At 38.1% G+C, this 288,358-nt stretch overlaps 1 protein-coding gene, 4 long non-coding RNA genes, 1 other non-coding gene and 3 pseudogenes across 19 annotated transcripts, besides 22 other annotated features; 6 read left to right on the top strand and 3 right to left on the bottom strand.

Annotated features, from left to right (window-relative positions):
• Positions 12,503–12,562: a silencer, noted in NCBI's record as "silent region_13230". NCBI's record gives its function as "represses an Ori minimal core promoter by ATAC-STARR-seq in GM12878 lymphoblastoid cells {active_cell/tissue: GM12878}" and the evidence as "EXISTENCE:reporter gene assay evidence [ECO:0000049][PMID:35858748]".
• MRPL39 (mitochondrial ribosomal protein L39) lies at positions 13,229–35,432 on the top strand. Of its 4 annotated transcripts, NM_080794.4 has the most exons (11): positions 13,607–13,685; positions 14,433–14,639; positions 17,153–17,292; positions 19,621–19,720; positions 21,222–21,289; positions 23,674–23,786; positions 27,130–27,195; positions 28,123–28,276; positions 32,206–32,253; positions 33,299–33,387; positions 35,334–35,432. In NM_080794.4, exons 1-11 carry the CDS (start codon positions 13,613–13,615, stop codon positions 35,335–35,337), a joined length of 1,062 nt encoding a protein of 353 aa, NP_542984.3. In that variant the 5' UTR covers positions 13,607–13,612; the 3' UTR covers positions 35,338–35,432. The 4 variants fall into 4 exon arrangements, with proteins under 4 accessions (XP_011527953.1, NP_542984.3, NP_059142.3 ...); XM_011529651.3 differs by lacking the exons at positions 13,607–13,685; positions 33,299–33,387 and adding an exon at positions 13,229–13,387; NM_017446.4 differs by lacking the exon at positions 33,299–33,387.
• Positions 13,543–13,662: an enhancer, noted in NCBI's record as "active region_18314". NCBI's record gives its function as "activates an Ori minimal core promoter by ATAC-STARR-seq in GM12878 lymphoblastoid cells {active_cell/tissue: GM12878}" and the evidence as "EXISTENCE:reporter gene assay evidence [ECO:0000049][PMID:35858748]".
• A 2,431-nt stretch (positions 35,433–37,863) lies between the features above and the next one.
• LINC00515 (long intergenic non-protein coding RNA 515) lies at positions 37,864–38,313 on the top strand. Its single transcript, NR_024092.2, has one exon. It is a non-coding gene; the product is annotated as a long intergenic non-protein coding RNA 515 (long non-coding RNA).
• Positions 40,426–40,485: an enhancer, noted in NCBI's record as "active region_18313". NCBI's record gives its function as "activates an Ori minimal core promoter by ATAC-STARR-seq in GM12878 lymphoblastoid cells {active_cell/tissue: GM12878}" and the evidence as "EXISTENCE:reporter gene assay evidence [ECO:0000049][PMID:35858748]".
• Positions 42,312–42,381: an enhancer, noted in NCBI's record as "active region_18312". NCBI's record gives its function as "activates an Ori minimal core promoter by ATAC-STARR-seq in GM12878 lymphoblastoid cells {active_cell/tissue: GM12878}" and the evidence as "EXISTENCE:reporter gene assay evidence [ECO:0000049][PMID:35858748]".
• Positions 44,842–44,891: an enhancer, noted in NCBI's record as "active region_18311". NCBI's record gives its function as "activates an Ori minimal core promoter by ATAC-STARR-seq in GM12878 lymphoblastoid cells {active_cell/tissue: GM12878}" and the evidence as "EXISTENCE:reporter gene assay evidence [ECO:0000049][PMID:35858748]".
• Positions 45,284–45,433: an enhancer, noted in NCBI's record as "active region_18310". NCBI's record gives its function as "activates an Ori minimal core promoter by ATAC-STARR-seq in GM12878 lymphoblastoid cells {active_cell/tissue: GM12878}" and the evidence as "EXISTENCE:reporter gene assay evidence [ECO:0000049][PMID:35858748]".
• MIR155HG (MIR155 host gene) lies at positions 45,920–58,943 on the bottom strand. Its single transcript, NR_001458.3, has 3 exons — positions 58,831–58,943; positions 51,167–51,251; positions 45,920–47,195 (listed from the first exon to the last, which is right to left on the bottom strand). It is a non-coding gene; the product is annotated as an MIR155 host gene (long non-coding RNA).
• Positions 46,985–47,164: a silencer, noted in NCBI's record as "silent region_13229". NCBI's record gives its function as "represses an Ori minimal core promoter by ATAC-STARR-seq in GM12878 lymphoblastoid cells {active_cell/tissue: GM12878}" and the evidence as "EXISTENCE:reporter gene assay evidence [ECO:0000049][PMID:35858748]".
• Positions 47,044–47,108, bottom strand: MIR155 (microRNA 155). Its single transcript, NR_030784.1, has one exon. It is a non-coding gene; the product is annotated as a microRNA 155 (primary transcript).
• Positions 51,824–51,873: a silencer, noted in NCBI's record as "silent region_13228". NCBI's record gives its function as "represses an Ori minimal core promoter by ATAC-STARR-seq in GM12878 lymphoblastoid cells {active_cell/tissue: GM12878}" and the evidence as "EXISTENCE:reporter gene assay evidence [ECO:0000049][PMID:35858748]".
• Positions 55,619–55,678: a silencer, noted in NCBI's record as "silent region_13227". NCBI's record gives its function as "represses an Ori minimal core promoter by ATAC-STARR-seq in GM12878 lymphoblastoid cells {active_cell/tissue: GM12878}" and the evidence as "EXISTENCE:reporter gene assay evidence [ECO:0000049][PMID:35858748]".
• Positions 56,137–56,216: an enhancer, noted in NCBI's record as "active region_18309". NCBI's record gives its function as "activates an Ori minimal core promoter by ATAC-STARR-seq in GM12878 lymphoblastoid cells {active_cell/tissue: GM12878}" and the evidence as "EXISTENCE:reporter gene assay evidence [ECO:0000049][PMID:35858748]".
• Positions 58,599–58,878: a silencer, noted in NCBI's record as "silent region_13226". NCBI's record gives its function as "represses an Ori minimal core promoter by ATAC-STARR-seq in GM12878 lymphoblastoid cells {active_cell/tissue: GM12878}" and the evidence as "EXISTENCE:reporter gene assay evidence [ECO:0000049][PMID:35858748]".
• Positions 58,889–58,978: a silencer, noted in NCBI's record as "silent region_13225". NCBI's record gives its function as "represses an Ori minimal core promoter by ATAC-STARR-seq in GM12878 lymphoblastoid cells {active_cell/tissue: GM12878}" and the evidence as "EXISTENCE:reporter gene assay evidence [ECO:0000049][PMID:35858748]".
• Positions 59,359–59,408: an enhancer, noted in NCBI's record as "active region_18308". NCBI's record gives its function as "activates an Ori minimal core promoter by ATAC-STARR-seq in GM12878 lymphoblastoid cells {active_cell/tissue: GM12878}" and the evidence as "EXISTENCE:reporter gene assay evidence [ECO:0000049][PMID:35858748]".
• Positions 69,438–69,497: an enhancer, noted in NCBI's record as "active region_18307". NCBI's record gives its function as "activates an Ori minimal core promoter by ATAC-STARR-seq in GM12878 lymphoblastoid cells {active_cell/tissue: GM12878}" and the evidence as "EXISTENCE:reporter gene assay evidence [ECO:0000049][PMID:35858748]".
• Positions 89,918–90,021: a silencer, noted in NCBI's record as "fragment chr21:26903379-26903482 (GRCh37/hg19 assembly coordinates)". NCBI's record gives its function as "represses an EF-1alpha promoter that drives an FKBP-Casp9 reporter gene in an ReSE screen in phorbol 12-myristate 13-acetate-treated (for megakaryocytic differentiation) K562 erythroleukemia cells {active_cell/tissue: K562(+PMA)}" and the evidence as "EXISTENCE:reporter gene assay evidence [ECO:0000049][PMID:32094911]".
• Positions 102,182–102,683: an enhancer, noted in NCBI's record as "H3K4me1 hESC enhancer chr21:26890717-26891218 (GRCh37/hg19 assembly coordinates)". NCBI's record gives its function as "activates a minimal SCP1, AML or CMV promoter by ChIP-STARR-seq in naive H9 embryonic stem cells {active_cell/tissue: H9 hESC(naive)}" and the evidence as "EXISTENCE:reporter gene assay evidence [ECO:0000049][PMID:30033119]".
• LOC105372753 (uncharacterized) lies at positions 102,240–174,591 on the top strand. Of its 11 annotated transcripts, NR_188560.1 has the most exons (10): positions 102,533–102,656; positions 102,741–102,812; positions 104,633–104,700; positions 108,543–108,755; positions 123,208–123,317; positions 124,262–124,379; positions 127,523–127,645; positions 154,611–154,665; positions 167,662–167,897; positions 170,634–174,591. It is a non-coding gene; the product is annotated as an uncharacterized LOC105372753 (long non-coding RNA). The 11 variants fall into 11 exon arrangements; NR_188564.1 differs by lacking the exons at positions 102,533–102,656; positions 102,741–102,812; positions 104,633–104,700; positions 108,543–108,755 and adding an exon at positions 118,590–118,673; NR_188566.1 differs by lacking the exons at positions 102,533–102,656; positions 102,741–102,812; positions 104,633–104,700; positions 108,543–108,755; positions 124,262–124,379 and adding an exon at positions 118,590–118,673.
• Positions 125,815–125,904: an enhancer, noted in NCBI's record as "active region_18306". NCBI's record gives its function as "activates an Ori minimal core promoter by ATAC-STARR-seq in GM12878 lymphoblastoid cells {active_cell/tissue: GM12878}" and the evidence as "EXISTENCE:reporter gene assay evidence [ECO:0000049][PMID:35858748]".
• Positions 150,887–150,979, top strand: LOC124905059 (uncharacterized; annotated as a pseudogene).
• Positions 162,767–162,896: a silencer, noted in NCBI's record as "silent region_13224". NCBI's record gives its function as "represses an Ori minimal core promoter by ATAC-STARR-seq in GM12878 lymphoblastoid cells {active_cell/tissue: GM12878}" and the evidence as "EXISTENCE:reporter gene assay evidence [ECO:0000049][PMID:35858748]".
• Positions 163,017–164,216: an enhancer, noted in NCBI's record as "P300/CBP strongly-dependent group 1 enhancer chr21:26829184-26830383 (GRCh37/hg19 assembly coordinates)". NCBI's record gives its function as "activates an origin of replication core promoter dependent on BRD2, BRD4, P300/CBP, MED14 and CDK7 cofactors, with strong dependence on P300/CBP, by STARR-seq in HCT116 cells {active_cell/tissue: HCT116}" and the evidence as "EXISTENCE:reporter gene assay evidence [ECO:0000049][PMID:35650434]".
• Positions 163,376–163,665: an enhancer, noted in NCBI's record as "active region_18305". NCBI's record gives its function as "activates an Ori minimal core promoter by ATAC-STARR-seq in GM12878 lymphoblastoid cells {active_cell/tissue: GM12878}" and the evidence as "EXISTENCE:reporter gene assay evidence [ECO:0000049][PMID:35858748]".
• On the top strand, positions 174,707–174,853 carry CYP2C63P (cytochrome P450 family 2 subfamily C member 63, pseudogene; annotated as a pseudogene).
• Positions 185,318–185,482: a silencer, noted in NCBI's record as "fragment chr21:26807918-26808082 (GRCh37/hg19 assembly coordinates)". NCBI's record gives its function as "represses an EF-1alpha promoter that drives an FKBP-Casp9 reporter gene in an ReSE screen in phorbol 12-myristate 13-acetate-treated (for megakaryocytic differentiation) K562 erythroleukemia cells {active_cell/tissue: K562(+PMA)}" and the evidence as "EXISTENCE:reporter gene assay evidence [ECO:0000049][PMID:32094911]".
• On the top strand, positions 189,387–235,268 carry LINC00158 (long intergenic non-protein coding RNA 158). Its single transcript, NR_024027.2, has 5 exons — positions 189,387–189,910; positions 191,079–191,322; positions 196,439–196,534; positions 200,288–200,380; positions 234,750–235,268. It is a non-coding gene; the product is annotated as a long intergenic non-protein coding RNA 158 (long non-coding RNA).
• Positions 199,343–199,542: an enhancer, noted in NCBI's record as "active region_18304". NCBI's record gives its function as "activates an Ori minimal core promoter by ATAC-STARR-seq in GM12878 lymphoblastoid cells {active_cell/tissue: GM12878}" and the evidence as "EXISTENCE:reporter gene assay evidence [ECO:0000049][PMID:35858748]".
• On the bottom strand, positions 258,168–259,288 carry RPL13AP7 (ribosomal protein L13a pseudogene 7; annotated as a pseudogene).

The following is a 288,358-nucleotide window of genomic DNA, read 5'->3' as shown; positions in this document are numbered from 1 at the left end:
GAATACTTAGTCTAGACACAGACTTGCCTTCAATGCTTGCAATGCTTCTGCCAAAACTACTATCCATAGATTTATAGAATGCCTTATGCACCATCATGGTGTTCCATACAGCATTGCTTCTGATGAAGGAACTCACTTCATAGCAAGAGACATGCGGCAATGGGCCCAGGTATATGGACCCTGCTGGTCTTACCACGTACCCTACTATCCTGAAGTAGCTGGCTAAATAGAACAGTGCCTTTTGAAGACTCAGTTACAGCATCAGTGACAATAGGTAATAATACCTTGCAGGGCTTGGGCAAGGCTTCCTAGAAGGCTGTATATCCTCTGAATTGGTGTCCAATATATTGTGCTGCTTCTCCCATAGTTAAGATTCATGAGTTCAAGAATCAAGGGGTGGAAATAGAATTGGCACCTCTCACTATTATCCTTAGTAACCCAGTAGCAAAATGTTTGCTTCCTGTTCCTGCAACCACGTGGCCTACTGGCCTAAAGGTCTTAGTTCCAGAGGGAGGAATGCTTCCACCAGGAGACACAACAATTCCATTGAATTGGAAGTTAAGATTGCCACTTGGCCACTTTGGGCTCCCATACTCTGAACCAAAGGGCAAAGAAGAGAACTACCATGCTGGCCAGGGTGACTGGTTCTGACTACCAAGGGGAAATTGGACTACTTACAATGAAGGTAAGAAAGAGCATCTCTGGAATAAAGGAGATCCCTCAGAGTGTCTCTTAGTATTACCATGCCTTGTGATTACAGCCAACGGAAAACTGCAACAACAGGCCAGGAGCAGTGACTCATGTCTGTAATCCCAGCACTTTAGGAGGCCAAGGTGGGAGGATCACTGGAGGCCAGGAGTTCAAGACCAGCCTGGGCCACATAGCTAGACCCCATCTCTACGAAAAAATAAAAATTATAAAAAAAGAAAACTATAATAATCCAACCCGTGCAGGACAACTACTGGCCTAGTCCCTTTAGGAATGAAGTTTTGAGTCACTCTACAAGGCAAAGAACCAGCTGAGGTGATTGCTGAAGGCAAGAAAATATAGATGGGGTAGTGGAGGAAGGTAGTTATAAATACCAACTATGGCTATGTGACCATTACAGAAATGAGGACCATGGTTATCATGAGTATTTCCTCCTTATTTTATTGTAAATATTTTGTTGTATATATACACATACATATCCATATCTATATGTGTATGTGTACATGTACATATCAAATATCATTGTTTGCTTTCCTCTCATTCCCTTATCATGTAATATAAGAATAATGACTTGACTTCCTAGTACTTAAGTACTGTTACTTCTCATCTTAGTATTTAATTTTTGGGATATCAAGAAGAATAAGCACCACTCAAGGACGTCATCTCTTCTGTGGAAGGAGTTAGTGCATTTTCAATTGTACACAAAACAGTTGAATCATGTTAGGTGGAATTATAATCTTGTTAATGTTTTTATTTGAAGATTAAGTATGGGTTAAGGAGAAGTGTATGAATGCCAAGTTGACAAGGGGTAGACCTGTGATAGTTAATTTTATGTGTCAATTTGACTGGGTCACGGGTTCCCAGATATCTGATTAGACATTATTTCTGGGTGTGTCTGTGAGGCTGTTTCTGGAAGAGATGAATATTTGAATCAGTTGACTGAGTAAAACAGATTGCTTTCCCCAGTGTGGGTGGGCACCATCCAATCCATTGAGGTCATGACTAGAACAAAATCGGAGGAAGGGACAAGTCACTCTGTCTGCCTGACTGCTTGAGCACAGACATTGGTTTTCTTCCCTCAGACAGGGACTTACACCATCAGTCCCCTGGCTGTCAGTCTTCAGATTGAGACTGGAGCTATACCAACTCCTTTGCTGTGTCTCCAGCTTGCCAACTGCAGATTATAGGACTTCTCAGACTCTATACTTGCATGAGCCAATTCCTTATAATAAATCTCTCTATTACAGATTTATTACATTTATATCATCTAAATCCATATGATCTATTGGTTTGTTTCTCTAGTAAACCATAATACAGTTGTTTTTCTAAGAATGAGGTAATAACTGTCCCTTTAGTTGATACACACTTGATTCAGAAAATTGTAAAATTAAAAAACACATATAATTGCATTTAACTGTGGTTATGTGCTAACTTGCTTCCCATGCCCAAATGGCTGTGCTGCCAATTCATGGCATAGCAAAGAAGTCTAGTGCCTGTTGCTGCATTAGAGAGTCTAGTGAAGGTGACTTCTGCCATTCCCATGTGAAGTAGAGTAAAAAGTCACCCAAAAATCTGGGCTAGAATCAGCCTCCAGGGTATGAAGAGGCTAGTTGCAGTAGCAATAACCTGCTTTATTGAACGACCTGATAGTGTGCTAAATGCCATCTACGCATTAAGTGCTTTAGTCATCCCCAAATGCTATGAAGCAGGTATTATTATTAATGCAGTTTTTCATATGATTAATTGGAAGCATGAAGTGGAAATGAACTTGCCTAAAGTTACAAGGCCAAGAAGTGGAGAGCAGGGATTTGCATGTAGGCAGCTTGGCTCTGCAGCCTATGTTATATTAGACACTCAGAGGCAGTTCATGATGGTTGCATTCAGCTAGTTTTTGGTGGTCAGAACCCAGCTGTGTCTTCTCCCCAGGCATGTCAAGATTGATGGGAAGAGGCAAGCGTCATGATTAACGGACTAGGAATTAGGCATCCTCTCAGAAGGCCAGCCAGACAGGTCAGAAATTTTCTTAACAGCTTTATTGAGATATAATTCACATACCATACAATTCACCCATTTAAAGTGTAAATTCGATATTGTTTAATATATTTACAGGGATGTGCAACCATCACTGCATCTAGTTTTAGAACATTTTAGTCCCTCCTAAAGAAACCTAGTTCCCCTTAGCAGTCACTCCCCATTTCCCATCCTACTTCTCCAGTCCTAATCAATTACATATCTACTTTCTGTCTCTGTAGCTTTCCCTATTCTGTACATTTAATGGAAATGAAATTATAAAACGCATGATTTTTTGTGATAGACTTCTTTCATTTAACATAATATTTTCTAGATTCATCCATGTTGTAGCATATATCGTACTTCATTCCTTTTTGTGAGTAATAGTCCATTGTATGGATATACCACATTTTGTTTCCCATCCATCAGTTGATGGACAGTTGGTTGGTTTCCACTTTTTGGCTACTGTGAATAACACTGCTATGAATATGCATGTACCATTTTTAGTATGGATATACATTTTCATTTCTCTTGGTTTCTTTTTTTCTTTTTTAAGAGATGGAGTCTCACCATGTTGCCCAGGCTGGTCTCAAACTTCTGGGCTCAAGTGATCCTCCTGCCTCAGCCTCCCAAAGTGCTGGAACTACAGGTGTGAGCCACTCTACCTGTACTCTCTTGGTATTTATGTAGAAATTGAATTGCTAGGTTACATGATAACTCCATGTTCAACATTTTGAGGAAATGCCAGCCTGTTTTCTAAATCAGCTGTACTACTTTACATTCCCACAGGCAGCGTGTGAGGCCTCCAGTATATCTACCTCCTCACTAATACTTGTGAATATTGGCCTCTTTAATTATAGCCATTCTAGTGGGTATAAAGTAGTATCTCATTTTACTTTTATGTACATTTCCCTGAGGTTAATGAGGTTGGGCATCTTACTGCTTTTCATGCCTCTTCCTAGTTTGTTGAATGTTTATTAGGTTGAGCAATTTCCCTTCTATTCATAATTTATTGAGCTTTTTTTAATCATGAAAGAGTGTTGGATGTTGTAAAATACTTTTTTGTATCTATTTAGATGATCATGTAGTTTTTGTTCCTTATTGTGTTATATGGTATTTTATACATTGATTATATTGATATGTTAAAACATTTTTATATGTTGCTGGGTTAAGTTTGCTAGAATTTTGTTGAAGAATTTTTGCTTCTATATTCCTAAGGGCTACTGGTCTGTAGTTTTACTTTGTTCTGTTTTCTTGTGATTTCTTTGGTTTTGGCATCAGGGTAATTCTAATTCTGGCATCATAAAGTGAGTTAGAAAGTGTTCTCCCTTCTACCTTTTGAAAGAGTTTGTAAAGAATTGGTATTAATTCTCCTTTGAATGTTTTGCAGATCTCATCAGTAAAGCCATCTGGACCCGTCTTTTACTGATGGAACATTTTGAAATGACTAATTTGAGCTCTTTATTTCGTGTAGGCCTATTCAGATTTTCTATTTCTCCCACTACATTTTTGGTAATTGCATCTTTCTAGGAATTTGCCTATTTCATCTAAGCTATCTAATTTGTTGGCATATAGTTGTTCATAGTTTTCCTTATAATCCTTTTATTTCTGTAAGATTGGTAGTGATGTGGCCTCTTTCATTCCTGATTTTTAATAATTTATATTTTCTCTTTTGTCAATAGCTAAAGGGTTGTCAATTTTGTTAAACTTCTCAAAAAAATCAACTTTTTGTTTGGATTTTCTGTGTTGTTTCTCTAGTCTCTATTTCATTGGTTTGTGCTTGAATCTATGTAACTTCCTTTCTTCCACTAGCTTTGGGTTTAGTTTGCTCTTCTTATTCTATCTCCTTAAAGTGTAATGCTGAAGTCTTTTAAAAGGTGGGCGTTTGTAGCTATAAATGTAAGAAGAAACGGGGACTATTTTTGTCTGAAGAAGATTTAATAGTCTGATAGAAATCTCCCGGTAAGACTAAATTACATATAGTGTTACCTGGATGCTTTGCTTATCTTCATTCTATGGCACAGAAGTGTTCAAAATGCGCAAGTGAAATCCATAAACTCCAGTAAAACATTTGTTTTAGAAGTGACGATTACTCAAAGAGTTCATATAATTTTTAATTTTGAAGGATGAATTATTTGATGACGATTGTGAAACAGTCTCAAACCTGACACGTGTAGCAATTCTGCAGTCTGAGAAATTGCTACTGGCATTTGCAAGCATGGCAGAAATTTAATAAACTGTCGCCAAACCATTTGCTTGTTTGAATGCCAAGGTTTCCTTCCCCACATCACATGCAGTGTCCTGTTGCCAACAGTTATCAAAATACTCCCACAGTTGTCACAGAGAGAATTGTTCAGGGAGTTATTTTTTCTTTATTCTTCTTGTCCTTATATTTCATTGCCTTACCACTTCTATTTGGGGATTTATTTGAGCAATCCAAATACCATCAGTATGGAACAGTTAGATATTAAATAATGGATTACAAAATAATATTTGAGATATAGCTATAGACATATAGATAGTACAAAAAGATTAAGAAGGAAGACTTTCATGCTTTACTCCCTAAATATTCTTAGTTTGAATTTTGATAGGGAGACTACATTGTTTGTGGAATGTAAAACAACAAAAAAAATGTAAAAACAATTAGGAGACAGGGAATCAAGAGGAAAGTACTAAGAAAGGTCCAGCTGGATAAACTCATTCTAATTAAAGATATGCAATTGTGTGGTGGAAAAGGTAATAACAGGATTTAGAGATAAAATCCAGCCCTTTGGATGAGAGATTGACAAGAAGTTGAAATTACGGGCTCTGGGTTTGCATTTTCTGTGATGACCCCAATAGATAAGTGCCAGGCTAGGTTTGACAAGGTCTTGAATATGAAACAAAAAAGGTGGAAGATTAGAGGGTGTGACCCTGGACTTTAGTCACAAACGCAAAGATGCATGAAGGTGTCGCCTTTTATCACCAGGATAATATTCACAAGTGCTATCTAAAAGAAACATATTTCTGCTGTGTCTTGTGTGGTAACGGCTTTGATGGACACTTGGCAGTCTCTATCAAAATGTCATATGCATGTAACCTTGACCAAGCAGTTCCATTGCTAGCAACCTCTTCTGAAGAAATACTTACACCAGTGCACAGATATTACATAGACAGATGCTCACTGCAGCAAAATACTTTAAATATCCTAAGTGTACATCAGAGAGAGAGAGAGAGAGAGAGAGAGAGAGAGAGAAAGAGTATGGACAAAGGCGAGAGCTGGGATCAAACCTAGGCTTTTCCCCCTCACTATACCACATTTCAGGAGTTAGTCAGTGGGTGCAGGTGGCTTTTGGGTGATCAGGACCCATCTGTGTCTTCTTCCCAGGATAGGTCAAGATTGGATGGTGGGGAGGGGAGGGAAGGCAGGCAAGTGTCAAAGCTAAGAGACAAGGAATAAGGCAGACCAGGCTGGGAATTTCAAACAACAATGAAGGAATAGGAAAAAAATTACATATAATTAAGCGGAAGGGGTTCTGAAGGAAAGCATCTTGTTTGACCAAAAGAGGATACCTTAATCAACTCTAACTCTACTCCCAAGGAACCATGAGCACCCCCACCTCTAAAAGACTCTGAATGAGCTTGCTGTTAGTCTAATAGGCTTTCTTGCTCTGAAATAGGATGAGGGACCAGGGAGAAGTTTACTTTTGAAGAATGTATTTGTTCCTTTTCATCAAAGAAAATCCATATTAACATGTGTTTGAGGGATTAGCACTTCTTTGACTTTCTAAGAATAGGAGCCGAATTCTTGCAGTGTTCACAAAGCTATGAAATGAAGGATTTGGTGTGACTGCTGCAGGGTGGGATGATTTAGAGTGTTCTTTTTTCTTTTTCTTTTCTTTTTTCTTTTTTTCTTTGTTTTTTTTTGTTTGTTTGTTTTTTGTTTTTGTTTTTTTTTTTTTTTTGAGACAGAGTCTCACTCTGTCGCCCAGGCTGGAGTGCAGTGGCGCGATCTCGGCTCACTGCAAGCTCCGCCTCCCGGGTTCACACCATTCTCCTGCCTCAGCCTCCCGGAGTAACTGGGACTACAGGCGCCCGCCACCACGCCCGGCTATTTTTTTTTTTTTGTATTTTTAGTAGAGATAGGATTTCACCGTGTTAGCCAGGATGGTCTCGATCTCCTGACCTCATGATCCGCCCGTCTCGGCCTCCCAAAGTGCTGGGATTACAGGCGTTAAGCCACCGCTCCCGGCCGATTCAGAGCATTTTAAGGACCACATGCCAATTTCAGGAGACCTGGCATTTTCTGCATTCTCTGGCGTTTCCAGTGACCCCAGATGCTATACTAGCATTTATATGACCTTGAGACAAATACTAGCCTTTCTGTGATTCATCTTCTCTACCTATTAAAAGAAGGGAGTGAAATTATGATCTGTACTATCTCTTCAAGTTGTGATATTTATAATTTTCAACACTTACCGTATCATCAACATTTTAAATAAACATTATTTAGTACTTATTAATGAGGGTTGGAAACATAAAAATTAACACAATTCATATATATACATATATGTACATATATTATATTTTCTGTGAATGAAACAAAAATATTTTGTACAAGAAAGTCTATCTGTGATCTGTATCCTTGGTTCTCCCCTTACTATTAGGAAATTTCTGATAAGAAAGAGATGGTTTGAGGAGAAATGATAAATGATAGCTGAAGGAGTAGATTATGTATATATCTTTGTATTCATCTGCCTTTCATTTTTCCAGAACCCTCTCACCCCCTCCACCCCTATGTGCGCTCGCACACACACACACACACACACACACACACACTCTATTGCCCCCTCAGCTCACAACAGAGTTGATAAGGAATAATGTTGAAATAAAAGTACCACTACCAAAACAGATATGTAGACCAATGGAACAGAATGGAGGCCTCAGAATAACACCACACATCTACAACCATCTCATCTTTGACAAACCTGACAAAAACAAGCAATGGGGAAATGATTCCCTATTTAATAAATGGTGCTGGGAAAACTGGATGTAGAAAGCTGAAACTGGATTCCTTCCTTACACCTTATACATAAATTAACTCAAGATGGATTAACGACTTAAATGTAAGACCTAAAACCATAAAAACCCTAGAAGAAAACCTAGGCAATACCATTCAGGACATAGGCATGGGCAAGGACTTCATGACTAAAACACCAAAAGCAATGGCAACAAAAGCCAAAATTGACAAATGGGATCTAATTAAACTAAAGAGCTTCTGCACAGCAAAAGAAACTATCATCAGAGTGAACAGGCAACCTACAGAACGGCGGAAATTTTCACAATCTACCCATCTGACAAAAGGCTAAGATCCAGAATCTACAAAGAACTTAAACAAATTTACAAGAACAAACCCCATCAAAAAGTGGACAAAGGATATGAACAGATACTTCTCAAAAGAAGACATTTATGCAGCCAACAGACATATGAAAAAATGCTCATCATCACTGGTCATCAGAGAAATGCAAATCAAAACCACTATGAGATACTATCTCAAGCCAATTAGAATGGCGATCATTAAAAAGTCAGGAAACAACAGATGCTGGAGAGGATGTGGAGAAATAGGAACACTTTTATAGTGTTGAAGGGAGTGTAAATTAGTTCAGCCATTGTGGAAGACAGTGTGGCGATTCCTCAAGGATCTACAACTTTAAATACCATTTGACCCAGCAATGCCATTACTGGGTATATACCCAAAGGATTATAAATCATGCTACTATAAAGACACTTGCACATGTATGTTTATTGCAGGACTATTCGCTATAGCAAAGACTTGGAACCAACCCAAATGTCCATCAATAATAGACTGGATAAAGAAAATGTGGCACATATACACCATGGAATACTAAGCAGCCATAAAAAAGGATGAGTTCATGTCCTTTGCAGGGACATGGATGAAGCTGGAAACCATCATTCTCAACAAAATATCACAAGGACAGAAAGCTAAACACTGTGTTCTCACTCATAAGTCGGAGTTGAACAATGAGAACACATGGACACAGGGAGGGGAACATCACACACTGGGGCCTGTTAGGGTGTAGGGGGCTGGGGGAGGGATAGCGTTAGGAGAAATACCTAATGTAAATGACAAGTTGATGGGCACAGCAAACCAATATGGCACATGTATACCGATGTAACAAACCTGCATGTTGTGCACATGTACCCTAGAACTTAAAGTATATATACGTATATATATACGTATATATATATATAAAGAAATAAAGGTACCATTTAGCCTCATGACATCACATACCAAGAGAAAAAAAAATCCATGTGTTACACCTGCCTATTCATCTCTTGTTATTTCACAGCAATTTGTCCTCAGGTGGAAGTAGAGGGTGTTGACCCCTGATGTGCGATAATTGATACAAATGTGTTTTTATTATGTAGACACGTAAAATGCATGTCAAATGCTTCTGCAATTATTTGATTCCCAAAATACAGCTTATTTGTATGCTTCCTAGACCTTCAATTACAGGCAGTGTAACTGACCCAGGGCCCCAGCTGCTGAACTCTGAAATAACATGTTTGCTTTGAGGCAAACATGCTTCCTGCTTCCCAGGGGCTGCTCCCAGCCAAAGACTGAGCACAGTGGGGACACTGAGGCATGCCCACTTTGGCTTTGGGGATTTACCTAATGATCTTGCTGAAACTTTATTAGACTGCACTGGTGGTCAAGAATGCGTTCATTCAATTTTCCTTCCTTCTCTTCTTCACATGGAGTCAGCCTTACCTGGCCACCTTCCCCTTTTCCCTTACAAACATTTCTCCTAACGATTTCCTTGCATACTTACCTCTGTCTTGGTATCTGTTCTTCAGAGTATCTGGACTAACACAAACTGATTAAAAGTACAGCTTTGTGAGGCACAGAACCATATGTTTGGTATCTTGCATGTTGGGTCAGTAGGAGGAACATAAGATAGAGGTTATGTTCCTCTATCTTATGGGGATACTGATAGAGGCATAATAATGGGGTAGCTGATAGAGGCATCAAGAACTCTCAACAGTGGTATCCTGTGTGGGGTTTTGGTAAGAACTTGTGAATCAAGAAAAGAACTGAGAGTGAAACTTTTCCTTAGGCACCTTTACATTAAAAGACAAAATTTCCCAACAAGTAAATGTATAATGATTTGAAAATGTAAAATCAAATATTTGGATTTAAAAAGCGTATGAATTTGAGAACAAAGAAAGTATAGGGTTTGGAGACAGCCAGATCTGAGTTTAAGCCCCAGATAATCTTTGCGATCTTGGGAAAATTACTGTGTTACTGGATTTTTTTTTTTTTCTTTTGGAACAGGATCTCACTCTGTCATTTAGGCCAGAGTGCAGTGGTGCAATCACAGCTCACTACAGCCTCGACTTCCTGGGCTCAGGTGATTCTCCCACCTCAGCCTCCCAAGTACCACCACACCCAGCTGATTTTTTGTATTTGTTTTGTAGAGACAGGGTTTTGCCATGTTATCCAGACTGGTCTCCATCTCCTGAGCTCAAAGGAGCTGCTCACTTCAGCCACTCTACAGTGCTGGGATTACAAGAGTGAGCCATGAAACCTGGCGTTGTTATTGAATCTTGATTCCAGTGATTTGCATTCCTCCTTGAATGTGAAGTATATAACCTCATTTACTGGCTCCCTGCAGGAGGCATCCTACTTGATTGACATTGGTCTTGACCAGGGGACTTGCTGGGGCCAGGGGACTGTGTGGCTGAGACACAGGTGAGTCTGAACAGAAGCTCTTAAGAGCCAGTGCACAAGGTGGTTAACTGCATTCTTTTCCCTCTGCCACAAGAAGCACAAGACCAAGTAGGGGCTGCTTCTATGGCCTGGATTCTGGAATAAAGTTGCAGAGCCGCAATTGGCTGGTAGCTGCCATCACTGACAGCCAACATAAGCAAAATAAACTTTCATGGTTGAAAACCACTGAAGTTATTCTCCAAAGTTTTGATGTTGAAACATTTCAGAATAAAGTTGAAGGAGTAGTTCAACTAAAATCCTCACTTAGATTCTCTAATTGTTAACATTTTGCCACATTTGCTAAATTTGTCTTGTTCCCTCCCTCAATATTAGAGCTCCCTGTTTTTGCTGAAACATTTGGGAGTTTGTTATAGGCATAGTGATATTTGGTTCCTAAATATTTTAATATATATATCTTAAGAATAAGGATTATTTCCTATATGACCATGACACTATTATTGTATCCAAGAAGTATAACATTGATATAATATTATTTAGTATACAGTTCAAGTTTCTCTGTCACAATAACATTCTTTGTAAATTTTTTTTCCTGATCCAAAACCTAGCGAGGATCATGCATTGATAATAACTGTATATTTCTTTAGTCTCCTTTAATTTAGGACAGTTTATTAACTATTTGGGGGTTCATCTTTCATAAAACTTACATTTTTGAAGAGTTTAGGTCAGTTGTTTTGTAGAATATATCACTTTTTGGATATACCTGATTTCCTCATAATTCTTTAGATTCAGGTTAAATATTTATGTTAGGAATACTCCATAGATAATATTGTTTATATCACAACCAAGAAGCACAAATAATGTCAGATTGTCTCATTTTGGGTGATGATAAGTTTGACCACTTGATGATGATATCCACCAGATTTCTCCATTGAAAAGTTTCACTTATCCATTTGTATTTTGTCAGTAATATGTGAGGTGATACTTAGAGACTATGTGACTATATCCCTGATCCTCAACAAACTTTCTCTACTGATTTTAGCATCTATTGACGATCCCTTCCTGTACCAATGGTTACATTGGTAGATGCAGAATGGTGATTTTCCCTATTCTATTATTCCTATGACTTTTATTATCTGGCATTCTTTTGTACAGAAAACTCTCTTCACTCTTTCTACACTGATTTATTCTTGAGTGTCATTACGGATTCATGAATTTTTAATATACATGTCATAATATTTCAGCATTATTCTTTTTGTTATGCAAACTCTCCCAAATTTGGACAGCGGGAGGACCTTCGAGCTTGGTCCGCCGTCCTTTTTAACATGTTTCTGTTTGTCTGTATTTTATAGTTAGTTGTAGGCTTTCTGGCACAGTAATGATCCAGGCTTATCTTAGATATTTACTGTTACAGACTTGATACTTTTTATTTGGCAGAGACATTGACAGAGTGAGACTAAGATTTGGGGAGCTGGTTGATAAAGAAGGCAAGATAAAGAAGATTCAGAGTAAGAAAATATTTGGGGGGAATTCTTGGCCAAAGATTTACCTCGGGTATGTCTCTCAAGCTCTTAAAACCTGAATTTCTTTTCCTGGAATATGAAGATTATTATGCCAATTGCTCAGGTAGGTTGTGAAAATTAATAAACCAAGCCCTATGATTGGCACATAGTATTTTTTGGCCATTATCACTAGTGACAACCTTTCAACTAGGTTAATTTCTCATACCGGTGAACTCCAATTACCTGCCTCCAATGGGTTTGTGATCAAACTTGCTTAAGTTTATGTTCAGAGGCTTTGCTTAAATGTGGCTCTAAGATGTTCTAAGGGCACTAGAGTGTTTCTAGGTAAGGTTAAATGGGTACAGGCTCTAAAAGGCCGATGAAACAGACAGCTTTCATGGGAACTGTATGCAAATTTGAGGAAGCAAAAGATACACCCGCCCTCCAACACTATATGTATATATGTACATTTCGTGGTTTGAATTAGGATCTTAAATGAAATGTAGCCTGGTAAAATGTAGACTGGATGTAAATCCAAGCTCCGTCACTTACATTTCCCATTTTAAAAAGTGAAGATACTTACACTTTCCTGGCGCAGTGGTTGTGAGTGTAACATTTGGGCCAAGGAGACGGTCGATCTATCGTGGCGCAGGGTCATATTTGTACCTTAGGCGGCACTTCCACCTGGTGGCGGCGCATTCCAATTGCAAGGCAAAGGACAGAGTGGGGGAAAGGCTGAATTCGACACCCTTAAGTAAAGCCACAGAATTAAACTACTGTAAATGAAAATATTTCCATCCTGTACCTACAGAGTGCTTACTTCAAATAACACTCACGTCCTGGTAGGACAGAAAAATTAGACAATGAGCTGAAGTTTGCCTGCAAGGGCATTCATTCATTCATTCATTCAAGAAACATCTGTTGAGCGCTGACTGCGCTGTGCTCTGTTCTGGGCGCTTGGGATACATCAGTGAACTAGAGACAAAAATTCTGCCCCGGGATGCCTTCTCCTATACATCCTATACTATATAAACTAAACTAGAAAATTTGTAAAGAGCTCTTAGGAATTACAACGTCCTCTCCAAAGTCAAGGGGACGTGTTCCGAGGCCTCTATTACCACAGCTAAGGGGAGAACCGGGGTGCAGACCCACTCCAGCCGAACTAAGAACCTACCCGGCACAATTGAAAGTTAAGCCACGCGCTAGAGGATGTCATCGCTGACAAAATAGAAGACGCCTTCCCCATTCCCCCCCACCCCCGCCCCCGCCAAGAAAACCATATATTCTTTTAGGGAAGCAAGCGCTTCACCTGGGTGGCCGGGATCGAACCCGCGGAGGGCTGAAGGCGGAGGGCAACGACGCCTGTGGAACTCTGTTTCCCTGCAGAGCCTACGTGGTGGGCGGCAGGCCGACCGCCCTGGGGGCCCTGCACCTCTGGGTAGGTGACCGCGCCCAGGTATCGAGCACAGGTAACGCGCCCCGGCTCCGAGTCTCGGGGTCTCAGCCACTGAATCCCCAGCGAGGCCTGACGCCCCCCGGTGGAGGCGAGCAGTCTGAGTGCTGGGTCCGGAACAGACCTGTCCTGCGGAACTCCGAGTGCGCGTTCGGTTTCCGGGGGAGGAGGGCGGAGAAGGACTTGCGCGCGACGGTTCTCACCGCTGCTATGGAGGCGCTGGCCATGGGTTCCCGGGCGCTGCGGCTCTGGCTGGTCGCACCCGGTGGCGGGATCAAATGGAGTGAGTTTCAGAGGCCGTAGGGACAGGGAGCGAGGCCTAGATAGTGGTGTCTGTCTAGATTGGGTCTGAGGCGGGGCCGGGGAGGTCCCGCGGGGCAGAGGAAGGAGGAGGGTTTCTTAGTCCCTCCGCGGCGGTCGCTCTTGCACAGCTTGGGAGGACTAATTTATGGGAACGAGGGTCTGGCGGAGGGCAGGGGCAAGGGCAGGGGTCGGGGCCAGGGGTCGGAGCCAGGCCGCGGGAGGAGCTTGGGCCCGCCTCTGGGAAGCAGCGCACGTTCCGTGCACATCTGTCCATGTCTTCCCAAGGAATACTCGTACTTGCCTTGGCAGGTTCCCTGATTTGGCCTTTGGGATATAAACTCAGCATTTCTCATTCTGGATATTGATAGTTTCGGTGTGGGACCTTTGGTTTCCTGAAATTTTCTTGTTTTTCTTCAGACCCTGTCAAACCGACCACTTTGTTCACCTTCCCAATGACTCTAGTCCAGTTTTGACTCCGTTTCCTGGTTACTTTTTGCCCCTTATTGTAAAGCACTGATTGGAAACACGACACAGGAAATTGGTGGGAAATAGCGATCTGATGTGAAAGAGCCAAATTTAAAAGTAGAGGCACGTATCTGGGCCAGCTCTGTTTCTTCCGCTGGTGTTTGTTAATATTACAAATTGGTTTAATTTTACCTCTGAGCGCACTTTTGGCAGTACGTTAATCATTTTTTCAGTCTTCATATTTATTGTAACTTCTCCACAGGATTTATAGCAACATCGTCAGCTTCTCAGCTGTCACCGACAGAATTGACAGAAATGCGGAATGATCTCTTTAATAAAGAGAAAGCCAGGCAGTTATCATTAACTCCCCGAACTGAGAAGATAGAAGTTAAGCATGTTGGGAAAACTGACCCCGGTACTGTCTTCGTGATGAATAAAAACATTTCAACTCCCTACAGTTGTGCCATGCGTAAGTAGCAGAATCAGGTTACAGTTTTGACCCTTTTACTTAAGCTGTGTGGAAGCACTGGTGCAGGAGACAGGATGCTGTAATTACTTCTGGTCATCTGTGGCCATGGCAATCCCTTTATACCAAAATCCTTTCTTGAGACCTGCATGGTGACTGCTCCCACCACATCACAGACCTAGCTAAAAAGAGCAAGCAAATCCCAGCTACTTGGGAGGCTGAAGCAGGAGGATAGCTTGAGGCCAGAAGTTCAAGACCAGCCTGGGCACCATAGCCACCCTGTCTCTCAAAAAATAAAAATAGAAATAAATTAGCCAGATGTGGTGGGCGCAGAAGTCCCTGGACTTCCCAGAGGTTCTTTATCTGGCACCTTATTGTCTATTCACTGTCCCTGTAGTTCTGGAGGGTACTCTGAGTATTGCAAGGTTGGCACTGTAGTGCACAGATTGTCCTGCCTGGCGCTTGTTTGAATCTGGCTTTGTTTATGGTACTAGATAATTTTCTGGCAGAAGGTGACCAGACCTGAGTGCATTGTTACTAGTGTGCTTTCTCCTTTAATTTAATTTAATTTTAGAGATGAGGGTCTGGCCCTGCTCCCAGGCTGGAGTGTAGTGGTACTATCATAGCTCACTGAAACTCCTAGCCTCAGCCTACGAAGTAGCTGGGACTACAGGTGCCCACCATCACACCTGGCTAATTTATTTTTATTTTTGAGAGAGAGGGTGGCTGTGGTGCCCAGGCTGGTCTTGAACTTCTGACCTCAAGCTCTCCTCCTGCTTCAGCCTCCCAAGTAGCTGGAATTTGCTTGCTCCTTTTAGCTAGGGCTGTGATGTGGTGGGAGGAGTCACCGTGCAGGTCTCAAGAAAGGATTTTGGTGTAAAGGGATTGCCATGGCCTCAGATGATCAGCTTTTTTTTGCCGCCTTTTTCTTTCTCCCCTCTTCATTGTATAGCCTAACTTAATCTATCATCTGCTTTCCACTTGGCTCTCTCTGTGTTGTATTTTTGTTGACATTTAGATGTACATGTGGTAAATGTGTGAGTGGGAATGTGCATGGGGTGAATGTGATTGGGGTAAAAGTATTTATGTATATCTTAAAGGAGACAACTGTGCCCCATGTGTGATTTTGTGTGGAAATGAAGGGAATAAGAACTTCTATATTTTATTTTTGATCAAAATGTTTTGATAGTACGTTTGATAGAACTGGTAATATTTAAATTAAAGAAGCCCCAAAACAGATACAGGCATGACTAGCTGCATTGCTTAAACTTTTGGAAAACTCAGTAACCATTCCATTTAAGTAATTAACAACTTTAGTTATCAGCTTAAACTGGCCTAGAGAGTCTACACTCACTCTTAATCTTCCTTCACTCTGGCATTTGAATTAGTACTTATAAATATTTACTCATTTGGTTTTCAAGTATTTCTGGAACCTCTGCGATATGATAGGCATTAGGACTACAGAGGAGGATAAGACAAAACTCAGGCCCTTAAGGAGCTTTATACACATCACATGTAGTGATGAAGCTTCTGAAGCATCCTCAGCATGACCCCTGCAATGAGACGTTCTTGTCATTCATGCTTGCAGTCATTCAGTAAACTGTTATTGAACACCTGCTATATTCCAGGCCTGGTGCTAGACTCTGGATATACTGATGAGTGAGCAAAAGTAGACATGATCCCTGACTTTACGGGGTTTATGTAGTGGTTGATAATTTAGACCTTGTAGTTTGACTACTTTTGTGAGTAGCTGTGTAATTGCAGAACATCTAATTGGCATTAACAGTTGGCATTGCATTCTGGGATGATGAAACAGACCAGAGCTGATTGGCTTATCCGGGAGTTAATATTAATTATTAAAAAATGGTAACTACTGTATTTAACTTGAAGCATCTATGTCATGGAAATAAGAGATGGTTTGGGAGCAAGACCCAAAACCAATCTAGAACTGATTTTTGTAGGTGTGTATTAATATATTTCCCTTTTACTTTGAGTTGTGTGTGTATCTATCCAAATGTATCCATGATGCTGCTCTCTGAATATTCAAGTGTAACTTTTTTCATTAATAATTAGCAAATTAATTTCAAACTAGATGTAGCCTGAACAAATTTTGTAAATGGTTTGGGTAATTTTGTTAATAACCAATAAGACCTTGAGTATATTGGGTATTATTTTATTTATTTATTTATTTTTGAGACAGAGTCTCGCTCTGTCACCCAGGCTCGAATGCAGTGGCGTGATCTCGGCTCACTGCAACCTCTGCCATCTTGGTTCAAGCGATTCTCCTGTTTCAGCCTCCCAAATAACTGGGATTACAGGCACGTGCCCCCACACCTGGCTAATTTTTGTAGGGTTTTTTTTTTTAATTGATTATAGACGTAATATACTTTTTTTCTCTAAAAAGGACAGTCTGCAGAATCTTGCCTTTCCATTGTTATATTTCTAAATATAGCACTTAAACATGTAACTTTTCACTCTGGATTTTGTTAGATAATCAGTCTGTTTTAAATTTCTAGATTTAAGCGAGTGGTATTGCAGGAAGTCCATTCTGGCTCTGGTGGATGGACAGCCTTGGGACATGTATAAGCCTTTAACAAAGTCCTGTGAAATTAAATTTCTTACTTTCAAAGATTGTGATCCAGGAGAAGTGAATAAGGTATTTCTATCTCTACATTCTTTTTCTATTTCCCCAGTATCTTCACCTTTTTATTAAGACCTGTTTTCTATGGGGTGTAATGTAAAAATATGGCCAAGTTCAAATGTTGTATCGTACTCTTTAGTCAATGTTTTACCTGTTAGATTAGGCACTTTTGTAGTTCAGAACTTATCAGTGGCATCCATTTGTGGGTATTTTTGTATGCTATGTCTTTTATATTCATATCTTTGTTCAACTTACATTCATTAATCACTCTCTATATTGTGGGTGATTCCATTTCCACTGCTACTGCTTGAATTCAGCCTTTGACCATCTTATCTAGATGATTTCAATAACTTTTTAACTCTTTCTGCTTACCCATCCCCCCACTATTTTTTTTCGTTACTTAAAAGTTGTTCTTTTACAGGCATATAACAGCTTTATTAAGTGACTTGTCCAAGGATCATGTCACTTAAACCTAAAGAACTTGCCTACCTGTTAACATTCACATAGCTTTCCAGGCCCTGTATAATCTGTTCCCAGCCTGCCTTTCCAGCTTGGCCTCCCCCCTGCTTCTTTCCACTTCCTCCTTGCTCTGGCCTCTTTAGAGTACTTGGTCACTGTATTAGTCCGTTTTCACACGGCTATAAAGAACTCCCTGAGACTGGGTAATTTATAAAGAAAAGAAGTTTAATTGACTCAATTTTTCATGGCTGGAGAGGCTTCAGGAAACTTAACAATCATAGTAGAAGGGGAAGCAGGAACATCTTACATGGAGGCAAGAGAGAGAGTGAGGGAAGAACTGCTAAACACCTTTAAACCATTAGATCTCATGAGAACTCAACTCACTATCAAGAGAACAGCCTGGGGGAAACCGCCCCATTATCCAGTCACCTTCTACCAGGTCTCTCCTTCGTTCGAGATGAGATTTGGGTGGGAACACAGGGCTAAACCATATCAGTCACTAATGGTTTATGCTGTGTTATCCACCTTGCTTTTGTTGATGCTTTCGCCAAATGTGAGCATTTTCTTTTCTCTCTATTAAAATCCTATTTATCTTTTACAATTCAATTAAAAGGCCATCTGCTTTGTGGAAACTTCTAAGTTTCTCCTTGTCAAAATTAATCCTCTTTTCTCTAAGGTCTCACACAACTTGGCTAGTCTCTAGATATGATATTTTAATTTTGTCTTGTAACATAAACGGTCGAATGTGAAGATAGGGACCATTTCCCTTATTGGACCTAGTTCTTGATATACATACAGTAGGTGTTTAATAAATATTTGTTGAAATAGTTGAACAAGAAAATGATAGAAATGACAGTAATAGCCAACAATGAGTATGTATGTATTATGTATCAGGCACTGTTCTAGGTGATTTACAGATATTAACTCATTTAACCTTCATACAAACTCTGTGAGTTCGTGCTATTCTCCCCATTTTCCCGATGAATAAACTGAGACAAAGAGAAGTTCAGCAGCTTGACCAAGGTTACTGATTTAGGAAATAGTGGAGCCCAGATTTGAACCTAGGCATTCTGACTGGAGTTCAACAGACATTTAGAGACATTTAGGTAGGATAGATGAAGAAGTACATGTTGCTACTTGCCTTCAAGGCCTGGGTCTGTACTTATTTTTAGTGTAATATGGTTGCATTGAATTTATAATGGAGAAGTGATCCCACTTTTGTAGTCCTCAGATGTTAAGAAGAGCTTCTGAAAAGTGCACAGAGTAGTGTCAGCAGGAGGGGAACACAATGGACAGGTATGGTGCAGGTTTCTCCTTGTGACTGATCAGGTCATTGCTCTGATACCATATCAGGCATGTCCATGAATCAAAATGTGCTGGTAAGATGAAAGCCCAGTTCCTGCTGCTCTGCTATAAATATGAGTAATCTGAACGATGTGTTAGGGTGTTAGGTAGAGGATAAGAGTCACTAATAATTCATAAAAGTTGAGTTTTTCTCCATATTTATAAATGATACAAAGTTACATAATTAATATATTTATTTTACTTTAGCACAAGTTTGTTAACAAGTTAACTTTATCGTGGGTTAAAAATAAATACTTTCAGGTAATAAAACTATCTGTCGGGGTTGATAACCATTATGGTGTTTGAAATCTTGCACAGAAACATTGCTAAGAACCTGAGGTTCATGCTTCATTCTTTTTTGATTTTTGCTTGGTCGAGGTAACGTCATGGCCTGATGGCAACTGTTGCTACATTGTGTGAACAGAGATATATGAGAAATATTTTCTAAGTCAGAAGTTCACTTAAAATTTAATATTGTCAAAACTTTAGTGAATCTCAGTGTGTTTATATATATTTTATATATGTATATTTTTTTTCTAGGCATATTGGCGTTCCTGTGCTATGATGATGGGCTGTGTGATAGAGAGGGCATTCAAAGATGAATATATGGTCAATTTGGTCAGAGCTCCAGAAGTTCCTGGTAGTGTATACATATATGTCTTTTTGTGATCCTTAAATATTTTGGTACCTATTTTTGATGACGTATAGAGTTTAGTACTAATATAAATTACCATTATACATATGTGTCATTTATCATGGGTAACAAAATCTTTCTTACTATGATGAAACATGAAGTAGTCTTTGCAGGTTAATAATTAACATCATAGAATTACTGGAAAGTGTTTGTCTTGAATATGAATTTCATGGAATTCCACTATCTCAGCGTTTATTTATTTATTTGAGACGGAGTTTCACTCTGTCACCCAGGCTGGAGTGCAGTGGCGTGATCTTGGCTCACTGCAAGCTCCGCCTCTGGGGTTCACACCATTCTCCCGCCTCACCCTCCCGATTAGCTGGGTCTACAGGCGCGCGCCACCACGCCTGGCTAATTTTTCTGTATTTTTAGTAGAGACGGGGTTTCACCATGTTAGCTAGGATGGTCTCGATCTCCTGACCTCGTGATCTGCCTGCCTCGGCCTCCCAAAGTGCTGGGATTACAGGCGTGAGCCACCGTGCCCGGCCCTTAGCGTTTATTTTTTACTTTAAGCATATATTTCCAAATTGGATGTATAGAGGAGGAGGAAATCTGAGTATAAGTAGACTACTGTAAAGAGCTGTGCTTAGGTGGTAATATTTCACCAGACAGGACCATTACTTTGGAAAGTGACAGCACTTTGGTGAAATGACAGGGTGTGGACTGTAATTTTGCTAAAACTAGGATTTTGGAATAGTAAGTATGGTAGGATCACGTGTCAAATTTTTTTTTTTTTTTAAAGAAGTAGATATACCTAAAATATTTGAAAGAAGCTCAAGAAATGATTCTAAGAACAAAACCCCAAAAAGAAGATATTTAGGGGATATAAAAGAAATGTAACATTTTGTATCCATTAAGTTATTTATCTACTTACTAAATATCTTGTTCTTTTGGAATTTTTTTTTTTTTTTTTTTTTTAAGACGGAGTCTCGCTGTGTTGCCAAGGCTGGAGTGCAGTGGCGCGATCTTGGCTCACTGCAACCTGCACCTCCCAGATTCAAGCGATTCTTCTGCCTCAGACTCCCAAGTAGCTGGGATTACAGTTGCCTGCCACCAAGCCCGGCTAATTTTTATATTTCTGGTAGAGATGGGGTTTTACTATGTTGGCCAGGCTGGTCTCAAATTCTTGACCTCAGGTGATCCACCTGCCTTGGCTTCCCAGAATTTTTACATCTGGTAACTGTATGAAATCTGTATGGCAATAGCATTTGTGAAGAAAACTTGAATGTTTAAAAAATATTTGTGATTTGGGGTTGACAATCTTTTGGCTAAGGGAAATTTGATAGAGCTCTGGCAAGCAGCTGGAAGAATGGCAACCATTTTATAATTTGTAGAGTTGGGAGAGAGTGCTAATCCTTTTTATGGTCTAAATATTCAGTTGTTGCAAATTAGTAACTTTCTGTTGGGGCAGATTTGACTTTGCTTTTTATTTTGGTTGGATTTACAGTAATTTCTGGTGCCTTCTGTTATGACGTAGTTTTGGATAGCAAACTTGATGAGTGGATGCCAACAAAAGTAAGTGTATTCTTCTGGAGTATTAATTTTAGAGTGTCTGCCTTTCTTTGTTAGAATGATTCCTATGTTAGTATTGTTGAATGGTACTGCATGTTGAGAACATTTAAAAGAATCTATGTATCTATCTATGTATCTATGTATCTGTCTGTCTGTCTATCTATCTATCTATTGGTGTTGTTGCTTTTTCAGCCTATTTAAGACAGAGGGATGTGAATGAGAGTATTTACATCAACATGGTCAGTTGTCTTGAAACTTTATGTTCTGCTTGACCTTTTCTTGATGTTCCTTCTAAGTGGTTTTAAGGTAGTGGTTTTCAAGAGGCCCAGGATATAAAATATAAAAACTTAACTATCTTGACCCATGTGGTAGTAGGGGGCCTGGAGCCATACTTGTTTGGGTCGCTGGAGCACAATTTGAAAACCACTCCCCTAAACCATTTTAACTTGTTGCATACAGTGAGGTCCCTGTATATACAAGGGTCACATTGAGAGCTGGGTGAATTAAAGAATCAGACTTTGACAAAGCTAATACTCAAGCATCAACAAATGAAATATTAACAAACTAAACTCTTTGTGAATGGTTTGCCTTTGTAATGAGGATGGTCCTTGTTGGTCTGGGACTTGGGTAGCAACAGAGCCTAACAAGGACAGTCTAGATCAGGTGCTCAGTAGGTAAGGGGTGCTGATGGTTATCAAAGATCAAGCCTGGAGATGTAGTTCTGATTGGGGAGAATAGGCAAATACCTAATTCTTAATTAAACAAAACTATATGTCCTATGTATTGGGAGTCTGGAGATCTGAAAAGGGGAAGCAGTGTAGCACATCATTTTATCATTTCCACTGTGTACATTCTTTTTATATTTAATATCTCTGAAAATATATAAGCCTTATATTAGATGGTATCTTGCAATTAGAATTTGTAGTGTTTTTTTTTTTTTTTTTTCCCCTTAGTAATACATCTTAGATTTAGTAAAATACTGTAGTGGTTCTTAAAAGCAAGGATTTTGGAGTAAGGGCAGATCCAGCTTTAAATTTGGCCTTGGAAATTACTTTTTGTATAATCCTGCGCATATTACATAATATTGAGAGGGAGAGAAGAGGGAATCAAGAAAGAATGAGAAAAAGGGAGAGGGAAGAGAGAGAGAAGAGGATGGAAAGAGGGGAGGGAAGGGATTGGAACTGTTTCTTCATGACCTCTGGGCTCCTGTCAGTGTAGCTTCTTCCTTTTCAAGTATGTCTCCAAATTTAAGATTTTTTTTACTGGGGCAAGTTAGGTAAAAACTGAGGTCAAGATTTAATTTTCATTATCTGTGAAACATAACTGCTTTTTTCTTTCTTTCTCTCTCTTTTTTTTTTTTTTTAAAGAGATGGGGGTCTCACTATGTTGCCTAGGCTGGCCTTGAACTTCTGGGCCCAAGCAATCTTCCTGCCTCAGCCTTTCTAGTAGCTGGGACTGCAGGTGTATGCCACTGTGCTTGGCTTTTGCATTTTTCTTTTTTAAAAGATAAAACCTTACAAAAGAAATATGTGAGCTGATTGCAGACTCCATGGAGTTGGGTTGAGTAGACAGCTTAAAGAAAGTAGGGTAGAGTTACATTGAAGGAATAGTTGTATTAAACCATGAATGTTGATTTTTTTATACAGTAAATTATTCTTTATAGAGAAGTCATTTCATGCAAAAAAGTCTAATAGGATTTTTATGGAAATAATTTCATTATAAAAATTACTTGTGTAATAGTGCTTGGTTTTTTCTGTGTTATTAGTAATGATTTACAGTATGAAAGCTCAATTAGAATTTTTATTAAAAATCTTAAACACATTGTTAATGTGTATTCTTCATCATTTTAATTGTGTAAAATTGACATTTTTATTAAGCAGAAACTTTTAATATTGGACATGCTATACTTTGCACAGGGTGGGTGATGATGCTACATTTCTAGTGAAACTTTCTTAATTAAGAAAACAATAATTTTTCCCCATATATTTAATAAACTTAGATTTATTCATACTGTAAACACATTTTTATGTCTTGCTATTTATTTATTGGCATTTTTACTTGCTGCATCATAGTTTTAATAAACATTTTAAGGTTGTATAATTTGGATGAAATTATATAATTTGGATAAAATTTCTGTATAGTTTTCTCTTTAATAATTAGTATTAATGAAGGCTGACACCTTAATTACAGGTAAATAAGAAGTTTTATAGTTTATGGTCCAAAACTTCAGTTGTTGCAAATTAGTAACTTTCTGTTCTAACAAATTTGATTTTATCTTTTATTTTAGTTGGATTTGCAGTACTAAGCATAGAGTTTTGTTTCAACTGGCTTATGGAGAAATGCTTTTCAGTGAATTGTTACTAAAGGTTATTACTTTCATTTTTAAGGAGAACTTACGTTCCTTCACAAAAGATGCTCATGCTTTAATTTATAAAGATCTTCCATTTGAAACTCTGGAAGTTGAAGCAAAAGTGGCATTGGAAATATTTCAACACAGCAAGTAAGTGTTGGCTTTCTTTAAATCAAGGCTAACTCTCCCAGTATTATATGTAATAAAGAAAATTCAGGTCTTAAAAATTTTTATATTTGATATACATGTGACAGTGTATTATTTTCCAGTCTGAGACCTCTGTGATCTCATTTATTTCGCTGAGGAAAATGTTACCCATGTCCCTTGATAATTTTCTCACTTTGTTTTACTTCTCTGTTCTTGGACCAGCCTTTCTCATTATATCAACATAGTGGCATGTTTCCCTTTTTTCTTTCTAGTGTGAAGTGATAATGTACGTTAAGCGACTATATAATTGTGTGTATTTGGCAGTGTTTCTCTCCTACCCCTCCACACTTAAAATGACACTGATAAGATTGAAAATGCAAGCAGTTTGGGAGGGGGCTGACAGCTGAAGTAAAATGTTTACACAGCCAGGTCTTAATCTTCTGCATGTGAATTATTCATTTGATGGATTTTCTTTAACATTTTAATTCCTGCCTGGCTTCTCAGTTCTCAGAAAACTTTCAGTTCACCTTCTACTACCAGTTGTAAGAACATGAGCTAAATTTTAACATTAATCTAATACAATATTAGAACTAACTAGAAAGAGAAACCTGTGCTGTAAAAAAAAAAAAATAACAGAGTCTGAAGCCAAAATATGCACCTAAGAATTGTGAAAGTTTACTGATTAGAATTTCTTTAGGTATATAGAAGTTGAATTACAAATTCTCATAGGGATAGGTTATCGTAAATATATTGGGTTATGAGTGTGTTTTTGACACATACTTTATAGCTTGGCATTTCTCAAAGCAGTCTGTCTTATAGTATTCTTCTATAGGATGTTAATTGACATGTGAAACCATGTACTGTGTTAAGCTGAGTTTGAAGAACAGTGGCTTAAAAAATTTTACTCGGCTGGGCGCGGTGGCTCACGCCTGTAATCCCAGCACTTTGGGAGGCCGAGGCGGGCAGATCACGAGGTCAGGAGATCGAGACCATCTTGGCTAACACGGTGAAACCCCGTCTCTTTTAAAAATACAAAAAATTAGCTGGGCGTGGTGGCGGGCGCCTGTAGTCCCAGCTACTCAGGAGGCTGAGGCAGGAGAATGGCGTGAACCCGGGAGGCGGAGCTTGCAGTGAGCCTAGGTGGCGCCACTGCAGTCCGGCCTGGGCGAAAGAGCGAGACTCCGTCTCAAAAAAAAAAAAAAAATTTTTACTCATCGCACTCAACGGTCTCCCAAAGTGGACATTGAAAATTTCCCAAATATATTTGCCCATGAAACACTTTTTCTTGAAACATTTTTAGCGTGTCCTGGAACCAGTGGATTTAGAAACCAGTTGTAATGTACTGTTTTAACTAGAGTACAGATAGTATTGTAGAACCAAACCACCATTTATAGCATTGATTCGACAAGAAAATTCTTTGGACTATCTGAACACGTGAAGTCACTCTCTGTGACAAAAGTCTAGGCACATGCTGCCCAAAAGAAATATAATATGAGACATCTGTATAATTTGAAATTTTCTGTAGTTGCATTGAAAAAAAGTCAAAACAAAAGTTGAAGTTAATTTTAATGATTTTATTTAAATGATACATCTAAAATGTTACTCAGTGTAATCAATATTAAAATATTGATGTTATTTTATATTCTTTTTCACTAAATCTTCAGAACCTGGTATGTGTTTTACACTTAAGGCACATTTTAACTAGTACTAATCACATTTAAGTGCACCATGGTACTTTACTGGACAGTGTACTTTTGACTTCCATTCAGTACACATTGAGATTTCCCATTCCTCTAACTGTCAAGGACTGGTAGCGGCTTCTGGGACTTTTGTAACTTAGTTGAGTGTGTGGTAGGAGGAAGGGGATAATTCTGGAGGAAGCTTGATAGGACAAAAGAGTTGGTTCATTGAAGGTGGGTCAGTGATTGAGTCCTTCTGCTGCAGGAGTAAGGGTGGGACCTTTTTGTGGCTTTGACTCTCAGGGGACAGGAGCATCTCTTGGAGGTGGGTCAGGAGGGATAAGTATTCAAGGGAATTGGCACCCTTATTAGTGCCTGGGGGACTGTAGCAGTCAGTGGGTGTTTTTGCATAAACCAGTGTTCCCTAACTTTGCCACATAATTGTGCATACACCTGTGGTGCACCTACACATATTACTTGTTTAGCACCCTGAGGTAAACAGACAAAGCTCTCAATAGTAAATGGTAAAGTCATGGTTTGAACCTGGGCTGTGCAGTTTCATCTGTGCCTTTAGCTATACTGACAGAATTGGGTAGATTTGAGAGATACTGGGCAGTCAAATTGACAACTTGATAATGAATTGAATAAAGGAGATATGGTAGGAGAAAGGAATCAAGGAAATCTCCCAGGTTTTTCACATGGACACCTGGGTGGTTGGTGGTATCGTACTAAGACAGGAAATTCAGGAGGAAGAACAAGTTTGGGCGGGGAAAGAGGTGGTAATTTGTGCAGTTTGCAAATTTCAGGGTAAGGTGCTTGTGGAACATCCTAGAGGATGTCCAAATGGGTCTTGGATATACAGTTTGGTGGTCAGAAGAGGTAGGTAGATTAGAAGCAGAGATATAGGACATACAACTACATAAGTTGTAGCTCAAGGGGCTGACCTAGGGAGGATGCTTAGCGTGAAAAGAGGGTGTAGGATAGAATTCTCAAAGGGTAGAGAAAGACAGGAGTGGCCAGAGATGTAAAATAACAAGCAGTAAGGAATGCCACTGATACCCATGGAAAGAGCACTTTGAGGCTGGATGTGGTGGTTCATCGCTATAATCCCAGCATTTTGGGAGACTGAGGCAGGAGGATTGCTTGACACCAGGAGTTTGAGACCAGCCTGAGCAACATGGCAAGACCCTATCTTTACCAAAAAAAGTTAGCCCGGCATGGTGGCTCACACCTGTAGTCCCAGCTACTTGGGTGGCTGAGGCAGGAGGGTCGCTTGAGCCCGAAGTTTGAGACTGCAGTGAGCTATAATTATGCCACTGCATTCCAGGGTGGGTGATAAGAGTAAGACCCTGCCTCAAAAAAAAAAAAAAAAAAAAGAACAAAGAAATAAAAATGGAAAGAAAGAACACATTGAGAAGTGGAGGTGAGCATTGGTATTAAGAAAATGAGGACCAAAAAATGTCCACTGGGTTGACACCAAGCAGGTCTGTGACTTTGTTGAGAACAGTTTGGCAGAGTCATGGGGCTGTGGCCAGATTAAAGGGAGGTTCCAAGTGTAACCTACTCTCAGAAAGTATGGCTGAAGAGGAAGAGAAAGGGAGGTATCTTTAAACACCTTTTTACATATTTTGAGTTAAAAAAATGTTTTTTTCTTTGCTGCTTTTCAGGTACAAAGTAGATTTCATAGAAGAGAAGGCATCTCAGAACCCTGAGAGAATAGTCAAGCTACACAGGTAAGTAAAAGTCTAAAAACTGGCTGCTATGTTAGAGTAAGGCTTAGCTTTATTGTTATCTGAATGAAGCATATGACCAAAAAAGATGAATTTGTGTCTTATTTTGTTCTTATTACCTTATTTTTGGTTGCTTCGTTCATTGTTTTGTTATGGTGGTAAATGGAAGCTTTAAATTATCTTCAGGAACACTTGTGGTTTCTATAATCCTCATTTTATTGTTTGCTATTTTTATTTAATTTTGAGTTGAAAACCACTGTTTAAGAATGTAATTTTTAGGTGTTTTGAAACTGGGCAAGATAGTCATTGTGATGAATTGAACATCGTAATTCATATGAATACTGACTAACTAGTAATTACTTAAGATACATGTAAGTTAAGCCAGAATGTGCTTTCTCAAGCATGGATGAGAAAGGTCCACTGCTTATGATGACGTTCTCCCATGGGGAGCAAGTCCCAAGACAATGCATTCTGCAGAAATGACTTCATGACCTGGATCCATTTTCTCAGCCTCCTGTTTTTATGAATTGGACTTCACTTTTTTCCTCTAGAAACTGCCCTTTGTTTCTGAACACAATCTGTCCTACACACTGAATTCTCAGCTTCGTTACATGGGTTATTGTAAGGTTGTAGATGATCGGTTTTAGGCAATTGGATCAGCTTGATAGCATGATGTGTTGCGTGACTCTTAAAGACCTTAAAACCTATATCAATGCTAATTAAGAAAATGGTTCATTTGATTTAATTTTCAAAGTTTTAGCCTCTTTACTTGAGATCATTATGTCAGGGGTCATTAGAAACTGAATTGAACCATATATAATGTTCTTGATTAGGGATGTTAGCAGCAAAGAGAAGGAAGAGATTTCTTTTTCAAGCTCTTACAAATTATTTGATGTTGCAGTTTTGTTTATTTATTTTTAAATCAATCAGAATAGGTGACTTCATTGATGTGAGTGAGGGCCCTCTTATTCCAAGAACAAGTATTTGTTTCCAGTATGAAGTATCAGCAGTTCACAATCTTCAACCCACCCAGCCAAGTCTCATACGAAGATTCCAGGGCGTGTCTTTACCTGTTCACTTAAGAGTAAGTAAAGCTTAAAGTTCTAGGTCTTCCAATTTGGGTATAGATATAATTCCGGACTTGATTTTATACCAGTTTGAAGAATATAAACTTTTAATTTTTCTTAAGTTATGTGACACTAATATTTTATAAACTCAGGTTTATGATTAAAAACAAAGTTGCCCAGGGTGTAAATATACAATTACAAAAGAAACATTAGTTGAAAAAATTAAATTGACATAGCATTTAAAAATTTCAAGTTAGCATAGGTGAGGGTACATTGACAGAGGGGGTATTAGAGTGCGTATTGGTAAGACTTCCTGGAATGCCTTTTAAGCTTAAATTTGGCATGCTCTTCCCTCTAATTTTAATGATCCATCATGACCCGAAGCCTGACATTTTCCACATTGCTCCCACCCCTTGCTAATCTTTTTATTTAAATTTTTGATTTTGAGATAATTGGGTTATAAGACATAGAGAGATCCCATGTACCTTTACTTGGTTTCCTCAATGGTAGCATCTTGCAGTACTAAAATACAGTATCACCACCAGGGTATGGACAGCGATACAATGAAGATACAGGACAATTCCTTCACTACGGGGATCCCTCATGTTGGCCTTTTATAGACACACGCATTTACAGCCACTTCCCTCTGTTGCCCCCATTACCCTGCCTGCTTACCCCTGCCAACTACTTATCTGTTTTCCTTTTCTATAATTTTGTCACTTCAAGAATATTGTATGAATGGGATCAAACGGTATGTAATTTTTTGGGATTGGCACTTTTCACTCAGTATAATTCTCTGGAGATTTCATCCGAGTACATTGAGTATATCAGTAGTTCATTCATTCTTATTGCTAAGTAGTATTACTTGGTCTGGATGTATCATGGTTTGTTTAACCATTCATCCATCAAAGGACATCTGAGTTATTTTCAGTCTTTGGCTATTACAAATAAAGCTGCTGTGACATTGTGTGCAGGTTTTTGTGAATATTTCTCTGGGATAAATACCCAGGAGTGCAATTGCTGGGTCATATGATAAGTGTATGTTTAGTTTTTTAAGAAACAACCAAAGTGTTCCAGAGTGACGGTACCATTTTACATTCCCACTGGCAATGTGTGAGTGATCAGTTTTTCCACATCCTCACTAGCATTTGATGCTGTCACTACTTTTTTTTTTGTTTTAGTCATTCTGATATGTTTGTAGTGATTTCTCATTGTAGTTTTAATTTGAATTTCTCTGTTGACCAATGGTATTGATCATTTTTTCATGTACTTATTTGCCATCTGTATATCTTCATTGGTGCAATGTCTGTTTATGTCTTTTGCTAGTGTTCTAATTAGATTGTTTTACTTTTTAACAGTTGAGTTTTGAGAGTTCTTTATATGTTGTAGATACTAGTTTTTTGTTAGATATGTAGTTTTCAGATTTCTCTCTTTTTCTGTCTGTACCTTGTGTTTGTATATGTGGCTTGTTTTCTCATTCTCTGAGCAGCCTTTTGCAGAGAAGTTTTTAATTTTGATGAAACTAGTTTATTAAAATTTGATAACATTTTTGTTTTTATAGATTATGTTTTTGGGGTTAATTCTAAGAACTCTTTGACCAGTCCTACATCCCAAAGATTTTCTCCTTTTTTTTTTCCCTCCTAAAAGTTTTAGAGTTTTACATTTGTTTAAATCTGTGGTCCATTTTGAGTTAATTTTTCTATGAGTGTGAGATTTAGGTTTAGGTTTTTTTTTTTTTTTTTTTTTTTTGTGGGCTATAGATGTCAGATTGCTCCAACACCATTCGTTGAAAAGGCCACTCTTCCTCCACTGAGTTACTTTTGCATCTTTGTTAAAAATTAGCTGAGCATATTTATGTAGGCCTATTTTTGGGTCCTCTATTCTGTTCCATTGATCACATATGTTTAGCTCTCTACCAGTACCACCCAGTCTTGATTACTGTAGCTCTAAATAGGCTGTGAAATCAGGTAGAGTAATTCCTCCCTTGTTACTGTTTTTTAATCAAAATTGTTTTAACTCTTCTAGTCTCTTTGAGTTTCCATTTAATGTTAGGATAATATTTTCAATGTCAACAGAGTCTTCCTGAGATTCTGATAAGTCCATTAGACCTGTATAGCAGTTTGGGGAGAATTGACATCTTTAATATGTTGAGGTTTCCAGTCTATGAACTTACTGTATCTTCTTATTTATTTATATCTTCTTTCATCCCTCTCATTTTGTAAAATTTAGCACACCTCTCCTATACATTTGACTTTGACTTTTCTCCACATACCTGCTTCCTTTCCTAGCCTTCCCAATTTCAGAAAATGGGATCATCCTTTAACTCAAGCTTGTCCAACTCACAGCCCATGGGCTGCATGCAGTCCAGGACGGCTTTGAATGAGACACAAATTTGTAAACTTTCTTAAAACATTATGAGGTTTTCTTGCGATTTTTTTTTTTTTTTAGCTCATTAGCTGTCATTAGCGTTAGTATATTTTATGTGTGGTCCAGGACAATTCTTCTTCCAGTGTGGCCCAGGGAAGCCAAAAGATTGGATACCCCTGGTTTCCTTAGTTGTTTAAGGTAATCCTTGATTCTCTTTTCCCCTCATAGCCATGCCCCAGCCCATCCATCCGCAAGTCCTTTCAACTTTTAACTCTGAAACATATTCTGAATCTATGCACCTTATAACATCTCATCTACTACTACTTCCCTTATCCAAGTTCCTCTTTGTTTTCACTCACCTTCCTTGCTTTCACTCTTGCCATCTACAGTGCATTTTCCACTTAGTAGCCAAAGTGATCTTTTTAATACACAATCTGTTATGTACTTCCTCTGCCCCAAACTTTCCAATGGCTTCCCTTGAACAAATCCCAACTCTTTACCCTGTCTCACAAAGCCCTGCATTATCTGGTCCCTGCCTGCTTCTCTGACTTTATCTAACACCACTCCTTTCCTCACTCACTATATTCCAGCCACAGCTTAAGGTCTCTGCACCAGCAGTTCATTCCGCCTGAGTCAGGCATGGTTTTCCCTTTAAACATACCAGTCAGCTCTTTCCCTGGAAGGGTTTGTATGTTGATATTTATTAATTTTACCTTTTATTATAGATTTTATGAGCTCATTCAGTGTGGAGTAGTCACTGGCCTGCCCATATGTCTTGTTACCACTTTCAGTTGACCTAATAAAATTGATGTGGTCATGATACACTTTGCACAGTTTTCTTTAATGCATTCTGATAATCCTCTGCTACAGGAGGTTGTTATGGACTAAGGAAATTGAGTTTAAATTTTACTATTGTCTTGGGAGGCTGAGGCAGGAGAATTGCTTGAACCTGGGAGGCGGAGGTTGCAGTGAGCTGAGATCGCACCACTGCACTCCAGCCTGGGCGACAGAGTGAAACTCCATTTCAAAAAAAAAAAAAATTTACTATTGTCTTTGTTAGGTTTTACTTATTCTTTAGGGTAACTTGATGAATCCTCTGCTTCTGCCATTTCAGTGTGAAGATGTCACAGTTGGTTTTTAATGACTGTCTTCTTGTGATTGCTTATGATTTGAAGAATGACTTCTAGAATGTTGAAACTGGCTGTTTAAGGATTGAACCACAGTCTATGGGAAAGTAGGGCAGATTTTTGCTTCCTATTAGAAGAAATGCTTTCTATGATGGAAATGATTAAGATGGGCAAAAGTGAAAGAAGGGCACGTTCAATCCTTAAGCGTTTTTTTCTTAAATGCTCACTGCAACCTCTGCCTCCCGGGTTCATGCGATTGAAGAAAGCAAAAAAGCAGCTATCCCCATGTAGCACCTTTTTTTGCTACTATGATCCACTTTTATAACCACTTATCTAAATTAGTACTGCCTAGCTTTTTATTTATTTTGTTCTAAAAGCTATATAAAGACTCTGTCCTTTTTACTTTGACATTACTGCTTCATTTAGTTCATCGCAAATCTTTTCTTTTCAAGGCACATTTTACAATATGGGATAAGCTATTGGAAAGATCTCGGAAAATGGTAAGTGTTTTTGACAGCTATTGAGTACTCTTCTATAAAGAAATTCATCAAAATTAACCAATAACAACCAAAGGGGGGAAAAATGAAAGAAACAAAGAGAAAGGAAAAAAGTAAGTTGTCTCAATAGTCAAAGCAGTGTTGTGATTGTTCACTAGTGTGTTGGTAAGGGTAAAGTTGTAACTTGGCAGTTCTCTTTTGATTTTATTTGTTAATATCGTGAAAATGATATTGTAGAACTTGAAGAGAAATAAGAATATTACTATGTAATAGTAATAGTTCTTAATAGTTGTAATGGTATCAGTTAGGTCTTAGGATTTATTTTGTAAACTTAATGAATATTTAGAGGATTAAGATTTGTCAGGTGTATTTTAAAGCCGCCTTTAGCCATTAACAGTAAATGTGCAAATATCCTAATGTCCTGAAAAACCAGATTTGAATGTTTGTGTTTTTGTAGTTTATTCTTTGTCATTAGCATTTAGACTTAATGAGTAGGAATGATAGTATTTCTTTTCTTTTTTTTTTTGAGACAGAGTCTTGTTCTGTCTCCCAGGCTGGAGTGCAGTGGCGCGATCTCAGCTCACTGCAACCTCCACCTCCCGGGCTCAAGCGATTCTCGTGCCTCAGCCTCCCAAGTAGCTGGGACTATGGGTGCCCACCACTACGTCCAACTAATTTTTTTGTATTTTTAGTAGAGACAGGGTTTTACCGTGTTAGCCAGGATGGTCTCGATCTCCTGACCTCGTGATCCACCCCCCTCAGCCTCCCAAGGTGCTGGGATTACAGGCGTGAGCCACCGCGCCCGGCCCGGGTGATTGTATTTCTTGACCACAACTATTCCTGTTTCCTATTTCATAGGCTAAGTGTGCCTCTTTTACTTAGGTTATCTGATAGCTGTCCTGTGTAATCTGTCCTCATTAGGACTTCCTCCTTATCCTAATTTCCCACAATGCCACAAACACTGGTTAAGCTTGCAGGCACATTAAGCATCACACATTAAACTTATTTTCAAGTTTGCTTATTTCTTCATGATAGTTTTTCTTTCTAGACTCCATTTCCCATTCTCCTTCTATTTACTACGCAGTCATTCTTCACTACCTCGCCTGAGTCGTACCTCCTCCATGGAACAGTCTCAGAGTAATCTCTAACAAATAATTATTCATATAAGTTTGTGCTTGATTGTATATGTCCACATACTATTTTTTGATTGTTTTCTTTGCCAGTACATTTATTTTCTGTCTGTTAAGCCTTTCAGGATTTGTTATATTTGTGTAAGCCCAAATTTTGAACACAACATTAGCACATGAAGGGGTTACCCAAGAAATATTTATTGACAATTTTTCATAATGATATATAAACCTAGTCTTTATTAATGACTATGTAGATAGGAATTATTGTTTAGGGACTTCACCATAATGTTCTTGAGTAAGGGTTATATAATTTTTTTTCTCATGAGAAGAAATTACCTTTGAATGGATGGAGTAATTTTCTCTTTTTAGTTGGTCACAGTGATCATTTTAGATGAAGAAACTAAAGAAAAAATGTTCAGCATGTTTACTTGGAGTTAAGTAAAATTAAAAAAAATTTAAAAAGCTAAAGAATATTAAAGAAATAGTTTGGAAAATTAAAGAAGCAGTAGTAACTGAACACTTTAAAGGAATGAAAAATGTAGAAAAACGGCAGAGACAGTGTCTTACCTAGAATATCTAGTGATGTTAGTCAATACATATTTTTTCAAACATTTATTCTGGTTTAGTTGCTTTTTTCTACTGTCCATTTTGCTTTTCTGAAGGGATTAGATTAAACGTGGTTCATTGATGCAACACAGACTTACTGATTGTTTATTGTGTGCCAGGTACTGTTATGGTCTGGAGGTACAAAAAAATGCACAAAATTTACTTGCTGCCTCAGGGAAGTAATGTTGATTGGATAATTAGACTTATAAGCAGACAGTTCAGGTGTACATGTGGGGCTCTGGCATAAAGAAGAGGACTCAGACCAAGCTGGGGAGTTGCTTAAGGAAGGCTTCCAGGAATTGGAGTCTCTTAAGCTGATTTTAAAGGGTGAATAAAAGTGGACCATGCAGATAATCTGTTGGAAAATGGGTTGGAGGTTATCTCAGAGGAAGTCACTTGCCTACATAGAGAACATGATGAATGTAAGATGAATTTGAATGTACAGGTCACATGTAGGATAGGTAAAGAGTCAGTCCAAAAACAGAATATGAGGGGCTTGTGTCCCGTGTTGTGGAACTTGCATTCCTGACTTTCCTCCTCCACCCCACTGAGATGCTAGAGAGTAACTGGAGAATTTTGAGTAGGGAAGTGACCTGTTGATCAGCTATTCTTGTTTAAAAGCTCATTCTAGGGGTAGCATGGGATATAGCTGTGACTTAAGCCAAGAGTTCTGTTAGGGGGATAGAAGAGAATGAGGTCCTAAAGTTCAGCCGCGATAGGGAGAATGACTGTGAGAGTTAACTTAGGCTGAATTAGTAGGACTGTTGATGGAATATGCAGGTAGGAAGAAGAGAGTGAATTCTTGAATGCTGTCCTTAGGTATCTGGGTGGAGCCCTTTACCAAGATAGATGATGCAGGTAGGACAGGTTTTGGGGTGTTGAATTCAGATTTAGCCATGTCTGTTTGATGAGTCTGAGTGACACAGAATAGAAATAGGGACATAGAGATATCTATTTAGACTAAATCTGTAATATGTTCTATTCTAAATGGAATTATACTCCAAAAGAAAATAAACTGATTTAAAATAGCTTGTTACAGCACTTCAGGTGTTTTTTCTTACACTAATGATTTTGTTTTACGGCTGAAAAGTAAAATGGCCAACTTGAGAAGCCTAGGTATAATATGCCTTAGATTATATTTTTGAATGGAATTATTGTTCTTTACCTGATAATTTATATTGGTTACTTGGCCTTTAAATCTTTCTTCTTACCTAACTTTCTATTCTACTATTTAAGGGGAAAGATAAAGGGTCATTATAAGAGGGCTGTGGAATGATTTAAAATGGTGGGTGAAGGGTAAAACTGAAAGTGTTTATTAGGAAAGTAAAGCTATTCATGTTTTTACAGGTAACTGAAGATCAAAGTAAAGCAACAGAGGAATGTACATCTACCTAATAACTTTCTAAAATTTAAATATGTATAATAAAATAAATGTTTTAAATATAATGTTTGTGTGTGCTTATACAGATTAACCCTTTCTCCCCAAGATTGATAGTGATCTTTACTTTTTCTTTTCTCTAAAGTATGAAACACTTCATGTTGCTTAAGTAAAAACTGTACAAAAACAGGTCACTCCCTTCCTGCTCCATGGATGCAACACTTTAGCATGTTTTCTCTATTTTTTCCTACAGATCTAGGCAGATACATACAAATATAAATGTAATTTCTAAAAAACATAAATAGGACCATACTATACTTGCTTGCGTTTTTTGCCGAACAGTGGCACAGTAAACATCCTTGTGCAAAAATGGCAAATGTTTGTAGATAAGTAATATTAACTGAGTATTTATCATGTGCTGGGTCTTGTGCGAAGCCCATCACGTGTGGAACCTTTTCTATAATCCTCATAGTGACCTGTTGAGAAGATGTTTCTATTTTTTAAATGAGGAAACAGCATAGAGCTTGAAAGTGGTAAAGTGGGAATTTGAACGGAGGTAGTTTCACTCACATGCTCTTATGTTCTACTCTATGTTGCCTCACGTATAAATAATTCTGTAGAAATAGATTTCTGGCAGTGGAATTACTGTCAGGTGCTACCAGATGCTGGCTTCCCAAAGGTTTTGCCAAGTGTTACTCCCAATAACTGTCTAAGAGTGCCTGTTTCCCCACACCTTGAGTAAGCCTTGGTTATCAGTCTTACAAAAATATTTTGCCAAAAAGTTTCTGCTTCTTTGTCAGCAAGTTTTCTGCATCTTGTGCACAGGCTTCCTCTGAAGGCCGTATTTTTTTTTTTTTTTTTCTGGGTGAGGTCAACTTTTTCTTAGAGTCCATATCTTCCTGTTTCTTGATTAACTTTCTCATTTTGCTAGCATTTGTCTCTAAGCTCCTTTCTAGGAAAAAATGTCTAAGAGGTGAGCCATTGCATGTCTAAAGTGGGTTATGCGCTTACATTTGATGAACTATTCAGCTAGATACAGAATTCTAGATTGAAAAGTAGTTTTCTCTTAGAACTTTGAAAGCAGCTCAGTTATTTTCTGGCATCTGATTTTGCTAATGAAAGGTCTGATGCCAGTCTGATTCTTGTTCCTTTTTTATATAACCTGTTCTCTGCATCCCCTTCTCTCAACACACTCTGGACACTTAGGATCTTATTATTCTTGGTGTTGTAAAATTCGACAATCCTGTACCTGTATCTAGGTCTTCAGTCAGTTATTCTGCTTGGTACGTAGGCGATCCTTTCAATTTTTGACATCTCTCTTTTATGTTTTTTTACTTTATTTGTTCTTTCTTTTCTCTGGAGGTTCTTTGTTTCTCTAATACCTTTCAGCTGTATTTGCATCGTCTGTATTGGTCCTCTGTATTTTTTTCCCTTTCTCTATTATTTTTCCTGCATTTATATTTTACTCACATTATGTCAAGCATATTTTAATTTCTGAAAGCTCTCTTTTGCTTCTGTTTCATAGAATCCTTTTCATGTTTTCTGGATGTGAAGTATTTTCATGAAGCTCTCTGAAGATATCAATATAATTTTTATTCATTTCTTCATTCACTTTCTAGTCCCTGAATCATCTCTTTTCTCCAGTGACAGATTTTTTTCTTAGTCTTTCATCTACATGTTTCAGGCTTTTTTCAAATGTCTTACGTTTGTTGGCTGTCAGTTTGTAGTTGAAGATGTGGATGTAGGGAGGTTGAGTGGCAGCTCTGTGGTTTGAGGAAGGTTTGGCTTCTCATAAGCATCACTAAGGATAAGTAGGTAAATCTGGCTGGTAGGATGAGGGTTTTTAAAATGCTAGAATGAAGAGGTCTTGTCTTGGCTACCGATTTCTAAATTGACTATCCTAGTTTTACCCAGACTGTTCTTTCACTTACTTTATAATAAAGATCCCTTCAATATTTTGCATGGGGCACTTCCTGGATTTAGGCCCTTCTATATTTGAAGATGGGGTAGTGTTCAACCAGTTTGTATACAGACCTTTAATTAATTCCTTTCTTTTTAATTAGTTTAGATTTAACTAATCCCTCTACTGTCTTCTATCATCTATGAACTTTTGCTGCCTCTGAGCTAAGGCCCAGCTGGGCCGGTTGGCTGCCTCTGATGGAACTTCCTCCACATGTTTTCTAGGTGGTGACATTCTCTAGTGTTTTATTAGTCACTTAGCTTTTTGTCTTTTAGAATTTGGTTGACGTCTCTTGTTTATTGATTTTTTTTCCATTCCCTTTGTTGTTTGTGAATTTACATACTTCGACATTTTTTCTTTAAAAAAATTGTGAAATATTTGAGCATACAGAAAAGTAGAGAGAATATTTTCACCAACTCTTGTTTGAGTGGGCACTTTTCGTGCTTTTTGGGCAGCTAGCACTGTTTGAACACCTGCTTTTTGGCAACTTCCCACTCTGTGGATCTCGCCTTACCCAGTAGAAGAATGAAATTTAATCTCCTGCCCTTCCTTGCAGCTGTGGCTCAGACAGGTAGCATGGGCTCACCAATTAGACATAACTGTGTGAAATCTGGAAGCAAGTACTTTGCAGACAAGAGTAGTATGAGATACATTTTGTTGAACGGAGCAGTGATGTGGTTTTCAAGGCAGCAGTGGCAGAGGTCCCATGTAATGGTGCAAGGTGTGGAGGCTTTGCTTAGCAGTTTTTCCCCCGCAGCTGCTCCAAGGTATAAAAATGGGCATTTTTGGGGGCTCCGTAGTCCTGACCTCCACGCCTGTGACTTGTGAGCCATTTTATTCTGTTTGTTTAAACTAGCTAGTGTAGATCCTGTTGTTTGTAACCAAGAGTGTTGACATACAGCCACTATTTAATTGTAACCACTGTCAACCTTTTTCCTTATTTCCTTCAGATCCTTTTGTGTTTAAATAAAGGAAAAGCTGCACATCCATTGAAGGTCTTGTTATGTCATTTCCTTCCTCTCAAGAAGAACCACTATCCTGTTTGTACCTGTCCTTACTCTTCATGATTTTATATTTTTTTTTACTACAATCCATAGTATTCTCTGTGTTTTAAAACTAAACATAATTGGTTTCATAATATATATCCTTTTGCAATTTGCTTTTATTGCTCATCATTGTTTTTTATGTATAGCATGTTGATACATGTAAAGAGTACATTCATTTCAACTGCTATATAGTATTTCATTATATGATTAATCCCATCATTAATTCATTTTCTTATTGATGACCACTGAGGATGTCATTGGCTTTTGAGTATTACAGTATCGCAGAAAATATCCTTGTGCGTGTTTCTTTGTGTACACATTTGATAATATCTCCAGGGCCTGTACCACAGTGGACCATGCATCTTCAGCTTTACTAAATATTAATTGGCTGCCACAATAGTTGTACCAGTTTACTCTCTATCAGCAGTATGAGCATTCCCATTTTCTCCACTCCCTCATTAACATTTATTATTTTCAGACATTCAGATATTTTGTTGGTTGAATATGCACGATCCTATCTCATTTAATTTGCTTAATACTGAGCATATAGTACCAATAAGCATCTCTTCATTTGTTTTTATGAATTACCAGTTTACAACCTTTGCCCCTTTTTACAATTGGATTTTTGGGCATCTCATATTAATTGTGTGTGTGTGTGTGTGTGTGTGTGTGTGTGTGTGTGTGTATATATATAATAGTGTATATATATAAGATATATATATATAATTTTTTTTTTTTTTGAGACCAAGTCTCACTCTGTTGCCCAAGCTGTAGTGCAGTGGCATGATCTTGGCTCACTGTAGCCTCTGCCTACTGGATTCAAGCGATTCCCCTGCCTCGGCCTCCTGAGTAGCCAAGTAGCTGGGATTATAGGCAAGTGCCACCACACCCAACTAATTTTTATATTTTTAAAGTAGAGATGGGGTTTCACCATGTTGGCCAGGCTGTTCTCCAGCTTCTGGCCTCTAGCGATCTGCTCTCCTTGCCCTCCCAAAGTGCTAGGATTACAAGTGTGAGCCATTGCACCTGGCCAGTTCTTTATATTTTTAGAAAGTGAAACCCTTGTGGGCCAGGTGCAGTGGCTCACTCCTGTAATCCCAGCACTTTGGGAGGCTGAGGCAGATGGATCACCTGAGGTCAGGAATTCGAGACCAGCCTGGCCAACATGGTGAAACCCCGTCTCTGCTAAAAATACAAAAAATTAGCTGGGTGTGGTGGTGCGTACCTGTCATCCCAGCTACTTGGGAGGCTGAGGCACAAGAATCGCTTGAACCTGGGAGGTGGAGGTTGCAGTGAGCTGAGATTGCACCAGTGTACTCCAGCCTGGGTGACAGAGTGAGATTCCGTCTCAAAAAAAAAAAAAGAAAGAAAGAAAGTTAAACCGTTGTCACTACAAATATTTCTTTTGTCTGGCTTACCTTTTAATTTTGTTTATATCGTCTTTAATTTTAAGGTAGACAGTTCATCTTTTCCTCTATGATTTATGTTTATGAAATTTAAGAAAGCCTTCCCTAACTTGATATTATAAAGCAGCCTACTGCATTGTTTATTTTAAAGTCTTGATTTTCACATTTAATTGTATAATTTATTTGAAGTTTGTTTTTTGCATATAGAGTGAGGAAAGGGACCTAATTTTGAATCACCCTCTCCTCCACAAGGATAGGCAGTTATTCTGGACCATTTATTTCCTGTCTACTCTTTTTCTTTTTTTTTTGTGATGGAGTTTCACTCTTGTTGCCTAGGCTGGAGTGCAATGGCGTGATCTCGGCTCACTGCAGCCTCCGCTAGCCGGGTTCAAGTGATTCTCCTGCCTCAGCCTCCCGAGTAGCTGGGATTACAGGTGCCTGCCACCACGACCAGCTAATTTTTGTATTTTTAGTAGAGACGCGGTTTCACCATGTTGACCAGGCTGGTCTCGAACTCCTGACCTCAGGTGATCTGCCTGCCTTGGCCTCCCAAAGTACTGGGATTACAGGCGTGAGCCACCGTGCCTGGCCTATTTCCTCTCTATTCTTACTGATTGTGCCATGCTGTCATATAAAAGGTTCCTTTCAGTGCCTGGGTCTGCTTCATTGGTCCATTTATCTGTCCATGTACCACTGTAGTAACACCGTTTTAACAACTATAGCTTTATAACAAGTTTCAATTTCTCTTATGGTGAGTTCTCCTTTCCTATTCTTTTTCAAAATTTTCATGCTTATTGTAGGGTCAGCTTGTTAACTTCTTAGTTGTCTTAAAATCTGTTTTGTCTGGCTGGGCGCGGTGGCTCATGCCTGTAATCCCAGCACTTTGGGAGGCTGAGGTGGGCAGATCACGAGGTCAGAAGATTGAGACCATCCTGGCTAACACGATGAAACCCCGTCTCTACTAAAAATACAAATACTAGCCTGGTGTGGTGGTGGGTGCCTGTAGTCCCAGCTACTTGGGAGGCTGAGGCAGGAGAATGGCATGAACCTGGGAGGCGGAGCTTGCTGTGAGCAGAGATTGTGCCACTGCACTCCAGCCTGGGCCACAGAGTGAGACTCCATCTCAAAAAGAAAAAAATCTGTTTTGTCTGATAATGGCATTCATACGTCGGGTTTCCTTTTAATGGTACATATTTTTCCATTCCTTTCAACTTTTTCATGTCATTATTTTTTAGATTTTCTCTTAAGAGCATACAGAAATCTTTTTTTTTTTTTTCCTTTCTTAAACCCATTCTCCTAAAATGATTGTGGATTTGGCGGTTTCTCCTATGGCTAAATCAGCATTTGCTTATTTTATTTTAAGATGATTTTGTTAGCACTGTGTATTCTGTTTTGGGATTTTTAAACGTGCTGATAAATTGCTTCTTTTTATCATTTAAGTAATGATCCTCTCTATCTCGGTAATAATGATTTTCTCCTTTAATCTAGTTTTCTTAATCTATTTTTTAGAAAATCAGGTTCTATTGTTAATACTAGTTTTTTTTTTTTTTTTTTTTTTTTTTAGTGTTTACCTGGTATATTACTTTCAGCATTTTTATGTTGTTAGGTTTTAAGTCTGTCTTTTGTAAATAGCATAAAACTTATTTTCCTTTTAAATCTAGTCTTTGAATTACTGTCTTTTAGTAGATAAATTTTAATTTGTATTCACTTTACTGTGATTATCATTTCTTTGCATTATTTTTTTCTCCTTTCCTGTCATATGTTGGATTAATCCAGTTTTCCTTATTTTCCCTTTCTTTTTACTTTGTGTTTTAGAAGTTAGTATTTCATTCATAGGTGTACCATTATTTATTCCCTATTTATGGTTGATTTTTAATTTTTGTTACTATACTAATACTTCAGTTAGTAGCCTTGTACATATATAATTCCACACGTGTGCTGGTAGCTCTGTAAAATACATTGTTGTACTTGATTCCAGGTCAAAGAGTATATGTATTTTAACTTTTAATAAATATAGATAGTCTTTTAAAGATAAATTTATCCAATAAGCAGATTTTATATGTCATATGTGATTACATATATTGAAGGAAAGGGGAAATATTTTGTTTTAGGAGTGGCTACTACTGCAGTGTTATTTTTGAAGCATCTCAAAATTGGTTATTATGTCAGGATTGCCTGTTGAGAAAAAAATTCTGCAGACAAAATTTCATATATTTATAATATATGAATTTTTATATTTATAATATTTCATATATTTATAGTAATGAAATTTCTTAAAGCAAACATGGATACTGCCTTCCTGATCTGCAGGATTTAGGGAAAACCAAACTGATGCTTGAGCGTCTGTAAGGAATCCATACAAGTCAACTTGAAAAACAATTTCTCAAATTGGGACACGCATATGCCAGGTATAGGCAGTCCTCAATATTGGAACAAGTTGAATTTCCAACATCAGTGGGTACTTAGATACATTTTCTCATTCAATTTAAGCAACTGAGCAAGGTCCTGAGCTGGGTGTAATACCAAAAAATTGAAAAGGATTCTCCTTTCCTACAGAAGCTCAATCTAGAAGAGACGATAATGTATACACAAGTAACAAACCAAACGTGGGGCACAATGCGAAGCACGTTTATGGAGGAGCTATAATCTGCTTTGGGAGTATGGAGGAGAAAGATCACTTTTGGCTGTAACCCTTTTTGGAGTTCTTTTACTATGTGCTTGGCCTGGATTAAGGGAGCACATTGCTGAGTGGCCAGCATTTGAGAAAGGACAGAATTTTCCTAAGTGGAGACTGGGTATGATTGTTGAAGCCTTGCAGCACAGGTGAAAGGGTGAGATGGGATGGCAGTGACATTTGTGGCTGTCTCATTAGTCAACCCACTCCTTGCAAAGCAAGAACTGGCACCCAATTCCTTCTCATTGACTTTCCCTCTCTGTTGCACTAGGCAGCAGCTGATAGATTGGGGTTAGTATCAGGTCATTGGTTGGTTGCAGCTTTTGGTAGAACATAGGGCAGCTGGTTTTGGGGTGGTGGGTCGGGGGAGCGGGGGAAGTCAGGTGTATTTTATTGAGGTGGTTAGGATGGTTTTGGTGATGAGAGATGATGAAACTTCATTGGAATTTCATTGCTGCTTATCTCCAGAGAGGTCAACCACAAGACATCTCTTATTACTTAGCCTATGTTGCAGACTCTCATTACACAGTGAATAGTGTGTAAACAGATCCATATGTTGCAGGATTTCTGCTGAGCACCATTCCTAGTAGCCACATCAACAGTAGCATCGTATATAAAACCACTACTTCCTCAGAGTTGGTTTAGGAACCACCTGAATCTGAACTACCTGGTCAGCCTGTTAAAAATGTAGTGTCCTCAGCTCCATTACAGTATTAGAATCTCTGGGAGTGGGAGCCTGGGAGCTTGGGAACATGCATCTTGACAAGCTTCCCAGGTGAGAATCCTTTGATCTTCAGTTATATGTAGAACTTTTCACTGTGATGAACTTTTATTTACCAAAAATCATTTCTTTCAGCTTAGTGGTATAGTGAAAATGAAATGTTCACTGTATTTAAACTCATTTCTGTTTTTAGACTTGGACTTAGAAAACTAATGGTGTGATTAAGTCAGTAAACATTTGAAAGGGATATGAATATGCAAGATCGTGTTTCATCCCTCAAGGATATCACTTCTTCTATTGCAGTCATTTATACCCCAAAGTAAGTAAGGACATACTATGTTAAGTGCTAGTGAACTGGGAAATCCCTGAGCATTACAGAGAAGGGCGGAAGAGTGACTGAATGTAGAGAAGACACCACTGTGATGACATTTGAGGAACCCACCTAAAAAATTCCAGTACTTGTATGTCTTAGATGAATGAAGACTAATACTATTACACTTAGATTTGTTAAAACACTACAGTAACAGGCCGGGTGCGGTGGCTCACACCTGTAATCCCAGCACTTTGGGAGGCTGAGATGGATGGATCACCTGAGGTCAGGAGTTCGAGACCAGCCTGGCCAACATGGTGAAACCCCGTCTCTGCTTAAAATACAAAAAATTAGCTGGGCGTGGTGGTACGCACCTGTAATCCCAGCCACTTGGGAGGCTGAGGCAGGAGAATCACTTGAACCCGGGAGGCGGAGGTTGCAGTGAGCCAAGATCATGACATTGCACTCCAGACTGGGGGACAAGAGCGAGACTTTGTCTCAAAAAAAAAAAAACCACCAAAAACCAAAACCAAAACAAAACAAAACAAAACACTACAGTAATAGAAAAAAAAAAAATCCTTATGTGAACATTATTTCACTTACTCTTATTGCTATGGGAGAATTTGAAACCCAAAGTGGAAAGTTAAACTCTTATGTGCAAGTTTTTCCTGCTGGTTTCACTGTTTTCCAGTTATTATTAGTAGAGAACCACATGCTCAGTCAGCTTTTTGTGCTTGTGTCCCATGTATGGACTCTATTATTTTTCTTTAAGCTCCCTTTTCACGTTTCCTCACTTTCTTGAGGTATTTGCTATCATCTATTTTCAGAAAATTTCTAATATTCTATGTTCTGTATATATTCTTCAGTCCTCTGACTTGACTTTTTCCCTCATATTCCTCTATTTTTTTTCTCCTTAATTTTTTAGCTACTGGGTCCATCTAACTGATGACAGTGAATACGAAAGGCTTGGTCTTGAATTCCGTAAATTTCTGGGGAAGTGGGTCAGATCCTAGATAAATCTCTTAACATTTTGCAATTTTTTAAAACCATCCTTAGTTTGTAACTTAAACACAAACGCGCGCGCACACACACACACACACACACACACACACACACACACATATACATATATATACCTTGTTACTTACCCCTTCCTCCAATCCAAACACAGACTCAGTCTTGCTCATGCTCCAAGAATTTTTGTAATGACTGGTCAGGAGGAATCCCTCTAAGATGAGGAGATAGGCAGTCAGAAGCCTAGGTGGGCTGGGCGTGAGAGAAAACCCAGGAACCCTGGTTCTTTGGGTCGTCACCACGGGATTGATTATAGTTAGTTTGGAGCTAGAGTGTCTTTGGGGAGATCTGCTATGGTAGATCATTTGATTTAAATGACTGAAATGTAAAAGTTTGAAAGTTTGTGTTTAACACTTAATGCATAATAGACATTGTGCTTTTCACATGCATGATTTCATTTAAGCCTACATCTTATGAAATATGAAATATATTCATCATTTTATTGATGAAGAAATTGAGGCTTAGAGGAAGATTAAGTAACTTTCCAAAGCTTCATGTGAGTGTACCCAAATGCTCTTCAAATAAGGCATTTCCCAGCACAGCTTTTCTTTAAGTGCCTTTGTAATGTTTATAGCTTTTTATTGTAACAGCAGGAAGGTTATACTACAATAGTTTATTCCAGTCCTAATGTTCTATGACTTTGTGTCTTTAGGCAGCAAGCAGGATTTTGAAGAACTGGGACTCAAAGCAAGGAGTCCTCTTGTAGATATACAGTGGCAGATAAAATGAATTGAACAGACACTTTTTTTTTTTTTTGAGATGGAGTCTCACTCTGTCACCCAGGCTGGAGGGCAGTGGCACGATCTTCGTTCACTGTGAACTCCACCTCCTGGGTTCAAGTGATTCTTCTGCCCCAGCCTCCTGAGTATCTGGGATTACAGGCACGCACCACCATGCCTAGCTAATTTTTGTATTTTTAGTAGAGACGAGGTTTCACTATGTTGGCCAGGGTAGTGTAGAACTCCTGACCTCAAGTGAACCACCCGCCTTGGCCTCCCAAAGTGTTGGAATTATAGGCGTGAGCCACTGTGCCTGGCCTGAAGAAACACTCTTGAATGTGTTCTACCTACATGGGAGCTCCGTGGAGCCACAAGCTCATTCCAGGTGTTAGGAGAAGAAATTTGTGTTGGCAGCACATACAACTTGAACAGAAAGTGAGGAGAAGAAATTTGTCTTGGCAGCACATACAACTTGAACAGAAAGTGGGGCAAAGCCAAATGGGTATTCTTACATGAGAATACTGTGTCCTAGGAGTCAGGAATGTTCCCTTTAGTGTCCTCATAATTTTCTTCCATTGTCTTTTTTTGGCAGATAGCTTCTGGAATTATAATTTGTACTTTGCAAAAGAAAATGGGCCATAAAAATTATTTTAAATCAACTAAAGACTCATGAGATTTATTTGGTTACAGTGAATAACCTGGACAAAATGTTGAGAAGAGTTGTTAAAACAAGTTTACATTAAATATACTAACAATTACGTTTGGTTACATATTTGTAAGTGATGGTTATTTAGAAAAACTGCATAGAAATCCAAACCTTAAATATTCTGCAAATCAAATCATTAGCTTTTCTCTTCTCTAATAAAGTAGGGTGACTAGTTCTTGGATTAATCTAACTATAACATTAATGTAGCACTTGATTATCTTATGGAATAATTCTCTATCTCATCTAAGCCTCACAACAACCTTGTAAAGTATTATCCCCATATGGAGGAAGAAACAGGCTTAGAAGTGGAAAGGTAGATTCTCTGCTCGCACAACCGTATTATGTGGCTAAGCTATTGAACTTGAACCTAGATTTGGGACTTCATTTCAAATATGAAATTTTTTGATTAAATCTTTTTATCTTGTATGGAAAAAATATCTCATTAGCTGTCAGATGTTATTTACCCTGCTAACTGTTAAAAATATTTCATTAAAAAAATTCAGCTTCATAGCCTTTCAGTTTCCCTTTAAGAGTCAAATAAAAGTATTAATTTTAAACTGAAGTTGCCTGAACAGAAAATCGTTACCTGGGGGAAAGTACCAGTTTCTAAATCTTTTAAAAAACGTTGCCAGACAATCCATGATATAACTGGAGGTTAGTAGTCCTTCTAATTTTTAACTACAAAAATATTATAGAAATTTGTGTTTAGCCCACATTTCTAACAGTTGAATCAAAGGTGTTTATGAACATTATAATGAACAAGCCAAAACCTGCAATTAAGAATGACATGAATATATTTTCTGTTAATGATAAAAACAAACATGGGCTTGACATTTAAATGAAAATGTTTGCATTTAGGATACTACTGATAAATCTTTTAAATAACCTTACTTTCAAAACTTAGTTTAAGGTTGAACATCCCAGTGACCAGATTATGATTAACAGATTGAAAAATGATAAAGCCTGAAGTCTAAGTTTATCCAGCAGGGTGACTCATGCTTCTTTGTCATCCTCCCACGGCAGCAATTTGTTCCATGTGAATGCTAGTAACAGGCATCATACACTGTTAATGCTAATATGTAGGAGTCAGTTGGAGGCAAAAACCCCTATCACGATTAGCATTAACAGCATACAGCCTACAGCAAGCCTTCAGCACTCAGAGGATGAGGCATAAAGAATTTAAACCACAGATTTCCCCTTCCTGGTTTGTGCCACCTGCAAGAGAGAAAGAAATGTTTGTGTATGCACATGCGGTTATAAAGCTGGAGTGACAGCATATAGTAAATCTGAAAGGAAAATAGTCCATTTTCTGTTGAAAGGAAGGAGCTCATTAAATCCTTGGAAGTAATTTTTTGAAAGTGGTAGAGAAATTGGCAATTAAAAGATGACATTGTTACCTTTAGGCATATTTGAAGACTTTGAAAATTATGTTTTAAATTCTATTCTCTAGTTTTGAATCGGGTACACATATGTATCATCTTCTTTAAATAAAAAACAAAAACCGCTCTTCGGAGTTTTCAAATGCCAAAATGCAAAGAGGAAAGCTTGCATTCTGACACAGTACAGTTTTTTTTTTTTCTGATTTGTACTTCATCTAGGAGCTAGACAATTAAAGGCCCAAATGTTCAAAATAGTCCTTTATGATTTATGAAAATTAAAACCCAATTAACCTGTTTTATAAGGGTAGGGTTCAGGCTGAATTTTTCTTTCTGTAATACATAGTTGAAGTTTTACCTTTATTCTTTCAGGAAATGTGATACAAGCAATGGAGGTTTGCCTACAAACGAATCTATCTGAAAATGTCCCCGTCTACTATTTAGAGATTCCTTTGGGGAAAGCACTACCCAGTGGCTTTGGTTTTGACTACATAAAGGAAGTATGACTTAAAGAGTCCTCTGTGTTTCAAACTACTTGTCTTAGGCAGAGGGTTGATTAAAAAAAAGAACAAGATGAATTTGCTACTTCCTTTTAGAGTCTGATTTTACTCTCTCAGATAAAGTGACATTTCTCCCACAGGTTTCTGATTTCAGTGTTACTATAACAGAACCTAGAAGTTAGAGTATCATTCAAGTATGTGGTCTCCTGCAGTACAAGAGGGGAATCACCTTTTCTTTTATTTAATAATGAAACCAGCTAGATATAAAAATGTGACTAAGTTCAAAAGAAACGTATGAAGTAAAAAATTCCCCAGTGAATATATTTTGACAGGGCAGAATATCGTGGTTTGGAAATTTCCAAACCAAGGAAATATATTATTCTTACTGATAGTATTTTTTTTTAAACTTTACTGTTTTCTGAGATGAATTAGTTGATGATGAAAAAATTTGGGTTAAATGATGTCACTTCAGGAATTCAATTCATTTTACAGAATTTCAGTCAATAAAGATTGTAAAAACAAGGACTTTTTTTCCCCCTTACAGGGTCCTGGACACAGTAAATGCTCAATAAATACATATTAATAATGTAGTGTTAGTGCCACCCCAGCCAATATAACTCGCCCTTTTCTTAAAAGATGTGTTTAATTTGTATTGAAGGTAAATTGCTGGCATACTATTCTACCCATAAATTTTATTCCTGTTCTTTAAAGATAACATATGAGCACAGGTATTAAAATAAATATATTTAGTATACTAATTAGCTTTTTCCCTCTTTTTAAATATACATACGAATTGCCTGATTAGAGCACTCAGAAAAGTGACAGTGTTTTTGATAATGTGTTATATATATTAAAAATTCTAATAGCTTTTTTTATTTGTTCAAACTCTAAATGTATATTGAAATAAAACATGTCACACAGGTCCCCTTTTGTTCTCAAACACAACCTTGTCATACAGGCATGATGAATTCCGAACACTGCAGAGAAATGAGAAGTTTGTCTAAATATACTATAGAACCTTAGGTCATATTTAAAACACAATGATAGATGAAAAACATTAATGAACAGAAGAAAGGAGAAATATCCCAGAAAAAAAAAAAAATATATATATATATATATATATTCTACAATTTAAAAATAGTAGACTTTTAAGGACATTAGAATGACTAGAAGGTCATTCATTCATCAGTGTGGAGTCTATGTCCACTTCCAGTGTTTTTGACTGGGCTAAGCAACCAACAACAGAATTGCTATATGCCTGAGTGGGAATTAGTGGTCATAGACAACAAAGGCCAGTCTATTAGCCAAGGCACTGGGCAGAGGGTGCTTTCATGAGGTAATAAGAAATAAAGTAGTTCTTTCTGGAATCGGTGTGGCCACCAGCTGGTAAAGTGGCAGGGGAAGAATTATACACAATTATAGGCCTGACAATCAGTAGTGACAGTGCTAACCAAGTAAGAATGTGACAAGCATAATGTTTAATGTATAGCAATGCAAGAGTAATTTATATGAATTATATATTAGAAATTAGACTGGGGTCTTTGACTAGGTAGTTCTGCAGATATACTTCCAGTCCCCTCACTCCACAATACTTCTTAGGCCTACCACATGAAATATCCATTGTCAGTATAAGTTTTACTGTGTAGCATAGGTTCCAAGTTAAATGTTCTTAACAAATTACTACACACTGTCTGAGTATCAAAATCATTCCTTCTCACAGTAGGTAAAAATCTACCAAGAGGAAGCACTATGTATACTAGATTAATGATAACACCAAGGATCTTTCATTATATGACAGGCAATTCTTCCTCTGGTGCTAAGAATGAAGCTGAAGGTGGCACTTTGGGAAATTTTTCCTTAAATTATGCTTTCCTGAAGGACAATTTTTTTGGGGGGGGTGGAGTGTGAGCATAAGATTTAAGAATATCTGGCTGGGTGTGGTGTCTCATGCCTGTAATCCTAGCATTTTGGGAGGCCGAGGTGGGCGGATCATGAGGTCAGGAGTTTGAGACCAGCGTGACCAACATGGTAAAACCCCGTCTCTACTAAAAATACAAAAAAATTAGCTAGGCGTGGTGGCGCACGCCTATAATCCCAGCTACTCAGGAGGCTGAGGCAGGAGGATCACTTGAACCTGGGAGGCAGAAGGTAGTAGTGAGCCGAGATTGTGCCACTGCACTCCAGCCTGGGCAACAGAGCAAGACTCTGTCTCCAAAGAAAAAAAAAGATTTCAGAATATCCTTTTATTCTTACCTTGTTGATTTGCCAGGAAAGACGTTATCAAAACTATATATTCAGAGCATAATATGTCCTAAGTTTGTCATTAAAGTTCTGGTTTTCCTTCAAAAATTTTTTATTGTGGTGAAATATGTAATGTAAACATAATGTAAGTTTAACATCTTCACCATTTTTAAGTGTACAGGTCCGCTATATTAAACACTTAGTCATAATGTTCTACAACTATCATTATCATCCATCTCCATAACTCTTTATCTTGTAAGGATCTCATTTTATGTCTAAATCATAGGTTATATTCTTCTACAATTATATATATTTCTATATTGCTGCTTATTCTCAGCACCAACCATTTAATATTTGCATACCAAAGGAACTGCACACCATAAAGTTTTCTTTAAAAAAAGTTACAGTGGTCGAATTTCATAACCAAAGCGATTGTGGGATAGCTCTAATTTTATTTACCTTGAAATATACAAATAATTTAAAACTATTAATTTGTTGTTACAAATCAACTGTACATCTATTTTTACTGAAAGTCATCTTATATTGATGTAGCAATACAAATTCTAGGTCCAAAGCCATTTTAGTAGGTGAAATGGAATGTAATTATGTTGTTGAAAATTAAAGTGATTTAGTTTAGGTAACTTTCTCTGCATATTTTCCCACTTTAACATTTATGTGTACCAATCAAAAACATAATCATTAAGATGGAATAATGTTGATTCCTATTTGGATCAGTTTGCTAAAAGCAATTAGCATATACTTGTATATGTGGAAACAGTATCTGCCTTTTCTATCAGAATTTATTCTGATTCTCTATATTCTGCCGCTGCAGTTTTGGTTTACATCATGGAAGTAAGCAGTGATTAATGCAAGTGTATAAAAATCAGGATTCTGTGAAACTTTGGACTTGTCATAATCTTTAGAATAACAACGATTTCTTGGTTACCTTTTGAGGTAGAATCAAAAGTTGAAAGCGGCTGCCAACTTGGTGCCCCAATGACCTGCCTTTATAAAAACTGCATCTGTCAGCGTGTTTCCCTTCCCTTTTACTTAAGATAGAATTCCTTACCATTAGAGCCATCTCCATTGGGTGGGAGAGCCAAGGTGACAGGTAAGGTCTCTGGTAGGTTGTTCTTGAAATGCAGACAAGTTATCTGGGGAAAAAGGGTTGGGGTTGAAGTTGACACATCACCTTAGATGTGTTTATTAGGTTAGTTAGTCATCTTTGAAAGCAGAGGTGAAGGGCTGAGGAGAGAGGACCCGGGATAGGTGGATTTTAATGGGAATAAAGAGTAATTTAGAGGAAAGATAAGGATGTACCCCAAATAGTTTGATAGCTCAATAGTTTTTTATTTATAATTTAAGCTCACACTTTTCATGTCCAGCATAAAGCAGCAACAAATTAAGTATTTAGACTATCATCTGAGTTTTAGTTCTCTGAGTTTCAACCTCTCTACATGCTGTAAAATGTCATATAAAGTGTTTAATTTCTCAGAAATTCTTCAGGAAGACTTGCAATGTTCTCTGACAAAAAGAAAATCCAAATGACTGCCTTTCTAAAGTGTATTCATTTGTGTAAAGTTTATCACATATTTTCTGTAGAATATGATTCTGTGTTACATCTCAATAACTGACATTAAAGATGAGTCAACTTCTCTGCTACCAGGGAATGAGGTAAAGAGTATTATGTTTCCTCTTGACTTCACATGAGTTCCATCATTAACAAGGGATTGATGGTGTGACTTACTACTGATTGAGATGGTGGCCAACTGGCGTCACATCTTCTGAAGTACACAAACTCATCTTTAAAGGTAAAAATGGATTGTTCTGTAGGAATAACTTATATCCTGAAATCTTGGTGAATGATAAGATTACCACTTTTCAGATCATTAACTTTACATATAAGAAAAATTCCCTGAGTAAGCCATTGCTGGGGGAAAAATTATAAACTTTTCATGTCATGATACTTTATTTATTTCCATAAAAACTTAACATCACTTCTTGATATTTTCTAATTGAGAGCTCTTTATTGAAAAATAGCAACTTTCTAAATTAAGAGCTCCTTATTGAAAATAGCAGTTTGTGCACACAATAGCATAACATTCTTTTCTGTATTTTGAGAATTAAGAAAATAAATGTTTTTAAAGATATATGCCAATAGTGATATTTAACACATAAAGGTGTGATGTATTTTTGAAGTGTCTTAGAAGAAAGCCAATGTGGATATTGCAGGGTCACTGTGGAAATGTGTATCAGTGACCGTTTAGTTGTAAATGCACAAAAGAGAAAGAATGTCAGCCTTAGAGGATTATCCTGCTTTTCCCAATTTTAGAACCAGGAAGTTTTTACTGAAATGGCTTTGTGGAACTTACTTACAAGCTAAGTAACCTTCCCAGTAGTTTTATTATGGACAGTAATTAGTGCTTTCGCTTTTCTGATGAAGATGTGTAAAAAAAAACAGGTTAGGAATTTCCTCTCCCCCACCAGACTCATTCTGTGGAATAAGCAGAAGCAGGACGACAGCCAGCTGGAGTCTGACTGCAGGGACTCGCTTCCTCAACACCCTGACCTCACACTGGCTCAGCGGAAGGTCTGAACTGTGCTGAAATGTTATAGAACAAATGTGAATAAAGCTGTGGGTAGGGAGGGGAGAGCTAGTGGGAGAGATACATTCTGTTGCTTTAAGTGATGGCCATTCTTTCTTATTTCTTGTTTCCACAAAACGTTTTCCATTTGCCTAACAAACTTCTTAATATATTTCCATAAGAGAATTTTAATACTTTTTTAAATTTATAATTTGATTTTGATGTCTTTTCTCCCTACTCCCAGGGAACAGAAAATAGGGTAGCTGTTATTGCTCTGGAGTGTTTTGTCACCCTTCCATGACGCCTCCTCTGTGCATTTGAGTTCACTGTTTATGCTCAACACTGAATTTCAACAAAATGCCTCATTTGGAACTTATTATGTGTTACCTGTTTGTTTTTTGTATCCGTTTGCCTCTATCATAGGAAAAAATTGCTTTTCTATTTCTGTAAGCTACAGTTTATCTTTTTCTACTTCCACACACCATAATGGCCCCAAGCAAGGAAGAATTTGTGTACTAAGAACTATTTAAGGCAAATGATGTAAACAAAAGGTTTGGTTTTGCCTTTTTAAAAATTCATTGTCTTACACGGATGGGATACCCTGTGTTATAAGGCAAAGACCATTTACCTGTTACATTCCCGTGGCATTTGACCCAATGCTTTAACAAACCAAATGAGGGTCATGTTCACTGCTCCACAAGATGTCACCATACACACTCTTAGGCACTAGATACACCTACTTCAAGTTGTTCAAGTATGGACCCGTCCTCTTTGCCTTCCTTCTCTTGCCCTCTCAGATAGCGCACTCCTGGAGGCTGGCTTCTCATCTCCTGGTGGGACCCTGCTTCTCTGTCTTCCCCAAGGTGACTAGTCCTCACTCCATCCTCTGTCAGAGCACTTATCACACTGGATGGTAATTATTTCATGTGTCTCTTCTTAGTGCTGAGGTGTATGTGATGGCAGAGACTGAGTCTTCCCTCAGTGCTGGATATACAGCTGACAGATACTCACTAAATACCTTTGAATAAATGTTTGAGAGTCACCAAAAGCATTTCTATCTGCACAGTGGGCTTTTATTTGGCACTGGAGCATTTCAGGACTTAACTGATATGCAGGTTCTTGGAGAATTTAGTAGAAGCTTACAAATGTGGAGATATATTAATAAGATTTGTTGGCATTCCAGATTGGCAGTGGACCCTTTTTAGAAGATTCCAGGCTTGGAGCTCAGTCTGTCAAGTATAAGAAACAGAGTAAAGCTGGAGAATACTGGTAGAAATCATCGTCTGGACTTGTGGGTAAAAATTAAGTTTCATCCTTGATTTTTAAAATCACTCTTGGATGCCATAATCATGTCTTTTCATTGCATAGAACCATGTACTTGTTCTTAGGAGATCCGTGCTCAAGCATTTAGAAGTTAGATGCCAGGTTTGCATATAGATATAGACAGAGAGAGAGAGAGATGGGTAGGGATACAGAGAGATAAGCCAGTGTGGCAAATATTAACAATTAGCAAATCGAATTGAAAAGTAGGAGTGTTCATTGTTCTGTCGTTTTCAGCTTGCCTGGGTTCCATTCCAGACCCCACCAGTGTTACTAGCTGTGTGGTATTTGGCAAGTTAATAAACCTCTTTAGGGCTTAGTTGCTTCTCTGAAAATGGAGATAAAGAATAACCTATTCAAAAAGTCTTTGTGAAGATGAAGTGACAATGCAAAACATTTAGTTGGGTGCCAGCCTCATAATCAGGGCTCAGTGAATGTTAGCCATGATACTAATGACATCAGTCATCAATGCTTGGTGAGTACTTTGTAAGTACCCTACATCTATCACATGTTACACTTGCTATTTTAAAAGAACAAGCCCAGATACATTTACCACTGTATAATTGAACCATTATATAAATTAGAGGTTATCTACAAGCAGGTAAAAGCCAAGTTAAAATAATTATTTTGTTCATCCTAATCTTTAAGTCATAAAGTAACTGCTAAAAGGTACACCAAAATGTTTTCTTGGAAATAATTTTCAGAAGTATTTTAGTAGTTTTTCTTTTGGTTAAGGAGAAGGATATGCATTCTGAAACAAAAATTCTAAAAACCAAACAACTTTTTACCATGTCAGTGTGGTCTCTGAAAATTCATGACACAGTAAAATGTCTTTAAAACGTCTTTACTTTCTCAGACTGCATTTGTATCTCACCTTCCAAATTGATTTCTTATAATACACAAGATCATCTAGTGAAACAAAATAATAGCAAACACTTACACAGGCTCCCTCTGTGCCAAGCACCTAAGTGTTTGACGTATACTAACTCAGTTATTCCTCCTCACAACCTTAGGAATGAGTATTCACACCCTCCCCATTGAAACACAGGGGCCTTGAGGCACAGGCAGGTGAAATAACTTGCGCAAGGTTAATCAGTGGCTAAGGAGCATGCTGCTGGGATGCCTACCTGGGCAATCTGGCACCTGTTTCCCATGCTTGGAACCATTATTTGTGTGAGCATATAAAGGACCATAGCATTTTGTTAAGACAGCCAGGAACTTATAATTTGTGTAGAACACTCTTGTTTATGGAGAACTGGCATAAATGTCATTGTAGGGCACTGTTTCACCTTATCCAAACATCGGCCTCACAATTTCATTAAATCAGCTATTTGATATTCCTCACTAATCTTTCCTTCTGCCAGTGCCTTAACCCTGTCTACCCACACAAGGTAGCAATATCTGTGCTAATCTGTCCTAACAATTAGCACAGATATTAGTGATCTGTGCTAATTGGTTAATATGTCTGCTAATTGTTTCTCAGAATTAGCACAGATATTCACAATCTGTTTTAAACTACAGCCACTTAAGCTATGTTAAGCCTCACTTTCTGGTGAGTGTGTCACTGTGTGTAAGGGTGGTAATTTTAGGAATCACATCTTCTTCCACATTGCTGAGAGCCTTGGACTTGTGAGTGAGGATGCTGAACTGCTCAGACATATGATGTGCCTATTTGAGGATAGATGTGCTTTTGCACTGGTTTTGCTTGAGGCTCTGCATATTGTAAACCCAAATACATTGATTGATGGACAGAACAAGTGTTTCAGGGCAGATGAGAATTACACAGCAGTGATCATATTAAAAGCATTGCATTTCCTTAAGAGTCTGAGATAAGAAAATTTTTTTCATATATATGTGAAACTCGTATATGAAAGTTGTAGCTACTGAGAGGTGGGATAAAAAGAGGCTTTTAAAATTGTAATATTTTTCCTTGAAAAGTAGTGTTTCACAATTTTTTTATTCTATCTAATTTAAGGAAACATGTAACAGTTTTGAGTCCAGTAAGATCAGTGAAAGACAAAAATACATTCTATAGTGAATTATAGTGGTACTTACTTTGACTTACTTTGGACATAGAGGATATAAATTCACTAAGACCAGCTGTGTCTCAGGAGGTATATGAAAGTGAGCTTGGTAGTTACACTGGAATCACAGAATTTCATCAGTGTAAGGGATTTTAGAAATGGTTCAGTCCCTGCCACCCATCAACCACCCATCTTAGAGATGAGCAAAATGAGGCACAGAAATCTGCAGAGTTGGTCCTAGAAACAAACCATGGTTCTCAGGCCGGTGCTCCTTCCCCAGTATTAGACTTCTGCAGAGTGGCAGCCTGATATCAAAACAATAAGGCTGTTAAAATCAATAGCTTCAGCTAAGCAATAGCCAATGACTATCAAAAATGGAGACACCAGCTAGTTAAGGGCACTAGCTGGTGCCCAGTCCAAGTGATAGAGGTGCCCAGTCCAAGTGAAGGGCAAGAGTCTACATACCACTTTCCTCTATTCAAGCTATTTATGCCTACTAGGTTTAGAATACTGATTATGAAAGTGGACCCCCGAAGAGGGTCATGGCTGAGATTCAAGGAAGTCTCTAGCCTGCTAACATCGAATGCAAATTGGTGTGTGAGGATACACATTAACAAAAATTTTCTGGGAAGAGCATATAAAATTTCCATTAGATTCTCAAGGAGGTAGGAATAAAGGATTTTAGTAACTATTACTCTAAAATGAAAGAATTCCTTTAAATTGAATGGCAGATCTTAGTCATGACCTGAAAAGCTGATAAAAAAAAACTTTTCAAAAGTTAAAACCTAGGGCTTTTTGGGGTAGATTTTTTGATTTATAGAGGACTGGTAAGATGAGGTATTTAAAGATGAGGGTTACAAATTTTCCATGTTGGCATATGGAAAGTAAAGAATGGCAAAATTTGTAGCACATTCTAATTAGTTCAAATATCTATGTTACCAAAATTGAAATGATATCAAATTGCACAGCAATGTCCTGATGGCCTTTCCTCTAACTTTCTGGGTTTGTAAGGGTAGGGTTGTGCCTATCCTGCTCACCTTTGTCTCTCCAGTGTCTAGCATAGCGTCCAGCACAGGCAGACTATGATGCCTGTTTTTTTTTTGTTGTTGTTTTTTTTTTTTTTTTTTTGGTAAAGACCAGTGAATTACACTTTTTACACATGACTAGGTTAAAACAAAAGTAGACATTTGTGCAAACACCACTGTTCTCCCTTGAAGTGGTTGTAGGTCTCAGACAGTGCTAATTTTTCTCTTTCTTAATGTGTGTGGTTAGGAAGCTGGGTCCTGTGGCCAGAGTGAGCTGACCCACTATGTGAGGAAACTTACTTATCACAGCCTAATAAGGAGTAGTCCTTGCAGCAGAAGTAATTACTAAATGTGCTTTGGTCATTTGACAGAAATCAGGGAGGCAGCAAGGAGTCATGGAAATGAGCCCAAACTGAGAGTCAAAACCCTGTGGTCTGCCGACACCCCCATCCCACATCCGTACCTAAAAGCAGGCTGTGCACTAGGGACCTAGTGACCTTACTAGAAAAAACTCAAATTCTCTGAGCCACAAGTCCTCATGGGCAAAATGTAGATACCACCACCTAACCCTGCCAATTTCCTATCATTGTGACTATCAAATTAAACCACAGGCAGGAAGTTGCCTTGAAAACTTTTTATAGTGTATATTACTGTTCACATAGATAAGCAATTAACTTTACATATACCCGTTTTTAAAAGATCAGTCCTGTGATTAAAAGTCTGGCTGCCCTAATTCACTTCGATTATACATTAGGTTAAAGCCATATAAAAGAGGCACTACGTCTTCGGAGAGATGAATGGATATTACAAGCAGTAATTTTGGCTTTGGAATATACACATAATGTCCACTTGACCTCATCTATTTGACACAAAATGTAAACTAAATTATGAGCATCATTAGATACCTTGGCCTTTTCAAATCACACAGGGTCCTAGATCTGCTGTGTGATGCTGGAAAAGTAACTTCACTTCTGTGGGCCTCAGCTCCTTAATTTTTAACATACTTTGGATTCTTATATCTTTGTCAGCTGTCAACTTCAGTGTTTTCAGGTTAAATTCTATCCATAGTCATCCCAATATACCTGCTTTAGATGATACAAACTTCAAAAGATCCGGCTCTCCCTCGTAAAACGTGGAGGACAGACATCAAGGGGGTTTTGTGAGTAAAGAAAGGCAACCGCTCGGCAAAAACGCACCCTGGCACAACAGGAGCGAATAAATACAGACGCTGATTGAGCGTTTGCTCCATCTTCACTTCTGTTAAATGAAGACATTGATATCTAAAATGCTATGAGTCTAACTTTGTAAAATTAAAATAGATTTGTAGTTATTTTTCAAAATGAAATCGAAAAGATACAAGTTTTGAAGGCAGTCTCTTTTTCCACCCTGCCCCTCTAGTGTGTTTTACACACTTCTCTGGCCACTCCAACAGGGAAGCTGGTCCAGGGCCATTATACAGGTACGTCCCCAACCATCCAAGGAAACTTTGCAAAGAAGCTCAAGTATTAGGTTTCGAACACCCCTCCTTCCCCCTGCCTCTGCCCGCGGGAATCCATCCAGCGCAATCTCTGGTCCCGGGCGAGGCGACACCACTGAGTCCCCAGGGGGCACCCGCAGGCGCGCGCGGGACCAGGCCGGGCTCCACGGCCACGTGCGCGCTGCCCCCGCCTTGCCTCGCCAGTTAACCCGGCGGTGACCCTCGCACCGAAGTCCCCCGGCGTCCCTGCCACGTTCAAGAGAGGAAAGGCGGGCGGGAGCGCGAGACTGAAGTCGGCGTACCTGCAGTGCCAGGAGCGTCTCCTTGGTTCCCCGCGCTTGCTCTGCGGGCGGCTCGGGGCTCCGCTATCCGCTCCCTTCCCGAGGCTGCAGGCGGCGCTGGGCCCGGGCTCGGCCGCGCACAGGAAGCCCGCGCCTGCGAACGTGCGACCCTTTTATAACTCACTTGTGACTCATAACCGACCAGGCGCCTTTTCTGCAACCCCCCCCCCCTTCTCCCCCCTCCTGCCTGTTCTTGGAACCTACAGCTTGAAAAACTTTTTTCTTTTTAAAGGAAAAGTCGAAAAAGCCCAGCGCCCGGGTAGTTGGTGTTTTCCCCTTTCCCTTTCTCGTGGGTCATTGCGTGTGTGTATTTTTTTTCTCTCAACACACGCCGTGTACTTTCCTGCACCGCGCCGCAAGGCTTGGGCTCCAACCTTTGTTCTTAAAGAAAAGGAAACGCCTTCAAATGACGGCCCAGACGTCGCCCGAACTTTCAGTCGGCTGGAGGGGGAAGTGGCGACTTCTTGCAACTGGGTGGCAGGAGTGTCTCTACTCTCTCCTTGCAGGGAGCCCGAGAGGAGCAAGTGGGAGGTTTTTCCTCCTGGACCGAATCAGCTGGAGACCAGCAGGTCCCTAAGAGAGGAAGAAATGGTCTTCAGGCGATCCTGGATTTCATCCCTACCTCATCACCCTTCAAGAGCCCGCGTTTGGTTTGGAATACGTAACTGGGCTTTGAGAACGTTTGTACTGTGTCTGGTACCCGCATTTATACTCGGGATGTCAAGATATAGGACTTAAAACTTCAAAAATTTTGACCTCAACAACATTCTCCCCCTGCCCTCCACTCCCATCTCCAGGACATATTCCTGGAGCATATGGGACTTCGGTCGTTTTAATTTTTGGTTTTGTCGCTTCTCTCTTTTCTCCCGGACCCTGCCACAAGGGGAACATTTTCCTGGAGCAGCCATTTGATTTTGGGGGATGGAAAGGAACAAATAGATCTAAAGCCTGGCAAGTTTATCCTACAAGCCTAGTCGAGTAACTCATTCATGGGTCTCAGTTCAATAAACGTTTAGACTTGAAGAAGAATAAGGAAATATGGGGAAGAGAAGGAGGACAGGAATAGATCTAGCCTCATCAACATGTGACTGGGGCCTTTTTGTAAGAAAGACGGGGCCACTGCTGGATTGCATTGCAAGTATCCAGTACTTGGACCTCCCTGTCAAGGGCACAAGACATTTTAGAATAGTTTGTATTAAACTGATGCCAGTTACATGTCAGAATACATGTCAGAGCTGGAAATCCCATAGTACTTAATTTACAGATGGCTCAGGTTGGTTAAGGAACTTGGGAGCATTTTAAAACCCTCTATTCTTAAGATACATGCTTTTTCTCTTATAATTCAAACAAGAATAATCATGATGATAACAACTAACACTTATAAAGCATTTACCATGTGCCAGATCCTGTCCTAACACTCCTTATATGCATTAACTCTTTCAGTCCTCACTATGATCATATGAGGGAGGAGCATTATAATCTCTATTTCCAGATGAGGAAACTGAGCACAGAGAGATTAAACATGTTACCTTAGATCCTAGTAAGTAGTCAAGCTGAGATTCAAACTCAGTTCCAACCCTGGAGGGCTGGCTCCGTAGTCCAGTCTCCCTGCTTTCCAGATCCATGTGACGTTGAGGAGCTGGGGAAGTTGTGCAGTGGGGCATGTGGCAAGGATGCATGGTCCCCACCCAGGTGGGGCACGTCCCTCTGCTGGTTACAGATGCCTACAATGCCTTTCTGAATTTCCCATTTCTCATTCTAGGTTGAACTATAAGAAATTGCCCATAGGCAATTCTAGGGTGACCTTTCATCCCCAGAATGACAAGTTTGTATAATGCACTTTAATAGAAACAGGAAATTGCTCAATCCTCCCTTCTCCCAGTGGTGGAAGTAATTTCAGGTCATGTGCAAACCTCCGCATTTTAGGTCCCAGTTTGAGACACCCAGAATAGTGGATGGATAAATGGGTTTTAGGAGTCAAATACACCTGCATTTTACACTAATTCTAGCTGTGGAATCTGAACGTTAAACTTTTTATGTCTCAGCTTCCTGTAAATGACAATAATGATGTCTCCCATCAGGGATTACTATAGACTGAATCATGTTCTCTTCAACTTTATATGTTGAAGCCCTGATCCCCAATGTTATCCCCATTTGGAGATAGGGCCTGTGAGGAGGTGATAAAGGTTAAATGAGGTCAAAAGGGTGGATCACTAATCCCATAGAGCTAGTGCTCTTATGAGAAGAGGAAGAGACACCAGAATTCCCTTTCTCTCAGAAATCAGTCAAAGCAGAGGTCATGTGAGCACACAATGGGATGGTGGTTTCCTGTAAGCCAGGAAGAGAGTCCTCACCAGAAACCGAACCCTGCAGGACCTTGATCTGGAACTTTCTAGCCTCCAGAATGTGAGAAAATAAATTGTTGTTGTATCAGCCATCCAGTCTATGGTATTTTCTTATGGCAACCCTAGCAGACTAAGAGGGATATGATGATTAAATAAGGTGATGGATAAAAAGTACCTGCTCCAGGCCAGGCGCGGTGGCTCATCCTGTAATCCCAGCACTTTGGGAGGCTGAGGTGACTGGATCATGAGGTCAGGAGATTGAGACCATCCTGGCTAGAATGGTGAAACCCTGAATCTACTAAAAATACAAAAAAGAAAAAAAAATTAGCCGGGCATGATGGCGGGCACCTGTAGTCCCAGCTACTCTGGAGGCTGAGGCAGGAGAATGGCATGAATGCGGGAGGCGGAGTTTGCGGTGAGCCAAGATCGCGCCACTGCATTCCAGCCTGGAATGCGAGCGAGACTGTCTCAAAAAAAAAAAAAAAGAAAAAAAAAAAAGGACCTGCTCCAAATGGATAGCTTGAGAAAGTAAGAGCTGGCCACCTGCCGGGACAAGTACCCCATGGATGTTGTTGTGGGCTGAATTGTGTCCCCCTCCCCCCACCTCCCAAATTCATATATTGATGTCCTAACACCCAGTACTTCAGATGAGATCGGGTGTGTGTGGGGTGGTATGGCTGTAGACCAACCAGTACTTCAGAATATAACCTTATGTGGAAACAAGGCCTTTGTGGATGTAATTAGTCAAGATGAGGTCTTATTAAAATAGGGTTGGCTCCTAATCCAATATGACTGGTGTTCTTAGAAAAAGAACATGATGTGTAGAGAAAGAAACACATATAGAAGGAAGACAGTGTGAAGAAACATTGGGAAAAGATGGCCATCTACCAGCCAAGGAGAGGGGCTTGAAACAGATCCTTCCCTCACAGCTCTCAGGAGGAACCAGTCCTGCTGACATCTTGATCTTGGACTTCAGCTCACAGAACTGAAAAACAATAAATTTCTGTTGTTTAAACCACCCAGTTTGCGGTACTCTTGTCACAGCAGCCCTCGCAAAGTAATATGGATGTGTCTCCAGGGCTGATGGGGCTGGTGTTCTCATCCCTCATCTTACCCTCCAGAGACCGAGCAGCTCACATCAATGACCTTCCAGATAAGAGTGGTACTTCTTGATATTACTTATTATCAATAATGATGAATAGATTGTGACAACTGGCACAGCTACAGATCAATGACAAAGTCTTGCTAAAAACATCATAGTTTCATGAAATTCTACAGAAACCTACAATAATCACAGGGAATGATTAGGAACCAGCCTCCAATCTCTCTCCTTAAAAAAAAAAAAGTGGTAGAAAAAAATAAAAATAGTTTCTGGAGGTTTAGTACTCAACGATCTTGAAGTTCAGCCCTTTGGAAGAATGTAAGACAGAGATGGTGAGTGAAGAAATAGACCCACATTTCAGCCTTGACCAGCTTATTTATTGTGGTACAGGGTTTCAGTTCACTGTTTACCCTGTTGTACAATAACCTGGAGATAATTAATTATTTTGTAAACTTGTGGTTGCTCTCCATCCCTGAGGATGAAGTGGATTGAATTGGCTTCCTTTGGACTCCATCAGTGGCGCAACCATAATTAATGCCTGAGGCTAAAAAAATGTAGCCTTCATAAGATGTTCAGATTTCATGAAGAGTGTTTGTTTTTATTTTTCACAAACAAAGCATCAGAGAATTTTTTCCTATCATAATTTAATTTTTATTCCTTTCACTGTTTATAACATTTGGAAGCCCAATTCTGGCCTATGTTGTTTTCACTCATGTTTCCTCTGTAAATGGGTTGCTGCTTTGGAGTGTTATGTGATACTCTTAAATGCTGGGATGCCTTTCCCTTCAGAGGGCAAAGGAGTGGCTTTTTTTCTCTCTCTTTCTATCAAATAGATGAAATTTACAAATTAGAGAGAATGAACCTTTCAACCTTATCTTTCCCATTCACCCCTTCATAAGGAACACTGGAATAAAGTCAAACCTCTGCAAAGGAGACTAGTGTTTTCTGCAGTGAGTTACAGACTCTTTTTAGCTATGCTCTAATTGTTTAGTCATTTATACTCATCAAATGCCTCTTAAGAATTCTTTTGTCTATACATACACTGCCTTCCATAGATAACTTTTTTCATAAAATTTAAAGTTTTTGGTAGTGTAGAGATTTTGCTCTTGGCTCATTTTCTTCATTTGAACATTTTGGGAAGGTAGGTTTTCACAGTCTTTTGGAAATTTTCATATAATGGAGGAAAAGTTAGGTTCTGGGGAAAGGACGAAGATTCTCAAAATATTTTGGTTCTTGAACAACCTTGGAAGGGAACCATTCTGCTTCCATATAGATGTCATCATCATCACATCACATATAGAGAAAATTCCTCCACCTGCCCCCCCATAGCACTCACTTCCCTCAGTATCTGACCTCAACCATATTCTTATTTCAGCTGGCCTGGCTCAGTGTCTAAAGGTTCAGTTTGTGAATTGATGAGTCACCTGTAGTAAATTACTCTACACTGTCTTTCCCACCCCCTTCCTCTCTGAAATAACTGGGGAGACTTCTCTGAGCACCAACAGTGTCTATTATTTTTTTCAACTTTTATATTCAGGGAGTACATGTGCAGATTTGTTATAAGGGTATATTGTGTGATGCTGAGGTTTGGGGTACAATTAAACCCATCACGCAGGTAGTGAGCATAATACCTACTAAGCAATTTTTCATCCCATGCTGCGCTCCCTTCCTCCCCTATCTTGTAGTCTCCAGTGTATATTATTCCCATTTTTATGTCCATGTGTACCCCCCGCTTTTTTTTGAGACAAAGTCTTGCTCTGTCGCCTGGACTGGAGTGCTCACTGCAACCTCTGCCTCCCAGGCTGAAGCAATTCTCATGCCTCAGCCTCCCGAGTGGCTGGGACTACAGGTGTGCACCACCACGCCAGGCTAATTTTTGTATTTTTAAGTAGAGGCAGGGTTTCTCCATGTTGGCCAGGCTGGTCTTGAACTCCTGGCCTCAAGTAACCCACCCGCCTCGGCCTCTCTAAGTGCTAGGATTACAGGCATAAGCCACCATGCCCGGCCCTGTGTACTTAATGTTTATTTCCCACTTACAAGTGAGAACATGTAGTAGGTGATTTTCTGTTTCTGCATTAATTTGCTTAAGATAATGGCCTCCAGCTGCATCCATGTTGTGCAAAAGATACGATTTTGGTTTTTTAAACAGCTGCATAGTATTCCATGGTGTGTATATATCATATTTTCTTTATCCAATCCACCATTGATGGACATCTAGGTAGATTTCATGTTTTTGTTATTGTGAATAGTGCTGGAGTGAACATACAAGTGCATGTGCCTTTTTGGTAGAACAATTTATTTCCCTTTGGGTATATACTCAGAATGGGATTGCTGGGTTGAATGGTAGTTCTATTTTTAGTTCTTTAAGAGATATCCAAACTGCTTTCTACAGTGGCTGAACTAATTTACATCCCCATAAACAGTGTATAGTCATTCCCTTGTTTTCTGCAGCCTCACCAACATCTATTATTTTGGGGCTTTATAGTAATAGCCATTCTGACTGGTGTGATATGGTATCTCATTGTGGCTTTGAGTTGCATTCTCTGATGATTAGTGGTGATGAACATTTTTTCATATGTTTGTTGTCTGCTTGTATGACTTCTTTTGAGAAGTGTCTGTTCATGTCCTTTACCCACTTTTTAATGGGGTTGTTTTTGCTCATTGACTTGTTTAAGTTCCTTTTAGATTATGGATATTAGACCTTTGTCAGAAGCATAGTTTGCAGATATTTTCTCCCATTCTATCATCTGTTTACTCTGTTGATAGTTTCTTTTGCTGTGCAGAAGCTCTTTAATTTAGTTATGTCCCATTTGTCAATTTTTGCTTTTGTTGCAACTGCTTTTGAGGACTTTGCCACAAATTCTTTGCCAATTTGATATCTAGGTTTACTTCTAAAATTTTTACAGTTTGAGACAGCAGTGTCTATTCTTGTGTTCTTTTTCTGCCTGAAGACCAACATGTATAAGTCAGGCACCTGGAACCAAGCTGAGAACTCAGTGATACTCTCATATTGCTCATTGAATTAGTCCTAGGACTGTCACAAAATACTATGACTTAAATAACAGAAATTTATTGCTCACAGTTCTGGAGGCAGGAAGCCTAAGATCAAGGTGCTGATTCAGTTCTAGGTGAGCACTTTCTTCCTGCAGACAACCACCTTCTTGCTATGTTCTCATATGACCTTTCCTTGGTGGGTGCATGTGGAGAGATATACCCACCTCTCTCCCTATCTTTATAATGCCACTACTCCTGTTTAGATTAGGGCCCTAGCCTTATAACCTCATTGATTACCTCCTAAAAGCCCCATCTCCAAATTTCTGTTGGTGATTAGGGCTTTATTGGTGATTGCTTAAGATAATGGCCTCCAGCTGCATTCATGTTGTGCAATAGATATGATTTTTTCTTTTTATAGCTGCATAATATTCCATGGTGTATATATATCACATTTTCTTTATCCAATCCACCGTTGATGGTAGGAACACCAACGTTGTGGGGGAACACAATTTAGATCATAGCATATTGCCCATGGCCTCCCAAATTTACTTCCTTCTCACATGCAAAAAATATATATTTTAACTCAATAGCCCACAAAAGTCCAACATAAAGTCCAAAGTCTCATCTAAATGTCCTACAAATCAGATATGGATAAGACTCCAGCTGTGATTCATCACGAGGCAAAATTCCTTTCCAGATGTGAACCTGGGCAAGTCAGATAAGTTATGTGCTTCCAGAATTCAATGGTTAGACAGGAATAGGGTAAACATTTCCATTTCAAAAAAGAGAAGTAGAAAAGAAGGAAGAGGTGATAGGTCCCAAGCAAGTCCAAAAATCTAGTGAGTCAAACTCCATTAGGTCTAAAGGCTCAAGAACAATCCTCTTTGGTTTGATGCTCTGTCCTTCAGACCCAGTGGGATGGCAGCATCACCCCAATGGCTCTAGTTGGAGGTCTCGCCTCCAAGACTTCAGGTGGAGACCATCTGACCTTTAGAAACCAAGGTGGCAGCCCTGATGACCTCTGGATTCCCTGCAGGGTCATTTTCCCCTCTTCTTTAAGAATAGCGTATGTGTGCAGCCAAATAGCTCTATTGTCTTGTCAAATCCAAGAAGTTCAATAGCTTTCCTTCATTTTGTTCCATCTCTGTTCCCTTCAGTTAAAAATGAAAATGTTTTTACTCATATAATCTCATTAGCTCTTTATGAGGTGATAATCCAGCTACACTTTGATGTTCTCTTCAGAGCATGCTTTCTCATTTTTTGCGGTATGGGTAGGCTGAGAATTTTCCTAATATTCAAGTCTGGTTCTTTTTTTCTCAACAATCCCTTCTTCAATTAATCTCTCTCCTTTCACATATTCCTAAAACCAGCCAGGAGGAACAAAGCCACTTCTTCAACACTCTGCTTAGAAAAATTCTCTGTTAACTATCCAGTTTCATTGCTTTCAAGTTCTGTCTTCCACAAAACACTAGAACATGAGCACAATTCAGCCAAGTTCCTTGCCACTATGTAACAAGGGTAACTTTTTCTTCAGTTTCCAATAAAATGTTCCCCATTTTCATTTGAGACCTCACCAGAATATCTGTTAACATCTATATTTCTGCCAACGTTCTCTTTATGTGTATTTACCTTTTCACTGAGAAGATCGAAGCTTTCTTTCCAACTCTCTATTTCCGTATGAAACCTCACCAGAAATTGCTTTTAATGTCTGTATTTCTAGCATGGACCTTAACACTCTTCTAGCCCCTACACACTACTCAATTCCAAAGCTGCTTCAACATTTTTAGGTATTTGTTATAGCAGCATTCCATTTCTTGGCATCAAAACCTGTATTAACCCGTTAGGGTTTCCATAACAAAATATGATAGACTGAGTGGTTAAAAGACAGAAATTTACTTCTCATAGTTCTGGAGTATGGGAAGTCTAAGACCAAAGTGCCAGCTGGTTAGATGCCTAGGAAATGCTTTCTTCCTGACTTGCAGATGGCCACCTTCTCATTATGGGCTCATGTGGAATTTCCTCAGTGTGTGCATTTAGAGAGAGAGATCTCTCTCTTCCTCCTCCTATGAGGGCACCAGTCCTATTGGATTAGAACACCATCCTTCTGACCTCATTTTAACCTTAATTCTAAAAGCCCTGTCTCCAAATACAATCATATTGGGGGTCAGGGCTTCAACATATGAATTAGGTGAGGGGAGGTACAATTCAGTCCACAACACTCTCTGACTATGAAAGTGGTTTTTGGCTTTCTTTTTGTATTCTTCTTTTTCATTTTTTTCAGGTTTTTAAAAGTATTTATAGGGGAAACATACAGGGGTGAGGACCATCTTTGGAGACCTCAGAATGGTATCCTCTATACCTCTGGGCAATTGCAACCCTCATGGGTCCTTGCTCAGAAGCATCTCACCAGTCTCTGTAGGGGCCTCATCTATGATTTCTACAGGTGTGTATGCTTTTTGTAATAAATACAATAATTTCAGTTTTCTTTTTACCAAGCTTTATTTTTAAATTATTCAGCTATCCCAATGGCCTTTTAAATCCTTTTTTGCATCTCCAGGTCTGTTTTAAGAACAGCATTCTAATGTTAATTCTGTTGAATATAATTTTAAACTTATCCCGGTGCTAGGTTTAGGGTGTGGGACAAAGTGAATCCAAGGGAGTAGCATGAATAGGGGCAGTAAACTGTGGAAATGAGCTAACCTTGAGCTTCAAGATTATCATTCGTGTAAACAAATGCATTACGAAACTAATACAAACATACCCAAGAGGTCACTTGACATTATTCTATTTTACAGAAAACGTATGCATCTATATAAGTTCCAGGCTCAGTTATCTCTGAAATAACAAAATGCTTTCAGGTAGATAAACACAAAAGGAATATCTCAGTTTCCCACGTTTTCTTCAAGCCTCAAAGGAATGTGTAGTTAAAATTCTTTTTTTTTTTTTGTAGAAGTGACCAATATCTTTGATATCATCAGAGAACAAAACTTTAGTCATGCTGATTTCTATCCTGTATTTTGAACACAGCTCTTTGTTGGAGTTCTATATATTTATTCTTCTAAAAAAATCTTCCCTGACTTATCCAGCTTTCATAGTCTAAACTTTTTGTCCAAACTCTTATGGCACTGATGGTCAGATTTCTTTATTATTATTTTAGAGACAGGGTCTCTCTCTGTCACCCAGGATGAGTGCAGTGGCACAATCATAGCTCGCTGAAACATCACATTCCTAGCCTTAAGTGATCCTCCCATCTCAGCCTCACATGTAGCTAGGACTACAAGCATGTGCCACCATGCCCAACCAATTTTTTTTTAAATTTTTATTCTTTGTAGAGACAGGGTTTTATTATGCTGCCCAGGCTGGTCTTGAACTCGTGGCCTCAAGTGAGCCTCCTACCTCAGCCACCTAAAGTGCTGGAATTACAGGCATAAATCACTGCATCTGGCCCAGATTTCTCTATTATTAACTGTTGCATTTCATACTATATCATTTGATTTTCTTATTGAGCTGCATTATCAGTGTTTGTTTTTATCTTGCTAACATAAATGTAACATGTTCAAGAACTGGATTCATGTTTTATTTACTAAATTACTATTCCTCATAATACTTAGCATAGTATTTAGTGTTAGGTGCAAGGTAGTTAATCAATAAATTCTGAATTAAATTAACTTTGCTAGGAAACAGGAGGCCAACAGAAGAATAGCAAGTGTATATATTCAAAGATGACCTAAACAGGGGTGCAATTTTGACTCAACAAATTAAGGGTCTATGAATGTTAATAAATACAGTGTTTGGTATATTTGGCATATCTTTATATAGTTTGGATATATGTCGCTACCCAAATCTCATATTGAAATATAATCCCCTTGGAGGTAGGGCCTGGTGGGAGGTGATTGGATCATGGGGTAGAGTTCTCATGAATGGTTTAGCACCATCTCCCTTGGTTCTGTCCTCATGACAGTGAGTACATTCTTATGAAATCTGGTCATTTAAAAGTATGTAGCACCTCCCACCTCACTCTCTTGCTTCTGCTTTCACCTGTGATGTGGCTGCTCTGCCTTCCCCTTCCATTATGATTGGAAGTTCCTGAGGCCTCCCCAGAAGCAGATGCACCATGCTTTCTGGACAACCTGCAGAACCATGAGCCAATTAAACCTCTTTTCTTTGTAAATTACCCAGTCTCAGGTATTTCTTTAATAGCAGTGTGAGAATGGACTAATACAATATTGATTAATAAAATTATATTGACTTATGAATGCCCCTACTTGAAGAATAACAGAAATTGATTTTCAGGGTGGCAGCTGGTAGAACTCTTGATTTATATGGTCAAATTTATTTCTCCCTGATCTTGATCATCTCAGTAGTTGCTGCCACCTTCTACTTTATCGTTCGGGCACCTGTTATTTCTTACTTTCTGTCACTCCACATATCCAGTTCATTAAGAATTGTATAGACTCTACCTCTAAACCATGGCCTGATTCCACCTACATCTGTCCATCTCTACTGCTACTACCCTAGTCCAAACCACCATCCTCTTTTGCTTAGACAATTGTCGTGCTTCCTTCCCTTTTCCTCCCATAATGCATACATAGCCAGGGTGGTCTTTTAAAAACCTAACTCTGATGCCACATTCTTACCTGAAATTCTGCCATAGCTTGCCATAGCACTGAGGATAAAAGTAAACTCCAACCTGATCTGCAGTTTTACAGCATCTGGGTCCCACTTTACCCTTCAGACTTCATTTGTGCATTTTTCATTTTTACTATATTTCAACCGCAGTAGCTTTAGTTGTGTTCCTGGAAATTAATGAGCCTGGCTCTGTCTTAAGAATTTACATGGTAATAACCACGGTGTTCCTTCTGATTTTATATTCTGTAGGCAGTAAGAGGGCAGTTTCTGAGAAAATCAGCAAACAGAACTGTGGGAGGAATACTTTTGCTAACTCTAATTTTCTATGGTAGTAAACTTCCCTGTTGCCAGTAAAATGGAACTGCCCATAGTGGTTAAACCGGGTGAGAAACGAACCATACGTGACTTAAAAGTAACATAAGCTCTTTAATGTCTCTTTACAAATAATTTCACCTCTTGTTGAGGACCTGATGATCCAAAGGAGACCAAGGATAAGTAATGAGAGAGATCTTAGGAATATAGCTTGATATAAATCAGAATCTTGTTCTACCACAGATACCTTCTTCCTCAAAGCAGAGCAAGCAAATATCCACGGTGCCGGATCATCAGGCCCCAGGGCTCAGGTCACCGCTGTTGCCAGTATGGGTCCTCCACTCTAGGAATTAGCATATATTACACAGCGGGAATATAACTGGAACCCCAAAGAGCCGTTTGATGTTCGGAGATGTAAATTATCTTTCTGTTGGGATAACCTCATTTACATGAAGTGATCATTTCCTCAAAGTTTGGTGCCCAAGTGTTCAGTTTTCTGAGTACCATCTCTTGGGTAGTGACAAGATAATAGATGTATTACTAGCTTTCTCTCAATGCCAGTGTAAGGGAATTGGGTACAAACCCCAGATGTTTCTTCTCATCTTCTAATTTAAATGCAGGTTCCCAACGTGATAATGGGAGAGCCTCCTAGGTTTGTGATATAGTTTGGATATTTTTCCCTGCCCAAATCTTATGTTGAATTGTAATCCCTATTGTTGGAGGTGGGGCCTATTTGGAGGTGCTTGGATCATGGGGGTGGATCCCTCATGAATGGGATGGGACATCCCCTTGGTGATAAGTGAGCTCTCGCTCTGAGTTCACATGAGATCTGGTCATTTAAAAATGTGTGGCACCTCCCCTGACAGCTCTGTCTCTCTCTCGTGCTCTACCATGGGATGTGCCTGCTCCCCATTTGCCTTCTGTCATGATTGGAAGCTTCCTGAGGCCTCCCCAGAAGCACGTGCTGGTGCTATGCTTTCTGTACAGTCTGCAGAACCATAAGCCAATTAAACCTCTTTTTTTTTTCTGAATTACTCAGTCCCAGGTATTTCTTTAGAGCAATACAAAAATGGTGAATACACTGTGTGCTCACATGGAGGGTTACAAATTATTCTGGTAGGAAAGGTCTTTGGTGTTTCCCACACCATACACCAACACCACACTGCTAGAATGTCTTTAGAAGGCAATGTCACACACACAAAAGTTCTAATTGAGGTACATCCTCAGCAGGGTGGCTAACTGGATAGGCACTGCCTCACACAAGCTGCTCATCCCTGGAATGTCATACTAGGCTGTGGTGATGCCACATTGTGTTGGCAGTTTTATAACAGGATGCTTATTTTATATCTATCTATCTATCTGGATATATAAAAGGCCATATCTGGATAGGTCATCTATCTGGATATATATTAAAGGCCATTTGTACACAAATGTTCAGGTAAATAACATTAAGCTTGGAAAAATATATCTGAGATCCCAATTAAAAGATAAAGATGGTCTAGACAGGCTCCCACTTTATTTTCTCTGAAAAATAGGCCTAGATATGAAGGCCTGGCCTTGGCGCTCTATCGCTTGGATGCTTTGTCCTATCCCTGGGGTGTCTTTAGCAAGCTGCAAGGACCAAAACGTGAGGTTTACAGTTAAAAACAAATCCCAAGGTCCTGTAGCCATGCTCAGGAGCCAGGAGTTTTTTCTTGGAGGAAAGGAATGGTCAGAGCCTTCGTCTGGGGAGAGTGGGAAGCAGGGTCACTAGGACAAGCCCAGGCTGTCAAGTGCTACCCTGCTCCTAGTCCCTTGCTCTAATGTATAGTTGCTTTTAATTTTATAATTTATTTTATTTTATTTTGAGACAGGATCTTTCTCTGTCACCCAGGCTTAAGTGCAGTGGTACAATCACAGCTCACTGTAGCCTCAACCTACTGGGCTCAAGTGATTGTCCTGCCTTAGCCTCCCTAGTAGCTGAGACTATAAGCATGTGCCACTATGTCTGGCTAACGTTTTGATTTTTTGTAGAGATAGGACCTTCACTTTGTTGCCTAGGCTGATTTCAAACTATAGGCTTAAGTGATTCTCCCACGTTGGCCTCCCAAAGTGCTGGGATTATAGCTGTGAGCCATAGCACCTGGCCAATATATTTTAAACTAAAGTTTATTGTGTGAAAAGTTCTCATGTAATATAGTACTGTATACACACACAGACACACACACAAAAAACTGCTTTATTGATAATAAACAAAATAGCTTAACTATAATAGAAAAGAATCATAACTAAAAATGATCTAAGCCTGAGCTCCACACGAAGAATAAAGAATTATTCTTTATCTTTTATATATCCTACTCAGATAGCAGTTTCATTTTGCATCACCTTATGAATCTTTGATTCTTCAACACCTGTTAACTTAGTGTGTTTATGCTGCCTCTTATGATCCTGGCTTGTTTTAAGTTAAATAACAAGAACTATATCAGGAAGGACTAAAATTTCTAATGATTATAATTTACTGCCTTCTTTGTTCATTTAAAAATATTGCATTGCCACTGTGATGGTTAATTTGATGTGTCAGTTTGACAGTGCCACAGAGGCCCAGATATGTTATGAAACATTATTTCTAGGTAGCTTGTGATGATGTTCCTGGGTAAAATTCACATTGGAATTGGTTGATTGAGTAAAGTAATTTGGCCTTCTCCATGTAGGTGGGCATCATGCAGTCTTTTCAAAGCCTAGATAGAACAAAAAGTGGAGGAAGGAAGAATTTGTTCTCTGACTGATGGTTTGAGCGGGGACATACATCTACTGTCCCTAGATTGAGACTTACACCATTAACTCTCTTGGTTCTCTGTAATCTGAATCTGACAGGCTTAAATCCTGAAGGCCATTGTTCTTTCTTCTTGTATCTCTAACCATTAAATGAACCACTCTTACTAAATGTACATGCCACTTTACCATCATACTTGAAAACTGAATCCACAAATTATTCTAATTGAGAAATGACATGAAAGAATTCAAGACATTCTATCCCCATTGGGTCAATTTGTGGAAAATAGAAGATTCAACCTCATATGGAGAAAAGATACATATGAGTTAGTCTGTAAGCAACTTCGGCCTTCTATGAAGAATAAAATGTGTGCAAATACAAACATAATCTTGCAGGGAGTTAAATATCCTGAGACCATGTAAGTGCCCAAGGATGAGCAAGCAAATCCAGGATAGGCTGCATATTATTAAAGAATCTGTTATACAGCATGCAAACATGGTTCTAGAAGCAGCTACCTGTGTAACTAATTTTGGGGTATAGGAAGCCCAGGTACCACAAGGGTAGTAAGATAATTTTTTGTTTCATCCCAATGAAAGCAGCTGGATGTAACCCATTTTTGCTGCAGCCGATTGCAAAATCAGCCTTATTGCTCCTGTCTCTCTGGGTTCTGTGAATATGGGTTCTGGATGTAGTGTGTGTGTGTGTGTGTGTGTGTGTGTGTGTGTGTGTGTGTGTGTTTTCTTTTTTTCTGTTGTTGCTGTTGTTCTCTTTGCCATTACAGCATTACTATCTTTTGTAACAAAACTTTTAATTTAATTTTTCAGAGCATTAAGCACCTTCTTACCCTCACCAAAATTATCTAATAGAGCAGGGTCTAAGCATTGTGTTTGACCATGATTGATTGCTTTAAGCACTAAGCTATAGTTGGTTTCCATGGAGCAAATAATAGCACCACACTTGCTGGATTAACGTTTATTGGAAAAAATTGATGTGCTCAAGGACAGCAGCAGGAATGAAGTCTTGCTGTTGCCATTCACATTCTGAGGCAGGTCGCAGCAACCTGATAGGGTGAGGTGTTAGATTTTGGGATAGTGACTTCACCTCTGGACTTTGAGGCTTTTAAGGATCATGATTAGGGAAGTATTTGCTATTCTCCTGAAGTGATCAGGGACAGGTTCCCAGCTTTATGGTTGCAGCCATATGACATGACAAACTAGTGACAGAATCCCCCACATTAGCCTTCATAGTTGAGGAAGAACACACCTCTTTCCTGGCATGTTCTGGGTGGGTAGTTTGGTAGACAGAGCAGCGGACTCTTCAAAGATGTCTAACTCCTACTTCCTGGAACCTGGGAATAGGTCATGTTACATGGCAAGTGAGAATTAAGGTGCTAGATAAAATTATGTTTGCTAATCAGCTGACCTTAACATTAAGAGATTATCTTGGATTATTTGGGTGACCCATTGTGATCACAAGGGTCATTAAATGTGGAAGAGGAAAGCAAGAGTTTATGTCAGAGTAATGTGATGTGAGAAAGACTTGCCTGGTTATTGCTTTAAGGATGGAAGGGGGCCACAAGCCAAGGAAGGCGGGCAGCCTCTAGAAGCTGGAAAAGGCAAGAGACAGATTCTCCACTAGAGCCTCCAGAAGGAGCACAGCCCTGTTGACCCATTTTAGAATTCTGACTTTCAGACTGTAAGAAAATAAATTTGTCTTGTTCTAAGCCATAAAATTTGTGGTAATTTGTTTTACAGTAGCAATAGGATACTGAGTCCAAATCTTGACAGTATTGGACAGTATTGATTGCCTCAAGTAACTGAGTTGTAATCTGTTTTCGTAGAGCCTTGCAGATGCCAGCTTCTTCCTCCTGCAGGTAGCCATTCTTGGACAAGTTGATATAGTTTAGATGCTTGTCGCCTCCAAATCTCATGTTGGAATGTAATCCCCAATGTTAGAAGTGTATGTATCATGGGGGCAGATCCCTCATGAATTGCTTAGTACCATCCCCTTGGTGATGAGTGAGTTCTTACTCTGGTAGTTTATGTGAGATCTGGTTGTTTGAAAGAGTGTTGCACCTCCCCGCCCCCACCTCTTGCTCACTGTCTTGCCATGTGACATTGCTCTCCCTACACTTTCTGCCATGATTATAAGCTCCCTGAGGCCCTCAACAGGAGCAGATGCTGGAGCCACGCTTGTACAGCCTGCAGAACCTTGAATCAATTAAACATTTTTTATAAAAATAAATTACTCAGCTTCAGGTATTTCTTTATAGCAACACAAAAATTTTTGATAAAATTGGTACCAAAGAGTGCGGCATTGCTCTAAAGATACCTGAAGATGTGGAAGCACCTTTGGAACTGGATAACAGGCAGAAGATTGAGGAAGACAGATTCAGGCAGATTCAGAAGATAGAAAGATGAGGGAAAGTTTGGAACTTCTTAGAGACTGATTAAATGGTTGTGACCAAAATGCTGATGGATATATGGACAGTGAAGTCTAGGCAGACAAAGTCTCAGATGGAAATGAGGACGTTATTGGGAACTGGAGTAAAGATTACCCATGTTATGCCCTGGCAAAGAGCTCGGTCACATTTTGTCCATGTCCTAGGGATCTGTGGAAGGTTGAACTTAAGAGTGATTACTTAGGGTATCTGATGGAAGAAATTTCTAAGCAGCAAAGCATTCAGGAATAAGGTGGTGCCAGGCATGGTGGTTCATGCCTGTAATCCCAGCATTTGGGAGGCTAAGGTGGGCAGATCCCTTGAGGTCAGGAGTTTGAGATCAGTCTGGCCAACATGGAAAAACCCCTATCTCTACTAAAAATACAAAAATTAGCTGGGTGTGGTGGTGCATGCCTTTAGTCCAGCTACTTGGGAGGCTGAGGCAGGTGAATTGCTTGAACCTAGGAGGCAGAGGTTGTAGTGAGTCGAGATCGTGCCACTGCACTCCAGCCTGGGTAACAAAGAAAGACTCCATCCTAAAAAACAAAACAAAAACAATCAAACAAAAAAACAATGGAGTGGCTGCTTCTAACAGCAATTAGATAAGGAAAAAAATAAATGACTTAAAGTTAAAATTTATATTTAAAAGGGAAGCAGAGCATAAAAATTTAGAAAGTTTGCAGCCTAGCCATGTGGCAGAGGAGGAAAAAAGTATTTTCAGGGGAGGGATCCTGTAGAGCAACCACTTGCTAGAGAGACTTGCATGACTAAAGCCAAGTGCCAATGTCCAAAACAATTGGAAAAGGCTTTGAAGCCATTTCAGAAGTCTTCAGGACAGCTCCTCCCATCGCAGACCCAGAGTTTTAGGAGGAAAGAATGGTTTCAGGGGCCAGGCCCAAGGTATAGGTGCCCTGCTCAGCCTCAGGATGCTACTCTCTGCCTTCAGGCAACTCTGGCTCCAGGCTCAGCTCAAAGGGCCACAGGTACAGCTCAGAATGCTGCTTTGGAGAGTGCAGGCCATAAGCCTTGATGGCTTCAATGTGGTGTTAAATATACAGGTTCACAGAATGCAAGAGTGAAGGAGGCTTGGCAACTTTCACCTAGATTTCAGAGGATGTATGGGAAAGGCTAGGTGCCCAGGCAGAAGCCTGCTACAGGGGTGAAGCCCCCACAGGGAACCTCTACTAGGTCAGTGCCAAAGGAAATGTGAGATTGGAGCCTGCACATGGAGTCCCCATTGGGGCACTGCCTGGTGGATCTGTGGGAACAGGGCTGCAACCCTCCAGACCTGAGATTGGTAGAGCCACCAGCAGCTTGTATCTTGAGCCTGAAAAAGCTGCAGGCACTCAGCTCCAACCCATGAGAGTAGCCATGGGTGCTGGACCCTACAAAACCACAGGGTTGGAGCTGTCCAAGACCTTGGGAGTTTACCCCTTGCACCAAATATGCCCTGGCTGTGTAACATGAAGTCAAAGGAGATTATTTTGGAGATTTAAGATTTAATGACTACCTTGCTGGGTTTAGGACTTGTGTGGGGCCTGTTGTCCTTTTCTTTTGGCCTATTTCTTCATTTTGAAATGGGAATATTTACTCAATGCCTGTACCATCATTGTATCTTGGAAGTAAATAACTTGTATTTGACTTCACAGGCTCATAGGTGGAAGGAACTCATCTCTAGATGAGAATTTGGACTTGGGATTTTTGATTGAGTTGATGCTGGAATAAGTTAAGACTTTGGGGGAACTATTGAGAAAGGATGATTATGTTTTGCAGTGTGAGAAGGACGTGACATTTGGGGGCTCAGGGTTACAATGATACAGTTTGGATGTTTGTCCTTTCCAAATCTCATGTTGAAATGTAATCCCCAATGTTGGAGGTGGGGCCTAATGAGAGGTGTTTGGATCATGGGGGCAGATCCCTCATGAATGGCTTAGTATCATCCCCTTGGTGATGAGTGAGTTCTTGCTCTGGCAGTTCATAAGAGACCTGGTTGTTTAAAAGAGTGTGGCACCTCCCCCACACCCGACTCCCTCTCTTGCCATGTGACATTGCCTGCTCTCCCTTCACCTTCTGCCATGATTGGGAGCTTCCTTAGGCCCTCACCAGAAGCAGATGCTGAAGAGTTGCTTGTATAGTCTGCAGCACCATGATCCAATTAAATCTCTTTTTAAAAATAAATGATGTCACCTCAGGTATTTCTTTATAGTGATGCAAAAATGGACTGATGCATTAATCCTTATTAACTCACCTCTCATGAACATTTCTAACTCAGATTTAGAACCACATGATATTAGCTTTATTTTTCTTTTTAAAATCAATTTCTTTTTTATTTAAAAATATTTAATTGACAAAGATTGTATATATTCAAGGTGTACCATGTAATGATTTGTGTGTATATTGTGTAATGATTATCACAATAAAATTAATTAACACACCCATCACCACCCATGCTGTACATTAGATCCCCAGAACTTGTTTATTTTATAACTGAATATTTGCACCCTTTGAACAACATCTCCTCATTTTCCCTACCGCCACCAGACGCTGGCAACTATTATTCTGCTCTCCATTTCTATGAGTTTAACTTTTTTAGATTCCACCTACAAATGAGATCATATAGTATTTGATACTAAACCAGCAGGTCTCCTCTCTGATGCCAAATATCCTGGCCCTCAACAGCATCAATATAACTGTTTGCTTCATTCAAACCACACACACATGCACACACACACCAGAATGTATAGCACCAATGTTATTGCTGTACTATTATTACTGAAAACAGCTTAATACTTTATAATTGTTTTTAGTTCTCTTTGTCCTTAGAGTATAGTTCACAGGGATGTGCAGTCCAATTACTTTGTCTTAAAGTTACTTGAAATTATTTCTTCCTGTTTGCTGCTACTTTGATGCAAAATTAAGTTTACTTGTTTAATTTACTTTTGATTTTTAGGTATTGAGTTATTTCTGTTTTATATTTTTGTAATTCATTTGTCTGGTTTCAAAGTCAAATTTATTAAATAAGGTATTTTTACCTTCTTTTCCTGTCTTCTCCTTTTTCTTCTTTGTTTTCCTTAAAATATTTTTATACTATATCCCTCAATTAAAAAATATGTGCATATATGTGTGTATGTGTGCATATAAATATGTATATATCTATGTCTCTATATATCTGCTTCTTTCTCTTAGATAAATGGCAGTGTGCTGTCCACACTTTTCTCCATCTTTGTTTCTTACTTTACAGTATATCTTGGATATCATCCCCTAGCAGAAGATAGAGATAGTCATAATTTCTCAATAAAGTTGCATACTCTTCCATCATAGACCCCAAATTGATGGACATTTGTGTGGTTTTAAAATTTTTTATAATTACAAGTAGTGCTATAATGACTACTTTTGTTTATTAGGTTGGCACAAAAGTAACTGTGGTTTTTCCCATTACTTTCAATGTGCCAACTTTTTGTGCCAACCTAATACGTCTTTTGTATTTTTACCAATTGTATCAGTCAGGGTTCCTCCCAAGAAGGAGAAGCAGCAGGCTATTTATTGTAAGGAATGGGTTTGTGTGATTGTTAGGGATGGCTAGACAGGTCTGAAACATGTAGGGCTGGCCGTGGGAAAGGGTAGGCTAGAACTCCCAGGCACAAGCTGAAGCTGTAGTCTACAGGTAGAATTTCTTCTTCTTCAGAGAAACTTCAGTTCTGCTTTTAGGGCCTTTGAACTGAATAAATCAGACCCACCCAGATTATCTAGGATTATCTTTATTACTAAAAGTAAGCTGATGATAGACTTATCACACTACAAAGTACATTCACAGCAACACCAAGATTAGCATTTGATTGAATAACTGGGAACTATAGCCTAGCCAAGTTGATACATAAAACTGACTATCACACTGATATATTTTTTGGATAGATATTTAGATGTGGAATTGCTGTGTCAAAGGATAAATGCACATATAACTTTTCATGGGATTACCAAATTCCTTTCCAGAAGGATTGTATCAGTTTGCATTCCAACTATCAATGTATGAGAATGGCTGTTTCCCCACAACCTCAAAAACAAAATATATTTAGAATTTTTTTCAACTGGATGAGTAAGATGTTACCTCAATGTGGTCTTATTTTGCATATCTTTAATTATGTGTAAAGCTGGATTTTGTTGCTGGTTGGATTATTTTCAATCTAACACTACTTCTTTCTGCCATGACTGTGCAGTGCCCTAGAGTGGGTATAGCCTATTTTCCTGTCCCAGTGTCTTCCTTTGCACAATGGAATGTTAATGGATGAAGGCATTTAAAGTACAAGTCATGTGCTTGCATGATTTGACTTGGCCTCTTTTGCTTCTGTGGTCGGCCATGAGAAGAGCATGCAATGAGTAGTCTCTGATCCAAAGTGAACATGGAGCTACATGAATTAGAGCTGAACCTAACCTTTAGCGTGTAGCCTGGGGCTTAGAGCCCAAAACCCAGAGTCAGGGAACTCTGAGGTGTTGAACTTAATTTGGTCATGGGGTGGCCAAACATATTACAGTTTATTTGTAGCCAACCTGCAGACCTACAAGTATGAAACATATGGTTATTATTTTAAAGAACTGGGGTTATTTGTTACACAGAACTATTGCAGCCATGACTGATTAGTATGCTTTTATTTGTTTAAGTCTGCTTTTGAGTCTCTGAGGAGTGTATTTATAAGATTTATAGTATCATATACAATATTTAAAGAATTCTCTTACATATTTGTTTTCATAGCCTTAAACTTTTTAAAAATGTTTGTTCATTCATTCTTTCATTTAACAAATATTTATAGAGTACTCATATGTGCTAGACAATTTTCTTGGTGCTAGGAATACATTGGCAAACAAAGCAAAATATCTGCACTTATAGAGCTTAAATTCTAGTGATATTTTCATTCATTGGACTTGCTTGAAGTTTGTGTGTTTCACTGGTCTTTTCTAAATAAATAGTTCTTGGATTTATTTACTAAGATTCATTCTCTCTTCCATATTTCATTACTTCCCTTTTTTAGCTTTATGCTTTGCTTCCTTCTATTTTATTTTAGTTTATTTTATTGTCTTTTTTCTAATTTCTTGAGTTTCTAATTTCTTTCTCTATTTCTTATAAATAAACTTAAAGCTAAAATACTTCTTTGAGTACTATTTTGTCTCAATTTCATTAGTTTTTATGTGTGTTGTCCTGGTTTTATTAATTTCTAATTAGCTCATAATTAAAGCTTACATTTCTTCTTATTCAAGCACTTAAAAATAACTTCTAATACTTCTAAGTGGCTTTTTGTGCATGGTTTGTTTTGTAACAGTCTGTTCTTGCGTTTTTAGGTATAATTTTTTTCTCAAATCTCTCTGGGATAAAGAACTTCCAGTTATGGAGCTGTGAAGAGTTTGGGCACTGGAAATCAACTAAAGGCAAACAACAAATTGAGAAACACTTATTCTTAAAAAAACTGCTAGAACTTCAAAGAGAACAGTAGGAGTGTTTTTTTTTTAAATTTTATTATTATTATTATTATTTTTTTGAGTGGTACCGTGCCTACTCCCTCTTCCCCAAGTTAGTTGGCAAGAATAAGAGTTTTACCAGCATTAGAATGATGTTGAAAACAAACAGCTTGCTGCCAGAGGGAGTGAATTTAATTTGGTTATAAGGTGAAAGTGATACAGGATTTTCTGGCTGGTGACACCTCTGCCCAGGCCTTTCCTGGGCCTGGGCTTGCCTCAGGAGACACCCCGTCTACTCAGACCACTGGACCACACCTGGCTTGCACTCTGGCGCAGATCCCATGGCTGCCGTGACTGTACCCTCAGCCCCTGGTGGGAGGGTGTGTGTGAGTGAGTCAGTGTGGGATCCAGCTGGCCATTCCAAGTACCAGCACAGGAGCAGACTCTGTGTGGGGCTTGTGGCTGGACCAGGTATGTCACAAGTGACTCCTATGGTGGACTCTGTTGTCCAGATGAGGGGAATGCAGTGGCACCCTGGCAGGGGTACTCATGACCCCAAATCCCCAGAGGGGGTGTTACAGCATGCTAACTAGCTCTTTTAGTCCTGCTGTCCGTAGCCTGTTGGATGGCTGCAGCATGTTAACAGCTGTCAGGCTGTCACCCTGCTCTGGCCCAGGGTTCCAGGGCTGGCTTGGCCCCACCACTGCTTCCCATCGTGCCCCATCACTGCTTGTGGAGGGCAGAGGGCCATAGCATTACAGCCTTCTTTGTACCTGCATCCAATAAGAGGGGTCCCAAGTTCTTTTTCCTGCATCCAATAAGAATGAAGTTACACTGACAATCAAAGGGTGAGGAGGGCAGAGAAGAATTTTGTTGAGTGATGAAACAGCTCTCAGTGGAGAGGGGATGTGAGGGTGGTCCCCCATCCAAAGTAGGGTGGTCTATCTCTGTATGGCTGGGTCTAGGGCTTTTATGGGCTTAGAATTGGGAGTGCATGCTGAGTGGTTTGTGAGTATGCAAAAAAAGTTGAACAAAGGCACCATTCAAAGGTGGGCAAGACAGTGTAAAAAACCAATTAGGGAAGGGTAGTTATATGCAAACAGGTGAAGGGTAGGGATCAATCAGAGGAAAGCATGCCAAACAGGAAGACAAGTTCTCAATCCAGTCCATGGATTTATCCAGAACTTGTAGCTAGAATTTAAACTGTCTTCGGTTTGAAGGCTGGGTTTCACTGGGGACCTGCCCCTGTCTGCCTAGGGCTTTGTCTGCCTCCTGCCTCTGTCAAAAATGCTTTGCTTTGTTTAAAAGGGGTAGACATGGTTTGTACCAAATGGGGAAAAGCTATATCTTTGTAAGCCTGACAGTGATGGTGGCGGGTGGTGAATTGTGGACCAGCCAGAAATTTAATGGGGAGACCCTGGAAATGAAAAATCCGTAGAAAAGCTGAGATAATCTCTTCATACAGTCTCAGTTGACTAGAAATCTATACATACTTGGAAGAGGCCTGAGAGAGCCTGGTGAAATGTGAAAGCCAAGAGACACTTGAGAATATTGAATACATTTTGCAACAACATAAAAATCAATGGACAGAGGTGAGAGCCTTATAGAAATGAGGTATTTGAGTTCAACCTCTGCCCACAGCATTGGCTTACCACTAAGTTATGTACATAAGGGAGGAAACCTTTAGGAAAATAGCCTAAAAAACAAAAATAATTAAAAAACAGCAGAGACATTAGTGATTTCACAGTTTGTTTAGGTAAGTAATTAAAAAGAGTTATTAAAAATACAATCCTAAGAAAAATAAAACAGAATCCAGAGTTGCTACAATATAATATTTAAAAATGTTTACCTTTTAAAACAAAATTTTCAAGATATGCAAAGAAACAGGAAAATATATTCTATACTCAGTTACTTAAAAAGCAAGCAGTCAACAATAGAAACTGCTTTGAGTGAACCCAGATGATTTGGGTTATAGACAAGGACTTCCGAGCAAGTTATATACAAAACTTGGAAGTTTTGTATATATGTCCAAAGACTTAAAAGGGAATTATGTTCAAATAATGAAAGGAAAATATGATGATGATGAATTAACATATAGGAAATATAGAAAGGGAACCAGAACATATAAAAAAATGTAAATTCCAGAGTTGAAAAATAAAATAACTGAAATAAAAATTTACTTGACAGCTTCAACAGCCAATTTAAGATAGCAGAGGAAAAATTAAGAGAACTTGAAGAAAGAGCAGCAGAAATAATTCAATCTGAAAAATGTGGAGAAAAAAGATTAAAGAAAAAGGAAACCTTAGGGCAACATAAAATGTACCAATAATGGGAGTTCCAGAAGGAGAGAGGGGAGAAAGAACAGAAAAAAGTTTGAAAAAATAATGGCCCTCAAATGTCTCAAATTTGATGAAAAGCATTTTCTAAGAATCTCAATAAATCCTAAGTAGTATAAACATAAAGAGCATCACAGATAGGTGGGCATGGTGGCTCACACCTGTAATCCCAGCACTTTGGGAGGCTGAGGCAGGTGGATCACTTGAGGCCAGGAGTTTAAGACCAGCCTGGCCAACGTGTCAAAACCCCACCTCTACTAAAAATATAAAAAAATTAGCGGGAGATTGTGCCACTGCACTCCAGCTTGGGTGACAGAGTAAGACTCCATCTCAAAAAAAAAAAAAAAAAAAAGCACCACAGATAAACATATCATAACCATAAAGAAGAAATAAATCTTGAAAGCAGCAAAAGAAAAGCATCTCATCACATACAGAGGATTAGCCATATATGGTAGACAGCTGATTTCTCATCAGAAGCAATGGAGGCTGAAATACAGTGAAATGTGGTGGGTGAGGCAGGGAGCTTACCTGCCCACTGAATTCTACAGCCAACCAAACTATTCCTCAAAAGTGAAGGTAAAATAGAGACATTCCAAGATAAACAAAAGCTGAGCTAATTCATTGCTAGCTGCCTTTCACTACAAGAAGTGTTAAAGGAAGACCTTCAGAAAGAGAGAAAGTGACATCAGGTGGTAACTCAGATTCACAGGAAAGATGAAGACCATGGGAAATGTTAACTATATAGGTACATATAAAAGACTGTGTATGTATTTTTTCCTCTTAAGTTACTTAAAAAACAGTCATTTAAAACACATTAAACTTTTTTCCAGGTCATTTCAATCATATTTATAAATAACATGTTTATGTCACTGTCATGTTATCAGATTTAGACTTTTTAGCTCACTTGTACCCCACACTTCCTCTTTTCCCTCTGCTCAATATGGTTCTATCATCACTTTTGATTTCTGTATTGGTTACCATTGTATCTCTTTATTACTTTTGACCTATATATTACTTATATACCCACTTTGTGAGATGAATATATTACAAAGAAAAAAGAACTTTCCTTTAGGTCTCCTCCCCTCTTCACCTTTTGATTTCTTTTATCTGCACATTTACTTTTACACTATAATGATTGATCACATTTACTTTCTGTTTTTCAACTATATTAAATCTTTCATGTTTGCTTATAGGATGAGTTGAAACTCAATAGTAAGTATTTACATTATTAATGTAAATTATTAGGGATAATAGAGTTCCGTCTTTGAACAGTATTGCCTTTACCATAGCCGTGTTTCTTCCCTGCCCCTAGCTCTTCATCACAATGTCTATTCTGTCAAGTTTTATGTTTAATGGAAACCTCTCCTCTATCTTTCCAATCTGTTAAGGACCAGTTGCCCCTGTCTGGTTGCCACCCAGTCACTTTTCTCACTTTTTAAGGTTAGAGCCATTGTTTGGTGGATTGCATGTCCTTTCCTTTTCAGTTTTATGCCTTCACTTTGTGTATTCCATTCTCTAATAACTTTCTAAGAGTACATGATAGGTTAATTTATTAGTTCTTAAAAACTTGTAAATATATCTTACCCTCAAGGTTGCAGGATGATTTGAAAGGTTGGGAATAATTTTCCTTCAGGGAAGGGATCAGGAGACTTCTATAGAGAGCCAGATAGTAAATGTTACAGGCTTTGCCTGTCATATGATCTCTGCCGCAACTACTCAACTGTGTAGCCTTTGTAGCATAAAAGAAGCTACAAACAATAGGTAAATGAATGAGTGTGGCTGTATTCTAGTAAATCTTCATTTTCAAAAGAGGCCACAGGCTGGATTTGGTCCATGGGCTATAATTTGCCAATTCCTCCTTTAGAACTTTGAAGACATGATTCATTGTAGTCTCGTGTCTAGTGTTGCCAATGAAAGTCTGATGCTAGACTGATCCTTGTTCCATTGCATGTGACCTTGTATTTTTTTTTTCTAACTGGGAATATTTAGAATTTTCTTTTTAACTTTTTCATTCTAAAGTCATGCAATACAGCTGTAGGTCTTTACTCATCAATCTATTTGGCTCATAGAGGGATATTTTAGTCTGAAAATTTGAGTCCTTCTGCTCAGGGAAAGCCTCCTCTTTTAATTTGTAATTATTTCCATTTAATTTATAATTATTTCCACTCTGGTGTCTCTGACCCTTTTCTCCTGGAACCTTGATTGGTCTGACAATGGCTACTTGAATTAATTCCGTTTCTATCTAATTTTCTCTCTCATTTTTGGCGTTTGTATCTAATCTCTCTCATTTTTGGGGGACAGATATCTTTATCTTCGAATTTTTGAGATGTTTCCCGAATTTTATCTTTTAAAACTTTTATTGATAGATGGTTTTTGGCAGTTACATTTTTAAAGATCTCATTCTTGTTTTCTAAATCCTTTCTTTTTTTTTTTTTTTTTGGCATAGTAGATTTACCATGAGGCAGGTGGCCCCATACTCTAGTACCAAAAGTTGCTGGAAATTGTAGAACTTCTAAGTAGAAAGGTAAATAATAGCTTAAAATCAAGAAGCATTTCTATGAAAGCTTTTCTAGCTAAATAAATCTCAGAAAAAAGGGACTGGAATCTCTAAGATTCCAGTAAATTAAATTGTGACTTTTTTATATATTATTTTTGCACCTAATTGTATATTTCTAATTTTATATTTTTCAAAGGGCCCCAGTACTGACTAAGCCTTGAACCATACAAAATGTAAATTGTCATTTTATTTTAATTTCTCTGACAGGACTAATTAGCATTTTTCTAAGTTCTTTTTTGTTTTTTTGTGTTTTATCTGTTTCCTTGAGGTTTTTTGTTTTGGATTAGCATATCATTTTTGCCCCACAAATATCTGGTGATCCTTGGTATTCCATTCATATTTAAAAGTGAGAAAATAGAAAAGCTAGCTATGAGGTCTGTGAACATGGGTGGTGTATTAGTCAAAGTTCCTCAAAAAAACAGAACCAATAAGATAATATATATATATGTGTGTGTGTGTGTGTGTGTGTGTGTGTGTGTGTATTCATTCATTCATTCATTCATTCATACATTAGAAGAATTGGCTCAGGTGATTATGAAGCCAAAGAAATCCCACTGTCTGCTGTCTGCAAGCAGGAGAGGCAGAAATGTCAGTACTATAATTTAGTTTGGGTCTGAAGGCCTAAGAAACTGGGGGGTTTCTGGTGAAATCCCAGAGTCTAAAAGCCTGAGACCCTGGAGCTCCGATTTCTGAGGGCAGGAGAAAATGAATGTCCCAGCTCTAGAAGAGAAAGAGCAAACTTGCCTTTTCTCTGGCATTTTTGTTCCATCTGCACTCTTAATGGATTGGATAATGCCTACCCACATTGGTGAGGGTGCATCTTTACTTAGTCTACCAATTCAAACACTAATCTCTTCTGGAAACACCCCCAAAGGGACACCCAGAAATAGTATTTTGCTGGTTATCTGGTCATCCCTTAGCCCAGTCACCTTGATGCACAAAAGTAACAATCCAGTTGGGACTTGTCAACAGACATGCTTTGATTTAGAGGATCTAGAGAGGGAGTCTGTAAGGTGCTGCTTCAGTTCTCAAAAACTGACAGTTCACTCAATTGTTTTTCATTCACCACTGATCAGAATCACTCAATTTTTTTTTTTTTAAAGAGAGGAACTCCCTCATTCTTTCTTCTTTAGGAAGATAAATCTGGCTTTTGGAAGAAGTTCGACTGTTTCTTCTTTAGTGTCTTGTTTTTTGTCCCTGTATTTCACTTCTGCCATCTGTCATACCAAGTCTAATATTTCTAAATTTTACCGGCAGACAGGAGGCTCTTTCCATTGGAACAGCCCCTCTGTGTGTATTTTAGGCTGTTCCTTCCTCTGTTTTGCATCACCAATATCTATTTCTTCTTGTGCTTTGTGTCTTCCAGAGATTCATTGAAATCCCATATTTACTGATAGCTGCCTCCTATTCTCTCAGTTGTGGGTTTACTGGGCTATAACAGAGCCTCAAAAGATAAAAGAGATAAAAGTGTACTCAACTGCATCTTAAACTCAGAGCCCTGTGATACTTTAAATTCCTCACCAACAAATTCATAGTTTAATAGATGGCTCCGATTTTGATGTCTATGCTTTTAGGTTGTCCAGGATTTCTTCTGGAAAAACTCACTTTTTTTGCTTATACATTTGTTATTTTGAGGACATTCAGTTCTCAAGTTCAGCATCCATCTTATCCCTTTATATCTTCAAAAAATTCTTCAATGTTTCTGTCCAAGCCTTCCTGGTTTTCCTGCATTGCCACATTCATGTTTTTATAATCTGTCATTTCAAAGGGAGTTTGTCGGGGAGAAAAGGAAATGCATGTGCTTAGTCAATCAATCGTCTTCAACCAGAAGCCAGAATTTTCAAATTCTTTTTTTTTTGAGACGGAGTTTTGCTCTTGTTGCCCAAGCTGGAGTGCAATGGCGCCATCTCGGCTCACTGCAACCTCTGCCGCCTGGGTTCAAGCGATTCTCCTGCCTCAGCCTCCCGAGTAGCTGGGATTACAGGCATGTGCCACAATGCCCAGCTAATTTTTGTATTTTTAGTAGGGATGGGATTTCTCCATGTTGGTCAGGCTGGTCTCGAACTCCTGACCTCAGGTGATCCACCCGCCTCGGCCTCCCAAAGTGCTGGGATTACAGGTGTGAGCCACCATGCCCTGCCTCAAATTCTTTAATGATATAATTTAATGGCTTTTTCTCTTTTAATAAAAACATCATAGCCTGTAAATCAGAAAACATTCAGAACAAAGAAGCCCAGAAATATAATTATGCACACACATTTATAGAAGCTTTGAATTAACTTCTTTTTTGATATATTTGATCCCAAAGGCATAATCTAAAACTTATCAATTACATCCTATTTTTGACATTTTCTTTTCAGAAGACATTCTTATCTGTCCTTTTATCTTTTTCATTGGATATTTAACTCCTTGATATCTACATGATTCAGAACCTTACCCTTTTTCTTTGACATTTTACTGTACTTTGAATTTGTTTTCATGCAAGACTCTTCTGCCAAAGACCGTTGATATCTTAGGTGAACCAGGATCCATTGGAAATAAGAAATAGTATGTTTACTCTGTTATTTAAATTGGAAGGAAAATACAGTGTTTTGTTGAGTACACCTCCATGAACTAATCCAACAAGAGATTTTCTGAATACATCCCATGTATTCAGAAAACGTATTTTTAGGCAGTACAGATACACTAGTGACCAAGACAGACAAAAGTTCCCTGTCCTCTTCAGGACATAGGCATGGGCAAAGACTTCATCACTAAAACATCAAAAGCAATGGCAATAAAAGCCAAAATTGACAAATGGGATCTAATTAAACTAAAAAGCTTCTGCACAGCAAAAGAAACTATCATTAGAGTTGTGGGCAGAGGATTACCTAAGTGCCAAGACAAGAGACTGAAGGCACAAACTGTTTTAGTATAATAAAAAAATAGTTAGAATAAGAATAGTCATAATACAAATTAAATAGAGATGATCATAGACAATTATTGATCATTATTATAAACATTATTAATCATTAGCTTTTAATATTACGCTTTGTTGCATTACTAATATAACCTAGGAATAACTGATAGGTATAGGGTCAGGTGCTGAAGGGACATTGTGAGAAGTGACCTAAAAAGCAAGAGGTGAGTCTTCTGTCACGCCCGCATAAGGGCTCTTGAGGTCTCCTTGGTCAAGCGGTAATGCCAGTGTCTGAAAAAACACCCATTAGTTAGCAGACCATGAAAGGAAGTTTCCTTTCCTTGGAAGAGTCAGGGAACACTCTGCTCCACCAGCTTCTTGTGAAAGGCTGGATATTATCCAGACCTGCCCACAGTCATCCAGAGGCCCAAACCCCTCCCTGTGGTGCTGTGCTTCAATGGTCACACTCCTTGTCCACTTTCATGTTCCTCCCATACTCCTGGTTCCTCTTTGAAGTTCGTAGTAGATAGCGGTAGAAGAAATAGTCAAAGTCTTAAAGTCTTTGATCTTTCTTATAAGTGCAGAGAAGAAAATGCTGACGTATGCTGCCTTCTCTCTCTCTGCTTTGGCTACTTAAGAGGGAAGGGCCCCCTGTCCTGTGATCACGTGACTTGCTTCACCTTGTCAATCACTTAGGAGATTCACTCTCCTTACCCTACCCCCTTGTCATGTATGCAGTGAATATCAGCGCGCCCAGCCGTTGGGGCCATTACCAGTCTCCGTGTCTTGATGGTAGTGGTCCCCGGGCCCAACTGTTTTCTCTTTATCTCTTTGTCTTGTGTCTTTATTTATTACAATCTCTATATGGGGAGAACACCCGCTAAGCCCCATAGGGCTGGACCCTACAAGAGTGAACAGGCAACCTACAGAATGGGAGAGAATTTTTGCAATGTATCCATTTGACAAAGGGCTAATAGCCAGAATCTAAAAGGAACTTAAACAAATTTACAAGAAAAAAACAACCCCATCAAAAAGTGGGCAAAGGATATGGACAGATACTTCAAAAGACACCTCAAAAGAAGACATTTATGCAGCCAACAAACATGAAAAAAAGCTCATCATCACTGGTCATTAGAGAAATGCAAATCAAAACTACAATGAGATATCATCTCACACCAGTTAGAATGGCGATAATTAAAAAGTCAGGAAACAACAGATGCTGGAGAGGATGTGGAGAAATAGGAAACTTTTACACTTTTGGTGGGAGTGTAAATTAGTTCAACCATTGTAGAAGACAGTGTGGTGATTCCTCAAGGATCTAGAACCTGAAGTTCCATTTGACCCAGCAATCCCATTACTGGGTATATACCCAAAGATTATAAATCATTCTACTATAAAGACACATGCCCACGTATGTTTATTGCAGCACTATTCACAATAGCAAAGACTTGGAACCAACCCAAATGCCCATCTATGATAGGCTGGATAAAGAAAATGTGGCACATATACACCATGGAATACTATGCAGCCATAAAAAAGGATGAGTTCATGTCCTTTGCAGGGACATGGATGAAGCTGGAAACCATCATTCTCAGCAAACTAACACAGGAACAGAAAACCAAACATGGCATGTTCTCACTCATAAGTGGGAGTTGAACAATGAGAACACATGGACACAGGGTGGGGAACATCACACACCAGGGCCTGTTGCAGGGTCGGGGGGGTAGGGGAGGGATAGCATTAGGAGAAATGCCTAATCTAGATGACGGGTTGATAGGTGCAGCAAACCACCATGGCACATATATACCTATGTAACAAACCTGCTCATTCTGCACATGTATCCCAGAACTTAAAGTATAATTAAAAAAAAAAGTTCCCAGTCTTCACGAAGTTTACATTCTAGTGGGATACAGACAACAAATAAGATAAATAGATAAAAGATACATGTGTTAGGATTCTCTAGAGAAACAAAACCAACAGGATGTTCATATATAAGATTTATTATAAGAAATTGGCTCATGTAATTATGGAGGCTAACAACTCCTAAGATCTGCAGGGTGAGTGGGCATGTTAAAGACCCAGGAGAGCTCATGGTTTAGTTCCAGTGTGAGTCCAAAGGCCTGAGAACCAGAACAGCCAAAGATGTAGTTCCAGTCTAAAGGCTGACAGGCTTTAGACCCAGAAAGAGCCTATGTTTCAGTTTGAGTCCAAAAATGCAGTAACAAGCTGAGGTCCCAGTTTGAAGGTCACTGGGCAGGAAGAATTCTCTGTTACTCAGGAGAGGGTCAGCCTTTTGTGCTAATCGGCCCTTCCACTGATTGGATGGTGCCCACTTGCATTAGGGAGGGGCAATCTGCTTTACTCAGTCTACTGATTTAAATGTCAGTTTCACTCCCAATTCCCATCACAAGCACACCAGAAAAATGTTTGGTTAAATGTCTGGGCACCTTGTAGCTTAGTCAAGTTGGCATAAAATTAACCATTACAATATGGTAAATTAGATGGAGTGTCATGTTAAGGGAACACCAAGGAGGTTGGTGGGGCAGAAGTGGAGTGAACATGGGGGCAGAAGGAGGTGATGATGCCAGAGAGGTAACTGGGGGCCACATATGCTCAAACTTGGTAAACCATTTGGCTGTTAATTGCAGTGGGTGCTAATAGGAGGTTTTGAACAGAGAAGCAACTTGATCTAAGCTTTAAAAGGTTTCCTCTAGCTATAGTATTGAGAATTGACTGAAGGAGGCAACCTGCGGTGGAAATAGGGAAATCAGTTAGGATACCCACAGTGGGTTGAATGATGGCCCCCACATGATATGTCCACATTTCTAGAACCTTATGAATTTTACTTTATTTGGAAAAAGAGCCTTCATAGATACAATTAAGGTAAGGATTTTCAGATGAGGAGATCATCCTGGATTATCTGGGTAGGTCCAAAATTCAATGAAAAGTGTCCTTGTAAGAGAAAGACAGAGGGAGATTTGAGACAGAAGAGAAGGAAGGAATGTAACCAGTGAGGCAGAGACTGGAGTGGTGCTGCCATAAGTAAGGGAATGCCTACAGTCTCCAGAAGCTGAAAGAGGCAAGGAAGAGTTCTCCTATAGACCCTCTGGAAGGCGAATGGCCCTGACAACATCTTGATTTCAGATTCCTCCAGAACACTGAGGGAATAAGTTTGGGTTGTTCTAAGCCATCTAGTTTGTGTTGATTTGCCACAACCACAGGAAACTAATACAAGACCATTGTAGTAATCCTGGTGTGAGAAGTCTCTAGGCCAGCTCTTCTCCATGAACTCTGGATCCTGACTCTGTGACGAATGTCACCTGCATTACCCACAGACCACTCAGTCTCAACTGGTTCAAATGGAAAATAGTATCCCTTCTGTCCTCAAAATCTGCTCCACTTCCTGAATTTCCTATTTCAGTTGACTGTACCTCACAGTTTTTGGAGATGATTCCACTAAGAGTACATTTATGTACTACTAATTCCCAAACAGAGTTAAGTGCTAATTTTTGTTTTCCCACAGGATGTTGCCTATAGATTTTAAATAACATTTATTACATTCTTTTACATGTTCATATGTTTATTTCTTCCACTACACCTTTATATTTTGGAGGGCAGAGACTGTGTTTTATTTGTTTATCTCGTGGTCTTGGCATCTGGCATATTTCCGGTTCAGAGCATATGCTTAATGTGGTTTAATGATTTACAAATGAATAATTCATCTTCCTAGTCACTCAGGGAGAAGTCTTGGAGATGACTTTGGTTTTCAATGCCTCATTAACAAATATCAAATTGGCCATTTAGTTCTATCCACTCTCAAAGTATCTTTTATATTTTCCTCCTACTCTTTATCCTCACAGTCATTGTCTTGGCTTTCATAATTGTTTATTCATCCCATTTCAAAACCTCTTGGTTTCTCCAGTTTTATCTTTCCATGGTCTATTCACCAAGAAGATGAGCTTTTAAATGTGTTCATTTAATTATATCATTTCCTATTAAAATCTTCTGATGACTTTCAAAATCCTGATCTGACATACAAGGCTTTTGATGATTTGGCCATTTCCTTGTATGTCCTTATAATGCATCTATATTCTTAATATGTCTGTGTTGAACTACTTGCTCTTCATTCATTTAAACTATGTATCTCTATCTTGATCACAAGGCATTGGTGATAGGCCCTCAGAAAGAAAGATTTATAAGACATGATTTCTGTCCTCATTGAATTCCTAGTTCAATATCAGAGACAGTAATTTTAAAATTATATTTGTTATAATTGATTATAAGAAGAATACAAAAAATTGGAAAAAAATCTAACCCAAATTGGAAGGTGGAATTGTAAGACACAACCTCTGGTGGAGAGAATAGGTGATAGTATATGAGATATCTGAAAGGATAAATAGGAATTTTTCAGGTAACCAAGGAAAGGTAATAGTTTTTGTCAGTTGGAGGGAAACATATATGCAAAGGGAGTGAATGCCTTGTTAGGGAAAAATGGTTGAGTGTGGCCGAGGTACTGGGTATGAGTTGGACAGTAATAAGACTACAATTAATGGGAGAGGCTGGATTAAAAACTGGTGTATGAGGTTAAGAGGTTTGAATTTTATGTTCAAAGCAGTGGAGAGTTATTGAAAGATATAGCATATGAGTGGCATAATCACATTTGTATTTTAGGAAAATAATTCTATTAGAAATCTAATTAATGTATTGAGTGGAGCAAGAATGGAGACAGTGAAGACTGACAATGATCCAACTGGTCAGTTACAAGAACCTGAATAAAGGTAGTGCCGGAGAGTTACAACAGGTATAAATTTAGAAGGTAGAAACTGTAGTAATTGACAACTGACAGTATGGGTCAGGGAGAAGGATGAAATAAGAATGATTCTTAGGTTTCTGGTTTGGGAGAAGGCAAAAATACAATCTATGAAGGAAGTATTGGGAGGAAATTATGCAGTTAGTTTTGATCACATTCATTTAGTTTTGAATCTAAGATGCTTATCACATATCCAAGTGGAGATATAAGACCCTAGTTGGCTTAAATGATCTAGAGCTCAGAGCATTTATTTTAGTTTTTGGTATATATTTTGGAGCTCACTGGCATATAGGCATTACTTGATGCCATGGAGATTATGTAATGTCTGCTAGGATAAGTATTAGTGTGAGAAGAGAGGCTTGTGCAAAAGTCTGAGAACCCCAAACCTTTTTTTTTTCTTTTTTTGAGACTTGCTCTGTCACCCCGGCTGGAGTGCAGTGGCATGATCTTGGCTCAGTGCAGCTTCCGCCTCCTGGGTTTAAGCAATTCTCCTGCCTCAGCCTCCTGAGTGGCTGGGATTACAGGCGTGTGCCACCAGCTAATCTGTGTACTTTTAGTAGAGATAGAGTTCCCTGTGTCAGGCTGGTCTCGAACTTCTGGGCTTAAGTGATCCACCTGCCTTGGCCTCCCAAAGTGCTGGGATTACAGGTGTGAGCCACCAAGCCTGGCAGAGAACCCCAGTACTTAAGAGACAACTGAAGAGGAAAAAGTGGAAGAGCAAGAAAGTTAGGAGGAAAATCGCAAGGGAGTCAAATCTTTTTTTTTTTCTTTAATTGTATGCCAAGCATTTCACATTTTATTCTTGCAATACTCATGTGGATACTGGAGACAGGCTAGGAGTAGTAGGTGTGGAATAATGAGACAGTGAAACTTTTCTGGAAAACATTTTGGCAATATGGGTTAAGAGCCCTCAAAATGTTCATATTCTTTGGCCAAGGAGTTGTACTTCAAGGTGACTATCCCATGGAAAGGGTCACAAATGCAGTTGGTGCTTTTGTTCATATCTTTAATGGTTGTATTATATACTTTAGTATATAATGTAGCAACATTTATGTAATCACCCTTCACTTATTGGGAGTCAAGCCTTAAAAGCCAACTGAGGAGGAAATTTTGTGATGCCAGGAGATGTTCTGCAAAGTCAAGTGCAGCAGGGAAGTTAAGTAACATAAACATTTTAAAATTTTCTTTGAATCCGGCAACAAAATGGTCTTTGGCCAGGCGTGGTGGCTCATGCCTGTAATCCTAGCATTTTGGGAGGCCAAAGTGGGCAGATCACCTGAAGTCAGGAGTTCAAGACCAGTTTGGCCAACATGGTGAAACCCCATCTCCACTAAAAATACAAAAAATTAGCTGGACGTGGTGACACATGCCTGTAGTCCCAGCTCCTTGGGAGGCTGAGACACGAGAATCGCTTGAACCCAGGAGAGAGAGGTTGCAATGAGCTGAGGTCATGCCTCTGCACTCCAGCCTGGGCAACAGAGTGAGAATCCGTCTCAAAAAAAAAAACAAAAAACAAACAAAAAAAACTTTGATGACCTTGACAAAAGTAATGTTGAGAGTCGAGAAAGATGGAAGTAGAATTGTTTTACAGCAGTGTTTTAAAGTGGTTAGAAATTGGAGACTTAAGAGTGTAGACCACTTTTGCAAGTAGGAAGTAGTGTGACATTAAAGAGAATGATGTAGGATAGTAGCTACGAGAAACAAGAAGGTCAAAAGAGAAGGCATTTAAAAAGAAAAACTGGTAAGAATATTGGTATGTTGGAGGAAAAAACCTGGAAAAAGAGAAAAAGGTAGAGATACAGTCAAGAAAGATAATTTAGCAATATCTCTAATGATGTGGGAGGAGAATTAGATTCACATTTCAGAAAAAAAGATTTAATTAACTTTTTTCAGGCAAAAAATAACTAAAGAATAAGAAGGCCTGTTGATGGACACTTAGGTTGTTTCCAAATCTTGGCTATTGTGAATAGTGCTGCAATAAATGTGGGAATGCAGATGTCTCTTCAATATACTGATTTATTTTCTTTTGGGTATACACCTAGTAGTGGTTTTGCTGGATCATATGGTAGCTCAATTTTTAGTTTTTTCAGGAAACTCCAAACTGTTCTCCATAGTGCTTGTACTAATTTACATTGTCACCAATCATGTATGAGGCTTCCCTTTTCTCCGCATCCTTGCCAACATTTGTTATTGCCTGTCTTTGGATAAAATCATTTTAACTGGGGTGAGATGATATCTCATTGTAGTTTTGATTTGCATTTCTCTGGTGATCAATGATGTTGAGCACCTTTTTATATACCTGGTTGCAAATTGTATGTCTTCTTTCAAAAATGTGTATTCAAATCTTTTGCCCATTTTAAAATTGGATTATTAGATTTTTCCTACAGAGTTGTGTGAGCTCTTTATATATACTGGTTATTAATCCTTGTCAGATGGATAGTTTGAAAATATTTTCTCCTATTCTGTGGGTTGCCTCTTTACTTTGTTAAATTTGTTACTTGCTGTGCAGAAGCTTTCTAACTTAATGTGATCATATGTGTCCATTTTTGCTTTGCTTTCCTGTGCTTGTGGGGTATTACCCAAGAAATTTTTGCCCAGACCAGTGTCCTGGAGAGTTTTCCCAATGTTTTCTTTTAGTAGTTTCATATTTTAAGGTCTTAGATTTAAGTCTCTAATCGATTTTGATTTGATTTTTGTATATCGTGAGAGATAGGGGTCTAATTTAATTCTTCTGCATATGGATATTCAGTTTTCCCAGAACCGTTTGTTGAGGAGATGGTCCTTTCTCCAGTGGTATGTTCTTGTGTCTGTTTTCATGCCAGTACCTGTTTTCTGCTGTTTTGGTTACTATAGCTCTGTAGTACAATTTGAAGTGAGGTAATGTGAGTCCTCCTTTTTTTTTTTTTTCTCAGGATAGCTTTGGTTATTCTGGGTCTTTTGTGGCTCCATATAAATTTTGATAGGGATTGCACTGAATCTGTAGATTGCTTTGAGTAGTAGCATGAACATTTTAACAATATTGATTCCTTCAATACATGAACATGGGATATTTTTCCTTTTATTTTTGGTATTCTCTCTAATTTCTTGCATCAGTGTTTTATGGTTTTCATTGTTGAGATTTTTCACTTCTTTGGTTAATTTCTAGGTATTGAATTTTATTCATAGCTATGGTAAATGGTATTACTTTCTTGATTTTTTTTCAGAATGTTTTTCGGATGGCTGTTGGCATATAGAAATGCTGCTGATTTACGTATGCTGATTTTGTATCCTTCAACTTTACTGAATTTATCAGTTTTCATTGTTTTCTTGTGGAGTCTTTAAGTTTTTCCAAATATAAGATCACATCATCAGTAAACCATGATAATTTGGCTGCTTCCTTTCCAATTTGGATACCTTTATTTCTTTCTCTTGTCTGATTACTCCAGCTAGGACTTCCAGTACTATGTTGAATAATGGTGGTGAAAGTGGGCATCTTTGTTATGTTCTAAATCTGAGAGGAAAGACTTGTAATTTTTCCCCATTTAGTATGATACTAACTGTGAGTCTGTTGTATCTGGCTTTTATTATGCTGAGGTACATTCCTTCTTTACCAAGATTTTTTGTTGTTGTTGTTTTGTTTTTTGACAGAGTCTTGCTCTTTTGCCCAGGCTGGAGTGCAGTGGTGTGATCTCAGCTCACTGCAACCTCCACCTCCCAGGTTCAAGCAATTCTCTGCCTCAGCCTCCCGAGTAGCTGGGATTACAGGCGCCTGCCACCATGCCTGGCTAATTTTTATATTTTTAGTAGAGACGGAGTTTCACCATCTTGGCCAGGCTGGTCTTGAACTTCTGACCTCGTGATCCACCCACCTCAGTCTCCCAAAGTGCTGGGACTACAGGAGTGAGCCATCATGCCCAGGGTTTTTGTTTTTTTTGTTTTTTTGTTTTTTTAAATCATGAAGAGATGTTTAATTTTATCAAATGTTTTTTCAGCATCAATTGAAATGGTCATATGGGTTTTGTCCTTTATTCTGTTGATATGATGTATCACGTTGTTTGATTTGCATATGTTGAACCATCCTTTTATTCCAGGGATAAATCCCACTTGGTCATGATGAATGACCTTTTTAATGTGTTGTTGAATTTGGTTTGCTGATATTTTGTTGAGGAGTTTTGCATCTATGTTCATCTGCGATATTAGCCTGTAGTTTTCTTTTTCTGATGTGCTTTTGTCTGGCTTTGGTATCAGTGTAATACTGGTCTCATATTAGGTTGGTGCAAAGGCAATTGTGGTTTTTGCCATTGTGGGTTTTGCCATTACTTTCAATGGCAAAAATCGCAATTGCATTTGTACCAGCCTAATAGAATGAGTTTGGAAATATTCTCCCCTCCTCTATTTTTTGGAATAGTTTGAGTAGGATTGGTATTAGTTTTTCTTTAAAACTTTGGTAGAATTCAACAGGGAAGCCACTGGGTCCAGGGCTTTTCTTTGCTGGGAGGCTTTTTATTGTGGCTCAATCTTGTTTCTCATTTTTGGTCTATTCAGGTATTGGATTTCTTCATGGCTCAATTTTGATTGGTTGTATGTGTCTAGGAATTTATCCATTTCTTCTAGGTTTTCCAATTTATTGACATATAGTTTCTCATAGTAGCCTCTGATGATCCATTGAATTTCTGTGACATCAGTTGTAATGTCTCTTTTTTCATCTCTGATTTTATTTATTTGGATTTTTTTCTCTTCTTTTTTTAGTCTGGCTAAAGGTTTTTCAATTTTATTTATCTTTTCAAGAAAACAAACTTTTCATTTCATTGGTCTTTTATATTGTTTTCTTCATTTCAATTTCATTTATATCTTCTCTGGTCTTCATTATTTTTCTTCTTCTACTAATTTTGGGTATGATTTACTCCTGATTTTTTAAGTTCTTAAAGACGCGTTTTTGGGTAGTTTTTATACCTTTTTGATGTAGGCACTTATAGCTATAAACTTTCCTCTTATGACTGCTTTTACTGGATCCCATAGGTTTTGGTGTGTTGTGTTTCCATTATCATTTATTTCAAGAAATTTTTAAATTGTCTTCTTAATTTCTTCATTAGCCCACTGCCATTCAGGAGCATATTGTTTAATTTTCATGTGTTTTTGTAGTTTCCAAAATTCCTTTTGTTATTGATTTCTAGTTTTATTCCATTGTGGTCAGATAAAATATTTTATGTAATTTCTTTTTTTAAAAAATATATTTAAAGACTTGTTTTGTGTCCTAACATAGTCCATACTTGAGAATGATCCATGCCCTGAGGAGAAGAATATGCATTCTGCAGCTGTTGAATGAAATGTTCTGTAAATATCAATTAGGTCCATTTGGTCTATAGTGCAGATTAAGTCTGATATTTCTTTCTTGATTTTCTGTCTGGATGATCTGTCCAATGCTGAAAGTGAGATGTTGAAGTATCTAGCTATTATTGTATAGGGCTCTATCTCTCTCGAGGTCTAATAATATTTGCTTTATACATTTGGGTGTTCCAGTATTGGGTGCAAGTATGCTTAGAATTGTTACATCCTCTTGCTGATTGACCCCTTTATCATGTTATAAGGACCTTCTTCTTCTCTTTTTATAGCTTTTGTCCTTAAATCTATTTTGTATATTTTAAGTATAGCTACTCTTGCACTGTTTTGGTTTTCATTTGCATGGAATATTTTTTTCCATATCTTTATTTTCAGTCTATGCCTGTCTTTATAGGCGAAGTGTGTTTCTTGAAGGCAACAGATTGTTGGATCTTGTTTTTTCATCCATTCAGCCACTCTGTGTCTTTTGCTTAGAGAGTTTAGTCCATTTAGGCTCAATGTTATTATTGATAAGTAAGGACTTACTTCTACCATTTTGTTATTTGTTTTCTGGTTGTTTGGATGTCTTCTCTTGCTTCTTTTCTTCCTTATAATGAAGGTGATTTTTTTCTGGAGATATGTTTTAATTTATTGCTTTATACTTTTTGCATACCTGTTGTATGTTTTTTGATTCTGAGGTTATCATGAGGCTTGCAAATAAAATTTTATTACCTATTTGACAACTGAACACTGATTCCATAAACAAACTAAAAAACAAGCAAAGCTAATAACAACTGCACACTTTAAATTTGTCTTCCACTTTTTAACTTTTTGTTGTTTTTATATATATCTACATAGTACCATCTATGTTTTGAAAAGTTATAGGTGTTATTTTTGATTGGCTTACTTTTTAGTTTTCCTACTCGAGATATGAGTAGTTTACACATCACAATTACAGTGTTATTATATTTTGCATTTTTTCTGTGTACTTACTATTACCCATGAGATTTGTACCTTTAGATGATTTGTTATTGCTCATTAATGTTCTTTTCCTTTAGCTCGAATAACTCTCTTTAGCATTTCTTGTAGGACAGGTCTGGTGTTGATAAATTCCCTCCACTTTTGTTTGTCTTGAAAAGTCTTCATTTCTCCTTCATGTTTGAAGGCTATTTCCTCCAGATATACTATTCTAGGATAAAAGTTTTTTCCTTCAGCACTTTAGATACGTCGTACAGCTCTTTCCTGGGCTATACAGCTTCCCCTGAATAGTTTGCTCTCATATGTATTGGAGCTCCATTGTGTGTTGTTTCTTTTCTCCTGCTGTTTTTAAAATTCTTTATCCTTAACCTTTAGTGGTTTGATTATTAAATGTCTTTAGGTGGTCCTATTTGGGTTAAATCTGCTTGGTGTTCTATACTTTCTTATACTTGAATACTGATATTTTCCTCTAGGTTTGTGAAGTTCTCTGTTATCATTTTGAATAAACTTTCTACCCCTATTTCTCCCCCTCTCCTTCCCCTTTAAGGCCAATAACTCTTAGATTTTCCCCTTTGAGGCTATTTTCTAGATCTTTTTGGCATGCTTTCTTCCTTTAAATTCATTTTTCTTTTGTCTCCTCTGTGTATTTTCAAATAGCCTGTCTTCAAGCTCACTAATTCTTTCTTCTGCTTGATCAGTTCTTCTGGTAAGGGACTCTGATGCATTCTTCAGTGGCATTTTTCAACTCCAGAATTTTTGTTTGATTCTTTTTAATTGTTTCAGTCTTTTTGTTAAGTTTATTTGATAGGATTATAAATTCCTTCTCTGTGTTATCTTGAATTTTGTTGAGTTTCCTCAAAACAGCTATTTTAAATTCTCTGTCTGAAAGATCATATATCTTTGTTTCTTCAGAATTGTTCTCTGGTGCCTTATTTAGTTAATTTGGTGAGGTTATATTTTCCTGGATAGTCTTAATGTTTGTGGGTGTTCATCAGTGTCTGGGCATTGAAGAGTTAGGTATTTATTGTAGTCTTCACAGTCTGAGCTTGTTTGTACCCATCTTTCTTAGGAAGGCTTTCCAGGTATTCTAAGGGACTTAGGTGTTGTAATCTGAGTTTTGGTCATGACACTTGTGTCTGCCTTAGGAGATGCCTCAAGCCTAGTAACACTGTGGCTCTTGCAGACTTGTAGAGGTACCACCTTGGTGGTGGTCTTGGATAAGATCTGAAAGAATTCTCTGGATTTTCAGGCAGAGATTCTTGTTCTCTTTCTTTACTTTCTCCCAAATAAATGGAATCTCTTTCCCTATGCTGAACTGCCTGGAGTTGGGGGAGGGATTATGCAAGCACTCCTGTGGCCACCACCACTGGGACTGTGCTGGGTCTGACCTGAAGTCAGCATGGTACTGGATCTTGCCCAATGCCCGTGGTGACCACTGCCTGGCTACTGCCTATATTAGCTCAAAGTCCTAGGGCTCTAAAATCAGCAGGTAGCAAAGCAAGCCAGACTTGTGTTCTTCCCTTTAGGGTGGTGAGTTCCCCAAGTGCCAGTGGGTCCGGAGATGCTTCCAGGAGACAGGGCCTGGAAAACCTTAAGAATCTCCCCAGTGCTCTATTCTACTGTGGCTGAGCTGGCCTCCAAGCCACAGGATGAAGTCCTTCTCACTATTCCCTTCCCTTTCCACAAGCAGAGGAGTTTTCCTTGTGTCCACCACCACCCAAGGCTCAGGGGGAGTACTGCCTGGCTACTGCCAGTGTTCACTCAAGGCTGAAGGGCTCTTCAGTCAGCTTGAGGTGAGTGCTGCCTGGCCTGAGACTCTCCCTTCATGGCAGTGGGTTTCTCTCTGGCCCAGGGCAGATTCAGAAATGCTGTCCAAGAGCCAAGGCCTGGAATTAGGGACCCTAAGGGCCCGCTTGGTGTTTTACTCCACTGTGGTTGAGCTGGTACCTAAGCTGCAAGACAAAGTCCCTTTTATTCTTCTCTCTCCATTTCTCAAGAAGAAGGAGGCTTTCCCCATATCTCCCACAACTCGGAATGTGCTGGATCATACGGGAATCCAGCATGTCTCTGAGTCTCACTCAAAGCCTATGGTGAGTGCTATCTGGGTACCACTGCTGACTATTCAGGGCCCAAAGGTTTTTTAGTCAGCTGTGGATAATTCTTGACAGGACTGGATCCTTCCCTTCAAAAGAGCAGGTTCCCTTCTGCGCCAGTGTGTGCCTAGAAATGTTGTACAGAAGCTAGGTTCTGGAATGGAGGCCTCATGACTCTGCCCAGTGCCCTATCCTACTGTGGTGGAACTGGTATCCAAGTTGCAAGACAAAGTTCTTTTTACTCTTCCCTCTCCTCTCATTAAGCAGAAAGAAGTCTCTCCTGGAGCTGCAAGCTGCACTGCCGGGGGTTGGGGAGGGGTGATGCAAGCATTCCCTTGGCCACCCCGGCTGGTGTCTCACAAGGTTGCATGCCACCAACATCCGCTGGCTTTGAATCCAACACAGCACCAGGACTTGCCCAGGAATTGCAGTCCCTGTTGCCTTTCAAGTTTATTTAGGACTTCAGAGTACTTTAACCCACAATGGTGAGGCTTGCTGGAACTCAGGTTCCAACCACTGGGTTGGGCAATTCCCCTCTGGCTAGGGCTGGTCTAACTTATCCCTCTGTGGGTGCTGACTGAGTTCTGCCCACTATTACTTTCTGCTGTGACAGGCAGCACTGAGTTCCAATGTAAAATTCCACAGTCACTGTGCTCCCCCTCCCCCAAGCACACAGATTCTTTCTCCACCACATGGCTGCTGCTGGGGGATGGGGCAGGCGTGGTGTGGGCAATTCAAGACTATCTTTTCTATCCTCTTCGGCACCTCTTTCAGTGATATGAAGTTAAAACCAGGTACTGTGATCACTCACCTGATTTTTGGTTCTTATGAAGGTGCTTCTTTTGTGTTGATAATTGTTCTATTTGGTGTTCCTGCAGGGAGAATGATTGGTGAAGGCTTCTATTTGGTCAACTTGCTCTGTCTTTATAGCCAATTTATATTGATAAGAGGTAAAATTCATATTTTGCCATCCTTTAAAAACCTATCTATACCACTTTGTGTATGTGTGTGTATTTAGTGAGTTATTGCTGCTATGTTTTGAAGCATATTCCAGACTATTCTTTTACTAATAAACACTTAATAATATCATTATTACTATTAATTTTTATATACTATAAACAGAATATGTTCACATAATATTAAAACATGATCACATATTGGAACACAAACTCTGCATGTTACATAAAAAGCACAAGATTTACAGGACAAAAACTCTGAACAGTGTAGGAAAGATAGAAATTAACAATGTAAGTTTGATTTAAAAACCAATCACTTGGAAATTAAAAAATCAATTATACTAAGTAACTTTAACATGTACACAAAGAACAAAATCGTGATTATGGAATATTTTGAATAGTATGACAACCAGAATAGTAAGATTGTAACTTGTAACTCAAGAGTATAATTTAGAATTTTAAATATGTTTTTTATTAAATAAAAAATAAATATGAAACAGGCTGAAGGTTAATATAAGTAGTTAAAAGAAGGCAATATAAGTAATCTAAGAATACCAGTTGGATAGAGCAAATAAAGACAATTCAGAAATTATAGGTTTAAAAACAAATTCTAGTGTATACATCCAAAATACAGCTTATTGAAAAAAAATTGCCAGACAAACCTCAAATAACAACAAAAAGAATAGCAATGAAGAGAGATACAAATTATAAGTGGGAATGGTCATAACCACTAATACATGAAAATTCATGATTTCAGAGATAATAATTCTTCCCCAAGTCACTTATAAATATAATGCATCTCAATTAAAGTTGTAAAATTTTGTTGGGGAGCAGATTTGACAAAAATGATTCTGAAGTCATTTATAAAAGTGATGTTTTATAAAGATAAAAACAAGTAAAATAAACATTTGATTAAACATGCTGGTATGTAAAAAATTATTTTACAAAGGAAGGAAATGATAAACACAAAATTTGAGACAGTGGTTACTTCTAGGTGTGTGTGTGTGAGGAGAGACAGGAGAATAAAAGTGGGGAGGATATGTAAATTTGTGTTGATATTTTCAGTCTTGGGTGGGTGGTATATTAATGGGTATTTGTTCAATATCATTATTTTTAAATTATCTTAAAATAAATACTATAAAGTATATATTTAAGGTGTACACCATATTTTGATATACATATATGTATTAAAATGATTACTATAGTCAAACAAATTTACATATCCATCACCTTCCATAGTTACTTTTTAAATAGTTTTAGTTTTATTTATTCATTAACGCTAAATAAATAAGGTAAAATAGTTCTATTCCAATAATTATTGACTGAGGATTATGATTAATTCAATTATATGTACCTAAATTCCATTATAAAAATTTAATGAGTGAGAATAGCTAATATAAATTTAAATAGAAGAGGAATATGTGTGTTTGTGTGTGTGGAATGAAGGGTGTTTAGAAATAAGACTTACGTTTCTTGGTGTTAAAATATATTTCAAAGTAATAGTAATAAAACAATGTATTTCTGATCTAGTAATATGCAGTCAGCCTAAAAAAAACAGAGCAGGAGGTACAGAAATAGATGTGTGTGTGTGGTTGTGTTTATTAATTATGATAAATGATATACTGAACAGAATTTAGCACAGTCAATCTGGCCCATCTGGTTCTCAATAAATATTTTTATTATCTTCACTGTTATTAAGTTGTTATTTTAAATTATCATAAGATAGAATAAATGATTTAAAAATTATCTTGAGACAGTTTCTAAGTATTTTCAAAAAGATTGAGTTCCATTCTTGATTTCCAATTTTTTACCAGTTTCTCTCTAGATACCATTTGCGGTATTCCTGAGTCAGAAGAGAGGAAAGGTGATACTGCCACCCCCTGTATGTATTTCCTTTTAGATGTGGGATGTGGTAGGCAGCATGTTCCCTCCCCAGACTTCTCTCCGAGAGCTGTCTATGCCCTAATCCCTGCAACCTGTGAATATGTTATGTTAGTTGGCAAAGGGGACTTTGCAGATGTAATTAAAGTTACTGACCATATAATGAGGAGATTATTCTGGATTATCCAAGTAGGCCCAATCTAATTACATAAAGCCTTCAAAGCAGAGAGCTTTCTCCAACTGGAGGCAGAAGAGATGCAGCAGCAGCAGCAGCAGCGAGAACAATTCAAAGTACAGGGACTCAATGGGAACTTTCTGGTTTGATGTTGGAGGGAGCAGCATGATGAGGAATTTGCACAGCCTTAAGAGGCTGAGGGAGGCTCCTGGCTAACAGCTAGCCAGGAAATATGATCCTTAGCCTTGCAGTCATGAAAACTGAATTCTTCCAACAACTTGAATGAGTTATCCCTCAGAGCCTTCAGATAAGAGTCCAGTTTGCCAGCAATTTGATTTCAGTCTGTGAAACCTGGACCAGAGGAACCAGCTGAATTCACCAGACTTCTGACCCACAGAACTATGAGATAATACATTGAATACATTGAAGTTGTTTAAAGGAGCTCAATTTGCAGTAATTTGTTATGGCAACAATAGAAAACTGACATATGGAGGTATTGATATAGTCATGATTTTGATGACTAACTAGTTTGTGATCTGGATATGAAGTGTCACCATGCTACAGTGCCTGAGTCTGCTTCAGATTCTTCTACTTCTTGGCCATCTTTATTGGGAAAATAAGTATGTGAAATAAGTATAGTCTATTGCCCTTTTTGAGTACCACTGGTTAATTAATTTTGTTATTTTCAAGTGTATGTGCTTTAATTCACATGGCATTAAAAGAATCGGTAGTATAGTTTCACTCAGCCAGATGAATCCAGAAATCTCTTGCTCATTGAATCTTCAGAAATGAGAGTGAGAGCATTCCATGAATCTAGAATCAAAACACATTAGTACAAATAAAGATCACTAAAAATAAATATGTATGTGTGTGATGATTATTTTTATGTGTCAACTTGACTAGACCACAGTGTGCCCAGATATTTGGTTAAACATTATTTCTGTGTGTGTCTATGAGGGTGTCTCTAGAAGAGATTAGCATTTGAATAGGTAGACTGAGTAAAGAAGATTGCTTTCTCCAATATGGGTGGACTCATTCAATCTGTTGAGGGCCTGAATAGAACACAAAGTGGAGGAAGGGAAGATTCATCCCTTTCCTCCCTGCCTGTTTGTGTTGGGACATCTGTCTTCTCACGCTTGAACTGAGACTTACATCTTTGGTGCTCCTGGTTCCCAGGCTTTTGTACTTGAACTTTAACTTATACTGTTGTCTCTCTGGTTTTAAGACTTTTGAACTTTGATGAAAACTTACACCATTGGTGCTCCCTGTTCTCAAGCCTTCAGACTTAGACTGGAACGACACCATTGGTTTTCCTGTCTATCTGATAGATGGCAAATTGTGGGACTTCTCAGCTTCCATAATCATGTAAACCAATTCGTGATATTTTATCTGTCTCCATCCATCCATCCATCCATCCATCCATCCATCCATCCATCCATCCATTCTATTGGTTCTGTTTCTTTGGAGGACCTTGACTGACATAGTGTGTGTATATATTTATATGCACATGCATATATGACATAATGTATAGTTTACCTATGTTTTAAGCTAAAAACATAGGTCAGAAAATATTTGTAATCTTTTTGCTGGGAAAAAAAGTATAAGAGCCAGTATAAATTAACTTTTAAGGAGAATATACATGGTAGCCCAAAACACTCATTTTTGTGACGAAAATGAAAATTGGAATACAAGAATGAATTTTTTGAAAAGACCTAGATTTTATTGTTTTGGCCTTTCAATTTTTTCATGCCACAAAAATTTGTCAGAACACTTATCTTGTATCAGACAAAGCACTAGAATTGAGAAGTTAATGTTGAGTAAGGTAGACATTATTCCTGTCTTTTGGGTGCATTTGTGACAGCCCAGCAGAGCCGGCTTGGTCCAGTTAAACCAGCAAGAGTGGGTTTGTATTGATATGAATACAAAATGGTCTTGATGCTTCTCTGTACTGTTGGTCTGTACCAGCATTCCCGCTTTAGGGTTTACTGGAAAATCCCAGTTGTGAAACAAATGCCCTAAAGTGGAGTATACAAGCATCGACAGGAATATGCAATAGGGGATTGATATGATTTTGATCTGTGTCACCAGCCAAATCTCATGTCGAATTGTAATCTCCAATGTTGGAGGTGGGCCTAGTGCGGGGTGATTGGTTCATGGGGGCGGTTTCTAATGGTTTAACACCATCCCCCAGGTGCTGTTTTCGTGATAGTGGGTGAGTTCTCATGAGAGTTGATTGTTTAAAAGTGTATAACACCTCCTCCCTCTCTCTCTTTCTCTTGCTCTGGCCATGTGAAGATGCCTGCTCTGGCTTTGCCTTCTGCCATGAGTAAAAGCTCCCTGAGGTCTCCTCAGCCATGCTTCCTGTACAGCCTGTGGAACCAGGAGCCTATTAGATTTCTTTTCTTTATAAATTATCCGGTCTCAGGTATTTCTTTATAGCAGTGTGAGAATGGACTAATACAGGGACTGAACTCAATCAGTAGCCAAATGCAGGTTTCTTTGAGGAAAGCTGTAAAATAAATGATACCTAGGAGCTAACCAGGAGACAAGGGAGGCAGTAGTAGGTTTGAAGGCCTAGGAGACATGAAGAGCATGGTGCAGTGGGGTGACTGACGTTTTGTATGGTGGGAGAAACAGAGTGGAATGAGATTGCATTAATTGCTGGATGAAAGGTCAGCAGCTTTAAGGTATAACCATTTTCTCAGTCTTGACTAACTGCCATTATAACTTGGGGGATTGGGAAATAAGCCTGATTTTTATTCATTATTTTAAAATTAATATTTAAATATTACATTTTTTCTTATTAATTATTGCTCATACTTCACTAGACATGGTTTGTCGACATTCCTTAGAATGGGATAGTTCAGGGCAGATGGCTGCTAAGATGAGTCTCTAGATCACTTGTCATCATTATGTTGTGTGGCTGATAAAGACTTTATCTTTAATGCATCCCAAAATGTAGTTGCTGACTTCCCTGTATTTCTTTATTCACTCATTTTTTCATTATTTCCATGTTTATCAAATGCCCTGTTTGTCCCTCTCTGTTTGTTCTCAGTTCCTGAGCACTTATCTATGCTTTCTACTGCTGCCAACTCAAATTGCCACACACTTAGTAGCTTAAAACAACACGAATTTATTATTATTTTGCACTTCTGTAGGTCAGAAGGCCGATACAGGTCTCATTGAGCTAAAATCAGGGTGTTGACAGGCTGCATATTTTTCTTGAGGTTCTAGGAGATAAACCATTTCCTTGACTTTTCAAGCTTCTAGAGGCTGCGCACATGCTTTGGCTCGTGATCCCCTTCCTCATCTTCAAGGCCAACAACATAGAATCTCCCTGGCCCTGGTCCCTTTTCACTTCTCTTTCTTGGGCTCCCTTTTTCTGTTTCCCTCTTCCACTTTTAAGAACCCTTGTGATGACACTGGGCCCACCCAGATAATCCAGGAAATCTCCCTATAAAAAGGCCAGCTGAATAGCAACCTTAATTCCACCTGCAACCCTAATTCCCTTTGTTACGTAGCATAACATATTGACAGGTTCTCAGGACGTCTTTAGCAGGGGCCTTTATTCTGCCAATCACATGATCTCTATGAATCTGCTTCTTGTTTTTTTTTAATTGGGTGACATTAAATTCTGATTTCTTTCTTTCTTTTTTTTTTTTCTCTAGGGAGTCGTCTCTCAAGAGGACTTGATCTCTGGCCTGTGAACTGCCCCACATGTTTCTTCTGCACATCCTGACTCCCAGGCCTGCACAGGGGACTTCTGCACAGGCCTGACTCCCAGGCCTGACATTTTCTGGTCTGTCTTCGCCATGGTCTGCTATCAACTGCAGTTTTGAATTCTGGTTTCTCTTATTCTTTGTCTCTAGGCAAGTCAACAGGTTAGCTTCTTCCTCATGTTGAGAATTATGTGGTTAAAATGTAGAGAGTTAATCATAGTGAGTGATTGTACTAAGCCCTTCTATGGTTTCCAGCAGCAAGAAAGAATAGATGTTGCTCTTCTGCTTGTTGTTATGCAGTAATAGCCACTATTCTTACAATTTCAATGTTAGCTCACTCAGTGCTTTGTTTTTCAATGAACTGTACCACAGTTAGAAGAATTTAGAGATGGGTAATGAGGAAAGAGTTATAGAGCAGGGAGTGTGAGAAGCTGTGCTCGTTATTACTTTAAATTTTTACAAAGTGTGCAAAGTAACTAGAATCAAGGAGGCCATTTGTGTTTGCAAGTTTACTGTATATATATATATATATATATTTTTTTTTTTTTTTTTTTGAGACAGGGTCTCACTCTGTCACCCAGGCTGGAGTGCAGTGGCATGGTCATGTCTCACTGCAGGCTCAAGTGATTCTCCCACCTCATCCTCCCAAGTAGCTGGGACTACAGATGTGCACCACCACGCCTGACTAATTTTTAAATTATCTGTAGAGACAAGGTCTGCGTATGTTGACCAGGCTGGTCTTGAACTCTTGGGCTCAGCGATCCACCCGCCTTGGTCTCCCAAAGTGCTGGGATTACAGGTTTGAGCCACTGCACCAGCCTAGGGGAAATATCTTTTTTTCTTTTCTTTTTTTTTTTTTAAAGAGAAAATGCCTGTCAAATAAGCCATTGATCATGTGAAAACAGTGAAGAAACTTTTAGCTTACACTTACATACATAAAATATTAGGTAAAATGTTTCACAAAAGTTACAAAAAATTATTGAATTAATAGCTAAGGAGTTTCAGTGGCATGGGAATATTTTATTGTGCAATTTAAGTACTTTATTGAATTCCGTTAGCAATCATGAGTTTATAATAAATGGAAAAAATGGCCCAAAAACACACTGATGATACAACCTTTCTGAAGTGCTAAAATGAACCATTTGATTCTGTTCTATTTTAATGATATAATACCCATTTTTCTTTACTCTTTAATTCAATAGTCAAAGCAATGTTCATTCCTATTAGTTACATTTTTAAACTTTAATTTTTGTTGTAGACAAAAATTAAACATCTAGAAATATGTAAATTCTCTTACTACAACAAACCAGCTTCAAGGTTCTCTAAAATATAACTATCTACCTCTAAGACTCCAAGGCCACATTTCATGGCCAGGAAGTAGAAAGGTATAAAATCTTCAATGGGCTTTCAGTTCATTTTCCCAGTTAAACAGTATTCAGGAAAGAGTTAAACTTTGAAAATGAAACTAATTGTTGGAACATGATCTCTTTGAAACCCACCCAATTGGCCTTGTTCCTTCAATAAACAGATTCTGTTTGGTGGTGGTGAGGTGGCATTTGATATTAGTGAAAATTTGAAATCTTGAGATTTAGGGAGTAGAGAATAGTTGGAACAATCTGCATTATTTTTCTTTTTTCTCCTACAAATCAAAACTGAACTACGGATTTATGAGGAGCTCTCTTAGGCATTCAGGTGAATTTGATTTTCTTGTTCAGTTTCATGGATAGAACTGCACTGTGGTAATACAACAACAGTTTAAGAATATTTGAATAAATAAGTTACTTCAGCAATTGAGCTCCTGAAATTCCAGATCAGCCATTTGTAAAGTAATTTGCTTATAACATTGACAGCAAACTTAATTAGTAAATATTTATTTATTTAACAGATCTAATATGCTTCTTTACAAATGCATTATATTAGAAAGAGAAAGACTTTTATTTAGAGTCTTCTCTACCCAATTTAAAATACGCTCAAAAGATAAGTCCAGGTGATACATTCAGTGGCTGCAAATGCTTAGATTAGTTACTGAATGTATTGCTTGGACTCATCTCACGGATTCTAGAATTATCAGAAATCTGGGAGCAGAGAAAAAATAAGACACGATGTGAAATATAAAGAAATATGAATGGAAAAGACAATTCATTATTTCATAAAATATTAACAGGGATCTCTATTTAAAGAGTTGTTATTTAAGAGGGAACATGAGCAGTAGAGACAGGGGATTTTTAATTTTTTTTTTTTTTTTTTTGCTATGTTGCAGTAACCAGAAGAATCTAAATCGCTTTCCTGTAATGTTTCAAGATTCAGTGTCATATATTTGACTTTAAAGAAAGCACATGTTGCAAAAAAGAAACCAACATGTATTCTATGCTAAGGAATGGAAGGGTTGGTTGGGGCTTTAAGATATGCTTCAGAGAACATTGTGGGTGGGGAGTTTTTAAATGAAGTATCCAACTTGCAAGGCATTCAGAAAATTTTTATCATGACAGTCCCTTGATTTTAGTAACACATGGGATTTTACACTTTCTCTGAGCAATTCAAGTTTCCTTCTCAGAATCTTTTAACTGTTCAGCCTAAATTGTATCATGTCATAAACTGACAATTTTATGGGCTGAAATATAAAACGCTTCCTAAAATACAGTAGAAATATTATTTTAGGAAGGAAAATTTTTAGTAAGATTTGAAAATTCTTATTTAATATTGTACTTTAGCAAAAGACTTTCTAGGTAGGTAAAACAGATTCCAGCGTGGAATGCATCACTTTTTCTTCCGTATTTGGGAGTGTGTATTAAAGCCTTTCTATAGTAGAAGGTAGATAATCAGAGATTGAATTTTGAAATTAAGTAATCAAAATACCTTCTTTTTATGTAATTAAAAATTCAAGTATAGCAAATTGCATTTACTTTAGTAGGTATTTAGAGAAAAACATAGGACACAAAAATAATAATTTGTTTAAAAATGAATTTTAAAAATCTATGCAAAAATAAAAATTATAGAATTTAAGGGCTCTATTCTGGGAAACCTATCATAGCTGGCCATATTAAAGAATATGGATTATGTACTGATTCTCTTCTAAGTAAAATTTTAAAACATACTTAGTATAAACCAGAGTTTTGTTAGATAAAAACCCAGGTTAGTTTAAGAACCTTATAGTGTAACTGAGGTAATTGGACATTTTGAATAATTTTGTTTCCACAGACCTTTATCTTCCTAAAATTTTACTGAAATGAAAGTGCTGTCTTCATTTTTTCAATTTTTTCAAATGTAAATGCATTCTTAAATATTAACTTTAGAAAAGACTATTTGAATTTTACTCATAAATGGAGTTTTGAAAGAACGTGATCTTACAACCATTGGGCATGAGTCAACACGGCTTTTTGATAAATAAATCCCATTAAATGAATTGACTTTCTAAAAGCTGAAATAATCATTATCATAAATGCACCCCCTTCCCACTTCAAGAAAATTAAAAAAAAACCCTGTCTAGACAGAGTTGCTTATATAGTTACGGTTTGATTTTATAATTCCTGGAATATAGTACGAACACCTACTATTTGCTGGGCAGCTATTTTATGTCAGACACTTTTTCAGAAACTTTTCATGGTTTCTCATTTATTTTTCAGACAAAGTAATGGGGGCAATTATACTTATATTCCAGATAGCGAAAATGAGATCTCAGAGAGGGTAAGTGACTTGTCCCAGATTGTATTGTGAGTGGCAGAGGCAGAATTGGGATATAAATCTGTCTTTCTGAGGCCTCTGTTCTTTGCCTCAACCCCCAGCTACTTCGCCCACAGCCAAGAAAACACTGGCTCTAGGATGACAAACTGTTCCAGTTTTCCCAGGAAAGAGAGGTTCCTGGAATGTGGGACTTCAGTGCTAAGCCTGAGAAAGTCTCCGGCAAACCTAGATGAGGTGGTCATTTTATCTGTAGGCATTTATCTCTGTGGCTACTGCAGAGTCAGCAAGGCCATGCTGCTCTTTCAGAAGCTTCCTATTCCTGTGACATTATCTGCACAGCGAGATAATGCTCAAATCAGTTGGGTCAAACTCAGAGAGCTGCCTCCTGGAATAGCTGAATAGCTGTGCTGGCCAGCACATCACACAGGGAGAATTGAGCCTGTTATTTATCAATCAATCCCAGTCTTTCATGCAACTTCAGAACTCTCAGATACAATGTTTGAAACATTTTATCACAGCCCAGGATTCCTATTAATTAAAGAGAATATTAATCAAAGGCATTATTTGCATCCTTTATCTCTAATGCAAACAGAAGTGGGGTATTCTCTGATCACAATGCTTTGCTTATTAATACAGTGTGTGGCTTAGCAGTTCTTTACTTTTCCTTAATCTAATCTATTACCTTGCTAATTTTCCCACATCTCTTTCATCTGAAAGGTTTTGTTCAGTGGAATTTTTAAGTTTCTTGATAGTTGAACATATTCCTTTAGGTCAGCATATTATGTAATATCACAGATTCTGAGGACATACTGCTAATTTCTAGCTGATGACCCTGAGCAGAGTTACTTAACTTCTCTTTACCTGGTTTCCTCATCTATAAAATAGGGACAATAGTAGTTCTTACCATACAGGGTTATTTGTGGGGATTAGGTGAATCAGTTTATGTAAAGCATTTATAATAATACCTGGCACAAAGAAAGTGCTATATAAGTGCTAGCTACATTAACTATGTATGCTTTTACTGATCTTGGATGATACCATGTTGTTTTTTGCACTGGGGGCACTCAATGTTGCAATTGATGACTTGGCCAGTAGGGAGTATTTGGCATCTAGCATGTGTGCTGAAGGTTTACAGCTACCTTTTCAAAGAAATAGGAACTTATTAGTGCTCTGTTTGCAATGTTCTCATCAATCTTGTGGTGGAACTAAGACTATAGTCAATAGTCCTACAGTAGGACTATAGTTCCTACTGGAGTTCAGAAAGGTAGTAGTCTTGAATTTGAGGCTAAGAATGGTCTTACCTCTATATAAACTGAGAGAAAGCTCTCTGATAATACCTTTTCTCCTGTAAATTAAAAATGATGTATCAATGTTGAAACTAGTTCTATTAAAGAGAAAATACTTCCCTATCCTTTAAAATATACTATGGAGGCTTAACATTTATAAGCACATTTTTAATGTAGTGGACTAGGATCTCTAAAACAGTATGAGATTGCAAAGCAATGAGTCTTGGCAGTGGCCTGAAAAGATTTACCTATTAATACATGAAAGTGCTTTCATTAAAATGTAAATTTCAAGTGAGGAAAACTACATCGCTGTAATTTTGCTATCCAGAGACTGACATGCACTTTAGGATACGTGCCTTTTTAAACTGAAATATGAGGTTTAAATATGTTCAGCAGCTGTCTGCCACGTCCTCTACATTGTTCTATGATTCAGAATATTTATTGACATAGTGAATCATTCTACCATTGGTTAATCAAGAGAAGCTGCAATTGATTTAAGGAGGAGCGGCATGGTATATACACGGAAAGCAGCTGGTTTTTAGTAACGATTGAAGTGTGTAGGCATAAAAACAATAAATTGAGGTACAGATTTGAAGGAATATGTATGGATTCCAATAGCATGGCTTCTTTCCTGTTTATAAAGTGAAGTTATCTGGCTTACAATGTTAACAATTGTTTATTAAATTTAATAAGTATTAAGCATTATGTTAAATTGATTCATAATATTATTATTTGAACTCAAAGGTTGTGATTAGGCTTATGAAGTATGACTGAAAATGTAAAATACTGACAGAAATGATCCAAAAGTATTTATTTAGGTTGAATGCTTATTTGATATGTTCTGGTATTCGATAGAACAACCATTCTAAGAAACACTAAGACAACGTGATATAAAGATTTATAATGGGAAGATCAAAATATATTTACTTACAAAATAGAGCATCACCTTTTCTAAAGGGCTTCTGATCCTCTAAACTAATTTCCAAATATCTTTTAGGTCATTATATTGAAAGCAATGCAATGATCTTTGAAAATAGAGGAAGTCTTTTTTCAGTGCTGACCTCAGAATATTTCAGGTCAGTGTCACTGAACTGTCCATCTTAGTATCTAAGTATTGAGGCTGCTCCTAGGAGGGAAATACTGAAGGAAGGCTAAGATGTCTGGGAAGTGTATCACAAGTTAGAGATGATTCAACAGTGAAGGTCTATCTTTCTCCCCTGGTTGTCTTACATTTCTCTCTGAATACTGATTTTGTTGTTGTTGTCGTTCTTCGATAGTCTTTTACTCCTTAAGTGCTAGGAAGCAACTGCCTAGAGAGCTGATTATAGGGTCATTGAATTGCTGTTGGAATTTTGGTGCCAGTTAACTCAGATGTCTTCAGACCACACCCTAAGCAGTTAGTAGTATGTAATAATTGGTAATGTATAAATTTGTGTCTCTTCCCGGGAACTGGGGGAGAGCTTCCTCTATTTAACAAAGCCTATCTGGAACATGAATATGATGCTCAGGGGGGTGAGGCAGCCGTGTGTGACCATATGATGTTAGAAATTTTGAGATAAAAAATTATATAAATGTACATATATTATGTATTTTTTAATTTCTGTTTAGAATTTTGGTGATGTGTAAGTGCAAATTACATAATGTAACTACAGGTGGTGTCACCAGCTCTAAGACCAGACACTTGATAGTTGTCTGGAGCTGGCGGTTGTCAGCAGCCAAAATTCTGAAACCAGATAAAATGGCATGCAAAGTATTAATGTCTGTGTGTTCCTAGACTTTCATTTCCTTCTACCTGCTAAGAAGATTCTGGTTTCTCTGGTCCATCATGTTCTCTCTGCATCCTTTGAAGGGGGCTGCTGTGACAGAAGAATTTGTGTTTTGGCTTTTGTGATGCAGAATCAGAAGTCAAGGATGATGGCAGAAAGGAAAATAATTTTGCAATTGGGTCAGGGGAAAAGGCTTTTTTCTCCCTTTTAAGAAAATGTGTTAAAAGACATATGAGAGCAGTGGTGGCATAGGAGGAAAATGGATATGAGGTTCAAGAAGAGCAAATGTGGCAGGTGTTGAGGGTGAGCCTTCTGACCCCCTGACTAGCTCCTTCATTCCTTGCCTTTCTCTATCTTAAGACTAGAAAACAAAACGCTCAATATCTCCAGCTCCCTTGCAGGTAGGAGTGCCCATGGGCAAGATTTTGGACAGTAAAGTATGGGCTAAAGTATATTGGGGGTAAGGCGGCAGTGGTTAAAATTACATTTTGTTGTTGTTGCTGTTTTTAGAGACAGGGTCTCACTCTGTTGTCCAGGCTGAAGTGCAGTAGTGCTATTATAAGTCACTGCAGCCTCAATCTCCTGGGCTCAAATGACCTTCCTGCCTTAGCCTCCTGAGTACCTGGGACTGCAGGTGCATGCCACCGCACCCAGCTGATTTTTTTTTTTTTTAGTAGAGAAGGGTCTCACTGTGTTGCCCAGGCTGGTCTTGCACTTCTGAGCTCAAGTGATCCTCCCACCTCAGCCACCCAAGGTGCTGGCATAAAATTACATTTCTGAGTAACACCTTGTAAGAGAAAGCTCTCAGTCCCTTCACATTTTATTCCTCTAGAACATGGAGTATCCTGGAAGTATGTTAATGAAAGTCACTTGCCAAGGATGGCAAAATAGGGAGACAGAAGGAGCAACACTGTGGACTTCTGCATTGAACCTGATTGCCTACCTTTGAACATTGTGAAGACGAAAGAAAAACCTTATGTGTCATGTAGTGTTCTGGCAGACACAGGTGAAGGACCAAAACACTTCAAAAAATAATTCAATGAAGAGACTATTTATAGAGATAGTAACAAGAATAAGGGAACTATATTTCAGGGTTCTCCAGAGAAATGGAACCAATAGAAGATTTTTAAAAAGAGGTTTATTATAAGGAATTGCTCACACGATTGTGGAAGCTGGCAAGTCCAAAGTTTGCAGAGCCAATGTCCTAGTTCCAGTCCAAAGGCTGGATGGCTACCGTAGAGCCACAAAAGGCTGATGTTTCAGTTTGAAGGCTGTCAGGAAGGAGAATTCTCTGTTCCTTGGGAAGGGTCAGTCTTTTGTTCTGTGCAGGACTTCAAATGATTGGATGAGAGCCACCCACATTATGGAGGATCATCCACTTTACACAGTTTACTGATTTAAACATTAATCTCATCCAGAAACACCTTCACAGAAAACCTGTAATAAAGTTTGACCAAATACCTGGGCATCCCATGGCGCAACCAAATATATGCATAAAATTAACCATTATAGGAATTAATAAGAGATGATACAACACCCAAGGACTAGAAATGCTGGGAAGTGAGAAGGATTAAGGAAGGAAACAGTGTTCACTGGAGCCAGCAAGAACTTGAGTCAGAGAAGAGGAGCTGCCTCATAAAACTTGTGGCTATAGAAGAAAGTAATTGCCAGAATTACAGCTGTGCCAATAAGGGCAGGAGGCATGGGAGTGGTGGGGAAGACACTATGGGAGATCAATATGTGATCCTTTCTCTTCCCACCTCTATTAGCCCATTCTTACACTGCTATAAGATACTACATGAGACTGGGTAATTTATAAAGGAAGGAGGTTTAATTGACTCACAGTTCCACATGGCTGGGGAGGCCTCAGGAAACTTACAATTATGGCTGAAGGCAAAGGGAAAGCAAGGACCTTCTTCACAGGGTGGCAGGAGAGAGAACAGTGAGCGAAGGAGGAACTTGCCAAACACTATAGCCATCCATATCTCATGAGAATTTACTGACTATCATGAGAACAGCATGGGGGAAACCACCCCCATAATCCCATCATTTCCCACCAGGTCTCTCCCTGAATACCTGGGGATTACAATTCATGATGAGATTTGGGTAGGGACACAAAGCCTAACCATTTCATCACCTAAGCCAGAGGGCAGAAGATCTTGAGTATGGCTGCCCATGAAGGTCAGCCTCTTGGGAAACAGAGCAGGGCAGAGATTTAGTACAAATCAGTGGGGAGACTGGGATTAACCACAATACTTTAATAATTTAAACCACTCTGTACATAGTCTCTTTGTAATTTTAAAAAAGCCAGTATAGTATAATTAAGCCACTCAATCAAATGCAATCCTAACTGATACAGCAGGTGACAAACTTGAGTTATTGAAGTTGTTGGACTTAATTCCTTGATTGAAACTCTAATATGAATGATGGCTTTATACATGTCGCCCAATTAAGGCACACTGTAGTGCAGTTTACCAGGAACATGTGGTTTACTTTATTTACATAGCAAATGGTTTCATATATGTTTTAAATAAATTTTCTCATTTAAATAAAACACACTATATATATATGTTTTATATAATTTTTGAGAATGGAAATTTAATATCATCATATTCCTGCTAAGGGAATGTTGAACAAATATTTAAATAAAATTGATTTGAGGAGGAACCAAGTTAGTAGCCTTATTCTGATACCGTGTCTAAGGTTCTAGTTAAAGCCTACATTATGCATTGAGGTGTTTCTACCATTCAAAGAGATAGTTCAGTTTGTGGTTGGATTACATACGATCCAGTTATTGATGGTGCTTTCCTGGAGGTGACTGAGGAAATGATTGGTTCATTTTTGCAGAAATCAGTATATGAGGCAGTGTCTGGATCTTCTAAACTCCAGTTGATTCCTGTGGACCATGAAGTTTGGGTCAGGATCTAGAACCTCTGGAGTTGGAGATGCAGCCATTCTGCTCATGGAGAAGAGAGACTAGGTTTTCTATAATACCACCAAGTAGTTCATCTGATGGGTGGACAAATACATTGATTCAGCCTCAAACCCACAATTTCTGCTTGAAAGAAGATGTGTGATATTGTTTGGCTATGTCCCCACCCAAATCTCACCTTAAATTGTAATAATTCCCATGTGTCAAGGGTGGGGGCCAGGTGGAGACAATTGAATCATGGGGATGTTTCCCATATACTGTTCTCATGGTAGTGAGTAATTCTCACTAGATCTGATGGTTTTATAAATGGGAGTTCCCCTGCACAAGCTCCATTGCCTGCTGCCATGTAAGGTGTGGCTTTGCTCACTCATTACCTTCCACCATGATTGTGAGGCCTCCTCAGTGATGTGGAACTGTGAGTCAATTAAACCTCTTTCCTTTATAAGTTACTTAGTCTTACCCAGTCTCTGGTATGTCTTTTCATTTTTTTAGATGAGACATTGGACTGTGGTCTTTTGAGTTAATGCTGAAATGAGTTAAGACTTTGGGGACTATTGGGAAGGCATGATTGGTTTTGAAATGTGAGGACGTGAGATTTGGGATGGGCCAGGGGTGGAAGGATGTGGTTTGGCTGTGTTCCAACTGAAATCTCCATGCTGTTCTCATGATAGTGAGTTCTCACAAGATCTGATGGTTTTATAAAGGGCTTCCCCAGCTTCACTCTGCACTTCTCCTTTCTGTTGCCATGTAAAGAAGGATATGTTTCCTTCCCTTTCTGCCATGATGTAAGTTTCCTGAGGACTCTTCAGCCATGAGGAACTGTGAATCAATTAAACCTCTTTCCTTTATAAATTACCCAGTCTTGGGTATGTCTTTATTGGCAGCATGAAAATGAACTAATACAGTGTTCATGAAAATGAACTAATACAGTGGCTAAATGCTTATCTGGCTCTGCTATGACTAAAGTTAAATATCTTTAAACCATGTAGGTGGGATAGTCTAGGATGCAAATATGCCAGAGATCTGAATTGCATATAGAAAGTAACAACCCCACTCAATCCAAACTTGGCAGCATTGCATATTGTTGTTAAAGAGAACGGACTCACAGCAGCTGTGGGTGTTTCCAAGCCAAAATGATTGGTTAGAGAGGAAGGAGTCCCACAGTGTACGATGGTCACCTCAACTAGAATGGGATGGCTGTCTGAGTGCTTTAAACCTCTCTCAAATATGTTAACATGTGGTTCTTTGAGAGACTGACATGCTGAGGAGCCCAGGTTTTGTTAACAGATATTTATAGTAGGTCTAGATGCTGAACCTGGGTGTTCTGTTAAGGATAGTACACCATTTGGAGATCCTTAGTTTCTACATGGTTTACAGTTAAAGGGGGTTGGTGGGTAGTGGTTTTTGGAGAGAAATATGGAGCTAGCCACGGAATTTTGACAATTTTTAGTTATTTCAAATTTTATGAGTCATTGGAGATTTTTCTCCAAGGTATATTTTCTTTTTAAATTTGCTGTATTTTTAAAAAAATTCTTTTGAATGTTAGCATGAAAATCTAGATTTTACTGCATGTGTATGAAAAGCATGATTTCTGTGCTAATTATTTCAGAACTTCTGGTTGGCATTACACGTATATTCCATAAGAAACCTATGTGTCTTTATCCACTTCATCTCAACGCTAAGCTGATGTGCAGAAATAATTGAAAAGGAAATTAATTTTCTTATAATCTCTTGAGAACACACAATAAAGAGAATATATCCATAATGCCCAGTGAAATGTCTTAAAATCCTCTTTCCCCATCTTTTCATTATCTATTGCTGTGTAGCAAACCACCCTCAAATCAGTGACTGAAAATATCAATCACTGGCTATTATCTAGTGCAATTCTATGGGTTGATGAGATCAATTGGGTGATTTCAGTTCTTGTGCAGTTGGCTGGGGCTCAGTCTTTTGGAGGCTCATTTGGGCTGGAACACCCAAGATGGCTCATTCCCATGGTTGGCAGTTGGCAGCCAGGAGCACAACTGAGATTGTCCATCAGAATGTCTCAGTTTTCCTTACTATGGCTACTCAACGAGGCTTGGGCTTCTCACAGCATGGGAGCTCAGTTCTAAGAGGGAGTCCTCCAAGTACATGAAAAAGGCACCTTCAGATCTCTTTAGGACCACTTTCAGAAGTTACATAACATCACTTCCCTCACGTTCTATTGGCCAAAGCAAATATGCAAGCTATCTCAGAGTTAAAGGAGTTGAGGGATACTCTCTGCTATGGTCTGAATGTGTCCCTCCAAAATTCGTGTGGGAATCTGAGACCCAATGTGACAATATTAAGAGGTAGGCCCTTCTGGAAAATGATCGTTATGAAGGTGGCACTTTGTGGGGTTAGTTCTCTTATAAAAGAGGTTGAAGGAAAAGCCATGTTCCCTTTTTTCCACCTTCCCTCATGTAAGGACACAGCATTTGTCCCTTCCTTCCCATGAAAGAAGACACTGTCTATAAGGAATGGGCCTTTGCCAAACATTCAGTCTGCCAGCATCTTGATCTTGGACTTTCCAGTTTCTAGAACTGTGAGAAATAAATTTCTGTTGTGTATAAATACTCAGTCTAAAGTACTTTGTTATAGCAGCAGGAATGGACTTACACTCTCCCTCTTGGTAGATGTAGTAGCAATGTTTATGGCCATCTTTAATCCACTACGGCATGTCTTTCTCAATAGTTCATACACATGGCAGCTGCTCCCAAATCTCCCTCCTCTCTCACTCCCAACTCTGCCCAGACCCCATCCCCAAATTCTGTCTCTCAAGTTGTTTTTCTCATATTCCCCTGCTTCCTTTCCAATTCATCATTTCATGTCTCTAGCATATCTCTGCTCTTTCTAGTGTAAATCCACTCAGCTAGCCTTTTTAGTATTTCTTTCTTACTTGTTACCTTGAGCTTCATAATAAACTGGGACTTCCTTAGGATTTTAAATAGCATAATGCTCCTCAATGGGAGGAGGCAGAAGTGGAAAGTGGACATGATTATTCATTTTATTCCTGTCAATCTATGTTTCTGTGATGCACAGCACAATGGGAATTTATTTTATTCAATTGCATTTGATATCAGTGGAGTCTTAGAATGTGACACAAGGGTTGGGTTAGCAGAGAATGTGGCCGATTCAGGATTGAGTACTGGAGATTGCCTGAGGCACATCACGTATCAGGATTGATGGAAATGGTGCTTATTGGGCGTCATGCTATTTTTTTTAATCCTGTTACTTTTATATTTTTATTTTATTTTTTAAAAATTTAAGTTCAGGGGTACATGTGCAGGATGTGCAGGTTTGTTACATAGGTAAATGTGTGCCATGGTGGTTTGCTGCACAGATCATTCCATCCCCTAGGTATTAAGCCCAGCACCCATTAGCTATTCTCCTTGATGCCCTCCCTCCTCTCACCCCCCCACCTTCTGACAGGCCCCAGTGTGTGTTGTTCCCTTCCACGTGTCCATTTGTTCTCATTATTTAGCTCCCACTTATAAGTGAGAACATGCAGTATTTGGTTTTCTATTCCTGCATTAATTTGCTAAGGATAATGGCCTCCAGCTCCATCAATGTTCCTGCAAAGGACATGATGTCATTCCTTTTTATGGCTGCATAGTATTCCATGGCGTATATGTACCACGTTTTCTTTATCTAGTCTATCACTGATTGACATTTAGGTTGATTCCATGTCTTTGCTATTGTGAATAGCGCTGCAGTGAACATACATGTGCACTAGTCTTGATATGAATGATTTATATTCCTTTGGGTATATATCCAGTAATGGGATTGTTGGGTCACATGGTATTTCTCTCTCTAGGTCTTTGAGGAATTGCCACACTGTCTTCCACAATGGTTGAACTAATTTACACTCCCACCAACAGTGTAAAAGCATTCATTTTTTCTCCACAACCTCGCCAGCATCTGTTGTTTTTGACTTTTAATGATAGCCATTCTGATTGGTGTGAGATGGTATCTCATTGTGGTTTTGATTTGCATTTCTCTAATGATCAGTGATATTGAGCTTTTCTTCATATGTTTGTTGACTGCATATGTGTCTTCTTTTGAGAAGTGTCCATCATGCTATTTTGAAGAGCAATGTTGTTGGCCCTAGGCTTAAAGAGTTTTATTGTGAACTTGAGACTTCTTAGAAATAGATCCCCTGCAGAAGTTGGTTTCTGAAGAAAACAACATTAAGCAAAAATACATTTCAGCAGTTCTGGCCCAATATTGTCTTTAGAACAAGAGTACATGTTGAAGCCCACAAACCATATATTTAAATATTTTAAAATTATAACTCAAACTAGTAATCTGTTAAATAAAATCTGTTCTGTTCTCTTATCTTGACAAATATACCTTTATGTTGACCTGGGAGGCTATGTGCAAATTTTTGACTGTCAAGCTTCTCAGAGTTCTTTGATGAAATGTGGCAGCTTTGGGAAAACTGAGCCTGGACCCTGCCTGCTCCCCTTTTCTCCCCACCACTAGGCTCCTCTGGTACTGAGAGAGATCTCCCTCTATGTGTATGGACACTCCAGGTCATACTCCAGAGCTGGGTCCATAGTCCTTAAATACAGCAGCTCCTTAGCCACTCCTCTGGCCTGGGATGAGCAAATGACCAGTGCCATCCACTTTTAGGAGGCACACCTGGTGAAACGTTCCATTCCAGCCTTGGAAGTGGGTTCAAGGATGTCTGGGCAGGAAAATCCAGGGTCCAGATTCCCAGTGCAGGGTCTACAAAAGGAGGCACAGCTTCCACATGACAAGTTTGGCTCCATAAGCTTCTTGCTTTCTGGTGTGGCGTGTGGCAGGAAGGGGGCTAGAGTGAGCACAGGGTGCAGAACGGGGGACCTCTTGTCCAGATCATGGGCAGTACTGCCTTGAGCTGTGGGTGTGCAGAAATTCAACTTGATTTTTTCTTTTCTGCACAGGTTCAGCAGCCAGAGTCCTATCCTGTACTTCTCTTCACGTTGCAGACATCCACGAAAGAGTGAGACTGTTTTCGGTTGGATTGAAGAGCAAATGTGTGGAAGGCACCAAGGTTTGTGTGTAAATGTGGTGAGTGGGGCCAAGGAGAACTTCTGCACTTCTGCCAGGAGGAATTAGGAGGCTGAGCAAGACAGACCGCCTGGTCAGTGTGGAGGCGTTGAACTGTGCTATGTGAGACTGATAACATTTGGCTCTTGTCTAATGAGCCCACCTGGCCACACTGGGGAATTGAAGAATCTAGTGACTAGAGGGTACCCACGTATAGGTTATCCATAAGAATTCCCAAATATTGAAGAAGCTTAAAAAGTGTGTTAAACAGTCCTTTCTGCCCAGAGATCAAAGGCAGCTGAAAGATCTATATTGGATATCCTGATCTATTCTTCAGTCTCAATGGATTCAGCTCCCTTGGAAATGCTTTTTTGTGCATGAGCAATCACTTGTATCTGAGACTTTCTGAGTCATTGATTAGTGCGGGTTTGCATCATCAGATACAGCTTGAAACCAATCTTTAGAATGTTTCCCAGTCATCTTTTTGTGATTTTATGATGGCAAGAATTTACATTCCTTCCCCGTCCCATGACTGGTATGTGTGTTCTAGGAAAAGTTGGCATTGGTTCTATCTGGATGTATTGATGCTGCTGTTTTGGGGGAATATCCAGTGCCAGAAAATGCCTGGAACACCCTGATCCAGTGGGAGGGTGTTAAACCCTAATGGGTCTATGCCATTGTCAATGTTCAGCAGGCCAGATGCCTTTGGAGGGAGAAGGTCAGGGGTTTGGACCTTTGGGGTTAACCACCACTCAATAATTTCCTACAGTCAAAGACTCACTTCTCTCTACTGATTACACTCCCACTACCATTTTGCACTAAAGTACAAGTGCAGATTAAGTGAGTTATTCAGTTGGTTGCAACAGCATACCACTACAGGGGTAGCTGGTCTTCTAAACAGAGCTTGGGATATTACTTTACTTACATTTTTTTTTTTTTTTGAAACAGGGTCTCACTCTGTCACCTAGGCTGCAGTGCAGTGGTACAATCACAGTTCACTGCAGCCTTGACCTCTTGGGCTCAAGCAATCTTCCTGCCTTAGCCTCCTGAGTAGCTGGGACTACAGGTGAGCCACCAGCCTGGCTAATTTTTAATTTTTTTTTTTTTTGTAGAGACAGGATCTCACTATGTTTCCCAAGTTGGTCTTGAACTTCTGGCCTCAAGCAATTCTCTTGCCTTGGCCTCCCAAAATTCTGGAATTATAGGCATGAGTCACCAGAAACGGCCCACTTTATTTACTTCTGTGATGCCTATACATTGTGTTATCAATAAAACTTGAGATTCTGTAACTGAGACTGGTCTCTGTTTTTAATTAATTTCTTTTTTTTGTAATTCCAAGGCTACCACTGAGGTTCAGATTCTGCATTTTGGGGCATCAGAACTAGTTTTTTTTTTTTTAATTTGAGGAAATATGCTATATGCTAGCATAGGGATGGCAATGCAGCCTATGCATATGTGTTCATTGGAGTGTGCACACTTGTGTACATATATGCATGTGTACCATGTGGTTGCCCCTGGAGTCAATAAGGGAAATTCAAGGTGGGGGTTGGGGAGGGAACTATCTCATTGACTTATAGAGTATTGGAAAATACAGAGTTTTTCAAAATAGAGGAGGATGGCTTGCACATAGCAGCTTCCTGACCATTCCCAGGGGAAATTAAAATCCAACAGAAGAATCAAAACATATTCCTTCTTTTAGTTCTCCATTTTTTCCCTTTATTTGGAGATGAAAGAGTAGAAAAGAGAATTATTTTCTGTTTTGCAATTTACAGCTCCTAAATATTCAGAGTAGAGTGGACAGTCATATAATTGCTGTGATTGAGAATGACAATATTTTTCTGATTGAAAACATCTCTCAGTTGGCAAATATAGTGCTGGAAGTTTATACCACTGTGTCACTTCACTAGGCTTAAAGCAGAATTCAGAAGGCTCTGTTAAAATCAGAAATGTTATCTGAAAAAGTTCACTCATTATTACCTATTAGAAAGGATTACATTTTTTTTACATTAAGTGAAATGAAACATAGCACAAGTAAATTTTGTAAAGATTCAAAGGAGAGGATCTATGACGGGGAGAAGCTTGGTCTAGATGGAGTATTTTTCAAGGAGGGCTTTGAATTACCAGGGGCTAGGTTGTGTGCATTTGAGTCCTGGAGAGAAAGAGGTGGATGTACTTTGAAGAAAATTGAGGAAAAATTGAGCAGAATTTTGAATTGATAATTTTGTCCAGAGAAAACCTTGGATTTTTTTTTTTTTTTTTTTTTTTTTTTTTTTTTTTTGAGAAGGAGTCTCGCTCTGTCACTCAGGCTGGAGTGCATTGGTGCGATCTCGGCTCACTGCAACCTCTGCCTCCTGGGTTCAAGCGATTCTTCTGCCTCAGCCTCCTGAGTAGCTGGGACTACAGGAGCGTGCCACCACTCCCAGCTAACTTTTGTATTTTTAGTAGAGAAAGGGTTTCACCATATTGGTCAGTCTGGTCTCGAACTCCTGACCTCAGGTGATGCACCCACCTCAGCCTCCCAAAGTGCTGGGACTACAGGCATGAGCCACCATGCCCGGCTGGATATTTAACTTATTATATTTTATTGCTAGCTATTAATGCTTTCTATATGCTAAGCATTCAAAGTCATTTACAAATATTAACTGCTTAAAACCTTCAATTACAAGGTGGGTACTATTAAAATCATCCTTATCATGCCAGTGAGAAAACTGAGGAAGGAGGAAGTGATCTTCCCAGGTGCTATAAGTAGCCATGATTTACATCTAGGCGTTCTGCCTCTAAGTCAGCAGTCAACACTACACACATACTTCTGTGATGCATGTGAAAATACACAGCTGTCACAAATGTCAGGATTCAGAGAGGAGCATCATTGCACTTATCCCTTTCTCTTGATTTTTTTTTTTCCAGAAAGCCTTATGCTGATAACCAAGATGTATATTTTGGTTGTTTTAAATTTGTCTGTATGCATTCTTACCATTATCTAATCACCATCTTCACTTGTTAGGATGATATTCTTCTCTAGTGCAAAATTAATTCATTCATTCCTTTGTGGAACATGATATGCTGCTCTCTTTGATTTAGTTTCTAATATATGGATGTGAAAGAGCTCGTGGACTATTTTGCAATGCTTCTGTTTACAAAAGATGCCTATTTGTAGGCAAGATAAGACAGAAACTATAATTTAGTAAAGATTTATTGAGCACTTACTATGTTTTAGGCATTATGGTAAGTACTTTATAAGTATTTTCGTGTTTAATCCTTGCCACTAACCTATGAAGTAGCTACTATTATCGCCTTCATTTTATAAAAAGTAAACTGAGAAATAACAAAGTGAAAACAGAAGAACAAAACCCAGAAGAAATAAAACAAAATACCTAGAAATGAACTGAGCCAACATTTAAACCAATACTCTGCTCCAGAGAACAGCATCAGATTGTCTGTACTGATGGACAGACAATGGAATTCTGAGTTCCATTACTGTAGATTAAATGAGTTAGCACATAAAAATTACATAGATAAATACCACCTGGTAAAAAGCAAGTACTTAATAAAGGTTAACTATTAGTTTGTTACCTGAGTATATTGTATGATGCTGAGGTTTGGGGTATAAATGATCCCATCACTGAGGTACTGAGAATAGTACTCAACAGATTTTCAATTTTTTCTTCCCTCCCTCCCACATCATGTAATTCCTGGTGTCTATTGTTACCATCTTTATGTCCATGAGTGCCCAAAGTTCGGCTCCCACTTACAAGTGAGAACATGTGGTATTTGGCTTTTTGTTCCTGTGTTAATTTGCTTAGGATAATGGCCTCTAGCTGCATCTGTGTTGCTGCAAAGGACATTATTTTTCTTTTTTATGGGTGCATAGTATTCCATGGTGTATATGTACCACATTTTCTTCATCCAAGCCACCGTTGGTGGGCACCTAATTTGATTCCATGTCTTTGTTATTGTGAGCTGTGCTGTGATGAACATATGAATGCATGTGTCTTTTTGGAAGAATGATGTTTTCCATTGGATATATACCCAGTAATAGGATTTTTGGCTTGAATGGTGGTTCTGTTTTAAGTTATTTGAAAAATCTCCAAACAGCTTTCTACAGTGGCTGAACTAACTTACATTCCCACAAACAGTATATAAGCATTCCCTTTTCTCCACAGCCTCGCCAACATCTGTTGTTTTTTGACTTTTTTTTTTTTTTTTCAGACGGAGTTTCACTCTTGTTGCCCAGGCTGGAGTGCAATGATGCGATTTCGGCTCACCGCAACCTCCACCTCCCGGGTTCAAGTAGTTCTTCTGCCTCAGCCTCCCAAGTAGCTGGTATTACAGGTATGCACCACCACACCCGGCTAATTTTGTATTTTTAGTAGAGTCAGGGTTTCTCCATGTTGGTCAGGCTGGTCTCGAACTCCTGACCTCAGGTGATCTGCCCTTCTCGGCCTCCCAAAGTGCTGGGATTACAGGCCTGAGCCACTGCACCTGGCCCTTGACTTTTTAATAATAGCCATTCTGACTGGTGTGAGATGGTATCTCATTGTGGTTTTGATTTGCATTTCTCTGATGATTAGTGATGATGGGAACTTTTGTCTTATTTTGTTTTTATTTAGTTTATTAAACTTTTAAAATTAAAGCCTAAAATGTATACAGAAAATGTACATTTCCTAAAGTGTAGAATTCACTGAGTTTTTGCAAACTGATTACTGTCATGTAATTGGCATTCAGATGAAGAACAGAACATGTCCAGTACCTAGAGACCACTTTTGTTCCTTCTGGGCACTATCCCAAAACCTCAGGAGTAACCACCATCCTGACTCCCAACAGCATTGATTTGCCTTCACTTTTTTTGCGGGGGGAGGTGGTGGGGCACAGAGTTTCACTCTTTTTGCCCAGGCTGGAGTGCAATGGCACAATCTTGGCTCACTGCAATCTCAGCCTACTGGGTTCAAGTGATTCTCCTGCCTCAGCCTCCCAAGTAGCTGGGATTACAGGCATGCACCACCATGCCTGACTAATTTTGTATTTTTAGTAGAGACAGGGTTTCTCCATGTTGGTCAGGCTGGTCTTGAACTCCTGACCTCAGGTGATCCACCCGCCTTGGCCTCCCAAACTGCTGGGATTACAGGTGTGAGCCACCGCGTCCAGCCTCTTGTTTTATCTTTTATAGAAATGGAAGCAGGGAGTTTTATTCTTTTGTGTCAGGCCTCCTTCACTCCAATGTCTCAAAGTCTGTGAGAGTCATCCTTATTGTCTCAATGTCTGTGAGATTCATCCTTATTGTTGCATGTACTTAAGCTTGCTCATTCTTATTATATTACATTGTGTGAATATACCACAATCTACTTATACAGTTGCACTGTTGACGGGCATTTGAGTAGTTTCCAGTATGGAGCACTTATGAGTAGTGCTATGTTATAGTACATGCCTTTGGTAAACATGTATTAGCTATTTTTACTGACCATTATGTACGTTAGAGAAAATTCAGCATGATGGTTTAGTCAGAAGGAAATAAAAACCAAGAAGATCCTGTTATTAGTGTATTAAAAATTAATGTCGATTGAGAAAATATTGCAAAACAAAAGAAAACATGATTTTGAAATTTGTGGCACACCAAGCTGTCAATAAGTCAATAAGAATGTCTTACATATTAGAAAATGAGAGCATAAGTTTCAAATATCTCATCATGAAAAATGATACGTAGGTGAAGTTGATGGATATGGTAATTAGCTTGAGTTAATTATTCCACATGCTATACACATATCAAAACATTACATTATACCCCGTAAATGTATACAACTATGACTTGTCAGTTAAAGAAAGTTATTATTAGATTAAAAAACCAATCAGAACTCAGTAGCACCATCCATCAGTTCCCTGGTTCATCTCATGTGTGTGAATCTGTACCTTCAAAAAATAAGGTACACTTTCTAACTCACAAATAAAAAGAAGGACCAATGGATATTGGACTGGAAGAGGAGTATGCTACAGTTTCCAGGAGGTCAAGAATTGTGATGGCGGCTCTGAAGGTGAGGGTTATGGATGGCCCATAGCCAACTCAAGGTGGCCATTCATGAGATGTGCTGATTTTTCATGGTCATGTCTAAACTGGGATGAAGAGTCTGCTAAAACTCATCAACCCACTTCGTCATATAACAAAAAGTTGAGCGAAGAACTTGAATAATATTGAACAAAACAATTGGTTAGGAGTATTGGCTAGGGTTCCAAATAATTATAGTTGGACAAAGTCAGCATGTATCTCACCTGAAAACAAATGACAGTAACAGGAAGTAAAGTGCAATGTGCATCTGGTCACGCTGAAGTCTGCGGTGGGAAACTAAATGTAGGGTGTTAATAGATTCTTCTACTTGAAGGTTGTACTTGGAAGAGAAAGAGGAGCTGGAGAGAGAATAGTTGAAGCTTCAGTATTTCAAAAATGTAGGATTTGATTTAAGAGTCATCAGTTTCTGACAAGAGACGAATTTGAAGTGATGAATATTGAGGAAAATATTGTAGCTCAGATTTGTGGATTAAATTAACTTTACATTCATTTTAAGAGGGTGGCAAACACTCAATGATAATCATCAAGCTAAACAGTGTGCTATCCATGAATGATTCACAAAAGTAAATAGTGTAGAGGAGGTGCTTCATCTTCCACAGAGGAATAACAGAGAAATGGAGATAATTTTGTCAAAATCAGAGCACTGAAGATGAGCATTTCATCTTTGAAAAGACAGAAAAGGTAATGGCAGTAAATGTCAGGGAAATTCAGTGTTGGAAGATGTCTGTCCAACCTGTATGTTTTATAGATGAGTAAAATAGAAAACTGGTGAAAGATGAGTCAGGCTCTTGAGTCAGGCTCTCTAGGTTTAAATCCTGGTGCTCAGACTGACTCTCTTTGGCCTGTTTTTCTTTTGCAAATTGAGGTAATAATTGTATCTAAATCAGAATTGTTTTGAAGGTTAAATGAAATAATCTAGATAGTGCTGAACAAGTGCCTGATATGTAATACATGTTAGTTATTGATTTTGAGTGACTGCCCTAAAGTTTTACAGCTAGTTAACAATAGAGTTGCAACTAGATCTCAAGTTTACCAGGCCCTCAAACTTCCAATTTAGTGTCTTCCAAACGTATCACATTGTGTCTTACAGGGATTTCAGAAACCCCTTTTCTTTGCTCTGAATTCAGAACCAGTTCTGGTGTAGACATGCGAGTCAGGGAGATGGGACCAAAATATCATATTGTTTTTCACTCATAAAAGCTGGATTAAAGGTTATGACTTAGATCGAGGACAGCTAGATAAACTTTCCGTTGGTATAGATTGGGGCAAGGATTCCCCTGGGAATCTCAATTCACCTGCCCACTCTCTTGCCACAATCTATACCAAAGGAAAGTTTATCTGCAGCTAAGAATGCTGTCTTGCTTTAGGGGGTAAAGGGAGGAAGGGGTATGAGAGAAGAGAAGAAAGGGCAGAAAGATCCTAGATCCTTCTTGTGTAGAAGTTTTGAGCTATGTTAGCTCTACTCAGTTGATAAATATGCACTAATGGCTGTCATCCACCAACTAGGTGATGTAGTCTACCATATCAGATCCCAAATCCTTCTTGTGTAGAAGATGTGAAATATTAGCTTTATTCAGTCAATAAATATGCACTAGTAGCTATCACCCACCAACTAGGTGATGTAGTCTACTTTACGAGGTAGATTACTTAGTAGACCTCTTTGGGGTATGACCAAAAGTTGGGCAGAAAAAGGAGAAAAAGGATCCTCTCTGCAGAGGGAATAGTGTATGAATAGGCTGTACTTGAATATCAAAACCATGAAGTGAGTGCAGACTCGTGGAGGAGGAATGCCAGCAAATCAGGAGTAGCAGCTTTCCTTCTCCAACTTGTCTCAATGCTGACACAGCAATTCCAGATTTTAAAATTAACACAAAGAACTTGCTGATGATATAGAAATAAAGAGAGCATAATTTATTCATTCGTTTAATAAATGTGGAACAAATTTTTTTCCTTTTTCAACCCTATTAACCGAAGAACAAGTTTGTTTTTAAATATCAGCTAGATTGCATCACTATTTTTAAGGCCCTCTAGTGATTTGCAATTGCAGTAGAATACAATCCAAACTCCTTACTATGACATTCAAGACTTTATCTGATCAGTTCCAACTCTTTGTTCCTTACTTGCTAAGATCCATCCACATAGCCTCTTTCTGTTCCTTGGTCATGCCAAGCTTGTTCCAACTGCTATAGGGTCTATAGACTCAGGGTCCAGATCTTAATGTTGGTTTTTTATGTCATTCAGTTGCAGCTCAAATATTGCCATGTATAGAGGCTTTGTCTCACCACCCTATCTCTAGTACCCTTCCCATCACACTAATACATGGCCTGTCTTATATGTTGTATTGATTGCAATTTACATCTGAAACAGTCTTGCTCATTTATTTGTTTCTTGCTTATTGTCAGGCCTTATTCTGCTACAATTAAAAGCTTCGAGAGAGCAGGGATCTTGCTCTGTCATTCACTGATGATCTTTGGAGGCCCAAAGAGTGCTGGTATATAGTGGGCTCTTGAAAAATATTGTTAAAAGAATGATTAAATAAGTAAACAAATGGATGAATGAATATAGCTTATAAGGCTCTGGGGACTTCCAGACCAATAGAGATTATTTCAAGAACTCACAGTCTAGTTAATTAACTTTAGTGAAATGTATTAAGTGCTATAGTAAAGGCACATGTAAAGTGTGTTGCAAGAATAGAGATGGAGAACTGGAAGGAAGGCTCCAGTGTAATCACTTTTTATATGAGAAAGTAATTCTATGAGAAAAAGTGATTACACAGTAGGTCTTCTTGGGGTATGATGGAGAGTTGGCTAGAAAAAGAAGAGGTGGAAGGACATTCTAGGTAGAGGTAACAGTATATGAATAGCTTATTCTTGGACATCGAAACAATGAAGAGAGAGCAGACTCCAGGTACTCAGAAATGTCATTCTGGTCTTTCATGAAGCAAATTTAAAAAATAACAGAAAAAAACATAGTATGATTCCATGTCAGGGATCCTAGCTCATAGATGACATGGTTCAAGAGGAATTAGAAGAATCCTCCTTAATAATAACTACAAATTACCAACAAGAAAGGAGGAGGATCTAAGAGGCTGTTGGATATATTTAGATTTTAGGTAGATAAATAAACAGAATATACACAGAGGAGACCATGCTTTTGGAGAAGCAGAATAAGGGAGATGAACCTTAAGGATTATGTGAGACCAGAAGAAATGGTGGCTTAGAAAAATGTAATAGCTAAATATGACTTTCAGACCCTCAGTTGGAAAAAGCAATATAATCCCTCATGGAAGAGGCAACCCCTTTACTTAACAGAAGTAAGCATAATATAGTAGTTGAGAGAAAGAAGGCAAACCTTATTCTCTATCATTTTATTTCTAGCTTTTCCATTCAGTGAAATAAATTTCAGATTGGAAAGGTTACAGGCAGCAGCAAGTGCAGGGAATGAAGATCTAGGTAGATGAATTTCATTTTATATGAATTTATGTGTCCAGACTAAAAATACATTAGAATTAATAAAATAATGGAATGATTTGCTAGTGGAGAGACTTGTTCGTGTGTTTGATGTATGAAAAATGAGAGAAGAGAGTATCAGAAGAAGTAAGGGCAAGTATAGAAGAAAAAGGTTGTTGCTCCATTTAGGTAGGCTATTGTTAAGCTAATTTTGGTTTAAGCACACACAGAAATTACCTATACTCTCCAGTAAATACGCTTTTGAATTATAATAACTGTGTCTGAATCCAGACATTTCTGGCTTAGCTTAGTTGTGAAGATTTGGGTTTAGTTATTTTTCAGTATCTATCTATCTATCTATCTATCTATCTATCTATCTATCTATCTATCTACCTACCTACCTATTATCTATCTATCTATCTATCTATCTATCTATCTATCTATCTATCTATCTAATTTTTTTCCCTAAAACTTTTCTAGATCTCAGACATTGCTCCCAAAAGTGCCCTTTGGCTGACCAGTGCAATGGAGAAAATCTCTCAGAACCGTAATACTTTGGTTTGGGACACTGATCCCTTAATGAATATTTAGGAATTATTGTGAAATAATATTGCGTTTTAAGAGAATTGTCAACTATATGAGAAAGCTATCATTCAGCTCACGAAGACATGCTCTTCCACTCTTAATTATTTAGCAGGAAATCTATGTTCTGAATGTATCTGGCACATATGTGTATTCATGACACATAACTGGATTTTTTGAGGTCTTTCAAGGGTAAAAGGGAGAAATGATTAAAGCATCCCTGGGGAAATGTGGCAAACTCTTTGAGTCATAAAATTACCCCCAAATAGAGCATGTTCAAAGGGACTTTTTGTCTGCATAGTGAATAAGTAATTTTTTTTTTTAATGCGAACTACATACACTTTTGCAACTTAGGATTTAGCAACTCATCTAAACCACTGAACGTTAGGAAGTATTCCTGCCCAGTTTCTTAGAACTTTCACTGTTCCCTTTTCTTCTGAAGGCTGTTGTTGTGAACATATGTGTCAAAAATGGTTTATGTGCTTCAAGATAAGTCTTGGTCCATGTTGTTAGTCAAAATCTTACTGTGCTGATTCAGGACTGTATCAAAAACAAATTTATGAATTTACATAGTCAAGCTGTGAAACACTGACATTAAAGTTTTAGATTGTTTCAATTAGATTGTCTCGCTGAGTTCCACACCTCTTTTTCTTCAAGTGGTTTTAACCTTTATTTGTACATTGCATTAAGTCAATACATTTAAAGGTGTTTATTCTTGGTATTTACTAAATTTAAAATTACAAACAGAGGCCGGGCGCAGTGGCTCATGTCTGTAATCCCAGTACTTTGGGAGGTTGAGGCTGGCGGATCACGAGATCAGGAGATTGAGACCATCCTGTCTAACACGGTGAAACCCTGTCTCTACTAAAAACACAAAAAATTAGCCGGGCGTGGTGGCAGGCAGCTGTAGTCCCAGCTACTCGGGAGGCTGAGGCAGGAGAATGGCATGAAAAAAAAATTACAAACAGAAAGGGTTTTTTTTTTTTTTTGCTCTAATGAGAGTAGATAGTAATAACAATTTTAGCAGTACTAATTATATTTCAGATGATTGATGTAATTTTTTGTCTCAAAGAAGAATTTTAAAATTTAGCGGCCTTTTAGGTTGCAAATTCTAAAATGCATATTCCCCATACATAATAGCAGACATTCAAGAGATAATGAAAACTGAGTTTTTCTGTTAAGTCCAAGAGCCTCCAAATAAGAGTCTACACATCTTGGAAGAATTTGTGAACATTCTTTAACCTTTTCCTTACAATGCTTCAGTGAGAAGACTTTACAATATAGTAAAGCAATCTTAGAAATAATATGAAGAATTTCCTTAGAAATGTTCAAGGAAATAAAGATTATCTGAGGGAAAATATGAAATGTAACGAGAAGGAAACTGTATTGAAGTTGGTTAAAATCGATATAAGATTTATGGTATGAAAAAGATATTTATGCACCTCTAAAGTGGTTCTCTAAGACCATCTCTTGCTGTAGGGTAGATTGGGGTTGTTACTCAAAAGGAATAGATTGCTTTCAATATAGAAGGAGGGCAAAATAATTACCTACATTCACTTCCTCCCTCCCTCCTCTCTCCTTTCTTCCCTACTCTCTCTCCTTTGAACACTTACTATGTGCTCCCACTGTGTTTAAGTTATATTGGTCATACTGTGATAGGAAGAGGACTCCCTGCTCTTAATAGAGTTTGCAGTTTAGTGGGAAACTGTCATATACAGACATTAAAACGAGGGCATTGAGGGGATGTCCCTGAATTCTGTACCATTGTAGATTCTCCAAGTGCATGTGGTTGATATTTTCTCTTCTTTATCTTATTTTCTTCTTCTTCTTTTTTTTGGCTATTTCATCATATCGATTTTTTAAAAAAATAAAGCTATTCTAGTTATTTGTAATTTTTTGTCTTTTTGATAATAGCCATCCTAGTTGGGGTGAGATGATAACTCATTATGGTTTTGATTTGCATTTCTCTGATGTTTAGAGCATTTTTTCATGTATTTTTTTTGACCATTTGTATGCATGTCTTCTTCTGAGTAATGTCTTTTCAGATCATTTGTCCATTAAAATTTTTTTTTGTCATGGTTAAGATGTTTGAGTTTCTTGTGTATCTTGAATATGAATTCCTTGCCAGTTGAATGGTTTGCAAATATTTTCTCCCATTCTTTGGGTTGTCTTTTAACTCTGCTGCTTGTTTCCTTTGCTGTGCAGAAGCTTTTTAGTTTGATATAATCCCATTTGTTTATTTTTGCTTTTGTTGCATGTGCTTTGGAGGTCTTATTCATAAAATATTTTCCCTGTGTTTTCTTCTAACAGTTTTATAGTTCTAGATTGCACATTTATGTCTTTGATCCATTTTGAGTTGATTTTTGTATAGGGTGAGATATTGGGGTCTAGTTAAATCCTTCTGTATATGAATATCCATTTTCCCCAGAACCATGTATTGAGGAGACTGCCCTTTCCCCACTGAGTGTTTTTGGCACCTTTGTAAAAAATCAGTTGGCTATAGATACATGGATGAATTTCTGGGTTCTCTATCCTGTTCTGTTGGTCTAGGTGTCTGTTTTTATTCCAATACCATTCTATTTTGGTTACTACAGCTTTGTAGCATATTTTGAAGTCAGTTAGTGTGATGCCTCCAGCTTTGTTCTTTTTGCTCAGGATTGCTTTGGCTATTAGGAATCTTTCATGGTTCCATACAAATTTTAAGATTTTTTTCCTATTTCTGTGAAGACTGTCATTAATATTTTAATAAGGATTGCATTGTATATGTAGATTGCTTAGTGTGGTCATCTTAACACTATTAATTCTTCTGATCTGTGAGCATGGGATGTCTTTCTATTTGTATACTATTCACTTACTTTCATCAGCGTTTTGTTTTCCTTGTAGAGTTCTTTCACATCCTTGGTTAAATTTATTCCTAGGTATTTTTTTGTGTGTAGCTATTGTAAATGAGATTGCCTTCTTGGTTGCTTTTTCAGCTAATTTGTTGTTTGTGCATAGAAATGCTACTGATTTTTCTATGTGAATTTTGCATCTTGCAGCTTTACTGAATTTATTAGTTCTAAGAGTTTTTAGGTAGAGCTTTTAGGTTTTTCTATGTATAAGATCATGTCATCTGAAAACAGACTATTTGATTTCCCCCTTTTCAATTTAGTGTGCTTTAGTTCCTTCTCTTGTTTAATTGTTCTGGCAAGGACTTCTAGTACAATGTTAGATAGGAATGGTGACACTGGGCATCCTTGTCTTATTCTAGTTCTTAGGAAAAACGTTTTCAGCCCTTTCCCATTTAGTATGATGTTAGCTGTAGGTTTGTAATCTATTGCCTTTATTGTGTTGAAGTACTCTCCTTCCATCCCTAATTTATTAGGAGTTTTTATAAAGAAGGGATGTTGAATTTTATCAAATGCTTTTTCTGCATCTATTGGGATGATCATATGGTTTTTATCCTTCATTCTGTTAATGTGGTGTATCATGTTTATTGATGTATCATGTTTATTGATTTGCATATGTTCAACCATCCTTGCATTCCTGGGATAAATCCCAGTGATAATGACGTATTATTTTCTTGGTGTATTGTTGGATTTGGTTTGCTGGTATTTTGTTGAGGTATTTTTTGTGTCTGTGTTGATCAGGAATATTGGCCTATAGTTTTCTTTTTATGTTGTGTCCTTCTCTGGTTTTGGTATCAGGGTTATGCTGGCTTCATTAAATGAGTTACGAAGAGTTTCTTCCACTTCAAATTTTTTGAAACAATTTGAGAAGAATTGATATTAATTCTTTAAAATTTTGGTAGAATTTAGCAGTGAAGTCATCTGGTCTTGGATATTTCTTTACTGGAAGACTTTTTATTATGGATTCAATCTCATTGCTTGTTGTTGGTCTGTTCAGGTTTTCCATTTATTCTTGCTTTAATGTTGGTATGTTGTATGTGTTGAGGAATTTATTCATTTTATCTCGATTTTTAAATTTACAGGTGTATAGTTGTTCATAATAGTTTTAATAATCCATTGTATTTCTGTGGTATCTGTTTTGACATCTTTCCTGTTTCTGATTTTTTTTAAATTTAGATATTCTTTCTTTTTTCTTAGGTCTAGCTAATGGTTTGTCACTTTTGTCTATCTTTTCACAAAGCCAACTTTTTGTTTTGTTAATCTTTTGTATTTTTATCTCAATTTCATTTCTGCTTTGATCTTTATTTTTTTTTCCTTCGACTAATTGTGGGTTTGGTTTATTCTTGCTTTTATAGTTCTTCGAGATGTAACATTAAGTTGTTTATTTGAAATCTTTCTAGTTTTTTTAGTGTAGACATTTATCACTATTACTGCCTCTTTTTTTTCTTTTTCTTTTTTTTTCTGTTGCCCAGGCTGGATTGTAGTGGCATGATCTTGGCTCACTGCAACCTCTGCCTCTTGGGTTCAAGTAATTCTCATACCAGACTCCCAAGTAGCTGAGATTACAGGCACATGCCACCATGTCCGGCTAATTTTCATATAGTAGAAACGAGGTTTCACATATTGGCCAGGCCACCATGTAAGATGTGACTTTGCTCCTCATTCACCTTCTGCCATGATTGTGAGGCCTCCCCAGCCATGTGGAACTGTGAGTCAACTAAACCTCTTTCCTTTATAAATTACCCAGTCTCTGGTATTTTTTTTTCTTCGTTAGACAGAGTCTTGCTCTGTCACCTAGGCTGGGCTAATATTTGTATTTTTTTTGGTAGAGATGGCGTTTCACCATGTTGGCCAGGCTGGTCTTGAACTCCCAACCTCATGTGATCCACCAGCTTCGGCTCCCCAAAGTGCTGGGGTTACAAGCATGAGCCACCGTGCTCAGCCTAAACTTGCCTCTTAAGGCAAGTTTTGCTATCTCCCATAGGTGTTGGTATGTTTGGGTTCTATCTGCATTTGTTTCAGGGAATTTTAGAATTTCATCCTTAATTTCCTCATTCACCCATTATTCATGCAGGAGCCTGTTGTTTAATTGCCACATATTTGTATAGTTTTGAATGATCCTCATTATTGATTTCTAGTTTTATTCTGTTGTGGTTAGATAAGATAGTTGATATGATTTCAATAAAAAAATTGAGACTTGTTTCATATCCTAACATGTGGTCAATCCTGGAGATTGTTCCTTGCACTGATAAGAAGAATATGTGTTCTGCAGCTATTGGGTAAAATGATCTGTAAATGACTATTAGGTCCATTTACTCTATGGTGCATTTTAAATCCAATATTTCTTTTTTTGATTATCTGTCTAGATGATCTGTCCAATGCTGACAGTGGAGTATTGAAGTCTTTAACTATTAATATTATTGTATTGGGGTCTATCTGTCTGTTTCAATCTAATAATATTTGCTTTATATGTCTGAGTGCTCCAGTGTTGGGTGCATATATATTTACATTTGCTATATTTTCTTGCTGAATTGGTCCTTTTATTATCATATATTGCCGCTGTTTGCCTCTTTTTCACAGGTTTTTTGACTTGAACTGTTTTGTCTGATATATGTATAGCTACTCCTGCTCACTTTTGGTTTTTATTTGTGTGGAATATCTTTTTCCATCCCTTCACTCTCAATCTATGTGTGTCTTTACAGCTGAGATGAATTTCTTATAGGCAGCATGTAGTTGGGTATTTTTTAAAAGAAATCTGTTCAGCTCATCTATATCTTTTAAATGGGAAATTTAATTCATTTACATTCAAGGTTATTATTGATAGGTAAGAACTTATTTGTGTCATTTTACTGTTTCTTTTTCTGATTGTTTAATATATTCTTTCTTTCTTCCTCTATTATTGTTTATTTTTATGGTTGGGTGGTATTTTGGTAGTGATAAGTTTTGATTCCTTTCTCTTTCTCTTTTGTGTATTGGCCTTCCTGGTGAGTTTTATAGTTTTGCATGTTTCATAATGGTGGTTATTGTCTTTTTACTTCCAGATGTAAGACTCCTTTGAGCATTTATTGTAAGGCCAGTCTAGTGGTAAAAAATTCCCTTAGTTTTTACTTATCTGGGAATGGTTCGATTCCTCCTTCATTTTTGAAAGATAGCTTTGCTGGGTATATAATTTTTAGCTATCTGTTTTTTCTTTCAGTACTTGGACTGTAGCATCCCACTCTCTCCCAGCCTGTAATTTCTGCTGAGAAATCTATTGTTAGCCTAATGCATATTCTCTTATATGTGACTTGATGCTTTTTTTCTTGCTGTTTTTAGAATTCTTTCTTTGTGTTTGTCTTTTGACAATTTGACTATAATCTGCCTTGGAGGGGCCCTGTTTGATCTGAATCTATTTGAGGTTCTTCGAGCTTCCTTGATCTAGATGTCCTTCTCTCTCCCACAACTTAGGAAGTCTTCAGCTGTTATACTAATTTAGTAAATAAGTTTTTACACTTCTTCATACTTTTCTCCTTCTGTAACACCCATAATGTGAATATTTGTTTACTTACTGATGTCTCGTAAATCCTGTACATTTTCTTTTTTCCTTTTTAACTTTTTTTCTTTTTTTTGTCTGCCTGTGTTGTTTCAAAAGACTGTCCCCAAGTTCAGAAATTCTTTCCTTTGCGTGGTTTAGTCTGTTGTTGAAACTCTTGATTGTATTTAGGCATTTTATTTATTGATTCTTCAGCTCTAGGATTTCTATTTTTTTAAATATCTATCCCATTGTTGAATTTCTCATTCAAAGTATGAATTGTTTTCCTGATTTTGTTGAATTGTCTGTATTCTTTTATATTTCAATGAGTTTCCTTAAGATCACTATGTTGAATTCCCCTTCTGACATTTTGTTTATTTTCTTATGATTGGGGTCTGTTACTGAAAAATTATTGTGTTCATTTGGAGGTGTCATTTTTTTGTTTTTAATGTTTGATATGTTTCTATGTTGATTTCTGTGCATCTGGTGGAATAGTCAGTCACCTCTTCCAATTTTACAGGGTTTTCATAGGGAAAAATGTATTTATATACATGAGTCTTGACGTGTCAGTTCAGTGGGGGTGAATTGACTTTAGTTTAAGGTGGGTACAGTAGTGTAGTCTCCATGAAGTTTTTTCGGTTGTAAACTAGGCTAGTGATGTTTGCAAGTGTCCCAGTAGCCTAGGCTAAAAGAATTTATGGTAGTGGTGGTGCAGCTTTGCTGGGGGTGGGTTTACTGAACTGTTTCTCAGGCCAGAGAAGCATTAATGCACACAGTGGTTGGCCAACTTGGCATTGGCTCACTTGGGTTGGGGTCATGGGGCTGTTACTTTGGCCAGGAAGGGCATGGTTGTGTAGTGGCTTGGCTGGCCTGGGGGCATACCTGCCAGGGGTGGCCTATGGATTGGGCCTGGATGCTTTACATAGCTGTTTGACTATCCTGGGTGGCCCCTGGCCATGTTTCTCAGGCCTGGGACACAGGTGCATGTCAGCTTGGCTAACGTGGGAGCATGTCTGCTAGAGGCAGATGGTAGGGCTACAGGCCTGGGAGGTATGTACAAGCCTGCTGTGTTAGCCTGGGGGCATGCCAGTCAAGGACAAGAATGCCCACTCTCACCACTTCTATTCAACATAGTACTGGAAGTCCTAGTCAGAGCAATTAGGAAGGAAAAAGAAATAAAAGGCATCCAAATAGGCGAGAATGCAGTGAAATTGTCTGTTTGCTGATGACATGATCTTATATATAGAAACAATAAAGACTCCACTAAAAAAACTGTTAGAACTGAAAAACAAATCCTGTAATGTTGCAGAATAAAAAATCAACATACAAAATTTAGTAGCATTTCCATACTCTAATAACAAATTATCTGAAAAAGAAATTAAGAAGGTAATTTCATTTACAATAGCATAAAAATACTTAGGAGTAAATTTAACCAACAAGGTAAAAGATCTCTACAAGGAAAACTATAAAACATTGAAATAAACTGAAGACAAAACAAACAAATGGAGAGCTATACTGTGTTCATGAATTGAAAGAATGAATATTGTTAAAATGCCCACACTACTTAAGGTGATCTACAGATTCAATGCAATCTCTATCAAACTTTAAATATCACTTTTTACAGAAATAGAAAAAGCAATCCTACATTTTTTTTTATAGAGCCACAGAAGACCCCAAATAACCAAGGCAATTTTGAGCAAAAAGAAAAAAGCCAAAAGGCATGACATTACCTTATTGAAAAATGCATTGCAAAGCTATAGTAATCAAAACAGCATGGTAATGGCATAAAACAGACACACTGACCAATGGAACAGGATAGAGAGCCCCAAAATAAATCCAGGCATTTATGATCAATTGATGTTTGACAAAGGTGTCAAGAATACACTGGGGAGAGGACAGTGTCTTCGAGAAATGGTAAAGAGAAAACTGGATGTCTACATGCAGAAGAATAAAATTGAATTCTTATATCACCCCATATACTCAAAGTGGATTAAAGACTTAAACGTATGACTTAAAATTGTAAAACTTCTAGAAGAAAACATAAAGAAAAGCTCTATGACATTGGTCTGGGCAATCATTTCTTGGCTATGACTTCAAAAGCACAGGCAATGAAAGTAAAAATAGACAAATGGGATTGTGCTAAACTAAAAAGTTTCTTTCTGAACAGCAAAGGAAACAACAGAGAGGAAGAGACAACCTATAGATTGTAAGAAAGTATTTGCATATCATACATCTGATAGGCTAATAGCCACAATATATAAGAAACTTAACAGCATGAAAACAAAAAACCTGATTTAAAATGGGTAAAAGACCTGCCTGAATAGGCATTTCATAAAAGAAGACATGCAAGTGGCCAAAAAAAAAAAAAAATGAAAAAAAAAAGCTCAACATTTCTAATCAGGGAAATGCCACTTAAAACCACCTTACACCTATTGGAATGGCTAGTATCAAAAAGGTGAAAGATAACAAATTCTGGAGAGGATGTGGAGAAAAAAGAACCTGTGTACACTGTTAGCGAGAATGCAGATTAGTACAGCCATTATGAAAAACAGTATGGAGGCTCCTCAAAAAACTAAAAACAGAATTACCATATGATTCAGCAATTCCACTGCTGGATATATATCCAAAGGAATTAAAAACAATATGTCAAGGAAATATTTGCATCCCCATGTTAATTGCAGCATTATTCACAATAGCCAAGATATGAAAACAACCTAAGTGCCCATCAGTGGATAAATGGATAAATAAAATGTGGTATATATACACAAAGGATTATTATTCAGTCTTAAAAATGAAGGAAACTCCGTCACTTGTGATGATGTGGTTGAACCTGGAGGACATTATGCTAATTGAATAAGCCAGGCACAGAAAGAAAAATACTGCATGATCTCACTTATAAGTGGAATCTAAAAAAGTTGAACTGGGAAATAGAGAGTAGAATAGTGGTTACAAAGCCTGGAGGGCTGGATGGATGGGGAAAGGGGAGATGTTAATCAAAGGGTGCAAAGTTTCAATCAGGCAGGATTAATAAGTTCTAGTGATCTATTGCATGGTCTGGGGACCACAGTTAATAATAATGCATTGTATATTTCAAAATTGCCTAAAAAGTCGATTTTACATGTTCTCATTACAAAGAAATAATAAATATATGAGGCGATGGCTATGCTAATTAGCCTGATTTAATCATTCCATAATGTATATATTTATTATAACATCCCATTTTACCCTATTAATATAATTATCTGTCAATTACAAATACAATTTAAAAATTTTTTAGCTTTTTTTTTAGAACATGAAGTTAAATGTTGTCAAGCAATGTTTCATAATTTTTATTTTAGAGGTTTTGTTTAACTTTTCTTAGGTTTATTTCTATTCCTAAGCATTTTATTTATGGTGCCATTGTGAATTTTAAATAATTTTATTTTCTAATTGTTGTTAATATAGGAGAAACATGATTGATTTTCATATATTATTCTTGTAGCTATTAAGTTTACTTAATAATTCTAATGGTTTGTAATAGTTTAAAAAATTTTCTGTGTATACAACCATGTCATCTGCAAATAATGACCATTTTACTTCTTTCATTCTAATCTTTATACACTTTCCCACCCTTGCTTTATTGCATGTATTCGAATTTAAGTATTAAATGGAGGTGGTAATAAGTAGACATCTTTGTTATGTTTCCCTACCATATCGTATCTCACTAGGAAAGCATTCAATATTTCACCATTAATATAATAGTAATGTAGGTAATGTGTAGATGTGGTTTTATCAGATTATCAGATTAAGGGACTTTTATTTACCTGATTAGGAATTTTTCATTTAATTCCTTTTCTTTTTTTTTTTTGCTGTCAGTTTTTATCATGACCAAGTGTCACTTTTTGTCAAATGCCTTTTCTGCGTCCTTTGATATATTCATTTCCCTCCCACCTTATTCTGTCAATATGTTAATTTATATTGATCAGTGTTCAAATGTTAAAACAATCTTGTGTTGCTGAGATAAATTCCACTTTCTCTTGCTGTATTATCTTTTTTATATATTATTTGACTCTACTTGCTATTCTTTTTTTAAGATTTCTGTATCTACATTCATGAGGTATATTGATCTTTACTTTTCTTGCATGTATCATCATTATGTTAGCTTCATAAAATGAGTTGAGAAGTGTCCCTTCTTTTCCTAATCTCTGAGTGTGTGGGTTTGATATCATTTCTTTCTTTAATGTTGATAAGAGTTCTCTTGGGTCTGGAGTTTTCTTTGTGGGATAGATTTTTGTCATTGTTGTTGTTGAGACAGGGTCTCACTCTGTTGCCCAGGCTGGAGTGCAGTGGCATGATCATTGCAGCCTTGACCTCCCATGCTCAAGCATTCCTCCCACCTCAGCCTGCCAAGTAGCTGAGACTACATGCACATGCCACTACACGAGGCTAATTTTTAAAATTTTGTAGAGATGGGGTTTCCTTATCCTGCCCAGGCTTTTCTTGAACTCCTGGGCTCAAGTGATCCTCCTGCCTCCACCTCCCAAGGTTCCAGGATTACAGGCATGAGCCACTGTGACCAGCTCGCTTTGGGGAAAAGTTTTAAATGATGGATTAAATCTACTCAAAGTCAACATGATCAGTTTTTTTGAACACCCCTCTTTTATGGTCACACAGCATATATTTTCACTTTCACAAATTAAAAAAAAAATTTACTGCACTGGTTTAGTCCATTCTCACACTGCTATAAAGAAATGCCTGAGGCTGGGCATGGTGGCTGATGCCTATAGTCCCAGAACTTTGGGAGGCCAAGGCAAGCAGATAACCTGAGGTCAGGAGTTTGAGAACAGCTTGGCTAACATGGCGAAACCCCGTCTCTACTAAAAATACAAAAATTAGCCAGGTGTGGTGACGTGCACCTATAATCCCAGCTGCTCAGGAGGCTGAGGCACGAGAATCACTTGAACCCAAGAGGCGGAGGTTACAGTGAGCTGAGATCATGCCACTGCACTCCAGCCTGGGTGACAGAGTGAGACTCCGTCAAAAAAAAAAGAAGAAATACCTGAGACTGGATAATTTATAAAAGAAAGATAAGATGTTTAATTTGCCCCTGATCCCACAGGCTGTATAGGCAGCATGATGCTGGCATCTGCTCGGTTTCTAGGGAGGCCTTGGGAAATGTATAATCATGGCAGAAGGTGAAGGGAGAGCTGGTACTTCACATGGCTAGAGTAGAAGGAAGAGAGAGAGGTGGGAGGTGCTACAAACTTTTAAACAACCAGATTTCATGAGAACTCACTATGATGACAACAGCACCAAGTGGGGGTGGTGTTAAACCATGAGAAACCATCCCCATGATCCAATCACCTCCCACCAGGCCCCACTTCCAGCATTGGGGATTACATTTCAACATGAGATTTGGGTGGGGACACTGATCTAAATTGTATCATGTAGTATTTGAAACCTCACATGTATATTTGAACCCAGCTTCCATTATGTGTCTGAATGACCTGAAAAGAGCAAAACTAACACTGCTGAGGAAGAGGAACATTTTCTAAGAATGTCTGAGCAGATTAGTTAATTAAGTCAGCTTTTAATGTATTCCTGTGATGTGTCAGCTACGGTGCTAGCCGGTGGTACTACTTCTCAAAACAGAGTGAAGTCCGTAGATACTTATGCAAAATAAATTTTGAAACAATGTCACACACATACACTGGAGACACCTGTTAACCCAGCAGGGCTGAAAAGACTTTGCTGAGGAGTTAGTATTTGGGTTGGACCTTGAAGGATTAGTAAGAGTTCACCAGTCAGGGAAGGGAGGAAGGACTAGACAGATGGTATGTTATATTATATGCAAAGGCATGGTCGTGGGAAAAGGTAAGATGTGTGAAAAAGAGGAATGAGCTTGGTGTTAAAGGAGATTAGAGTACTTGGGGGGACAGCCATGAGAGTTGTTGTTCTAAAGAAATATTGGGACTTTCAGGAAAGACGTTTGTTTGTGGTGTAATAAGTTGAATTCTATCCAGCAGGCAGTGTACAGTCAGTCACCAGTGGATTTTAACCAATGAACAGACATTATTAAATCTCTGTTTTATAAAGTTACTCTGGCCATTGTGGGGAAGATATATTTGAGTGGAGAGAGACCAGTGGAAGATCAAAATATATGGTGTACAACCAAACAATGAAAATTACTGTATATAAATATCAAGGGATAGTTCGTCTCACTGAAATTATATGAGAACTAAATATTCAGTACCCACTTTTTTAAATACTTGAATGCATAAACATTTTTGTATGTTTATCTAACTTGTATTTGAGTTGATTCAGTTTTACAATGGGCTTGGAAAGACCTCACTGTTGGGATTATATTTGTCAGAGCTCAGTCAGGGAAAACGGTCATGATGATCATCATGAGATAAGGGGTCGATTATAGGATCTCTAGTAATTGTGGGTGCATTAGTCCATTTTTACACTGCTATAAAGATACTACCTGAGAATGGGTAATTTACAAAGGAGACTTAATTGACTCACAGTTCCACATGGCTCAGGAAACTTGCAATTATGGCAGAGGGTGAAGGGAAAGCAAGGGCCTTCTTCACAAGGCAGCAGAAGAGAGACAAAGAGCGAAGGGTGAAGAGCCCCTTATAAAACTATCAGATCTCATGAATGCTCACTCACTATCATGAGAACAGCATGGGGGGCACTGCCCCCATAATCCAATCACCTCATACCAGGTCCCTGCCTCAACACATGGGGATTACAGTTTGAGATCAGATTTGGTTGGGGACACAGAGCCAAACCATATCATTCTACTCTGGCCATTCCCAAATCTCATGTCCTTTTCACATTTCAAAACACAATCCTGCCTTCCCAACAGTCTCCCAAAGTCTTATTTCAGTATTAACCCAAAAGTCCAGTCCAACGTCTCATCTGAGACAAGGCAAGTCACTTCCACCTATAAGCCTTTAAAATCAAAAGCAAGTTAATTACTTCCTAGATACAATGGGGTTGCAGGCATTGGGTAAATGTTTCCATTCCAAATGGGAGAAATTGGCCAAAACAAAGGGGCATAGGCTCCATGTAAGTACGAAACCCAACAGGGCAGTCATTATATCTTAAAGCTCTGGAATGATCTCCTTTGACTACATGTCTCACATGTAGGTCACACTGATGTAAAAAGTGGGCTCCGACAGCATTGGGCAGCTCCGTCCCTGTGGGTCTGCAGGGTATAGCCACCATGGCTGCTTTCACAGGATGACATTGAGTGCCTGTGGCTTTTCCAGGTGCATGGTGCAAGCTGTCAGTAGATCTACCCTTCTGGGGTCTGTAGGATGGTGGCCCTCTTTTCACAGCTCCACTAGGAAGTGCCCAAGAGGGGATTCTGTGTTTGGGCTCCAACCCCACATTTCCCCTCTGCATTGCCATAGAAGAAATTCTCTATGAGGGCTTTGCCCCTGCAACAGACTTCTGCCTGGACATTTAGGGGTTTTCATACATCCTCTGAAATCTAGGCAGAGGTTCCCTAAGCTCGATTCTTGTCTTCTATGCACCCACAGGTCCAACACCACTTGGAAGCTGCCAAGGCTTGGGGCTTGCATCCTCTGAAGCAACAGCTGAAGCTGTACTTTGGCCCCTTTTAGCCATGGCTGGAGCTTGAGCAGCTGCCTTGCAGGGCACCATGTCTGGAGGCTGCAAAGAGCAGTAGGGCCCTGGGCTGGCCCAAGAAGCCATTGTGCTCTCCTAGGCCTCTGGGCCTGTGATGGGAGGGGCTGTCTTGAAGGTCTCTGACATGCCCTAGAGACATTTTCCCCATTGTCTTGGCTGTTAATATTCAGCTCGTTGGCTTGAATTCCTCCTCAGAAAATGGGGTTTTCTTTTTCACCACATGAACAGGCTGCAAATTTTCTAAACCTTTATGCTCTGCTTCCCTTTTAAACATAAGTTTCAATTTCAAACCATGTCTTTGTGAACATATATAACTGAATGCTTTCAGAATAAGCCAGAATTGACCTCTTGAATGCTTTGCTGCTTGAAAGTTCTTCTGCCAGATACTTTAAATCATCTCTCTCAAGTTCAAATTTTCACAGATCTCTAGGGCAGGGGCAAAATGCTGCCAGTCTCTTCACTAAAGCATAGCAAGAGGGACCTTTGCTCCAGTTCCCAATGAATTCCTCATCTCCATTTGAGACCACCTCAACCTGGATTTCCTTGTCCATATTACTATCAGCATTTTGGTCAAAACCGTTCAAGAAGCCACTAGAGAATTCCAAACTTTCCCACATTTTTCTGTTTTCTTCTGAGCCCTCCAAACTATTCCAACCTCTGCCCATTACTGGTTCCAAAGTTACTTCCCCATGTTCAAGTGTCTTCATAGCACTGCCCCAATTCTGTGTATTAGTTCATTTTTACACTGCTATAAAGGTACTACCTGAGACTGGGTAATTTATAAACAAAAGAGGTTTAACTGATGTATAGTTCTTCGTGGCTGGGGAGGCTTCAGGAAACTTACAATCATGGCAGAAGGTGAAGGGGAAGAAAGCACCTTCTTCACAAGGTGACAGGAGACAGAGAGGGTGAGGAGGGAAATGCCAAACACTTTTAAAGCATCAGCTCTCGTGAGAATTCCCTCACTATCACGTGAACAATATGGGGGGGAGACTTCCCCCATGATCCAATCACCTCCCACCAGGTTCCTCTGTCAACAAATGTGGATCATAATTCAAGATGAGATATGGGTGGGTACCCAGAGCCAAACTGTATCAGGCACTTTGATTTTACACTTCTTTCATTTTGTTTGGAACTCAGACAAGATTTGGAGCTTTCTTCTTGTGACCTTAGGTGACAAACATATATTAGGATCACTGATCATAAAGATGGCATGAACTTGAGTTTCTGATGACATTATGGGGCTTCTCTTTCAGCTCTGCACTAACTACTGACTTTTCATACATCAGAAAAATAAAACCCCAAATGTGTGACTAGCAGCTGAATTTCATTTCTAACTGACGGGAGTTGGGAGGGCAGGGAAGCGTTGGGAGGGCCTTTCTAAAGCAACAACACAATTGTGAGTGCCTCTCAATTATTAACTAATAGTACCTCTCAATCATTAGTGTACATACAAATTACCAGGGGACCTTGTTAAAATACAAATTCTGATTCAGTAGGTGTGGAATGATGTCTGAGACACTGCATTTCTAACAATTCTCATGTGATACTCTTGCTGCTGGTTTCTGAACCCACTTTGAGTAGCAGCAAGGATCTAGAACACCACTATCCTGCCAGTTGAACCAACGAATGTTATCAATTTCCTGATTGTAAATGTACCCTATTTTCTTGTACCTCAGCTACTTGAAGCTTACCTGCTTTGTTTACTGCATCATTCTATCATATTTAATCGTAATAACACAAAGCAAAAAGAGTTGAAAGAATAGATCTATCTACTAAAATAAAGATGTTTCCAACACGAACCGCAAATCCATCAGGGCCAATTTCAAAGCATAATGATAGGCAGCTCGCATTCCGAAATTAATGAAAAGGAAGCTTAAGTTCCTCTCTGTAATGTTGTTCTCTGCATAGCCTCATTGTGCACATCCTCTTGAGACAGTAATAGAGTTCTTGGGGCTAGGGTTTCCACTGCACATCTGCCTTGGGAATATTCAGCTTTCCTTAGTTCAATTATCTTTAGGACATGCTCTGAATGAGCAGCTAAAGTAATTTCCACTTTTATGATTGCTGGCTAGTTGTTTGAATACTCCTGTTGCTCTTCTGGAAGTAATGGGCATTTTGAGAGAAAGTAGAGGCCAATATTTGCCAGAAACATTAGACAATTAGGAAGAAAAAGGTATCCAAAGAAATCCAGGGTTCTTCCCAATGCACTTTCAGATCTTCTGATATTTCCTTCCTCTGTCTAACATGAATATTACATCCCAGCTGGTCTTACCTGCTTGCCATTGCCTGAACACAAATGATCCATTCCCACCTCTGCTCATACAGCTCATACTGTTTTCTTGACATACCCTCACCCACTAACTTCCCCTACCAGTAATCATTGCTATCCAGTGTGGGCCCTTATTATATCAGGCTGTGGGTTATATGCAGAACTCAATTTAATTCTCAAGCAATCTTACCAACTAGGTATTATGGACTGCATCCTCAATTCATATGTTGAAGCACTAACCCCCAATGGGATGCTATTAGGAGGTGGAGACTTTGGGAGGCAATTAGGTTTAGATGAGATCATGAAGGTGGTGTCCCAACTTTTTTTTACTCCTTACGCTTGAGGAGCAATTAAGGACTTAGCAACAAGTAAATCCACAACATATTTCAAATGCTGCAATCCTTTGGATCACTAAGACCTCCTTTGATTTTTCATGAAAAACATCATCCTATGCCAGTCAATACAAGCAATGAAAATTGAAATTGAGAAAAATCTGATAAAATGTACATTTCAGATTTGTCTCAGATAGATACTTATCTCCAAAAGCTAAGTTTTCACTTTCTTTCTCCCTTGAAGTCAAATTGTTTTGTAATCTTTGATATGTTCAGAGCCCATAGAATCATGTTTGTTTCTCTAGCCAATGTTTGGACATAAAACCTTCAGATAAAGTTTCTGTAGTGGTAAAGGAAGAGGTGGAACTGTGCAACATTTTCAAATGAATGAGTCTGACTAATGAAATTTGGTGCATAATTTAAACAAAATTATGATATAATGGTGGGAGGGGATATTAGTTATGTTTTTGGTAAGTAATAAAACTGATGATTTTTTTAATACAAGAGATATAAACATCTGAGGACAAGGAGAATATTTTTTGTCTTAATTTTTTGCTCCCAATAAAAAGCTATTTTATCATTTTTCCTAAAATATAAACAATCATTTTTGTTCTAATTCGATAAACAACTTTCTGGAAATTTATATAAAAGCACAGAAATATAAGCTTCACTTGTTAAAAATAACATTTTTGTTAGTTTATTATTACTAAGCTTATGATCATAATGGAAATGTCAAAGGATGCAGACTGACAGAAAAAAACCTACATTTTGGAGCATGTGCTTTCAGACGCTTCACTGTAATATTATTTTGTTGTTGATTTGTTTTACTTTTATATGTTGATCCTTTTGTAGTTCATAAGTGTGATGCTTGGGTCTTCCCATTCATGTGTGAGATGTACTTCACTCAAACGTTGACACATTACCCATACGATGTGGAAAAAAAAAAACCTTTTACATGTTAATCAGTACCTATCTACAACATACTTTTAATTGACTTTACAGCACTTCATTATGTGGGTGTACCTTATCACTTTTGCTGAACATTTAGGTTGTTAGCAATTTTGCTGTTGTATACTCTGCTATAATGACAATTTTTATAGCCTATTTTTTACATTTTAATATTTATTTTTATATAAGCTACATCTAACATTTCCTTAGTATGTTAACATAGAGTTACTGGGTCAAAGAACACTACTAGAATTATTTCCTTAAAAAATAGATGTAGACCATGGAATACTATGCAGTCATAAAAAAGGATGAGTTCGTCTCCTTTGGAGGGACATGGATGAAACTGGAAACCATCATTCTCAGCAAACTAACACAGGAACAGAAAACCAAACACCACATGTTCTCACTCATAAGTGGGAGTTGAACAATGAGAACACATGTACACAGGGAGGGGAACATCACACACTGGGGCCTGTCTTGGGGTGGGGTGCTAGGGGACGGATAGCATTAGAAGAAATACCTAATGTAGATGATGGGTTGATGGGTGCGGCAAACCACCATGACACAGCTATACCTATGTAACAAACATGCACGCTCTGCACATGTATCCCAGAATCTAAAGTATAATTTTAAAAAGTAATATCTCCATTAAACTGTGTGTGAGTTCCTTGGGGGCAGGATTACTATCTTATTGATCTCCGTATTTTTAATCTGATGAAAAATACTTGATGTAAGATGGACACACTCTAATCATGTAATCCCTTAAAAGCAGATAACTTTCTCTAGCTGCAGGCAGAAGAGGTGCAGTAGAAGGAGAAGTGAAGGAGATTCCAAGTGTAATAATGACTCAAAGCACACTAGCTTATCTGGAGATGGAGGAATTCAGGCCACCTTATATCTCTGAGAGAGGCTCTTGGTTCACAGCCTACAAGGAAGCAAAGACTTCACCTCTGAAGCCCAAATACCTGGATTCTGACAGCCAACCTGAATGCGCTTGGAAGAAGATTCTCCCTCAGAACCTCTGAATACTAGTCCAGCTTGCCAACAACTTGATTTCAGCCTATAAAACCCAGGCCAGAGAAAACAGCTGAGCTCACCAGACTTCTGAGCTACAGAACTGTGAGATAATAAATTTGATTGGTTAAAGTAGCCAAGTTTGTGGTTATTATAAGGTAGCAATAGGTCATAAATACGTCATACTTTACATCAAAAGACCCAATTGGCTGAACAATGTTTAAAAACATTTATTCCTAACTCAGAAGGCAGGACAATGAGAAATTATTATACTCTAATATTTTACCTGTCACATTGGGAAATATGTAAAAAGAAGTTGTGGTAGCAAAATTCATTGCTTCATGGTATTCACCATGATATTTCAAAAGAACAAGCTAACCATTTTTCTAAATGCTACAATCTGACAAAATCATAAATATAATCAGATCCTGGCTTGATTTAACCACGTATAGTGAGAGTTGGATTTGAATGAAGGTATATATACTCTAAAGTAGCTCAGATGATTTGTCATTATAATTTGTTGTTATTTACTTTCTCTGTCATTACAACCTCTGTTTAAAGAATCTGGTTTTTAAAATCTTGGTTTAGATAAGCAAAAATAATATCTACAGTAGGTAAGCCTTCAGAAAAATGAAAGCATTCATGAGCCCCTGGTGGGCATATAAATTGGTCCAAAGTTTTGGGGGAGTAATTGGTGATACATTTCAGAAGTCAGGATAATGTACTTGACTTTTGACCTAAAATTCCACACCTATTTTTTTTTTGAGGAATGTATTTTATTCTACTAACTTATTGAACTTTCATATAGTACAAATACAAGAACAAAAGGATAATAATTTAACAAAGCAAAAAGAATACTAGTGCTTTCCTTTTATTTAATGGATGGAAAATAACTTTTGGGGCATTAAAATCTTGCCTGACTTACACAATCAACATTATGATTCATTGACATCTTGCATTAATGATCTCACAACACAGAATTTCTTAATTTCATTCTTGTGCTGATCTCAAGGGAAACTTGAAGGTAAGGGAATGGACTCCTTGACTCAGCCCTGGCACATACTAATCTATTTTCTGTGTCTATATTTTACCTGTTCTGGATATTTCATGTGAATAGAATCATACAATATGTTGTTTAACTTAGCAAAATATTTTCAAGGTTCATCCATGTTGTAGCAGGTATTAGTACTTCACTTCTTTCTGTCACCAAGTAAGTATCCATTGTGTGAATACACCACATTTTATTTATCCATTCATCAGTTGATGGACATTTGAAATTTTTCCACTTTTTTGCTATTATGAATAATGCTGGCATAAACATAAAAATTTTTGAATATACATATGGGTTTGTTTCTCTTGACATATTCCTGGGAGTAGAATTATTGGGTCCTATAGTAACTTATATGATTAACCTTTTCAAGAACTGCCAAACTATTTTTTAAACTGGTTGCACCCTTTTAAAATTCCTCCTGGAACATTTCAGGGTAATCTATACATTTTTTAAGGTTACATTGTGTGCCTATGCCATGGCTTTGTATATAATGGACAACTACTGAATATTGTTGAATGAACCAATGAATGATAACAATGAAAAGTTAAATTCTAATATATAATCGTCTTAAAAGTTAACATCCAATATACACAAAGTAAGTACTTAATACACTGAGTTCTACCAATACATGACAAGTGTGTTTTTCTGTAGTAAATCTGAAATATCAGTATTAGCTTCCTGTATTAGTTTGTTCTCGTGCTGCTATGAAGAAATACCTGAGATTGGGTAATTTATAAAGGAAAGAGGTTTAGTTGACTCACAGTTTAGCATGTCTGGGTAGGCCTCAGGAAACTTAAAATCATGGCAGAAGGGGAAGCAAACACATCCTTCTTCACATGGTGGCAGGAGAGAGACATGCAGAGTGAATGGGGGAAAAGCTCCTTATAAAACCATCAGATCTCATGAGAACTCACTCACTATCACGAGAACAGCACGGGGGAACCGCCTCCATGATCTAATCACCTCCCACGAGGTCCCTCTCACAACCCATGGGGATTACAAGTTGGATGGCAATTCAAGATGATATTTCGGGTGGGGACATAGCTAAACCACATTACTGCCTGTCTTTGTTTGAGCTGCTCTAACAAAATACCCTATACTGGGTAGCTTAGAAAGAACATGTAGGCAAACCCAAACAAAAACTATCTGTGTAAAATAATAAAAATACTGTCTAATTAGTGGAGTTTCCTGTGCGACCAGTCATTTTGTTTGGTATTTTGATCTTTCTCCTCAGGCAGCTGGTGTACTTTATGTGCCTGGTGATCATTGGTTGGCCACTCATATTTAAGAGAAGAGGACTGGCTTGCTAGTGCAGCTCCCGCTTCCTGGTGCAGTGGTGATGTGATGGCAAGCTCTCTCTGTGTGTGATAGAGTTGAGTGGGAAGTGGCATTCTTCACTTCAGGATGAAAAGGAGTAGGCTGCTAGACTGTGGGTCTCAAAATTCCAGATGAGGAGAGATTTACTGTGGGCATCAATATTCACCTTCAAAACATTCACTTACCTAGACATTCAGTTTATAAAGAAAAGGCTTTTGTTTTATTTTTACCCAGGAGACAAAAGCACGTGACTCTGAATGGGGTGGAAGAAGCTGATGAAGTTTGCCAGGTGGGTTAGTATTCTTTCTAGAACACCTGTGCTGTAATCAGTGTACATTTTTCTTGCTTCTTATGAAACTAAAACTGAATTTCCATAGGGATAATGGTCATTTAATTGTCTTCTAAACAGGCATATTTTGAGAAAAGTGGGGGCTTCTATTAATTATTCTAGGAAAATAAGTTAAAGACTGCCCTAGAAAATCACGATACAAGATGTTTCATCTATATGATTGGCTTTTAGCTTTGCAGATACTTAGCAGTTTACTGCAGTAACTTTTCCTGCTTGTTTTATCAACCCATTTCCATTTATTTTTGATCTTGCAGAAATATGTTGACATTTCTTATTTGTTGGTAAAATATGCACACACACCTCCATTTCTCTGCCACGTTATCTTTTTTATATGACTGTTCTATTTTATACTTGTATCCTTTTTTTAATCAGTAGGGTTTTGTGAGGTATTGGAGACAAATATGTGTGCAAAATTGCATCTAGAATTGATAGAATTTTAAAGAAAATTTGTTCAACTTTGGCATTTGTGGATTTAATTGATGCCACCAGTGAGGCTGTATTAATTATGATTTATGTTAAAATTAAGGTCTGACAAAAGTGAATATTTATTAAGTATACAGTGTTGATAGTTAGAATTAGAGTCAGAATATATGCCCTCTAGGTGGAGAAAAAGACTTTAAGCCAGGATTAAAGCAGTTGTATAGCATTCATATAATAAAGAATTTTGCTAATATAACCAAATTGGGCATGAGGTCAGTACCAAATAATGAACAGTTTGAGTTGAAAAACATTTAAAAAGAAATGCAAATTTTAAGCTTTTACATGTTCACTCCATTGCTCCCTGAGATCATTTGGATAGCAGAGGAAAGGACATTACAGGCAGAGGGTGTATGAAGTGCAATACTCTGAGCAAGGAGCTTGCCTGCTCTGTTCAAAGAACAGTGACAAGTGATGAGCCCAGTTTAGTTAAGGTGAAATGAATAAGGGAGGAGGGAGGAGGAGATGTAGTCAGAGAAGTAATGGGGCCAGCTCATGTAGGTCCTGGTATACCATGGTAAGGACTCTTAGTTTTTATTCTGAGTGAGATGGAAAGCCATTGAAAGGTTGTGAATAGAGGAGTGAGATTATGTTTTCATGGAATCTCTATGTCTGTTCTTTGGAGAATATGCTGAAGCTGGACAAACTTATTATAAAACAGTAGGTCAGGTAGGAGGTAGTTGCAATAATACAGGCAAAAATTATTGTGTTGTGTACCAAGTTGATGTTTTGTGATAAACAGCCAAATTCTGGATCTATTTTGAAGATAGAGAAAGTAGGGCGCATTGACAAATTTTGTGTAGATAAGGAAAGACATACAGAATGGTGCCCAAATTTACATGTCCTAGTTAGATATGAGCTGTATGAGGACAGGAGTCATAAATGATTGTTTAGTATTTTATCCTTTTCTAGTATCTAGTTCACAGACAGCAATAAGAAGTACTGAATGAATGAATAAAACATTCATGTAGGACACTGTATCAGAATTTGTATATAAAGCAGAGATCCCTCTTTTCTAGGCTACCAAATTCTTGATCTTTCTGAAAGTCGCTTTTTTCAGGCACAGGGATGGAAGATGTATGGATTCTTCCTTTTCGGATTCAGGTGCTTCTTCCAAATATCCTCCTGTCAGTCTCACTCTGGTGGCTGTCACCCTGCAGGGCTGTGGTTGGTTATTCTTTACCTTTCTAGATAATGCAGAGAAAGGTGTTGTGTAGACCAGCTTCTTCTGTTTCCTCCAAGATTCAGACTACTCAAACTGCATGTTCATTCTCAGAGAGAAAGAAGGGCCATATTCCATTTTCTCAAGATCCAATGCACTCACTCATCTGTTTTTTGAAAGAGTCTTTGTATTTTGAAAGAGTGACTTCTGACCTCTCAAGGAAACTTTCACAACATGAGTCTTCAGAGCCCTCGATTTGGCACTACCTGTAGCACAGAGCACCCCAATCAAAGGCCTAATGAGTCATTTTAATCCTGTTACTCTGGTAATTTTCTATTATGGGTATAACACAGTTATTTCCTTAGTGGTGCCTAGAAACAGTGTATGTTGACCTAGTTACAAACGTTCTTTACACAGTACAGTACTACACAGTGTGGAAAAATCTATTTGAACATATTTTAGAGTAAAATGATATAGTAAAGAATAAAACTCAAAATTCTACTTTCAAAGTTTTGGCCACAGGGAAAGGTGACGAATCCAATTAATAAGGCTCATGATCATCAATAAAAAAGTATATAAAGGATGACAGAATAAAGTTTTGAGTTTTAGCTTTCAAAAATTCATTTATCCCTGTGACAATTTTTAAGGTTGTTGGAGAGATGGTGCTGACAAATATGTCAGAATGCCCTAGAAATTAAGGGTATCACTTTAGCAAGTGAGAGAAGTAATTCTGAATTTTGAACAGAAAAAAAAAAGAAAAAGAGAAAAGAAGAGAAAAAGTTGTTACCTTCAGAAGAACCAAGCCATTGCAAATATGTCCCTGTTAAGTTGATTGGATTGCTGTGAAAATGTCAAGCATCTCTGGGCTAATTGCTTAGAACATCCTTCTATTTACTACTTAAAAAATGAGTAAAATGTGAAAAGGTGTCTTTGATCTAGATTTCTGAATCTACACTGGTATGTTTATTTTAGGCATCATAATGGTAAATATGTAAAGCATGTTTCAAATTTTTCAGTTAATTCCTCTATAAAGGCAACCTTTATTCAAGGAATATATAGTGAGGGTGAGGTTGTCATAGACTTTTCTTGCTAATTTTGGGTTGCAAATTTCTAACCAACTTTCTATAAAAAATGTAATATGAGACAAATATGAGAAATAAATGACATTTCTTTTTCTTGGTGGGATCCTGTGCTTCATAAGAAACACTAGATGAGTTTCCGTATTCCAGTTTAGAAAAACATATTGGGGCTACAGCTTAAAAGCAACACTTATGTGATTTTTTAGCAATCTTTGATGAACTCTAGGAAAATGGGGCTAAAATGTTTCTCGAACTTTATCACAGCTAATCAAACTTAGAGTCAAATAATATGTAGGCTGAGTAAAAGTTTCCACATAGAACAAAATATTTTTTTTTGTTGTTGAATGTGACTTATGGCACATTTTAATATTTTTTTCTCACTTCCCTACTTTGTTACATTCTATTCTCAAGCCTTTGGGTTAGTCCTTATTCTTAAATTCATACATGCCATGTATTGTGCTATAATTCATTCTTGGATGATGACTATATTACAGAATGATTTGAAAAAAGTAATTATTCTTTTTTTCATTCATTGTCATTAAACCAATCAAAAGCATTAGACTTGTCATGGGGTTTCTGATTGTTTTAGTCTGATTGGGCATTCATAACAAAGTACCATAGACTGGTTGACTTGAACAAGAGAAATTTACTTTCTCACAGTTTGGAGGCTGAGAAGTCCAAGATCAAGATGCCAGCCAGTTGGGTTCCTGGTGAAAGCCTGCTTCCTCACTTGCAGATGGCTGCCTTCTCTTTGTGTGCTCACATCGCCTCTCTTCAGGTGCACGTGCCTGGAGAGAAGGAGAGAGGTCTCTCTCTCTCTTCCTCTTCATATAAGCCACTGTACTATCAGATTAGGGCCCCACCCTTATGACCTTATTTAACCTTAATTACCTCCTAAAGACCCTATCTCCAGATAGTCACATAAGGCGTTAGGGCTTCAACATATGAACTTTGGGCTTCAACATATGAATTCAACGTATGAATTGGAACACAATACAGTCCATTGCACTGATCTGTCAACAGATCTGTGTCAGTATTTCCAGTGGTTTATCATGCTGATGGTCTTTCAGTTTCTGCAATCAACATTTACAGAACTGTACTGACACTTTGCTAGACTCGGGGCATATACTCTGTACCTGATACTATGCTAGATTTGAGGCATTATAAAAATATATAAAAGAGTCTTCTGATTTTAAGCTTATAGTCCGATAGTCCAGATTGTATATATATGTATATATATATATATATATATCTCCACAAACGTCATTAATAGTTCTGAAATAAGTAGAATCAAATAGGCTAAAAGTAAGATTATAGTTAATACACTTTTAAAACCCACTCTGATATCAATACCCCTGTTAGACCTTTGCAAGGCTATCTTGTGGTTAATTTCTTAACTTAGGTGGTAAAAGTTCAGGAGATACCCTGAGTATATAAGCATTGAGGCTAGCCCTGTCCTGCCAGTTTCCTTGGTATTATTGTGACTGTTAGGTTTTAAAGCTGTTTCTGTGTGTGTTTGCCCTTTTATTAATTTTAGTCAGTGGACCCACCTTTTCCTTTTTACACTGGTGTGTCGATGGCCTTTCCTTGTAATAACAGTTGACATAATCCTGTTGAACTGAAAGAAAACACTACTAAGGAAAACACAGGATATTTCCAACTTTCTCAGACCTCTGTATGGAGGAATGTAGGTTTTGAGCCAGGGTCAAGCAGAGAAAGAGATACCAGTGTACAACCAAATATTTCAGGCTCTTGGGCACTGTTTGCTTTGTTTGGGACTGACATCATTACCCTTACTCTATTCTCATACTGAATTGGAATTACAATATATTTTTTTTTAACTTGTCTGACTGGCAAATGTTCAAACCAGCAATAACAACCAATGCTGGCAAATTGTCAAGGATATAAGCATTCCCTCACTTTTATGAGAGACACGTGAATTCCTCCATTTGTTTTGGAAAATAAATCTAGCAGCAACTATTTGAATTAAAACATCTATATGTTACACAGGAATTCAAATTATTGAATTCTTACATATTAAAATCACACTTGATATAGAACGTGTATAGACATAATACCATTTGTATCATTGTAGTAACAATAAATCATAAGCTGTCTGAATGTCCATCAATGGGTAACTGATTAAATCATGGCACTTGTGCATGTTCTTGCACACACACACGCAATGGAAAATGGGGCAGCTCTTAAAGAGAATCATATTTAGTTGTATTGGGACATATAAATGTCCCAAATGGGAGGGATGTTCACAATACACAGTGAGATTTAGAAAAGCAAAATCAGAGTGAAACGAATAATACCAATAAATTAAAAAAATCAAAATCTAAAAACATGGGGCCGGGCACGGTGGCTCACACCTGTAATCCCAGCACTTTGGGAGGCCGAAGCAAGCGGATCACTTGAGGTCAGGAGTTTGAGAACACCCTGGCTAACATGGTGAAAACTCATCTCTACTAAAAATACGAAAATTAACTGGGTGTGGTGGTGCATGCCTGTAGTCCCAGCTACTCGGGAGGCAGAGGTTGCAGTGAGCAGAGATCGTGCCACTGCATTCCAGCTTGGGAGACAGAGTGAGACTCCATCTCAAAACAAAAAACAAATAAACAAACAAAAAACACCTAAAAACAGCTTATGTGCTGGCCAAAGAGAAAATGGGGTCAATTACATACCCAGTTCTTCACATATGTAAACTAAGGGAGGTATGGGAGGATTTTTGACTTTTCCTTCATTTGTATATTCACTTATTATATCAGAAGTGGAAAGGGGCAGAGAAGAAAAGAAGAGGAACACCATCCTGTTGATGGATGGTGGGTGAGAGAAGGGCTGGACACCAATATGACAGCCATATTCACTCCACTCTCCTAAATGGAAACGAGTGGCTGTCTCTGACTTTTTGAGCACAGAGATTCAGAGGAGGATGGTGACTGAGGAGGAAGAAAACATGGCTGGAACCCAAGTCACCTGCAGTTATTGACAGGGCCCTCCCCTGTACAGTTGTCTTTTATATTGGCAGGACACCTCTCTCCCTAATTATGTTCGGGGGAAGTTCTGCCCATACTTGTGCCAAGTTCCCAAGGTGGGGAGGATAAGAGCAGTAAAGGGATATTGTTGAAAGAGGGTGCATATACTCCAGGTATAAGCAGAAACTTTCAGGTGAGCCAAGAAATTCACCAGATGTCCAGGCTTCCCTTTCTTCCTCTCCCCACAGAAACAAGCACCAGTTTGCGTGTGGGGGTGTCACTGTCCAAAGATTTGCTAGGAGAAGAATATGGTAAGATAATATTTGAAGTTATTAATCTATGCTTTTTATTCTCTCTATACATATTTTTCTCTGCCTGTTCCTCCTCATTCAGGAAGGTAACTGGCCCTGGGAATTGTAAGACAGGTAATGTTCTGGCTGTTAATTTTCAGTTCCTTAAATCTGAAGAAGTCAGGCAACATTTCCAGAGCAGGAAACATTAAGGAGGATTTGTGGGCCTAGATGACATGTCTTGGCTAGAGGCAGGATGGAAGGTGAATTTTCCAAGGTAGAAAGAGATCCCTGTGGGAATAGGGGAGCGTAGGGAGGAGGAGAGAGGAATGTCAGTGGGAGTGAGTGGATAGGGTCAGTGCCCTGCTTCCAACTACATGAAGAAAGGGATGGAAAGAGCCTAAAGAGAAAGTGGATGCTTAGTGTTGAGGCAGATGAAACTAAGAGGAGCCATTCTCCCAATGGCAGACATTTTGGAATTTAAAATAAAAAAAAAAGGGTGCTGCAGGGAGCATTCTTGTGTCCCTGTGCAAAAGTGTTTCTGGATTTTATGCTTTAGAAGTTGACTTGCTGAGTCCTGAATTTCCAAGTTTACTAGATAGTGCAAAAATGTTTTCTAAATCATACCAGTGTACTCTTTCAACCTCTTATATTTTTCTTCTCAAATGTATGCTACACTGCCTTAGTGAAATGTCAATGTTCATTAATTACCAGTCATTAAGAATTTGTAAGTTTCCTATCCCTCTCCCCTACTTCCTTACCATTACTTGTCATTGTCAGCCTTTTGAAAATTTTCCAGTCTGATGGACATGAAAGAGTATCTTGTCTTAATTTGCATGTTTCTATTACCAGCAAGTGACAGCTTTTTTCCACATATCTTTGTTGGCCATATAGAGCTTCTCTTCTGTGAACTGAAGGTTTATATTTCTCTATCTACTGCACTTTTTGCAGTTTCCTCATTTATAGGATTTTTAAAATATTCTAGATTGCAAATATTTTTCAAATGTCTTGTAAATATCTTCTGTCACTTGCTTGCCTTTTAACTTGGTTTATAGTGTTGAATATATAGAAATTTAAAATGGTAATGTCATTAAATTTATTCTTTTTTATTTTGTACTTAATGGTTTGCTCTGTTATTTCTTTATTTCAATAGACTCAATTTTTTAAGAGCAGTTTTAGGCTCATAGTAAAATAGAGCAGACGATACATAGATTTCCCTTATACCTACCTCCACCCCTGCATAGGCATAATTTCCTTCATTTTCAATATCCTGCACCAGAATGGTACATTTGTTACAACTGATAAACCTTTTTATATTTTGATAAATCTTTTTTAACTTTAGTATTATGAGAGAGCCTCCTACATTTTCTCCTAAAATTTTTAAGGTTTGCTTTTAGTCTTTAATCCATGTGGACTTCCTGTTGGTATATAGAATGAAGAGAAACTTGATTTTCTGATACATTTTAAAATCTACTTCTAAATTACATGGGGCCAGACCATCCTACTAGCAGATTCACCTGTGTCCTCGCTGAAAGATTCAGGATAACAAAGCAGTTCATAACAGGTGTTAGGACAGGAGATTGTGGGTCTATCACTGGACTCTTGGATAGGTCTCAGAAACCAAAGAACAGGCCAGGGTATTACCAAGATTAGTGAGTGGCATGACTTTTCCATGTCAGGGATGTTGGCTGATTAGGCAACAGGGGCATTCAGATTGAAAAGAGATATAGCTGGCCTGTCCTTACAACTGGATATTAGGATCTGTCAAAACAACTGACAAAGCTGCCACCATAGGAGCAACTATGGCAGAACTAACACAGCCAAAGTGTTTTCCAAGCCAGTGTACACAACCTAAAGGAGAATATTTCCTGGGAAAGGTTTCATCCCTGTAAGATCATTAATTTATGCCATGTACACCGTAACATTTTTAAGTTCTTAAAAAATTTTAATGTAGTGGGATGTAGTAGAGAGAGGGAAAAATCATTTTTAATTGTTTGGTTGGAAAAATGAGATTCATATGTATTTCCCCCCCAAAACATAATACAATAAAAGTAATAAATTTTAATAATTTTTTTTTGAGACATAGTCTCACCCTGTCACCCAGGCTAAAGTGCAGTGGCGTGATCTCAGAGCTGGGATTACAGGCGCAAGCCAACAAGTCTGGGTAATTTTTGTGTTTTTAGTAGAGATGGGGTTTCACCATGCTGGCCAGGCTGGTCTCGAATTCCTGGCCTGAAGTGATTTGCCTGCCTCGACCACCCAAAGTGTTGGGATTATAGCATGAGCCACTGTGTCCGGCCCAATTTTAATAATTTGAGCAGGGCTCACAGTTTTTCCTATAAAAATTCTTCCTTATAAGTAAAACAACTACATGGGATTTCATGGCTATTTTGGTATTTATATAACTCTTTAAGGAAAATAAAACTTTAGTTATATATATAAAACCTTGAGTTATATAAATAACTTTGAGTTATATACAGTTATAATGGCATTATGTGCTCTAAAGCAAAATCTCAATGTCCATTGTCTCACTGATCATAATTAAAAAGTATAACCCAGAATCCAGTTTGTAATTTCCAAGATGACTATCACTGTAAGTATTTGAAACACAGTTGATCTTTGTAAAAAAATTTTTTAATGAAAATAATTAGCTGGGAATATCCCACATGTATTCTAAATCCCCCAGTTGGTTTAGGTAATTTTTCTTATTCTTCCACAACACATGGTATTCTTTCTATGAATGACATCAGTTTGGAAATACCCCGTGGTTTTCTGAGTTATAAATGGGTATCTCAGTATGAACTCCTGATTATATTATGATTCATACTTTCACTTCTGTTTTTTCATACTATCATTTTGAAAAAGTGAAAATGAAACTGTGTCTCACTGGCCAAGAGTTCACAAGGGAGATGGAAAAGCAGAGTTTAATGGAATGATTTTTAAAATATTGAAGGATTGTGGTCTGAGAATACTGTAAAAACCATTTCTTAAGGAAAAGCAATGTAGTTGGGATCAAAACAAAAAAAATGCTCTTTGAGAGTTTCTCTGGAACTTTAGAGTGTCTACTGTCAGAGTTTTGCTTCACATAAGAGCATTGATGAAGTAATAATTATTATACTTATAATTATTCAATTATCAAGTATTGATTTCTTCTGGCATTTATTTATTTATTTATTTATTATTTATGACTCTTTAAAAAATTGTTTTTCTTGGTGGAACTAGGTTATGAACCCTAGCATTTTAATTCTAGAATTTGTTCTCTTAAGTATCACACTGTAGTAGCAATTTGATGGTAACACTAAAGAAAGAAAGAAAGAAGAAAAGAAAGGAAGGAAGGTGTGGAAAGTCCCAGAATGACTGCAGGTCTGAGAACATTTATTCAAACTGCAAATTTTCTTAGGGCAGGGGTCACGCTTGCTCTGGCTGTGTTCCCTGCACCTCAGTTCCTGGCACATAGCAACGCCTGACAAATATTTGTTGAATAAATGAGTACAGTAGCTTAAAAGCAAATTTTTGTACTTCATGGTTTTCTGTAGAAAGCCACAAGAAAAAAATTTCATCTGAGGTCTCAGCATTCTAGTAACTGTGAAGTATTAAGACTTGTATGAGTTCCCCTTATGAGAGGCTTAAAGTATTAGTATCATGAGGTATGAGGTTTAAGGCTAGATGCCTAAATGGCGTCTCATTTTTTATTAAGCTGGACTTGTAGCATGGGAACTTTGCCAGGGATTATAACACCTTTATAAACATTAATGTGATTTTAAAAATTGTTAGCTTAGGCCAGGTAAGGTGGTTCACACTGTAATCCCAGCACTTTGGGAGGCTGAGGTGGGCAGATCCCTTGAGCCCAGGAGTTCGAGACAAGCTTGGGTAACATGGCGAAACCCCATCCCTGCAAAAAATACAAAAATTAGCTGGGTGTGATGGTGCACGCCTGTAGTCTCAGGTACTTGGGAGGCTGAGAGGTGAGAGGATTGCTTGGGCCCAGGAGGTGGAGGCTGCAGTGAGCTGTGATTGCACCACTGCACTATGGTCTGGGTGGCATATAGCAAGGCCTTGTCTCAAAAACAAGTTAAAAAAAACTTATTAAGAGTAAATTTGCCTCCTTGGGCTGCTTGTCACCAAATGGCCATTCTTAACAAATAATTACGTTTTGTGGGTCAATATGTGTTTTTAAATTTTATTTTATGTATTTATGTTTTGAGGGTGTCACTACTGTTACTCAGGTTGGAGTGCAGTGACACAATCATAGCTCACTGCTGCCTCAACCTCCCTGGGTTCAGATGATCCTCCCCACTCAGCCTTCTGAGTTGTATAGGCATGTGCCACCATGCCGGGCTGATTTTTCTTTTCTTTTCTTTCTTTCTTTCTCTTTCTTTCTTTCTTTCTTTCTTTCTTTCTTTCTTTCTTTCTTTCTTTCTTTCTTTCTTTCTTTCTTTCTTTCTTTCCTTCTTTCTTTTTCTTTTTTTTTTTTTTTGTAGAGACAGAGTCTGGCTATGTTGCTCAAACTTGGTCTCGAACTCCTGAGCTCAAGCATTCCACCCTGCCTCATCCTCCAAAGTGCAGAGATTACAGGGGTGAGCCACCATGCCTGGCAATATGTGTTTTTTAAATGAATAAATTAACTCTTCACCTTCAAATCTCCTCTTCCCAGACCAACTTTTTTCTCTACCAACCTTGCTTTGATGATTATATTTCAAATATACCAACTCCTTTAGGTTAAGGCATTGAAGAATGGTTTGTCTAAGAGAGGATATCACCTGTTTTAACATTCATTAACATTTTAAGATGGAATAGTCCAACAGACCAATGAAGCAGTTACTCCCTGCATTTCTAAGAACAGAAGAGGTGTATGAGGAATAAAAAGAATGTCTGCATATCTGCAGTAGCCAATATGAAATGTGAAGAATGTTTAGTAGAGAATAGAAAAGTTATTTCTTCCAAGAATGGTCAAGAGGACTTCAAAACATCACTTAAAAATGTTATAATATTCCAATGTCAGTTATATCAGTAACCTGATCTGAAAATGATGTTGAGAATATGCTGAGAATAATAATGATATTAATAAAAATGCTTATTATTTTGAGTAATGACATTTTGCGATCACTTATTAATCAGCAATTGATTACCAGAACAGAATTGTTATAAGAATTAAATGGATATGAATGAAAAGAAAGTCAAACAGTGAGATTTTCTTTGAAAGCTTATGGAAATTGAGTGCAGCAAGATGGGTCATCTTAATGAGATAAAATAGTTTATGGGCCAGTAAGACTTGACTTGTAACTTGTTAAATATTTTTGAAACAAATAATGTGTTACACAGATAGGGAGTTGGTTCACCTGGCATATGAAAAAATAAAACAAAGAATCTATGAGGTACATTATGGCAGAAAAATCTAGCAAAATTGGGTTCCAAGTTTTTTCCTGTCTGATGATTGTTGAAATTGTAGCATCAGCCATTCTTCGCTTGGTGTAATTGAGCATCTTGTTTAAATCAACCTTCCACTTACTCTAGATTCAATTCAAGTAATCAACATTAGGTTGGTACAAAAGTAATGGCAGTTTTTGCCATTACTTTGAAAGGCAAAAAATGCAATTACTTGCAATTACTTTTGCCCTAACCTAATATTTCAATTCTAATTTGACTTCTGATATAATTTTACAAGGAAGGGATGCTTTAGCTAGAGATCCCCCTTGGCAGTTGTATTTCTTGTTGTAATTAATTAGATGGCTTTTTGTTTGTTTGTACAGAAGTATCTTGAATCGAGTTTCTGTGAATTATAATGCCCAAGTTTGACCGAATTTGACACCCTGACGAGATTGAGTTTTTGAAATGACAAGGCTGAGCAAGAGAGTTAGGGCTGCAATGGCTTCCCAAGGTTGTTGCCACTTGGATGACTTCTCCTGTTCTCTAGCTTCTGGCGGGGACACAGTGTGATGAGTACCTGGTAATAAGCATGGCATGGGGTGGTGGTGTGCTGTAGATGTTAGTTCCCATTCCAAAGTGTTTCTCCAATAGCTTGTATGAGGATGAGGGAAAGAAAATAATGCACTTGAGAAGAAGCAAAGTAGGGAGAAAAAGGAGACCTATTTGTTGCAAGCACATTTTACTGACATGGGAAGCTCTGAAAGAAATCTGTCATGAGTATATATCAGGTGTAATGGTTAATTTTAGACGTCAACTTAACTGGGCCATGGGGTGCCCAGGCATTTGATCAAACATTATTCTGGGTATATCAGTGAGGGTGTTTTTGGATGCATGAGATTAATATTTAAACTGATAGACTGAATAAAGCAGATTGCCCTCCATGATGTGGGTGGGCCCACATGGTTTGGTTCGTTGAAGACCTGAAGCGGACAAAGGCTCATCTTCCCATGAGTTAAAGGAAGCTCTTTCTGCCTGAGTGCCTTTGAGAGGGGACATTTTTTTTTTCCTGCTTTTGGACCCTAACTGAAACATTGGTTTGCCCTGAGTCTCAAGCCTGCCAGCCTGAGCACTGGAACCATTAGCTCTCCTAGGTTTCCAACTTGCTGACTTCAGATCTTGGGATTTGTCAGCTTTATACTCTTGTGAGCCATTTCCATATAATATATCATATTTCCATATCTCCTATTGGTTCTATTTCTCTAGACAACCCAGACTAATACATCAGATGCCTTCTTAATATGTCATATTACCAGGAATTTTTACTTTTGCAAATGAATCACATCTTTAATGTACTCACTGGCAGGGCAAATTCTTTTCATCTAAACTAGATTTTTGTGACCCAGGGTGAATGTGTTTCCTATTTTTTTCCTTTCATAAGGATACATCTCATTAACAGTTTTCAAATTTATCTTCAGTAACTGAATTAAAAAATTTTGTTGTAATCTTATGACACAGATGCCTGTGGTTCATCTCATCTGGTTTGTTTTGTTTGTGATGCTGCCACATTTCCTTTCCCTTAACAGGCTCTTCCCTCCAATCCCCAAACTAGACCTTGGACCATCTCTCCACTGGACCACCAGCTACAATGTCAACAGCTCCACAACTTGCAAGTCTTGCCAAAGTGTTTTAAAGGATGATTTATTAAAGGAAAATCTAAATTAGCAATTGGATATATTCCACTATAGGAACTTAAGACCACTCATTAATTCTACAACGACTTTCTGAGCACCTACCAGTGGGCCAGGCTGGGGAAACAAAGGTAAAATAAGCAGACTTTTTCCTTGAAGAGGGAAGGTAGGAAAACAGATATGAAGACTAAGAGGAAAAGAAAAGTGCCTGATATTTATTGAGCATCTACACTTTTTTTTTTTTTTTTTTTTTTTTATTATACTCTAAGTTTTAGGGTACATGTGCACATTGTGCAGGTTAGTTACATATGTATACATGTGCCATGCTGGTGCGCTGCACCCACTAATGTGTCATCTAGCATTAGGTATATCTCCCAATGCTATCCCTCCCCCCTCCCCCGACCCCACCACAGTCCCCAGAGTGTGATATTCCCCTTCCTGTGTCCATGTGATCTCATTGTTCAATTCCCACCTATGAGTGAGAATAGAGCATCTACACTTTACCAAGCACTCTGTGAGGGGCTTTCCAATGAATCTTTATAACAGCTCTTTAAGGGAGGTACTATTATCCCTCATTTATGTATGAGAAAACCAAGGCTCAGGAAGGTTCTCCAGTTAGGAGCATAGAAATTATAGCTAGCATTCACTGAGCTTCAGTCACAGGGTGGAGTTTAAACCCTGGTCTGTCTTCATTTTTGTTCTTCTTTCCGCTTCACCTTGCCTGTCTGCTCTAGACCTTCACTGCCCAATATGATGGCCACTAGCCACATGTGATTATCCAGCACTTGAGATGTGGCCAGTCCAAGCTGATAAGTGCTATAAGCACAAAATACTAACAAGATTTCAGAAACATAGCATGCATAAAACATAAAATATCTCATTAATAATTTTTATATTGATTACATGTAGGAATAATAACACTTAAGATATACTGGTGTATCAGGGCTCTCCAGAGAAGTGGAGCTAATAGATTATAATTAAATGATTTAATTTATATATGTAATAGGATATATACACATACAAACATGTATATACATTTATGTATATACAAAAACATGTGTATTATACATATATGTAAATGCACACATGTTCTGTATATGTAAACACACATGTATGTGCCATATACTTATGTATATGTAAACACATGTATATGTATATATACATATGTATACATAGACATACATATGTGTATATACACATAATATATGTGTGTATATATGTAGGTGTATATACATCTGTATATACATAATATCCTGTTACATATATACTACACACACACACACACACACACACACACACACACACACACAAAGAATGAGAGACAGAGAGAGAGAGGAGAAAGGAATTTATTTTAAGGAATTGGCTCATGTAATTATGGAGGCTGCCAACTCTGATATTTGTAGACTGTGTCAGCAGCCTGGAGATTAAGGTAAGAGTTGATGTTGCAGTTTTGAGTCAGAAATCCACAGGGCAGATGAGTCAGGCTGGTAACTCAGGCAATGTTATGAACTGAATTGTGTCTCTTCCCCACATTCATATGTTGAAGTTCTAACCCCCAGTGGAATTGTATTTGGAGACAGAGCCTTTAAAGAGGCAATTAAGATTAAATGGGACTGTAAGGGTGGGGGGCTAATATGATAGGACACCAGGGATGTTCTTGAACAGAGAAAAGGCCTTGTCCGCAAGCCAAAAAAAAAAAAAAAAAAAAAAGCCACAGGAGAAACCAAACCTGCCAATACCTTGATCTTGAACTTCCAGTTTCCAAAACTGTGAGAAAATACATTTCTCTTGTTTAAACCACTCAGTCTGTGCTGTTTTGTTATGGGAGCCTGACATGGTTTGGCTCTGTATCTTCATTCAAATCTCATCTTGAATTGTAATCCCCACATGTTGAGGGAGGGACCCGGTGGGAGGTGATTGGATCATGGTGGCAGTTTTCCCCATGCGATTCTCATGTTAGTGAGTGAGTCCTCACTAGATCTGATGGTTTAAAAGTGTTTGGCAGCTCCCCCCACCACTCTCTCCAGTTGCCTTGTGAAGAAGGTGCTTGCTTCCCTTTTGCCTTCCACCATGATTGTAAGTTTCCTGAGACCTCCCTAACCATGCAGAACTGTGAGTCAGTTAAGCCTCTTTCCTTCATAAATTTCCCAGTTTCAGGTAGTTCTTTATAGCAGTGTGAAAATGGACTAATATAGGAAATTGGTGCTGGGAGTTGAGGCACTGCTATAAAGATACTTGAAAATGTAGAAGAGACTTTGGAATTGGGTAACGGGCAGAGGTTGGAAGAGTTTGGAAGGCTCAGAAGAAGACAGGAAGATGTGGGAAAGGTTGAAACTTCCTAGATACTTGTTGAATGATTTTAACCAAAATTATAGTGATATGGACAATAAAATTCAGGCTGAGGAGGTCTCAGATGGAGATGAGGAAGTTGTTAGAAGCTGGAATAAAGGTCACTCTTGCTATGCTTTAGCAAAGAGACTGGCAGCATTTTATCCCTGCCCTAGAGTTCTGTAGGACTTTGAACTTGAGAGAGGTAATTTAGGGTGTCTGGCAGAAGAAATTTCTAAGCAGCAAAGCATTGAAGATGCTTATTCTGGCTTTTTCTGAATGCGTACAGTCATATGTGTTCATGTAGAGATGATCTGAAATCAGAATTTATGCTTAAAAGGGAAGCAGATCATAAAAGCTTGGCAAATTTGCAGCCTATCCATGTGGTAGAAAAGAAAAACCCACTTTCTGGGGAGAAATTCAATCCAGCTGCAGGATTTTCCATAAGTAGCAAGAGGCTGAGTGTTAAGAGCCAGGACAATGGGGAAAATGTCTCCAGGGCAAGTCAGAGATCTTCACAGCAGCTTCTCCCATTACAGGCCCAGAGGAGAGGAGGGAAAAATGATTGCATGGGCCAGGCCCAGGGCCCTGCTGCTCTGTGTAGTCTTGGGACATGGTGACCGGCATTCCAGCTTCTCCAGCTCCAGCCATGCCTAAAAGGGGCCAAGGTACAGCTCAGGCTGTGGCTTCAGAGTGCAAGCCCCAAGCCTTGGCAGCTTCCGTGTGGTGTTGGGCCTGCAGGTGCACAGAAGACAAGGGTTGAGCTTTGGGAACCTCTGCCTAGATTTCAGAGGATGTGTGGAAACACCTGGATGTCCAGATAGAAGTTTGCTGCAGAGGCAGAGCCCTCATGGAGAACTTATACTAGGGCAATGTAGAGGGGAAATGTGGGGTTGGAGCCCCCATACAGAGTTCTCACTGGGGCACTGCCTAGTGGAGCTATAACAAGAGGGCCACCATCCTCCAGACCCCAGAAAGGTAGATCCACTGACAGCTTGCTCCGTGCTCCTGGAAAAGCCACAGGCACTCAACACCAGCCCGTGAAAGCAGCTGTGGGGGTTGTATCCTGCAGAGCCACAGGGGTGGAGCTACCCAAGGTTCTGGGAGCCCACTTCTTGTATCAGCATGCCCTGGATGTGAGACGTGGAGTCAAAGGAAATTATTTTGAAGCTTCAAGATTGAATGAATGCCCTGCTGAGTTTTGGACATGCATGGGGCCTATGGCTCCTTTGTTTTGGCATTTGGAACAGGAATGACTGTACCCCCATTGCATCTTGGAAGTAACTAACTTGCTTTTGATTTTACAGGCTCCTGTGTGGAAGAGACTTGCCTTGTCTCAGATGAGACTTTGGACTTGGACTTTTGGGTTAATGCTGGAATGAGTTAAGACTTTGGGAAACTGTTGGGAAGGCATGATTGGTTTTGAAATTGAAAAGGACATGAGATTTTGGAGGGGCCAGTGGTGGAATAATATGGATTTCCTCTGTGTCCCCACCCAAATCTCATCTTAAATTGTAATTCCTCTGTGTTGAGGGAGGTGATTGAATCAAAGAGCAGTTTCCCCATGCTATTTTCATGATAGTGAATGAATTCTCACTAGATCTGATGGTTTAAAAGTGTTTGGCAGTCCCCTACACCTGTTCCCTGCTACCTTGTGAAGAAGGTGCTTGCTTCCCCTTCACCTTCTGCTATGATTGTAAGTTTCCTGAGGCCTCCCCAGCCAGGTGGAACTGTGAGTCAATTAAACTTCTTTCCTTTATAAATAACCCAGTCTTAGGCAGTTGTTTATAGCAGTGTGAAAATGGACTAATACAAAGTCCTAGCAAAGATAATACAGGTAAATTTTTTATGTTACAGTCTTTTTTTTTTTTTTTTTTGAAATAGGATCTCACTCTTTTGCCCAGGCTGAGTGCAGTGGCACAATCATGTCTCACTACAGCCTCAACCTACCAGGCTCAAGTGATCCTGCCACCTCAGCCTCCTGAATAGCTGGGACAACTGGCACATGACACCATGCCTGGCTAATTTAAAACATTTTTTTTTAGAGATGGGAGGGTCTCACTGTGTTGCCCAGACTGGTCTTGAACTTCTGGGCATAAGTGATCCTCCTGCCTCATCCTCTCAAAGTGTTGGGATTACAGGCATGAGCCACCACACCAGCCTCTATGTTACAGTCTTAGCTCTTAAGGCCTTCAACTGATTGGATGTGGCCCATGCACAATATGGAGTGTAATCTACTATACAGATTTAATTGTTAATCACATCTGAAAAATATTTTATTGTGCCATCTAGGCTTTTGTTCAACCAAGCAACTGGACACAATAGGGTAGCCAGGTTGGTACATAAAACTAAACATCACAATTGGGTTCAATAAAGTATAGCTTTAAAATTATTTTCACCTGTTCCATTTAATTTTTTAAAATGTGGCTACTAGAACATTCAAAATTATGTATGTGGCTCACATCACTCACATTTTATTTCTATTGGACAGTGATGCTCTAGACATTTATGAAAACAAATGTATTCCAAGTGAGTATGGAGGAATTACAGTAAAATATGCTTGAGGCAATTGGTGAAGGCTTTGCAGAGATGGTAAGATGATGAAAGCACAAATCCTTGCATCAGAATGCCTAGGTTTGAATCTCTGCTCTGCCACTTCACTGTGATGCAGGGCAAGAAACTTAACCTCTCTGTGCCTCATTTTCTTCATCTGTAAAATGGGGTAGTAATTAGATCTTCTGCATGGGATTGTGGTAAAGGTTAAATGATTTCATACACTTAAGCATTTAGAATAGTATCTGAGACAGTAAATCTCTATAAATGTTAAAGAAGGTCATGCCTGACCAAAAACTGGACAGATGAGGGGCTGGGCAGTTCCCCGAGGGATTATTGAAAAGGGATGAATTTCACAGGGAGGGAACATGTAACTCTCTTCTTTGGGCTTCCCTTTCTGTCTTACCACAGGAAGATCAGCAGTAGAGTCTCAGTATGTTCTGTGGCTAAGCGTTCAACCACTTGGCATTGAGTTTTGCGTCAGTTGGTGAATGACCAACATGTGTCTGGCAAAGTGCTTGGCATCCCTTTTACTCATTTTACCTGATCTCAGCAGCACCCATCCCTGCAGGACACAGCCTCATTTTTTAATATATTGCTTTTATTTCTTAAAATGTGTGTAAATGGAGCCAGAGAGGAGAGAGGAAGGAGTGAAAACACTGAAAATGGGAAAATGAAAGACTAAAAGATATTTGCAAGACATTTGTCGGTCACACAGCAATTCAATTTTTTAAACAAACTTGACATTGAGATTTATACAGTTCATTTACTCAAAGAAGACTTCAAATTTTGCATTCCACTCCTTTGGGGACTAGTTGAGACATTAAAATCCAAATATTACAAAATAAAATGAACTGAAGCATGAAATTAATATTTAGCATACAGATTTACATAATTTTACTATTTAATAATAGTATTTGATTTTTAAAGCCTACTGCTGACCAAAAACAATGCAAATTATTTATTGTGGGCCACCTACTTACTTCTCAAAAAATCCTGAGAGGTACTTAAATGTTTACCCATATTTTTACAGTAGGACCTGCAGCTTAACAAAATTAAGTAAATGTTCAAGTTTATACAAACAGTACGTAGCTAAGTCAGGAATTTCAACTGAATACATTGAGCTCCCATATTATAACACTCCAGTTTACAAAACATAGTCTGTGCAACTATCAATTTCAAAATGCATGTATTAATTCATCGAATGTTTACTCAGCCCCTTCGTCTAAAGGCACCATCCTAGGCAGCATGTCCATTTGATAGTGTTTCCTTCTAAAACTGAGAGTTTTGAAAGTTAATTGCTTTAGAACTAAAATGCAATTTGAATTATCACTGAATCCTCAGATGACTTTTAGTTGCTGTTATTTTAATTCAAAGTGAATTAATCCAAATGAAAAATGTCCCAGACATTCTACATAATTTTTGCTCTTAATATTCTATTTTTTTGGATCAGAAAGGATAATTTAACCTTAGTAGGTTGTATGTGTAACAAAATTTATTCATTTCTTCTATGTTTTCAGTTTTGTTTACATATAGCCACTCATGATACCTTCTTATGATCGTTTGTATTTCTTTAGTGTTGGTCAAAATGTCTTCTTTTTCACCTCTGATTTTATTTATTTGAGTCTTTTCAATTTTATCTTAGTTATTCTATATAAATGTTAGTCAATTTTGTTCATCTTTTCAAAAAATAACTATTTTGTTGATCTTATAAATTATTTAAAAATCTTTATTTCATTTATTTCTGTTCTGAGCTTTATTACTTCACTCTTTCTACTAATTTTGGTTTTAATTTGTTCATATTTTTATAAAAGTGAGTTACCTTTAGTTGAAATTTCCAGTGAAAACTTAGCAATTGATCAATACCAAATTGACTTTTGTTTTTATTTCTGCCTGTAGATGGAAGTCTATCAAAGATTAAAAAATATTTATCCAAAGTTCAAAGGCTTAGTCCATGTTTGGTGATTATCTTACACTTTGTGCTCATAAAATATTTGGATTCTAAGCTTTCAATTGCGTTTACACAAAGCACATCAATGGATCGCTTCATTGGGTGTTTTGTCCTTCTTGTTTGATTCTTCTTTTTCTATGGAATGGAAGCTATGCCAAAGGGAAGCTCCTACCTGGTCCCATTCCTCTCCCAATTGTTTAAAATATTCTACCCTTAAGAAGTATGAACACCAGCAAATCCATAAGCATGGTAAGTATGGCTATTTTCTTTTTTTAAATTTTGTGATTTTCTACTATTTAAACTTTTAATTTAGATTCGAGGGTACATGTGCAGGTTTGTTTTATAGGTAAGCTCTCGTGTCATGGGGGTTTGTTGTACAGATAATTTTATCACCTAGGTGCTAGGCCTAGTACCCAATAGCTATTTTTTTCTCCTCCTCTCCTTCTTCCCACCCTCTACCCTGAAATAGGCCCTAATGTCTGTTGTTCCCTTTATGTTCATGAGTTCTCCTCATTTAGCTCCCACTTATAAGTGAGAGCATGTGGTATTTGGTTTTCTGTTCCTGCATTAGTTTGCCTAGGATAATATCCTCCAGCTCCATCTATGTTCTGCAAGAGACATTATCTCATTCTCTTTTATAGCTGCATAGTATTCCATGGTGTATGTGTACTACATCTTCTTGATCCAATCTGTCATTGTTGGGCATTTAGGTTGATTCCATATCTTTGCTATTGTGAATAGTGCTGCAATGAACATTTACATGCGTGTGTCTTTATGGTAGAATGATTTATATTCCTCTGGGTATATACCCAGTAATGGAATTGCTGTGTCCAACAGTGGTTCTGCTTTTAGCTCTTTGAGAAACCACCGTATTGCTTTCCACAATGGTTGCGCTAATTTACGTTACCACCAATAGTGTATAAGTGTTCCTTTTTCTTCACATCCTTGCCAGCATCTGTAAGTTTTCGACTTTTTTATAATAACCATTCTGACTGGTGTGAGACAATATCTCATTGTGGTTTTAATTTGCATTTCTCTAATGATCAGCAATACTGAGCTTTTTAAAATATGCTTTTTGGCTGCATGTATGTCTTTTCTAGAAAAATACCTGTTTATGTCTTTTGTCCACTTTTCAATGGGATTGTTTGCTTTTTTCCGTAAATTTGTTTAAGTTCCTTACAGATGTTGGATATTAGACCTTTGCCAGATGCATAGTTTGCAAATATTTTCTCCCATTCTGTAGGTTGTCTGTTTACTCTGTTGATAGTTTCTTTTGCTGTACAGAAGCTCTTAAGTTTAATTAGATCCCATTTGTTAATTTTTGCTTTTGTTATGATTGCTTTTACTGTCTTTGTCATAAAATCTTTGCCCATTCCTGTGTCCAGGATGGTATTGCCTAAGTTGTCTAGGGTTTTTATAGTTTTTGGGTTCTACATTTAAATCTTTAATTTATCTTGAGTTGATTTTTGTATATGATGTAAAAAAGGAGTCCAGTTTCAATCTTCTGCTTATGACTAGCCTGTTATCCCAGCACCATTTATTTAATAGGGAGTCCTTTCCCCATTGCTTGTTTTTGTCAGCTTTGTCAAAGACAGTCATAGGTGTGTGGGCTTGTTTCTGGGCTCTCTATTCTGTTCCATTGGTCTATGTGTCTGTTTTTGTACCAGTACCATACTGTTTTGGTTATTGTAGCCACATAGTATAGTTTGGAGTTGGGTAACATGATGCCTCCAGTTTTGTTCTTTTCATTTAGGATTGCCTTGGCCATTTGGGCCCTCTTTTGGTTCCATATAAATTTTAAAATAGTTTTTTTTTCTTAGTTCTGTGAAGAATGTCACTGGTAGTTTGACAGGAATGGCGTTGAATCTGTAAATTGCTTTGGGCAGTATGGCCATTTTAATGATATTGATTCTTCCTGTCCATGACCATGGGATGTTTTCATATTTTTTGTGTGTGTCATCACTGATTTCTTTGAGCAGCACTTTGGAATTCCCATTGTAGAGATCTTTCACCTCCATGGTTTGCTGTATTCCTAGATATTTTATTCTTTTTGTGGTAATTGTGAATGGGATTCAATTCCTGATTTGGCTCTCAGCTAGGCTGTTGTTGGTGTATAGAAATGCTAGTGATTTTTGTACATTGATTTTGTATCCTGCAACATTGCTGAAGTTGTTTATCATTTGAAGGAGATTTTAGGCTGAGACTATGGGGTTTTCTAGATATAAAAACATGTCATTTGCAAAAACGGATACTTTTAATTCTTCTCTTCCTATTTAAATATGCTTTATTTCTTTCTCTTGCCTGATTGTTCTGGCCAGACCTTCCAATAATATGTTGAACAGGAGTGGTGAGGGAGGGCGTTCTTGTGTTGTGCCAGTTTTCCAGGGGAATGATTTCAGCTTTTCCCTGTTCAGTATGCTGTCGTTTGTGGGTTTGTTGTAGGTGGCTCTTATTATTTTGAGGTATATTCCTTCAATATTTAGTGAATTGAGAGTTTTTAACACGAAGAGATGTTGAATTTTATCAAAAACTTTTACTGCATCTATGGAGATAATCATGTTTGTTTCCTTTAGTTCTGTTTATGTGATGAATTAGATTTATTGGTTTGTGTACATTGAACCAACTTTGCATCCCAAGGATGAAGTTTACTTGACTGTGGTAGACTAGCTTTTTGATGTGCTGCTGCGTTTTGTTTACAAGTATTTTGTTGAGGATTTTTGCATCAGTGTTCATCAAGGATGTTGGTTTTGCATCAATGTTCATCAAGGATATTGGCCTGAAGTTTTCTTTTTTCGTTGTGTCTCTGCCAGGTTTTGGTATCAGGATAATGCTAGCCTCATGGAATGAGTTGGGGAGGAGTCCCCTTTCCTCAATTTTTGGTGATAGTTTCAGTAGGAATGGTACCAGCTCTCTCTGTACATCTGGTAGAATTCTACTGTGAATCCATCTTGTCCTTTTTATTTTTCTTGGTAGGCTATTTATTATTCATTCAGTTTCAGAGCTCATTATTGGTTTGTGCAGGGAATCGATTTCTTTCTGGCTCAGCCTTGGGAAAGCATATGTTTCCAGGGATTTATCCATATCTTCTAGGTTTTCTAGTGTGTGTGTGTAGAGGTGTTTGCAGTAGTTTCTGATGGTTATCTTTATTTCTGTGGGGCCAGTGGTGTATCCTTTCCATCATTTCTAATTGTGTTTATTTGGATTTATTCTCTTTTTTTCTTTATTAGTCTAGCTAGTGCTCTATGTTAGTAATTTTTTCAAAATTCCAGTTCCTGGATTCATTGATCTTTTAAGGGTTTTTTGGTTTCAATTTCCTTCAGTTTAGGTCTGATTTTTGTTATTTCTTGTCTTCTGCTAACTTTGGGATTGATTTGCTCTTGCTTCTCTAATTCTTTCATCTGTGATGTTAGCTTGTTAATTTGAAATCTTTCTAACTTTTTTTCATGGGTGTTTAGTGCTATAAACTTCCCTCTTTACACTGCCTTAGCTGTATCCCAGATATTCCGGTATGTTGTAGCTTTGTTCTCATTAGTTTCAAATAATTTCTTGACATCTGACTTAATTTCATTATGTACCCAAAAGTCATTCAGGAACATGTTGTTTAATTTCCATGTAATTACATGGTTTGGGGCAATTTTTTTTTTAGTCTTGACTTCTATATTTATTGCACTGTGGTCCAAGAGTGTGTTTGGTATAATTTTTTTTGCATTTGCTGAGGATTGTTTTATGTCCAATTATGTGGTCAATTTTAGCGTGTGTGCCATGTGGCGATGAGAAGAATGTATATTCTGTTGTTTTTGGGTGGAAAGTTCTGTACAGGTCTAGCAGATCCATTTGGTCCAATGTTGAGTTCAGGTCATGAATATCTTTGTTAATTTTCTGCCTCAATGATTTGTCTAATACTTTCAGTGGAATGTTGAAGTCTCTATTATTGTGTGGGAGTCTAAGTCTCTTTGTATGACTCTAAGAACTTGCTTTATTAATCTGGATGCCCCTATGTTGGGTGCACATGTATTTAGGATAGTTAAATTGTTGAATTGAACTCTTGTTGAATTGAACTCTTTACATTATGTAATGCCCTTCTTTGTCTTTTTTTTAAAAGCCTTATTGATTTAAAGTCTGTTTTGTCTAAGATTAGGATTTCAACCCCTGATTTTTTCTGATTTCCACTTGCTTGGTAGATTTGCCTCCATTTTTTTATTTTTATTTTGAGCCTATGGGTGTCATTATGTGTGAGATTGGTCTCTTGCAGCATACCATTGAGTTTTGCCTTTTTATCCAGCTTGCCATTCTGTACCGTTTAAATGGAGCCATTTAGCCTGTTTATATTCAGGGTTAGTATTGACATGTGTGGTTTTGATCTTTTCATTGTGTTGTTAGCTGGTCACTATGCTGGTTTGTTTGTATTGTGCTTTATAGTGTTACTGGTCTGTGTATTTAAGTGTTTTTGTATTGGCCGGTAGTGGTCTTTTCTTTCTATATTTAGTGCTTTCAAGATCTCTTGTAAGGCAGGTCTGGTGGTAATAAACTCTCTTATCATTTGCTTATCTGAAAAGGATCTTACTTCTCCTTTGCTTAGGGAGCTTAGTTTGGCTTGATGTGAAATTCTTGGTTGAAGATTTCTTCCTTAAAAATGTTGAATATAGGCTCCCAATCTCTTCTTGCTTGTAGGGTTACAGCTGAGAGATTTGCTGTTATCCTGATGGTGTTCTCTTTTTGCAGGTGACCTGCCCTTTCTCTCTAGCTGTCTTTATCATTCTGCCTTTCATTTCAACCTTGGAAAATTCTGATGATTATGTGTGTTGGGGAGAATCTTGCAGGGGTTCTCTGTATTTCCTGAGTTTGACTTTTGGCCTCTCTAGCAAGGTGAGGTAGTTTGCATAGACGATATCCTAAAATATGTTTTTTAAGTTGTTTGCTTTCCCCTCGTCCCTTTTAGGGATGCCAGTGATTCATATATTTGGCCTCTTTACACGATTCCATATTTCTTGGAGGTTTTGTGCATTCCTTTTCATTGTTTTTTCTTTATTTTTGTCTGACTGTCTTATTTCAGAGAACCAGGCTTCAAGTTCTAATTTTCTTTCTTTAGCTTGGTCTGTTCTGCTATTAATACTTGTAATTGTGTTGTGAAATTCTTTTAGTGTGTTTCTCAGCTCTGTCAGCTCTCTCAGGTTCTTATATATACTGGCTATTTCATCTTTCATCTTCTGTATCATTTTATTGTGGTTTTTAGTTTCCTTGGATTGGGCTTTGCCACTCTCCTGAATCTCGATGATCTTCATTTCTATTTATGTTCTGAATACTGTCATTCCAGCCAGCTCAACAGGGTTAAGAACCCTTGCTGGAGAACAGGTGCAATCATCTGGAGGACATATGACACTCTGACCATTTGAGTTACCGGTTACCAGTATTCTTGCATTGGTTCTTTCTCATCTCTGCATGTGGGTGTTCCTTTAACTGTAGTGTAGATTGATACAGTCAATAAACTTCTTTTCTGTGTGTTTTCATGGAGCTGAGCCTTTGTGCAGGGTCTTTATTTGTAGCTGACTTTTTGTCTTTGGTTTCTCAAAGGAGTCTGTTAATGAGGTATTTTTGGTGTTGAAGCCTTGAGGTGTGATCGAGTAGGTGGTACTTAGGTGTATTGATCAGTTGGTGGGCTCTTGCTCAGTCATGTGGCTTCCTTATATTTTCTCACAGTTGCAGCCATGCCCCTCTCAATACTCTGAGTGTAGGCTCCTCTCCCACTTGAGTGCTGGCTGTAGAGCCCAGCTTGGCACTCCTGAACTGCCCACCACGGCTCTGGGGCAATCTGAGTTTATGTTCCTTTTACAATGTGGAGACAGCAGAGGAAGAAATGTTAGTGGTGGTTGTAGCCACAGTCTCCTTTTTAAAATAATGAATTTTTATCATGATTGTTTTTTGGTTTGCTCTTACTGCCTGAGATGCTCTGTCTCTGACTCCTTTGCACATTCCGTCCTTTCCTGGGTCGAGCTCAATCTTTGTCTCTCCTCTTCACACTCTATGCTCTCCCTGCTAGGAAATCTCTTTACACTTTCATGTACAGCCTGAGTTAATACAAAGACATCATAGAATTCACAATTTGTCTTTGTAGTGCTGGCTTTCCTACTGAGCTCCAGACATGAATAATTAGGTGCCTGGTTGATTCTTCCACTTGTATGTCTCAGAAACATCCCATTTTCAACATGTCCCCCAAAATATCACAATCTCCAAGGCCTCCTATCACACATCTTGTTCTTTTTCAGTGTTTCAAACTTGTATCTAGTTCCAAAGCCTGAAACTTTTGAGTTAGCTCTTATCCCTTCCCTTTATTCTCCACATTCAACCCAACACATCAATACATTAGTTTTTTTTTCTTATAGTTGATCTAATAAATTCAACAGGATAATAACTTGACTGGGCATAATTAAAAAGAGAATTAGGGAATTTGAAGGAAATACAAAAATGTTTTCTCTATAGCATACATAGAGAGATAGAGATTTTTTTTTAAAAAAGGAAGAGTAAAAGATGTTAAAAGATGAGTAATATATTGAGGATTTTTTTTTTTTTTGAGACAGAGTCTCCCTCTGTTGCCCAGGTTGGAGTACAGTGGCATGATCTCAGCTCACTGCAACCTCTGCCTCCTGGGTTCAAGCGATTCTCCTGCCTCAGCCTCCTGAGTAGCTGGGACTACAGGTGCATGCCACCAAGCCTGGCTAATTTTTCTTTTTTCTTTTTTCTTTTTTTTAGTACAGACAAGGTTTCACCATGTTGGCCAGGATGGTCTCAATCTCCTGACCACATGATCCACCCGCCTCAGCCTCCCAAAGTGCTGGGATTACAGGTGTGAGCCACCACGCCAGGCCTTTTTTTTATACTTTAAGTTCTGGGATACATGTGCAGAATGTGCAGGTTTGTTACCTAGGTATACACATGCCATGGTGGTTTGCTGCACCTATCAACCCATCATCGACATTAGGTATTTCTCCTAATGCTATCCCTCACCTAGGCCCCCAACCCCCGACAGGCCCCGGTGTGTAATGTTCCCCTCCCTATGTCCATGTGTTCTAATTGTTCAACTCCCACTTATGAGTGAGAACATGTGGTGTTTGGTTTTCTGTTCTTGTGTTAGTTTCCTGAGAATGGTGGTTTCCAGCTTCATCCATGTCCCTGCAAAGGATATGAACTGATCCTTTTTTATGGCTGCTTAGTGTTCCATGGTGTATATGTGCCACATTTTCTTTATCCAGTCCATCATTGATGGGCATTTGGTTTGGTTCCAAGACTTTGCTATTGTGAACAGTGCTGCAATAAACATACATGTGCAGGTGTTTTTATAGTAGAATGATTTATAATCCTTTGGATATATACCTAGTAATGGGATTGCTGGGTGAAATGGTATTTCTAGTTCTAGATCCTTGAGGAATCGCCACACTGTCTTCCACAATGGTTGAACTAATTTACATTCCCACCAACAGTGTGAAAGCGCTCCTATTTCTCCACATCCTTTCCAGCATCTGTTGTTTCCTGACTTTTTAATTATCACCATTCTAAGTGGCATGAGATAGTATCTCATTGTGGTTTTGATTTGCCTTTCTCTAATGACCAGTGATGATGAGTTTTTTTCTTATGTTTGTTGGCCACATAAATGTCTTCTTTTGAGAAGTGTTTGTTCATATCCTTTGCCCACTTTTTGATGGGGTTGTTTTTTTTTTTTCTCGCAAATTTGCCTAAGTTCCTTGTAGATTCTGGATATTAGCCTTTTGTCAGATGGATAGATTGCAAAAATTCTCTCTCATTCTGCAAGTTGTCTGTTCACTCTGATGATAGTTTCTTTTGCTGTGCAGAAGCTCTTTAGTTTAATTAGATACCGTTTGTCAATTTTGGCTTTTGTTGCCATTGCTTTTGGTGTTTTAGTCATGAAGACTTTGCCCGTGCCTTTGTCCTGAATGGTATTGCCTAGATTTTCTTCTAGGGTTTTTATGGTTTTAGGCCTTACGTTTAAGTCCTTAATCCACCTTGAGTTAATTTTTGTATAAGTTGTAAGTAAGGGGTTCAGTTTCACTTTTCTGCATATGGCTAGCCAGTTTTCCCAACAGCATTTATTAAATAGGGAATCATTTCCCCATTGCTTCTTTTTGTCAGGTTTTTCAAAGATCAGATGGTTGTAGACATGTGGCGTTATTTCTGAGGCCTCTGTTCTGTTTTGTTGGTCTAAATATCTGTTTTGGTACAGTACCATGTTGTTTTGGTTACTGTGGCCTCGTAGTATAATTTGAAGTCAGGTAGCATGATGCCTCCAGCTTTGTTCATTTTGCTTAGGATTGTCTTGGCTATACCAGCTCTTTCTTGGTTCCATATGATATTTAAAGTTTTTTTTTCTAATTCTGTGAGCAAAGTCAATGGTAGTTTGATGGGGATAGCATTGAATCTATAAATTACTTTGGGCAGTATGCCCATTTTTACAATATTGATTCTTCCTATCCATGAGCATGGAATGTTCTTCCATTTGTTTGTGTACTCTCTTATTTCCTTGAGCAGTGGTTTGTAGTTCTCCTTGAAGAGGTCCTTCACATCCCTTTTAAGTTGTATTCCTAGGTATTTTATTCTTTGTAGCAATTGTGAATAGGAGTTCACTCATGATTTGGCTCTCTGTCTATTATTGGTGTATAGGAATGCTTGTGATTTTTGCACGTTGATTTTGTATTCTGAGACTTTGCTGAAGTTGCTTGTTTGTTAGCTTAAGGAGATTTGGGGCTGAGATGATAGGGTTTTCTAAACATACAATCATGTCATCTGCAAACAGAGACTATCTGACTTCCTCTTTTCCTATTTGAATACCCTTTATTTCATTTTCTTGCCTGATTGCCCTGGCCAGAACTTCCAATACTGAGTTGAATAAGAGTGGTGAGAGGGCATCCTTGTCTTGTGCTGGTTTTCAAAGGGAACACTTTCAGCTTTTGCCCATTCGGGATGACATTGTCTGTGGGTTTGTCATAAATAACTCTTATTATTTTGAGATATGTTTCATCAATACCTAGTTTACTGAGAGTTTTATCATGAAGAGGTATTGAATTTTATTGAAGGCCTTTTCTGCATCTGTTGAGATTATCATGTGGTTTTTGTCATTGGTTCTGTTTATGTAATGGATTATGTTTATTGATTTGCAGATGTTGAACCAGACTTGCATCCCAGGGATGAAGCCCACTTGATCATGGTGGATAAGCTTTTTGGTGTGCTGCTGGATTCAGTTTGGTAGTATTTTATTGAGGATTTTTGCATCGATGTTCATCAGGTATATTGGCCTGAAATTTTCCTTTTGTTGTTGTGTCTCTGCCAGGTTTTTTGAATCAGGATGATGCTGGCCTCATAAAATGAGTTAGGGAGGATTCTCTGTTTTTCTGTTGTTTGGAATAGTTTTAGAAGGAATGGTACCAGCTCCTCTTTGTACCTCTGGTAGAATTTGGCTGTGAATCCATCTGGTCCTGGGCCTTTTTCTGGTTGTTAGGCTATTAATCACTGCCTCAATTTCAGAACTTGTTATTGGTCTATTAGGGATTTGACTTCTTCCTGGTTTCATCTTGGGAGGGTGTATATGTCCAGGAATTTATCCATTTCTTCTAGATTTTCTAATTTATTTGCATAGAGGTGTTTATGGTATTCTCTGATGTTAGTTTGTATTTCTCTGGGATCAGTGGTGATCTTCCCTTTATCATTTTTTGTTGTGTCTATTTGATTGTTCCTCTTTTCTTCTTTATTAATCTGGCTAGAGGTCTATCTATTTTGTTAGTGTTTTCAAAAAACTAGCTCCTGGATTCATTGATTTTTTGAAGGGTTTTTCGTGTCTCTATCTCCTTCAGTTCTGCTCTGATCTCAGTTATTTCTTGTCTTCTGCTAGCTTTTAAATTGGTTTGCTCTTGCTTCTCTAGTTCTTTTAATTGTGATGTTAGGGTGTCAATTTTAGATCTTTCCCACTTTCTCCTGTGGGCATTTAGTGCTATAAATTTCCCTGTAAACACTGCTTTAGCTGTGTTCCAGAGATTCTGGTACATTGTATCTTTGTTCTCATTGGTTTCAAAGAACTTATTTATTTCTGCCTTAATTTTGTTATGTACCCAGTAGTCATTCAGGAGCAGATTGTTTAGTTTCCATGTAGTTGTGAGGTTTAGAGTGAGTTTCTTTATCCTGAGTTCTAATTTGATTGCACTGTGGTCTGAGAGACTGTTTGTTATGATTTCTGTTCTTTTGCATTAGCTGAAGAGTGTTTTACTTCCAATTATGTGGTCACTTTTAGAATAAGTGCGATGTAGTGCTGAGAAGAATGTATATTTTGTTGCTTTGGGGTGGAGAGTTCTATAGACGTCTATTAGGTCCACTTGGTCCAGAGCCGAGTTCAAGTCTTGGATATCCTTGTTAATTTTCTGTCTCATTGATCTGTCTAATATTGACAGTGGAGTGTTAAAGTCTTCCACTATTATTGTGTGGGAGTCTAGGTCTCTTTATAGGTCTCTAAGAACTTGCTTTATGACTCTGGGTGCTCCTGTATTGGGCGTCTATATATTTAGGATAGATAGCTCTTCTTGTTGCATTCATCCCTTTACTATTATGTAATGCCCTTCTTTGTCTTTTTTGATCTTTGTTGGTTTAAAGTCTATTTTATTAGAGACTAGGATTGCAAACCCTGTTTGTTTTGTTTTGTTTTGTTTTTTTGCTTTCCATTTGCTTGGTAAATATTCCTCCCTCCCTTTATTTTGAGCCTATGTATGTCTTTGCACTTGAGATGGGTCTCCTGAATACAGCACACTGATGGGCTTGACTCCGTATCAGATTTGCCAGACTGTGTCTTTTAATTGGAGCATTCTGCCCATTTGCATTTAAGGTTAATATTTTTATGTGTGAATTTGATCCTATCATTATGATGCTAGCTGGTTATTTTGCCCGTTAGTTGATGCAGTTTCTTTATAGTGTCGATGGTTTTTACAATTTGGTATGTTTTTACAGGGGCTGGTGTGGTTTTTCTTTTCCATATTTAGTGCTTTTTTCAGGAGCTATTGTAAGGCAGGCCTGGTGGTGACAAAATCTCTCAGCATTTGCTTGTGTGTAAAGAATTTTATTTCTCCTTCACTTATGAAGCTTAGTTTGGCTGGATCTGCTATTCTGGGTTGAAAATTCTTTTCTTTAAGAATGGTGACTATTGGTCCCCACTCTCTTCTGGCTTGTAGGGTTTCTGCCAAGAGATTCACTGTTAGTCTGATGGGCTTCTTTTTGTGTGTAACCCGACCTTTCTCTCTTGCTGCCCTTAACATTTTTTCCTTCATTTCAACCTTGGTGAATCTGATGATTATTTGTCTTGGGGGTTGCTCTTTCAAGACTTATCTTTGTGGTGTTCTCTGTATTTCCTGAATTTGAATGTCAGCCTGTCTCGCTAGGTTGGGGAAGTTCTCCTGGATCATATCCTGAAGAGTGTTTTCCAACTTGGTTCCATTCTCCCAGTCACTTTCAGGTACACCAATCAAACACAGGTTTGGTCTTTTCACATAGTTCCATATTTCTTGGAGGCTTTGTTCTTTCCTTTTCATTCTTTTTTCTCTAATCTTGTCTTCACGCTTTATTTCATTAAGTTGATCTTCAATCTTTGATATCCTTTCTTCTGCTTGATTGATTCAGGTATTGATACTTGTATATGCTTCACGAAGTTCTCGTGCTGTGTTTTGCAGCTCCATCAGGTCATTTATGTTCTTCTCTAAACTGGTTATTCTAGTTAGCAATTCCTGTAACCATTTTTCAAGGTTCTTAGCTTCCTTGCATTGGGTTAGAACATGCTCCTTTAGCTCAGTAGAGTTTGTTATTACCTACCTTCTGAAGCCTACTTCTGTCAATTCATCAAACTCATTCTCCGTCCAGTTTTGTTCTCTTGCTGGCGAAGAGTTGTGATCGTTTGGAGGAAAACAGGTGTTCTGGTTTTTGGAATTTTCAGCCTTTTTGGCCTGGTTTTTCTTCATCTTCATTTATTCATCTACCTTTGTTCTTTGATGTTGGTGACCTTCGGATGGGGTTTCGTTTGGACATCTTTTTTGTTGATGTTGATGTTCTTCCTTTCTGTTTGTTAGTTTTCCTTTTAACAGTCAGGCCCCTCTACTGCAGGTCTGCTGGAGTTTGCTGGAGGTCTATTCCAGACCCTGTTTCCTGGGTATCTCCTGCAGAGGCTGCAGAACAGCCTAGATTGCTGCCTGTTCCTTCCTCTGGAAGCTTCCTCCCAGAGGGGCACCCACTGGATGCCAGCCAGAGCTCTGCTGTATGACATGTCTGTTGACCCCTGCTGGGAGGTGTCTCCCAGTCAGGAGGCACGAGGGTCAGGGACCCACTTGAGGAGGCAGTCTGTCCCTTAGCAGAGCTTGAGTGCTGTGCTGGGAGATCCGCTGCTCTCTTTGGAGCTGGCAGGCAGAAACATTTAAGTCTGCTGAGGCTGCCCCCATAGCTGTCCCTTCCCCCAGGTGCTCTGTCCCAAGGAGATGGAAGTTTTATCAGTAAGCCACTGACTGGGGCTGCTGCCTTTCTTTCGGAGACGCCCTGCTCAGAGAGGAGGAATCTAGAGAGTAAGACATCATTTTTCCAGTACATGATTCAAGGTTGCCATGTCCCTCACCTGGATCAATAGATTAGCTTCCTGCATCCTTTCGACCCTTTTCTAATTTCTTATCTGCACTGTAGCAAGGCTGGCATTTTGAATTTCAAGCCTCATCGTATCATTACTCTTTAAAAATATTGAATTGTTTGTCATTTTATTGAGTAAAGTTCAAAAATTATTGTCCCAGAAAATCTACGGTAAAGTTTTAATTTCTGGACCCTAATTTCTACGCCCCATTTCACATCTAGCTTCTCCTCATTTAGCTACACAGGTCTTTTGTGTTCTCCTTGGTCCAATCATATGCTTTCTGGCCATACAATCTGTTCTGTTTACTTGCCCCTCTCCCTCCCACCCCTCATTCTCAGGACACTATTCTCTTTCAGAGAATTTACCATAATTGGGATTTATTCATATAATCCTTTGATTATTGTCTGTGTCCACCTGTCAGATCAGAAATGCCAAGAAGTCTTAAAGGGCTTGTGTTTCTCTTTTCCTTCACTATTGCATCTCTGTTGTAGTAAAGTGCTGGCACATAACAGAAACTCAACAAATGAAGGCATTGTCTCAACCAATGCTCACATCAACCCTACCTCAGAAGTATTTTCATTCCTCAATTTCCATGTGCAGCCAGAGAGGTTGATTTGATTCATCAGCATGCCCAAGACTGCACAATCAGTAGAAGGAAGAACTTGGAACTGAAAGCAGGTCATGCTGTTTTTACTCTTCCACACTACATTTTAGACCTCCCTGTTTCTTAAGCTTGGGGGTGGATAACAGGAACCATGTGACTATCCTACTCCACTCCGTCCTTTTTTGTTATTAAATTGTACTGGAAATTTGGGCTTTCAGTGATTGTATTTTTTTCTGAACATGCATTTTTTTTTTAGAAAAATGAACTGACTAGTTTTTTTTAAATGAAATATGATTAAGAGAAAATAATCTCTGATGGGCCCATAACCAGCAACTTTGGATATTTTTCATTAAGTGGAAGAAAAATATAGACTTTGGCAATTGAGACGATCTTCATTAATAAATAAAAGGATTGTTCCAGATGTGCTATAAAATAAATACATTGAGAAGATGTGAAAAGCAAGAGGGTTTAATACACAGCCAAAATTTTAGTGTCTCTATTGGTAATAATCAGAATAACTTGTTTGATTATACCATTGTGATTTAGTTGGATCACATAATATGTTGGTATTTGGCCATTTGGGGCCATGAAACAACATTTTCTTATGGTTCAATCCCCAATAATGGGAGATTTTTCTCTCCCTCCTCTGTGTCCCAGGAAATGCTTCATTTCCCATGAGCCCATTGAAAAGAGGCTGACTTAGGTTGAATTTGCTGACAAGTGTGTTGGTTCTTCTTTCTTCCCCATTTCTATATGTTTGTCCATCTTCCATGTGGAAGCTGTGGACTAGTTAGAGGTAATCTGCTACTTGATCAAAAAGGATAAAGAAGTTCATGAAACTTCAATGACCTCTGTACTTACAAGTCTCTTTTAGAGAAAATGGCCTGAAGCAGCATCTTCCTGCAACCTTTTATATGACATTTACTCACATTGAGTGAAAAAAATGGGTTCAATGGATTGGACCAGAAATCAGGAGGTAAAGTGTACTAGTGAGAAGGAGATGAGAAATCATGTGAATTAAGAGAGATGATCTCAGTTTCTGATTTTCCAGTTCCCAATATATTTATAAGAGGTCTGGGTGTATTTTATTTTTCACTTTTGAATGTCTATGAAGTTGTCCTTTATAGTCTTCCAGCAAAAATGTTTTTATTTGCCCTCATTTGGGAAAACTTTTTTCATCACTGAATAATCCCTGACCAGCACAAAAATTAAATGGGGGTAATGTCATGTATATAATATAAACTCTTAAAGATAATGAAATACATCTACTTAAAAAGAAAAATGTTCTTTCTCTTGTGGAACTTAGGTTTCAGAATGGAAGTGTATTTTATATTGGCCAATTGGACTGGCTGTGAAAGACCAGTAACCAAGCAAGAGAAGTAGATGTTGCTTTAATGAGGTATAAACTATATCTTGTTAAATAGGTCTTATCTTAGACAAGTAGTATAAATGCACACCCAAACATCATTCATTTGCAATACAGAGGCATTTAGAAGTGATTCACATGGATTTTTTCCTTTTATTTTTGGAAAGGATTAATCTAAGCTTCTGCTGTGTATGGACCTGTGGCTACATTACAAAATTCAGTTGTGAAGCTATAAAATCAATTAGTCTAGACCTCAAATCTTATTTCCTATGAAAAGCCTCAAACTTGTAGCTGTATGAACAAGTGTTTTTGGAATTTTTTTTTTTTTGCTAGAATGGAGAGAACACACTGGAGATCACAAATGCATTTATTCTTTTTCACCAACTGTTTCATTGGCCTTAAAAAATACTAGGCTAAACTTAAGTGGTAAAGATCTGAAATAAAAAGATGCATCTTTATGTCTGAACAGCAATTTTTCATAGGTCTCTAATAACTTGCATTTCCTTATCTATGGATAAGGAGATCTGAAATTGATCTACATTTTCTTTAGTAATGTTTTCTCTGTTTATTGAGAACAGATATCTTCATCTCCTTCATGCATTATCCTTAGTAACAGATGTCAGTAGGATCCAGAGCCATTTTGGAACTTTACCAAGGATTAAGGATGAGCACAGATCACATCAAGAGTCTGTAAGAAGACAGTATTTCTGATTTAGACCCATAAAGACAGTATCTCATAATTGTGAGCAAAGATTGCATGTGAAGGATTATATTTGTTTTTCCTGACAAGATGTTGCATACTATGGAATGTAAATTTTTGTGATGATTGGAGAGGAACTGAGCTCCTTTCTAGCTCAGTTTCTTTCTAGCTCAGTCCCTTTCCAATCACCATAAAATGGAAGCACAAACCTTCAACAAAATATATTCCTTAGCTGAGCTTGAGATTTTGCATAGCCTCTCATTTATTCTTTCTAGAATCAGTAAAGTGCATTAGGATTCAGAAGACTCCACTTGTTCTATTTGCTCTCCATTGCATTATGACTTCATCAGGCACTGCTATCATGGGGCACTGGTAACAAATGTATGTACTTTCTAAATACTTACGATGTAGTAGCTAGGTGGCTACATGTTGGGCAAAATGGGATAAGACAATATCATTTTAACATGCTTCAAGTACTATGTCAAGGTCTTACTATGTACTATTTCATTTTAATCCTAAAAAAAAAAAAACACTCAGAAGAAGGTATGATCGGGTATATTTTATAGATACAGAGGCTAGAGTTCAGAGACATGAACCTACCTGGCCCCCTCTGCACATAAACAATTATTAAGTAAGTGGATGTTTCGGGAGTCAAATCCAAGTTTATTTTGTTCCAAATCTGCTTCTCTTAATTAATATATTCTACTGCTTCCAGATACCATTATTTACCTTTAAGTGACTGAGATTCTAATGATACTGGTAAACCTGTTAGTAATAAACCGAGCAGGTTACAATGAAAGAAAGTATAGACTCTAAGAGGCTATAGAGAAGGCACATAAGCTGGGTTGACAGGATGAGACAAGGCATTCTGGAGAAGGTAATTGTGGTGGGGGAGTAACAGGCAACCCACAGTGATGGAGGGCAGCCATATTTCAGTCATTGGGCAGGGAGTGTGCACATTCTGGAAACAACACATCATTTTTGTAAAGTTGGGACCTAGAGTGAAAATACGGGAGTGATTGAGGATGAGAGTAAAGGGTAGGAGCCTTGTATGGCATCATTTATAGCACCCTTAACAGATTGAATTTTTCTATAAATCAATGGGAAGATGTTGATGATTTTATGAATACGAGTAATATGATTAAATCTGAATTTTAGAAATATCACTTTGGAGGCCATGTGCAGATCAGATTTGGAAGTGACCAAGACTGGAGGCAGGGACACCAGAGTTTTCTGTTAAAAACTGGTCCATGCAAGAAAAGATGACTCCTGAAATAAGACAGTGATCATTAGGATGAAGAGGAAGAGAAGATTTGAGGAATACTTAGAACAGAATTTACTGAATTTACTGGTTGAATTGAATGTGAAGAGGAGATGAATAAAGAAGAAAACACCCTCAAAGGTAATAACTAATTTTCTGTCTCGACTGAGTGTTTGATCAAACGAATGGCTATACAGGAGGAACAGTTTATTGTGAAAATGATGGGGTACCTCTACAGGACACCCAGAGAGGGAGGTTTAGGATAGTACATATGTATCTGGAGCTCTGCAGAGAGGTCCAAGCTAAAGATATGCTTCTGGAACTCATCAGCATAGAGGTGGTAGTTCAAGTCAGTAGAGAGGAAGAGACCTTTTAGGGACAGTGTGAAGAAACAGAAAGGAGAAGATGAGCAAAGAAGCTCCAACATTTAGAGGGTGGGTAGAGGAGAGGAGCCTGTGAAAAGTATGTGAAAAGCATGTAGATTTATTAAATGACTATAGTCAATAAAACAAAGGGAGGTGAGAACGACTAGAAGGGATGAGGAGCAGCTTCATATTCTACAGAGAAGTGAAAAAGTCTGAAAAGAATCTTTTGGATTTAGCACCAGAATGATGATTGAGATAACATTTCTCTTCAGTTTAATAACTTTTGTTTCTCAAAAAGTTATTTAAAAAAGCCCTATCACCTCCTCATGGTGATAGGGCTTAGTGTGGTTAGAGTTGGCTCAGGAGAGAGGCGTAAGTTCAGGGTTTATACACCACTCCAATATTCACAAAAGAGGTGGCATAGTAGAAGAGATTTTTTTTTCTCCTTGAAATAAAATTATAAAAATAAGCCTTATTTAATATCTTTCTCTGTTTGTGTACCCCACCCAAGGAAATCAAGGGATTTCTCCTCATTAGAAGGAATTGCCCTAGGAGTAAGAATTTATCCCTTTCCACTTTCAGAGTCCCCTCTGAGCATACACTATACAGCAAACATTGGATGAAGAATGTGTATTTTCAGTTTCAGAAGCTGTGAGTGTTCAAATTATATGTTAGTATATTAGCTTTAAGAACATAACTTCTACCACTCAAACAAAGTTAGAATTGTGTTCTTACACCTTGTGACACTGAGCAATGAATCAGAAACAGAAATTTTCAGTGCATGAGCTTGAGTCAGATAGGTCTGTGTTTGGACACCACCTCACACTTTCTAGGACATCATGGGGAATTAATTTATTTTGGTTTCACTTTCTTTGTAGGGGAAGTGGGAATGATGATATCTACCTTGTAAGGTTTTCATAAGTAGTTAAGGAGATAATGTACATTCAGCATTTAAACAGTTCTGTGCAAATAATCACTGCTCAATAAATGTTAACCAGTATTACTTTTATTCTAATTTTAAAAGTCAACCTTTCTTCTCTGCTTTGGGACACATCCTTGATTGTGGCTTTTCAGACATTGCTCCCACACCTTGCCACACTCCACTCTTCTTAGGGTCCTCAGTCTTTCCTTTTTAAATTCTTTCTTGTTACCAGTCATGCCCAGGGATCACTTGCCTTAAAGAAATCAACGTTTTTCTTTGGATATTGATACCTATTTAATAAACTTAAAATTTATTTCTTTTCATGATCAACTCTTATAATGAGTAGTCTATGCTTACTCTCATTTTTTTCATTTCATTTTATTTGTAAACTTTGAAATTGAATCTTAGCCTACTGGAACATAGACTCCTGAAATGGCTCATTGGTGACATATTGCTAGTGAAAATAAATGGCCTTTTAAAATCTTCCACCTCTTGGGTCATTCAGCTGCATGTGATTTTCTTGAGAACCTCGTCTTTGAAAAACTTCTTGCTCTTCTATTATGTGTCACCACAACATCTTCAATCTTTTCTTCACGGGTCCCGCTTTTCCCTCCTACATCACAGTCATTGGAGTGTCTCAAGGATTGGTCCTTAGCTTTCTCTTCTCCTTTTTACACCAATCCCTTCACAGAGTTTTATCTACTTAGAGTTTTTACCATGCTTTTGATGATGAAAAGCATCACATCTACATCTGTGTTGTGACCTTTTAACTCGTACCCAACCTCCGTATCTGCAAATATGGGACCCCTAGAATTCCTGTCATTGTCTCATTGTCTTCAGTAGATAAGGTCGACTTTCACCCTTTTTTTGAGCTTAACTATTTTTCAGTCAACAAAGACTTCTACCCTTAAAAAAATTATTTTTTGGCTGTACCATTCAGATTAGAATCTGCCTTAAACTATGTGAAAACCCTATCATCCCTAGCTTCTGTGTGCTTTGAGGTCAGCACCCACATTTATATTTCTTGTGTGACATTCAAATACTTCACAATCAACTACTGTGTCCACTTAAAAAAAAAGTCAGTGTTGTAGATGAAAAACAAAACATAGGTAAACATCAGATTAGAAATACTATTATACCCTAGAGTGGTCTAATACTTACTTGGGAATTTGTATTTATTGTCAGGCTAAAGTTTGTTTAATAATATTAATAGACATAATTAGAAGTGAGATTTAAATGATTAAATATTGAGGGTCATATAAAACAGACATACTAAACAAATTTTTTTTTTTGTTAATTACTTGGCACTTGAACTTAATATAATTTAATGTGTTTCTCCGTAACTCTGGTTAAGAAATGAATAGGAAATTTTCAATGGAAGTATTAAATGGGGTATTTAGCAAACATTTTATGAGCCACAATTTGAAGAATGTTGTTAATTCTTAATATAATTACTTTCATTAAAATCCAGTAAATCTGATTTGTGCAGTTAACTAGAAAAAAAATGCTTGAGTAGTAAATTCTATGTTGAAGAAATATTTTGCTTTGTGTGGTATTGAGCAAAGCTTTCTTAAACTTTCATGTTTTTCATTTGAAAAGATCCAGACTAAATCTCAAACAAATGGTAGATTTGGTAAAGTCAAACAAAACACTTTTTGGAACAGATCCGCCCAAAAAGGAAGCAATTTTTCATAGATTTGAACAAAAGGACTAAATTTCCTTATTCCTACTTAGTATACAGGTCAATTTCAGTACATAGACTTGTTTTGTGTATTTTCTGGTTAAGAAATGACTTAAATTCTATTATGGATAGGGATACTTAGTAGGCCTCTTCCGGTGGTCAAATAATAATTTTGATACTATTTGGGGCTATATGTTAGTATATCGAAAGTCCAGTTTGAATTATTTTCGACAGCTGAGTCACCACAGTGATTTTGCAAATGACTTTTATTTTTTCACTTTGATTTCTCTATCACAATTCAAAGAAGGATTTTGATCAGACACTATACTAAATTATTTAATAATGAGAAAAATTTGAAGTCATTAACAAGAGAAAAGTTGAAAACTAATAAAGTTTAGCAGAAATTTTGCCAAGAGAGAGATGAGGGCCAGATGTGGCTGACTTACAGCTGAGACAAGTCAACAGCATCAATGTTTTATCTTAGTCTATCCAAAAAAAAATGTGTCTCCAAGATGCCATATTTATGCCTCCAGGTATCTGTTTTATTTGATGTGTTGCTACTGTACTTTCATTTCTTCACTTCTTTATTCTATCAAAAATATGTGTATTACAATTTGCAATTGTAAAAATTTGGAACCAGCCTGAATGATATACCATGGAATACTACTCAGCAATTAAAAGGAATGAAATAATAGCATTTAAAGTAGCCTGGATGGAACTGGAGACTATTATTCTAAGTAAAGTAACTCAGGAATGGAAAACCAAACATCGTTGTTTTCACTAATATGTGGGAGCTAAACTATAAGGATGCAAAGGCATAAGAATGATACATTGGACTTTGGGGACTTAGGGGAGAAGGTAGGGGATGGCAAGGGATAAATGACTACATGTTGGGTACAGTGTACCCTGCTTGGGTGATGGGTGCACCAAAATCTTGGAAATCACCATTAAAGAACTTATTCACGTAACCAAACACCCCATGTTCCCCAAAAACCTATTTAAATAAAAAATTGACAAATTAAAAAAATAAAATAAAATGAATTAATCATAAAAAACCCCAAAACCAAAAAACAAAAATAAGTGTATTAAATACCAAATATGTGACCAGATACCAATGATTGGCATTGCCTCTAAAGCAAGTGAAGTTACAGCCCTGACTCTCGCTAAGTTCTTCTCATTCATCTTTACCCACACCTTATTCCCAGATGGGAGTCACTTGCAAGAATCACAAGGTGTGAATGTGGGTTTTATACTTTGGGGATTGTGGGATTCATGGAAGTTACAGTTGGGAAAATATGTATCTGGCTTTTGAACCCATTGTATTTCCTCTGTTGTCTCTATACTGGAAACACCAAGGAATTCAGTAAAAAGAGGTAGAACTTGGAAAGGCTGAAGCCCATTTTAAATAGATCAAGTCCTCCCGGAGTGGGGGAAGATGGCCACTGTGAATTACAAGACCAGGCTAATGATGCTGTGATATACATTTAGGTAGTAGTTGAGATGTAGAAGGTGGGAGACCCAAAAGAAAGTTAGCATAACTCTGTTTTTTTATTCTTTTTCTTACTGTAATGAATCACCTAAGCTTCCTCTTTCAATTCATGGGGTAATCTTTAAATAACTACAGAAGAAGTGGGCATAATTATAGACAGGTTCATTCTTTTCAAGATATTTTTATTCCAGCTGTGCGTTTCTTGATATTGTGTCTCCTTTCTCTCTCTTATTGTCCTTTATGTTTACACTCTGCATATTTTAAAAGAGTGATTCCTTTTCCTTGTAAATAATTAGAAATCATAGAAGTTTCTAAATAAACACAAAATAAACAATGGGATGGTGTCTCCTTTTATAGTTAAAGTTACAAGATTGTAGAGAAAAATGATTGGAAATAGGTTGATTCCATGAAGCTAGGAATAGAAAGAATAGAAGGGAAGAGGATTTGCATCGCACTTTTTTATGATATCTAAAATCCAAGTTATTTTCATAGGGGCTTGTCAGTCCTATAGAACATTCTCTATGTAGAGAGGAAAGTCACTACTGCAGAAGAGATAACCTCCTAGGGTGCGTCCCCAGGGATCCCAGCTTCTTCAGGCTTCTCTGATCCAGTATAAGTTACAAAACTTACAATCAGTGGGGAATTTCCTTATTTGAAGTCTTGCCACTTCAGTGACTTTCTAAATAGAAATTAGAGAACCCAGAAAGGTTTTGAAAAAATTTTTAGTTCTTCCTGGCAATTGCATGTATATTTTTTTCTGCATGTTATTTGGATGTGAGGAGCTGTCATTATTATTTTAGGAACAAATATGAAACAATCTCTGGAAAATGGAATTTGATTTTGATTCAACAACAGGAGAATTCTACTGTTTTTCTCCAGCAGCTCCACGATAAAAGGTATGTTCAATATCATTGAGAAGAAAGGCTACAAATGCTGCTTTTTCTTCACAATTATCATTTGGAATAAGTATAGTGAAGGCAAACTTTGAATAATTAGGGGCATAAAATTGACATGTGCTTTGGTTTTCTTGATATTAAAAAAATGTATACTATGGATAGTCATCTAGAAGTTTACTTCAAATTTCCACTGACTTTCTTATGTAGAAACAGATATAATATTCCTTTTCTAAAAAGTGAAAAAGGGAAGCGACAAAGAACAAATGTTTCACGGTTCATTGATTATAGGACCGAAAATAAGAAGACTGCATGTGTGGTATGTGTGTATGTAAAAGTGAACGAGAGAAAGAGACACAGAGAAAAAGGTGTTTGAGGCAGAAAGGAGAGTTTTTGGTAAATAAAAAAGCTCATCTATACTTAAAACATAAAAGCTTAAAATAATGCAAAGTAGAAAAAAATGGCTATAAGGGAATACTAAGAAGAGAGAAATTGGTGAGATAGGATATTTTCCATAACAATTTTTAAAGGTCATAACTATATTTTTATTTCCTAAGCTCAAACTCTATGATTATAAATAACTGACATGACTAGGTTCTGGTCACAACTTTGAACTTAGTTAGATTTGATTTTTGTGTTTTTCTTCATCTATCTACCAAGTTGATCACATTGTTGATAAAAAGGATTTAGTAAAATTAATGTAATCATTTATAATAATATTAGATTAATGAATCAGACCAGAATAATTCTCTAAAATGGTTTAAAGTCATTTAAATTAAATCTATTCAAACGTCTTTATTCCAGTGGTAATTTTCTTAATATTCTATCTCTTTTCCCTTTCTCTTTATCATTTTAATTTAAATAATCAAAAATAGAGTGGTTAAAGGGACCATGCCAAGATACTGGTAAATATGAAACTATTCTACTTATATCAGAATTTTTATTAATACATTCGTGTTCAAATAGAAATCAATTTCCCAGGATAAATCTTTCTTTGATTTATAAATTGTTAACTATTAGACCTCATTTCTGGTGCTCATAGATATGTAACATATTAGCAAACTCAGACATCACTTTTCTTCCTTCCTTGTTCAGTTAGCTGTAGAATACAAAAAGAATGGTTTCATGCTGACTGATTGCTGTCCTTCATTCTAGTATATTTATAGACCTAGCATACATTATGAAGCTTCAAAATGTTTTCCAATATAATATAAATAGCAAATTTAATTTTGAACCTATTGATATTTGGAATAAACATGTAGCACAATGTTTGACCCATAGTAGATAATCAATTAGTTTTTGTGGAAAGGATGAAATCTTCAAGTTGACTGTTCTAGAAAAATTGGCTAGCTGAAATTTGCTCCATGAAAATAGACTACTTTCCTGAGCTTATATAGTATTTTGCAACTTCCTGCTGTAATTCAGAACTAAACCAAAGCCTCTTAACTATAGATGTGTCTGAACCAATCTATCACCAATTCAACAAAAATGCTTTAAAAATAGACCAAGAATTATTCCTTTGGATAAGTAACTGATATACTAGTTTATATTTAAATTAAAAAATAATTCAGACATATAAATTGAATGCTACCAAAGTATACAAAATTAAAAGTAAAAATAAAAAACATAACCTTAAAGCACATGGCTGTTGTTGAATTGGGAATGTAGACAAGCTACTGTTACTGTCGACAGTACTTGCCAAGGTCAGGTTCAATTAACGGCCAATGCCATGAGCAGGGCATCAAAACCACCCACCTTCACAAAAAACACTTGCAGGCACCAGGCACCATGGGCACATATTCAAGAAGAGGCTAAAAACTTAGAGAGAAGCAAAGGGACTCTCATATTTCCCCTTATTTCCGTATTGTTTGTGATGAATAAAGCCTTAATATTCATAAATATCCAAATAATTCTAATAAACTACTCAAAACATACTTTTTAGATGACAAAAACACACGTAAAATGATTTTTTTTCTGGAACATCAATTCCCTATGGTTTCAGGGAAGATAAATATTAAGTGTCTTAGAGATACAGTGTGAAACCTCCTGGGTTTCATGTTTGCCACCAATTGATGAATCTGTCTTTTCTAATAAGAAATGATCCTAATATTCTTGTAGGTTATAGAATTTAAAGAGATTATAAAAATCACTCCTTCCTTCATTCTTTAAATCATTTACCAAATATGGAGAGTCTCTTAAGTTTGTAGTGGGAGTAGAGAAATAAGAAAGACAGAAATAGCCTGTCTTCATGGGATGAAACGTGAAAGTTATTACACCTAAAAACTGTGAAGAAAAAGCTATCATCAGTTCCAAAAGTTGGAGGAACATTTCAGTTAGACAGGAAGAATAAGTTCAAGAGATCTATTATATATCATGATGACTATAATTAATAACAATATACTGTATACTTGAAAATTACTGAGTGTGAGGTAATGCATATGTTAATTTGTTTGATTTAGCCATTCCACAATGTACACATAAAATTAAACCACGTTGTACACCATAAATATATAAAATTTTTATTTGTCAATTCAAAAACAGTTGGAAGAAACAAACGAGAAAAACAGAAGCACACAGCATGGTGGTTTGCTTTTTACTACGGTCTTTTTCATGTTCTTCTATGCACCTGTAACGCCCCCTTCAGGCATTTGTGTTCCACTTTCTAGGCTGGGCTCAGGGAGCCATCTCTGCCTTTTTCTAGTGCCTTGTGTCTGTGTATGTACCTCTCTCATCCTCACTATGCTATTAAAATCGATCTCTTTATATGTCTGTTTCTATCAGTGAATTACACACTTCTTGAGGGTGGTGACAGATATTATCTTTCAACCCTACTCATCATGATGCAATTGAAAAGTGGATGAGTTGATTTGCTGAAGGTTGAATTCTTGCAGGAGGCATGATGAAGAAGAAAAGCTTCACTTCTCTGGAGACAGGAAGTCTGAATTCTACTCTGTGGCTGCCACTTACAAGTACATAGGAACTGAAAACAAGGACACCATGTGAACTTGTATGGCCACTTTCAACGCTGAGCAGTGGCAGATGCTTTTGGTACTTTGCATCTCTTCCTCTCGGCCCCTTACTGATTTCAGCCACTGTGTCAGTGGACAATCTCTCAGAGTTCAGAGACTCATCTCTTGCTGGCAGCTATCTCCTGTTTTCCTGGGATTTGGCTCAGGAAAGAGGACACTGGAAGAGGCAGGGATTTTTGTCCTTGGGCAATCATTAACCAAGGACAATGGGAAGCTGTTGGAGAAAATTTTCAGCCTCTTGTCTTTGGCCAGAAGTGGGAGAGGTGGAAGGGGATGACTGCAGGGCGTTTGGTTTGCTTCTCAGAGGGCCCGGCAGAAAAAACCCACATTTATAACACAGCCTTATGTTTCCTTTCCTTCTTCTCACTCTTCTGCTCATTTATTTCAGCTTCCTGATATCTCCTTCCAAATAAACCACTTGCCCCCAAGTCTAAGTCCTTGTCTTAGGCTCTGCTATGGGGAAGACTCAAACCAAGACACCAGCCTAAGCGGCAGGGTTCTTAAGTGGTAACCTAATAAGGCCAGTACTTTTCTGTTTTGTTTCCACATAACACGTAATATGATTTTCCTCCCAGCCTGTGCATGCATTTTCTCATTGATGGTTAGGTCCAGCCAAGGACAACTTGACGGACTATTTTTTTTTTAATTGTCATTGTCTTAGAATATCTTCCCTCTATTTACTAGGCAAGATTTATGTAATTTTTGTATTTGTCTCATTTGTTGACAGGGAACCCTGAGCAGAACACATGCACAAACTCATGCCATACCCTAAGGGACAAGGTTCCCCACATCTACTTGGAAATCTTTGGGATGCTCAATGGTAAGTACTGTAAGTTGCAAGATTTCAAAAATATTCAGGAAGAAGAAATTTGTGAGCCAAGTAGCTCCAAGTCATTCAGCCTTCTGAGGTTACGCTGTCCTTTCAAATACAAATTCAATAAATGAGCCCTTCTTCCACAAATTCAATAAGTGATGCAGTTGACTAATACCCTTTCTCGTATTTCCCTGAGTCAATGAGTGAAAAGAAGTGGGTACAAGATGCTCTTGGCTTATATATTCTCCCATTTGACAAACTTCCTAGTATCCATTTCCTATATCACTTTCTTTAGCTCTGGAGCTATTATCCTCCTGGTACCTGTCTCCTGCCTATACCAATTCATTCCAAGCCAGAAAGGAGTACCTTTCCTTCAAAACCTTCTGTATCATTAACTCAGGGCTGTAACAGAGAATTTACTTTACCTGAAGGTTTGGTCATGTAGCACAAATAAGGAAACGACCTCAAATAGAATAAGTGAATCACCTTTCCTAAGTTCATTAGCCATTTCTGCTTTAGGGGACTGATATTTTTTATGCTTTTTTTTTTTTTTTTGGCTCCTGGCCTGCTACTATTTTTGTGGGTCTGCTCTCTTGTGCCACAGTCTTTTCCCCCTTTTCTTCAAGTCCTTAAATTCACCTCCCACCCATTTCAGACAAAACCTTTTTACAACACACATTATTACTGCATGTGGAACTTACCGATCATTTGTTAAATGGAACAATTTAGCTATTTAGCTTCCTTTGTGTCAACCTTCTCATTCCAGACTCTGCCCTAGACATTGCCTTTTGTAACAAAAAGTCCCAATAAAATGTTCTCTCAAACAAACTGCGGGTTGGCAATGCACATTTAACAATATAAGGATTGGCAGAAACTTTGAAAATCACAGCTCTTCTTTAACTGTTTAAAGATAAAATTCTTAGGTGGTCTCCAGGTCGAAGCATTACTCATGACTGCTCTGTCAGGGGCTTTGTTAGAGGAAGCAGGATGGTGGCAGAGTTCTTTGCTCCTTCTCGGGACATAAAATCTGCGGGTCAGAGTGGCCCCACCTGCCTCCCTCTCTTCCACAGTCAAACACAGCCTAGACTGCCTGATTTGGGGTGCAGTCCTACTGACAGCTCCACTTTATGTCTCTGGTGGATTTCTCAGGTTTGCATCATGGTCAGGGACCAGAATAAAAGAAAGTGAACTGGGAAATTTTTAGGGTCAGAAAAGGAGTTTTAAACTCATACACACTTTATCAAAATCTTTTTTTTTGAGACAGAGTCTCACTCTGTCGCCCAGGCAGGAGTGCAGTGGCACGATCTTGGCTCACTGCAAGCTCCGCCTCCTGGGTTCGAGTGATTCTCCTGCCTCAGCCTCCTGAGTAGCTGGAACTACAGGCATGTGCCACCACATCTGGCTAATTTTTGTATTTTTAGTAGAGATGGGGTTTCACCATGTTGGCCAGGCTGATCTCGAACTCCTGACCTCAAGTGATCCGCCCGCCTCAGCCTCCCAAAGTGCTGGGATTACAGGCATGAGCCATCGTGCCCGGCCAAAATCTCTTTTCTTGAGTTGGGCTTATGGTGTGGCACTGACTGCTGTTGGACTGCTGCATCACGAGGCTAATAGAGCTTTTCTAAAATTCAGCAATCCAGGCTCTAGCTTCTGAGGATGTGTGGGGTGGGAAATGCAGGGAGCTAGTATTGCTGAGATCTTCAGACTCTCTCTGAATACTTTTCCTAGACCCAATCTCTTTCTCCCTCCTTTCTGAGACTAATCAGTGACACAGATATTAGATATTTGGTGATTGTCCCATAGGTCCCTGAGGCTCTGTTCAGTTTTTTCCCAGTCGATTTGCTCTTTGTTGTTCAAATTGGAAAAGTCCTATTCTACAACTTCACTGATCCTTTTTTCCTCTCCATTCTGCTGTTGAGACTATCCATTAATTTTTTTAAGGTATAGTATTTTTCAATTATAAAATTTCCATTTGGGTCTTCTTTATATCTTCTATCTCTTCACTGAGACTTTCTGTTTTTCGTTTGTCTCAAACACATTCATAAGTGTTTATTGAAGCTTTTTTATAATTGCTGTTTTAAAATTATTGTTAGATATTCCTGGCCTTTGTGTCATTTTGGTGTTGGTGTTTGTTGATTATCTTTTCTCATTTATGTTGAGATTTTCCCAGTTCCTAGTATAAGAGATTTTTGATAGAAACCTGGACATTTAGGGTATTATCAGACTCTGGATCTTATTGATCTGGTATAACAGTCTTCTTCTGGTAATGCTTTGGTGGGTGAAAGGGGCACTGTCTCCTTATTTCCAGGTGGGGCTACAAGTATTGAAGTCCCAGTTCCCAAGTCAGCCTCTGTTGACTCCTGAAGATAGGCAATTCTTATTACTGCTGAATGGGCAGGAGACTTCAGGCTTTTCCCTGGTTCTCTGTGACATCACCCTGGCATGGAGAGGCAGGAGTGGCTCCACTGTCACTATGAGACAAGGATGTCCTTTTTACCACTGAGCTTGTTCTAAGTTTCCTCTGGACCTCCTCTGTTGATAAGCTAGTGGGGACTTGAGGAGTGAGGCTGGAAGTCCAGCCTCCCTGCCAACACCTCAGGGATGAAGGTGAGGTCTTCTCATTGCCTGGCATCATAAAAACCTCTGCTTCCATCTGGGCTTTCTTTGATATCACTCTGGTGGGAGGCTTGGGGTGCCTCATTAGAGTTAGCAAAGGTGCCCAACTTGGCCTTTGTTTGGGAGCATACAGTTATTTTCTATAGTGCCTGGCTAGAGTAGAATGCTTATTTTCTAAAAATTTTCTATCTTTCCGGGATGCTCTTTTTTGGATAATAAGAGCAAGCTTTCTTTGGGCTTTTTTTTTTTTTTTTGCCCATACATATTGGTATTTCTGGATTGTTGACTTGGGATAGATGAGGCATAGAAAACCCAAAGAAACAGAAGCCTAGAAAACTCACTACTATGTCTTTCCTTGGGTCCCGAGGTCCCTAGGCAGCCTGCATTCTTCCTTCCACATTTCAAAGTCTTCTTATGTCTGTTTTTTATATAATGTCCTAGTGTCTTTTTTTCTTTTCTTTAACTCGTAGTTGGGAGAAGAGCAGGAGGAATGGGGAAAAATACATCTACTTCATTTTTCCAGTAGTGAGAATGTCTGATGTATTTAAGTTAGAGAACTCTAAGATAGAGTGGGATTAGAGCCTTTGAAGTGTGCCACTCATCTAACCAATCTTCAGAGCTGTAGAGGATCACTGGGCTCTGACCAGACTCTCACTGTCTGGTTACTTGATCTAGGCTACCCATGAACCACAAAGTCTCTGGCTGTAGAAGGGATGGTGCCTTCTCCTGCCCTGATTTCTACCATATCCCAACCCATACTTCCATCTCTCTACCCTTTATTGTTAGATATGTGTCTTTTCACTTACTTTCCCTATGTATTTCCCAATGTCTGGTCTATCTCTGTACTACATTGAAAAATTGAATAAAAATACTCTGTAGTCTAAAGAATGAGTACCAAAAGGGAGAAAATAATTATAATTATGCTATTATTTGGCATGTTTGTTCATATCAAATTTAATTTAGTAATTTCCCCCTTCAAGTGGGCTTTTTAAACTTTTCTAAAAACAGAAAAATAACTTTTCTTAAAAGAAAACGTTTTGATTCTCTTCATAAAAAAAGTGTGTATGTGTTATATTGCTGAATGGTAGAGAAAGACAAAGTAATGTTGGAAGTAATGCATGCAGAAAAAAGGTCTCAGTTCAGATACTGTCTCTGTGCTGTTGGAAAACTGTTTGTGTAATTATTTTTAATTCCAAATGCCGCAGTATTCACAAAATTACTGTTTTTTCCCCTGGTAATGAGAATTAAGAAAGGCCAGACAGAAAGAAAGTGAAATAGAGTGATTACTAATGCAGAAAGTGTGTTTAACCCCAGAATCCTAATATCAGTTAAACTAATATTATGGCTTCATGATTTTGTTTAAAAATTAATTTTCCCTCTCTAAAGTGTTTGACAAGCTAGTTTTTGCTACCAGCCATGTCTCAATGGATATGAACTGACTGGAAACTTTGGACATCCATAGAAATATTTATTGAATTTTTGAATAATAAGGTTATCCACCAAACAATAAGCAAGCACATGTTCATGTTTGTTGAGCAACTGTTCCTAGTTGAAGTACAAATTTGGGTTAGAGAATTCAGAAGGAAGAGCAAAGTATGCTAAGTTGTTTGCATGGATTATACATCTATAGATAATAAAAAACAAATAAACCAATCAATCAACCAAACAAACCTTAACTGAAAACACAATGAACATAAGACAAGTTTATTCTCTATTAGAACAAAAAAACATGACAACAGTGTGTGTTAAACACAGTTCTTTTCTATGGAGTTCATGTTCAACTTTTCTCTATGCAACTTTTTATGCTTGGGATAGCTTAAAGGAAAGAAGGGTGAATATGAGTTTCTACTATTCCTTCACTTATAAAGGAAATCTAACCTGGTGGAAAGACCATAGGATTCATACTCTACAACTGCCTGTTCAATGAGAAAATACCTTCTCAAGATCATGCTTGTCTCCACTAGAGCAGAGTGGGGCGGGGTGGGGGGACTGCTCTTATTTATTAAAATGGATGCCACTTTTTTGTTAGCTTCTGATTGTTAAAGTCATTCCTTATATGGAGCTGAACTTTTCCTCTGTGTTCTAGTTTTGTCTTATGCAGCAAATCTCTTCCAGTATCTCTTCTGTACGATGGGCTTTATTTACTATTTTACATGCGCATGTTTTAAATTCAATTATTTGAGAATTAGTTGCTTTAGCTTTGCATGACACTTCACTCCTTATTCATGACACTTCACTCCTACATACTTAAATGAGTATCTCAGAAGAACAAGAAGATTCTCCTCAAACCCACAATGCAGTGATCACACTCAAGACATTTAAAATTGATATAATACCATTATCTAATATATAGGCTTTAGAAAAAGTTCTTCAATTGTCTCTATGCAGTCTTTAAAATGTTTTTTAACTTTATTTTTAATTAACAAATATTATAAATAATTGGTATATATTATATATTTATGGGGTCTTGATGTGATGTTTTGATATTTGTTTACATTGTGGAATGATTAAATCAAACTAATTAACAAATTCATCCCCTCACATACTCATTATTTTTTTGTGGTGGGAACATTTAAAATCTACTCTTTAATTGTTTTTTATAATCACCATTCTGTGCAATAGATCACTAAAGCTTATTCCTCCTATCTAACAGAAATATTTTGCCCTTTAATAAACACATATGATAGACTTTAAATGCTTTTTTCTTCTGTAAGATCTCTTCAGTAGACTATTCATTATTGACAGAACTTGTAGACATTTACCATCATAATAATCTCCTTCCTTCAATGTTCCCTGTTATGGATAGAATGTTTGTGTCTAACATTTGTATTTCAAAATCTAACCCACAATGTGATGGTGATATAGTTTGAATATTTGTCCCCACCCAAATCTCATACTGAAATATAATTCCCAATTACATGGGGCCAGGTGGGGCCTGGTAGAGGTGTTTGGATCATTGAGGTGGATCCCTCAGGAATGTCTTGGGCCATCCCCTTCATGATAAGTGAGCCCTCGCACTGAGTTCACGTGAGATCTGGTGGTTTACAAGTGTGCAGCACCTTCCCCGACTCCCCACTGTTACTCTTGCTCCCGCTCTGGCCATGTGAGAAGGCTGCTCCCGCTTTGCCTCCTGCCATGAGTAAAAGCTCCCTGAGGCTTCCCCAGAAGCCCAGCAGATGCCAGGGCCATGCTTCCTGTACAGCGTGTAGAACTCCAAGCCAATTAAGCCTCTGTTCCTTATAAAGTATCCAGTCTCAGACATTTCTTTATAGCAAAGCAAGAATGGCCTAACACAGATGGTATTTGAAGGTGGAGTCTTCAGGAGGTAATTAGGTCATGAGGATGGAGCCCTCACAAATGGGATTAGTGCCCTTATAAGAAGAGGACAGAGAGCTCTTGCTCTCTTTCCACCATGGGAGGATACATTGAGGAGTTGGAAGTCTGCAACCCAGAAGGGGATCTTTGTTAGAATCCCACAATGATTGGACCCTGATCTCAGACTTCCAGCCTCAAGAATGTTTGTTGTTTAAGTACTAGTCTATGGTATTTTGTTACAGTAGCCCAAACTGATCAAGACACTCCCTATATTGCAAATGCACCTTCTAAAATGTGATAGAAATATTGGTTTAAGAAAATTTCAATTCAGCACAATTCAATTCAACAATGCAGGGAACAATCATCAAGCATTTATAATTTGCCAGGCACTCTATTAGGCCCTAGGGCTATATCAGTGAACATGAAAGATGATCTCCATTTGTCTTCCTGAAGATCACAGTCAGCCAAGACAGATATTCAATATTATTGAATAATTCATTAGTGGTAACAACTGTGATGAGCATTGCAAAAGAGGTTGTAAAGTTGTCTAAAGCAAGGGGAATTTAATCCTGGAGAATCATGGAAGCCCTCTATGATGAGGAGATATGAAGTGAAGACTTGAAACATGAGTAGAAATTAGAAGGATTTCTAATAGAAATTTTCTGGGATAACAGAGGTCCAGGCAATGGAAGTGGTACATGGGGAAGATGTGGGGCTGAGAGGTGCCTGAGAGCCAAGGGACACAGTGTTTAAGAAGAGGATTCCAAGTTCCTCTATCAATGCAGCAGGTCCTGCGTGGCCATTATTAGGTAATGGGGAACTCGCTGTTCAAAAAGGAGTAATACCTCCACTCTCTTCTTTCTGGGTCTTGCTATTTAGCTTTTACACTCTTTCCTTTTATTTCCTTGCACCATGGTGTTGACAACTATCTTGGTTATGTGAACATATTACTTCAATAATAAAGCTTTAAATGTTTCACTTATGGAAAAAGTGCTCAAGGCAGATAATCTCTCTTCTTCCTCCTTAGTTATATTTTTGTGTCACAATAATCAATTAGATAAAGACAAATCAGTGTCCATTGGGTTTAGCAGCAAGTAGCTCACTGGTAACATCACAAAGAGCCCTTAGTGGCTTAGTGAGAGAAAACCAGATTGCAGCGGGGTGGGGAGTGAATAGGAGGTGAGCTAGAGACTACAGGGAATGCAGCCACTCTTAAAAATCTTAGTTGTCGGGGCAAGAAGAGAGATAGTGTAAGCATCTAGAAGAAAAGAGGAAAAAAAATGTCTTTTTTATTATTATACTTAAAGTTCTGGGGTACATGTGCGGAACGTGCAGTTTTGTTACATAGGTATATACGTGCCATGGTGGTTTGCAGCACCCATCAACCCGTCACCTACATTAGGTATTTCTTCTAATGCTATCTCTCCCCTAGCCCCTCACCCCCTGACAGGCCCCCATGTGTGATGTTCCCCTCCCTGTGTCCATGTGTTTTCATTTTTCAACTACCACTTGAGACCATGGCAAGCTTAAATATTTCTGGAAGAGCAATAGTATTTTGCAAAAAGTTAAAAATAGAGAAAAAGTTTTTCCTAAATGATGCCTCATCTGTGAATTTTGATGATTTCCAATTTGGCTTAAAAGGTAAATTTAATATACAAATAATGACTAGGACAAGAGCCTAGTTGTATGATTTTAAAAAAGTAAAAAAAGAAAATTAAGTAGTATGTATTATGGAGACATTTGGGTAGAATGGACAATACATTCAAAAGGTTACCATCTAAAAATCAACTTGGGCTGGAGGTTTAGAAATAGAAAAGATTTTGAAGCTTGCCTGCCTTACCAAAGTAAGGGAGTTACTTAGCCTTTCCAAGCCCATGCTTTCTGCCTGTAAAAAGGGGATTATGATGCTGAATTTGAATGTTTTTATGTTTGTGAAGAAGAGGTAGTCCTTGTAAAGTTCCTGGTATGGTTGATGTACAATAAATGATAGTTCATATAAAAGACTTAATAGAACACAGGCCTTGAAGGACAGAGAGGTTTTATGCTGTCATGCTTTGCACAGAACAGTTGTTCTGAGAATCAGGAATAAAAGAGAAGTGAAATGCACACGGTGAACAAAATATATGAAGCTACAGAACATATGTGAGGGAAGATATGTTGGGTCCACATATCATGTAGGAAAGTTTAACTGTGTTCATATTAGGAAAATCTGGGCATCAGATATGTGGAAGCTAACTCATATCCTGTAATTCAGATTATAAATGGTAATTATATTTTCTATCATAACAGGTACAAATCTCAGTCCAAACTAAACCAGGTGTGTAAGAAACATTATTTTTCTATGTATTAATGGAATTTTTCTTTGAATCCTCCATTTCCCTAGGATATCAGACACTAAAACTCTTTCTCTTTTCCCTGGGCTGTGTTTAAGTTCAAGGGAGACTTATGTAAGTGTGAGGTATTGCATGACTCATCTTGTCCTTGAGCCATCTGTCCACACAGATATCTGCTGACCATTCCATGGTGCCACTTGGTCCTTGCTCACCAATCCATGCAGTAAACTGTCAAGACAATTCTCATTCTTGTCTACCTTGGACTTCAGGTCTAATGGATCACTCTGGTACTTTCATGCTATGCTTGAAAACTGGGGCATCATTCCATTTCTTCCATGCTATTCTCTGGCAAAGGATTTATCCTGGGACTTATCTATGACCCTATTTGCCTTCATATGGAATGTGGGGCTTTATCACTTCTCGGGGTTTATTATCTAAGAAGAGGGGCAAATATCCAAATTTATTCTCTGGCTTTAATACTAAATTGGTATCTTGCTCCTTCACTGAAATTCTAATTTGGAGAGTGGAGTCAATGTTCTGTCTCTAAACCACCTTAATTTGTTTTTCTTCTGCTATTCCCTATGCTTTTAGCCTTCTGGGGAAATCCCTTCCTGTTCACATCTTGATAGGTTCCTCCCAAATTCATTTTTGCCCCTAAAAATAAACCCCTTTTAGCTTTAAGATTTTGGAAACATATAAATCAGAGACTTAGAGGAAGTTTCCTTTTTGCACTCTACCCTGTAACACCTGCATCCTCAGGAAATAACTCAGAATGGACTATTTGCCTGAATTGGCTGAATAGATAGGAAAGGGAAAGTGGGAACTTTAGGGAAAAATAATTTATAATTCAACAACTGGTGACAATGACAATACATTGCATTACTTTACAACTTGCTATACAATTGTAAATTGATAAAGACCCTATATCGGTCATTTCACTTTGGCTATTTTCCTCCAGCAATGCACCTCAGTACATTTTTATTCATTTGCATTCTTCATTTTCATGTCTTGGAAAAAAAATTTCTGTACAAATTCCTGTAGCTTAACTAACCAAAATTTAGATTATTTGGCAGAAATGTTAGTGTCTGGCAATCACAATTCTGAGATTGTAGTGGCAACATTTTAATATGGTCGTATGGGTCTTGCCGTTCATCTTACAAAGGAAATTACTTCAACCCAGACTTTTTTCTCCTGGAATATTCCTGGAAAATCAATATTGATTCTTGTCCAAGGTTCTCGGTCACTTCTCAGTGACATAAAATCACTTTTGGAAGGTTTGTGCAAAGTTGTGTAGCATATACTATGTTAATATTTTATTCAATATAAATATTTTATCCAAAAGTTATCGATTCTACTGTCTTGTGTTGCCATGTTGAATTTTTTTTGCATTTTCTTTTGCATGCCAACTTTTTACTAGTACTATTTCTTAATATTACATGTTTACCTGTAACATGTATTTTAACTATTTTCATATACTGTCAATAGAAACATGCACATTTTGTACATTGTGCTTTGTTTTTTTTTTTCTTTGGTGGGACACACGCAGTGTGACCCAGTTGTTTTCCATCATTTCGTTGTGCTAAATTAGGAATGTTGGTCATATCAAACATTAAAAATGACCATTCTTAAATTAAAATTAACTTTTAAGTGTTTATAAGAGTATAAGCATTTAAAATAACTTCATGCTGTGAAGCGATCTGAGATCTGTAATATTTTTGTCATGAACTGTACTGCTCCTAATTATTGTAATAAAAATAGTTATGGTAAAAAATTTTATTCAATATAAAAATCAATTAACGGGTTGGTAGATTTCCACTTTCAGTCAGTGCCTTCATAGAAATACATTCCTGATCTAGCTATGTAAGATGAACAACATGGATGAGTTCCATTTGGAAGGAGATTTTCTATTTATAAGTGCTTTTATTCTCCAGGGAGTTTCTCTACTAGATATCCTCTCCACATGAGCCTTAAGATAATTTACCAACCCCCGAGACACCTGTGGGATATGTTCTAACACCAGTATTTTCAGTGACACAACACAATATGATGAGAATTTAATATTGCTTTTCTAAATGTCCAAATATTTAGACAAGTATGTCCTAGGCTTTGGACATATATCTTCAGTACTGGATAAAGGAATTTATAATTAAGAGTAATACTACCCTTTGGGAGGAGTTATACATGTATTCTGAGTGGGTATGATGTTATTCTTGAATAACTGATATCTTGGGGCCATCTGGCATTTTGTGGCTAGTCACTGCATCAATACCATATGGTGAAGTGTCAGGGGCAGGAAACCATGGTTTATTTCATTTGCTTTGATAATAAAGACTCAGAAGTCAGTAACTTCTTGACAGTCTTGAAAGTGTCCCCAAGTTGGAGAGCAATGAAATAATGAAAGGGTTAGATAATAAAATAATGAACAGGCTGAGCAAAGAATGTATGTGTGTGTGTATGTGTGTGTGTGTATGTGTGCATGCAACACATAGAGTTGCCTCAAGGATATGTGAAGACCTGATTTTGTCTCTGGAGCAAGTAAATTATAGTTGGTGTTACTATTAAGGGTAAGAGTGAAATAATTCAAGCAGACAAATATTTTGAAAGGTAATAATTTCATTTTTCTCTTTCCACCTGATGTGGAAAAGTGAGGGTGGCCTTATGAAGTCTGTCTCTGAGTATGTCCAATATTAGTCCTGCAGTTAGGATTATTCACCTAGGATCTCACAACAGGAATCCCATATATCAGGGCTTTCATCAGAAGCATTGAAGCATTCTGGGGGATGCAGAATTTCCAAACCACTTAGCCTAGAGTGCTTCTCAGTAGGTATCAGTTTGAATGTTTGTAGTAACATCTGTAATGATCAAAATCATTGCCATATATTTGGACCAGAACTTTAAATACAGGTCTTACCATGTTATTGTATTTATTTTAAATTTCTTTGTCTTTTTAAGTGTTATATTATTTTAAATTGACAATAATTGTGTATATTTATGGGAGGGATACAATGTGATGTTCCATGCATACATAGTGGAATGATCAAATCAGGATAATTGGCATATTGATCACAAGTATTTATCATTTCCTTGTCATGAAAATCCTCTTTTCTAGCTTTTTGAAATCTAAAATACCTTAATATTAATATTAAGTTATTAATATTCACTATAGTTACTGTACTGTGCCATAGAACACCAGAACTGATTCCTCCTATATAACTGAAAGATTGTACCTATTAACTCTCCGCATCCACACCATCCCTTCATCCCCTGCCTGTAAAACCACCATTCTACTCCCTGCTTCTATGAGTTCAACTATCTGAGATTCCACATGAGTGAGATCATATGGTATTTGCTTCCCCGTGTCCGGCTTATTTCATGTAACATAATGTCCTTTAGGTCCATCCGTGTTGTCACAAATAACATAATTTTATTTTTTAAAAAAGGCATATACATATAAGGTGGGTTTGCTAGATGATATGGTAATTTTATTTTTAGTTTTTTGAGGAACCTCCTTATTGTTTTCCAAAATAGCTGTGCTAACTTACAATACTACCAACAGTGTATAAGGGTTTCACATCCTCCTCAACCCTCTGTGGGTACATAGTAGGCGTATGTATTTGTGAGGTTCACGAGATGTTTTGATTCGGGCATTCAATGTGAAATAAGCACATCATGGAGAATTGGGGTATCCATCCCCTCAAGCGTTTATCCTTTGAGTTACAAACAATCTAATTACATTATTTAAGTTTATTTAAAACATACAATTAAGTTATCATTGACTATAGTCTCCCTACTGTCCTATCAAATAGTAGGTCTTATTCATTCTTTCTAAATTTTTGGTACCCACTAACCACCCCAACCTGCCCCCCCAACCCCTCACCACCATTTCCACCCTCTCATAAACCATCCTTCAACTCTCTATGTCAATGAGTTCAATTGATTTGATTTTTAGATCCCACCATGGGATGTTTGTCTTTCTGTACCTGGCTTATTTCACTTAACATAATGATCTCCAGTTCCATCCACATTGTTGCAAATGACTGGATCTCATTCTTTTTTATGGTTGAAAAGTACTCCATTGTGTATATGTACCACATTTTCTTTATCTATTCATCTGTTGATGGACACTCAGGTTGCTTCCAAATTTTAGGTATTGTAAACAGTGCTGCAAGAAATATAGAAGTGCAGATATCTCTTTGGTATACTGATTTTCTTTCTTTTAGGTATATACCCAGCAGTGGGATTGCTGGAGTATATAGTAGCTCCATTTTTAGTTTTTTGGGAACCCTCCAAACAGTTCTCCATAGTGGTTGTACTAATTTACATTTCCACTAACAGTGTACAAGGATTGATTCCCTTTTCTCCGCATCTTAGCCAGCATTTGTTATTGCCTGTCTTTTGGATATAAGCCATTTGAATTGGGGTGAGATAATCTCTCCTTGTAGTTTTTATTTGCATTTCTCTGGTGATCAGTGATGCTGAGCACCTTTTCATGTGTGTGTTTACCATTTGTATGTCTTCTTTTGAGAACCATCTATTTAAATATTTTGCCTATTTTAAAAATCAGATTATTAGATTTTTTTTTCTGCAGAGTTGTTTGAGTTCCTTATATATTCTAGTGATTAATCCCTTGTCAGAGGAATAGCTTGCAAATATTTTCTCCCATTCTTTGGGTTGTCTCTTCACTTTGTTGATTGTATCCTTTGCTTTACAGACGCTTTTTAACTTGATGCAGTCCCATTTGTTCATGTTTGCTTTGGTGCCTGTGTTATGGGGTATTGCTCATGAAATCTTTGCCCCGCCCAGTGTCCTGGAGAGATTCTCAATGTTTTCTTTTATCAGTTTCATAGTTCGAGGTCTTAGATTTAAGACTTTAATCCATTTTAATTTGATTCCAAAGTGCTGATCCCAAACTTGAGTGCCTGCAAACCTCCCATCAAGGGCCAAAGTGCTCTTAGTCCATAAGTAAACTTGAAAGGGAGTCTAGGCCTTAAGGAGTGCGACTCATAGGCAAGTCCTAGGGCTAAACTAAGCCCAGAGACAGTGGATTGTGAGGGGCATGTGACATACTGAGACACCAGCTGGGGCAGCCAAGGGAGTGCTGGCATTATTCCTCCTCTAGCCCAGAGGTGGCACAACTCACAGCTCCAAAAGACACGCCTGCCTTCTGCTTGAGGAGAGGAGAGGGAAGAGTGGGGAGGACTTTGTCTTTCATCTTGCATACCAGGTCAGTTACAGCAGGATAGGGCACTGGTCAGAATCAAGAGGCCCCTGTTTCAGGCCCTAGCTCCCAGACGACATTTCTAGACACACCCTGGGCCAGAAGGGAAGCTGCTGCCTTGAAAGGAAGGACCCCGCCCTGGCAGCATGTATCTCCTGCTAACTGGAGAGCCCTTGGGCTCTGAATAACAAGCAGTGATACCCATATTCTAAATCAAGGGACTTGGTGAATGTCTGAGACTTGCTGGCTTCAGATACTTATACTACCACAGCAGGGTAGAGCACCAAGTGGGTTCTTGGGGTCCCTGATTCCAGGACTTGACTCTTAAATGGCATTTCTGGACCTGCCCTGAGCCAGAGCGGAGCCTACTGCCCTGAAGTGTGAGTCCCAGGCCATGCAGCATTTACTGCAAGCTGATTTAAGAGCCCTTGGGCCTTAAGGGAACATCAGTGGTAGTCTGGCAGTACTCCTTATGGCCAGGAGTGATGGTGGTGGTTGCTACAGAGTGAGGCTCCTCTGCCTTTGGAAAGGGGAGGGAAAAGTGGGAAGGACTGCATCTTGTGGTTTGAGTGTCAGCTCAGTCACAATAGAATACCAGGTAGACTTCTACCTGTAGACTTCTATGTTTTTTGACTCTAGTCTTTGACTCTTGGACTGCACTTCAGGACCCATCCAGGGCCTGGGGAACCTTGCTGCCCTGAAGGGAAGAGTGTTATGACATGTTTGAAGTGCTTAAGGAAAATAACTTTTATCCTGTAATAGTATATCTGGTAAAAATATCCTTCAAACATGAAAGAGAAATAAAGACTTTCCCAGACAAACAAAAGCTGAGGGGTTTCATTAATATCAGACTCATCCTACAGAAATACTAAAAAGAGTACTTCAATGAGAACAAAAGGACATTAATGAACAATAAATAATCACCTTAAGGTACAAAACTTACTGGTAATAGTAAGTACCCAGAAAAACACAGACTATAATAACACTGATATTACTGCCTCATATGGTAGTTCCTTTTTCAGTTTTGGAAGGAACCTCCAGATTATTCTTCACTGTGGCTGTACTAATTTACACTTCCACCAGTGGTGTATGAGGCTTCCCCTATTTCCACATCCTCACCAGCATTTGTTATTGCCTATATAAAAGCCATTTTAACTGGGGTAAGGTGGTATCTCATTGCAGGTTTGACTTGCATTTGTCTGATGATTAGTGATATTTGGCCTTTTTTTCAATACCTGTTGATCATTTGTATGTCTTCTTTTGAGAAATGTCCATTTAGATTCTTCACCCATTTTTAAATAAGATTATTTGATTTTTTTCTATCAAGTTGTTTAAGCTCCTTATATATTCTAGTTATTAATTGCTTGTCGGGTGGGTAGTTTGCAAATATTTCCTTCCATTCTGCAGGTTGTCTCTTCATTTTGTTGGTGTTTCCTTTGCTATGCAGAAGCTTTTTAACTTGTTTTACCTATTATCATTTATTATTTATTTATTTTTGCTTTGGTTGTCTGTGCTTTTGAGGCCTTACTCAAGAAATCTTTGCTCAGACCAATGAGTTGGAGATTTTCGTGAAGTTTTCTAGTAGATTCAAAGTTTCAGGTCTTGGATTTAAGTCTTTAATCCATTTTGATTTGATTTTTATATATGGTGAGAAATAGAGGTCTAGCTTCATGCTTCTGCATGTGGCTGTCCAGTTTGCTCAGCACCATTTATTAAAGAGACTAAAGAGACTATGCTTTCCCAATGCATGTTCTTGGAACTTTCGTCAAAAATGAGTTTACTGTTAATGGATAGATTTATTTTTAGGGTCCTTATTCTGTTGCCTTGACCTATGGATCTGTTTTTATGGCAGTACAATGCTCTTTTGGTTACCATAGCTCTCCAGTATAATTTGAAGTTAGGTAATATGATTTCTCTAGTTTTGTTCTTTTTGCTCAGGATAGCGCCTGTTCAGGCTCTATTATGGCTCCATATAAATTTTAGAATTATTTTTTCCTTGTGAAGAATAGAATTGGTGTTTTGGTAGTGACTGCATTTAAACTGTAGATAGCTTTGGGTAGTATGTGCATTTTAACAATATCAAATTTTCCAATCCATGAGCATGAGCATCTTTCCATTTTTTGTGCGTCCTCTTCAATTTCTACATTTATTATTATTTTTAAAAGTCATGAAGAACTATAGACAACTTCTTCAATCAATATTTTATAGTTTTCATTGTGGAGATCTCTTACTTCTTTGGTAAATTCCTAGGTATTTTATTTTATTTGTAGCTATTATAAATGAGATATTTTCTTTATCTCTTATTCAGATTGCTCATTGTTGATATATAGAAATGCTACTGATTTTTGGCCCGGTGCAGTGGCTCACACCTGTAATCCCAGCACTTTGGGAGGCCAGCGGGGTGATCACCTGAGATCAGGAGTTTGAGACCAGCCTGACCAACATGGTGAAACTGTGTCTCTACTAAAAATACAAAATTAGCCAGGTGTGGTGGCACATGCTTGTAATCCCAGCGACTTGGGAGGCAGAGGTTTCAGTGAGCCGAGATTGCACCATTGTACTCCAGCCTGGACAACAAGAGTGAGACTCTGTCTTAAAAAAAATATAAAAAAAGAAATGCTACTGATTTTTGTATGTTGAACTTTGTATCTTGAAACATTACTGAACTTGTTTATCAGTTCTAACAGTTTTCTTGTGGTCTTTAGGGTTTTTGGTTTTTCTCTATATAAGATCATATAATCTGCAAACATGGATAATTTGACTTATTTCTTTCCAATTTTGATGGCCTTTATTTTTTTCTCTTGTCTGATTGCTCTAGCTAGGACTTCCAGTACTATGTTGAATAACAGCGGTGAAAGTGGCCATCCTTGTTGTCTTCCAGACCTTACAGGAAAGGTGTTCAGTTTTTCCCCATTCAGTATGGTACTAGCTGTGGGTCTGTCTTATATAACTTTTATTATGTTGAGATATGTTCCTTCTATACCAAGTTTTTTTTTTTTATCATGAATGAAGGGATGTCAAATTTTATCAAATGGTTTTTCAGCATCGATTTAAATGATCATATACTTTTTGTCCTTTGTTCTGCTGATATGATGAATCATATCAGTTGATTTGTATCTGTTGAACCATCCTTGAATCCCTGGGATAAATTTCACCTGGTCGTGATGAATGATCTTTTAAATGTATTGTTGAAAATGTTTGCTAGTATTTTGTTGAGAATTTTTGCAACAATATTCATCAGAGATATTGGCTTGCAGTTTTCTTTTTTTGATGTGCCTTTCTCTGGTTTTGGTATCAGGATAATACTGGCCTTATAGAAGGAGTTTGGAAGTATTCCCTCCTCCTTGAATTTTTTGGAATAGATTGAGTAAGACTGGTATTAGTTTTTCAAATATTTGGTAGAATTCAGCAGTGAATCCATCAGGTATTGGGCTTTTCTTTGATCGGAGACTTTATTACAGCTTTGATCTCATTACTTGTTATTTGTCTATTCAGATTTTGGATTTTTTCATGGTTCAATCTTTGCAGGTTGTATGTATCTAGGAATATATCCATTTTTTTCTAGGTTTTCAAATTTTTTGGCATACATTTTCTCATAGTAGTCTCTAATGATTCTTTGAATTTCTGTGGTTTTAGTGTAATGTCTTCTTTTTCATCTCAATTTTATTTATTTGACTTTTCTCCCTTTTTTCCCCATAGTCTGGCTAAAGGTTTGTATTAGTCCATTTTCACACTGCTGATAAAGACATATGTGAGACTGGGAAGAAAAAGAGGTCTAATGGACTCACAGTCCCACATGACTGGGGAGGCCTCACAATCATGGCAGAAGGCAAGGAGGAGCAAGTCAAGTCTTGCATGGATGGCAGCAAGGCAAAGAGAGAATGAGAATGAAGCAAAAGTGGAAACTCCTTATAAAACTGTCAGATCTTGTGAGACTTATTCACTATCATGAGAACAGTATGGGGGAAACCGGCTCCATGATTCAATTATCTCCCACCAGGACCCTCTCACAACATGTGGGAATTATGGGAATACAATGTAAGATGAGATTTGGGTGGGGAAACAAAGACAAACCATAACATTCCACCCTTGCCCCCTGCCAAATCTCATGTCCTCACATTTCAAAATCAATCATGCCTTCCCAACAGTCCCCCAAAGTCTTGACTCATTTCATCATTAACTCAAAAGTCCACAGTCCAAAGTCTCATCTGAGACAAGGCAAGTCCCTTCTGCCTATGAGCCTGTAAAAATAAGTTAGTTACTTCCTAGGTACAATGGGGTACAGGCAATGGGTAAATATACCTGTCCCAAATTGGGGGAAGTTGGCCAAACAAAGGGGCTACAGGCCTCATGCAAGTCTGAAATCTAGCAGGACAGTCAAATCTAAAAACTGCAAAATGATCTCCTTTAACTCCATGTCTCACATCTGCATCACGCTGATGCAAGAGGTGGGTTACTGTGGTCTTGGGCAGCTCTGCTCCTGTGGCTTTGTGGGTACAGTCTCGCTCCTGGCTGCTTTCATGGGCTGGTGTTGAGTGTCTGTGGCTTTTCCAGGCAAACAGTGCAAACTATCAATGGATCTCCCATTCTGGGGTCTGGAGGACAACTCGTCTCACAACTCTGCTAGGCAGTGCCCCAGTAGGGATACTGTGTGGGAACTCCAACCCCACATTTTCCTTCTGCACTGCCTTAGCAGAGGTTCTTCATGAGAGTCCTGCTTCTTCAGAAAACTTCTGCCTGACATCCAGGCATTTCCATATATTGTCTGAAATCTGGGCAGAGGTTCCCAAACCCCAATTCTTGACTTCTGTGCACTGGCAGGCTCGACACCATGTGGAAGCTGCCAAGTCTTGCAGCTTGCACCCTCTGAAGCCACAGCCTGAGCTCTACATTGTCCCCGTTAAGCCACAGGTGGAGCAGCTGGGAACCAGGGCAGCAAGTCCCTAGGCTACACACAGCAGGGGGACCCTGGGCTCGGTCCACATAACCACTTTTTCTTCCTAGGCCTCCGGTCTGTGATGGGAGGGGCTGCTGTGAAGACCTCTGACATGCCCTGGAGACATTTTCCACATTATCTTGGGGACTAACATTCAGCTTCTTGTTACTTATGCAAATTTCTGCAGGTGGCTTGTATTTCTCCTCAGAAAATGGTATTTTCTTTTCTATTGCATTGTCAAGCTGCAAATTTTCTCAGCTTCTATGCTCTGCTTCCCTTATAAAACTGAATACCTTTAACAGCACCCAAGTCACCTTTTGAATGCTTTGCTACTTAGGAATTTCTTCTGCCAGATACCCTAACTCATTTCTCTCAAGTTCAAAGTTCCACAAATCTCTAGGGCAGTGGCGAAATGCTGTTAGTCTCTTTGCTAAAACATAACAAGAGTTACCTTTGCTCAAGTTCCCCAAAAGTTTCTCATCTCCATCTGAGACCACCTCAACCCAGACCCTACCATCCATATCGCTATCAGCATTTTGGGCAAAGACATTCAGCAAGTCTCTAGAAAGTTCCAAACATTCCCACATTTTCCTGTCTTCTTCTGAGTCCTCCAAACTGTTCCAACCCTTGCCTATTTCCCAACCCCAAACTTACTGCCACAATTTTGGGTATCTTTTCAGCAGTGCCCCACTCTACTGGTACCAATATCTGTATTAGTCAGGGTTCTCTAGAGGAACAGAACTAACAGGATATATATATATCTATGGAGTTTATTAAGAAACTCACACAATCACAAGGTCCCACAATGGACCATCTGCAAGCTGAGGAGCAAGGAAGCCAGTCTGAGTCCCAAATCTGAAGAACTTGGAGTCTGATGTTTGAGGGTAAGAAGCATCCAGCACAGGAGAAAGATGTAGGCTGGGAGGCTAAGCCAGTTTAGTGTTTTCATGTTCTTCTGCCTGCTTTTTTTTCTGGCCATGCTGGTAGCTGATTAGATAGTGCCCACCCAGATTAAGGGGGGGGGTCTGCCTTACCCAGTCCACTGACTCAAATGTTAATCTCCTTTAGAAACACCCTCACAGACACACCCAGGATCAATACTTTGCATCCTTCAATCCAATCAAGTTGACATTCAGTATTAAACATCACAAGGTTTGTTGATTTTGTTTATCTTTTCAAAAAACCAATTTTTTGTTTTATTAATCTCTTGTGTTTTTAAAAATTTCAATCTCAGTTGTATTTGCCCTGATCTTTCTTATTTCTTTTCTTCTACTAATATTGAGTTCAGTTTGCTCGTTTTTCCAGTTCTTTAAGATTCATCATTAGGTGCACATTAAGTTTTTCTGCTTTCTTGATGTAGGTGCTTCTTGCTATAAACTTTCTTCTTAGGACTGCTTTTGCTGTATTCCATAGGTGTATGTGATACTTTCATTTGTTTTAAGAGATTTTTAAGAATTATCTTGTTAATTTTTTCATTAACTCACTGGTCATTCAGGACCATATTATTTAATTTCCATGTGTTTTATGGAAATACTTGTGCATGTTCATTGATATTTGGGAACTGAAGATTTATTCTAATCATCACATTCTGGGCTTGTTTGGACTTGTCCTTGTTGAGAAGGCTTTTCATGTATTCAAAGAGAATTGAGTGTTGTGATCTAAGTCTTTGGTCACTACATCCGTATCCACACTAGGGGTTGCTCCAAGCCCAGTACCTTAGTAATTCTTACAGACTCCTAGAGGTGCTGCCTTGGTGGGCTTGAATAAGATCTAGAAAAATTATCTGGATTACCAGGCAAAGTCTGTCATTATCTTTCCTCACTTTCCCCAAACAGAAAGAGTCTCTCCCTCTGTGCTGGGCTGACTGGAGCTGGGGGAGAGGTGATGTGAGCAGTCCCTTGGACATCATAGCGGGGACTATGCTGGGTCACACCTGAGGCCAGCACAGCACTGGGTCTCACCCAAAGCTTGTGGCAACTACTGCCGAGCTACAGCGGATGCTGATTTAAGGCTTAAGGGACGATTGATCAGCAAGTGGGGAATGCTGCCAGTACCGGGTCCTTACCTTGAGAGTAGCAGGTTCCCTTCTGGCCCAAGCAGGTTTAGAAATGCTGTCCAGGAGCCGGGCCCTAGAATCAGAGGCTTTAAGAATCTGCTTTGTGGTTTATTTTACTGTGACTGAGCTGGCACCCAAGTTGCAAGACAAAGTCCTCTGTATTCCTCCCTCTCCTTTCTGCAAGTGGAAAAAGTTTTTCCTGGAGCTGAAAGCTGCGCTGCCTGGAGTTGGGGGAGAGGTTGACACAAACAATCCCTTAGCCACCACAGCTGGTGTTTCACTGGGTTGTAGGTAAATCAAGCCTAGTGGCTTCAAGCTCAGCACAGCACCAGGAATGTCCTTGTGAAACCCTTGTGGCCTGATTGCCTTTTTTTTTTTTTTTTTTTTGAGATGGAGCCTCTCTCTGTTGCCCAGGCCTGAGTGCAGGGGCGCGATCTCAGCTCACTGCCAGCTCCGCCTCCCGGGTTCACACCATTCTCCTGCCTCAGCCTCCTGAGTAGCTGGGACTACAGGCGCCCGCCACCAAGCCCGGCTAATTTTTTGTATTTTTAGTAGAGACGGGGTTTCACCGTGTTAGCCAGGATGGTCTTGATCTCCTGACCTCGTGATCCGCCCGCCTCGGCCTCCCAAAGTGCTGGGATTACAGGCGTGAGCCGCTGCGCCCGGCCCTGATTGCCTTTTAAATTTATCCTGGGCCCCAGGCCCCTGTAGTCAGCTGGTAGCAGAGCTAGCTGGGTCTCAAACTCCTACCACTGGGACACAGCGTTCCTCTCTGGCTGGGGTTGGTGTTTCCTTCAGAATTCAGCTAAGTGAGCACTGGCTTGTGTTGTGTTCCGTTGTGACAAGGCAGCCCTGAGTTCCAATGCAAAGTTCCACAGTCACTCTGTTCTCCCTCCCCCAGGCACACAGATTCTCCCTCCACTTGCTGCTGCTGGAGGGTAAGGGAGAAGTGCTGTATACAGGGCAGGCCTGCCTTTCCTAACCCCATCGGTGCCTCTTTCCTTGATATGATGTCAGAATCAGGTACTGTGATCGTTCACCTGATTTTGGCTTTTATGAAGGTGCTTTTTTGCTTGAGTAGTTTTTCAATTTGGTGCTCCTGTTTGGGAATAATTGCTGGAGGGTTCTATTCAGCTATCTCATGACTTAAAGGTTGTCTGTTTAATTGAAATTAAATGTTCTAATATAAATCCAGCCCAAGGAAAGTACAAATTTATTTCAATTAGCATTTTTGAGGACTATATGAGAACTTTTTTTTTTTTTTTACTTTACATATGTCCTCAATAGATATATCAAGCTTGTCTGGGTGCAGAATTACCAATGGAATAATCACTTCTGTTCGACTACTATAAAGCAATTCCTACACCAAGAAAGTTGCCCAGGATTTTTGTATGTTTTTAAGCAGGTCCTTAAAAAGGGGGTCACTTCCCCTTTTGTAGGAGAAAAGAGCAATAAATATATTTAATGTTATACTCAGAAATATGAACATAAAGTGTAACTTCATGGATCCTGATTCTAACTGCAAATAATTTTCATTCTTCTGTGGTCACAACGCAGATAATCAGTTGTAATTGGAGGTCACGGATAAAAGCTAATCCTTGGCCCAGCCTGCTTATTCTCTCCCACTATCTGTATCTTACCCTCAGGCCCTCTGTGTCTGCTGCTCTTCTGTTACACTCAAGGTCCCCATGTAGACTTTTATTTAAGCCAGCAGTGTGTGGATCTAGAACTTGAAACCATTCATTTTTAGAATACAGTGATGCCTCAAGCCTAGATGAAATAACTGCTTCAATTAAATAGCGCCTTAAATGATAATTTGTGTTAACCCATATGCTATTTTAGTTTTTTTAGTTGAAAATAAATTTGTATGTATTTATGGTATAAAATATGATGTTTTGAAATATGTATGCATTGTAGAATGGCTAAATCAAGCTAATTAGCATACTGATAGTAAACTTTTTTTGTGGTAAGAAAATTTAAAATCCACTCTCTTTGCTATTTTCAAGTATTCAGTACATTGTTTTTAACTAGTCATCATGCTGTACAGTAGATCTCTTGAACGTATTCCCTCTATGTAACTGAAATATTGTATCCTTTGCCCGATTCTCCCCTCTGCCCTCAACCCTGGGTAACCATCATTCTAATCTCTGCTTCCATAAGTTCGACTTTTTTAGTTCTACATTTCAGTGAGATCATGCAGTGTCTGTCTTTCTGTGCCTGGCCATATGCCTTTTCATCTATGTTGTGAGTGGCTCTCACCAAATCAACAGCGACAAATTTAAACTAGGGAAATAGATTGCCAAAAATTACATTTGCTTTAAGTTTAAATGGGCAATGAACCATACCTAAATAAATAAATTAAAAAAAATCTTTTACACCAAGGGTGGCTACAAATATACCTAGAATAGTCAGCTCTAACACACATGGTGTTACTCAGAGTGATGTAATACCCCTTTGCTGCCTAATACATTCTTGTTGTCTTTTGACCTGTTAAGAATAAACAGTATATGGCACTCACTTGTGCTGAGCACTGTTTCCCACCTCTCATGTACCTTGACGCCTGGGGATAAACCCTATATTCGCATATCGCGCCTTCCATACCCACCTGTACCCTACATGCGCCAGGTAGAAGTGTTTCCATTCTCCCCTCTCCAATGGACTCTTTTCCCTGGTTTGGTAGCTACCTTTCCAAATCCCATCAGAAGATACATGTTTTATTCTGGCAAAACATATATTCTAGAACAAGTCTTCAAATCTCATTAAAGGCCACTCTTTACCCCTTATGCCTTAGTCCAGTTAATACCTTCATTAATGATTTTTTAAAAATTCAATGATTAGAAACCTTTTATCCTTCTTCCAAGGGAAGACTTTAGGACTTAACCATTAGACTTCCCTCATAAATATCTCATTCCCTATGAGGCAGGCATCTAAAAGCTTATAGCTAGTTGGATTTTAATTTGAAGGTTAAATTACAAACAGATCATTCTCCCTGAAATTAGTTAAGACTCTGTTTGTATAGAATAAAAAATTAATTCCGTAAAATCAGATATTAGATTGCAATGCTTTTTAGAATATTTTATACAATTATAAGATGATTATACATCTTAAATTCAGAAACAAAAGAAATGATTTTTAAAAAATGGAATATATTCTAAGACTATTAAAAGATTACATTGCAAAATCAATCAGAAATTTCAAATATACATAAAAACAAAGATGGCTTTCAAATATCTTTCACTGGAGATTTTAAAGTAAAATAATTCTCTGAAGGAGATATATATATATTATGGAATCAATTCATTCCAAGTTTCTAAAATTTTAAAAATCCATTTAATCTCTATCTCTTCTGTGTTATAATGTAGAATGTATTCATATTCAGATTATCTCTTTAAGTGGCCTACTTGATTTAAAGGAGAAAAATATAACCTAGGCATTGCGTTGACTGAAAAGATATGGCATTTTAAATGGCATCAAGATTGCAATTTCTACAACATTTATGATTTTCCTTTTGATTTTACAGCAGCAATACTGTAAAAGGTTTAATTTATTTCTCAGATTAGCTCTTTGGAACTGAGAGATGAGATGAGGCCTGGAAAACTTCCCCCAGTACAGTCAAGTTCCTGTTGACTAATTCTGTGACCACCAGTGACAGTCTTTGAGTCCGTGAGGCAGAGTTGCGGCAGCACAGGCTTTGCTTGGAGTTGGATGGTTCGCACCCTGCTTGGCATGGTTTCTAAGAGACATCCTCTGAGTGGATGAGGGGAGAATCCAGCAGGCCTCTAGTCACACTGGTACGAATAATTTTGATGGTGGGAGATGGTGGTGTGAGTGGAGGGTCTGTGGGTGTGATGAACACCTGAATGACTCATGGGGAGAGGGATGTTAACAGGACAGATGCCACTTGCTGTAATTTTCATATGATGTGTTTGGAAAGCCCCCTGCATGGAGGAAAGATAGATCGAGGTCCCTTTCAAAAGTGCTCCAGATGAAGAGGCATTTCCACTTTCAGAAACCCTGAGAATCCCCGAAAGAACCTCTAACTAGTCATTGTACTGGAGGCCGCTCCTCTATTCCGAATACTGCTGTTCACTGTCCCTCTCAGCAAACTGTACTGCTCCTATTGCAACCTGAGTTTAGGAAGACTTAAAGCTATGTCAACTGTTTATTTCTCTCCTTGGAGAAGTACCTGTGTCAGCTACCCAAGGTTAACGTCTCCACCAGGTTCATTATTTTATATTTTAAATATATTTTAAGATCAAAAGTGTTTGAAGGACTTGCTTTTTTCCCCATGATAAAGGTAATAACTCCTCTCTATAAGAAATTTGGAAAAGTAGGCTGGGCGCGGTGGCTTATGCCTGTAACCCCAGCACTTTGGGAGGCTGAGGAGGGCGGTTCACTTGAGGTGAGGAGTTTGAGACCAGCCTGGCCAACATGGTGAAACTCTGTCTCTACTAAAAATACAAAAATTAGCTGGGCGTGGTGGCAGTTGCCTGTAATCCCAGCTACTCTGGAGACTGAGGCAGGAGAATCGCTTGAATCCGGGAGGTGGAGGCTGCAGTGAGCCAAAATTGCACCACTGCACTCCAGCCTGGGAGACAGAGTAAGACTCCATTAAAAAAAAAAGAAAGAAAGAAATTTGGAAATAAAATTATTTATAATTCCAGTCAATCAAAATAAACCATTGTTAATTTTTAATTTTTTAGATCCAAACTTTCTCATTTCACACTCTTTGCCCCATAAACACTTGTCTCACCCCTTTTGGTGTTGGGTTTTTATTGTATAATTATAACTTCCTTAAGAGTTATACATGCTTACTCTTGATAACAGGTAAATGAAGACAAGTACATAGAAGCAGAAAAAATACAACCAATGTTAACATTTTGGTGTATTTCCCTAATAATGGTTAAAGAAAAAAAACTCAATGACACTTTAAAGTACTACCATACTTCAAATAAACAGGCAGTTTATCCAGGACCATTATAATATGGGGACCATTGCAGCGGGATTTTTCCGTGGGGAGAAAGATTGGGCTTAATTCCAAATACAGTATTGGCAAGAGGGAATTTATAGCCAAGGTGCAAGGCGGGAGTCATGCATGAAAAATTGCTAAGAAATAACACCAGGAGTAAGCAGGATTCTGGCCAAACTGAACTAATTAGATTCTTGCTGAGGATAGACCAGGATGATCAGATATCATCTGGGGGATGGTGGAGGGTTAGGAACCTGATCAGATATCAAGGATGGAGGGTTCTTGCTAAAGTTAGCAGGGTTCTTCTAAAACCGTGTTTTATAAGAAAGTGCACAGATAGGCCTCGGAGAACATTCACAAGCTGGACCAAAGTTTGGTCAAGCACAGAATCTTTGTCACAATCATAATTCATAAAAAGTTTCCTTTTTAATCAAAAACTTTTAATAAATGTCACTTATGGAAGCTGAATGAGATAGAACATTTTGAGGATCCATCCAAACTATTTTTCTTTTTTCTTTTTAACATCGACACACAATAACTGTACATGTTTGTGGGGTACATATTGATATTTTGATACATATAATATATGGTGCTTAGATCAGGGTAATTAGCATATCTGTCATCAAGCATTTATCATTGCTTCATATTGGGAACATTCAATATCCTTCTTTTAGTTATTTGAAACTCTACTGTTAATTATTATTCAATATAATCATCCTACAGTAGTGTAGAGCACTAGAACCTATTCCTCCTATCTAGCTTTTTAATTTTGTATCCTTTAACTTTTTAAAAACAATGTCCCCTACTTTGGGAGGCCGAGGCAGGTGGATCACCTGAGATCAGGAGTTCGAGACCAGCCTAGCCAACAAATAATAATAAAAAAAAAATTAGCCAGGCATGGTGGCGTGAGCTGTAATCACTGCTACTTGGGAGGCTGAGGCAGGAGAACTGCTTGAACCCAGGAGGTGGAGGTTGCAGTGAGCCAAGATTGCGCCATTGCACTCTAGCCTGGGTAACAGAGCAAGACTCGGTCTCAAAAAAAAAAACAAAAGGCCCCAAAGTGTTTCCAGTGTATTATTTTCTGAGGAAACAAAGCACATGGATCATCTTGGAGGAACCTGCATCCCAGAGTGGCTTCTGCATAATCCTGCTTCCCCTCCCTTCCCTTCATAGGCTGTGACCTCAAACCCCACCTCCCTGTTTCTTCCAGAGAGCCCTACCTGTCACACTCTAATGAACACCTGAAAAACCTTTGTTTCATGTTGATTTTTCCTCCAAATTCCTGCAAATATAGATTTCCCCCAAATGTACAAAGATTTACAGAAAGAAATGGTAATTTGTGTTTTTTTATTTATATATTTCCATTTTATTTTTGTTTTCATTACACTCTCTGCCTTATCTGTAGTTCATTAGCAATATTCCAAAACACAAAAAATAATAATTTTTCACATATGAGTATTGAACTACTAAGGGCAAGGCACATACCAGATGCATTTTCTGCTGTTGCTAAGCAATAAGACTGAATGAGTGAGTTGTATTTATGTTATCTATTAGCAAACGTTGAAAATTCCAGATTCCCCTCTGGAGTCCAGATTTGACTTCAGAATCTAGAGAACCTCATCATTGCATCATACAGCACACACAGAATAAGATGAGGGCAACAAAGATCCCATCTTCCAGCTGTTTTGGAAGAATCACAGGTGCAAAGAATTTCAAATTATAATCCTTCAGCTTAAAAGCTTTTGTTTAATTTTTCCAAATAACTGCATTTTCCCTAGATTTATTAACAAAAATTTACAGAAAAAGTGGTGTTAGTAGCTTTTCACTAACCATGATTAATGCAAGCAAAATAATTTAATATTTTAATTACACTTGGAAAAGTAATGATTAATTGATCTAATTTTCTACACGATTAATAAAGCATTGCATCTACTATATTAACGTGATTTGAGATGTGTTTTTCCCTCCTTTTTCTCTCTACCTCTTTCTTTCCTTCCTTCTCTCCTTCCTCCCTTTCTTCTTTCTTACTTTTCTTCTCTCCTTTTTTTAACCTCATTTTATCCCTCTCTCCTTCCTTTCTCTTCTTGCTTCTTATTTCCCTTCTGTCCTCCTACCTTCTCTCCCTCCCATCTTCTCTTCTGCCTTTTTCCTCTCCTTCCCTTCCTTTTCCCCTCAATTTCTTCCTTTTTTATTTTGTTGTTTAGTTTTTTGAAAAGGACCTTTAAGTCATAATATTAATGTGTGCTATAAGAGAGATTTCTTACATTATTGAGAAGAGCTTGGACATTCTAAATTACCATTTCATCTATCATATTTAGCCCAGATTCAAATAAGTGTATTTCTTTTGAATAAATTTGTTTTAAAATAAGTGCATTCCAGGCTGTGCACAGTGGCTCACACCTGTAATCCCAGCCCTTTGGGAGGCCAAGGTGGGTGGATCATTTGAGGTCAGGAGTTCTAGACTAGCCTGGCCAACATGGTGAAACCCCGTCTCTACTAAAAATACAAAAACTAGCCGGGAGTGGTGGCATGCACCTGTAGTCCCAGCTACTTGGGAGGCTGAAGCAGAATAGCTTGAACTTGGAAGGTGGAGGCTGCAGTGAGCCGAGATCACGCCGTTGCACTCCAGCCTGGGTGACAGACCAAAACTCCGTCTCAAAAAATAAATAAATAAATAAATAAATAAATAAATGAGATAATATCATTTGTTGAGGCTGTAGTCCAAAGTCCAACTTCCAGAAATCTGTTATCAAATCTGGAAAAGGTAGAGACTTGGAGGAATCACCAGACTCTGGAGGGAAGCAATCTCTACTCAGACACAGAGAATGTTCCCCTAAAATGCCTCCCCAATTCTGGTAACCTGAGGATACCAGAAAATATCTTGTGCAAATGAGAACCAATCTGTTTGGCATGGGTGCAAGCACAGGAGAGGAAGGCCAAGTTTGCCCCAGGTACCTGAACAGGGAAATACTGAGGGTTCCTGAAAACAACAAAACAAAACAACTCAGCCATCCTCTCCTCAGAGCACTGAGATCTACAAACCAAGGACCCCAGTGGTGTGTCAGACATGACCTCTTCAATGGCTGAGACATCCCTTGGTACAGTCTGGCTTGCAGCACTAGTCAGAGTTCATCTTCCTGCTGCCCTGGTTTTGATTCTGTTTTCTAATCTTTTCGGCCTAGCTGAATCTATTATGGGTATTCATGTGTGATTATGCTATAGCTGCTCTTTTGCTAATAGCAGACTGGCCCTGTTGATCCCTGGCAGAGTCTCTTGCTCTCGTAGCTAAAGCACTCCAAGAAATATGCACATAATTCTAAGTCAGTGGCAGTGGGAAGGGAGAAGTAGGTTTGCATTAGAGAGATCAGGAAAGTTGAGTGATCAGGATTTGGTAATAAATTGGGTGTGGCCGTTACAGAAGAGAGAAGAGGCAGAGCTGAGCCTGGGTCATGGTGTTTAAACTCTTGTTTAAAGCTAAAGATACATTTTTGCCAGAAAAATCCAGGTATGGACATTTTGCCTACAATATCAGGAGGCTCACAGAAGCTTTAGCCATATGTTAGAAACCACTCTGTAGAGGAAAATCCTAGAGGTTGGATAGGATGACCTGAAAGATTCCTTCTGCTTCCTCAATATTTCAATAGTTATAGAACCCAAATATCGGTATATTTTTGGGCCTACTGGTAGCTACAAGGAAGTCAGGAAGGGGAGCTGGTGCTTTTGTGAGGCACTAGGAAATGTAGGAGGGAAATGTATTTTGTTTTAGACCTGGAGGTTGAAGTGCTGGGAGGGCATTCTTGGGTAGATGTTGAGTGGGTTACCAAAGGCATACTTTGAGAAAGTGTTTAGAGCATTAGATCTGCACTGTTGAATATGGTAGCCATTGGGCACATGTGGCCATTGAAGACTGTGGCTAACAAAATGTGGCTAATCCTAACTGGGATATACTGTAAGTGTAATGTACATCCATTTCCAAGACAGTTAAAAAATGTAAAATATGTCAATTTAAGAATATTAGCTACATGTTGAAATCATAATATTTTGAATATATTCAGTTAAATAAAATATATGATTAAAATAAGTTCATCAGCTTCTCCTTACTTTTTAAATGTGGCTACTGGAAAATTTAAAAATGTGTAGTTTTTGTTTGCAGCTGACGTATTTCTGTTGGGTAGCACTGCTCAAGGTGGTGTTTGGAGGTATTATCAGGGACAACTTGGGAACATTTGAGCTCTCTGGGAAGAGGATATCCAGAGAGAAAAGCAGAAGGTTGAAAATGTACTTGTGGAGCATGTCTACATTCATAGGTCTAGAATGAAGAGGAGGAGACTGGAAAGGAGCTGTGGGATAAGGCCAGAGAAGGGGAAGTAGATGACATCACAGGAATGTGGTGAAGAAGGGGCATTAGGAAAGAAATGGATAGTGATTAGGATTATGCAAAGTAATTTGGCCTTTGTTCTATTGCTATTGGAGAGCATATGGAGGTTTTTTTCCCAGAAAGTAAAATGATCAAATTTAAATTTTAAGAAGATGATTTTGGCAAGGAAATAATGAACCAATTGGATTGACAGAGAAGCTGAAGGTCAGGTGGATAGCTAGAAAGTCAGGGAATAATAACAACCAAAAAGCCCTTAGGCATCTAGAAAGCTGAGCAGAAAAGAATTGTTTTGACTTTGAGAAAGAACTTTTTATTTTATTTTCTTGCCTTGAAAAATGAGGTGTTTTTGAACAGTGTGATTTTGGTAATTTAAAGCCTGTGTCTCTGTTTATAGAATCCAGGAAAATGGGTTGCCATAAAAATCAGTGTCACAGATGATTAAAGTTGTTTTGTGTGGGAAAAATAGAAGGCTATAAAGAAACTAAAGACACAAAAGTTATAGGATTTCTAAGAAACAAAGGTTGTCTTTTTGTATAATTGTCTCATGTAGAGAAAACAGAAAAGAAGATTATTCCCCACCCTTAAGAACATGAAAGTAGAAAAGAATGGTTTCTAAAAAGGGTTTTCCTTGAGACTCTGCCACCATAACTTGTGACCTTTTAAGGTATTTCTAAGTATTTACAAATTGAGCATACTATGTCCTAGAATGTTCTTTGAGCAGAAATTTTGGTACATAAAATTATTTATTTGGAGTTTGGTTTAAGGCAAAGAACAGGTTGAAATATATGAAAGTACAAAATTCAGAGAATTAAGTGAAGATGAGCTGAATATTCTGAAGGTTGTGTTAGTCCATTTTCATACTGCTATGAAGAAATACCTGAGACTGGGTAATTTTCTTAAAAAAAGAGGTTTAATGGACTCACAATTCCACATGGCTGTGGAACTGTAATGCCTCACGATCATGGCGGAAAGCGAAGGAGGAGCAAAGGCACATCTTACATGGTGGCAGGCAACAGAGCGTGTGCAGGGGAACTGCCTTTTATAAAACCATCGGATCTCGTGAGATGTATTCACTATCAGGAGAACAGCACGGGAAAAATCCACGACCATGATTAAATTACCTCCCACTGGGTCCCTCCCTTGGCATGTGGGGATTATGGAAGTTACAATTCAAGATAAGATTTGGATGGGGACACAGCCAAACCATATCAAAGGTATTTGGATCCTGTTTAAATATATGTTATAAAGTCTTTGCTAGTTTAAAGGGAAAAGAGAAAAAACTGATGGCAAAAGGAAGCCGATGAAAGGGGCCATATGAGGAGACTAACCAAAAGGAAATAGTCAATTAAAGACATTTGGAAAATTTACCTAGATGGAGTACTATAGGATTTGGACACTCTGCTGGATACTGAATACACAGGATTAGGATAAAATCAATGCTGTTGAAGAATAACTGTAATATGCAGCAGCTAACATTTATTAAGCATTTATTATATACTCATTTATGTATTACAACAGCCTGACGAAGTAGGTATTATCTCAATGCTACAGATGGTGCAGTGAGATTAGGTAACTTGTCCAAGGTTACACAGGTAGCCAGTGAGCCCACTATAACATGCTGTCTCCTTAAGTGTTGTTAGGGAGAAATATGATTTATTAGGCAGTGTTGGCTGAGTTATGTGTGGTAACATATGACTCCAAAAATTTTAGTAATCTATAATAACACAGTTTTTTTGTTTGTTTGGTTTGGTTTTGGTTTTGGTTTTCTGTTTTTTTTTGTTTTTTGTTTTCTTTTTAAATTTCATTGCAGGACAGTTGCTCTGATTCATTTCTGGACTTCAGTGGAAGAAGCAGCCCTTATTTAGGATATTGTTAGTCTTTGGCAGAGGGAATACAAAGCAATGGAAGGGTGATGTGATGGCTCCGAAAGCTTCTGTTGGATGTAGAATATAAAGTTTGCTCACCTTTTTTAATCCAAAGTAAGCCATGCGGCAAACCTGACAGTGGGGTGAGGAGTGAAATGTTCCCACTAGGGAGGGTCTTTAGAGGGCCCATACAGAGAGTTTAGGTTCTTTGTCTTTTGTTTTTGTTTGTTTTTATCGTGTGAATCTTTAGCTTTACAAGGAAGAGAATCAATGAATGGTTGGTCTGACTTCATTTCACACTGAGGAGTTAATAGTATGACCCAAAAAGTTAATCCCTACACTGTCAGTTTGGGAGTGGCAGGTGGCAGAGAGTTACGCACACGGGAGACAATGCAAGGGAGGGCGCTACCTCTCATAGTGATCAGTAAGGGTAGTGAGACAGCCAAGTGGAAAGGGGTCCACAGAGAAGCTTCAGGCAGCCTGCACACTGGGAAGAGTGAGCACTGGGGTGGAGCCACAGAAGTTTGCACCGTTTGCAGTGGGGAGGAGGCTGACCCCTCCTCTTCCCGGGTGGAAACCGGGATTCAATCTGTGAGGAGGGAAGCATGTATAGCAGGACTCTCTCTCTGCTGAGTCCGTTTCCCATTTTTTCCTTTTTGCCCCATAAATTCCATTTTTCTCACCCTTTAAAGTGTCTGTGAGCCTAATATTTCATGGCTGTGTGACAAGGACCTGGCTTTTAGGTGAACTAAGGAGAAAATCCTACAACAGTAGGACTAGGGCATAGCCAAAATCCAAACACAGCAAAATCCACACAACCAAAATCTTTGCTAAGCAAGGCACCTGGGAAAAAAACCTGTCTCAACAGTAAGTCAGGCCACATCAGACATAAGCTAAAGGCTGGCCTGAGTGAGAGCTGGTAGGGAAGGAGAGATGAAGCAAGATGATAGGAAACAAGATCTGGTTAGGGCTGAAGGTCAGTTCAGCTATCAAGGGCGGGGGAAGCCAGTTTTTGAGGAGGTCACTTCAAGCCTTGAGTTCCTTTGTCTAACCCCCTGTTCTCCTGGCTGTTTCCCATTAATTTTTGGGGAATGTGCTATGAACTGATGGGCACAGATGTGTGTAAAACAGAGACGGTTATAGACAGTCCTATTTATTCAAATGTGACAGGATGATGGACCTAGTCATATCCATAGAACCAATTATAAGCTAAACCCATGCAGGTAGTTAGGTGGAACAGACACATTTAAAAACGAAGAGCACTTTAATTCTTGAATTAATGTTAAATTCAGCCTGAATTTATTGGATAAATGTCTCATTTCATGTAAGTAAATCTAACTAAAGACTTTAACTAAATCTAACTAATGACTCTAACTAAAGCTATTTCCACAGAGATGTAAATTGTTCTTGATGAATACAATGAAAGCAAGTAATAATCGCTTTTTGGAACTTAGAACAAATTCACTTCAGGTGAAGGTTAAGCACTTGAGAATAAGACAATTATTTTTCCTTTCAAATACTAAAGAGTTGCAAAAACTCTGGTGATAAATTGGAACATTTGGGAAATGAAGGCAACAGTAAGATTTAATTTATTGCCCATGTGTAAGAATTCTAAGTTTTGCACATTCCTTGTAATCTTTTCCTATATACATGTAAAAACTGTGTAATTACATAGTTTAAAATTTCACTGTAATATAGCATGTTCCATAAATGATTTTTCAGGTTCTAGGACAGTCCTTATGATTATAATGGTTGCAAAATAGTTCACTGCATAGAGTTAACCTAATTTAATTTATTATTTTTATTATTAAACATGTAGTTTCTTTCAGCTTATTATCATTATTAACAATACTGCAGTAAATGGCCACATGGAACCTACATGTTTCTTTGTTTTGGATTTTTTTCATTGCAATACATGTCCTAAATTGGGATTACTGGGTCAAAGGTTATAAAATTTTAATGACTATGCAAACTGACTTAAAAATAACTACAAATAATTTAACAAAAACATGTGGGTATGTAATCCACTGAATTCTCGCTTGCTTTAGAAATTATATTTAAAGGTCACATAAATTGACTAATTAATATTGTAGAAAAAAATGATACTTTGTGTTAATTTGTGTGTCTGAATACTTGTGAGGCTAAACACTGTCCCGTAGGTTGCTTTAGCCAACAGAAGGAGTTATAATTCTTTCATTCGGTAATTGGACAAATATTTTTTGAGCGCCTACAATGTGCCAGGCAGTTTTTTTTGTTTGTTTGTTTCAGAGCACACAGCAGTGAAGTAAACAAACTCCCTTGCCCTCATGGATTTTATATTCTATGGTAAAAAAGACAATAAACACAATAAGTATTAAAATTATGTAGTATGTTAGAATAACTGCAGTAAAAAATAAAGTAAGATAAAAATAATAAGGAGTTTGTTAGCAGAAGTTGCATTTCTAAATATGGTGGTCATTGAAAAACAAACATTTGAACAAAGACTTGAAAGAGGTGGAGTAGGTCCCATATGGTATCAGAGGAAAGTGTTGCAGCCAGGGATGTTAAGTTGTAGAAGACCCTAAGGGGACCATGTGTGAGGTGTTGCAGGAGAATCAGGGAGGCCAGTTTGGCTAGAGTGAAGTGAAATCTTTGATGTGATGAAGTGATGATCTTTGATGAAATCTAGTAATGCTTATTTGTTTCATAGGAGAAAAACAAGGAGAGAAAAATCTAAACCCAGCAGAAGAGAAAGTTTAAGAAAGCGGTCGTCGCCAATACCAAAATTAGCTATGATATTCAGGAAGAAAAAAATGGAAACACGATAACCACAGTCAATAAAGACCAAGGCCACATTCCATTGACCAGAGCTCAGCCACGCGCCACACCTGGCTAAAGAGACTCTGGCTGAAGAATTCCCTGAATATTTTAATGTAGCTCTAGGTTATAACACAGAACAACCACAAGGTGGCAGAAGAACTCCATTCTTGTAAATCTCTTAGTTGCTTCTTTATTTCATCTTCCCTATTCCATCTAATGTTCCCTGAATTTTACTATTTTGTTGGTTTGAAAATATGTGTGACTTACGTCCTTTAAAGGATTTGGTTCGTAAGGTTTTGAATAGACTGGAATATAAAACATTTATAGAAAAGAAAAATACCTACAGTATGATGTTAGTGAACTATTAATAATCCAATTAAATAAAATATATTTGCTTTGGATTAATACATATTTTGTTTTGATGTTTGCTAAATAAAACTAAGCATTAGGAGGCCAAATAGCCACAATGAACATTTTCATATTATTTAATAAGCCAGTTTCAAGGCATACATGCTAAATTTGTTCTTAAGGAAAAGTTGAATTTTTGCTTTCATGAAATTACAAACTCTAAGGCAATTTTACACGTGTAAATCCAATGTGTTCTGAAGTTTAAAGTGTCAAAGGCTGTTGGATTTAAACAGATCTTGTATGACTCTCTGTTTCATCTCTTCAGAGGTTGATAGTAAGCAACTTTGGCAGCAACTCACAGCTTCTGCTGTAACATGAGGCTAATAATGACGACTTTATAAGGTTGTTGCAAAGAGTCAGGGATGCCACAAGCAACGTTCTTTATATATGCAGAATTTTAAAAATAAAGTAAATAAAAATATTCCTTCCTCTATTCCCCATTTTTCTAACATTATTTGCAACTGGTGTTTTAATGCAAGACCAAAGGCTAAAATATACATGTAGCTAGCAGAATCAAAACCTAGATCAGATGTTCAAAAGCATCATGCTGCTAAAAGATTTCAGAGTCTAAAACCTGTGCTCACTCTTCTGAAACATCTTTCCACTTCCTGTTTAAAAAAAAACGTGATATTCTTTGAAGCTCATTTTTTGGGCTTCATGTGTTGTAATTATACATTTGTTATATAGGGTATATGATGACTTACGCTCTAAGGTATTATTCAGTACATTGTAGAAAAAGGAGAATAAAGAATGTTGTTTGTCAGTAGGCAGCTCTGTCCTCTTTATCCTTGACTGTAATTTACTAAAGAGCTGACAAAATTACAGCACAGGCAGCAATTCACCATATTACCCTGCAGACAGCCAAGAGACTGACATTGAGATGATGCGTTTTAACTTGGGTCCATGTAAGGAACCTGATGGGGTTATATGAATTCTTTTCTGTACTATGAAAAAATGAAGTTGCTAATAAGAAGGAGGTACAAAAGTGTGTACTCTGCGCAAGGCTACTGATAAAGATGCTACAGGGATGCGTGGAAACCCAATATGTAACACTGAAATGGCTTTTGATTCATTTGTATTTGGTCTCAGACAAGAAAATAGATTAAGAAAAGGTCTGAAAAAATGGAGCACTAGGAAAAATGATAGGAAATTTTGTGTTGTTGATAGTTATCTAATATGAAATACACGTTTGTAATATTTTGACATATATGATTTAATACAACTATATTTTGTAATAAATATCTTTAATTCTAAGGATTGAAAATCTTAAAAGGATCTAAATTTTATAGTTATAGCTGTTTTGTTTCAATAGGCTGATGGACTTGGAAATTCCAGGTTTCTTAAACATATTCGATGAACTTGAAAAGCAGGGGGAGATACTTTCAGATGGCCTTGAATGGGAGCGGGGGGACCCTGGATTTCACTGGACACATCTTTCTTCCTTTCTTCTCTGTAGTTTGGGACCTCTTCTTCTCAACTAGTCAGCAATTATAAGAATGAAAATTACCAGCCGGGCGCGATGGCTCACGCCTGTAATCCCAGCCCTTTGGGAGGCCAAGGCGGGGGGATCACGAGGTCAGAAGATCGAGACCATCCTGGCTAACACGGTGAAACCCCGTCTCTACTAAAAAATACAAAGAATCAGCCGGGCATGGTGGCGGGTGCCTGTAGTCCCAGCTACTCAGGAGACTGAGGCAGGAGAATGGTGTGAATCCGGGAGGCTTATGTTGCAGTGACTGCACTCCAGCCTGGGCGACAGAGCGAGACTCTGTCTCAAAAAAAAAAAAAAAAAAAAAAAAGAATGAAAATTACCTTAGCAGCTATTCAGAGTAGGTCCAAAAGATAATCAAATAAAGAAGATTTCAGTATTCTCAAGGTGGAAGAGACAATGTCTTTGCATCTGCAGTTGGAAAGCCTGGAGTAATCTCCTTCCACTGTGGAAATCCCTTCTGTCCTCAAGGTCTCAAGCATATGATACCTTCATGATGGATTTCCTGACTCTTGGAGTTAAAACGTTCCGTCCCTTGCCTGCACTCACGTAGCCATTAGTTTATCAGGTGTTACATCCTCAAACAGAGCTGCTAGGCCACGTGTGCTCTTTACATACAACCTCTGACGCTGGCTAATGACTACTGGGCTGGCATTTTTCTCAATTCTTAAGAAAAACCAAAACCAGTTTGGTTTTCTTTTTAAGTAGTGGTAAAATAGACATCATGTAAAATCTACTATTCTAACCATTTTTAAGTGTACAATTCAGTGGCATTAAGTACACTCACATTATTATGTAATTATCACTACTCAACAGTTTTTTGTGTGGATTTTTCAGGGTTTTCTAAATATATAATCCTATCATCTGTGAACAGAGATAAATTTAATTCTTCATTTCCAATTTTATTTCCTTTTTTAGAACTTCTAATATTATGTTGAATAGAAGTCAGAAAAAAATGTGTGATTATACTTCTATGAAGCACCTAGAAGTCAAATTCACAGAGCTAGGAAGTAGAATAGTCTACGAAGGGCTTCGGAGAGGGGTAATGAGAGTTATGGTTTAACGGGTACAGTTTCAGTTTGTGTTGATGAAAACATTTTGGGCATGGAATATGAGCTTTTGTCTTAGGTTCTGATTTCAGAGAAAAATGGCCAATATATGCTGCTTTTGTTTTGCTCATGGCTAGAAAACTGGGGTCTGGGAACCAAGGGATGGAAGTGGGATTGGCCTTTTTCACTATCACTTCCAGTGATACACTTTGGGAGAATATTCATCTTCACAGCCTTAGGATCTTCCAGAATAAAATGTCTGGTTTCTCATGGGTATAACACACCTATGGGAGGACACAGTAAGAGTTCCAGTGAATGAAGCTACTCTACCCCTGGTCACTCTTGAATCCCCAAATCAGAGGATCAGTAGGCAAAAAGGGGGTGTTCTATATTGGTAGGATAATTGAGTCTGATTATTGCATGAGGACTGATGTTGCATCATGGTATCTGGTAGGAGTAGCTCTGGAATTTGGAAATTCACTGGGTTATCTTTGGATGCCTCCATGTTCATTGACAACTATAAATGAGAAATTGAGCAACCTTGGCCCAACCAAGATGAGACAAATAAAAACTAAGGTTTCTCAAGGATGAAGGTCTGGGTTATCCAACCAGAAAAGCCTCGAGCTGCCAAAATACTGGTCAAGGCAAACTGAAAATAGATGATGAAGAAGATTGATGGTGGATATTAGTTATGGCCTCAGGTTGATGACAGCATCAGGGACTGGCCCATCAATCCTTTATACTATGCCCCTGTAGACACCGGGGTTGGTTGGAGATTGAAGAGGCCTCTGTAACACTTGGGACTTAAGAGAAGCCATGCCAGACTGCTGCTTTTTGTCTTATATTGAAGGGAAATATCCGTGCTTGAGTATTCTACTTGATTTTTTAAAAAATAGCAAAGTTATCATTAAATCATTGCTTGTTATGAAATCCAGCCATTGTCAGCTATGAGAGTTGCCGGGGTAGGGCGTGTTTGAGTATGTACGTGTCTGTTTCCTTTGCACTATTTCAGTTCTAACCCTTGAATTGCTAATTGGGGGAGGGAATGGCCTCTTTTTAGATTGTCCTTGTTTTGACTTATCTGCCAAGGCAAAAGAATGTCAGAGGGTTTGCCACACAGTCCTGCAGGGACCCCTGCACTTTGCCAGGATTTTTGTGTCAAATACTTTGTTTGGCCAAATTTAGAGAATAGTTTAAAGGGGGAAAAAGCTTGCATGTGATATGTCTAAATATTATGTTAGAATACTTTTAAATAATATGCTGTGATTGGAATCTTTCTTCCTGAAGGTTGCGGAGCGTGCTGAGACAGTGCAGCTGTGTCTCTGCTCTCTGCATTCTTGGGCAGGCATCACTGTTTGTCTCCTCATACAGAGGGCTGAATGCACTATTTCACACTGATGCCACATTTTTAAATCTAAATATGATTAACATGTTTTAGGGTGTTTATCAAATAATTCACTTTTTTTGCAGATATTAAATGCTAAGATATTAAAAAAAGAGCAAGAGAGAAGGCATGCCACAGACTGTGTAATACTAGAGGAGGACTGTATTGGACACAGTACCACCTTTTATTCCATATACTTCTGTGACAACCAGGTCTATGCAGGATTTGACTAGCTCTGTACAGATATCATCTGATGGAGTTTTCACCTGGTACCTTACCATGGACCTCTGACTTTTGTTAAAGGCTTTTCTGGAGCATCGGCATTGGATGTTCTTGGAAGCTTGCTCACCTCTCATGAGTGTGCAATCTGAGCACTGGAGGAGATAATGCCCTGTGAAGGATAAAAACCAATTGATAAATGGCTTCTTCTCTCTTTCCCCAGGCAGATAGTTTTGACATATATTCCATAAGAGTCCTTCAAAGATTCCAGGAGATCAAAAACCAATCACCAATTTGAAAAATCATTCTCATATTGAATTTTTCTCGTACCTTGTTCTACTTTCTTTCATTCCTGCTCTCTAGGATAATCACTTCCCAAATAGAGTGCTCCACCTAAGACTTTGTCTCAGGATCTTTTTTTAGGGATCACAGGTTAAGACACAGCAGAACCATCATATGAGCTAATTTTGATGAAAAAAACAATCTTTGGAGGAGACTTCTGGTTCCAAAATGGCAACATAGAAGCAAACTGGCCTTACTTTTCCCCATAGAATACCAAAAACAAATATGCAGTACGAAGATTATCACCAGCAATATCTCAGAACTCAAATATGAGGCTGAGATGTTCCTGGGGCCACAGAGAAGTGAAAAAACTCTAAGAAAACAGTAAGAGAATTGGACCTTCATATTCATGACATCCATCCTCCCATCTGCCCAACACCAAGCATGTGGAAAATTTTCCCAACTCACAGTTTCTATACTGGAAAAAGTGCGATCAAGGTGATAACAAGCTTCTCCATAATCCCAGGTTCTTTGGCAGGGTAACTGTCCCTGCCTCAACCCACAGGAAGCATTGGGAGTACCTAAAGGGAGAAATATCCTGGAAGACAGTTAGAGACAAAGAGGAGAGGCTGGACTACTGTTCTTAGCCCAGGAAGCTCTGCTCTGCAACTTGGTCAAAGAGATGGCAAATCAGAGTGGCTGTTCAGCAGCATCAAACTGTAAAAGGTTTGTTCCACAGGTCACTGGGCGTGAATCTTTAGGCACAGGCACCATTCTAATACTATTAAGTATCTCCTTTGTGACCTCTCTCATTTGAGATGGCAGCACTCTGATTGTTTCCTAGAATCAAGGGAGACTTGGGTGTAAGACACCATCTAGTACTGAAAAGAAGCAGTGACCAAGCAGAGGAAAAAGAAAATCAACAGAGAAATTACAAAGCATCTCTAAGCAAACATATCCAATAAAAACCCGAACAACTTAGACAAAAAGACTAGAATAAATAATAAATCCTTCAATGCAAAGGCATAGACATATATCCACAAGAAACAATAGCAAATAGGGAACCATCATTTCTCCAAAGGAACAAAGCCAGGATCCAGCAACTGACTCTAACTAGATGCTGATATGTGATCACTCTGACCAAGAATTCAAAATAGCAGTTTTAGGGAAACTCAGTAATCTCCAGGATAACACAGAAAAACAATTCAGAAATTTACCAGAGAGATTTAATAATGAGATTGAACTAATAAAAACAAACAGACAGAAATCTTGGAACTGGGAAATACATTTGCTGAATCAAAAATTCATTAGAAGCAGCAGAATGGCTTAAGCAGAGGAAAGAATCAGTGAGTTCAAAGATAGGCTATTTGAAAATACACAGACGAGAAAAAAGAAAAAGGATATAAAGAAATAATCACCAAAAAGAAATAGAAATTTAACTTGAAAGACTAAACCCAAGAATTATTGGTGTTCAAGAGGGAGTTGAGCAAGAGGAAAGAGTGGAAAGCTTATTTAAATACACAATAACAGAAAACCTTCCAAAACTAAATAAAGAGGAAAATATCTAAGTACAGGAAGGTCAGAGAACACCAAATAGGTGTCTGACCTAAATAAGACTACCAAAAGTCATATTACGATCAAACTTTCAAATGTCAAGGACAGAGAGAATCCTGAAAGCAGAGAAGCAAATAACGTATAAAGGAGCTCCAATTTGCCTAACAAACCTGTCAGTGAAAATCATACAGGCTGTGAGGGAGTGGAACAATATTTTTTAAATAACTTTTAGTTTAGGTTTTGGGGTACATCTGAAGGTTTGTTACATAGGTAAACTCATGTCACAAGGGTTTGTTGTGCGGATGATTTCATCACCCGGGTACTAAGCCCAGTGCCCAGTAGTCTTCTTTTCTGCTCCTCTCCCTTCTCCCGCCCTCCATCCCCAAGTAGACCCCGGTGTCTGTTATTCCCTTCTTTGTGTTCATGAGTTCTCATCATTTAGCTCCCACTTACAAGTGAGAACATGGAGTATTTGGTTTCCTGTTTCTGCATTAGTTTGCCTAGGATAATAGCCTCCAGCTCCTTCAGTGTTCACACAAAAGACATTAACTCATTCTTTTTTACGGCTGCATAGTATTCTGTGGTGTATATGTACCACATTTTCTTTATCCAAACTGTTGTGGTTGGGCATTTAGGTTGATTCCACATCTTTGCTATTGTGAATAGTGCAGCAGTGAACATTCACATGTATGTGTCTTTATGGTAGAATGATGTATATGCTTCTGGGTATAAACCCAGTAATGGAATTGCTGCGTCCAATGGTGGTTCTGCTTTTAGCTCTTTGAGGAATCACCATACTGCTTTCCACAATAGTTGAACTAATTTACACTCCTACCAATAGTGTATAAGTGTTCCTTTTTGTCCACATCCTTGACAGCATCTATAGTTTTTTGACTTTTTAATAATAGCCATTCTGACTGGTGTGAGGTGATGTCTCATTGTGGTTTTGATTTATATTTCTTTAATGATCAGGGATAGTGAGATTTTCTTCATATGCTTGTTGGCTGCATATATGTCTTCTATTGAAAAGTGTCTGTTCCTGTCCTTTGCCTACTTTTTAATAGGGTTGTTTTTCTCTTGTAAATGTGTTTAAGTTTCTTATAGATGCTAGATACTAGACCTTTGTCAAATGTATAGTTTGCAAAAATTTTCTCCCATTCTGTAGGTTGTATGTTTACTCTGTTGATAGTTTCTTTTGCTGTGCAGAAGCTCTGAAGTTTAATTAGGTCCCATTTGTCAATTTTTGCTTTTGTTGCAATTACTTTTTGCACCTTTGTCATAAAATCTTTGCTCATTCCTATGTCCAGAACGGTATTGTCTAGGTTGTCTTCCAGGGTTCATATAGTTTTGGGTTTTAACTTAAGTCTTTAATTTATCTTTAGTTGATTTTTGTATATGGTATAAGGAAGGGGTCTGGTTTCAATCTTCTGTATATGGCTAGCCAGTTATCCCAGAATTATTTATTGAATAAGGAGTCTTTTCCCCATTGCCTTGTTTTTGTCAGCTTTGTCAAAGATCAGATGGCCATAGGTATGTATCCCTATTTCTGGGCTCTCTATTATGTTTCATTCATCCATGTGTCTGTTTTTGTACCAGTACCATGCTGTTTTGGTTACTGTAGCCCTGTGGTGTAGTTTGAATTGGGTAATGTGATACCTCTAGCTTTGTTCTTCTTGCTTAGGATTGCCTTGGCTATTCAGGCTATTTTTTTTTTTGTTCCATATGAATTTTAAAGTAATTTTTTCTAGTTCTGTGAAGAACGTTAATAGAACAACATTTTCAAAGTGCTGAAAGAAAAACATCCTGTCACCCAAGAATACTGTATCCACAAAACTATCCTTCAAATATAAAGGAGAGATAAAGTCTTTCCCAGACAAACAAAAGCCGAGAGAATGTGTCACCAGCATACCCATCTTACAAGAAATGGTAAAATGTGTTCTTCGATCTGAAAGAAAAATACACTAATGTGCAGAAGAAAACTTTTCAAAAAGTATAAAACCCACTGGTTAAACTAGTCCACAGACAAACCCAGGATCATCAAATATTGTAATTGTGGTGTGCAACTCACTCATAAGTTTAGTATGAAGCCCAAAAGACAAATCTGTCAAAAACAATAATAGCTATAGCAACCTGTTAAAAGGTAGGTAACATAAAGGTGGGTAAATAAAGCCAACAAAACTAAAAATATGGGAGGGTTGAGTTTAAAAAATGCACAATTTTTTTTATTTTTCTTTTTTTCCATTCTTTTCTTTATGATTTAAGTTGTCATCTTTTAAAAATAACTTGTTATATCTATAAGATGTTATTGGCAAGCCTCATGGTAACCATAATGCAGACACCTATAGTAGATTCACTGAAAAAAAAAGGCAACAAAATAAAGCATACTACCAGAGGAAAAGGAAATCACTTAACCACAAAGGAAGACATTATGAAACATGGAAAGAGAGAGAGAAATCTCAAAACAAACAGAAAAAAAGCAAGAAATGGCAACAGTAAGTCTTTGTTTACAAAAAATAACACTGAATGTCAATGGACTCAATTCCCAAATTAAAAGGCATAGAGTGGCTGAATAATAAGGAAACAGGGCCCACATATATGTTGCCTACAAGAAACTCACCACACCTATGAAGACACACATAGATTGAAAGTAAAGGGATAGAAAAAGATATTTCATGTAACTGGAAACCAAAAAAGCAAGTAGCTGTACTTATATTGGATAAAATAGACCACAATTAAAGACTGTAAAAAGAGACAAAGAAGGTCACTATGTAATGATAAAGGTGTCAGTTAAGCAAAAGGATATAACAATTATAAATATCTATGTACCCAATATTGGAGTTCCTAAGTATGTAAAGCAAATGTTAATAAATCTAAAGTGAGTCATAGATTACAATACAATAATAGTAGAAAATTTGAACACTCCACTCTCAGTAATGGACAGAATTATCTAGACAGAAATCAACAAGCACATGTGGAGTTAAACTACACACTAGACCAAGGGGCCTGACATTTATAAAACATTTCACCCATCTGCTGCAGAATACACATTGTTTTCATCAGCACATGAAACATTCACCAGAATATACCATATCTTAGGCCACAAAACAAGTCCCAACAAATTTAAAAAGGCAGAAATCTTATCAATTATCTTATCTATCCACAATTGAGCTAATCAAGAAATCAATAACAAGAAGAACCTCAGAAAACATACAGACATATGGAAATTAAACAACATGCTTATGAATGACCAAGTCAATAAATTAAGAAGAAAATTTAAAAAATTTCCCTAAACAAACAAAAATGAAAATACAACATACCAAAACCTATGAGATATAACAAAAGCAGTACTAAAAGAAGAGCTTAAATCAATAAACACCGATATCAAAAAAGTAGAAAGACTTCAAATAAACAAGCCAATAATTCGTGTCAAGGAACTAGAAGAGTAAGAATAAACCAAACCCCAAATTAGTAGAAGGAAAGAACTGATAAAGATTAGAACATAAATAAATAAAATTGAGAAAAAAATAAGATCAGTGAAATGAAAAGTTGATTCTTTAGAAAGATAAACAAAATTGACATACCTTTAGCTAGACTAAGGAAAAAAAGAGTGAACACTCAAAGAATTCAAATCAGAAATGATAAAGGAGACATTATTAAATGAGATGATATAAACACAAAGAATCATTAGAGGAATATTATGAACAACTATACACCAATAAATTGTAAAACCTAGAGGAAATAAATAATTCCTGTACACATACCTCTTACCAAGATTGAACCATGAAGAAATAGAAAACTTAAACAAACCAACAATGAGTAACAAGATTGAAGCTGTAATAAAAAGTCTCCCCTCAAGGAAAAGTCCAGGACCTGAGGGCTTCACTCCTAAAATTTACAAAATATTTAAAGAAGGACTAATACCAATTCTACTCAAATTCTTCAAAAAAATGGAAGAGGAAGAAATACTTCCAAACTCATTCTATGAGGTCAGCATTCCCCTCATACCAAAACCAGACAAAGAAAAACAAAAAAGGAAACTGCTGGCCAGTGGCACTGGTGAACATAGATATAAACATCATCAACAAAATACTAGCAGACTGAATTCAATAGCATATTAAAAAGATCATTCACCATGGTCAGGTGGAATTAATTTCAGGGTGCAAGGACGGTTCAACATATGCAAATCAATAAATGTGATACATCACACTCACAGAATCAAGAACGAAACCATATAATCATCTCAATTGATGCTGAAAATGCATTCAATAAAATTCAAAATTCCTTTATGATAAAAACTCCCAACAAACTGGATATAGAAGGAACATACCTCAAAATAATAAAGGCCATATATGACATTTATGGTTATCAGAGGTCAAGAAGGAAGGGTAGGGGAAATGGGGAGATGAAGAGAGGTTTTTTAAATGAATACAAATATACAGTCTGATTAAACATAAGATCTAGCATTTGATAGGTCAGTAGGGTGACTACAGATTACAATAATCTACCGTAGGTTTCAAAATAACTAGAAGAGAATGAATGTTTCTAGCATAAAGAAAAGACAAATACTTAACATGATAGATATCCCAATTACACTATTTGATTTTTACAAATTATATGAATGTATTAAATTATCACATGTACCCCCAAAATAAAAAATAAAAATAAAAAATATGAATGAAAATTAAAAAAATTATTGAAGAAGTGATGACGTAGGTAATACCCACTCAATAAAAGGAATGTGGAAATATTGAAATTAAAAGGCCATTCACAGGATGCATGTGAATTTGCCTTCAATATCTCTTAGTGAACTCCCATGATATATTCATTTTCCTTCATTTTGGGGTTTTACAATTAGCAGTTGGCCCAGTGATTGATTGATTGATTGATTGAATAGAATCAAGTATAGTAATTATACTGAAGATTGGAAGGTTTGTGTATATTTTAAAGGTACTAACTGAAGTCTCAGGAATGAGTGGAAACAACTTTACCACTTAGAATTTCTCCCTGACGGGTGTTGTATTAAATAGGTAACTGAAGGATTAGTGGTGAGAAAAGGAGAAGAAAGTGACAATTTATTACTCGCTCTCAATACAGGCTCATTAGCTAAGTCAAAGAAAGGACTTCTTTTCTTCTGGATCTAATACTACAGTAGGAGCTCCCAATCTGAAGTTTTGCTTTCTGCGGTTTCAGTTACCTATGGTTAATGGATGTCCAAAAATATTAAATGGAAAATTCCAGAAATAAACAATTCCTAAGTTTTAAATTGTGTGCCACTCTGAGTAGCGTGATGAAATCTTGTGCCGTCTCACTGCACCTTGCCCGGGGCCGGCATCACCCCTTTTTCCTGGTGATCCACGCTGAACATGCTCCCCATCTGTGAGTCACCTGGTAGCCTTCTAGGTTACCAGATCAGCTGCGGGGATATTGCAGTGCTGGTGTTCAAGTAACCCTTATTTTACATCGTAATGGTCCCAAAGCCAAGAGTAGTGAGGCTGGCATGTTGTTATAATTGATTATTAGTTATTGTTGTTAAACTCTTATTGTGCCTAATTTATAAAATAAACATTTTTGTAGATATATACGTACAGGAAAAAGCATCACGCATACAAGGTTTGTGCTATCTGTGGTTTCAAGCTTAGGGGTTTGGAACGTACCCCTTGAACGTAAGTAGGAACTACTGTGTTCGATTGCGTGCTCACAAGGAAAGAAAGGGAAGAGATTGACAGAGACAGAATGAATTCTGGAAAGTCAGATTTGCCTGGGTCTGCTTAAAAGTAGGGGGAAAAAGCAGAGAGCTCTCGTGGATACTCCTTAAGGTACTTAGTATAATGTGCCTACGATCATCTCCATTTCTGACAACCAGCAACTTCTTTCTTGTGGAGGAGTTAAGAAGTGGTGGGTGAGGAGCAGAAGTGGGTGGGGAGAGAGGCTGGAAGTGAGAGGTCCCAAAATGCATCCTCCACTCTGGGCATAGGTAGTAGTGTGAGGAGAGGAGGGGGAGGGGAAAGGGGAGGGGAAGGAGGGGGAGGGGAAAGGGGAGGGGAAGGAGGAGGAGGAGGGGGAATGGGAGGGGGAGGAGAAGGAGTGGGAAGAGGAGGAGGAGGAGGAGGGGAGGGGAGGGGGAGTAGGAAGAGGATGGGGAGGAGGAGGAGGAAGGGAGGGGGAGGAGAAGGGGGAGGAGTGGGAGGAGGAGGAGGAGGGGTGGGGAGAGGAGGAGGGGTGGGAGAGGGGGAGGAGGAGGGGGAGGAGGAGGAGGAGGGGTGGGGAGCAGGAGGAATTTCCTTTGCTACAGATGTCAGCATTAGTTGCATTTCCCATGTGTTTGAGGTTTCATCTTGATCCCACAATGCTTGAGCTCATTATACCTGGTGTGTTCAGCAGTTTCTTGAACCTGGAAAATGTATTTAAGGTGCTTAATCAAACATTCAGTAAAGGAGTCTCAGCTGAGGACAGAGAAGTCTGTAGTTCACTTATATAAGGACCTTTCTAGACCACAAAAAAAGAAGGTAAACAAGATCCTTTGAGATTTACACAAGAATGCAGGGCATGTCATCCTTTGGGTGAACATGTTTCTATTTTGGCATTTAACTGTTGTTTGCATGCACTAAAATATAATAATGAACCTATTCCAGCCATTTTAAGAGGGAGGGTTGTGTGTGTGGGCATTTTAACTGTAGAATTCTTTGAACTAGAGATTATTCAAAGTTTACTTAGGCAAATGCTATTATGTACTAAGTAAAATTTCAATTGTGTGAAACAATGCCTCTGTAAAAAGCAATTGCTGCAACCTAATGAACTTCAGACCCTTCAGGTACAAAGGAATTCAACCAAGTAAGGCTAAAGCCAATGATCCCCCAATACTGACGGCTTTGGTAGTGTCAGTTGACTGTGACAAAAGAAAGAAGGTAACAGTGAGCATCTGAAAAAGTGAATCTCCTGTGGTTACCGACTAGCAATAAATTAAGAAGGTAAGACCCACAGAATGCCTTTGAGCATAATGTGATGGGCGGGGGGGGGGGTTTGTTTAAATCAGATTATGCAGGTTGACTTTGAAAAACTGCATTTGTCTTGGATATGCCTCCCCTTCCCTTCTACCTAAGGATTCTGCTAACCCTAGAGTCACATCTGAATATGGAGAAATACGATCATTTTGGAAGAAATCTCGGATTTGGTGTTAGATAAAAGTGATTTCCAATTTCTGCTATGCAGTTTGCCAACTGTGTGACTTTGAGCAATTTACACAACCCTGTTGTGCTTCCATTTTCTCATCTCTAAAATAAGGACTATGATAATACCTATGTCATAGCATAGACTATCAAATGATGTGTGTGAAATTGTTTATAAATACACAAGTGCCATCCACCTCTAATTCACACAGCCTGTTCTTTTCCACAGCATGTGCTGGATGTCAGTGATTGGAAAATTTACCTTTTCCTATGTCTGTCCATTTCTTCTACATTATTCGTTCTTGTCCCTTTTGGAGGGAATGGTGCCATCCAACTGTGCATGGTTCTATACCTTGATAACAGCTCCACAGAAATTGAACTTAATGTATGCTGCAACACGTGTCTGAAAATAAATGGGCTGTGAGACAGGAAATGCTAGTTCTGCCTCTCTCCCAGTGAAGTCGAGATGAGACAGCTGTGCCTATAAATGAAGCCATTTGAAGAGTTAACATGGAAGACAGCTCCACGTAATTGCGAACTTCTGTGGAGCTACTCACAGACCATGCTCTAGAAATTAATAAAAGTAGTGAATAAGATGGGAAGGATGCACAAAATGAAAACCAAAGGAACAAATTAGTTTTCCTGTATGGTTCAACAGCACTAAATCCAAAGGCTGCCAGGCTCTGCTGGTCTGTGGTTTAAATGGGATTTTTAAATGATTTACATCAAGGCTATGTAAGAAATCAAAGCAAAGCAGGATAAAAATAAGGAATGATGTCACTTGTGATTCTAGTGGGTAAAAATACACTGAGACAAGGAAGTAATTGGTAATTAAAATAATGAAAGAATTCATCATGTTTGCCACTAAATTGAAAGCTAACATGTCATGTTTGCCAATATTTTCATCATTCACTTAATTTCAAAAAAGTTTCTCATCCACTCAAGTGTGTGTTTGTTCATTCATCCATCTAGACAAAAAAATTTCAGAGATTTCTCTATATACCAGGTACGATCATCAGAGCTTTTATACGCTTTTCACTTAATTCTTATAACGATCATTCTCCACAGGTAATATTATTCCAAGATTTAAGTCAAAGAAATTGAGTTGCTTTATCACATATCAATATGATAAATTTAGCCAGAAATGAAATTGTGATTTGAATTCAGTTTTTTTCCTTTAGTATCTGATATGATACCTTTTCCACTACAAGAGAACTGCCTGTTATGCACTCAACTGGTATATTAAAGTAAATGAAAATTTTTGAATTAAAATATAAATGTAAGATCTTATTAGTAATTTCTTAATAGCCTCTGAAAATTGGAAACAACATATGAGGCGCTTACACTTACCTATAGTGTAGCCAGAGTGAGAGGGTGGTAATGGCAAATTTCTTTCTTTGTACTTATGCCATGAAACCTTATTTGTTGGATTTTATATATTATTGTTCATCCTGCCAGGTAGAATTTAAGGTATTTATCTTATTTATTTCATTACCTCCTAGACTATGCTTTCTCATCAGAAACCTACACTGTAAGTTTTAAAAATGCGCATTTCTGAGTTCCATCCCTATCTTACTGAATCTGAACTTCTGGGATTGGGCCAGAGAATCTTCATTTCTTTTTGAGACATGTTCTCACTCTCACCCAGGCTACAGTTCAGTAGTGTGATTACGGCTCATTGTAATGCCTCATTCGTAGGTTCAAGTGGTCCTCCTGCCTCAGTCTCCCAAGTAGCTAGAACTATAGGCAAGCACCACCATACCCAGCTAATTTATTTTAAATTTTTTTGTTCAGACAGGGTCTCACTATGCTGCCCAGGCTGGTCTCTTACTCCTGGCCTCAAGTGATCCACCTGCCTCGGCCTCCCAAAGTGCTGAGAGTACAGATGTGAACCACTGCACCTGGTCTGAAATCTGCATTTTTAACCAGCAGACCAGTTCATTCTGACATGCTCGAGTTTGAGAACCACTGACCAGGCGATCCTCTATACCAAGCCCACCCACAGTGTTTGCTGGCAGCATGGCTGACTCTTTCAGAAGCTAATTCATCTGACAGGTCCTGACCCCCAAGTCTGGGCCCAGCACTGTGCCAGGAGGCCCTTCCAGCTACACCACATCACATGAGGTCACATCACATCAAAACCCATGTGTCTCGTTCATATTCCATGGCGACTGTTGGCTCACCACAGTCCTACTCAGAGTTCTGAGTCAGCCTCAGAAACACTGGGAGCTCTGGGCCACCTCATATCGAACATGAGTCAGAGCTGTGATCTCTGCTTCCCATTCCTGGGCTACGCTGCTGATGTGGTACTGGATTCCTTCCTAGTCAATCAACACAGACCTTCATTTCTACAGAGTTCTCTCACCCCCAAGTAAATAGACTAATTTCTTTCTGGTTGATTTAGGTATTAAAATTAAAGATGTAAAAATATTTATTTACTTGGGTAATGATGAATGAGTGCCTTGCAGGAGTAATGATTAATCATGCTCCACCTGGAAACCAGTGCCAAAACGACTCTGCTAATAGAATCCATCAACTGCTGAAATAAGTGATTGCACTGAAGCTTGCTTTATTGTAAGTTCCTTAATTTTACATTCTAGTTACATGTTGTCATTTCCTAATAAAAATTGTTTGGATTCCTTCCTGAAACATTTGGGGTGAGTCTCGAGGAGGTATTTTGCATTAGCTAAACACTGAATCATAAAACCATATTCGTTATTCTGGCAAGGTGACACATATTTTATTCTATGAAATTTAAACAACTATTTAAAATTAGAACAATCAGTAATAATTGTTAAAAATATGAGAACTATAATATTGTATGAAAAGAGCTCTCAGTCACTAACTAAAAAATATTTCTTTGCTGCCTATTATACATGGGTAGGTCAACATTCGGTGTAAGTAATGGCATAACTGGAGTTAGGTGTAACCTTCAGGGATTCTTTACTACCAGTAATTGTCTAACCCAGAAAGTATTTCTGCTGCCAACTCCCATCAGGGGAGCTTTGGCAGTCAAAAAAGTACTTCAGAACTCTCTATGTTACTGTTGTCAACTAGTTCAAACTGCATTTTGTTCTTCATGGGAGCAACAGGGTAAGAAAACCATGTCCTGGAAAATCACAGTGGTGAGAGTTGGCTCTAGATACACCTGTGAAGGATGGAGAGGCAGTTGTATATGCATCTACTACCATTTTCCTTTCTAAATTTTGGTGGAAGTAGAATAAACACAATCTTTGGAGTCAAAGCTGAGTTTAAATCCTGGTCCTAACTTTTATAAGGAAACTGAGACTTAAACTTTGTTTTCTCTAATTTGTACATGGAGTTTCCTGGCTGCCCCTGCCTTGGTTTTTCAACTGGATAATCCCAGGTAAAATGGGTTTCTTATGCTTCAAGAGTCAGTTTGGATGTTATCTTAGAAGCCTACTCTCAATCCTCCAGCTAGACAGGTGATCATTTTCTCTATACTTCATATCACTTATTATATTCTACTTCAATTGCCTATGTACTTTGGAAAGGAGACTTTATTTTTTATAAAGGGTTACAGACTGCAGGGTAGCCATCCTGCCAGGCTGGGAAGTGTAGCCTCCAGCAGAGACTGTTAACAGGCACTGCATAGGAGGGGGGGTTGGGGCAGGAGCTTTACGCTAAACAGGTTGGCTACACATATATATTCAACAGTTATAGGAGAAGCTATGAATATTTACAAAGAAGATCCTGATGCATGCATATTGAATAAACATGCATGTTACATGTGTCCCATTTCACGTTGGGAGTGGAGACTTCACCTTTAAATGCATTACAATTGGGTCAAAAAAGTGAAGCGAAAAAAACGAGGCACTCTAGCATGCAGCCTCTGTAAACTGGCCAGAACCATCCTATAGTTAGTGGCCTCTTATCAGAAGAAAGTTACTGAAATCAGCTTCTGGTTCAATCAAAGCTATAGTTACGGCTTGTGGAACAGGGAGTTAGTCTGCGTCTGGTGGTGGATGAGCTATAATTGTTTTTAATATTGCTTATCTTGAGGCCGATGCTCGTTTAGCCACTATGGAAAAAGAAATCTGGTGGCAGTTAGAACAGAATTTATTCTTTAAGTGTAGGGGTGTGTGACTTAACCCTTGCCTGGTATGGTGTTAGGTCTTTATAATTTGGTATCTTATTGCCACAAAGAGTCTGTTCCATCAGTCTTATGATCTGTTTCAGTGTTAATGCTGGTCAGTTTTCATGTCTAAACCACAAAAAGGAGGGTATCATGAAACATGTTTGAACTCCCATTCCATCATGGCTAGGAATTCAGTTTTTAATATTTCCCTGGGGTCCCATTGGCTAAGAGAGGGGTTCATTCCATCCTTGGGGGCTAGGAATTTTATTGTTAGTTCTCACTTTTTTTTTTTTTTTTTTTGAGACAGAGTCTCACTCTGTCACCCAGGCTGGAGTGCAGTGGAGCAATCCTGGCTCACAGCAACCTCCAGTCTCCCAGGTTCAAGTGATCCTCCTGCCTCACCCTCCCAAGTAGCTGGGACCACAAGCATGCACTACCACGACAGGCTAATTTTTTTGTATTTTTAGTAGAGACAGGTCTCACCATGTTGGCCAGGCTGGTCTTGAACTCCTGGCCTCAAGTGATCCACCCGCCTCAGCCTCCCAAAGTGCTGGGATTACAGGCATGAGCCACCATGCCCAGCCAGTTCTCACTTTTAAGACAGATAACTTCATGGTGCAGTATATGTCACATAAGGTGTGAATAAATATTTGGAAAATTTGATCCATAAAATATGGATAGTAGTAACCATTTCAAAAAGTGACCATAAGAACTAGGAGATGATCACTTCCGTTAAGTTCCTGCCACATAGTAGGCACTCAATAAGTTCTCGATTGAATCTTTCTCCCACTCCTAGCAATGGCAGCAGCCCAGTGGCCTGTCCTTTCCCCCCAACTCCACCAACAGTTTTGTGAGCCAACCCTGCATGGTCTTTTCTCTGCTTTACATCATTGTCATAAATCTCAACTGACACATCAGTGTCTCTGCCACCCCAAGGGGGGCCCTCAGGACAAATATTTTTTCATTAGAGGGGTCCTGCCTTGGCTGGAAGTGTTGAGGTCCTTTGTAGCACTGCCAAAACAAAACACAAACCAAACAGAATTGCCTTCATAATACTGAGACACAGGTGAAAGACTGAGCGGGAGCCTCTATGCACCTTTCAAAAGCTCACCTAAACTACCTGTTGCCAAAGTTCTAAAAATGGTTGTGCATATGCTGTCTCTGCTATTCCTTCTACCCTCAATCATGCCTCTTGGGACAACTGAGTGTTGGGGTCTAGTCGACTCATGGTCTGAACCTTTCTTATTCAAGGAAGAGGGGCATGTGGCGAAGCAGGCTTGTGGTTATAGAAACCCTTGTCCCTTTATAGAGGGCAACCAGATATCATCAGCATAACAAAGGGGAGTAGTATATTTTGATATACACAGTATTTTTATAACAATGATGGATATGATATATTGCTGTCAATTTTTACAATTGGCAGAGATAGAGGTGCTTTTTTCTTAAATCAGAAGGTACATATCTAGAACATCTCTCTCCGGAAAACTAGAAGACGTATGATAAAGAGTAGAGACAGCAGAGTCAGAAGGTGGACAGAGCCACAAGCAGAGCACTTAGGGAGAGCTGGCGTTTGGCTGGCTGGATAGAGTCTACTCTAGTTCTTGCTTATTAGTCAGTCACTGTTTAAGCAGCATAAATGTGTGCAATGTTTGCAAATATGTGTATAATATTTTGCTAAAATAATTTGGTTAAGAGAGAATTTTCCTACGTGTTTTAAAACACAACTAACTTTCAGAGGATAAGAATACAGTAAAATATGCATGACACATGAGTTGCATGGAATAGATTTGTGTTCAAGATTTGGAAATTGACTGAGATTTTTGTAGTATTTCATAGCTGTGTAGTCTAGACAGATAGGGCTTATCGGTGGACATGAAAACAAAATTTGAGGACTCACAGTTCAGTCTAGACTCGGGGTCCAGGGTTAACTATGTAATGGAAGATAGCCTTTGAGAGGGGATGTAGATAACAGAACCCCATGAGAGGCTAGTACAGTGTATAAAACCAAGGTATGAGTTTTTTCCAAAAGAAGAGGTCTCTTACCAAGACCGCTGTGGTCCTCATGAGTCTGTTCTTGAGGTAGAAATTCTGGAAAGAAAAAGCCTGCTGTGACTCTGGGCTGGCATTCTTATTTTCAGAGTGCACAAGACCTCTGTTGATGATACCTCCTGAAGAAGCAGTGAGTTGTACAGTATCACAAAAGAAACTTGGATCTTCCCTGGGGTTGGCAGGAAGCACAGACTCACCAGCTTCCATTTTACTGAATTACACGTTTGTTTTTGATGTGTAGGAGTTTAGTGGCAGGGATTCCATCCATCCTGCACAATTTCAGTGAGTCCTTTCATGAGAAAGAAAAGAATAGTAGAAATAACTATAAGAAAATACTTCTTATACTGCATATTCTGTCAGATTAGTCATGGTGTTCTCATAAAAAAATATAGACCAAAAGCAGACTTTGTCTGTATAGTTTATGAAACACTTTGTTTCTTTTGGTTCATAAATAATCACAGATGGTCCCTAAAAAAAGTATAAGATGAAATGTAAGAAGAAATTTGTTAAACGATAATTTTCATTTCTTGATGAACATAAACTATACCTGAATTTTGTTTTCCACAAAAAGTTTATTATGTGTTTTAAATTACTAAAATATATTACAGATAAATCTGAAGTGCCCTTAAGCTGCCATCCTTAATTTATTTTTTCTCCTTTTTTAAAGAAAGCTTTTATCATAAATTTAATGTTTTATTTTCTATTTTTTATTATTTAATGCAAACAGTATTCATGAGCAGTATAAAATATGATGTTGGTATGATTTAAAATTTTATACAAATTGTAGCATATCTTCACATATTCTGAAATATGCTTCCTCCACATTTTATACTTTTGTATTATATCCATCTTGATATGAAATTTTTATTTTTTACTTGTCCTAAAGAAATCTATTATATTCTATGTCACATTTTATTTATCTATTTCCTCACTGGTCAGACATTTTCAAAAAGTATGCCACTTAATTGCATTTATTGAGTTAGTATTTATTTACAAAAGATTTTCTGTATAAATTCTTTGTATAATATGGTGATTTTAGTAAATAACTATATATCGTATACTTGAAAATTACTAAGAGTAGATTTTACATATTCTCATCACAAAAAATAAGTATGTGATGTAATGGATATGTTAATTAGCTTGATTTAGCCATCCCACAACATATACCTGTAGAAAAACATCATGTTGTACGTAATATATACATATAATTTTTATTTGTTGATAAAGAAAAATGAATTTTCTGAACTAGTACTAGATATAGGGTATCTGAATAAAATGGATTGATTGATTTGATTAAAGAACGTCTACCTATAGAAATTATGACCCGTTTTTAGAGTTTTTAAAAACAGAAAGACATGTAACCTGAAATGTTTACCAAAAATGTTTCTATTTTATTATGTTTCAAATGATTCTTAAAGATATTGTCAAATTTTATGTGTACACCTTGTATTTGAGTAGGATGGTTTTGGGGTTTGGCAGATACTAATTCTGCTATGGACAAGTATTAGTTATGGACTAATGCTTTCGTTTTCCCATGGTTCTAACTTACTAGAGCAATAGACACCAGAATGACATGGTGAAGAAGCATACCGGTACCTTTAAAAAAAAATCCCTCGGCCGGGCGCAGTGGCTCACGGCTGTAATCCCAGTACTTTGGGAGGCCGAGGTGGGCGGATCACGAGGTCAGGAGATAGAGACCATCCTGGCTAATACGGAGAAACCCTGTCTCTACTAAAAGTACAAAAAACTAGCCGGGCGTGTTGGTGGGCGCCTGTAGTCCCAGCTACTCGGGAGGCTGAGGCAGGAGAATGGCGTGAACCCAAGAGACGGAGCTTGCAGTGAGCCGAGATCGGGCCACGGCACTCCAGCGTGGGCAACAGTGCAAGACTCCGTCTCAAAAAAGAAAAAAACCTTCAAATTACAAGGTATTTTGCAAACATGTTGGGGAATGTGGCTTGATCCTGAGGCTAAAAAGAAGCCTTCTACTATTATCCCACTGGCTCCTCACACCTGCATACCCCAAAGTGTACATCCTCTAAGTACCTTTAGAGTACTAGAGATGTTGTATTTCTTTTCTGGCTCTAGTTCTGAATTTTCACTTACGGAAGCTATTAGTCATTGGGTCCGAACAGCTATGGCTTATAAAAATGAATCCACAGAACATATCCTGTAGGTAGTCAAAAACTGTGTTAGCAAATTACAGGATGTAACTAGTTATATAATTATTTTAAGCTGAGATATAACAGGTGTACTATTTTGTAGAGTGGACTAGATAGTTTATTCAATGATCTATTTTATCACTTTGTCTTTCTTTAAATCATAGATACACATAAAAATATGCGTAAACTTGATGAACATTTAAACTGAATCAGAATGTCTAGTATCTTAACAACGCAAGATACAATATATAGTAATATATCCTCAAATCTGTAATTTTATAAAATTTGTTGCAATTATGAGTAGAGAGCCATTTTGAGTAATTATTTTAGTGTTGTAGAAATATTCCCATTAGGAACTTATATAGACAAAATGTTAATATTCTTTCAGACCATAATGTATTTGCAAAGCGTGGAAGCACTTTCCGTTATCCTTATACACAGGAGACCTAGGTAATAGCATTATGTAGATAATTTTACCTCAACAGAAATAATATAACCATAGACATTGATGATAAGAAAAGCTCAAGAGGTACTTTAGGCCATTAGCCTGAAAAATTTCTGCATATCTTAAACTTTTGTGTCTGATCTAATTTGTCTGACTTTAATGGTTCCACTTTTAACAATTTCCAAAGAAAAGTTTTTGAATTTTTAATTGAGATATTTCTTATTTTACCTAAGGTAATAATCAGAAACTATATGATAGAAATTAGAAGCAACAGAATCTGTTAGGTGGCTGGCTTCAAGCTATTTGCTTTCTCTTCTAAACATTAGGTTTAGTCTCATATTATCAAGGATGTAACACCAACCAGCTGACCAGGTGGTCCTTTATGCGTGCAGCATACTTCCCTCGTCAATGTTAAAGAGATGGAGACACCTGTTTATGTGCCCAACACTCTAAGAGCCACGTCTGATTTCAATTAAAAGTAGATCTGGTTTCTATACCAATGTTTAACCGATGTTTCCATGGAAAGTCCCTAATGCTTGTTTCCTTTTTAAAAAATATCTTTTAATTTTGAAATAATTATAGATTCACAGGGAGTTGAGATAGTATGGACGGGTCTCACGCCCCCTTCCTGCAGTTTCCTCAATGACTACACCTTATGTAACAATAGCACATGTCAAAACCGGGAATTTGACACTGGTACAATGTTGCCATTTTATCACCTATGAGTGAGATGTCCTTTTATCAGCATTGTGGATTTGTGTAAAAACCATCATAAGCAAGATAGAGGACTATCCCATCATCACAACCTCCTTTATGCTACCTCTTTATAGTGTTCATCCTCCTACTCCCCACAATCTCTAACCCCTGAGAACCACTAATTTGTTTTCCATATCTATAACTTCTGTCATTTCTAGAGTGTGTTATAAATGGAATCAATCACTCACCATACATCGTGGTTAAATGGAAAGTCCCTAGTTCCCGCTTCTCCCATTTTTATTTTATTTTTTTCTTTAAAAGCAATTTATTTCTGATTACAAAATACAGGTGAGCACGGGCGATGCCTGTAACCCCTTGGTTGTGCATCTTCCCAGTCTATTTCTGCTTCTAGAAATACCCTGTGTACAACAGCAAGCTCATACTGTCCCCAAGTCCTTGCACATTCTAACAGCTGCAGAGTATATGACCAGGTGGAAAGTCCAACAGACGCCCCGCTCACAAGATAGGGCCCTCCAATCAGTCTTCTGGCTCCCTTTCACTAATAGTAACTGGTTGCTCTTCCTATTGGTCATAGATAAATGACACCTGCACAGTTCTCCGAGTGCTTTCAAGCAACTTCGGGAGGCAGTGACTAAGACCCTTTCCTTGCTCCCAGCTTCCTGTGTCCGAGGCTGCCTGTGGCGCCTGGACTGCTGCTGCCCCTGGGTCCCGTACATTCCAGGGCGACGATGGAGGAAGGGCAGGCCACGCATGAGGAATTAACAGTCTTTATTGGGCTCAGACCAGGAGTCTGTGGGTCTTGAGGACCTCTGTGTATTTGTCAATTTTCTTCTCCATGTTCTTCTCGGCCTGTTTCCGTAGCCTCATGAGCTGTTTCTTCTTCCGGTAGTGGATCTTGGCTTTCTCTTTCCTCTTCTCCTCCAGGGTGGCTGTCACTGCCTGGTACTTCCAGCCAACCTCGTGAGCCAGGCGCCCCAGATAGGCAAACTTTCTTGTAGGCTTCAGACGCACAACCTTGAGGGAGCAGGAACACCATCCGCTTTTTCTTGTCGTAGGGCGGTGGGATGCGGTCAAACACCTTGAGGCGGTCCAGAGAAGCCTGGCCTCGCTTGGTCTTGTGGGGCGGCATACCTCGCACGGTCCGCCAGAAGATGCGGCTGGGGGGCCCGGAAGTGGTAGGGACCTCGGGAAAGGTGGGTGTTCATCCGCTTGCGGAGGAAAGCCAGGTACTTCAACTTGTTTCTGTAGAAATTGCCAGAAATGTTGATGCCTTCGCAGCGTACGACCACCACTTTCCGGCCCAGCAGTACCTGTTTAGCCACGATGGCCGCCAGGCGGACCAGGAGATGGCCTCGACCATCGAGCACCAGGACCTGCACCTCCGCCATCTTCGGCAGCCGCTTGGGAAAAAGCGCTTCTCCCATTTTTAAAGCTATGTCCCACGTCTTCTCCATTTCACCCCAGGTACAGCTATTTTTAGCTCTGGCATTTTATAATATTAGCCAAATAATCAAGTTCAAAAAAGTAAAATGACCTAGTCACTTTGCTAAGTGATAGAAAAATTTGTTTTTTTTTGTAGACAAAAAAACCCATTAACCTATTATAAATACATATATTATTGCTGTATTTCATTTCTATGGAGAGCTGGGCTATGTCTTCTTTCCAAGAACATGCTTCACTCATGACTGTATCTTCATACCTAACAGTGTTTGACATCTATCAGGTATTTAATAAATTTAGGGGGGAGGAAAAATGAATAAAGACCTTTTTACTTCTATTCAGGGTAAAGTTGATGGCTTATGAGATTCTGCATCTGTGCAAGAGGACATCTTGTGTTAACTGGCCATTGAGAGGAAAAGCAGATGATGGAAATGTTAGTAATGACTATCACCTGTTTACTTTGTGGTCCCTTCCTCCTCATTCTGCAGGTGGAGCTGCAGCCCAGCTGGAGACACAAACGTTCCCATTTGTAGCTGAGAAGTCCCTGTTTGGTGGATCATGGGCTCCTTCCACTGGTTTTGGTGAGAACTCACTTTTTTTTTTCAGAAAAATGTATTTTATTCACATTATTATGATAAAAATTCACTTCCATCAGCCTTGAATTAGCACATTAGCACACAAAAGCCTCTTAACATAATCTTAGTGCCCTAGGTACTAGGTTGGCTTCAGGGAAGAAAGGAACCTGACTGCTCTATAAATAAAACACAAAACAGCAGACTCAGTTTGGATGAAATGAGAAAGAGGACTGTGGATTCCATCTCTAGATCAAGTCTTCAAAAGTCATTCCCCCATAAGCAAACAATTGGCCAACACAAGCTAAGAGAATATACTTGTTGCCTGGTTTTCATTTCATCTTCATAACAATGTTTTGTGAACTGTTCAAGTTGTCTCTGACCTAGCTCCCTTGTGCTGCAGCTGGAGGCAGCAGAGAGCAGAATTATTTGGAAGCCTTCATGGGCTGCAGCAGTGATGAAGGGCATTCTCATACTACGGTGACCTAAGCTATCACAGTCCCTGGCACAATGATCATGGGTACAACTAGTCCAATCTTAGCTATAGGTATCTTTTTCCAGGCAGTCTGTGGACAACACCCTCTTCCAGTTCGGTCACCTCCCCTTCTGAGGCTCTCAAGGTTCCTCTAATGTCCTCTGACTACCCAACACAGGTGTCCACTTCCATTCAACCCTCTTGCTATACCTATCCATTTTTCTTTCTTTTTATGATGATGATTATTTTTATTACACTTTAAGTCCTGGGATACATGTGCAGAACGTGCAGGCTTGTTACATAGGAATACATGTGCCATGGTGGTTTGCTGCACCCATCAACCCGTCATCTGGGTTTTAAGCCCCACATGCATTAGGTATTTGTCCTAATGCTCTCCCTCTCCTTGACTCCCCCACCCCCTGACAGGCCCCGGTGTGTGATGCTCCCCTCCCTGTGTCCATGTGTTCTCACTGGAGAACTCAGACACTCTTCTGGGGCATCTATGAGGGGTGCTGTCCACCTCTATGGGGCATGAAGTTTCTCCTTTAGCCAATGACCTCAGGAGGTCTTGGTGCTCAACTTTTCTCACTGGTCATTTAGGTTAGTTCATCTTGGTTGCCAAATATGAGCTATTGCCTTAGCTTAATAAGCTTTATGGGAGTATTTTTAAGATTATATAATAAAAGTATACTCTATATGGTAGAAATAAGAGACTCTTAGACAAGGTGTTTTGTTTTCTGCTCTCTGATAATCTTTCACTAGTTCTTCTGGATATCTTCCCAGGTCCAAATCACAGTCAATTTCTGGGAAGGCAGCCAGCAAAAGCTGACCAAAGGCCATCAAAACAGAGAAATATTTATTAAGAAATGACTAATTGTAAAATTAGTTTTCTCGAGTCCCTCCCCTCAGCACTAATGACTATCCCCGCCCATTGTATCGACATATTTTTTGGCGTCAAAATATGGGAGGATGGGGATATGTGGTAGGAACGGGGTTAGATTGTGGGATTTTTACTCACTTTTTAGGTTATGGAGCATCACTAAAAGCTTTGCATTGGTGAAGTGCTACCTGAGTAGTGCTTTAGGGAAGGTTAATTCATTGAGGAGCAACATGGAGGAGAGGAAGAGTACAGGTGGGCGGGCAAGTGGGTCACCTGGGCTCAAGCTAGCCAGTGAATGGAAATGTGTATGGGTCACAACACAAGTGAAATCCATTTGTCAAATGCCTTTAAAAATCTTACTGTGTTCACACATTAAATATTCATAATGACTGTGTGAGTTAGGGTAGGTTTTAAAGTTGAGAAAACAAAGGAGGAGAGAGCAGGTGACTTGGTCTTGGCTACACTAGTAAGAAAGTAGAGCAGGGCTAAGTAGAGTACAGGTGGTCGCTAATCATTGTTGATTTATTTTATTTCTGTTATTAAAGCCTGACCGGTGAGCTGACCAGTGGAGGGTCACCATGTTGGCCAAGGAAGAGTGAAACAAGGTGCCTTGGGTAGGGGCTGAATCATATAGAATTAGGATATTCCTGGAAGGTGGAAAAGAGGCCTTTTGTTCAGGGATATCTTTTGACCCAAAAGGTGTAAAGACCATTTCAGGTATTCAGGTAAAATAGATAGTATTTCTGAAGTTATCATTAGGAACTTTACTCTATTTTATAGTGAGCCAGGTAAAAATGCATGATCCTTAATACTGTACAAATTGGCAAATGGCTCTATGGGTGCATGAGTAAGGTATGTTTTGAAAGCATAGCTGGCATCTACACAGACTTGTCAATTAAAAATCTACCCAGAGTAGGCCAAACATAAAAAACCTCATTTCAATTTATGCCCTATTTCTGTTAATAACAGTAGCTACTAAGACCCTCTTATAAAAGGCTACAATGTTAATTTAGCAAAATTATTCCAATTGACCCATATGAGACATTTTTCCATCTGTTATGTGAATGCTGGCAACATAATAGATGTCTTAGTTTAATGAGCATATTATACTAATTGAAATAAAGACCTAGGGGTGTAGAGGAGCAGAGTAACATTTGCTAGTTACCACCAAAGTATTAAATTCCTGATACAGATGATCACTTTTACTATTATAGAATTAAAGGCAAGATATTAATTTGAAAGAAAAAATAAGACTTTCTGAGAGATGGATGACAACTAAATGGAATTGATTTAAAAATAATTTTATAATTATTAAAAAACAAAAAACTTAAAAAATCAAATGCCACTGGAACAAAAATAAAAACAAAAAGTTAAATAAATTTAAGTAAGTATATTAATTTTAGAATAATATAGACCTGGAAGCCTGAAACTCAATAAATATCATAAACAATGTTAAAATAAAAATCTATATCTTAAAGTTATCCATTTGGTAGAAATGAGAAACTTTGGATATCATCTGGCTCTATCCTGTCTTGACAAATATGCATTTAAAAAGTATTTCTGAGTACCTACTGTGTGCCAGGAACTCTGCTAATAACTGAGAATGCAGTAATATGAAAGCAGTAATTTCACCTGCCTTCATGGACCTTATAGTTTAACAAACCTTAATAAAATTATCCTATAATCATAAATAGAAAGTAATAAAATATAAATATAAAATTTCAAGTATTAAAAGCCAAGCAGATAATGAAAGGAACTGAATTGCAAAAAGACTAATTTTATAATTGGTCATTTTCATAATAAATATTTCTCTGATTTAGGTCAGAGAAGTACTCCCAGAAGGAACAATATTTAGATAGAGATCAGAAGGCTGAGAAGGATCAACTAATTAACATAGGAGGAGAATATTGAGAACATTCCGGGTAAAGAGCACCAGATCTGTGGCAAGAAGGAGCTTGGCAGGCTTACGGACCTGAAAGAAAGCCACTCTCCTGGAACCTAAGGAATGAGGAAGTACAATTTGCACATGAATTTGCATGATGGGAGGGACCAGAAAACATGGAACCTCATAGAAGACACTGTCTGGAAGGTATTTGATGGTATTTTGCTACCCCAAAATACCATTCCAGGAAACATTTTGCTACCCCAAAATACCATTCTAGAAAACATGGAACCTCATAGAAGACACTGTCTGGAAGGTATTTGAAGGTATTTTGCTACCCCAAAATACCATCAAATTTATCAGAATGGAAACATTAGTGAGCTTGGAGCTATTTGGTTGAGTGGTGGGAATGGAAGTCATATTGGCGTGGGTGGGGAGTGAGAGGTAGGTGAGAAAATGAAATCAGTGGGTGAAGGCAAATTTTTTAAGAGATTTGCATTTGAAGAGTGAAAAAGAGACAGGAAAGCAGTTGGGGAATGAGAGCTTGAGTTTAACTTTCTTTTTAGGATGAGAGAAATGTGAGCCTGTTTAGAAGTCAATAGGAGAGGTTAAATATACAAAAGGAGGAAGATATAGATAATAGCACAAATTAATGGGAAGATGAGAAAAGACAGGATCCAAGGCACAGGTGGATGGAATGGTTTTTTGATAGTCTCCTATGTTTAACATAGGCATGAGAAGAGAAAGCAAAGGAGATCAACTGGAGCTAGACTTTTGCTAAACGGGTGCAAAGACAAAGGGAGAAAAGGTTTCACGGCTCAGAAAATAAAGTACTAAATTTATGGCTCATGGAATCTATAGAGTGATGAATTGGGAGGTCTGATGGGCTAAGAGAGGTTAGAGGTGTTGATAGACTAGACTTTTACCTTATCAGCTGGTATCTTTGTTTTCTTGTAGCTTCAGCTGGCCTCAAACAAATGGACCATTTTCACTGGCTTTTAAACATACACACATCTCTTCCATATTAAAGAGTTCTCATAAGTATACTAGAAGTTAGTCTAGAAATGATATAATTTTGTGATAAAAAATCAGGAGCCTTGATTTAGGGATTTTGGAGGCAGCAGTTATAGGCTGGTAGATTATGGCCATAGTTGCAGGTGACGTAAGTGAAAGATAGAGAACATCTTTAGGAGAAGGAAAATGTCTTTAGAGATAAAGATATTAAGGGGTTTGGGTAAAAATAAAACTCCTTGATGGGCCAGTGCCACTAAGGATAAGAACCTAAACTCTGTGTGAATGGAATGCCTGACAGCATAAAATCAGTGGTGAGCATCAACCAGGAGAGAGACAGTGGGCATAGCTGCATAGCAGGAGCTGCAAAGGGACATGTTTTATTTATTTACTTTTAAAGAAAATATTTTCAGTTTCAGAGTTTACCTAATTAGAAGATATGGGTGTGTGAAATAAATGCCATAAGAAGGAAAAGAAAGACAGGGGTGAAAAGGCATCAAGAAGCATATAGAGGAATCTACACCTAACAAATTCTATGTAGAAAGAGGCATTATCTCTTCCCTTCCCACTTCATTGAACAGCCGAACATCTCTTGTAGCCAAAGGATGAAACCAGTTTTCACAAAGATTTGTCTTGTTGCTCGAAAACAGAGAGTAGATTAAGAATGCTTGATCATAGCTGTACACCATGGAACCCTTTGGAAATATGTAGGCTTCATTAAGTACTCAAGCCCTAGTTGAGGGGCCCAGCCCCTTAGGTGAACTTTGAAGATCCCTTTGCCCTCCTCTTCTGTCTTCTCTTGAACTTTCAAAAGAGTAGTGTCTTTCTTAAACCTCTACCCCCCCTGGTCCTTCTCAGTCATCCAGCTGAATTTTGGGGAAGAAGAAACAAGCAGAAGATGTGAACTTTGGCTCTTATTTCATCCTCACACCAAAAGCTTCACAACCTTGTATAACAGTTTCATTATGAACCCTTGACGGCTGTATTTGTCCCTTGATACAGATTTGATATTTTGTGCTGGGTAAGGATAAGGTGATGGTAGAGATCTCAATGAGCGTGGAGAAACTTGAACTCCCCCAGGGAGGCAGAGGGTTGCCAGGAAAAACTTTGGCATTTGCCAGCCAATCACGTGTATGGTTTTTATTTTGAGAAACTAAGATTTTCAAAAGCCATTACTATTTATTCCTTAAAATAAGATGCAAAATTATTTGGCTTAGAGTTCCTTTGGATGAATTATGAAGTGGATGAATGATATTTAGTGAATTCTAGCTTTAACAGCAGCGCTCTGGGGACATACATAGCCCCCTTTTTCTCCCCTCTCGGCGGTATAATCTCCTGCACATATTATAAGTGGACACATTGAGATTGATAAGCCACATTTAATGAGCAAGTTCCACCTCTCTCCTTCAGATAACATTTGTAGTTTATTTTGGTTTTATGATGATAATTTAATGTTTATCTGTTGCAGCTAGAATTCAAGGGTGATTGCCATTTTATAATGTAAGTAGGCTGTTTCATGTACTATTGTTTTGTGTTCATCCTATTTCAAACAATTTTTTGTTCTTTTTTCATAGAAATCCATTTTTTTTCATCTATGGGATAAAAATCTCTTGATAGCATCCTAATAGCCCAAATTAGCTTCTTTTGCATTGGAATTTTAGCCTAAAACTCTGATTATAAACAAAATAAAACAAACACTCTGCCAATTATTGAGCATTTCTATGTTTCAGAGGTTCTATGAAATATTGCCATACATTAAAATTTTTACTCTTTACAACAGCTATGTGAAGTAGGTGTTATTCATAATTTACATCTCATAAAAGTAAGTCTTTGAGTGGCTACATTGCTCAAAACATCTTCGCTGATAAATATCAGAAACAGGATAACACCCCAAGACATAACAAAGACTCAATTTCATTTTTTAACCATCCCTCTAAACTTCTGGGGGAAGTGGGGTACCATTTTAACTCTTTAATTGCTAGATTTTCATTCAAATGTTATTTGTTCACTGAATTTACCTAACTTCACTACATTCACAGCCTATTTAAGATTTTTTTTTAAACAATTTCAACTTTTATTTTAGGGGGTATATGTACAGGTTTGTTACATGGGTATATTACATGATGCTGAGGTTTGGGGGATGGATCCCATCACCCAGATAGTGAGCGTCATACCCAATAGTCAGTTTTTCAACCTGCCCTCCACCCTTTCCTCTCTACTAGTCTGCAGTGTCTATTGTTCTTATCTTTATGTCCATGTGTACTCAGTGTTTAGCTCCTACTTATATGTGAGAACATGTATTTGGTTTTCTGTTTCTGCATTAATTCACTTAGGATTATGGCCTGCAGCTGCATCCATGTGTCTGCAAAGGACATGAATTCATTCTTTTTAATGGCTGCATAGTATTTTATGGTGTGTACGTACCACATTTTCTTTATCAAATCCATCAATGATGGGCGCCTAGGTTGATCCCATGTCTTCATTTTGAATAGAGCAGCAATGAACATGCAAATGTATGTGTCTTTTTGGTAGAACAATTTATTTTACTTTGGATATATACCCAGTCATGGGATTGCTGGGTCAAATGGTAGCTGTGTTTTAAGTTCTTTGAGAAATCTCCAAACTGCTTTCCGCAGTGGCTGAACTAATTTACATTCCCACCAATAGGTATAAGCATTCTCTTTTCTCTGCAGCCTCACCAGCATCTGTTGTTTTTGACCTTTTAGTAATAGCCATTCTGACTGGTGTGAGATGGTGTCTCAGTGCGAATCTCAAAGAATTGCATTTCTTTGACTGGTGATATTGAGCATTTTTTATACATTTGGTGGCCATGTGTATGTCTTTCTTTGAGAAGTGTCTGTTGATGTTCTTTGCCCATTTTTTAATGGGATTATTTGCTTTTTTGCTTGTTGATTTAAGTTCCTTATATATCCTGGATATCAGAACTTCGTTGAATGCACAGTTTGCAAACATTTTCTCCCATTCTGTAGGTTGTTTATTGATAATTTCTTTTGCTGTGCAGAAGCTCTTTAGTTTCATTAGGTCCCTCTTGTTAATTTTTGCTTTTGTTGCTATTGTTTTTGTGGACTTAGCGAAACATTTTTGTGCCAAGGATGATGTTGAAAAGAGTATTTTCTAGGTTTTCTTCCAGGATTTTTATAATTTGAGGTTTTACATTTAAATCTTTAATCCATCTTGAGTTAATTTTTGTATATGGTGTAAGAGAGAGGTCCAGTTTCAATCTTCTGCATATGGATAGCTAGTTATCCCAGCACTTTTTATTGAATAAGGAGTCATTTCCCCATTGCTTGTTTTTGTTGATTTTGTCAAAGATCAGATGGTTGTGGATATGCAGCTTTATTTCTGGATTCCCTATTCTGTTCTGCTGGTCTGTGTGTATTTTTTGTACCATGCTGTTTTGGTTACTGTAGCCTTAGAGTATAATTTGTAGTCAAGTAATGTGATGCCTTTAACTTTATTGTTTTTGCTAAAGATTGCTTTGGCTATTCAGGTTCTTTTTTGATTCTGTATGAATTTTTGGGTAGTTTTTCTAATTCTGTGAAAATTGACTTTGGGAGCTTGATAGGAATATTGTTGTATCTGTAAGTTGCTTTGGACAATATGGACATTTTAACAAGATTGACTTTTCCAATCAACGAGCATAGGATATTTTTCCATTTATTTGTGTTATCTCTGATTCTTTTCAGCAGTTTTTTGTAGTTCTTATTGTAGGGATCTTTCACCACCTTGGTTACCCGTATTCCTAGATGTTTCTTTTTTTGTGTGGCTCTTGTAAATGGGATTGTGTTTTTGATTTGACTCTCAGTTTGAACATTATCAGTGTATAGAAATGCTACTAATTTTTGTACATTGATTTTGTATCCTGAAACCTTACTGAAGTCATCTATCAGTTCTAGGAGCCTTTTGGCAGAGTCTTTGGGGTTTTCTAGGTATAGAATTATATCGTCATTGAAGAAAGATAGTTTGACTTCTTCTTTTCCTATTTGGATGCCTTTTATTTCTTTCTCTTGCTTGATTGCTCTGTCTAGGACATCTTATTTTTGTTCTTTTGATGTCATGTCTTTTTGATTTGTGTGTGCATGCATGTGTGAAGGATGTGGAGGAGGGGTCAGAATGTATAGTCAGTGTGCTCCTACACCCATGCTTTTTGTATTTCTGGTTGAACAGGTCTGCAGTGGTGTGATTACTATAGAAAATTCATCTTGGTGCTTTTTACCCATGGACCTAATATCTCTAGTTTTGCTTTATCAGTCAAAAATAAAGCTTTATCATGGGCTTTTCAGGGAGATATTTCTGAGATTTGGTCCTTCACCTGCAACCTGCTAGTTTTCTGACACTAACATGATGACTTACTCTTTCTGAATCTCATCTTTCTTCTTCATAAAATGGTAAAGATTCTACCTTCATCCTACATTTTTTGAGAGCATTACGTGAGATATGTATCTGGGACATGTACACAGTGTCCAACACATATTGGTTGCTCAATGGTTGTTTGTTCTTTTCCCTATACTGGAATAATACAATTAAAAAGCTTCAACAAATTGCTTGTCACTTTTATGATACGCTAGAAAGAGCAAATACCTATAGTTTTTTATAAAAGTTATAATAGGAGGAGGAATTGCTTTGTGTTAATCCAATCATTCTATTCACACTTGTTCTTAAAACTTCATGATTTATTTCAGCAGGAATTTTTTTTAGTATCTTTCATTATGATTTCATACTGTTGGATCTTCAGTGCTGCTAACATTTATTCAGGGAATAAAGCTAAGTATTTCTTTAGTAACATCACAAAGGAAGCATTTTGGGAGGCAGTTTTATTTTTAAAAGTGTATTTTTTTTTTTTGCAAGAAAAAGGGCATATATGTGTGCATCTGTGTTTATACACTCCATACCATTTAAACAGACCTCAGGGATAATAATGTTTCTAAAATCTCTTTTGAAAATGGCATGCATATTTGGTTATTTTAGGGAGTTTTTTTTTTTTGGAGGAAGAAGGGGGGCTAGTTTCCTCTCTCCTAATAAAAGTTAAAATAACCTGTTTAGAATTTTATTAAAATATCATATGATATCGTCTCTAAGAAATTTGGGATTTCAGCATCATTATGACATGGTGGGTTGAATGACTAAATTCTAGCTATTTTTAAATAACATAATCTTAAATTATGGATTTTTCGGGGATAAAGAAAAGATCAGACATTTTCATTGTATTTCAAGACTTCAATAAGCACACATTTTTATTCAGTTTCTTCCCCTTCTCTAAGCTTACATATTCCTTCAAGATAAAATTGCCCTGTTAGTTGTTGTCAGGTTTTATCCCCTAGTATTCTTATGTAAACATTAGGTATTCCTTGATAAGGTTGGCTATTTTTCAGGAAACCCACTGAATTCAGAGTGAGTAGTCATGAACTTTGAGGATGAATATAAAAGCAGGCTTACTATGAATTTCTGTTTTGTTTTTACTATTCCATGTGACACATGGAAATTAATCACTGTTTTCTCTTCTCCATCACAATACCTTATCTAAATTTATACTAAAATATTCTAGAGTGCTTCTGAGACAGTTAAGATATTTTTAGCTAGCTCGAGTTCAAAGAAAGCAATGACAAAACCTCTAAATGTAACAGCATGTAGAAGATTGATAGAAATGGTTCACACTAGATATTATTGACCATATTATTTCATATAATCTTTTCAACACCACTGCCAGGATCAGGATTATTATCACTGCATCGATAAAAATGAGAAAGTCAGTACTATGTGACCAAGAAAGCTGTCACATCACTGTGTTCTCCACTGCTATTGAGCTCACCTACAACCTTAAGAAACTAAAACAGCACATAAAAAGCTTGCTTCCAGTCAGAACATTGTATAAAACACGTTCAAAGGTCTATAGAGTGGTGCCGAGGAGCTACATTCCAAGAAAATATCAGTTAGGGTAAAATTATTGGTTGTTTTTTTTCCTGTTCTTGGCTCTCATTTCCTCCCCCAGGTTATGTAAATAGATCTTGGACGATGGTTTTGTTCACTATAGGCTTGCACCATATATTTATCATCTATAATTAAACTTGTAAAGCAATTTTATTATAAATTCCTGCAACCTAACAGGAGACCAGTGGGTCAACATGGGCAGCACCAGAGAGCTTGTTAGAAAGGCAGAATTTCAAGCCCCACCCTAGACATTTTTGTTTGTTTGTTTGTTTGTTTGTTTGTTTTTGTTTTAGATGGAGTTGCCCAGGCTGGAGTGCAGTGGCATGATCTTGGCTCACTGCAACCTCCGCCTCCCGGGTTCAAGTGATTCTCCTGCTTCAGCCTCCAGAGTAGCTGGGACTATAGGCACCCACCACCATGCCTGGCTGATTTTTGTATTTTTAGTAGAGACAGGGTTTCACCATATTGGCCAGGCTGGTCCCGAACTCCTGACCTTGTGATCGGCCTGCCTCAGCCTCCCAAAGCGCTGGGATTACAGACGTGAGCCACCGCGCCCGGCCAGAAAGTGCATTTTAAGGAGATCCCTGGGTACTTGGAATGCACTATTTTCAGCCAGTATCTCAAAGTAAGGATGGACACACCCAGGGTGGTGCAAAGTAGTCCATTTTGGTACACTTCAAATTTTATTTAAGAAAGGAATTGCATTTATGGATATTTACAATACTGACTGACTCTGGCGCCCTCCTGTGGTTCTCTATGGGGTAGCCAGGATACTCGAGATGTCCTGAGAGGTCCTCAGCCGTCTGTGATGGCCCCACAGCTGTGGCTTCCACTTGTTCATTTGCTTCCTGTGTAATGTAATAAAGTGCAATTTCTTTGGGCCTCTTTAAGTATAAATATCCAGTTTTACCTTAATAAATCCTCTGCATATGGACAAACTTTAAAAGATTCTCCCACACATTAGAACAAAGGTCAACTAAATGTGGGTAGAGATGATCAAGGACATTTTTAGGGTTGTTAATTCCAGTCCAGGTAGAAGCTCTTGGTAAGCCAATTATGTCATTAGACAAAACCCAGACCACACAATGATCTAATCAGATCTTATAATAAGTCAATAAAATTAGGAATCATCATGATTATTGAAATATGGATTTACATTCATTGCCATTAGCAGTGAATGAACCATCCCCTAAGTGCATATTTGCATATTTTACATATTATAGCTTTGTGAAGTATCCTCAATTTTGACAGACATTAAAATCAATGTAAAAATAAACTGAACTTAGAACTGCATCTATGAATAACTGGATCTCAAAGTATTAGAGCAACCAAAACCAATCACATAGTTCTCACTAAGGTAGTATTGAATCAATATGAATTATTTTCTCATATGATAAAATTATTAAGTATTTTCAATAATTTTTAGTTGAAGACAGAAGATTTCTATGCCGTTAATAATTAAAATTAATTTAAAATATAGTTTTTTCGTTATCAAAAATTCCAAGGTTTGTTTCACCATGTATATATTAATTCAACAATAAAAGCATGTAAATACGAATTATATATGTATTTCTATATACTCCCCATACACAAATACAAACATATATGCTAAGAAACTTTGCAGATAGAGGTGGAATATATACATATATATGTATATATATACACATACGTATATATATACACACACACATATATATACACGTATATATGTATATATACACACGTATATATATATACACACGTATATATATATATACACACACGTATATATATATACACACACACACACACACACACACACACACACACACATATATATAAAAGAAATTCCTCCTCTTTAAACTCTGGAATAAAATCAAATATATTTTTTCTCCTCAAAGAACCTACAAAATAGTGAATCAAGGCAAGTAGCAAAATACTTGTTTTTCAGTAGTAACCCTGGGAAACAGCATAAATGGAGACATTCATTACGAGACAAATTACTCTTGAAAAGATTTTGTTAAATTTAAAAAAATAATGTAAATACTGAGTTAATAGATCATATAATTTTACTTGTTTTTAGAATTTTAAAAATTGAGCTCAAAGAATTAGTATTCTTTTTTTCTGTTTTTATTTATTTATTTTTTATACTTTAAATTCTGGGATACATGTGCAGAATGTGCAGGTTTGTTACATAGGTATACACGTGCCATGGTGGTTTGCTGCACCCATCAACCCGTCGTCTACATTGGGTATTTCTTCTAATGCTATCCCTCCCCTAGACCCCACCTCCAGACAGGCCCCGGTATGTGATGTTCCCCTCCCTGTGTCAATGTGTTCTCACTGTTCAGCTCTTAGAAGTGAGAACATGTGGAGTTTGGTTTTCTGTTCCTGTGTTAGTTTGCTGAGAATGATGGTTTCCAGCATTATCCATGTCCCTGCAAAGAACATGAACTCATCCTTTTTTATGGCTGCGTAGTATTCCATGTTGTATATGTGCCACATTTGCTTTAGCCAGTCTACCATTGATGGGCATTTGGGTTGGTTTCAAGACTTTGCTATTGTGAATAGTGCTGCAATAAACATACGTGTGCATGTGTCTTTATAGTAGAATGATTTATAATCCTTTGGGTATATACCCAGTAATGTGATTGCTGGGTCAAATGGTATTTCTGGTTCTAGATCCTTGAGGAATCGCCACACTGTCTTCCATAATGGTTAAACTAATTTACACTCCCACCAACAGTGTAAAAGCATTCCTATTTCTCCACATCCTCTCCAGCATTTGTTGTTTCCTGACTTCTTAATGATTGCCATTCTAACTGGTGTGAGATGGTATCTCATTGTGGTTTTGATTTGCATTTTTCTAATGACCAGTCATGATGAGCTTTTTTTCATATGTTTGTTGGCCACATAAATGCCTTCTTTTGAGAAGTGTCTGTTCATATTATTTGCCCACTTTTGGATGGAGTTGTTTGTTTTTTTTGTTGTATATTTGTTTAAGTTCCTTGTAGATTCTGGATATTAGCCCTTTGTCAGGTGGATAGATTGCAAAAATTCTCTCCCATTCTGGAGGTTGCCTGTTCACTCTGATGATAGCTTCTTATGCTTTGCAGAAGTTCTTTAATTAGACCCCATATGTCAATTTTGGCTTTTGTTGCCATTGCTTTTGGTGTTTTAGTCATGAAGTCTTTGCCCATGCCTATGTCTTGAATGGTATTGCCTAGGTTTTCTTCTAGGGTTTTCATGGTTTTGGGTCTTATGTTTAAGTCTTTAATCCATCTCGAGTTAATTTTTGTATAAGGTGTATGGAAGGGGTCCAGTTTCAGTTTTCTGCATATGGCTAGCCAGTTTTCCCAACATCATTTATTAAATAGGGAATCCTTTCCCCATTGCTTCTTTTTGTCAGATTTGTCGAAGATCAGATGGTTGTAGATTTGCAGTGTTATTTCTGAGGCCTCTGTTCTGTTCCATTGGTTTATATATCTGTTTTGGTACCAGTACCATGCTGTTTTGGTTACTATAGCCTTGTAGTATAGTTTGTAGTCAGGTAGCATGATGCCTCCAGCTTTGGTCTTTTTGCTTAGAATTGTCTTGGCTATATGGGCTCTTTTTTGGCTCCATATGAAATTTAAAGTAGGTTTTTCTAATTCTGTGAAGAAAGTCAATGGTAGCTTGATAGGGATAGCACTGAATCTATAAGTTACTTTGGGGTAAAAAATGTTAAGGGCAGCCAGAGAGAAAGGTCTGGTTATCCACAAAGGGAAGCCCATCAGACTAACAGTGGATCTCTCTGCAGAAACCCTACAAGCCAGAAGAGAGTGGGGGCCAATATTCAACGTTCTTAAAGAAAAGAATTTTCAACCCAGTATTTCATATCCAGCCAAACGAAGCTTCAGAAGCAAAGGAAAAATAAAATCCTTTACAGACAAGAAATGCTGAGAGATTTTGTTACCACCAGGCCTGCCTTACAAGAGCATTTGAAAAAAACACTTACTATGGAAAGGAAAAACCGGTACCAGCCACTGCAAAAACATACCAAATTGTAAAGACCATTGACACTATGAAGAAACTGCATCAACTAATCGTCAAAATAACCAGCTAGCATCATAATTACAGGATCAAATTGACATGTAACAATATTAACCTTAAATGTAAACGGACTAAATACCCCAATCAGAAGACACAGACAGGCAAATCGGATAAAGAGTCAAGACCCACTGGTGTGCTCAATTCAGGAGACCCATCTCACATGCAAAGACACATATAGGCTCAAAATAAAGGGATGGAGGACCTCTTCAAGGAGAACTACAAGAATTAGTATTCTAAAAATGTCTTATATATATAGTCCTACAATATGTCAAAGTATTTTCTCTATTTTATCTCATTTTAAGTCTGATTATCACAGAAATCCTATGAGTAGTTAGGGAGAAATCTGGTCATGGTTTAAAGAAAAATTGGAATATGAGCAAAGCAAATAGAAAGCAAAAAAAAGCAGGGGTTGCAATCCTAGTCTCTAATAAAACAGACTTTAAACCAACAAAGATCAAAAAAGACAAAGAAGGGCATTACATAATGGTAAAAGGATCAACGCAACAAGAGCTAACTATCCTAAATATATATGCACCCAATACAGGAGCACCCAGATTCATAAAACAAGTTCTTAGAGACCTACAAAGACACTTAGACTCCCACACAATAATAGTGGGAGACTTTAACACCCCACTATCAACATTAGACAGATCAATGAGACGGAAAATTAACAAGGATATTCAGGGCTTGAACTTAGCTCTGGACCAAGTGGACCTAACAGACATCTACAGAACTCTCCACCCTAAATCAACAGAATATACATTCTTCTCAGCAACATGTTACACTTATTCTAAAATTAACCACATAATTGGAAGTAAAACACTCCTCAGCAAATGCAAAAGAACAGCAATCAAACAGTCTGTCAGACCACAGTGCGATTAAATTAAACTCAGGATTAAGAAACTCACTTAAAACCACACAACTACATGGAGACTGAATAACCTGCTCCTGAATGACTACTGGGTAAATAACAAAATTAAGGCAGAAATAAATAAGTTCTTTGAAACTAATGAGAATAAAGACACAATGTACCAGAATCTCTGGAACACAGCTAAAGCTAGTGTGTAGAGGAAAATTTATAGCAGTAAATGCCCACAGGAGAAAGTGGGAAAGATCTAAAATCGATATCCTAACATCACAATTAAAAGAACTAGAGAAGCAAGAGCAAGCTAATTCAAAGCTAGCAGAAAGACAAGAAATAACTAAGATCAGAACAGAACTGAAGAAGATAGAGACACGAAAAACCCTTCAAAAAACCCATGAATCCAGGAGCTGTTTTTTTTGAAAAGATTAACAAAATAGATAAAATGCTAGCCAGATTAATAAAGAAGAAAAGAGAGAAGAATCAAATAGACACAATAAAAAATGATAAAGGGGCTATCACCACGGATCCCACAGAAATACAAACTACCATCAGAGAATACTATAAACACCTCTGTGTAAATTTGAAAATCTGGAAGAAGTGGATAAAGTCCTGGACACATACACCCTCCAAAGACTAAACCAGGAGGAAGTTGAATCCTTGAATAGACCAATAACAAATTCTGAAATTGAGGCAGCAATTAACAGCCTGTCAACCAAAAAAGGCCCAGGACAAGACAGATTCACAGCCGAAATCTACCAAAGGTACAGAAAGGAGCTGGTACCATTCCTTCTGAAACAATTCCAAACAATAGAAAAAGAGGGACTCCTCCCTAACTCATTTTATGAGACTAGCATCATCCTGATACCAAAACCTGGCAGAGACACAACAAAAATAGAAAATTTCAGGCCAATATCTTTGATGAACATTGATGCAAAAATCCTTAAGCTGATAAGCAACTTCAGCAAAGTCTCAGGATACAAAATCAATGTGCAAAAATCACAAGCATTTCCATACACCAATAATAGACAAACAGGGAGCCAAATCACGAAGGAACTCCCATTCACAATTGCTACAAAGACAATAAAATAACTAGGAATACAATTTACAAGGAATGTGAAGGACCTCTTCAAGGAGAACTATAAAAATTAGTATTCTAAAAATGTCTTATATATATAGCTCTACAACATGTCAAAGTGTTTTCTCTATTTTGTCTCATTTTAGGTCTGATTATCACAGAAATCCTGTGAGTAGTTAGGGAGAAATCTGGTCAGTGTTTAAAGAAGAAAAATTGAAATATGAGAAGGTTACTTACTAAGTCTCATATGTTTAATAGAAGGACTTACATTCAAGTCTTAAGAAAACCATTTTCTCCTTTCTATTTTCCATTAAGTTTCTGAATTGTTTAAATTACATTGATGTCATATTTGAGTGATGGTCGCAAAATTAGTATCCTGAAATTTGTTGCCACTTGTGTTTTCAAAGTAGTGTTTTTGTGATAAGACATCAAAATGATCAATTGTAATTATTTTTACACTTGTGTGATTTTTATATCATAATTAGTCTAACTTCCTTTTAATGTCTTAAAATATTTCCCCAACAGTTACATTTGTTAGAATGGCTATGTCAACATACATTTTTGGGTCTGTATTTTCCTACTGGACTGCTGACGTCTTCAGCTCTCCAGGATATGATTTCCAAGTTTCAGAAACTTCTCCCTTCATGAATCATAGAATTGTTAGGCTGGGAAAATCTTGGAGAGAATATCTGATTCTAGTTCCTCCCTTTCCTCCGCAGTCTATGGAGCAAAGCAAATTCTTCAAAATGATGAATATTGTACGTACTCTTCTTATTTCTGAAATTTGCTGGGCACCAACAGCCCTTCTCTTCTTTCTGGCCACTCAGCAGGGCTGTATTTTCCAGCCTCCCTTGCAGTTAGTGTGTAATTTGAGTTCTTCACGGAATGAGAGTGGAAGGACTGTGCCTCCAGGCTGAGGCCATTATCTCAGTACGTGTGGCCTCCATATCTTTTTCCTTCTACCACTTAACTTGCAACATAGCAGAACAGCTGACATGATGCGGGCAATGAAAATTCCCTAGATGATGGCAGGATCCGAGATGGAGGAATTCCAGTGCTCAGGATCCCTGCAGAGGAGAGCTGCCTGCCAGCCGGGAACACCTGCCTAGACTATTACGGAGCAAGAAATATAGACACCACACTGGTTTATTTGTTATAGCCATTGAGCCTATATTAACAGTGTGTTTTAGTACGTTATATTTAATGCAGTATGCTTAAGGCCATGTTTTAATTTGAATTATTTCAAGTAGGTTCTTTCGAATTTCACAATCTACGATTGTGTGTCACTGTTGACCTTGCTTTGTGACTTTTTTTAGTTTCTGGGCTGTGACTTCTGGTTCATACACTGGTGGGCAAACCCATATTTAAATCTTATTTCCCATCACATTTGATAGGAAAGCCTCTCTCTCACAGCTTTTGTCTGCCTGCTTATGGTTTTCTGCTAGGCTTGCTTAATGTACTGATTTGCACAGTAGGATAAACTAGAGAACATATTTTAAATCTGAAAGTTTATATTCTGCTGAACATAGCAAACATTGTGAAAAAACACTAAAATGTGCAAAATCTGTCAATTCTCCACACCCCTGCATTGTAAAGGCTCTCGTTAAAAACTAAAAAATGGCAGAATACAGATTGTGTTCAGGAAAAATTGTCTTCCTGTGTACTACACTTAATACATTGGATGCTTCTGCCTGAAGAAATTATATGCTGAACATTAGCAATTTTAGAAAATAGTCATACATTTGACCACATTCATAACTATTTTACACTCTGCTTTGCAAGTCCCTGGTGATTATGGAGCCTTGAGAGCAATTATAATAGTTCAGAAACTATCCAAGAGTGGTTGACTTTGAGACACCTACTGGACTGCTGACTTCTTCAGCTCTCCAGCATATAATTCATAGCCATTTCCAAGTTTCAGAAACTTCTCCCCTCATGAATCACAGACTTGTTAGGCTGGGAAAATCCTGGAGAGACTATCTGATTTTAATTCCTGCATTTACATAGACCACAGACAATGGAGCAAAGCAAATTCTTTTAAAATCCCTTGATGAATCATTTCCACACTTAAAACTATCCTTACGCAAATTACTTGAGGATGGAGATAACAGATTAACAGAAAAATAATGAGTGACAGTTAGAAAGTTAGCCCTAAATCAAATGTTCCAAACACAAGGAAGTAGTGGATAGAAGTCACTTACCTGGAATAGGAACACATATAATATTAAAAAGCCTTACATTTGACCCTTAAAGTGGTCTGTGTACTAGAATAATTTGAAGTTTAAGGAGATTCTGTAGCTTGCTTTGAAAGAACAAAGTAGGGATTCCTGGAGCTGTAATTCAGGTTTTCATTATTCTGCCCCACTGCCATTTCCTCCTTGCCATGGGTGCCCCCTATAGCCTTCTCCACATGAGATGATTTTATCCTTTATCTCTTCTTCTTAATTGAAGAAACCAGAGCAAGGCAGTGGCAATTCCTATTAGGGGTACTTCTCTAGTTTGGAATTTCAGCGATTTTGCAAAACCAATGATCTTGAGCCCAATTATGTATTAAGTAGGGGAAGGTTGTCAACTACAGGACAGATAAGGAGAGAAATGCAGAATCTAGCAAAATAGCTTTTTTTTTTATTTAATGGGTATATTAGTCCATTTTCACACTCACAGTTCCATGTGGCTGGGGAGGCGTCACACTCGTGGCAGAAGGCTAGAGGTACATCTTACATGGCAGCAGGCAAAAGGAAAAAATGAGAGAATTTGTGCAGGGAAACTCCCCCTTATAAAAAATACCAGATCTTGTGAGGTTTATTCACTATCATGAGAACAGCACGGGAAAGACTCGCCCCCATGATTCAATTACCTCCCATAAAGTCCCTCCCATGACACGTGGGAATTGTGGGAGCTACAATTCAAGGTAAGATTCGGGTGAGGACACAGCCAAACCTTATCAACAGGCAAGCATGGATTTGCCAAAATGTATATGGTGGAATCTAATCCCCAAAGTGTTGCTATTATGAAGTGAGGCTTTGGGAGGTGACTAGGTCATAGTGGAGACCTCATGGATAGAATTAATGTTCCTATAAAAGAGGCATAAAGGAACCCTATTGCCTCTTCTGCCATGTGACTACACAGTAACAAGGCGTCATCTATGAGGCAGAGAACAAGTGCTCACCAGACACCAAATCTTGCCTTAATCTTGAACTGCCTAGCATTCAGAACTGAGAGCAACACATTTCTGTTGTTTACAAGTTACTCAGTCTGAGGCATTGTTACAGCAGCCCAAATGCACTAGGATGTCATCTAATAAGTGTGCTTTAGAGAAAGTGATTTGAAAAATCATTTCTAAAATTATACTTCTGATGTTGAAAAATGTGGTTCTGCATACATTGAAAATCAAAAATGGCATCATGTTTAGCATTCAAGCAAACACGTGTTTTAATTTTGATGAGTAAAATTCTTGAGAAATGAGAAAGCTATGAAAATCCTTTATATGGCTTCCCCCTTCAATGTGTAAATTAATTATATTAAGCTTTCTACTTTTATTCTTGTTTTTTAAAGGCTGACTTCAGTTGTTGTTTATCCCCATTTAATTCTATGAGATAGTCTTACTACAATAAATTGTATTATTTTCTGTGTTTTGCCATCTATAGAGAGAATGCTCTGATGTGTATATTTCTAGGGGACTTGGGAACTTGCAGTTTTGGTGGCAATCCCAGATTATATAAACAGGAAATTATTCAATATTGAAAATATGAAGCCTAAGCAAATTTTAAATCATTGCTTAGGACATGCCATCTACAAATGTGCTTTCCCCACTGGGGCACCAGACTGAAGAAAGCAATGTTGCTTGGATCAACATGTTAAGAGCTTCTTAACTCCTAAAAAGTATTCTTTGAAATTCAGACTTTTAAAGGGTAACAAAGGAGTTTGCATCAGGTAATATGTGTTCAGGAACAATCAAAAGAAACTCATTTCAAAGTGGCCTAAAGATAGAGGCAGTTTATTGGATCATAGTAACTGGAAGTCCAGAACTTTAGCAATCCAGTGGCTCTGGCCTCCTTTTCTTGCTTTTATCTTGGCTGCCATTACTGAAGAGGATTTTGCAGTTTTGGTAAATTGCATCATGGTATTCACAGGAAAGCAGTGAGCACTTTTTTTCCCAACTATTCTAAGCAAGAATTCTTCAACTTACTCTGAATTAGAGCATTTAGGAATATTAACTGTGGCTGGGAGAAAGAAGGGAGTTGTTTAGATTAAATGAAAAAGAGTCTATTCTTGGAGCTGGAGGTGGTCAGCTTCTGAACTACAGGTGCTCTGCAGGAATAAGGTAATGAATGCTAATTCCCTTGGGATATGGGATGACTATGGGAGATTTGTTGAGACCAAACCAACACTATGGAATGAAATACATTCAGTGTATTAGAATGTATACTTAATAAAGAGTAAGGTAAGGGCTTACAAATAACTACAGGAGTAACTGTAGTGTGGTTGTGGGGTGAACCTACCAATCTTTCCTGCCTAAAGTATTTATTTCTAAAGAGTTTACTTGTGGATTTCTAGAAATACATTCTATACTTCCCATATTCTGATATATTGCTTAATATTTTTTGCTACTTTTATAATGATTTAGATATAACTATTTTTACATTATTATAATGAAACAAAATAAAATGTACTAGAGCCCATATTTAAAAATAGTCACAGATTGAAATTTCTATTTAATATGAGAGATTATATGTTCTTTCTTTACTTCCTCCCCCTCTTCCTGGCTTCCACTTTCATTCTTTTTTCTTTCCCTTCTATCTTTTCTCACTCTTTCTTTTCTGTTGAATGTCATATATTTAGAGATTTTACATGTTGCTGCTGTCGTATGACTAGATTAACAATTCTTTAGGAAATAATTCTGATAACTACAGATTATACTGCTTTCCAAAAAGACATCTATTTTAATCGCATCAAAATTTGCTCTAGTATCTCATTTAAAAAAATAATGCATGTGAAGGATATTTTCTAAGTTCTTGCATATAATAATGTCTTTATTGCTTCTAAACACGAATAATATCTTCCCCAGAAGTAGATTTCAATCAATAGTCATCTGTACTTTGTAGATGTTGAGCAGTTTGCTTTTTATATATTTAAAAAGGAGAATTTTAGTATTTATATGGTTTTCTTTTTCTTTTGTATGTTACCTGGTTTTCTGCCTGGTTGGTTTTAGGTGTTTTTTTGTTTGTTTGTTTTAAATTCTTGTAGTTATCAAGACCTGTTTTGTCTTTTATTTCTCATCATTTTTACCTAGTATTCAGATGGTCTTTTTCTGATTTAAATTCTTAGCTCTTTTTAGCTCAGTGAACTTGTCTTCAATTTTGTTGTCTTTGCTACTTCTCCTCAATCTTCTGCAGAGAGCTTTTCTTCATCAAATTATTGCTTTTTGAATTCTTATTATGAACATAGGAGAACTTCTGTATCAATCGTCCTTCTTTCTATGATCTTTTCACTTACCATATTAATCCCTTTACTGTTCTAAGTTCTGCAAATATTTCCTGGGGTATGCTAGGGCATATTTCTATTTGCTGTAGCAACCAATCGGCTGCTCACTGCCGCCATTAATTAATATTTGGAAACATAATTTCAATCTGGATGCAATTTCTCATTATCCCAGACTGTTCTGTTTTACAGATGTACTACTCTTTCAAACTTCACAAATTCAGAATAAATTTATGACTTTTTCACCATAAAAATGAGAAGTTTTAAAAGTTTTCTTCTGTTTAATTCAGTAAGGCTATTTCAAAGGTGGCAATTGGCTCTGATAACTTAGATAGGTCTACATGCTTAGAACCATTTTTATTTCCTCTGCATCTTTGCTACTCAAGTTTCAGTTTATGGACCAATAACATTGGTGTCAGCTGGGAGCTTGTTAGAAATGCAGAATCTTGGGCCTCGCTTCAGACCTGAACCAGAATCTGCATTATAACAAGATCCTCAGGTAAACACATCATGTCTGAAATTTTAATGTGAATACAAATCTCCCGAGAATCTTGTTCAGCAATTTTCAGATTCTAACACACACCCAGATTAGGCTGATGTTATGGGACCCTGTACCACAGTTTTGAGTAGCAAGACTATAGAGCAGCCCTGTATTCTAATGTACACTTGTAATTGTAATAGATCTCAGGTCTCCTTTAATTAAATAATATGATTCTTGTTTTAACCAGTGTAAATATTTGTTAGTATTGTAAAATATAATCATTCAGCAGATATTTATCGATTGAAAACATAATAAGAATAAAGGAGGCTGTGATCAAAGGCAAGGCTAGTGGGCACCCAAGTTGGAGAGAAAATGCATCCAAGAGAGGGCAGTGGGCGGAGTCTGAAGGAGCCCTGATCCAGCAGGCAGTTAGACCTAGGCCCAAAGAGACGCTGCCTTTTTCATTTTCAGAGTCCATACCTGGAATGAAGAGTTGATTTTCTTGTTGCTTTTTTTAAATACTCAATCACTGAGTTAGAGCGGGCAATTTTAAATTGCTATTTAAAAGCATTGCCAATGTCACATTTCTTCTTTATCTTCTTCGGTTGATAAGTCGCTCCTTAATTTGCAGTCTCAGGGGCAGCACTGTCTCCATAAGCTTATTTATCTTTATCAAAGGGAATAGTGGAAGATATGAATACTAGACCTAAAGCACATTAAAGCACAGTTGTTAAATCCATAAGAAGATGAGATCTGTGAGTATTAAAGATACCCGGGAGCTGAATGGGAGCTTACTTTAGAAGTGTCATTGCTTTTGTACTTTGAGGATTTGTTGTGAGATTGTTTTTTTCACTTTCTATTTAGAAAGTGGGTCATTAAGAATTGTCATTTGCTAAAAAGTTAACCCCAAGTGCTATAAGTGCCTTGAAAGAAAATAAAGTAGATTTTTAAAAGTTAAAGAATGTGAGTACTTTAGAAAGTATTTATAGAATGAAAAGGATTTACATTTGGTACATTCTAGAAGAGACATGGTATAAGTTTACCTGCTTCAAACAATGCAGTATGCTACTGCTTTTGCTCAGAAAAACACCCTTGTCAAATTTCCTTTGTGTAAATGAAGACTCTCCCTGCAGCACTGGAATTGATTTAACCTTCCAGGTAAGATGAATTTTACAATAGGTCAAATCTGACATTAATATTATGGCCTTCTCCAGTCTTCTTATCTATAATAGTCCTCTTTACACTTGATATAAATACCAGGTTAAATAAAACTGTGGCAAGTGTGATGCTTCATTAAAAAAAATCTTTTTTACAGAATCCCAATATAACTGTAAAAAGGTTGTTGTTTTGTTTAGCTTGGGAGTATTAACTTAGTATCTGATGGTTAGAGGTTATTAATGCTCTTCTGTGAAACAATCATATATTTTCAATAAATTGTCATATTCTTTTGTTTAGAATTATTTCTAGCACTTAACTAGATAGACATTCCATAAGTATCTGTTGAATAAATCAATGCATAAAAAATGAGCAAATTGTAAGACTGAGCATGGAAATTAGCCAGTTACTAGCCTAAAGAGGGAATTTTTATAAATAGGGAAATTCAGAGTATATTCAAACAGATTCTGGTAAAAATGGGAAGAATATATTTTTTATTCTCATAACTTTAAACCACATACATTACAGTAGAATGAAAACAATATGATTTATCAGTAGGTTTGTGCTTAACAATTCTTGAGCCTTGGGGTGGATAATGTAAGTTAAATCTTTTCTCTTCCCCCAACACTCTGAAACCAGCTGCACCCCTTCCCCTGGAAGATCTCTTCTGATGTTTGACATTACACATATGCTTCCAATGGCCTCGCTCACTGGCTTCACTGAATTCACTGTCAAATAAAAATTTCTATTTTTATTTTACAAATAGAAATATTCTTCCTTTAAGGTAAGTAGGAAGAATGACAAGGCTTCAATTTGTGAAAAATTTTTTATGTAGTTCAATTTCACTATGTAATTTTCAACTTTATAGTTTTCACTCTATGAACTTCAGAAGTAATCTAATTTGTTGAGCCTAATTGAAGTTTCCCTACATACAGTAAGTTCAGAGAAACACTCTCACGCTTCCATTGTATTCAGTTGATGATTTTGCTATAATGACCAGGAAAATAATTAAAATTTAATAACCAAAACTCATGTGAAGAGTGAGAGTTGACGTAAGTCTTGATATTGATTGTTTCTACTGAGCAAAATCACCAAATTCCTGCATAAACCTCTACAGCAGTTCACCCAGGTTAGCATAAAATTTATAATCTTGGAGGCAGAAATTACTAGAAGCTTGGAGAAAAATATATACATATAATCTAGGTTTATACAAAACCAAAACTTTGATTAAATATCTTCCTATTTATATCTTACAATGAAGAAACCAGAAATTACATCTAAGCAGTCTTGGGAGAAATATGATATATTTATCAGATGAATAGCATATACTCAAGTGTGATGTTCTGTCTTACAAATTTTAATATATCTTTATTTTAGGAGAAAAAATAATAATGCTTTACTGCAAGCAACACTTTAGGTGCAGTAGGTTCAAGCATTCTAGTTGTTCCCTTTGTGAATATCTTATAGTTTTTCAGTTAATTGATAACTTTTTTTGCATTTATACAGTTTATCAAGGAGATACTTATGAGACCAAAACTAATTTTATGGCTTTGCATTTCCTTTACCGTTTCACATTTTTAAAAATGTGGAATTACACATTTTCTTACTTAACCAGAGTGTGTTAGTTAATCTCACTCATATATTCATGATATGCCATTCTGCATTTTCATGGGGGAAGGATGAGGCAGTGCCAAGCATTCCATTTGATCCATATTCACTTTTTGCTGAAAGCTATAAATCCACATGTTGACCACTGCCTAGGGGAGCAAAAGAGAGGGTTCTGATACCCCAATGCAATATTCAGATGCATTGGTGATGGTAATTTTTCTAGATGGGAAAATCATAAGGAGTATGAGCATATACAAAGTATTTACTGTGTACATTGTGAGTCATTTTACATATATTGTGTCCTTTAGAATTAAACTCCAAAATCTTACCCCATTCTACACATCAATCAGGGTACTAGTAAGAAAGAGATGGCACATTCATTCTGGATCAGTTGAGGAAACTTTAGTACAGGGACTAAACCCTGTAGGCAGAAGTTAGGAAAAACAATTGGTACTGTACCCACGGTACAAAACCCTGGGGCTAGCAAAGGTGGTAGGCCATTCCCACCCTAAGGCTGTGGCTTTCGTAGAAGAGTAGAGCTAAATATTAGTGACTTAAGCTAAACATTAGAGTAAACATCGTCACTTTATTTTAGGCTTCTGAGCTCCTGCTTGTAACCTATTGCTATGGTTTGGATATGTGTCCCCACCCAAATCTCATGTTGAATTGTAATTACCAGTATTGGAGGTGGGGCTTGGTTGGATCATGGGGGAGGATTTCTCCTTAATGGTTTAGCACCATCCCCTTGATGCTTTCCTCGTGATAGTAATTGAGTTCTCATGAGATCTAGTTGTTTAAAAGTGTGTTGCATTGGCTGGGCTCAGTTGCTTATGCCTGTAATCCTAGCACTTTGGGAGGCCAAGGCAGGCAGGCCACTTGAGGCCAGGAGTTCAAGATTAGACTGACCAACATAGTGAAAGCTTGTCTCTACTAAAAATATTAAAATTAGTCAGGCGTGGTGGTGGGCACCTATGATCCCAGCTACTCAGGAGGCTGAGGCAGGAGAATCACTTAAACCCAGGAGTCGGAGGTTGCAGTAAGCCGAGATCCCGCCACTACACTCCAGCCTGGGGGACAGAGAAAGACTCCATCTCAATTAAGAAAAAAAAGTGTGTGGCGCCTCTCCTCTTGCTCGCTCCTGCTTTCACCATGTGATGTGCCTGTTCTCCCTGTTTGCCTTCTGCCGTGATTGGAAGCTTCCTGAAGCCTCCTCAGAAGGAGTTGCCGCTATACTTCCTGTACAGCCTGCAGAACTGTGAGCCAATTAAACCTCTTTTCTTTATAAATTACCCAGTCTCAGGTATTTCTTTATAGCAATGCAAGAATAGCCTAGTATACCTATACTGGCTGAACCCAAGTGAAAAGGATCCTTTCATTGGAGTGGAAGTCAGCCTCCTGGTCACAAAGTAGGAAGGAGAAGCATGGAGAGAGGGAAATAGAGGACATCCACATAAGTCCCTAAGCTTTTCAAGCACAGTCTACCTCCAGCCCAGTCTCCACTGCCCAGGCTGAGGGCTTGGGCCATCTTACCCACTATTTGTTCCATCGCTTATTTTGCTCTGGCCTTTTGTATTTTTCTAAAAGTCAAGTTCCTACAACCCCTGGGACCTTTGTACCTTATGATCCACCTGCCTAAAATACTCTCTTCTAGGTTCTAGGCTTGGCTGGCTTCCACAAACCATTTGTCAGGTATCAAGTGTCACTTCCTTTTAGATGTCATCTCTGACCATGCCATCTACAACGCCTTCCTCACTCAGTCACTTTTTTACACATCATTCCTTTGATTTTACTCATAGCACATATCTCATCATGAAAATTATCTTGTTTCCTTCTTTGTTAATTAGAATCTAAGTTTACAGGTCAAGGACTTGCGTTCTTTTTGATCACAGTATTTCCAGTGCTTAGAGCAGCTTTTGGCATATCGAAGCTATTCACTAATTTTTAAATTATCTTATGGATAATTAAGTCTGTATATGGGGACAAGAGTGATTCAGTTTAAGATGAGAATCCATCATGTGACTCCTAACAAACCCCAAGTTCAGGAATGCCTCCGAAATGTCTAGTTAATATATTACTCTTTGTGTAGAAATACCTATTCACTGTAAGTTTTGGCTTTCCTCCGAAACAAACTTTGATGTTGCATACATTGTAGGCTGTGATGCCCACAGCAGTTACTTACACATTCCTTCCAGAGAACATATGCTGTTTCCTTGAGATATAAGTCCTGGGTCTGAGGTCTTTCAGTACAGAAATCAACCTGTCTTGCGGCCACCCAAGACCACTTCTGTCTGTAAGTTTACCTAATAAATCAGCATTTACTAACAAACTAGATTTGTTTGCTTCATTCTTTGGTTTCTTGGCTCCTTATGCATCTGGGGGTAACTTTGCTTATATGACCCTTACATGTAACATCATATAATAATGTTTTTGATTCTACAGATGAATACATGAGGGATAGGTGTGTCTAAGACTATACAGCTAATAAGTGATTGGAATAAATAGAAGCATTGACATCCTGAGCTGTAAGGTAAGAGACCTGAACCACTAAGTTATACTGCCTCTTATAAAGGAAGCAGAAAAGACATTGTCTTTGTTCATGGCCTGTCAGAATCAATGGAACTTTAAAGGATGACTAGCTTGTAAACTAGGAGACTAGTTTAGCAATATAGAAGAATCTGAGTCAATGATAGCAGCAGAGTAGAGAGGGGAATGTAGGATCCTTAACTCCAGGTTATGTGACTCTATATCATGGTAGTTTCAGAATATGCCTTTGGATTGTAAACATTTTTCAATCTACCATATTTTATACAGAAAGCAACTTCTGCTCTGCATTGCTTTTCATGATAGTTGAGCAAAAACAGAAACAGCTTGTTTGCCAAAATGTTAGCTGTTTTGACTTTTAAAAAATGTAAATTCAGCCCTTGTTGAAAAGAAAAGGTACAATTTATATCCTCTCTCAATTTTATATTTCAATTAAGCTCCTTTCTCCCCTTCTTCTCTTGCTTTTTGAATCAGATCCAGTTGGAATTTGGAGGGTAATGTCACCTCTAATTGAAAATGAACATTTTTTTGCATTTACATAACAATTTCCACTATTCTTCCCTGGCTTTTGTTACACAAAATGAAAACAAAAGCTGATGAAGATGTTGGTATGAGAGGTGGAAGTGGGAGGTAGCAGGAATGAGAAAAGAAGAGGCAGAAAGCAAAATATTTTTTAAGCATTTACCATGGTATTGTTTCTACAATTTTTTTTTCTTTTGGGAGCAGCCCTTCTGCTGGATGCCCGTTCTTTCTGTGCAGCATGCATTTTCCATTCACATCCGCTGCTCATTGTTGTATAAAAAACTATGTGCAGAGTGGGAGATAGACACTACCTTAATTGACATTTCCTCCTACAATTTATAAATTTGTTTTTGGTTGGCAGTGGGAGATAAAGCATTTGTCCCTATAATTACTCCATTTTATTTATTTTGCCTCCTAAGCTTTCAAGCCTATCCAACTTACCGGGGTCGTATATTTGTGTGAACTCTTGTA

This window comes from Homo sapiens, chromosome 21 (assembly GCF_000001405.40).
Source record: "Homo sapiens chromosome 21, GRCh38.p14 Primary Assembly".
NCBI lineage: Eukaryota > Metazoa > Chordata > Mammalia > Primates > Hominidae > Homo > Homo sapiens.
This window is presented reverse-complemented; position numbering and strand designations above follow the sequence as displayed.

Coding starts and splice junctions, on each gene's coding strand:
- MRPL39 (NM_080794.4), top strand. CDS start 13,613: ATGGAGGCGCTGGCCATGGGTTCCCGGGCGCTGCGGCTCTGGCTGGTC. Junction 13,686..14,432: donor CGGTGGCGGGATCAAATGGA/GTGAGTTTCAGA, acceptor ACTTCTCCACAG/GATTTATAGCAACATCGTCA. Junction 17,293..19,620: donor ATCCAGGAGAAGTGAATAAG/GTATTTCTATCT, acceptor TTTTTTTTCTAG/GCATATTGGCGTTCCTGTGC.